This window comes from Rhinopithecus roxellana, chromosome 16 (genome assembly GCF_007565055.1).
Source record: "Rhinopithecus roxellana isolate Shanxi Qingling chromosome 16, ASM756505v1, whole genome shotgun sequence".
Classification (NCBI taxonomy): Eukaryota; Metazoa; Chordata; class Mammalia; order Primates; family Cercopithecidae; genus Rhinopithecus; species Rhinopithecus roxellana.
In genome coordinates, this window is record NC_044564.1 from 113760507 (window position 1) to 114040260 (window position 279754).

General features: G+C 40.3%; 2 protein-coding genes and 1 pseudogene across 8 annotated transcripts; 2 read left to right on the top strand and 1 right to left on the bottom strand.

Moving 5' to 3' along the window:
* Window positions 1–9818: 9818 nt before the first annotated feature.
* PTBP3 (polypyrimidine tract binding protein 3) lies at window positions 9819–129448 on the bottom strand. 4 transcript variants are annotated; one of them, XM_010373344.2, is made up of 14 exons: window positions 129229–129448; window positions 91103–91178; window positions 67983–68152; window positions 59650–59796; window positions 53847–54011; window positions 44052–44162; window positions 42281–42455; window positions 25968–26045; window positions 23226–23365; window positions 22597–22630; window positions 19597–19689; window positions 18635–18851; window positions 15393–15470; window positions 9819–15243 (listed from the first exon to the last, which is right to left on the bottom strand). In XM_010373344.2, the coding sequence occupies exons 2-14, from the start codon at window positions 91125–91127 to the stop codon at window positions 15111–15113; spliced, it is 1566 nt and encodes a 521-aa protein (XP_010371646.1). In that variant the 5' UTR covers window positions 91128–91178; window positions 129229–129448; the 3' UTR covers window positions 9819–15110. The 4 variants fall into 4 exon arrangements, with proteins under 4 accessions (XP_010371646.1, XP_010371640.1, XP_010371649.1 ...); XM_010373338.2 differs by having other exon boundaries at window positions 91094–91178; window positions 129229–129447; XM_010373347.2 differs by lacking the exon at window positions 67983–68152 and having other exon boundaries at window positions 91094–91178; window positions 129229–129425.
* Window positions 129449–177184: 47736 nt separating this feature from the next.
* HSDL2 (hydroxysteroid dehydrogenase like 2) lies at window positions 177185–266085 on the top strand. 4 transcript variants are annotated; one of them, XM_030919210.1, is made up of 11 exons: window positions 177214–177466; window positions 200223–200386; window positions 201980–202078; window positions 205292–205406; window positions 210631–210734; window positions 212691–212789; window positions 231464–231658; window positions 234713–234784; window positions 247718–247867; window positions 253195–253323; window positions 264122–266085. In XM_030919210.1, exons 1-11 carry the CDS (start codon window positions 177450–177452, stop codon window positions 264232–264234), a joined length of 1257 nt encoding a protein of 418 aa, XP_030775070.1. In that variant the 5' UTR covers window positions 177214–177449; the 3' UTR covers window positions 264235–266085. The 4 variants fall into 4 exon arrangements, with proteins under 4 accessions (XP_030775074.1, XP_030775070.1, XP_030775071.1 ...); XM_030919211.1 differs by lacking the exon at window positions 234713–234784 and having other exon boundaries at window positions 177246–177466; XM_030919213.1 differs by lacking the exon at window positions 201980–202078 and having other exon boundaries at window positions 177338–177466.
* LOC104667890 lies at window positions 248189–251128 on the top strand (annotated as a pseudogene).
* Window positions 266086–279754: the final 13669 nt, after the last annotated feature.

A 279754-nucleotide genomic window follows, 5' to 3' on the forward strand; every position in this document is an offset into this window, starting at 1 on the left:
TACTTTAAAACTAGACATTGAAAATCACATATTGTAGTAACTCTGGGTGCTGATACCCCCTTCTCTGGAGCTTATTATAATGTGCTTATTTGTGTAGTAAATGACTGGATTATTTTAGTGAAGTCCATTTTCTCCACACCGTGTTTAGCCACTAATGTTGTTCCTTCAGGAGGTACAGAACTGAGTATGCCCACAGTCACTCTGGAATCAGTGGTTTTGGTGGGTCTCTCCTCCTCTTTTCACTGACCCCACCAACCTGCTAAAACCACACTATTATCAGTTGATTGCTCTAGTGTTTTCAACAGTACTCTGGGAGCACAAATTGCTCTAAAATTTATACAATTGAATTCTGGCTTCTTCAACTGAACAATTTTTTAGGTCAGTGTTTGATTTTTGTTCTGACCCTAGGGGGACTCTTCCAGCTATCTTATTCCCAGTTCTCTCCTGCAAACCAGCCTTCTACAGTTTAACCTGTATCTTGAATATTCTCCTAGTAGCCTTTTATCACACCTCACTGACCTTGAGAGTGCTTTTAGACTTGAAATTCTTCACTCTGCTGCAATGAGCTAAATTCCTTCTGAAAGAGATGAAAAGCTATCTGTTTTATGGTGGGTTTCTCCCCGCAGGCACAATCTCCCAGCCAGGGCACTGGAGCTGGGGGAGGGAACAATGGTAAGCTTCTCTCTGAGTGACATCCCCACTCTAGGGGCTGAGCCCTTGATTGTGAGGGAGGTGTTAAAGAAAAAATTATTCTGACACTTGTTAAGATGAGAAAGAAGACTTTATTCAGAATGATCTTGATAGGTGTAAAGATAATTGAGGCTGGGCACAGTGGCTCATGCCTGTAATTTCAGCATTTCAGGAGGCTGAGGTGGGTGGATCACTTGAGGTCATGAGTTCCATACCAGCCTGGCCAAAATGGTAAAACCCTGTCTTTACTAAAAACACAGAATTAGCTGAGGCAGAAGAGTCACTTGAACCTAGGAGGTGGAGGTTGCAGTGAGCCAAGATTGCACCACTGCACTCCAGCCTGGGTGACAGAACAAGACTCTGTTTCAAAAAAAAAATTGAGATAGGAGAGATCAGGCTTAATTACAAACTCACGAGGAACAAGTAGGGATTTATAGGCGAGGAGTAGGTTGGGGAAGGGTTGTCAGTAGATGGAAAATTACTAAGAGGAGACAGAAATGAAGGGTAAGGGAAATTCTTACTACATTTACCAAACAGGATTCTTGCTGAAGTCAGGTCAGGGTGATCAGATATAAAGGGTCAAGGGGATTCTTTTTAAACTGCCAGGATTCTTGCTAAAACTGGGCTCTTGAGAACAAGGTCCAAGAATGAGGCCTAGTCTAAAAAAGTTTCTAAGCCTGACTAAAGTTTGGGTAGAGAGCCTCTGTCAGTGCAGAGCAGCTGGGGTCCTCTCGGCTTGCCTAACCTTGCAAGCCAGGACTAAGGCCCCAGTATCTTAGCATGTCATGCCCAAGGAAGCCTCCAGTCCATGAGTGGGGTCTGGGTGGAATAAGCCTCAGCAACAGGTGGCCAGGGGCAAGATAAGAAAAGCTGTGGTTCTGCTCCTCCCAGGAAGAAAGCCCTCTGTGAGGGGATGTTCTTGGCTGCAGCAGCTTGTCTGAGGGCCTGGATAGAACAGAAGGGCAGAGGAAAAGCAGATTTCCTTTCTCCTAGAGCTAGGACACCATTTTTTCTCCTGTCTTTGGACATCAGAACTCCAGATTATCTGGCCTTTGGACTCTGGGACTTGCACCAGCAGCCCCCTGGGTTCTCAGGTCTTTGGCCTTGGACTGAGTTAGACCAGTGGCTTCCCTGGGTTTTGAGGCCTTCAGACTTGACTGAGCCACCCCCTGCTGGCTTCCCTGGCCTGCAGACGGCCTGTAGTAAGACTTATCAGCCCCGACGATCACATGAACCAATTCTATCTACCTACCTACCTATTTATCTATCCTACTGGTTCTGTCCCTCTGGAGAACCCTGACAAATCCAAAGCCCTAGTCCACAGCACCTCAAAGAGAATAGAGCTTTTAAAGAGGTAAAGTACAATGAGGCCACATGGGTGGGCCCTACTCCAATATAACTGGTATCCTTTAAGAGGGCATTAGGACGCAGACTCACACAGACCAAAAGATAACCAACCACATGAGAACCTAGGGAGAAGGTGGCCTTCTACAAATCAATGGAGAGGCCTCAGAAGAAACCACACCTGCTGACTGACAGCTTGATCTCAGACTTCTAGCCTCCAGAATTGTGAGAAAATGAGTATCTATTATTTAATCCACCCAGTTTGTTGTATGTAATTTGTTACGGTAGCCCTAGTAAACTAATACAATATACACGGGACTATTTTGGCCTCCTTGGGACTGCCCATATATGGGCAATCTATGCTTCTGGGGAAGATCATGGAAGAAGTTATGGTTATTACAAAAATGTACAGGTCAGAGGCAATAAACTTCAGTGAGGCCTATGATCTATGAATCCATACACTCGAATATAGTTGTGCTACTGGAGTTTGTCACTGAATTCCCGAAGCCCTATGTAGAGAGATGTTTTTGTAGGTTGAGGCAAGGCTCCATTTTCCTTCTGTATATGCTCAGCTCTCTGGGTATTTCATTCATCAGATGGCAACTTGGCTTAGAGAAGGTGTTGGTCTGTATTAACCCAACTGCTGCCACCAAGTCACTACAAGCACCAGGGTCCTATCAATAATGATCTATCTCAGTGGTTTTGTCATGGGGACTGCCAGGGAAAAGAATTTGGGGCTGGTTCCACCAGAAGCTCCTAGCTGAAAGGAAATGGCAGATAGTCAACAGATAATCTACTGTATGCTGGTCTCTGCATGGGTGCTTTATTTCTTATAAAGAAGACTCTACTTCTTACTAAATAGGGGTTGTCACTAGAACCCTGTAATCTCTTCAATCTTTATGCCCTTATTTAAAAGAATTTAGAATAAATTCATTCTAACTGAGCTAACGTCATACACCAAGCACACAGTTAAATCTGCAGTCCTGGATCTTGGCTCAACGCAATCTCCACCTCCCCGGTTCAAGTGATTCTCTTGCCTCAGCCTTCGGAGGAGCTGGGACTACAGGCGTGAGCCACCATGCCTGGCTAATTTTTTTGTGTTTCTAGTAGAGACAGGGTTTCACCATATTAGCCAGGCTGGTTTTGAACTCCTGACCTCAGGTGATCCACCAGCCTTGGCCTCCCAAAGTGCTGGAATTGCAGGCATGAGCCACTGCGCCCAGCCAAGAACTTTTTTTTGAATAAAAAAACTAGAAGTGTTCTGAAAACACAAGGATGGTCTGCCTGTTCTAGAAAATCTGGGACTGGTAGCTACTATTCTTGGACCATATTGAGAGATGGTTAAAAACGTTAGATGCTCAATAAATCAGGTAAATTACTTAGACTTAGTTTGTAAGCTAGTTCATGTTGCAAGAAAGGACATACTAGTGCTTTCCATCTTTATTATAATGTTCCTTGATGGCATGGCTAGACTTTTACAACTTTGGATCCTCTGGCAACGTATATATCTGTCAAATCAGCTCACACTAAAGCACAGCAATAAGAGGCATGGGGGTGAGGGAGCCATCAGGACAATCCTAAACCTTGGCATTTTTTCCAGATGAGATCGGGTACGGTCAGGGCAGTATGGCCGCAGACGTTTGTTTTTTTTTTCAAAGTAATTCCTACCTAAATAAGTTTTTATTTCTACCTAGTTACATTTCATTCTCAAGTTCATATATATTGTTTTTGTCATAAAGGATAAATGTACATTGAAAATTCATAGGGATACACAGGGCAATCTAAGCAGACAGTTATGATTAACATATCAAGTTACACAAAATAAAAAATATAAAAGAAGCATAAAGTTAAAATGAAATGAAACACTAATAAATGAAAAAACAAACATGGGGGGATCAAAACACATGAAAAACAGGTTATTTGAAAATACTTCTGCAAGATGGCTCAAGAAAAGGAGAAAAGGCACAACTGAAAACCAGTAATTAAATATGGGTATCCAGGCTGGGCACGGTGGCTCACGTCTGTAATCCCAGCACTTTGCAAGGCTGTGGCGGGCGGATCACTTGAGGCCAGGAGTTCGAAACCAGCCTGGCCAACAAGGTGAATGAAACCACATCTCTACTAAAAACACAAATATCCCAACTACTTGGGAGGCTGAGGCACAAGAATTGCTTGAGCCTGGGAGGCGGACATTGCAGTGAGCTGAGATCGTGCCACTGCACTCCAGTCTGGATGACAGAGCAAGACTCTGTCTCAAATAATAATAATAAGTAAATAAATAATAAATATAAATAAAAATGGGTATAGGCCAAGTGCAGTGACTAGCTTCTGCATACTAAGCACTTTGGGAAGCCAGGAGTTTGAGACCAGCCTGGGAAACACAGCAAGGCCTCATCCCTCCAAAAACAAGAAGATATAATTACTAATGAGGCAGAGATTTTAAAACATTATAAACTTTTACCAATACATTTGAAAACTATTATATAAAATAAATTAATAGTTAATAATCTACCCAGTAGAAGGGAAGAGGGGCAGGAGTATAGAAGATACAATACAGAATATGAATCATGTAAGTAGGTGACAGAAACAAAGTTTCATTATATCCGTCTATTTTTACAAATGTTTCTGCTTCCATAAAAACAGGCTTTATAAAAAGGCAAACTTTTGGAGGAGAATAGGAAACAAAAAAAAAACTAAGCATTTATTTTGCCTTTTCTATAGAAGCTGTACCTCAAAGTAACCAAATAGTTGATATGGGGGTTTCTTTTATAAGAAGAAATCCAACTAATATAAGCAAAAGGAATTAGAATTACAGCTTTGCCATCTTGCAGTCCCTAAAAGTTAATGGATCTAGGCAATGATCAATAGACACTGCCATCAAAAGACAAGACACATTATGCAAGTATCCAATGCCATCAATAAAGTATTCTTACAAAAAAAAAAAAAAAAGGTGGGGGGCAAGGGGAGGCAGGGAGAAAGAAAAGAAAAACAGAATCTGAATGAGCTCTTCTTGATTTACATGTAATCAGCACAATTCACGTCAGAATTTTTTACAGACCAAAGAGCTGTTTCTTCTTCAACAAATAAATTACCAAAAAAAAAAGATGGAAAGGGAAACTGCAAAAGCCTTTATCAACTGCAGTGTATGTATGGACTTCTATACTGAAATGTTTACAGATGAAATTATATGATTACTAGGATTTAAAAGAAATCCTAGGATAGCCAGGTGTGGTGGTGCGTGCCAGCTACTCGGAAGGCTGCGGCAGAATTGCTTGAACCTAGGAGGCAGCGGCTGCAGTGAGCCAAGACCACACCACTGCACTCCAGTCTGGGCGACAAGAGACTCCGTCTCAAAAAATAAAAATGAAAAAATAAAAGTAATCCTAGGGGTGGGGTGAAGAACAGATTAAACAAAATTGGCCACTAGTTGCAATTGGGTACTGGGTACATGGAAGTTTATCATAGTAATACTTGTGTATTACAAATCTTAACTTTTGGCTGGGCGGTGGTTCATGCCTGTAATCCTAGCACTTTGGGAGGCTGAGGCAGGTGGATCACAGGAGTTCAAGACCACCCTGGCCAACATGGTAAAACCTGTTTCTACTAAAAAATACAAAAATTAGCTGGGTGTGGTGGCGCATGCCTGTAATCCCAGCTATTTGGGAGGGTAAGGCAGGAGAACTGCTTGAACCGGGGAAGCAGAGGTTGTAGTGAGCCAAGATTGTGCCACTGCACTCCAGCCTGGGCGACGGAGCGACTCAGTCTCAAAAAAAAGATTCTTAACTTTTTAATAAAGTCTTCTCTTAGGATGCCAGAGACCTAGGTAGGTCTTTCTTGCTTCTTTTGATAAAATAGGAGGCCAGGTGCGGTGGCACACTCCTGTTATCTCAGCATTTCAGGAGGCTGAGGGGGGAGGATGGATTGTGTCCATGAGTTTGACACTAGCCCGAGCAACATAGTGAGAACTCGTCTCTAAAAAAAATAAAAAATTAGCTGGGTGTGGTGGTGGGTGCCTACAGTCCCAGCTACTTGGGAGGCTGAGATGGGATGACTGCTTTGAGTCTGTGAGGTTGGCTGCAGTGAGCTGTTGATGGCACCACTGCACTTAGCCTTGGCTACACAGGGAGACCCTGTCTCAAAAAATAAAACGGAAATATATTAGGGGTTAGATGTCAAATAGCTCACCAGATCAGACTTACAGTGGCAAAACCAAAACTAAAACACATTAATTAAATCTTTCTCAATCTAGTTGGATGTAAAAGTGTTTGGAAGGGTAAAATTTACTTGATAACAGGTTTTTTATTTTAGTCAGTGAAATATTTTTCCTATAGATATGCCATGGTCAGGGAAATGCAATATATGCATATGTAGGGGAGTTTCACGACGAAACTCAGTCCATGGTATCTCGGGTTCTTTGTAAGAGGGCCTTACTTATCGGCTAGAATAATCTGCTGACTTAAGAAAATAATTGGTTGATAGGTCCTTGCTCAATTATAGTAATTTTTAAAACACTCCTGGGTAACTGGTACAAAGTACATTAACCAGATACTAGAAACTCACTTCATACTGTCTCTCAATTACCTCCTTTCCAAAGGTAACTATCCTGTTTCTGAACTTGATGTACATGACATTATACAGTATGTGTTTGTGTGTGGCTTCCTTTGTTCAACACCACATCTGAGGTTCTTCCATGTAGTGGAACGAGCTTCCTTTTTTTCAGTTGCATTACTATATTCTACTATAGAACTCTATCATTATGAAATCCATCCCTAATAATGCCTTTTGCCCTAAAGTGTACTTTATCTAACATTAATATAGTTAATACCAGTTTTATTTTGAAGACAATCTGTTAACAGGTTAGAATGTGAATTTGTGTTTTGCAGGATCAAGGACTTAGCAGACAATTCTCTAATTTTAGGCACAGAATAATGATGGAGGTGCTTATCAAGTGATTAGAGGGCAATTTATTCCCAAAGAAATATTGAGTTTTTCCTGTTACCCTGTCTATATCCTTAGAACAAATATAGGGATAAAAAAATTGAGAAGGCTGGGCACAGTGGCTCACCCCTGTAATCCCAGTGCTTCATACTGTAATCTGAGAGGGGAGGATCACTTGAGCCCAGGAGTTCAAGAGTAGCCTAAGGAACAAAGTGAGACCCACTTTCTACACAAAGTAAAAACTTAGCCAGGCACACACCTGTAGTCCCACCTACTTGGGTGCCTGAGGCAGAAGGAAGGCTTGAGCCCAGGAGTTGGAGGCTGCTTCAGCCTGGGCAACACAGTGAGACTCTGTCTCAAAACAAAGCAAAACAAGAACAGAAAGAAAAATTGAAAAATAGACATATGAATCTGCTAGGAACATTAGAATCATTAACTTTTCTGGTTTCTTTACACTAGTAGAATTGGAAACTCTACATAGAACCCAGTGGCTCCAGAATGTGGTAATTCCAGCAAAATTATTACTAGTTTTACCACTTTAGTATAAATTCTTTTGATAAAAACACATAAAGTGATGAATTCCCATTACAGGTTGAAACAGACAACAGAAAAAAAGCTTTGATGTAGAAACAGTAAGACTACAAATAGGTCTATCACTCCTAACTATACCTAACCTGGCAATCCAGTTCAATTATCACAAATGTTAGACATTAAATATTGGGCACAGCTTGTTTGACGATGTCCTCTTATTTGTACAATTGTCCTTTAAGTAATGGCATTTGTCTTAGAAATATATGGCTATTTATCTCTAAGAGTAAAAAGGAGAAATTATGGCAGGGTCTACATTCCTACATATTCACAACTAGCTGTAGGATAGTTATGGCCGTATGTATTCTGAGAAGTGCCTCAGAGAGGCCTCATGATCCATTTTTGGGGATTCCTATTGAAGGCAAGAGTCCAAAAGTATTGTGTTTAATTTGTGGATTTAAGCCGACATTTCTACTACATTACACATTTCTAAAGGTAAGTCACCACGTGCTTAACTCTGTATTTTTCCCAACACCTAGCTCAAGCGCTGGTACAATCAGTACTTGGTGAACTGAATGAATAAAACAGTGCTATGGGGCTGAATTTTGTGTCCCCCCACCCCAAATTCCTGCGTTGAAGTCCTAATACCCAGAATCGCAGAATGTAACTATATTCCAAGACAGACTCTTTTAAAGAATTAGAGCAAAATGAGATAATATGAGTGAGCCCTAATCTTTGACTGATGTCCTTATAAGAAGAGATTAGGACACAGACACACTCAGAAGAGCTTGCAGAAGGCACAAGGAAAAGACAGCTATCGACAAACCAAGGAAAGGCACTGGAAGAAATCAACACTGCTGACACCTTGATCATGTCCTGTGAGTCTCTAGAACTGTGAGAAACTCATTTCTGCTGTCTAAGCTACCCAGTCTGTGGGACTTTTTTATGGCAGTCCTAGCAAACTCATACAAATAGTAACTACATTTTTTGTTCGTTTTTTCAAATTTAAAATGCGAAATGACATTTAAAAATTTTTCAGAAGTAGATAAGGCATTTTTACCCTTCATCAGAAACACTCTCACCACTTATTCAATGTCTTTAAGTTGCAGTGACGTATCATCACGTGGCTCTCAGGAGAAAACATAAGCACTCCAATACTGTGTACAGAACTTCAAGATTATAACCTTAGCAGCACTCGGTAGCATGAAACTGCAACACCTGGATGCAATAGAGGGCACTGAAGCAAGTCACAGAGACCTGGGCTTCCTTGCTGTTAATTGGAAATTGAACTAGGTGGTGTCTTGGGTCACTGCATGACTCTTAATGATGGTTATAACCCCTCTGCTAAGTAAATAAGCATTTCACAGTCAATCGAGTTTATAAAGGCCTCATTTAGTCATACAGTTATCTTTTCCTGATAAAAATGCCTCATGCGAAAATACATACATATTTATTTTTCTAGTAGTATTTATGGAGACCACAGATTTTACAGGTAAAAGCCAGCAAAGATTAGTAGTGATTACCTAATTTTCTATTCTATTCAAAATAAATTCCCACTTCCGAGCTAAAATATACAACGAATGCTAAGTCTAGACTTCTGCAATCCAACAATTCTTTAAAGATGTGAGAAGTAAAATGTTTGTCTAAGGAAAAGGAAGGTAGCATCAGCTGGTATCTGTGTCACCTTTTTAAAAGGGACACAAACTTGGTTTGAGATCACACCTTGTGTCTCAGAGTGTATGTATACTAATGTCATAGGGAAGCCAACTACTGAACAAAACTGGAAATAAGTGTTCCAGCTGTAGTTTGGCACTGCAAATATGGGGAGAAAGAGAGAAAGAAAAAGGAGAGTGAGTGTGCAAGCAAGAAAGCATGCTAACCTGCCCCGGCATTACAGGGCGGTGCCAGAGAAGGTGCGTCATAAAAAGATTAGGAGAGCACTTTGCTCCTCAAAATGAGAATTATTCCTAAATGAAGACAGAGACAGTTAGTAGATTCTGTGTTTTTCCCAAACACTGCTTGTGCTCGCTATTCTCTAACCATGACACGTTTAGATGGATGGCTATGGAAAAGAAAAGAAAATAGGACATCATTAGAATTACAGGTAAGACAAGGGGAAACCCAAAGTACAGACAAGAACACAGAAAAATTTTAAGAGAGTACAGATGTCATGACATTTATTAAAAGGCATGCTACAATGCTATATTTGTTAGGAAAAGAGATTAGAGATATCAAGTAATAGTCAGCAAATATACAAACTGAACGAAAATGGAATATACTGTAGTGTACAGAAGCTTGAATTAACCATGCACTACGCATTTAGAAAATATGTTTTTTAATATTTTATCTTCTCTTTGCATTTATAACATAATTCACTTCAACAATCACAGAATCCTTTTTTTCCAATGCCACAAACTCTGTTACAAATGAAAGCTGGTACTGCTGCTTATCCAAAATATACAAGACAATTGATGTTTTATATAAAAACCACTTTGTAAGTTCACTTGTTCCCAAAAACCTTTTTTTTCTTTTTTGGCCTTGTTTAAAAAAAAATGTTGTTACAAATATTTACAGCATTTTCTTCTGTTAGATGAACATTCTTACAAACTGAAAAGGGGAACTTTGATGAACAGACCATGTAAAACACCAGACAATGTCAGAGGCTCCTAGCTGTGCTATTTTTTTTTTTTTCCTTAGATACAGTACTGGAAATGCCCATCAAACTCATCATCCTAATCCATTCTGTTCACACTGTAACTCCCATTTTCTCTAAGTAGTCTATTCAACAGTAGGCAACAGAAAGTAAAGGCCGCTCTGCACTGGGTCTTCTTTCAGAAAAGGAGCTTGGGGAAAATGCAAAATGCTTCACAGAGAGGAGTTAAAACCACAACAGTCAGTCTTTGGTCAGAGCAATGAGGTGACATTTTGATGCAAAACTTTGCTTGGTCAGCAATCTTTATAATTGGTACTTTCTGGATATGGGATGAATTTTTAAAAGATCTAGGAAACAATGGTAAGGGGAAAAAAAGGCCAGAGTATGATTATTTTTTAATGGCATCAAAAAAATAGCTATTTAAGTATTTGTTATTACAACTACTACATAGATCCAAGAAGTGAAAATAACACAACAACAACAAATCAGTTGACAATGCTGATTTAAGCATGCCTTAGGCATCTTTCAATTATGACTATGATCACCAAGGTCACTGGACCAGACAAATATCCCTGTTCTCTGGAACATATGCCTCAGGTTACAAAAACTAAGGAAACTACCACAAAGATTTCAAGCAGCTCTATTCTTGGACCTGCATGATGCTCTATAATGAATATTATGTGATAAAGGCAAAAGTGTAACTGAGACTTCATTTCTACAGTTACGATTCTTTGCTTGGATAGATAGTTGGTGGGATGACATTCTTTTAAAACTATATAGTACATATTTCCTGAAAACCAGAATACTGATACTACTTTAGTCTCAAATAGGAAGAAAAGGTCAATTAAGACTACTGAAGAAGGCACATAAACTTTGGTCCTGTTTTTTTCTCCCACTATAAAACCCTTCAAACTAAGATTTTAATATTTTCTATATTTTAAACCACTCACAACTAGCTGTTAAAATTTGCTCTGAAAAAAGACTGCTAATAGTCTTGTAGATAACAACGCAACTCTTTTAAAAGACAGCTGAGTTATATTTTCAAATTTTGTGCAATCTAAGTTGTATTTCTTTTAGCACAATAGTAGAGTATTTTAAGTCTGGCAGTTTTATTCTTGTTAACAGATCAAGACAAAGGAAAGGTTAAGAAAAATGCTTTATGCATCATCACGCTGTCTCTTTTTGGTTTTAAAAATAGCAGTACACACATTAGGTTTTCTAAGAGATAGGTGGGGAAAAACACATGTACTTTTGAGTTTGTCATTTTTTGTCCAAAACTATCTCGTGGGAACAGAAGAGAAACTGCATGACAAAATGCTAAACGTATAAGCATTGCTGACTGATGGCATGGAGACACTGAAAAGAACAGAGAGCCAGGCGTGATGGTTCATGCCTGTAATCCCAGCACTATGGGGAGGTGGAGGCAGGAGAATCACTTGAGCCCAGGGGTTGGAGACCAGTCTGGGCAACAGAGTGGGACCCCAAAAAATAAAATAAAATAAAATAAAATAAAAAGAAATTAAACAGAGGCGTTCATAGGAACCACTTCTCATCAATTAAAGCAGAACCCATGATCATCATACTAGCTGGAACCAAAGAAGGCCTTGATCTTATAAGGAAACAGGCAGGCAGAAACGGTATCTCCAAAAACTGAGCTCGGCAACTTTTAACGGCAAATCAGAAACATTACTTCAAATAACTGATTACAATATTTAGTCTTAAAGAATTTATGACATTCTGTAAGAGCTACTGAGTAATTCTGATACTCTCCAGTAAGTATCAGTTAAGATACTGGGTCATTCTTCTATTTGTATGTTACACAAAGCACATTTTACTGCTATGCAAATTATTCAAATCTCAAAGTAAATCATTTTGGTGTAATTTGCTACTGTTAAATATGTACTGCTATTTTTTAAAGTCCTGAATATATATACTTTGTGTAGAAGTCAAGATACCTTGAAAAGTGATGACAATACTCCTTAAAAATAAAGTAAATAAACTTAAAAATAGGATCCTATGGTAGATCAACAGAGAAAAATTAACCATTGCTGGAAGATACTGAATAAATGCATGCCAAAACAGAAATACACAGATCTAGTTTTTCCACCATCCTGATTTTTAATCTTTTTTACAAAAACTATGCCAACACAAATACTGTAGACCTCTATAATTCAAACAGCAAATAGCTTAATATGGACAACATCCATGTGCTACAGCTAATTTTAGACACAAACTGATGGTTTCAAACATGCTATTTTAAAACAAGAACACCCCACATCTCCAAATCTTAATTTGGTTAATTTTGTCAATAAATTAAAATGTATGTAATGTGCATATGTATATACAACTATAGAAGAGTGTATTTATGTATATACACTTATCTACACACACACATTCACACACACACACAAACACACCCCTACACAAATCCCTGAAAAGGATTCAAATGTTCTCTCTCAGACTTAAAAGGCCATTCCCTACTTCAAAATTACATTCAACATCACTATGATCTCCCTTCCGTTATTAGCAACTTTGCTACACTTATGCTGAATGTTATGAGAATCATGAATTAATAAATTACACAGTAATTCCTAACTTAAAGTAAATGAAATAATCCAATTTAACATGGCACTGAAAATTATAATAGTGCCTGTGTGGAAGGGAAAAAAAAAAAAGCAAATTTTGGGAGATTTTGCAAAGAAATTTTTTTCCTCCTTCATATACCCCTTGTGTCTAGGTAAAAATTTATTTCGTAAGTAAAAAAACAAAACAAAAAAAACCCCCACAACTACACACATGATTATATCTATCTATTGAGCTAAACTGATCCATTTGAAAAGTCTTAACTTAGTATCCTTCCTTTCTATTCTACCAACTAAGTGTTGCTCAGTGGTGAGTGAATTCTGCTTTTTAAACCATCTGTATCATCTCTTGCAGTCTCTATTTTTCGGTAAAATTTCTTCTGTAAAAACCTCCATATGTTCAAATTAATCACTAGAATATAGCAAAGAGATTGAGATTTTCTTAATTTTTACTTTTTAGAGAAGGGGTTGCACTATGTTCCAGGGCTGGAGTGGAGTGGCTATTCACAAATGTGATCATAGCACACTGCAGCCTCCAGTTCCTGAGCTCAAGTGATCCTCTTGCCTGTAGCCTCCTGCCTACAGGTTCAGCCTGTAGCTAGGACTACAGGCGCACACCACCATACCCAGCAAGATGTTCTTTACTCTTTTAAAAGTTGAGATGAGACACTTTCATAATCTGAAAAGTGTAAAAGGGGTAGACAAAAAATGACCCTTTTGACTACTTCTGCTTTAAAAAGTTCTGATCAAGAATTGAAGGAATAATAGCAGTTTCTTATTAAAAAGAAACCATTTTACATTATACAATCACTGAAGGAACATTAAAATGTACTCTTACATTCAACAAAAAAGAGAGGGACAGAGCATGAGAAATAACCCACCTTCTCATACTCCAAATATGTGGGCACTCAGTAATGAAGTCACATTAACAAAGAAAAGCAAGTTCTCGCTTGAGGACTGAGAAAGACCAAGTAATCCTGAGACAAATTCTGATGGGTGATAAAGATGAAACTGAGATTGCACTCTACAGCCCCAAATTGATATGCAATAACCCCTATCAGTCACAATGTAAAGAGGCCTACAGGTGTGCACTGAATTATTCCCAAAACCATTCACCCCCCACACCGTCTCTGCACCAAGCACCAAAAATTTGATAAAAACTATTACTTATTGAAAACCACTTAAAATTGCAATGAAAAAAATGTTAAATCCTTACCAAAACAGAGAAAGGAAAAATAAAATGCTTACCAAGCCCACAATATAGTTTTCCAGATATTTAAACTCTAACCTATTGTATCTTAAGCACATAATAAGGCACATAATAAGAAATTAAGTAAATACACAGTAATTCTGAGTATTAGAGATTATAGTGGTACAAAAAACCCTTGAGATTAATTTTTTTCTAAAAGAAGACCTTACCAAAAATAACTTTTAAAAAATCTGTCAAACCATATGATAGACCTGAATATTTTCCTTAAGACTGTAAACTTTTTTTCTGAAAACAATTATAAAAAAGTAGTTTATAAGTAGGATTATTTTTCTTTAAAATTTTCCAAGATCATATTACTTGACAAAGAAGTGTCATTTTGAAATTTAAAACATGATTTTTTCCTAATAAAATTATTAGTTATTCTGACATCTTCTTAACAGATCCTAGTTGGAGTCCACTTAATTTCCCTGGGGACAGCTGAGACACTGCATTTTTCCAAATAGTCTTAAAAAGTTAAAGATAGACATAATTTAAAGGAGTGTCTTACAGTGAAAAAAAGAAATCATTCAAAGAAAACATGCAGGTTTATAAATCTGCTTCCAACACAACTCAATGTGTTTATGCATAATAACCATCAATATATGGCAAAGATCTGATGTACTTTATAAGTGAATATAATTTCCTACAAGAGTCAGACTTCTGATTCAAAGTTATTAAAACTTGGTCATAAGTGATTTAAGTTACTTATATCAAGTAATTTTAGAAGTCTGTATTTAAATTTTTTTTAAGTACAAATGAGTTTAGAAATGTTGTATAAGGCTGACCTGGACCCAAACTAAAACAAAGTTAATCCTCTTCAAATCTAATTTAATACAGGGAATAAAATTATTGAAAAAAAAAAAACAACCCATTTTTTCCTGATTTTCTTTTTCCTGAAGGTTATTTTCGTAGAAACCATGGTAAAAAGGGAAACGAAACCTTTGACTGGCAAGGGGGGATATAGAAAAAAAGAACATCCCTTGATTTTTAAAATATACTTGAATATCAAACTCAGAAAGAGTTATTTTTGTCAAAGAGGCAAAATTGGTCTTGAGCTGCTTCAGTCTATGTCTGAAGGTTTTACTGAAATTATGGTCCAGTTTTAGGAGAAAAATTCACAGAAAAGTCAGATTGTAGATTTTGAGAAGGAAACTCTGAGGTGGTGATTTTCTCCAAGGTCATGGTTATGAAGCTCAATGAGGGCCTGAATTGCTTCTTCCACAGATCCCAACTGAATGAGCGCCATTTTGCGATCTTTCCTGAAAATGGTATAAGAAATACAGAAAGTATTTAGAATGAATTTTGCTTCCAAACTCCTTCCCCCATCAGAAGACTTCACTGAACTACCTTTAAAATTTGCATACCATATTAAATAATTTTAATGTATTTCTTGAAAGGAAAGACTTACTGAAAGAATTTAAAAGCCTTCACTGAACATCCAGCTTCTATGAAAAGGTTCTTCAGATCATCCACTGTAACAGAAGGGCTGTGAAAACATCAGAGGGAGTCAACTACCTGGGCCCCATTCTCAAGTGAAGCAGATTAACTCTTGCAATCATCAAATCTCTCAAGTACATTTCAAACAGAATTACTAAACCATATGACAAAGATTTGATTTGGAATTCCCTGAAAGATGTTCAAAAACTGACATGTATCCTTAAGTAATGGAATTTTGTCTCAATCCTTGCAGAAGAGATGTGCAGGTATATAAAGGGCAAGAAAAATCTTTCTATATTCTTTTTTCTTTTAAATGTAGCTGAGCCTGGAATCTATATTTATTCTTATTAGTCATACCACTGGCTTCAGTAATCAACTGTAGTACTTCCGAAGTTTCCCAGCTCTGACTTGTCTGCTATAGCCTGGAGTTCCACATTTTCAACTGTTTGCAGGGTAATTCTGAATGTATGTGCTGCCAGGTTCTAAGGAGGCCCCCAATTATTCTTGCCTGCTTATATTCATGCCCTTGTTTATTCCCCTCCCATAGAAAACAGAGGTATCCTCTGTAAACACTTAGGATACTGTAGAAATGACAATGTGTGACTTCTGAAGCCAAGAGACATTGTGGTTTCCACTATGTCCTCTCCTGAATCATCAGCTTTGGAAGGACACCATCAAGACATTATGGAAAAGTCCTCATGACAAGGAACTGGGGCCTTTGGTCAACAAACAGGGACATGACTAAGCCATTCTGGAAATGGATCCTCTACCTCCAGATGACCACATCCTTGCCTCGTATCTTGATTGCAACCTTATGATAGACTCAGCCAAAGCCACCTAGCTAAGCCACTTCTAGATTCCTGACTCGCAGTAACAGTATGAGATAATACACATTTACTACTGCGTTAAGTTGTTAAGTTTGGGGCGATGTGTTACACAGCCATACATAACTAATATAGTGGTCTATCACATGACAGTCAACTGACTAAAAGTAGATTCATCTCACAACTGCCAACGAGGACAGTATAGCAGAACAATCATTAGCTCTGTAGGAAGACAGACCTGAGTTCACGTTCTATTCCTCACTCACTTGTATATCACTTTGAGTAAATTATTTAACCTAAATCTCAGTTTCATTAATACAATGAAAATACTGGCCTTACTTCAAAGGTTATTATGGATAATAATGCTAACAACAACATGGAATAGTGGATACCAGGAGCTGGGAGTTAGGAGGAAAAAGGTGGTTACTGCTTAATGGGTACAGAGTTTCAGTTTGGGATGATGAAAAGGTTCTACAGAGGGACAGAGGTGACAGTTGCAAAATAATGTGCAAAGTACTTAATGTGAATGTATACTGGACTGTACACTTAAAAATAGTTAAAATTGTAATTTTTACATTACGTGTATTTTATCACAATGTTTTTTTAAAAAGGTTGTTATGGAGATTAAATGAGGCAACATGTGTAAAGCACCAGTACAGTACCCAGAACTTGAAAGAATATTAATATCCTTTCCTCTTCTTCCTACATGTCCTCTGTAGGTTGCAACTAGAGTCCAGCTCCTGCGTGATGTGATATATTTAAAAAGCTAACAACGAAGCTGGGCACAGTGGTTCATGTCTCTAATCCCAACACTGTGGGAGGCAGATTGCTTGAGCTCAGGAGTTAAGAGATCTGCCTGGGCAGATGGTGAAACTGTCTCTACAAAAAAATACAAAAAATTAGCTGGGCATGCCTACACCTGCAGTTCCAGCTACTTGGAAAGCTGAGGTGGGAAGATCACTTGAGACTGGGAGGCAGAGGATGCAGTGAGCTGAGATCATACCACTGCACTACAGCCTGGGCAACAGAGGGAGACCCTGTCTCAAAAAAAATCTATTAATTAAAAAAAATTAAAAGCTAATGATGACAGGTGCCTGCCTCAGTATCTAATTGTTGTCCATGTACCCTACACTCCATAGTAACAAGCTGCTAAATTTCTTGGTCCATGTAATAATCTACTTTTTTTTTTCCCCCTTAACTCTACCAGTTTCCTGGCTGGTATGAGGTTTGATCCATTGCCCAACTTGGATTCAAGGTTTCTCCATGTAGCCTAACTGGAGACCAGTAGGGAGGCTGGATATTCACATTCTGCTGAATAATTATTCTCTATTCCTGTTCACTTCCCATTCTCATTCTCAATAATGTTCCAGACTTCACCCCTCTCTACACCTTCAAGTTTTTCAATTTTTACACACATACACACACATCCCCCACAGCTTTTATCTCTTTTCCAAAGTTATTCCCCTTTATGTATTAGTTCAAATTATACAAAACTGCCATTTTTTTGTTGTTGTTTTAACAATTTCCAAAGTCCATGAACAAAACTGCCATTTTCGTAGATTAAGGACTTCAACAATTAGGACAGAGATTGCCAAATATTTTCTTTAAAGGGCCAGACAGTAAATATCTTAGGCTGTATGGGCCATATTGTCTCTGCTGTAACTAATCAGTTTTGCTGCTGTAGCTCAAAAGCAGCCATAAATAACATGTAAGTGAATGAGTACAGCTATATTACATGAAACTTTATAAAAGGTGAAATTTGAATTTTATATAATTTTCTCGTATCACAAAATATTTTGCTTCCATTTTAAAATGTAAAAATCATTCTTAGCTCACAGGCCATACAAAAACAGCCATAGGCTACAGGTTGTCAATCCCTGAGTTTGAAGATAACTAAACCACACATACAACACTGGTTAATAAAGAGACCTGTACAGTGGCTACAGGAAAATAACTTTTAGCTTTTAAGTAATTAACATATCTATGGCTTTACAGCTTGTAGATAAAAAGTACAAAATCCATTTTTACCAAATTCTTAGATAAACAATTTATTTGATTTTGTTATATTGGTTAACATAAGAGTCATTACTTCTTCAAAGGGATGGACAAATATGTGCCAATGGAATACTTCTGCCTAAAATTATTTTTATGACCTTTTTATAACTGAAAAATAACTAGTTGTGAAATCTCCATTTGGAAATTAAATTTTAAAACAGGTCTCTTTCTATTTTACAGTGTAGGATTGGAGATAACCTTCTGAAGGCATGATGGTAAATAAAGACCAGGACAATTGCTAGGTTAGAACAATTTCAGAGGTTTTAACCTCTCCCAAATCACATACTGTAGATTATTAATCATCTAAGTGATTAATAACTTATTAGGTACATACGGAATGTTGGAAAGATGCAGAGTGGCTGATGGTGGAAAGATATTCTGGAAGTTTTTAGAGCCCGGCTTTTTAAAGCGATGCAAAGGACTATTGCTGAAATCCTTAGTCAGACCTTGGTCTTCTTGTCCCTCTCGAGGAAGCTGTACTGCTTGATGTTTGGACAGTGTAGCACGAAGCACTTTCCCATAAAGTCTCTGACCACTTAGATGGTTCATTGCTAGCGCATGGGAAGAAAATTTTTAAAATTCGGGTATTAGGATAGATTTCTCAGTAATATCTGTCAACATTACCATAAATTATTTTTATGTAGTTATTTAAAACTGTATTGCCAGTTTGAGGGTGCAAAGGGTTTCAAAACCCAAAAACCCTTAAGGAAATATGTTAAATGACTTTTACTATAAGAAAAGCAATTTAAAACAAACAAAAAATATTTTCTGAGCAGAGTGCTATGAAGTTTCAGAGTGCCTGGAACACAGTATTCATGAAATGGTTACTGAATACATTAGTTTTGTTTCAAGCAAGGCATTTTTATAAGAAATTTTGAGTAAAACTTTACAGCTTTTTTAACAGTGAAGCCATTGAACCCTTTCTTGCATCATCATTACAAAGTTTGCCCAAACTTTTAAGCCACTCAATGGTTACAGAAAACTTATTTTGGAAGGAAAAGAAATAAATAAAATAAATAAAACAAATCATGCTTATTAAACTTAATGGAAAAACGCTAGGGTCAAAGCTCTAGACATTAACAATATGTTCAAGTAGACAAATGAACTTCAGACTTAAAAGAGTAATGAATATTTTTTAATCTTAACATATAGACAGATGCTTTATGAAGGCATTATCACAAGGAGGTGTTCTTTTATAAAATCATATTCCTACTAGCTGTGTTTGTTTATTTTGAAGGAAAATTCACACACAAAAGGGGCAAGTTCGCATTATTATTAATTATTAATCATTGGTACCTAGCTGAGCTTGATTTGCATCTGCCATCTGAACCAAGGCATTTTCTTTCTTATTAAACATAATCTTCACTCGATGTACATCACCATAGACTCCTAATTAAAACAAAACAAAATACTGTGTTTAATGTCTGATTGTGTTGTGTTTCATTAATTTTACTAATATACTTAAAGAAGGCATTTCTTATACTATATACTCTCCCTTGGCAATTCCATACATACACTTGCAAATTTTTATCTCTTCCAAGTTCCAGATCTATTATGTACTTACTCTTTTTCACTTGGACGACCCATAAACACTGTAAACTTATTACATCCCAAAATGATTCATCCCCCCTTTCCTCTCCCCACTCCCAGTATTCACTAAGGCTATAGATAAATACCATCATTCACAGAGTTGCTCCAGTCAGACACCTGGGAGTCATCTTTTGACTTCTTCCTTTCCTCAAACCCTCACACCCACCCAATCAATCACCAGCACCCATTGATTCTGTGGTGTAAATCTCTCTCTCATTTTTCCACCTCTCCCAATCCTCACTACCATCAAGCTATCAACACCATTTCATACCGGGACTACCACAACCTAATTGATTCTAACTAATCTTATTACCCTCAATTTTTCTACCCTAGTGTTCCCCAAAGTGGGTCCCATATCCTAAAAGACGGGTAAAATGATTCACTGGGGTATGGAAAGATAATAATCCAACTCTATATTACTCTGTTTATATAAACCAATATAAAAAAACACAGTTTTTGAATTTTTAATATATAGATAAAATTAAAGCCAACAGGTTTTAGTTGTCAATTCCAGTCTCACTTGATTTATTCATTCAGTGTATTACAATATATTTCAGTTTATGTGCTACAGAGTATCATCAATATTATAAAAATAAGATCTTTCAGCAGGGCACAGTGGCTCACACCTGTAATCCCAGCACTTTGGGAGGCCGAGATGGGTGAATCACTTGAGGTCAGGAGTTCGAGACCAGCCCGGCCAACATGGTGAAACCTCGTCTCTACCAAAAAATACAAAACTTATCCAGGCATGGTGGCGCACACCTGCAGTCCCAGATACTCGGGAGGCTGAGGTGGGAAAAGTACTTGAACCTGGGAGGTGGAGGTTGCAGTGAGCCAAGATTGTGCCACTGTACTCCAGCCTGGGTGACGGAAAGACTCTGTCTCAAAAAAAAAAAAAATCTTTCAATAGTTGCTAGCTGCATCATTATCATACTAACGGCACTTTAAAAATTTAAAACAGAGACATGTATTCCGAATTTGCTACCCTTCTCGGAAATAACTAGATGGTGACATAACTATTCTTTAAAAACTGAACATACACAATTTGTTTTACAAAATGTGGGTGTTTATTTTTTGTAGAGATGGAGATCCACTATCTGGCCCAGGTTGGTCTCAAACAATCCAATCCTCCCGCCTTGGCCTCCCATAGTGTTGGGATTACAGGCATGAGCTACTGCACCCAGCTGTTTATTAAATGAGTGAGAAATTAACTACTTTTAGTATGAAACATGCTTTGGCTAGAAAAGAGTCATATTAAAATGTATTATTAATACATGATTTTATTACTGAAAATTACACACATCAATCATTAATAAAAAGTTTTATAGTGACTGCAAATGAGCATGAGGAATTTCTTTGGGGCAATGAAAATTTTCTAAAATTGGACTGTGGGATGGCCACACAACTGTGAATTTACTAAAAATCTTTGAGTTGTAAATCCAAAGCATGTAAACTGTATGGTTGTAAATTACATCTCAAAAAATTCCATTTAAAAAAACCTATCAGCCAGGTGCTGTGGCTTGCACTTATAATCCTAGCTACTCGGAAGGCTGAGGGAGGAGGACTGCTTGAGCCCAAGAGTTTGCGACTACAGTGAGCTATGATCACGCCTTTGCACTCCAGCCTGGGCAACAGAGTGAGACCCTGTCTCTAAAACTATCACATTCAAAAAATTTGGAAACAATTTTCTATCTTATTTTAAAAATCTTACAAATGAAGCATACCAGTGAATTTTAACTCTATTTGTTAGACATATTCAAATACAACAGTTTTCAAGATCCACTGATTTAAGAGGAAAAAATCTAACTTTTCTAGGTAAAACACGACAAACATTGGTGGATTACATGAAAAAATTAATGAAATAATTATTGAAGTACGGCAATAATGAAACCCCTGCATTTAGATTATGTATCTTTAAGATTTATCTTCTTCAGCTATGACAACCATTAAAATAAGTAGTAAAATAATCTACCCTTGGAATACTGAATCAAAATGAAAACAAGGATTTTTAATAATATCAAAGCATATTAAATCATACTGTTCATTATTAAATGTTAATCTTTTTATGGAAAAATAAACTCATTAATAAAAATCTTTAAAATAGTAAATATTGCTTATTTCATTGTTCTCGTATTTCCATGCTGTTAGAAAGTTTGGAGACTATTTTAAAAACCTGAATCGCATTATGCCACTCTCTTCCCTTAAAACTGTTCAATGGCTTCCGATTGTTCTTAGGTAAAAGCCAAACTCCTTAACAAAGCTTTCAAGAGCTCTTCACGATTTTGACCCTATGCAGCTGTCCACCTTCACCAGGTCTCTGTTATGCTCGCCTATGCTCACAACTGGGCTTCCTTCACTTCCATGTATCAGGACCCATCTCTCCCCTCTCCCCTCCTCTGTGAAGACACTGCCCCCACTTTCTGCCTGGCTGATTCTCACTCACGTTTAACAAGTCAGTTTAACTATCATTTCTATTGAGTCTCTCTGCTAGGTTAGGTCTCCCTGCATTACACTCCCTTTACAAAACCTCTATTTCCCATATTATAAATCATCATTGTAATTACTTACTAAGTCTTATTCACTGTTTTATCCTCAGTGTCAACACAATACTTGGCACATAGAAGTAATCAATAAATATTACTAAATAAGTGAAATGTGCTCAATTCACACCTGTAGACAATATTAAAATAGCAAAAATGAACTTACCAAATAGGATAAAAAGCCCATGTGGTGTGATAAGCTGTAAAGGGTAACACAAAATAAGTGTCTGACAATAATTTAAGGAAAAATTGAAAATAAGTTTATTTATACTGTAATGACAGTTGTTTTTATTTTAAAGCATGGTTTTATATGCTTCTTCTGTATATACTAGTGATGAATTTTAATGTAAGTTCTTAAAACAAACTTAAGCATTTTAATTTGAATACAACCCTGGATCAGAAGTTACCATGGCTGGGCATGGTGGCTCACACCTGTAATCCCAGCACTTTGGGAGGCTGTGGGTGGATCGCTTGAGCCCAGGAACTCGAGACCAGCCTGGGCAACACAGCAAGATCCTGTTTCTACAAAAGAATAATAATAATTTAAAAATTAGCCAGGTGTGGTAGTGGGCGCCTGTAGTCCTGGCTACTTGAGAGCCCGAGGTGGGAGGATCACTTGAGCCCAGGAAGCAGAGGTCGCAGTGAGTGACTGCAGCACCACACTCCAGCCTGAGTGAAAGAGTGAAACCCTTTCTCAAAAAAAAAAAAAAAAAAAAATAAGAAAGAAAAGAAAGAAAAAAGTGCTACCATACCTTCTCCTGAAAGACTATTTACATATAGTACTTTTCAACTCACATCAGGATTGAGATTCGTGACGAGTAGAACAGAATTTCCTGGTATACCACTAGCCCCAGGAATGGCCATCCTTCCAGTGACAGCAGAGGAGGTGATTGTGAGAGGACCAAGAGCTCCAGGAACAGCTGGAACTGATAGACCTTTTAAAAATACCAGAAGCATTTCATAGAAAGGAAAAATACAGAAAGAAAATGTGTCACAGCTACCATAAAGATACTGAAGGCCAGTTTTCTGCCCTGCAGAGTCTGTCTGCAAGCTGAGCTCCTCATCTGTAGACATTATTATACTTAGTGCTCTATTATTCACACAGTACTCTGCAGAGTAACTGAACTCACTGGGCCTAACGCCATTAGGCTTTTCAGAGGGTCTGTCAACTACAAACACTCCCTCTGTTTCTTACAGTAGATACATCCTAATTCATACTGACTTCTACCATAAAATCAGATATGTATTTGTTTAAAGTCCTTCAGCAAAAGTCAAAAACATGCATGCTAGGTAGTGCTATATGACATTTTATATGGGAAAAACATTTTGTGACTGTATAAAATGCTATATAAATATTATTTTGACCAAAATAGAAATTTACAGAATTCAATATTCTTTTGTAGCAGAAATGTTCTGAGCTCTCTACTTCTCTAGGTATTATGGAAATACTGAAAGCTCAGTAACACCAGAATACTGACACTATACTTAAAACAGCACACTTTCCCACTATATTGTGTTCTCAGCTTAAAAACTGTCTAAGGCAAAACCTCTAGTTTATGCAAAATGAACCAATTCCTTAATTTAATGATTCTTTAAAATAAAGAGTCTGGCCACTTGACCACGTATCATGTAATTAAATTATAATATATTTTACATTCAGCCTATTCTGCTTGACAATCTAAGAAGGTCATAACTACCATCATCCATACCGCTGAATTTTAAGACTGTGCAGACCACATTGCCAGGCTGAACACTATTGCACAAAATCAATAGCCCTCACATGACATATTCCCATGCCCCAGCAGTCCAATCCTGACACTTTTGCATAACTTTTGCTATTTGTATGTCTGTTATACATGAGCTAAGAGCACAGTTCAGCTACACTGTAGGATGTGTGTGTGTGTTTATCTTCTATCAGCTTAAAAGTCTTATCAAGTCAGAAGCCCTCTTTTATTCACTTTTCGTCTTTCTTAATATTACTTAATATTTATACATAGCGTATATCTAAAAGAAATATCCAAAATGAGGGAAAACATATCAAAATGTCCACCAATTATTAAACTTGGAGGAGCTTCAAATAAATAAAACTATGTTTTTAACATGACAGGTAGAATATTCACTTAATTAAATATATGTTAAGATATACTAAAAACCACCAAGATGGTAAAATTTAAAACCTCAACCTTCATATCACTCTTTCTGTTAACTCCATCCTCTCCATCAAAAAGAGAGTAGTTACTGGCCGGGTGCAGTGGCTCACCCTTTAATCCCAGCACTTTGGGAGGCTGAGGCAGGCTGATCACTTGAGGTCAGGAGTTTGAGACCAGCCTGGCCAACATGGCAAAACCCCATCTCTACTAAAAATACAAAAATTAGCTGGGCGTGGTGACATGCACGTCTAGTCCCAGCTACGAGTCCCAGCTACTCAGAAGGTTGAGGCATGAGAATCGTTTGAACCCAGGAAGTGGAGGTTGTAGTAAGCCGAGATTGCACCACTGCATTCCAGCCTAGGCGACAGAGCGAGATTCTGTCTCACAACAACAACAACAAAAAAAAAAAAAAAAAAAAAGGGGGGGAGAGAGAGAGCATAGTTAAAATTCCCAGAATTCAAAGGTTAGAATATAAAGATTACTGCCAGAAAGCAGCTATGTTGCTTTGTAGTTACAGTCACGAATCAGTTTAAGGTGGAAATACATGGAATAGGCTTACCACTCTGTCATTCCCCTAATCACCAACCTCAGTGTTTTCTTTAGATGCCAGAGATAAAACCATAAAGTAATATTTTCTCTTTTCCTTCAATTATAATCAAATTCATTTTGCTTACTATTTGGAAAATAATGGGAGTCATTATCAAAGTATTAATCAATTCCTATCTCTTAATTATCTCCATTAGCTAGAGACAAAATATACATCCCCTGAAATAAACAGCATGCATACCCCTCTATGGTAATCTTCAAAACCCATTAATGACAAAAGGTTTTCTGAAGATGAATAGTGAATGTATAGTATGACTGTGTATTTGTTGAGTACTGTCAAAGGCATTGAAGGCCCAAAGATAAGACAGGTCTGTTCAACACATAATTGATAAGCTTATCAGTAAAGAGAGAAGCAACTTAAACATTTTATATTAACAACTGCAAAGGCAAATCTAAGGTTATTTAATGTAGTTAGCCTACAGTTATTTGTGCCAAAAGCAAACAAAAATGATGCAGAACACGTAATTATTGGATTATGGGATCCAATATGGATTATTGGATCCAAAAATCCAATATGGATTATTGGATCCAAAAATCCAGTATGGATTATTGGATCCAAAAATCCAGTATGGATTATTGGAATTAAGAATGGGACCAGAGAGAATAATTTGTAAATAACAAGGAAGCTATGTATCATACAAATCACTACACTTCTACAGCTGGTATGTGTAATGCTTTATGGTAAACTCTTCAAATATGATAACATTCTTCATCTTGATAAGTTCCTAGGAAATATACAACTTCATTAAAAGTCATTTCAAATCCAACTTAAAAGAATCACCTGTAGCTTGAGGAAATCCAATGGCTGGGGCAAATCCAGCAGCCCCTGCATATGGTGAAGAAATTATACCTGGTGCACCTAATGGGGAAGAGAAGCTAAAGTAAACACACTGCCTTCTATAAATATGGTTATGAAAGCAATATAAAACAGCTCCATGAAAGTATATTACTAACAAAGAGATTCTGTTACGGAGTAAAGATCTGTTCAAAAGTGATCTTTAATGTATAAATTAAGAGCCTCGGCCACTTCCAAAGGCTAACCCCTTTCAACTGGGTTCAAGGACCAAGAGTACAGTTTAGCTGTTATTTAGTTTTGGACTAGCCTGAGATTCTTTCTCTTATTTAGAGCAAGATTTCATAATGAAAAATCAGTTACTTATTAAATGTTATTAAATCTGTATCTGTGGAGTAACTATGCTGATTTTAAAAAATGAGTTAAAATTCTTGCCTTTGAGAGGCTTACAAACTAAAAGTACGAATTATAGGAGATTCATGATGAGGGTCGAATGGTACAAATTCAAATGTATTACAACTGGAATAAGAAGTGATCACAGAGGATTCGCTGTGACTGGTCAGAGAAGTTTTCACTGGAGGTAAAACCCTTAGCCAGATATTATGTAATCAAAGAAGCACAGTATTTAGTGTGTACTAAATGCTAAACAAATGCTGGTCTTCTCTTTCCTTTAAGAAGCCTGGTGACTGTGTATCATCAACAAAAATGGGAGTCAGTTCCAATGGAGAGTCAGTTTTAGTAGACAAATGATTAATTTGGTTTGGGGGAACATCAAATTTGAGATGATGATGAAATATTCAAATAGAAATGGCCAAAAGTGGAAATAAGGGAGCAAAGTCAGATTATTATAAGTAAACACATAAATTTGTGAATTACCTGTGTAGAAATAAATGTGAAAGTCATACAAATGAGAGCTCCACTAAAAACGGCAGGAGACAAGAAATGAAGAAGGCTAAAGATACAGCCTGCGGGTATAGGTACACTTAAGCAATAGAAGGAAAGGGAATATGCTACAGAAAAGAGAGACTAGCCTTAGAAATAGGAAAAAAACATGGAATTATAGTACTTCAGAATCTAGAGGAACAGTTTCAAAAGGGGGATGGGGAGGGCCTTCAATATAGGGCACAGAGAATGAGAAATGAAAAAGGTAAACAACAGTATTACAGAAATATTTCGTGAGAGGTTGGACTGCAAACCTCAAAGTGGGGAGTTTGCTTTTTAATGATAGGGAGATGACCATATTTATAGGCACAAGTATGCAGGCTCTATTTTCCAGGAGTTAAAAACTCATATAATTTTATTTTCTTCATTAAAAAGATTTAATATAATTTATTCAATATGTAACTAATTACAGTAATCCAAGAAAATACAGTCACAAGAGACTGCAGGGATAGAATTAGCAGAAAGAATTGACATTGAGATTCAAAAAATGAGAGAAACTGACAGAATAATTGATGAAGTAAGAAGAGAGAGTAAAATCCATTTAACATATACATGTTGTGAGCATATCATGAGCTAAGCATTCTAGTGAGGAGTCTGAACAAAACAGACAAGATTTTGTCTTTGCCAAACTTACACACAAGTAAGCTCAAGATCATAGGTAAAATGATTCATTTTTACAACAGAAAACAGTATATTAAAGGCACAAAGGAAGACTTCACAAAGAGACCTCAAGATAGACACAAGCAATTATGAACATCTATGCTAGAAAGGCTAAAAACAAAGTTAAACATAAGGAGAGAGATGGTGGATGTTGTATTATTGTTGCCAATATTCACTTGCCCACTTCTATATAACTGGCCAAACATGACTTGCAATGCCTTCTGGTGGAAGAGCACACATTTCCATGCAGTTCACACTGGGCTTGATCATGTTATGTTTTTCCCAAAGAGTAACAGTGGAAATGACACGTTACTACTTCCACACAGAGCCTTCAAGTGGCATTACGGGTTTATACCTGCTCCCTTATTCTTGACTCTCTGCCACAAGAATGTCATGTCTCAAAAAGGAGTGATCTTTAGCATGGGCCCCACATAAAAAAGAGAAGTGGAGGATGGCAGCAAGAGCTTATTCACAGCTGCCGAGGCATGGGAGAGAAATAAACATTAATTTCTATCAACCACTGATGAGGGGGAGTAGTTGTTAAGCACAGCAAAGTGGCTAACACAGATGGCTACAGAAAGGGTGAGCAGAGAGAGAGCTCTAGCAAGCAGATTTGAGAGAAATTAGGAAAGATTTTGAGATAACTATCATAGAACATTCAATAGAAATACATAAAAGGACTGGCAAACAATTATCAAGACCAAATTTAAATAACTGTTTCCATGTAAAATAAGATTAATAAGAACATTTGCTAAAATTTGATAAAACATGCATTTTTCAAGTGTCTATATAATCCACACTCCCTAAATGAGCAGAAACAGAAACATTATATAGCAAAGTAAGCCGTTAGACAATGGATTCATATCCTCATTTCAGAACGAGGCAATTACACAAACCTTTAAGAAAAACGTTTCGGATCTGAATGACTAAGAACGGATTCTTCACATTTGGAAAATGTACCACCATGATAGCAACCAAGGCAATATGAATTAATACGTAACATTTTAACCTATGAAATCAGTTTATCACAGTGTTATTTGAAATAGCAAAATCCTAAACAAACAAGCTTAATGTCTAAATTGGAGAATAATATAAATCAACCTTACTGCAGAAAAATGCTCAATGAACAAGTATAAAGACTTTCTTTAAGAAACCTAAAAGTTGCCGAGATTATAAGGAGTAACTAAGCCCAAACTCTAACCCTGTGACACTGAGCTTTGGTTTGATCAGCTCATGCGGTAGCAGGCCAGAAGCAAATACCAGGGTTAGCCCATGGTGAGAAGTCAACAGGATACTCTCACTGCATTAACCTATCGGTATAAGCTGAAAATAATACCCTATCTACTATTCCTACCATCTTCAAAAGACTATGAGGAAGGTTTACTTTGTGACTAGCAGAGAAGGGAGAAAAGTCCTAACTGACAGGAAGCTTTCACAAAAATTTACAGCCCAAATTTACATTTCTTGGAAGTCCAAAGGAAAATCAAGCTACGAATTTAGGTTGAAATGATCCTGAACATAGAGGCTTTAATGTTGCAGGCAAGCAAATTCTCTCTGGAGGAACAAACACCTTAATCCCGAGCCTCAAAGGACAATCATAATTAATTCTCCAGGTAAAGTGAATAACTCATCCTCACCCTCCCCCACAAAAAACCCCAAAAAGTCAGAAATATCTAAGCAGAAAGAAAACTGCAAAAAATCTGAGATACTAAATTAAGCAGATGAAGATTTAAATAGTATGTTTGAAAAAAGACATACAAAAAAAATCTGTAGTACAGGAGACACTTTTTAAAAATGAACCAAATAAAATTTCTGGAAATGAAAGCTACAATTGCTAAAATCTAAAATTACAGGACAGATTTAACAACAATTAAACTAAGTTGAAGAGCGTCATCAGTGAATTGAAAGTTAGGTCCTAAGAAATTATTCCAAATGCAGCCCAGAAAGGAAAGTAAGTTTGGTACACTGAGGACAGTATGGGGGTATAACATGTCTAATCAAAGCTCCAGAAAGACAGGAGAGAAATAGTGGTAAGGGGAAATACATGAAAGGATAATTTCTAGAACCACTGAAAATGACAAACAATCCACTGACTCAAGAAGCCCAATGAGCTCCAATTAGAATAAAAATAAATCCTTAAATGAATACATCAAATACATCATACTGAAACTACACAAAACAAAAAGGACGCCAAAGAAAAGGAAAATTCCTAAAGAATAGCCAGAAAAAACAGAGCAGTAGTTAGCTTGACAACTGACTTTCTCTTTTTTTTTAGAGACGGAGTCTCGCTCTGTCACCCAGGCTGGAGTGCAGTGGTGCAATCTTGGCTCACTGCAAGCTCCGCCTCCCGGGTTCATGCCATTCTCCTGCCTCAGCCTCTCGAGTAGCTGGGACTACAGGCGCTTGCCACCACGCCCAGCTAATTTTTTGTATTTTTAGTGGAGACAGGGTTTCACTGTGTTAGTCAGGATGGTCTAGATCTCCTGACCTTGTGATCTGCCCGCCTCGGCCTCCCAAAGTGCTGAGATTACAGGCGTGAGCCACCGTGCCCAGCTGACAACTGACTTTCTAAGAGCAACAATGGAAACCAGAATACCATCGAATGGTATCTTTAATATGCTGAAAGAAAAAATACCTGTCAACCTAGAATTTTATACTCAGCAAAAATAACTCTTAAAATTGATAACAAAAGAAAAATATTTTGGGGCAAATAAAAACTTCAAATATGTTACCATAGACCTTTCCTAAGTGAAATACTAAAAAGTATCTTTCAGGCAGAATATAAGTGTTTTCAGATGGCCTGTCTTGAGTTGCAAGAAGGAATGAAAAACCTAAAGAGTTATATATGGTTTAATCTAAATGAATACTGACTGTACAAAACAATAATAACAAATGGCAAGATTAAAGTCAAATAATGTAAAAATATAATAACATCACAGTAAGGAGGAGGTAAAAGGAGTCCAAGTGTCCTAATATTCTTCTATTATGTAAGAAAAAGTACAGCTATTAATTAACATTAGATTTTGGTAAAATGTTTGAAAGTTAAAAATCTAGATAAAAACAGAAACAGTGCTAAACTTCAAACCAGTAGTGGAAAAAACAGAATAATAAACATTTATTCAACAAATATTGTTTGCATGGTTATTTTGCTTCAGGAATTAGAAAATATTAGTAAACTAAATAGGCATCCTACTCCCCAAGTCTGCCCTGGTGAAGTTTAATAGAGATTAAAAACAGAATAAACAATACACAGAATATGCAATAAGTTAACTGTATAGCATGGAAGAAGGTGACAATTACTATGGAAAAAAACAGGCTGGGCATAGTGACTCACACCTAGAATCCCAGCACTTTGGGAGGCCAAGGTGGGTGGATCACGTCAGGCCAAGAGTTCAAGAGAAGCCTGGAAAACATAGTGATAACCCCCTCTCTACAAAAAATTTTAAAATTAATCAGGCATGGTGGTGCCTGCCTGTATTCTCAGCTACTCAGGAGGCTGAGGTGGAAGGATTGCCTGAGTCCAGAAGTTCCAGGCTGCAGTGAGGCATGATAGAACCACTGCACTCCAGCCTGGGTAACAGAGTGAGAGAGATCTGTTGAAAGCAAGAAAAGAAAGAGAGAGGAAAAAGAAAAGAAGAGGGGGACGGGACGGGAGAAGAGGAAGAGGAAGAGGGAAAGGAAGGGAGGAGGGGGGAGGGAAAGAAAGAAGGAAGGATAAGGAGAGTTCTGAGGAAGAGCTTGTCAAGACAGGTCAAAGAAGGCAGATGAGAAATATCTCTCCCAGTGTACCTGCAAGAAAAGCACTCCAGGCAGAAGAAATAACCAGTGGAACAATCTGGAGGTTGGAACATACCTAATATGTTTGATAAACAATAGGGATATCAGTATTGAGGGATAGAAGGATGAAGTGGGGGAGCATGAAAAAAGATTTGTCAAAAAGAAGAAAAGATGGTACAGGGCCTTGTAGATTCAATGTAAAGACGGGGGCATCCACTCTGAAATAAACAGAAACCTTTGGAGGGTACTCAGCATTAGAGTAAAATGATTTGACTTCATTTCTTTTCTAACTTACACACAATACAATGTACATATATTCATGTGTGTGTAATATATTATGTATATCTGCGTACAATGTGATGAGTTTTGATATACTGTCATGCTCAGTGGTCAATAACAATCCACATATACAATGGTGGCCCCATATGATTATAATGGAACTGAAAAATTCCTATTGCTCAGTAATGTTATAGCCATTGTAACACTGTAGTGCAACATATTCTTCGTATGTTTGTAGTGATGCTGGCATAAACAAACTCAATAATATAAAAGTACAGAAAATAAAATTGTGTACAGTATATAACACTTGGTAATAAAGAATTATGTTACTGGTTTATATACATACTATACTTTTATTATATAGTATATACTATACTATACTTCCTATTGTTATTTTAGAGTGTACTCCTACTTGTTTTTTTTAAAAAAACTGAACTGTAGAACAGCTTCAATCAGGTCCTTCAGGAGGTCTTCCACAAGAATGTATTGTCATTATAGATGACAGTTTCATACACGTTACTGTCCCTGAAGACCTTCCAGTGGGACAAGATGTAGAAGACAGCGATATTGACAGTCCTGACCTTGCGTAGACTGAGGTTAATGTGTGTATGTGTCTTAGTTTTTAATAAAAAACTAAAAGTTGAAAAAAGTTTAATAGAAAAAAGTTCACAGAATAAGGATATGAAGAAAAAATATTTTTGAACACCTTGTAAACAAAAAATATTTTGTACACAATGTGCTTGTGTTTCAAGCTAAGAATTATCACAAGAGTCAAAAGTTAAAAATAAAAAGTTTATGAAGTTAAAATTATAGTAAGCTAAGGTTATTTTTTTTATTTATTTATTTAATTTACTATCATTATTTTTTTAAACTGAGTCTCACTCTGTCGCCCAGGCTGGAGTGCAGTGGCACAATCTGGGCTCACTGCAGACTCCGCCTCCTGGGTTCAAGCAATTCTCCTGCCTCAGCCTCCCAAGTAGCTGGGATTACAGAAGCCCTCCACCACGCCCAGCTAATTTTTGTATTTTTTAGTACAGATGGGGTTTTACAGTGTTGGCCAGGCTGGTCTCGAACTCCTGACCTCAAGTGATCCACTTGTCTCGGCCTCCCAAAGTGCTGGGATTACAGGTGTGAGCCACCATGCCCGGGCAAGCTAAGGCTAATTTATTATTAAGGAAAGAAAAATATTACTTTCAGTCCTGCAACCTCTACTCATGGGAAGTGCCCTATACAGGTGTACCATTTTTATTTTTATACTGTATTTTTACTGTACCCTTTCTATGTTTAGATACACAAATACTTATCATATGTTATAGTTGCCTACAGTATTCATTACGGTAACATGCCATACAGTCTAGGTGTATAGTAAGCTATAACATCTATGTTTAAGTACACAACAAAACCACCTAATGACACGTTTCTCAGAACGTATCCCTGTGGTTAAGGAACACATGACTGTATATTTAAAGCATGTGAAATTATTATCACAATCAAGATAACAAATATTCACACCATTCCTGAAACTTTTCTCATGTCCCTCTGCTATCTATCTCTCTCCAAACTTTGTCCTCAGGCAACCACTGATCTTTCTCACACTACAGATTAGTTTGCATTTTATAGAAATACACACAAACAGAATTATACAATAGGTGTTCCTTTCCGTCTGCCTTCTCTTGTTCAGCATAATCCCTTTGCCTTTATCTCTACTTTATTCCTTTTTATTGCTGAATAGTATTTGACTGCATAGAAGGACCACTTTTATCTATTCACCTGTTAGTAGAATACTTCTAGATTTTGGCTATTATAAATAAAACTGCTATGAACATTTGTGTTTAACAGTAAATCACATTTTAATTAATTTATATATTTTTTGGAGATGGGGTCTGACTGTGTTACCCGAAATGAAGTACAGCAGCTATTCACAGGCTTGGTTAGAGCGCACTCAAGCCTGAGCTCAAACAATCCTCCTGCCTCAGCCTCCCATGTAACAGGGACTACAGGTGTGCTGGCCACTGCACCCAGCAACATTTTTAAATTTCACAAATCACCAGGCTAGGTAGGAGCCAGAGGTTTTGCCAACTTGGAATGAGTGATGTTTGCCTTTTGGTTTTCTTGATGTATCTTTCAAACAGTGGAGCACTCAAATTATGATGTACAATACGTAAATTATTTCCTTTTACGATTTGTGCTTTCTGTGGTCTAATAAACTTTGCATATCTCCAGGTTACAAAGATTTTCTCCTATGTCTTCTTCGGGAAATTTTATAGGTATAAGTGCATTTGTTTTTAAGAGACAGGGTCTTGGTGCTGCCCAGGCTGGAGTACAGTGGCTATTCACAGGCACAATACCACTACGGATCTACATGGAAGTTGTGACCTCCTCTGTTTCTGACCTGGACCAGTTCAACCCTCCTTAGGCAACCTTGTTGGCCTCCTCTCCTGGGAAGTCACGATATCGCTGCAGAACTTAAGTGCAGACATCCGATCAGAACAGAACATTATAGCCCAGAACTCCCAGGCTCAGGTGATCCTTCCACCTTGGCCTCCTGAATAGCTGGAACTACAGGTCCACACAACAAATTTTACATACAGGACTAAGATCCATTTCAAATTAATTTGTCAGTATGTCACAGGATAATGGTTAATACTTTTTATCCCCAATACCAATATCCACTTGTACAAAACCCACTTACTGAAAGATTTTCCCTTTCTCTAGTGGATTAGATTGGCAACACTGTTGAAAATCAATTGACCACATCTGTGGATCTATTTCTAGTCTCTCTAATATGCTCCATTAATTTATATATCTATCCTTCTGACATTACCAAACTGGTTTGATTACTGCAGCTCCATGTTAAGTCTTACAGCTTAAAAAAAAAAAGTTTTCAGCAGCTCTATTCTAAATGCTTTCTTTTTCCATTTCTATATTAATTTTAGAAGTTGGGTCTATCTTACTTAAGCAAGAAAAAGAATTAAAGTCCCAGGGATTAGGCCAGGTGTGGTGGCTCTTGTCTGTAATCCCAGTACTTTAGGGGGCCAAGGTGGGTGGATCACTTGAGGTGAGGCATTTGAGACCAGGCTGGCCAACCTGGTGAAACCCAATCTCTACTAAAAATACAAAAAATTAGCTAGACGTGGTGGCAGGCACCTGTAATCCCAGCTACTCAGGAGGCTGAGGCATGAGAATTGCTTGAACTTGGAAGGCAGAGGTTGCAGTGACCCAAGATTGCGCAACTGGACTCCAGCCTGGGTGAAAGAGCGAAAGACTCTGTCTCAAAAAGTTAAAAAAGCCCCAGGGATTAGCAGAAAGGATATAAACTGACATTATCTGTAGATGATATGATTATGTATATTGAAATGTAAAAAGAATCCACAGGCAAATTATTGGAATTCGTAAGAGTTTATCAGGGTTTCTGACTTATGAAATCAAGAGATAACAACGTTGCATTTCTGTATTACCAACAGTTAGAAAACAATAATGATACCTCAAACTTACATTGGGCTTATGTTAGGTATCATTTTAAACTCTTCATGTACATGATGAGCACATTTAATCTTCACAACCCTACCAGTTAAGAACTGTTACACATTACACATAGAAAGAGAAATGCAGAGTAGTTAAGTAATTTGCCCAAGATTACACAGCTCATTAATAACAGGTCTAGAATCAGAATACAAAAAATATGGTTCCTAGACACCACACTATGCCATGTAAAATAAAAATAAAAGTAAGAAGTTCTCAGGAATAGCCGGGCATGGTGGCTCACACCTATAACCCCAGCACTCTGAGAGGCCGAGGCAGGCGGATCACGAGGTCAGGAGATCAAGACCATCCTAGTTAACACCGTGAAACCCCCCTCTACTAAAAATACAAAAAATTAGCCAGGCATGGTGGCATGTGCCTCTCGGCTTCGGGAGGCTGAGGCAGGAGAATTGCTTGAACCTGGGAGGTGGAGGTTGCAGTGAGCCGAGATCACGCCACTGCACTCCAGCCTGGGCAACAGAGCGAGACTCTGTCTCAGAAAAAAAAAAAAAAAAAAAAAAAAAATTTCTCAGGAATAAATGCAACAAAAAAATGTGCGAATCTTTAAGGAGAAAAGTCACCCAACTTTACTGAAAGACATTAACAAACATCCAGGCTGCAGTGGCTCACACCTGTAATCCTAGTGCTTTGGGAAGCAGAGGTTGGAGATCACTTGAGACCAGGAGTTTTAGACCAATCTAGGTGATATAGAGGGACCCTATCTCTACAAAAAAAAAATTTTTTTTTTAATTAGCAGAGCATGGTGATGTATGCCTGTGGTCCTGGCTACTCAGGAGGCTGAGGTGGGAGGATTGCCTGAGCCTGGAGGTCAAGTTTGCAGTGAAGCATGATTGTACTACTGCACTTCAGCCTAGGTGACTGAGCAAAACCCTGTCTCAAAAAAAAAAAAAAAAAAAGTCCAAATGAATGGATAGATGCACAATGTTCAAAGACTGGAAAATTCTATCATAATGATGTCAATTATCTTCTAACTCATTTGTAAATTCAATGTAATCCCAATCAAAACCCCAAGAGCTACTGCTGCTGCCTTTTTTTTTTTTTTTTTTTTTTTGGAACTCAACAAGCTGAACTTAAAATGCTTAAAAAATACAAATAGTCAAGAATTGCCAAGATAGTCTTGAAGAAGAGTAAGATAAAAAAGACTTTAGCAGAGATTCAGACTTCTGGTAATGACAAAAGGAGACAACTAGACCAACGTAGCAACGCCCAGAAAAATAAGTCTTGTAAGTATCAAGCTCGGCCGGGCGCAGTGGCTCACACCTGTAATCCCAGCACTTTGGGAGGCCGAGGCGGGCAGATCACTTGAGGTCAGGAGTTCAAGACCAGCCTGGCCAACATGGCAAAACCCTGTCTCTACAAAAAATACAAAAAAATGAGCCGGTGTGGTGGTGCACATCTGTAGTACCAGCTACTCAGGAGGCTGAGGCATGAGAACTGCTTGAACCTGGGAGGCAAAGGCTGCAGCAAGCCCAGACTGTGCCACTGCACTCCAGCCTGGGCAGAGCGAGACTCTGCCTCAAAGACAAAGACAAAAACAAACAAACAAAAACTCAAGTTAGTAGTATGTGTTTGCAATTCCAAAACCACTTCTGTGTAATCTAAGATTGAGCAAATAGGTAAACATGTTAAGGATAATGGGAATCAGATTTCTTATTCTTAGAGAGTTACCAATTTGTAAAGGGTGCTGGATTGGAATTGGGGTTTTCAGTTAAAATTCGTTTTTTAAAATACACACACACAGAGAAATATATATTTATGAAGCAAACATAGACACACATCCTAGTCATGTCCATTTAGTTGTGCCCTATTATCAATGAGCACATCTAATGTTTAGGTATTGATTTTTAAATATCATTTTCCCCTAAAAGAAACCAGGGCTCACTGAAGAAATGGCTGATTCCAGCGCCAGGTTGGGTACAGAAGATCTGAAATATCTAGTGCCAGAAAGAAAGAAGTGCTCTAATTATGACGGTGGCATGTCAAAAGGCCACAGAGCCAGTGTGAACGGCCTCCTACTGGCCAAATCAGGGACAACTTGAACATAAAATGAAAAACGATGGTAGGAAATTATAACTTGTAGAATAAAATAAGAATCTATGAGTCCTTATCGATGTGAAATAAATGAATGAAAGTGATGATGGTAAGAAACCTCATCCTCTCAAAGTGCTGGGATTACAAGTGTGAGCCACTGTGCTCAGTCGAGAAAAACTTTTTTTTTTTTTTTGAGATGGAGTCTTGCTCTGTCGCCCAGGCTGGAGTGCAGTAGCAGGATCTTAGTTCACTGCAGCCTCCATCTCCCAGGTTCAAGCAATTGTCGTGCCTCAGCCCTGCTACTTGCTGGAACTACAGGAACGTGCCACCATGCCTAGCTAATTTTTGTATTTTTAGTAGAGACAGGGTTTCCCCCCATGTTGGCCAGGATGGTCTTGAACTCCTGACCTCAAGTGATCCACCCACCTCGGCCTCCCAAAGTGCTGGGATTACAGGTATGAGCCACTGCACCCAGCTGAGAAAAACATTCTTTATAATAAAATGCTAGCTAATAAAGGTAGAAGAAATGATGGAATTAGCAAATTATCTCATGGCAACCATCAGAATAACAAATAAATCTGGCAACAGATGTGAAAAATAAAAGGTGGGCTGGGCGCAATGGCTCACATCTGTAATCCCAGCACTTTGGGAGGAAGAGGCAGGTGGATCATGAGGTCAGGAGATCAAGACCACCCTGGCTAACACGGTGAAACCCCGTCTCTACTAAAAATACAAAAAATTAGCCAGGCATGGTGGCGGGTGCCTGTAGTACCAGCTACTCAGGAGACTGAGGCAGGAGAATGGCGTGAACCCAGGAGGCGGAGCTTACAGTGAGCTGAGATGGCGCCACTGCACTCCAGCCTGGGCGACAGACCCAGACTCAGTCTCAAAAAAAAAGAAAAAGAAAAAGGTGAAAAGTGGTAAGAACAGGGTATTTACCATCTCAATCAGTAAATTCGTTATAAAGGGAAAAACAGTAAAATAGTAACACTACAGGGAAGAAACCTGCAAGACCACTTTAACAAGTGATCAAAGCTAACACCACAAGAAAAAGGATAAATTAACATCATATGTCTCCTAATGTAATGAAGTAGGAAAGACAAAATTATTTCTTAGTATTTCTGCTCAAAAATGTATACAACGATGAGGAAAACCCAGACATCTATATTGAAAGACATTCTACAAAAAATATCCTCCCTAATCTCTTCAAAAATCCAACAGTCCAATCTGGGCAACACAGTGAGACTCTGTCTCTACAAGAAAATAAAAATAAAAATTAGCCAGGTATGATGGCGAGTGCCTGTAGTCCCAGCTACCCAGGAGGCTGAGGTACAAGGATCACTTGAGCCCTGGAGGTTGAGATTGCAGTTAGCTGTGACTGCATCTCTGCACTTCAGCCTGGGCAACAGAATAAGTCCCTGTCACCAAAAAAAAAAAAAAAAGTTATGAAAGACACAGAATAAAGAAATGTTCTGAATTAAATGACTCGAAAGAGACACGACAAATAAATTAGCCTGATACTTGTTTGGATCTTTACCAGAAAAAAATTCCGTCATAAAAGACACTATTTTCACAACTGGCACTTTGGGAGGCTGAGGTGGGAGGATCACTTGATCCCAGGAGTTTGAGACTAGCCTGGCTGAAACAGCAAGACTCCATCTCCACAAAAAATGGGGGAAAAAAAAAAACCCAAAAAAGCCAGATGTAGTGTTGCTTGCCTATAGTCTAGCTACTTTGGAGGCTAAGGCAGGAGGATCGCTTGAGCCCAAGGTCAATGCTACAATGAGCTATGATCATGCCACTGCACTCTAGCCTCGATGACAGAGAAAGACCAACTCAAAAAACAAAAAATCTATGGATTAAAGGATTGTATAGATGTTAATTTCCTAACTTTGATAATTAAACTGTATTTAGTAAGAATGTCCTTGTTCTTAGTAAATACACAATGATTAATTTAGACATAAAGGGACATCATATCTGCAACTTACTCAAGTGGTTTGGGGGTGGGGGAAAATAAATATACATACACATGCATACACAAATATAGATAGTGTATATATTATATATGTATATACATACACACACATAAATACTCAGATGATAAAGTAAATATGGCATGATGCTAATAGGGCAATCTGACTAAGAGATACATAGAAGTTCTTTGTACTACTCTTGCAATTTAATTTCAGACAAAATTTAATTTCAAAGTTTAAATTATTACTAAAACACCATAAACTTTAGAATATAAGTAAATATATTTATGACCTTATATCACAAAGGATTTCTTAAATAAGACACACAAAAAAACACAAATATAATGGAAATAAAAAATAAACTTGACTACATAAAAGTTATCATTATTAATAAATCAACAAGCCAAAACTGGGAGAAACTATTTTGCAACCCATACAGCAAACAATGGACTAGTATCTGGAATACATAATGAATTCGTACAAGTAAAAAAAAAAAGGAGAAATAAAGCACAAAAATAGACAAAAGAATGGCACAGGGATGGGGGTGAGAGGTAAAAGACTACACACTGGGTACAGTGTACGGTGCTTGGGTGTACCAAACACCAAATCTTTGCTTGCACCAAAATCTCAGAAATCACCACTAAAGAACTTATTTGTGAAATAAATAAATAAACAAAATTTATGACAGGATAAATAATAAAGAAAATATGTTCAACCTCATTAGTAATTAGGAAAATGCAATTGAAAACTATGTTAAGATACCATTACACATACACTAAAATTAAAAAAAAAAAATTTTAACCTCACTCCTTCCAGTAGGAGATGACTTAAAAAAATTTTCTTCACCTCACAATGCAGTTACAAACTGGTGCAATCACTTTGAAAACTGGCATTATGTAATAAAACTGAAGAAATATGTTCTCTATGACCCAACAATTCCTTTCCTATGTACTTCTTAAAGAAAACTCTTGCCCAGCAGGAAAGAATGTTCATAGTAGCATCAAACTAAAACAAACAAAATATTTATCAACAATAAAATGGATAAACAAACCATAATATATTATTCTTCCAATGCAATGGGATACTACAGACTTGACGGTACTAAGAATGAATGAACGATAGCCACATGTATGAATACGGATGAATCACCAAAGCCATACAGGGCAAATAAAATAAAGTCACAAAAGAAAACCAGCATGAGTCCATTTATGTCAAGTTCTAAATACAGTTTAAAAATTTTTTAATGCTTTAAAGTACTGAATGCTTTAAAAAAAATTTTAAGTTGCATTTAGGGATATATAATGAGTAGCAAAAAAAAACAACAGGAAAACAGAAAAGCAAGAGAATAATTATCAAATTTGGGACTGTGGTTATCTTGGGCAAAGGAGAGTGAACAAAATTGAAGAAGAAAGGTACACAGCGTGCTTCTTCAGTATGTATAAATACTTTATTTCTTAATCTGGGTGGTAATCACATGGGTGTGTATATACTTACGTGTTTTATAAGCTTTTCTATGAGTATAACAAATGTCACTAAAAGCAAGAACACAGTGCTTATGACTCAGCCCTAGAAACTGTAAAGGGCAACCTTTAAAAGAGAAAGAACAGCCAGTCAAGTAGGAAGAAAGTAAGGAGAGTGGTGTTTCCAAAGCCAAGAAAAAAAGAAGGGAATTGTGAAACTGTATCAAGTATTAGTGAGAGGCAAAGTAGAGAAACTTTCACATAATATATCAAGTGCACTGTTCTCTCTCTGATGAATCACTTTTTTAGGATATAGACATTATTTTGCAGTGACTAAGGATTTATTAATAACATTAATGAGAAAGGATATGAACATTGATATTTTATATTCAGAAATCAAAATTCTTAACATATTTTTAAAATGTCCTCCTCCCATAATACAGAACATTAATTGCACAAAGAGTACATAATCAATTATTAGAATAAGTGAATTCTTACATTTGACAGCTGAGTTTTGGCAAACTTTAATTTGCCCTAGTATTTTTTTTGCCCCAAATATTTCTATCATTTGTTATTAAAATGGTAATGACAAAGACTTTGTCACTGCCAAATCAGGTAAGTTAAGTTAGGGGCTGGTAACAAATATAAAACACAAAAATTTGGTCAAAGAAGCCAAAACAGACACTTTAACAACATAAGAAAGATGCACTGAATCATTCCCTTGGCTTTTTAAATTAAAAATAATAAAGTTTTTACTTTAAAGTAATGAACTATTTTCTAGAAAGTTTGGACAATCATTTGGTTGTCGTAATTTTATAATTTGATTGTCTTCTTTTAATTTTCTCACCTATAAAGCATGAACTAAATACTACTTAAAGTCCCAATTAGCAATATTTTATGGTGTTATTTGGTAAAGGGAAAATCAATCACAAAAGGTAGTAATACTTTATCTAAATAATAAACCACTCTTTTGAGAACTGTGAAACCAAAAGTAGTACATACTAACCTAATAAGATATTCAGACTGGGCCATCCATTGCTTTCTCCTTAAGAAGTTTACTTTAAATAAAAGGAGGAGGCTCTTCAAAGCTACAATTTGCAGAGACAGTTCAGAAGGCTGCATTTTTACTAATGCAAAATGCAACTTCACACAAGCTTAAGATACAGCTGGAAGTTCTAAAGTTTAAGAAACAAAACAAAATAAATCCTCTTCTTTGAATAAAAGAAGATCCTACTATTAATTTAGGCTTGATATAAAATATCACTACTTAAAAAGGGAAAAGTACTTTCCTCAAGAGCATATATGGCAAAATTATTTTGGCTCTAAACCAGCATATTTAAATTAATAAGACTACTAATTTGAAGCAAATGGTCTCTCGCTTTTAAAGAATGAGAAATAACAATGTTAGAAAATAAATTTGTAACTCAATTTCAGATATTCATTTGTTTTGTCAACTAACAGAACCTCCTAATATTAGTATTTAATTAATGGGCATACTTTGTTCCAGGATTCTTGCTTTCCTTTATAAATCCTGAGAGAACTGAAGAAGAAAAAGGCTTATAAACATACATGGCTTAATAAATGAAACTTGTAACTTCAGAAAACTTGCTTTGTGACCCAAAAAAGAACTACTCACCAAAAGCAGCAGCCATAGGGGGTTCAAGGGATGGCTGGCCATCACCAGTAGGAAGGTCTAAGCGAGTGAAGTCTCTGCTTTTGTCATTATTATATTTCACATTAAGGCTGGTGAGCTTGGAGAAGTCAATGCGCAGAGTGCAGCATGCATTATAGATATTCTGGCCATCCAGAGCCTAAAGCATGTAAGAAAGGGACTGGTTTTGGCAAGACAACAACACTGATAACCAAGAAGCGTCTACTTTGACAAAGAGTGGCAATCAGGTGTGAGGCAGAAAGCACTGACTAAAAAGCCAAAGTCTTGGGTTTACTTTTACCTCACAGTCATTAACTATGAGCCTAAGAGAGAAAAAGAAAATCTCTAAGTCTCAGCTTTCATCTGTAAAATAAGACTGGTAGTATTTATCTTGTCTGTGGTAAGATCAAGTAAGAGAGGAGAAATGTAAAAGATTGGAAAACTACTGTCTATCATAGAAATGTTCACTACTATTATGATTATTTTGCCTATACCAAAACTTTTAAGATATTCTGATTTTACATTCCATTTTAATTCATTTTAGTATAATTCACATTATACTAGGATGTATAAGCTTTGTTAGGATGAAAAAAAGCTTTTGTAAATGGTACTTGTCAGAGCCACAATATATAAAATATTATCTACCACTTACTTTTTTCTATTGTAAATTTACTTTGTACTACTTTGAATAATAAACAGAGGGAAATGTGGAGTCAGTTGCAACCAAAGATTAGCAACCCCTTCCTTTGCAAGAATAAAAATTTACCTAAGGGTATTTGTGACCACTTAGGACTTTCACAAATGCTTGAATTTATAAAAATAGATACCAGAAAGCAAAGCACATAAAAATAAAACATACATACATATATATATATCCTGATTTATAATAATGGTCATTGACAAGTATGCCATCATAAAGGTACAAAATAATACATGCAAGTTCAGGGTACAGCAAATATAAAGGCTATACTCCCAATCGAGTGCCAGACACTGTGTGGTACACAAAAGTATCACAAGCCTTAGTCCTCATCTTTGACCAAAAACTAGAAATGACTAGCAAAAACTGCTACAAGATGAAATTAGAGTCAGGGATAGATATCAACAGGAGGTATGCTTAAGATAACCAAACTGAACGTCAAGTTTTATATCTTGTCAAAATAGGTTTTCGTGTACTAAAAAAAGATAACATGAATTGACAGCAGCATATTTCCTAAGATTTAGTATCTCCACCAATTTAGAGCTCAACAGGAATAAACATTGAATACAGCTGCAAAAATGGTGAAACCAATTTCTGACTGATTTAACAGAAGTAAATGGTCTACAGCCATATCACCATGAATGCGCCTGATCTCATCTGATCTCAGAAGTTAAACAGGGTCGGGCCTAGTTAGTACTTGGATGGGAGAAGTAAATGAAAGCACGAGGGTAATGATGGCTCTATTAGCTTACATCGGGAGTACTGTGTTCAACTGTAGACTTTAAACATGACAAACAGGACCTGAGTCTCAGAGATGTGAGAGGTGTTAGGAGATCTGAGATCATTTCATATGAAGAAGTAATGATTTTTAGCTTAGAAAAAAAAATACATGGAATCATACACTTTAAAATGACTAAAATGGTAAATGTCATGTATATTTTACCAATTTTTTTTTTTAAAACACGTGGTAAAGTGGGGCACAAGAGAAGATATGATGACTTCCTTCAGGCATCACTAGAGTCATTAACAATAGAAAAATGAAACAAAGATCATAATTACCATTTTGGCATAATGTGCATTTACTGGGTCAGCATACTGAAGCAAGGCTTGAAACTGATTATTCTTTGTAAAGGTGATAATCTTCAAGACTGTGCCAAATTTAGAAAATATCTGGAAAACAGTTCAAGTTAGGTTAAATGTAAAAGAAAGGTATCAAACTAATGTACCTTTATAAATACAATTTGTTCATAAATCCTTTTAAGTGAAAATTTTCTTTAAAACTTTGGTACCAAAATGACTTAAACCTAAAACATGAACATTTCAATACCTACGCCTATCTTAGAACAATGCCCGGTACACAACTAGCCTATTTTATGGCATACATAAATGGTACAGTATTAAAATAGGACACTACAATAATCAATGGGATGAGATGTGTTATAAAGCATATGAATAAAAGTGGGAGTCAGGACCAACTATTTCACCCTGTGAAGAATCATCTACTTTTTGAGATTTCTGTAGCCACTAGAAGATGTTCAACTAGAGGCTGCTCTATTAATTCACCAAATATTTGGAGGATTGTTCTAAACACTGCAAAAACAGCAGTAAACAAAACAGAGACAAAAGTCTATGCCCATATGAAGACAGACAATAAACAAACGACAAATATCCTAATATCTGGTGATTTCAAAAGTCTTATGAATAAAAATAAAATAAGGGAAGGGGTGAGCATGAACCAGAATGCAAGTTGAGACAGCGCAAGAGTGGTGGCCAAAGAAGGTCTTTCTGAAGTGTCTTTTGAGAAGAAAAGAGGGGAGGGCTTCCTGACATCAATATCCTCACAACACCTGTTCTATCTACCTCAGCACCACAGGGTTCACAGCCAGTGTTACTATTAATAGTAACTCATTTCTGAAAGACTAAATAGGCGGGATAAAACAACAATATATTTAGTTTTCCTCTGTTAATATGGTTTGGCTCTGTGTCACCACCCAAATCTCATCTCAAATTGTGATTTCCCACATGTCAAAAGAGAGACCTGGTGGGAAGTGACTGGATCATGGGGGCAGTTTCACCTTTGTTGTTCTGGTGATAGTGAGGGAGTTCTCAAGAGATCTGATGGTTTTAAAAGCGGCAGTTTCCCCCACGCGAGCTCTCTCTCCTGCCACCATGTGAAGGAGGCCCTGGCTTCCCCTTCGCTTTCTGCCATGTCTATAAGTCTCCTGAAGCCTCCCTAGCCATGCAGAACTGTGAGTCAATTAAACCTCTTCTGTTTATAAATTACCCAGTCTCAGGGAGTATCTTTATAGCAATGTGAAAACAAACTAATATTCACTCCATTTTAAATTTGAACCTTAAAACAAAAATTTGTTCTGCTTTTGAGATGAAAAAGGTTGAGTACTCCCTATGCTGGTAAGATTTTGCTGTTATCAACCACTATGGTATAATCAGGGCTCACTGCAGGCTCCACCTCCCAGGCTTATGCAATCCTCCCATCTCAGCCTCCCAAGCAGCTGGGACTACACTACACCTGGCTAATTTTTTATTTTTAAGGTTTTATAGAGATGAGGTCTCACTATGTTGGCCAGGTTGGTCTCAAACTCCTGAGCTCAAGTTATCCTCCCATCGTGGCCTTCCAAAGTGCTGGGATTACAGGTGTGAGGCACCATACCTGGCCCTGCTTTTTAATTCTCAAAGTATGCCTCAAGAATAATTGTCCTCCCCTGGTAGTCTAGTGGTTAGGAAAAAAACATGAAAGAAAGAATATTCTAAAGCACAGGTAATGAAAGAAAAAATAGATAAATGGGACTACCTCAAAATTAAAAACTTTTGTGCATCAAAGGAAACTATCAACAGAGTGAAATAAAATCATGTACATGATAATGAGTTAAGATCCAGAATATATAAAGAATTCACGTAACTCAATGACAATACAAACAATGCAACCCAAAAATAGGCAAAGGACTTCAATAGACATTTCTCCAAAGAAGCTAATCAAACTGCCAATAAGCCCACAAAAAGATGCTCAATATCACTAATCATTAGAAAAATGCAAATCAAAACTACGTATCACCTAACTTTCATTAGGATAGTTATAAAATTTTTTAAAACCCATAAAATAACAAGTATTGGGGAAGATATAAAGAAAACGGAACCACTGTGCACTGTTGGTAGAAATGTAAAATGTTACAGCCACTATGGAAAAAGTAGAACCTTTCCTTAAAAAATGAAAATAGAATTACCATATGATCCAGCAATTCCATTTCTAGGTATACAGCCAAGGGACTCAAAGAGATATGCATATACCCATGTGCATTACAGCATTACACAAAATAGCCAAAACAGGAAGCAACCAAAGTGTTCATCAACAAATAAATGGATAAACAAAATATGATATATACATACAAACTGAATATTACTCAGCCTCAAAAAGGAGAAAAATTCTGAACATGGATGAACCTTCAAGACATCATGCCAGGTGAAATATGCCAGTCAAAAAACACACATACTGCACAGTTCCACTTACATGAGGAACCTAAGGTGTAGTCAAACTCACAGGGACCGAAAATAGACTGGTATTGCTGGGGGCTGGGAGAGCAGATGAATAAAGAGTTCTGTTTAATGGGTAAAGGGAGTTTCAGTTTGGGAAGATGAAAAAAATTCTGGAGATGTGGTATTCAGTGATGGTTGAAAAACAATGTGAATATACTTAATGTCACTGAACTATACAATTAAAAATAGTTAAAATGGTAAATTTTATGTTATATATATTTTGCCACTTAAATCACTTATGGCAAGACATGAATCAATCTATGTATTACACATGCATCAACTCAATGTTTTCTCTCAATAAAGGAGTAACGTTAGATTTTTTAAAAAGGCTGGGGGTGTAATGTAACAATTGTCTGACCTCCCTTCTTCATTACTAAAGCCCAGGTAGCATTCTAAAGTATAAGTCAGATTATATTTTCCCCTGCTTAAAATCCCTTACTACCTCCCCATTATATACAGGGTAAAATACAAGCTCTTTCACATAACATAACACTCTTGCCCTGGTTTATCTCTCAAACCTCACTTCCTGAAACTTCTTGTATAACACTATTCTATTTACATCAACAATATGTAGTTGCCTATAGTTCTGCAAATTTACCAAATGATTTCAGACTTCTATGCCCATATATAAGGATTTTCCCTTTTCCTAGAAATCCGTTTTCACAGCTAGTAAGCCTTCATTTATCTTTTCCAAAACTCAGCTCAGGGAACAATGCTACCATAAAATTCTCAGCCTTCCCCAAATCCCTACAGAATTATTTTTCCCTAGTTGTATCTACTTCTTGGTTTTATATAAATATTTATCAGCCAGGCGCAGTGGCTCACACCTGTAATCCCAGCACTTTGGGAGGCCGGTGGGTCACCTGAGGTCAGGAGTTCGAGACCAGCCTGGCCAACATGGCAAAACCCCATCTCTACTAAAAATACAAAAATTAGCCGGGTATGGTGGTGCATGCCTGTAATCCCAGCTACTGGGGGAGGCTGAAGCAGGAGAATCACTTGAACCCGGGAGGCGGAGGCTGCAGTGAGCTGAGATCGGGCCACTGTACTCCAACCTGGGCAACAAGAGAGAAACTCCGTCTCAAAAAAAAAAAAAAAAAAAAAAAATATATATATATATATATATGTATATGTATCTTGCTGTTGTACTTTTACTCTACTATACATTTATTTATATAACTGTCTCCATTAATTAGACTGAAAGCTCCTTGAAGGAATATATCTTGTCTTAATCATTTCTGCATCATTAAGTACAATTCCTGGCATGTAACAGATACAGACTAAAATGCTTATTATTAATTGATATTATTAATTGATAAAATTATAAATTGAGAATTATAGTGATATGCAATTTTTTGTTTCCTTTTTTTAACAGACAGGGTCTCACCCTATCACCCATAATAGTGTGCAGTGGCGCGATCACAGTTCACCATAACCGTGAACTCCTCGGCTCCAGCAATCCTCCTGCTTTAGTCTCCAGAGTACTACAGGGTGCACCACCATGCATGGCTAATTTTTAAAGTTTTTTAGAGATGGGGTCTCGCTACCTTACCCAGGCTGGTCTCAAACTCGTGACCTCAAATGATTCTCCTACCTTAGTCTCCCAAAGTACTGGGATTATAGGCATGAGCCACTGTACCCAGACGGCAATATGTAATTTTTTTCCCCTTTTTTAAAAGCTTTTTTTTTTTTTTTTCATTTTTTCTTTAAAAAAAAAAATACTACTTTTCACTCCAACAAGGGAAGTCAGCAATTTCAAAAAATAATAAATACTCTTGATGTAAAATATCTCATTAGTGAAGGAATAAGAACACATAACTTGCTCTAACATTTGGAAAATTTTTATACTAAATTATGCTATAAAACCTAATTTCCACTTACCTTTCAGATTTTGTTAATGTTTACATTCCTTTTCTCATTTAACTTTACATTCTCATTTCTCATTTAACTTCAACAGTGGCCTAAAGCACATCCTCACGGACAGCTTGGTGTTTTGCTGTGTGGTTTTTATCTGAATGTGCTAAGAGAAGAAACTTGCCTGAACAGGCTAACCAGCAATAGCACTCTAGTCCCCTGGATTCTATTCACTGAGAGAGGAGCTACAAAAAACAATATGATACTTCTGAATAAAGTAACTGGGCACCAACATCAGGGAATCCAGGAATGCCTGACGTGTGATTTTTAACACCTTTTCATAATTACCAAAATAGTAAATTTCAAACAGATTAGGTATCAAAAATTAAAATTTAGGAAGGTGTGATACATATGAATCTATTTTTATGAATTACAAGGTCTTTGACTCTGTTTCCCTAATATATTTTGCTGTCAAAAATATGCACAAATACTCAACTCTAGATACCTCGTGTGTATTTTAATAGTTTCAGACTGTAACCCAGGACTAAGAAGACACTAAAGATCAAATTCTGATAAAATTCATCTTCAGAGTGATTTTTTATAAAGGTATAATTTGTCAGAAACTGAAAATGTCCACTAGTATTCACTTGTAAAAAGTGTATTCACAGCCAGGCGCGGTGGCTCATGCCTATAATCCCAGCACTTTGGGAGGCTGATGTGGGTGGATCACCTGAGGTCAGGAGTTCGAGACCAGCCTGGCCAACATGGCTAAACCCCATCTCTACTAAAAGTACAAAAATTAGCTGGGCGTGGTGATGGGCGCCTGTAATCCCAGCTACTCGGGAGGCTGAGGCAGGAGAAACCACTTGAACCCGGGAGTCAGAGATTGCAGTGAGCTGAGATTGTGCCACCACACCCCACCCTGGGCTGTAAGAGTGAGACTCCATCTCCAAAAAAAAAAAAAAAGTTTATTCACATTAGAAAAGTTTTTTTAATATCAAGCACATTGGCCACAACTTGTTTATAATAGTTTTTGTAGCCAATGAAATAATATGATTTAAGAACCAGAATTTCATATTACTAGGATTGATTCTTTTATTTAGTACCCATAATGCCTAGCTTTTATAAGTTATCTATCTTTATTACAATTCAAAAACATTGGTCCTTTGTCCTGAAGAGATTCATCTGCTGGACATTCAAAAACCATTCCCATGTATAACAGTACTCAGAAGGAATGGATTACATGAGAACATCATTATGAGCTACTTCTTTCATGCACAAAGACACTTTTTGGTATGCAGGATTGAGCATTTACATAATTAATCAGTCGATGAATTCTTTCTATCTACAAATATTCTGAGATGATGTCACCCAGTCCAATGGCTTTAATTACCACACCTATGCTGAAGGTTTCCAAATCTCCAGCCTGAATTCTTTCCTTAATCCAGACTTAATTCCCATTTATCATCTCCCATTTGAATACCTAATAGGTATCTCAAGTTAACATGTTCAAATCAAACTCTTGATTTATGTCTACCTCCAACCCCTGCCCCAAATCTTTTTTTTGTCTTTTTATTATTATTACTATTATTTATTTACCTCAGTCTTTATATCTTGGCTCCATTTTACCAGAGGCTCAGATCCAAAATCTGGGAGGCATTCTTGATTACTCCCTTTCTCTTCAGAACCACATCTAATCAATCCATCAGCAAATCTTTCAAAATATAGCCACAGAAGTCCATATAGGTGGCCCGTACCTATAGCCCCAGTTTCTCATAGGGTGGAAGGATTGCTTGAGCCCAGGAGTTTATTTGGGCCAGTCTGCACAACACAGCAAGACCCTATCTCTAATTTTTTAAAAACCCATAATCACCACTTCCAGTCCTTAAGGCCTCACCCAGGCCACCATCATCTCTCACTTTAAGTAGGACAAGAGCCTCCACTTAACCCTATACAGCTTATTCTTTTTGGAGGATGAGGGGGCAGGGTTTCACTCTGTCATCCAGGCTGGAATGCAGTGGCACAATCTCGTTTCACTGCAACCTCCACCTCCCGGGCTCCAGCTATCCTCCCATCTCAGCCTCCTGAGTAGCTGGGACTACAGGTGTGTGCCACCACCCTTCGCTAATTTTTTGTATTTTTGGTACAGACGGGGTTTTGCCATATTGCCCAGGCTGGTCTTGAACACCTGAGCTCAGAAGATCCATTGGCCTCGGCCTCCCAAAGTTCTGGGATTACAGGTGTGAGCCACCACGCCCAGCCATAGTTTATTCTTAACACAGCAACAAGAGTGATTCTGCTAAAATGTAAATGATATAATCTCACTGTTCCATTCAAAATCCTCCAAAGGTTTCCCATCTTACCCAGTGTAACGATTATAAAAGCTTTGCATCATCACTGCTCTGATGCCCTCTCGCATAGGGCTTTCTTACTCTCTCTATTCCAATGACACCAGCCTTCTTTCCGATACTTCAACACAATAAGCACACTTCCACCTTAGGCACCTTACATTTGTTGTTCTTTTGGACTGGATCATTATTTCTCCACATACACACATAACTTATATTTTCCCATCCTGTAAGCCTCTGCTCAAAAATCATATTGGAAAGACTTTCCCTAGCTTCCTTCATCTAAAATAGCATCAGTCCCATCTCAATCACTCTCAATTCCCTTACCATGAGCAAACAGAACACTAGTTTCTATAGATGTTAGATAGCAGTTGAGCCAGGACCAATTTTCAGCAAAGAATATAATAAAATAATTTGCTAAATAGTTATAACAGGTACAACCAACTCCACACTTCTGTATATTCCCCTACCATAATATTTATCACATTTTATGCCATTATTTATGAAATTAGTGTCTTATCCACAAGAATACAAGAGGAAGAACCAGTTTCTTACACTGCTCTTTACTGGCATTTGATTATTAGAGCTAACACTTCTTGGGCACTTAGATGTAGTCTTGCTCTGCTGCCCAGGCTGCAGTGTAATGGCGCGATCTCAGCTCACTGCAATCTCAGCCTCCTGGGTTCAAGTGATTCTCCTGCCTCAGCGTCCAGAATAGGTGGAACTACAGATATATGCCACCACACCTGGCTAATTTTTTATATTTTTAGAAGAAATAGGGTTTCACCGTGTTGGCCAGGCTGGAGTTGAACTCCTGACCTCAAGTCATCCACCCTCCTTGGTCTCTCAAAGTGTTGGGATTACAGGCGTGAGTCACCACACCCAACCCCTTCTTGGGCACTTAATATGTATCAGGCCCTGTTTTATTTAGTAAGTACTTTAAATATATTAACTCATGTAATCCTTGCAATAAAAAATGAGAGAACATCTTCCTCATTATAAAGAAAACAAAAATGGAAGGGGTAAGTTACTTGCCCAAGGCGACAGAGGCAGTAGAGTCAGGATTCAAACTAGCTCCAGACCCTGTATCTGTAACTGTTATGCCAGACTGGCTCTTAGTTGGCTGATGGGATAAGAGTGCCAGGGGAGAGGACTTGCTTAATGTAATTAGATTGCTCCCTGAGGAGGTAACATTTGAGCTGAGAGCTGAATGACGTCGATCCTGCCAGGTGACTGCCTGGATAAAGAGTGTTCCTGGTCTAAGAAATACAAGATAGAAATGGACTAAGGACAGAATTAAGCAGGGAGAAAGGGAAGGGAGGTAGGGAGAGAGAGAGACAGTGCCAGAAAAGACAGGTGTTAAATAAGCAGAAGAGTGTTAGGTAATGAAGATAAAGAGATGGGGGAGAAGTCTGCATTTGGGGGCCTTCATAAGGAGCTGGTTTTATTTCAATAGCACTGGAAAAGAGGGTTTAAAAAGTGAGTGCTGTAACTGAAAGACTGGGAGTCCTACCCCAGCAGTTGCTACTGAGGACACTCAGAATTAGTCCTCATCACCCGAAGGTCACCATGATCTCTTGAGGGAAAAACAAAATTTGTTGCTGTGGTTAGGGAGATGATAAATGAAATAAGACAGGACCACATGACTGTAGCTAAACTGGCTGCTGGCTGATGGCAGTGTTGGGACACAGGCATAAGAACATCTTTTATAAAAGCAATAGCTACAATGTTACAGTAGCAACCCCAGAACAAACACTGCTAAAGATCACATTAGTCTTCAGTGCCACTTTCTGGGATACACAGAAGAAAATCCACAAGAACAATGAAACCAATCACTCAAGCAACAGCTGAACCCTTTCAGAGAGCAACCATGGCTCTGGATCCCATTGCTAGCATCCTCCTTAGGACATGCTTCACCAGTGCATATCAAAGGGGAACCCAGTAGGCGTACTCAATGGCATGTTTTAATACATACATGCATGGTACAGGACTTTACTAAGAAATGTGTCTGAGCTCTATCGTCAATTGGTATAAAGACTATGGGAAAGTAAATGAACTTCTAAGGGCCCTAGCTTCTTTATTTGTAAAATGTGAGGCTAGAGTAAGATGCATTTCAATTCTTACATATATAAGCACACACACACTCCTATGACTCTGCACATACCACAAATCCAAAGGCATGACTCTGTTAAATGAAAATAAGCAAGGGAAGTGTTGTAGTATTTTAATATGTGGATGTAATGAGTATGTGGGTGTAATAAGTGTAATGAAACAAAATCAATATATAGCTAAAGAGGACAAAAGCTGACTAAATTTTGGGGCTATATGTCAAATATTTATATACAAAGATTACCAGATAACTGTATATTACATTTTGAGGATATGTATATATGAAATATTAGTTAAAAATGTAACAACCATTCAAAAACAAAACATAGGAAATTACATCAGGAAGTTTCGATTCTAATTGGCTCTTCAATTACTCTCTACAATATTCAATACTTACCAATTATTTGTGTTTTGGATTTATTCACTACAAAATTATGAAACTAAGTGACCTTCAACTCTTAAATTCTACATATTACTTGCCATGATTTCTTTTATCAAGACAATTTAGATATAGCAATGGGTAGTGTATGAAGCTTAGATTGGGCATCAGTCAATATTTAACATGGTATATTCATATTACACGTGAAGACTTATTATACACTTTCCCTTTAGAATTTTTAAATCAGAAATACTAAAATGTAAGAAGTTGTCAACAGAAATAAATTAGTTGTACTCAATGGTGATGTTACTTTCTAAGGAACAACTACCATCTGGACTTTTCACAGTATTCTATGCTTTGTCCATTTTCATGCTTACCTGTAAGAAAAAAAATCACAACTTTTTACACCCTTTTAAATTATGTATTCAAGTTAGAAAAAGGAGGCTGTGAAAAAATTACCTCTAATTTCTATAAAACAGGATGAAGATTTTTTCATTATTTAAACAAATATATCAACAAAACCAATAAGCTAAACAACTTAGATATAAAACATCAAAAGTTTCAGAAGCCATATTTAACTTAACCTTCTTAAGAGTATTTATTCTTCCTTACCTGATGAAGAACTTCCAGGGTAACAGGGTAAAAGAGGTTTTCAATAATTATTCGAAGCACAGGGCTCTGCCCAGGTAGGACTGTGCCTTCATTGGAAGGACCTCCAGAAAGGGCCAGGCTTCCTGATTGGACGGCACTGACAGCCTGCAGTGCAGCCTGGGCTCGCTATAGAACAACCCAAAATGAGAACTTTTGATTATACAGAAGCATTATATGAATCCTAAAATTTAGTTGACATAAAACAGTATGAAGCAATATAGTTAAGTAAAACAAGATTTATCTACTCTGTCTGGAGGTACACATCCTAAATTTGTAATCAGTAAACAGTCAAATACCTCCCTGCATACCACAACAACACAGTATTTTTAAAAGGTGCTTAAATTTACTTGAAGGAAAAAAACACATGGAGAAAAGGAGAAAATTTGGATATAATTTTTATTTCCTAATTTTTAAAAGACAATGGGAGAAGAAATATGACAGCAACATTAAAGACTATGGCATAGGATGTTTACACCCAAGCAAGGGTAGGCAAGACAAGCTTCTAAATATTCTCCACTAAAAGAAACCAAGGCACTCTAAAAGAATAGCTGATTCCAGAACTGGGGCCCAGAAATCACAAGATGAGTATAAAACATTTTTGTTTTGGGGCAGGGGGACGAAGGGTTGGTCAGAATGCAAGGAAATGTTCAAAGAATGATAGGGATATTCCAAAAGGACATAGAAACCAGTTTGAAGGGGCCTGTACTGGCCAAATCTAGGACAATTTGTGTATCAAAATAATAACAACTGTTAAAAAACCCATCAAATAACATAGGAAACCTTTAGTCCATACTGATATAAATTAACAGCTGATAAGGAACAGTATCTTTACACAGTCTTCAAGTACCTGCCCACAAAATACTACTCTTCCCCCTTGTAAGTAACAACTTTATAGTGGAGAGGGCTAGCAAACACCACCCTAATCAAGTGATCAAAGAGCCCATCATTACTAACACAACTAATGGAAATTTTATGATGCAATGAAAAGAGCATTACTTCTGTGATGTGCTGTCAAAGACAGATACTCTGAATTGAATCATGAGGAAACAACAGACAAACTCAAACTGCTAAAAATTATGTCCGATGCTAAAAATTATGAAGGAGCAGAATTCCTATTATGGGAAATAATTTTTAAATGTTTGGGTAACAAACTCTCTGGAATAGTGAAATTAATAAAGGAAATAATAGCAATAGTATGATCAGGAAAACAAATTTAATGTGGGATAAGGAGAAATGTATACTTCATGTAAAATTTAAAAATGCCTGGAAAATGTAAAGAAGATATTTCTCAGATTGAGAAGATGAAAATTGACATGCAATAAAAATGCACAGATCTTAAGTGTTAAGTATGATTGTCTTTTTAGAGAAAATCTTTCTATGGTCATCTCATGGCAGATTTATAAACTTTCATCCATAAGGTCAAGAAAAGCTGCATACAATAATGACTTCTATTAACACAACCGTTTCTCAAATGCTGTATCTCAGAATATAACCTAAATTTTACAGTTGTGATTTTAGTTTAAATCAAGGAAACAAAAACACTTAATATTCACCTGACCTTCTAGCAAGTACAATCATAAACTGGAAAAATAAAGTGCATATTTTGGGATAGCTTGCTATTCAGAGAACAAAAAGGAATGAAACACTCATCCATCAGCTTCCTGGGAATGTCAGAATAAAAAGACATTACAGTACTTTAAAAATATCAAACAGGGCCAGGCACGGTGGCTCAAGCCTGTAATCCCAGTACTTGGGGAGGCCGAGACGGGCGGATTACGAGGTCAGGAGAGCGAGACCATCCTGGCGAACACGGTGAAACCCCGTCTCTACTAAAAAATACAAAAAAAAAAAACTAGCCGGGCGAGGTGGCGGGCACCTGTAGTCCCAGCCACTCGGGAGGCTGAGGCAGGAGAATGGCGTGAATCCGAGGTAGAGCTTGCAGTGAGCTGAGATCCGGCCATTGCACTCCAGCCTGGGCGACAGAGCGAGACTCCGTCTCAAAGAAAAAAAAAAAAATCAAACAGGTATCTGAAACTTTGACGTTAGGTTTGATGTAGGACTTTGAATGAAAAAAAAAGTATTTTATCAAACATCAATGCATAAAAGTTATATAAAAGCAACAAGATGGAAAAAGTATTGGGAAGAAATGAAGTCTATCTCAGAATAAACTAGGTCATTTAGGCTAGCTTTGGTTGCCAAGCAACTGGGATTTCTCACTGTTTCTCTTTGGAATAATCCAACCTTTAAGATTTATTAAATTGTTTTTTCCCTTCAAGATTTATAGCAACATACTTAAGAATCACACTAATGAGAAAACGGCAGGATTTACATGAAGGAAATTTAAAAAGTCTACTGAAAGACAAGAAAATAAACAAAATATAACTTCCTCCTTAAAAGAATCACAGTAATATAATTAATGTGCAAAATTAATTATCTCAAATTAATTTACAACATCGACCCAATTCCAAGTGTGTTTCTTGGAGGACAGGAGTTACCAAAATAATTCCAAAATTTATCTGAAGAAATAGGCAAGATATATTAATCAGTTAATTTCTGAAAAGAGAGTAAGAAATAAGGTCTTGCCCTGCAATATATTAAGCCTTAGGAGTCAGGCGCAGTAGTTCACACCTGTAATCCTAGCACTTTGGGAGGCAGAGGCGGGTGGATCACCTGATGTCAGGAGTTCCAGACCAGCCTGGCCACCATAGTGAAACCTTGTCTCTACTAAAACTACAAAAGTTAGCTGGGCGTGGTAGCGGGCACCTATAATCCCAGCTACTCGTGAGGCTAAGGCAGGAGAATCGCTTGAACCTGGCGGGCGGGGGGTGGGGAGCAGAGGTCGCAGTGAGCTGAGATGGCACCACTTCACTCCATCCCGGGCAAAGAGCAAAATTCTGTCTCCCCCGCCCAAAAAAAAAAAAAATTAAGCCTTAGGGCACAGATGCAGAAATGGAATCTAAGCTTTTGCAATTCAAAAGGTAGTAAAGGTTAAACATGGAATGTATAGCATGTGAGCAGCACACACATGAGGGTAGAACAAGACATGTAAGCAGAACATATAAGCATGTCACACAAGAGTACACGTGTGTGTACATATGATCAGCAGGCATAGGGTGTGTATAGAAAACTAATATATGACAAAGGACAAGTTTCACATTATAGATAATAAATAAGTTATTCAAAAATAATGCAGGAGAAACTGGTCTCTTGGAGTAAAAAAAAAGACGGAAGCCTTACCCTCATTCCTACATCCAAAAAATTCCTAATAGAAGTAAGAACCACAACATAAAAGTATTAGAAGAAAACATACGTAGATTTGTTTTTTAATCTTGGTGTACTAGGTCTTTCTGAGCATGGTACCGAAGTCAGAAAAGATGGTATTATGACATCCTAAGAGACTTGACTATATATTTCAAAATCCATAGAGACTGAAGGTAGAATGGTAGTTGCCAGAGGTGGGAGTGAGGGAGGAATAGGGAGTTACTGTATAATGGATAGAGTGTTTCAGTTTGAGGTGATGAGAAATGGCATCTAGAGACTAAGAGTGGTGGTGACTATAGGCAACAATGTAAATGTACTTAATGCCATTAACCTGTACATTTAAAAATGGCTGAAATGGTAAAATTTATGTCATGTATATTTTACTACAATAAAAAACGGGGAAAGTGGCACTAACAAAAATCAGTATAAGTATTTTACAAATTATCAAATAAAAGTAAAAAATAGGATATAATTACTCATCTATCTATTAACGAACACTGGAAAGCCATCTGCTCATCCATTATATTGGTGGCACTCTAAGCACATAATCTCTACAGAAAGAAATCATGCAACATAAACCAAAATTTAAAATATGTACATGCTTTGTCCCAGCAGATTTCATACATATACATTGGAATATACATTGTATTATATGGCAATATACATTGTATTGGATTGGAATGTGCTGTACTGGAATATACACTGGAAACAACTTCAGTGTGTATCAAAAACAAACTGGACAAATTATAATTCTCCTATACAAGAGAGTATTAGAGTCATTAAAAGCTAATGAGGTAATGCTATATTTGTTGTAATAAACTCATGTCCATAACATTACACAAAAAAAGATTTCAAAACATTTTGTGTAAAATGAGATACACAGACACCTGAATACACATCGAATATTACCACTAGTCATTAGTTATCTCTGGGTAACTGGATTGGTTTTAGTTCTTTTCTCTTTTACTTTTCTTGATTGGTGTACCATAAGCATGTATCCTATGTACAACTTGTAATGACAATTTTTTATTTGAAAAAGTCTATTCCATTCATCTAATATTGTATTTATTGTAAGCTTATATAGTTTATTATATGCCATTAATATTGCCTAATATAAGTTAAGGATTACGTGCAGTAAATGTTGCTGTTTCAAACAATGTGGAAAACTAATTGAATCTCACCAGCTTACATTGTGCTGCCTTTCAACACAAAATCAGAGAGTTGGAGGAGTTCTTTGCCTAGAGCAAGAATACAGAGGCCTAAACATGCCCTTAAAATCATAACTTTAAAAAAAAACCATTTTCTTCTTTTTGTTTTTGTTTTTTTTTTTTGAGACGGAGTCTCATTCTGCCACCCAGGCTGGAACACAGTGGCACAGTCTTGGCTCACCACAAGCTCTGCCTCCCGGGTTCACACCATTTCTCTGCCTCAGCCTCCTGAGTAGCTGGGACTACCGGCATCCGCCACCACACCCGGCTAATTTTTTTTGTATTTTTGGTACAGATAGGGTTTCACTGTGTTAGCCAGGATGGTCTCGATCTCCTGACCTCATGATCCACCTGCCTCAGCCTCCCAAACCACGCCCAGCCAAAACCCACTTTCTTAAAATGTATTTGCTTTGTGGATAAACATTTTCTGTCCTTAAATAACTTCAAATAATTAAACTATTTTTAACCACTTAAAAATCAACATGGAAAGACACAAAAGACTCAACGTGTGCTACATCAACAGAAAAATGGGTAAGAAATGTTGCTATGCTACATTTCACACTCATCTTCAGGAGTCAAAAATCATTTAATAAACAATTCTAAAAAACTCTTAAGGTCTTAAGTTCTGTTACTTAATATCACTCAGTTTCTCAATGCCTTTGTTAGAGTCTGTAAAAAGACGATTGAAATGAATCATTAAGTCCTTTCAGATCTGAGATTTTAAGATGTATGTAACAATAAATATTTTTTCTCCTTTTTTTATTGTGAAAACAGTTTCAAGAGAAAAAATAAACTTCTAATATATTTCTAAATGGCACTGCTTTCTTATTAAGAATTGGGGGAATCGGCCGGGCGCGGTGGCTCAAGCCTGTAATCCCAGCACTTTGGGAGGCCAAGACGGGCGGATCACAAGGTCAGGAGATCGAGACCATCCTGGCTAACACAGTGAAACCCCGTCTCTACTAAAAAATACAAAAAACTAGCCGGGCGAGGTGGCGGGCGCCTGTAGTCCCAACTACTCGGGAGGCTGAGGGAGGAGAATGGCGTAAACCCGGGAGGCGGAGCTTGCAGTGAGCTGAGATCCGGCCACTGCACTCCAGCCTGGGCGACAGAGCAAGACTCCGTCTCAAAAAAAAAAAAAAAAAGAATTGGGGGAAGAATTTACATATACAATTATGACTAGTAAAGTATCCTAAAATAAATAAAGGCACATAATTTTTCTTCATCTGTAAAGTATGTAAGTTATCATACCACGTATTCCCATATCTATTTTTAAAAACACCTTTAATACTTACAGCTTGATTAGGTAGATTGTCAGTCTTAAGTTCTCTGTGATTGGAATACTGAATATAAACAGGCTGGCTTCGAAGGTGAGGAGTAATAGGAGTGTAATAATTCACCATAGTAACAGCAGCTTCCTCAGAAGCCATTTCTAAGAAAGCCTGCAATAAACACAAGAAGGTAAAGTGAAAGCTCATCTTTTTGAAAGATAGTTAAGAGATATTTTGCCATTCTAGCTTGCTCTAAAACCATGCATTCTCAAATAAAATGACACTACCCCCAAGGGGAGGGAAAAAAAAAAAAACTTTGCTTCAAAATATCATGGATGTCAATTAGAAACATCTAAAAAGTTGGGTTCACTGAAGAACTTTGAGAAGCCAGGCATGGTGGTTCACAACTGTAATTCCAGCTACTTTGGGAAGACAAGGTGGGAGGAGTGCTTGAGCCTAGGAGTTCAACACCAGCCTGGGCAACACATGGAGAATCCATCTCTACAAAAAAAAAAAATTTTAATTAGCTACGCATAGTGGCACATGGCTGTGGTCCCAGCTACTTGGGGTTGGGGAATGAGGGAGGGGCTGAGTAGGAGGATTGCTTGAGCCTGGGAGGTTGAGGGTGCAGTGATCCATGTCTGCATGACTGCACTGCACCGTGGGCAACAGAGTAAGACACTATCTCAGAAAAAAAAAAAGGATTTAACTGCCAGTTGATTAAGGGATTTTATGTAGTTTTTGATTCTCCTTTTATTTCTGTTTCTTTTAAAATCTAGAAATAATTAAAAAGATGAAAATAAATGTGTATGTCACCACTGTAAACGGATGCTTTCAGGGGCTGTGGTTTAAGTTTATCATTAAAAATAGTGAGGCTAAGGCTGGGCACGGTGGCTCAGGCCTAGAATCCCAGTACTCTGGGAGTCTGAGGCGGGTGGATTACCTGAGGTCAGGAGTTCAAGGCCAGCCCGGCCAACACAGTGAAACCCTGTCTCTACTAAAACTACAAAAATTAGCCGGGAATGATTGTCAGGTGCCTGTAATCCCAGCTACTTGGGAGGCTAAGGCGGGAGAATCGCTTGAGGCCAGGAGGCAGAGGTTGCAGTGAGCCGAGATCACGCCACTGCGACTGAGTGAAACTCTGCCTCAAAAAAAAAAAAAAAAAAAAAAATATGAGGCTAAAAGGCTATAATACATAAACAGATACTAAATTTAATGCCGGCAATTAAGGGGTAAAAAGGCTAAAAACCGTCTTTAGGGGAAAATAAAGAAAAAACAGAGGAAAAAACATTTGAGAAACACTGCTCTAATAATACCCAGTCTTAAACAGGAATGGGACAAAATGGTATGTTCTCCTTTTACCCTTTTTAAAAACAGCCATTTATGAAACAAATTAATAGAGCATTCACTTTTTTTCAGTAAGAGTTTTATTATCTCATACTTCACCAACATATGTGATAGCAAGAAACGAGAACTAGCCTGATATGGTAGAAAGGGAACCTGATTAAAATCTATGGCTGACTATGACACCTTACTCATTAACACCTCTGGGCCTTAGTTTCCTCATCTAAAACATGAAGCACTGCCTAATAGGATCTTTAAGCCTTTTTGCAGCTCTAACATGAGATGATTTTTTAATTGAGATCATTTTTAGTTCCTGTTAGTTGGACTGTATGGGATTTTTCAGAATAAAACTATTAAACTCAGCCTCTGAAAAGCATCCTTGTAAAATGAGGATCAATACTCTGGTTTTTCTTCAGATGGTATAAATCTTTCACCTTTTACTCATATGATGGTGCACACTTTAGATTTGCCTTTTTAAGTATTTCTAAGAAGAAACGAGAAAAAAATCAAGAACCATAGAAAACCAGTTAATTAAGTGGCAATTTTCCAATTCTAAATCTTTTTTTTTTTTTTTTTTTTTTTTTGACACAGTCTCACTGTCGCCCAGGCTGGAGTGCAGTGGCATATCTCGGCTCACTGTAACCTCCGCCTCCTGGGTTCAAATGATTCTCCTGCCTCAGCCTCACGAGTGGCTGGGATTAACAAGCACATGATACCATGCCCCCGGCTAATTTTTGTGTTTATAGTAGAGATGGGGGGTCATCATGCAGGCTGGTCTAGAACTCCTGACCTGAAGCGATTCACCCGAGTCGGCCTCCCAGAGTGCTGGGATTACATGTGTCACCAAATCTTTCGTACTCAATGTTTCAAATGCTTCCAATTAACACCCATGTTACTTTTGAAAAAAGGTTACATATAAATATGTAAAGGTATTTCCTGCATTTTACATTTATATATATTACACACACGTGCACACATATATAAACATGGTATCTACATCTTCATGTCACATTTACTTGTATGTATGGAATCACACTTAACTTTGGCCAGAAAACAGTGCTGTTTGGGGAATATCAAGTTTTACTTTAAATAATTCTATGCTTTTGAATTTTTTTCAATAAATGTATGAAGCATTTTTAATTTTTTAAAGGTTTCCCAACATAAGAATCATGATTCTTAAGCATTCCTTAAAAAGGCATCTGAAATTCCAGTCTAAAATGATGGGAAATCATGCGTGCAGCATTGACAGACAGCATTATCTTAAGGTACCAAGAATTCTCCCCATTCCACACCCTCTCTCTATCCCTCAACCCTCAAAAAGCATTGTGAAGAAAATGTTTCAGTGATCTCCTTACCATATTACCCATCACCACTACCACCAGCTGCCCCCAACTCATACACTCATATGGCTTTAGTGTTCCCAGGGCTTAGGTTCCTTTTTTTGTTTTTATTTGTTTTTGAGTAGGAGTCTTGCTGTGCTGCCCAGGCTGGAGTGCAGTGGTGCGATCTCGGCTCACTGCAACCTCCACCTCCTGGGTTCAAGCAATTCTCCGGCCTCAGCCTCCCGAGTAGCTGGGATCACAGGTGCATGCCACCACACCCGGCTAATTTTTGTATCTTTAGTAGAGACGGGGTTTCACCATGTTGGCCAGGCCGGTCTTGAACTCCTGACCTCAAGTGATCCACCCACCTTGGCCTCCCAAAGTGCTGGGATTAGAGGCACGAGCCACCGCGCCTGGCTTTAGGTTCCTTTTTAAGTACTGAGGCATTCAATAAAACATAGACATGCACATATATGTCATATTTAATTCTGAGGCACAGGCTGAGTATCCCTTATCCAAAATGCTTAGGAACAGAAGTGTTTTGGATTTCAGATTTTGAAATATTTAATATTTGCCTTAGATACTTACTAGCTGAGCATCCCTAATTCAAAATTCTGGAATCCAAAATGCTCCAGTGAGCATTTCCTTTGATTGTTATGGTGCTCAAAAAGTTTCAGATTTTTGAGCACCTCATTTTCAGATTAGGGATATTAAACCTTTATCACAAAATAACGCCAGGTGTAGTGGCTCATGCCTATGATCCCAACGCTTTGGGAGGCCGTGATGGGCAGATCACTTGAGGTTAGGAGTTCGAGACCAGCCTGGCCAAAGTTGTGTAACCCCGTCTCTACTAAAAACACACACAAAAAATTAGCCAGGTGTGGTGGCAGGTGCCTGTAATCCTAGCTTCTCGAGAGGCTGAGGCAGGAGAATCACTTGAACCTGGGAGGCAGAGGTTGCAGTGAGGTCAAGATCACACCAGTGAACTCCAGTGTACTCCAGCCTGGGCAACAGAGCGAGACTCCGTCTCAAAAACAGAAAACAGTTTATAATCTTCCAAATACAGAATATTAAAAAAAAAAATAAGGGACAAAAGATCAATTATTCAAATTATGGAAATCTGAGAACTTCCTACACTCACTGAGTCTATATTGATTTAAGTCATTCAAGTGACTTGATATCTGTAGTCATTGTACTAACAATAGATATCTCAAGAATGACTCGGAAAAAGGTTAGCTGGCAAAAGCCCCTTGACATTTGTATTTTATAGTATACATAGTTTCCTCTTACAGGAATAAGATACTTACAAAGCTTTAAGGTGGTAGATTTTGTCCCCATCTCACTCTTTTTATTTTATTTATTTATTTATTTATTTAGAGACAGAGTCTCACTACACTGGAGTGCAGTGGCACAATCTCAGCTCACTGCAACCTCCACTTCCTGGGCTCAAGCAATCCTTCCATCTCAGCCTTCCAAATAGGTGGGACTACAGGTGGATGCCACCACACTTGGCTAATTTTTTACAATTTTTGTAGCGATGAAGTCTCACTATACTGCCCAGGCTGGTCTTGAACTCCTGAGCTCAAGTAATCCTCCTGCCTCAGCCTCCCAAAGTGGTGGGATTCCCACCTGTAGGTGGGAACCACTGTGCCCAGCCTTTGTCGCCCTATTTTAATGATTAGTTAGAAAGATAAACTATAGACACTAACGAACCATTCTGAGTCCTCAAAACTACTGGTAAGAACATCTCAAAAAATTTAAAATGCAGGAACCACTCCTGATACAAATCAACAAAATTTCTAGTTAGACAATCCAATTCTTTTTTTTACTACAAAAGAACATATTTATTTATTCATTCATCCATCCATCCATCCATTTTTTTTTTTAACAGATAGGGGTCTTGATATGTTGCCTCGCCTATTCACAGGCACAATCCCACTACTCATCAGCACAGAGTTTTGACCTGCTCTGGTTCTGGTCTGGGCCGGTTCACCCCTCCTTAGGCAGCCTGGACCACACTGATGCCAAACTTAGTGTGGATACCAAATCGACTTAGTACACTACAGTCCAGAATGCCCAGACTCAAGCAATCCTTGAGGCAAGTGCCACCATCCCCAGGCACAAGAGCATTTAATTAGCAAGCACATATCAACCATTTCAACTTATGTATAAAACATTTACAATTTATAAAATATGAATTTGTTAACACCAAAATTACTGAACACAGGAAATGGCAAATAGCTCTACATCAAACTATTTCTTTGTTTATAGTTACCTTACTTGTCAAATGTTTCCACATAAAGTCTAGAAAAGCAGTATTAACTGGACAGATGTTAAACATGATGTATAACTGTACCAACCAAATGTAACAACTGAACCAATGAAATGCTCCAAATGAACTACCAATGTTCTATGAAACAGTGATGTTAGCCATGTGACAGTGGATGAAACATCACAAATCAATCAACCCACAATAAACAAACAAAACTCCCCAAGCAAATAAAAATTCCACTATCTTAAAAAGAGCAAAATTGACTTCAAGTCATTTATACTATTTAAAAGGTAAAAATGTCCGTAATGTAATTTGAAGCCATTATCCACTTGTGTCAGTAATATATTTTTTCTAATTTTTCTAAGACAATAGGATAAAAATGGTCAAGGTAGGAAAAACAGCTTCATCTTTCAACAATTTGTAAACAATAATATTCACTGTATGGGCATATTTCTGCAAACTTCTTTCTAAATGTTAAGAACATACTCAATTTCTAACAGTCACATAAAGGAAAAGCTAAACAATATACTTGGAATATATGATTCTTGTCACAGGATTTTCTTTCTTACAGTATATAGGATCTAAAATTTCATATGCTAAAATAATTTTTTTCCACATGCAGTCCAGTAATTATTTACATTTTATTTAAGTATCTAGTCAAAAAGTCCAATTCTGGCCGGGCGCGGTGGCCCAAGCCTGTAATCCCAGCACTTTGGGAGGCCGAGGCGGGCGGATCACGAGGTCAGGAGATCGAGACCATCCTGGCTAACATGGTGAAACCCCGTCTCTACTGAAAAATACAAAAAACTAGCCGGGTGAGGTGGCGGGCGCCTGTAGTCCCAGCTACTCGGTAGACTGAGGCAGGAGAATGGCGTGAACCCGGGAGGCAGAGCTTGCAGTGAGCTGAGAGCCGGCCACTGCACTCCCGCCCGGGCCACAGAGCAAGACTCCGTCTCCAAAAAAAAAAAAAAGTCCAATTTTAATAGTACAGAGTGGAGAGATAGCCAAAAGTCACTACCCAGAGGAAGGCTGGTAAAAATAATCCCCATTTGGCCCCCAATACTTCACCCTCCAAATGCCCTGAGAAAAGTTATCACTCACGAGTGGTTCTAGTGACTCAAATCAGAATCTCCCGCTCAAGTGTATTTACTAAAAAGATATTTTTTAAACAGGATTTGTGATCAAAACACAAGCAATTAACGTAACACTTACGGTTAGCTTACCGATAAAAATAAACCCAGAATCAGTAGCAGAGACAAAGAAAATTATGGTGTTGCCTGCTCAGCGTTTCACAGGCAATTAGCCATTAGACATGGCCATGTGGTCTCTGTTCAAATCCTGCAAACCATACTATTCTCAATAGTAGCAATTGTGTTAAAATAAAGATCTAACTGGCAGGGATGCACTGTCTCCAAAGGATTTAAGACAAATGTGGAAATACAACAAGGGCCAAATATTAAGGCATGTTACACTTAACTTCTCCAGATCTTAGTAACCTCATGTGAATTAAAGAGGATATTAAATAAGTGATTTACTAAATATAGGGAACTCAGTTAGACATCATCATCCAACCTCTTTCATGCCCAATGCTTACTATTTATAAATGTATTTAAAATGTGTTTCTTAAACTTATTATTTATCAAAAGCAGATGAAACATAGTAATATATCACAATGTACTACAAAATACCTAGGGCCTAGATTTGTTGTCCTCTTCTTTACAGTAATAAACAGTGTAAAAGATTTTAAGGACAGCCAAAAACTTGGAAAAAACTAAAGAATTCATCCCAGTGGAGTCTGAGTTGGAACAAGAGGACATAAAATTATTAAAATCCACATGACAAGTATTATATTTTTTGTCATGGTCACCACAGAAACAAGTTTTCTTACTCATCTTAAGAAGAACCTGTCACCTTCTCAAATGAAAACTTTTTTTTTTTCCCACAGGCTGGAGCGCAGTGGCCACATCTCAGCTCACTGCAAGCTCCACCTCCCGGGTTTATGCCATTCTCCTGCCTCAGCATCCTGAGTAGCTGGGACTACAGGCGCCCATCACCTCGCCCGGCTCGTTTTTTGTATTTTTCAGTAGAGACGGGGTTTCACCATGTTAGCCAGGATGGTCTCGATCTCCTGACCTCGTGATCCGCCCATCTCGGCCTCCCAAAGTGCCGGGATTACAGACTTGAGCCACCGCGCCCGGCCTCAAATGAAAACTCTTTACAGTCTCTTCTGAATTATGAAAGAAGACACATATTAATTCTATACCTAAAATAAACTGACTTTTTGAGAGGACATTATTTTGACTAGCCTCCTGCACTACACCCCAGCAGATCAGTCCAAACTAAAATGGAGTCACTCATGCAAAGTAAAGCAAGTAAATCCCCAAACAAACCAGTTTTTCCTGAAAACAGGAGATTCACAGCAACCAATCAGAAACAGTGGCCTACCTGAATCAGCACAATAAGTTCCTACTGCTTTGACCCTTACAAGAAAAGTAAAATGTAATAACCTGGTGTTAACAAATTCACTTTTTAAACAATTGTTACTTCCTTGTTCCCACCTTACAAAAACCAACTATTCTGTCTTGCCCAGTGGAACATTCATTCTATTTTAAAGAATGAGGTGTTGCTCGGTTCTAGAATCACAAATAGAAGCCAATCTAATCATGTTTAAATGTGTTGTGATTTTGTCTTTTGACAATACTATAACTTTTTTTTCTTTTTTTGGTGAGACGGAAATTTACTCTTGTTGCCCAGGCTGGTGGAGTGCAATGGCGTGATCTCGGCTCACCACATCCTCCACCTCCCAGGTTCAAGCGATTCTCCTGCCTCAGCCTCCCAAGTAGCTGGGATTATAGGCATGTGCCACCATGCCTGGCTAATTTTGTATTTTTAGTAGAGACAGGGTTTCACCGTGTTGCCCAGGCTGATCTCGAACTCCTGACCTCAGGTGATTCGCCTACCTTGGCCTCCCAAAGTGCTGGGATTACAGGCGTAAGCCACTGCGCCCGGCCGACAATACATTTTTATCTAGATTTTTGAAAACTTAACTGTTCTTTAATTTGCCAAATGAGGTATAATTTATATCCTATCAGCGTTTTCTGCTAATCACAGGACATTTGACAAACCACTGTGTAATACAAAATATAAATAAAATTAAAAACAAATTAACTAAAAGAAAATAAAAAATCTGTGTCTTAAGAAAAAACATAAGTCAATGGATAAGAGAAATCCTGTTTCTTGTGTTACTATGGTTTGTTGCTTCCTGTTACACACCCCCCGAAAAAAATCTACTTTTAAAACTAATTTATGTTCATAATATGAAATTTTAAAAATATAGAGAAGCTCAAGAAAATAAAAATTATCAGTAATACTAACATCTGGAGATAATCACTCTTTGTCAATCTTTAAATATTACATACCTGGCTTTTTCCTTTCAACATCAAAAGATTAGTTACTTTGCCAAATGGTAGACCTAATGATATGATCTCTGCTTCGGTGACATCACATGGAATTTTTCGAAGATGGAGAACACGGGAAGGCGAACAGGGAGGTCTATCTCGTTTAAATTTCTTGCTGTCATTCCCATTAGCTAAAAAACATAAGATTCTTTTTTAAATTACTGAAACTAATTTGGGTTGACATACTACCTTAATCATATTGTCACATTTAATCCTAAACGAGTTTTGGGTTTTGAACTTCAGGGAAACATGGGGCTGATGGGGGTAGGTGGAAAAGGAGAGTAGAAAACAAAACCAACTACCTTTTAATAAACGGGTGCTTTTGGTTTTCCACAGTGGGTATTCAATTTTTTAAAACTGAAGTCTCATTTTTAATTCAAGGAAAAGTATAAGGGGTAAATGAATTATGTTATTTCAAATACCTCTAAATACTCAACTTTTTCTTATGAATAGAGAACACTATTTATGATGTCTTTAAGGTATTTTAAGGACATTTTTCTAATTTATTCTATTGCTGAATAAATAAATTAGGACAATAACATTTCAGGAAAGACTATGATAAAAATCTGGTATTTATCACATCCTAAGAAGATATGGATTTGAGCTGTGTATTTATTAAAATAAAATTTATTTCTTAGGTGTTAATAGTCTTTAGTTTTTAGAAGCTAAATTGTAGTTTCCTATGATAATCTTACTCCTTATTATATAACAATAATTCTTAACGTAAGTACCACCTTGCTGAAAATGCAAATTTCCAAACCCACCCAGACCTACTGAAGCAGAAGCTCCAGGAGTGGAACCCAGTGACCTGCTTCAACAAGCCTTCCAGGAGATTCTATTTACCCTAAAGTTGGAGAATTACTGCTGTAAAGTAAAAAAATTCATTAAGCTAAATGTATTTATATCCTATTGTTTCAATACTGAGAATAACTAGAATTGACAAGCCTGTAAGCAACACTTATGTTTATGCAGGTAAGATTCAGAAAGGTTTTTCTTCCAGAAACAGAACCAAAAGACTAAAAACAAATTACTTAAAAGCTAAAAGTTTCATTGCAATGTTGTTTGATCACTAAATACCCTATTTGCCACTACTCGGAGAAAAATATAATCTTTCCAAATGCCTAAAAATATCATTTCTCTAATGAAACTACAATCAACTGTCTGTGATCCTAAACAAATTTCATAAGGACCAAATAAAAATTAATATAGCCATATTCCATATCCATCTGTATCTGTGGCACAGAACTCAACTTGTTTACAACTAGATAGGTTGACTTAATACCCAAACTAGCACTTGTTCCCAAATTCTCTATGTTCATGAATGCAAGCAGCATCCTCCCCAGACCTAAAAGACTAACAATACCTAGAGGCCCATACAGGTCTATGTACCTTTATATAGCAAATGCCTATGTCAGATTATGGAAAATAATTGGCACACAAATGTTTACTGGATTAATTAATGTGGAAGGCAAGAGATTCTATCTGCTCGTCTCCCTTATCAATCACCGATAAATACTGATTTTCCCTCCAACATAACTACTGATTATATTCTTTCATTTCCACTCTCAAAGTCACCAACCTCACCCTGATCTTGCCCCCACTTCAGCTCTCCCCTCCTCTAATTTCACTCTCCCTGCTTCCCATATTCTGGGGATCCAGTATCGTATCAATGTTAACTAAAATAGTGCATCAGGCCCGGCACAGCAATTCACACCTGTAATCCCAGCACTTTGGGAGGCTGAGGCGGGCTGATCACCTGCAGTCAGGAGTTCGAGACCAGCCTGGGCAACAGGGCAAGACCCCCATCTCTAAAAAAAAAAAAATACAAAAATTAGCAGGATGTGCTGGCGTATGCCTGTAATCCAGGTACTTGGGAGGCTGAGGCAGCAGAGTTACTTGAACTCGGGAGGAGGAGGCTGCAGTGAGCCAAGACTGCACCACTTGCACTCCAGCCTGAAACCCTGTCTCAAAATAACATAACGTAAAGTAAGGTAAGTAACATAACATAAAGAAACGTAATGTAACATAACGTAACATAACGTGTATCATGTCATTATTCTGCTCCAAAAACCTAAACAGGTACCAAATACCTAAAATGTCATTTCACTTCTAACTTTCAAACTTTTTCACTTACATTGCCTCATTTGAGTCTCATAAATACCCAAACCAAAGTGTAAAGGTAATTTCAAAGTGTCTTACTACTCCTAGAAAACCGTAAGTAACTTGACACTGACAATGTAAATTTACAAAGGCTTACATGGACTGTGAACAATAACAAATGATAACACTGGCACTAGAGTAAAACAACAAACATCAGAGTACTGGATGGGGGTGAGAATGGAACAGGGAATGTCTGTCTGGCACCCTCCCTGCAGGCATAGAGCTAAACAATAACACTACCAAGGTGGCCTTGCTCAATCAGCACAAGGAGTTACAGGATGGGAGAAAAGGACTAGAGAAACTTTCTAAAGGCATGAGGCTCCTATCAGTTTACCCAGAATATTCCAACAAGAATGAAAGAACATTTAAAAAGTTGTTTCTTTAATAGAGGTATTCTATGTTCGAGAAAATGTGAATACCAAACAAGTTACCTGAGCTCCCATTTATGTTGCACTTTCAAATAAAGAGCTAAGATGACAAATTTTTACCAAGAAATGTGCAATTATAAATCACCATTTTAGGTTGTTAATTGTTCCATATTATAAAATACCCGGGCTATGTTAAGAGCGCGGAGCTATGAAATCAGATATCCTGTTCTGAGCAAGTTACTTAACATCACTAAGCCTCAGATTCTACTCCTGTAAAACGGGTATAACAAGAATATTTTGAAATTTTAATTTGTTCTTTTCAATATATTTTAAATGCTCAGCACAACATCTAGTACACTGTAATCAATAATATGCCTAGCGTTTCTTAAGAAAGACTGTTTTGCTTGGAGATATGTTCTATTTTTTCCAATCAAAACGGTAATTGCAAATGATAGCGATTTTTTGCACTCGATGTCCTTATTTGCCATAATTAAGACATTGCCCCAAATTAACTGAACATATTATTATTATATGAAATCTCAAAATCTAAGAATGACTCATTTAGGTGACTGGGAAAGGGTTATATGTAAAGATTTGATAGATAATCTGAAGATGAAGAATGTATACCATCATAAGCAATTGTATGGCCATGATTTAAAAGCCAGTAGGAAAAAAGGAAATTCAAATGTATTGGACACACAAATTTAAATAATTCTTTTCTATACAAAAGGACAGAGTACAGTTTCCAAAAATCTTAATATAAAAATAAGCATTCAAAATATTTTGCTTGTATAAATCGTGTTGTATTTTACTAAACTACATATTAAAAACTACAAAATGCCCACTACGTATTAGTCATGCTTCCAAAGAGCTATGTGAAACAGGGTTTTTAAAAATTCGTAATATTCCCACCTCAAAACTAGAAGATTCTGTCAGGAAAACTACTTGCGAAACATGGATTCATTTTTTAAAAATCAACTTTATGAGGGCTTACTTTAGATAGAATAAGACATCCACCCACATTTTAAATGCAGGGTTTGATGAGTTTTGACAAATAAAATCCATATAACCATCACAAAAATCAAGACATCCCAAAAAGTTCCCTAGGAACCCTTTGCAGTTAGTCCTCCCTACCAAACCCCCAAACCCCACCCTGGGCAATCTGAACCCTACAGATCACTACAGCTTTATCACCATTCTTGAAATGAGGTACCTATTTGGGGAGAGTTCACATCTTAACATTTTTTGAGTCATCTAAACCATAAACATCATGACATTTCTGAATGTATTTAGATCTTTTTAAGTTTCTCTCAGTAAAGTTCTGTAGTTTTCAGTGTAATGGTCTCACACATAGTTTGACACCTTTATCCCTAAGTACTTCATAATTTTTAATGAACCAGTAATACTTTAAATTTTTTGTCATAATAATTGATAATATACAGAAACACAACTGACTTTGATATCTTGATCTTGTATCCTACAGTCTTGCTAAATTCTTTAGTATTTGTACATACACAGTTTTCTTACTCTCAAATTTATATGCTATTTATTTATTAGAGATAGAGTCTTACTCTGTCACCCAGGCTGGAGTGCAGTGGTGCAATCGGCTCACTGCAATCCCCACCTCCCAGGTTCAAGCAATTTTCCTGCCTCAGCTTCCCTAGCTAGGATTACAGGCGCACACCACCACGCCCAGCTAATTTTTATATTTTTAGTAGACACGGGGTTTCACCAAGTTGGCCAGGCTGGTCTCGAACTCCTAACCTCAGGTAATGCGCTCACCTTGGCCTTCCAAAGTGCTGGGATTACAGGCATGAGCGACCGTGCCTGGCCTGCCGTATATTTATTTTATTTATTTGTATTTTTTACAGCTTTACTGAACTAGCCGGGATTTTCTGTCTGCAAAATGTTGAATAGAATCAATGAGACTGGGCATCCTTGCCTTGTTCTTGATATTAAGGGAAAGGCATTATCTTACACTATCGAGTATAATAATGCTAGCTGTAGTTTCATACCTTTATCAGGTTGAAAATGTTCCCTTCTATTCCTAGTTGGCTAACAATTTTATCACAAAAGGAGTTGAATTCTTTCAAATGCCTTCTCCAGATCTCTTAAGATGAACAGATTTTATTTTGTATTCTGTTACACTGATTTTCAAATGTAAGCACTTTGTAGAAACCCTACTTGGTCATGACACATGTACCATGATTTTTTTTCTCACTCTTCATACATGTGTGTATGTGTGTGTGTGTGTGTATATATATATTCAATTATATATATTCAATTATATATATATATAATATATATATTATATATATAATATATAATTGAATGTGATTTTTTTTTTTTAGTTTAGAGATCACTAGTTATAAGAGAGATATGACAATCATTTGAAAGATTTCAGAACTTCATTATTTCAGAAATAATGAAAGCATTATTTCCACGATGAGAGATTTCAGTGGGATGGGCAGGTTCATGTTGATGCCATTTCAGTGACGATTGATTTCAGTCTACGTACTTTCCAAGATGTCTAAATAAGAAAAAATCCTTGTTGCTAGGCACAGTGGCAAGTACCTGTAGTCTCAGCTACTGAGGAGACTGAGGTGGGGTAAGATCACTTGAGGAAGAGTTTGAGACCAGCCTGGGCAACATACCAAGACCCCGTTCTCTAATAAAAATTATTAATACATAATCTCTATCATTTAGAATTACTTTAGTGCCTCCATATTTTGGGAGTACAACTTTATCTCCAACTTTCATGCTCACTGGTTGAATCTCTCCATTCTTTCCTTCAGAGCCCAATCCAACAGCTACCAACTATTGCTTACAATACTTTTCCTTGAGATTTTTCTGGAAGCATAATGCCTGTGGTTTTAGCTGTACTCTTTTCAACCAACATTCAAACAGCAGAAGAAACTTACTAAATGCTTGTCCTGCCACGATTTCCACCGCTGCAGCTTATACTCTGTTCTCACACTGCTACCACAAGGAAAAACCCGACTTTAATATCTTGCTTAACATTTTTATGTCAATATTCATGAAAGATAATAATCTGTAGTTTTCTTTAGCTGCAGTAGCGTAATACTGGCATCCTAAGAGGAAGTGGAAAGTGTTCCCACTTCCTTTATATTCTGCACAGTCTGTGTAGGATTGGTATTATTTACTCCTTATATGTCTGATAGACTTCATCAATAAAGCCATATGGGACCATACTTTTCAATAACTAATATGACTTTTTAAAACAGCTATATGGGCCGGGCGCGGTGGCTCAAGCCTGTAATCCCAGCACTTTGGGAGGCCGAGACGGGCGGATCACGAGGTCAGGAGATCGAGACCATCCTGGCTAACACGGTGAAACCCCGTCTCTACTAAAAAATACAAAAAACTAGCCGGGCGAGGTGGCGGGCGCCTGTAGTCCCAGCTACTCGGGAGGCTGAGGCAGGAGAATGGCGTAAACCCGGGAGGCGGAGCTTGCAGTGAGCTGAGATCCGGCCACTGCACTCCAGCCTGGGCGACAGAGCGAGACTCCGTCTCAAAAAAAAAAAAAAAAAAAAAAAAAAACAGCTATATGGCTTTCTGAGTTTTCGATTCCTTTTGCTTCAGTTTGATAATTTGTGTCTTTCAAAGAATTTGTCCACTTCATCTAAAGAATGAAATTAGCTTAAAATTTCATAATATTCACTTAATCTACTTAGTCTGCTAAGGCTACCATACAAAATACCACAGACTGGGTGGCTTAAACAAGAAAAATTTGTGGAGGTTAAAAGCCCAAGATCAAGGGTTTCTGGTGAGGGCTCTTCCTGTCTTACAAACAGCTGCCTATTTGCTGGCTGACTTTTCACAGTGTCCTCATACAGCCAGAAGAGAGGACGTGCAAGCAAGCTCTCTAGTGTCTCTAAGGACTCTAATCCCCTCATGAGGATGCCACCCACCTTCATGATGTAATCTAAACATTATTTCCCAAAGGTCCCAGCTCTAAATACCATCACATAGCGAGTTAGGGCTTCAACATACCAATTCTGGGAGGTTATAAACATTCAGTCAATAATAACATCCTTCTAATGACTGTAGAATCATTTGGCAATTTGTATCTTTTATTTTTTTAAGTCTACTTAGATGTATTATTATTAATTTTATTTACCACATAAACAACTACTGGTTTCATTAATTTTTCTCTACTGTTTTCTGTCACTGACTTTTGCTTTCATCTTTAATATTTCCTCTTTTCTATCTACTTGTAGGGTTTAACATGTTCTTTTTTTTTTTTTTTTTTTTTTTTTTTTTTTTTTTTTTTTGAGATGGAGTCTTGCTCTGCCGCCCAGGCTGGAGTGCAGTGGCCGGCTCTCAGGTCACTGCAAGCTCCGCCTCCCGGGTTCACGCCATTCTCCTGTCTCAGCCTCCCGAGTAGCTGGGACTACAGGCGCCCGCCTCGTCGCCCAGCTAGTTTTTTGTATTTTTTTAGTAGAGACGGGGTTTCACCGTATTAGCCAGGATGGTCTCGATCTCCTGACCTCGTGATCCGCCCGTCTCGGCCTCCCAAAGTGCTGGGATTACAGGCTTGAGCCACCGCGCCCGGCCCGGGTTTAACATGTTCTTTTTCTTCTAGTTATAGCTGGAAGCGTAGATGATTCACTTTAGACATTTTTTCTTTTCTAATATAAACATTTAAAACTATGTATTTCCTTGTAAGAACAACTCTAGTGGAACCCCACAAATTTCATTAAGGTTTCATTTTATTTCTCTTCAAAATACCTTCTAATATCCCTTGTGACAACTTCTTTGATCAATGGGTTATGTTTTTCTTTTTTCTTTTCTTTTTCTTTTTTTACTATTTGGTAAATGTTCCCCCCAAATTTTTGAAGATCTTGCTTTTCTGATTTCTAATAGAATTCTAATGAAGTCAGATAATTTACATGATTTTAATCACTGTTTAAAGAACTAAACTTATTTTAGGACCCAGAATACAGCCTGCCTATCTTGGTGATATGGTTTGGCTGTGTCCCCACCCAAATCTCATCTCAAATTGTAATCCCATAATCCTGATGTTGTCTAGGTAGGGACCTGGTGGGAGGTGATTGGATCATGGGGGTGGTTTCCCCCATGCTGTTCTTGTGCTGGTGAGGGAGTTCTCACAAGATCTGATGGTTGTATAAGTGTGTGAGAGTTTCTCTTTCACACTCCCTCTAACCTGCCACCATGTGAGACTTGCCTGCTTCCCATTCTACCATAATTGCAAATTTCCTGAGGCCTTGCCTGCCATGGGAAACTATGAGTCAACTAAACCTCTTTTCTTTATAAATTATCCAATCTCAGCAGTTCTTTATAGCACTGGGAGAACAGACTAATACAGTAAATTGGTATTGGTACAATGGGATACTGCTATAAAGATACCTGAAAATATGAAAGTGACTTTGGAACTGGTAACGGGCAGAGGTTGGAACAGTTTGGAGGGATCAGAAGACAGGAAGATGTGGGAAACTTTGGAACTTCCTAGAGAATTGTTGAGCAAAATGCTGAGCAAAATGCTGACAGTGATATGGACAACAAAGTCCAGGCTGAGGTGGTCTCGGATAGAGATGAGGAACTCACTGGGAATTGGAACCAAGGATACTCTTGCAATGCTTTAGCAAAGAGACTGGTGGCATTTTGCCCCACCCTAGAGATCTGTGGAACTCGGAACTTAAGAGAGATGATTTAGGGTATCTGGCAGAAGAAATTTCTGAATAGCAAAGTGTTCAACAGGTGGTAGAGCATAAAGGGTTGGAAAATTTGCAGCCTGACCATGTGGTAGAAAAGAAAAACCCATTTTCTGGGGAGAAATTCAAGTTGGCTGCAGAAATTTGCATAAGTAATCAGTAGTCAAAAGTAGTCAAATGTTAATCACCAAGACAATATGGAAAATGTCTCCAGGGCATGTCAGAGATCTTCACAGCATCCCCTCCCATCACAGGCCTGGAGGCCTAGGAGGAAACAATGGTTTCACAGGCTGGCCTGGGCCCTGCTGCTCTGTGCATCTTTGGAACTTGGTGCCCTGCATTCCAGCTGCTCTAGCTCCAGTAGTGGCTAAAAAGGACCAAGGTACAGCTCAACCGTTGCTTCAGAGGGTGCAAGCCCCAAGCTTTGGTAGCTTCCACATGGTGTTGGGTCTGCAGGTGAGCAGAAGACAAGAGTTGAGCTTTGGGAACCTCCCAGATTTCAGAGGATGTATGGAAATACCTGGATGCCCAGGCAGAATTCTGCTGCAGGGGTGGAGCCCTCATGGAGACATTCTACTAGGGCAGTGCAGAAGGGAAATGTGGGGTTGAAGCCCAAACATACAGTCCCTGCTGAGGCACTGTGCCTAGTGGAGCTGTGAGAAGAGGGCCACTGTCCTCCAGATCTCAGAATGGTAGATCCATTGACGACTTGCATCATGCGCTTGGAAAAGCCACAGGTACTCAACACCAGCCGCTGGCACTCAACACAGCCACGGGGCTGAATCCTGCAAAGCCACAGGGGTGGAGCTGCCCAAGGCCTTGGAAGCCTATTCTTTGCAAAAGGATGCCCTAGATGTGAGATGTGGGGTCAAAGGAGATTATTTTGGAGCCTTAAGATTTAATGACTGGCTAGACATGGTGGCTCATGCCTATAATCTCAGCACTTGGGAAAGCCGAGGCAGGCAGATCACTTGAGGCCAGGAGTTCGAGACCAGCCTGGCCAACATGACAAAACCCCATGTCTGCTAATAGTACAAAAATTAGCCAAGCATGATGATGTGCACCTGTAGTCCCAACTACTCAGGAGGCTGAGGTGGGAGAACCACTTGAACCCAGGAGGTGTAGGCCGCAGTGCACCAAGATCATGCCACTGCATTCCAGCCTGGGAAACAGAGCGAGAATCCATCTCAGAAAACAAAACAAAAAACAATAAAAAAAAAAAAAAAAAAAAAAAAAACAAGATTTAATGACTGCCCCACTGAATTTTGGACCTGCTTGGGAGCCTATGGCCCTTTCGTTTTGGTCACTTTCTCCCATTTCGAATGAGAGCATTCATCCAATGCCTGTACCCCTGTTGTATCTCAGAACTAACTGACTTGCTTTTGATTTTATAGGCTTATAGGCAGAAGGGACTTGCCTTATCTCAGATTAGACTTTGGACTTGGACTTTTGGGTTAATGTTGGAATAATTATGACTTTGGGGGACTGCTGGAAGGCATGATTGGTTTTGAAACAGAAAAAGGATGTCAGATCTGGGAGGGGCCAGGGGCAAAATAATATGGTTTCACTCTGTGTTTCCACCAAATCTTATCTGGAATTGTAATCATCATGATTCCCATGTGTTGAGGGAGGGACCTGGTGGGATGTGGATAAATTATGGGGGTGGTTTCCCCCACGCTCTTCTTGTGATAGTGAGCGAGTTCTCACAAGATATGATGGTTATGTAAGCGTTTGGCAGTTCCTCCTTCACTCTCACTCACCTGTCGCCATGTAAGACTTTGCCTGCTTCCCCTTCTGCCATAATTATAAGTTTCCTGAGGTCTCCCCAGCCACAGGAACTGTGACACAATTAAGCATCTTTTCTTTTTTTTTTTTTTCTTTTTTTTTTGAGACGGAGTCTCGCTCTGTCGCCCAGGCTGGAGGGCAGTGGCCGGATCTCAGCTCACTGCAAGCTCCGCCTCCCGGGTTTATGCCATTCTCCTGCCTCAGCCTCCCGAGTAGCTGGGACTACAGGCGCCCGCCACCTCGCCCGGCTAGTTTTTTTTGTATTTTTTTGGTAGAGACGGGGTTTCACCGTGTTAGCTAGGATGGTCTCGATCTCCTGACCTCGTGATCCGCCCATCTCGGCCTCCCAAAGTGCTGGGATTACAGGCTTGAGCCACCGCGCCCAGCCAAGCCTCTTTTCTTTATAATTAGCAGTCTCAGACAGTTCTTTACAGCAGTGTGAGAAAGGACTAATACAACTGGTGACTACTTTATATGAACTTGAAAATAAAGTGCATTATTCTGGTATTGGGAAGACTGTTCTACATTGTCAATTAGATCAAGCTGGTTTAAAATGTCTGTATTAGGGATCTACCAACTTTCTCTTAAACAGGCACATAAATATTTCAGACGTTGTGAGCCACAGGATCTCTGTCAGAACTACTCAACTGTGCAGTTACGGCATGAAAACAGCTATAAACAAATCATATAACTGTGTTCAAATACAATTTTATGTATGGATACAGAAATTTGAATTTCACAAAAGTTTTGTGTGTCATTTAATCTTATCCTTTAGTATTTTTCACCATTTAAAATTTTAAAAACCACTCTTAGCTAATGGGAAATTTAAAAGTGGTCAATGCAATGGATTTGGCCCACAGGTAAGAACTTGCTGATCCCTGTTCTATACTTTTACTGATTTTCTGTCTACTATACTATCAATTACTGAGAGAGGAGTGCTATCTCTAAATATACTTGAAGATTTATCTATTTCTCTTTCATTCTATTAGTTTTCACTTTACGTATTTTGCAACTATGTAATTAAACAGATCTATATTTAGATTATGTTTACTCAATAAATTGACCTCTTCATCATTATGAAATCTCTCTCTTTATCCCTGGTAATATTCTTTTGCCCAAAGTCAATTTTTCCTGATATTAGTATAGCTAGCTACTCCAACATTTTTATGATTAATGTTTGCATATATTTTCTTTCCCAATCTTTGGCTTTCTACCTGAGATTTCATATTTAAAATGGGTTTCTTATGCACATCAAATAACTCGGTCTTCCTTTCATCTAAACAATCTGCCTTTTAATCGATTTTTTATCCCATTCCCACTTCATATAATTATTAACATGGTTGGGTTTAGAAGTCCACCATCTTGTTATTTTTTCTATTTGTCCCATTTATTATTTCCTTTTTCCCTAGCTTCCATTGGATTTTATTTTTTGGTATTCTATTTCATTTACATTATATGCTATCCCTTTTTATTTTTATTTTTTTTAAGTGATTGCTCTGGAGTAGACAATATACATCTTTATCACAGACTACCTTCAAATAATATTAAAACACCTCAGTACACTGTAAGAACCTTCCAAAGTATATGTCTCTTTCCCTCAAGCTATCCTTTGTGGTACACTGTTGTGTATTTTGCTTTTCCCATGTCATAACCCCCAAAAATATATTATCTTGCTTTAAATAGTCAATAATCTTTTAAATTAACAACAAAAAGGAGGGAAAAGTCATATATCCACATATTTATCATGTTGTATAAAACCCAGGTTTCTAACTGGTATCATTTTCCTCATGATATTTCCCTTACCATTTTATGAAATGGAAGTCTGCTGCTAACAAATGCTCTCGGCTCTTGTGTGCCTGAAAGAAGATTTTAACTTCATTTCTAAATTTCATATAGAATTCCAGTTTTTTTTTTTTTTTCCAGCACTCTAATGATGTTTCATTGTCTTCTGGCTTGCACCGTATCAGGTAAGAAATCTCTCTCCTCATTCTAATCTTTGTTCTTTTGAAGGAAAAGTGGTTCCCCCAACCTCCGCCAATCCCCACCCCTGCCTGCTCTGGCTACTTTTAAGATTTACTCTGCATTCCTGGTTTCCAGCAATTTAATTATGATAAGCCTGGGTGTGGTTTCCGTTGTGTTTATCCTGCTTAAGGTTCACTGAACTTCTTGATAAGAAGGTTTATGTTTTCCAACACATATGGAAAATTTGGGATAATTTCTTGAGATGTATTTCTGCTCTCTGCCCCAAACATTTTTTTCCGCAACTTCAGTATACATATGGACGTTTAGACTGCTTGATTTTGTCCAGAGGTTACTTAGGCTCTGTTCACTTCTTTTCCAGTTTTTTTTCTTTTGTTTTGATTTTTGAGACAGAGTCTTGCTTTTCTGCCCAGGATGGAGTGAAGTGGTACGATCTCAGCTCACTCTAACCTTCGCCCCTGGGGTTCAAGCAATTCTCCTGCCTCAGTAGAATTCAAGCAATTCTCCTCCTCAAGTAGCTGAGATTGCCGGTGCACGCCACCACGCCCAGCTAATTTTTATATTTTTAGTAGAGAAGGAGTTTCGCCATGTTGGTCAGGATGGTCTCAAACTCCTGACCTCAGGTGATCCACCCGCCTTGACCTCCCAAAGTGCAAGGATTACAGGGGTAAGCCACCACACCCAGTCTTCAGTTTTTTCTGTCTGTGTGCTTTAGTTTCATTTGCTATCTTCAAATTCACTGATGTTTTCTTCTGTAGAATGTAACATGCTACGAATGCCATTATGTATTTTTTTCAGGTGTCTTATTTTTAACCTCTGTAAGTTCTATTTGATTTTTTCTCCTTCCTATGCTCGTATTTTCCTTTAAATACTTGAACATATTTTTAGTAACTGTTTCAAAGTGCACAGCTGATAATTCCATCATCTCTGTAATTTTCTAGGTTTGTTTCTGTTGATTGATTTTTCACTTGTTTGTGGGTCACATTTTTGTGGTTCCTAACATGTCTGGCAATTGGATGTTCCACATTATGAGCACCAGAATTTGTTATTCTGTTGTTTTGTTATATTTGTTATTTCTTCTAAAGTGTTAGACTTCATTTTTAGAAAAATATAAGTTACTTTCAGATCAGCTACACTGTTTTGGAGCTTGTTTTTAAGTTTCATTAGGGTGGATTTGAATTCGCCTTCATGCTGGAGCTAATTCAGTCCTACTGTCAAGGCATGTCTCCTCTGGTGTCAGGTGCCTTAAGTGTGCTTCAAGTATTCAACAAGGACTCTCTACTGTAGTTGGCTATCACTCAAATCTCTCTCCCAGTCCTGTGTGAGTCCTGGAAAGTTAAGCTTATAGCTCTCTGGTTGTTCTCTGCCTGACCTCACAGGCATATGTGCTGTGCATATGTGGCTTAATAATATTCAACAACAGATTCAAAGGTATTATTTCCGAAGCACTTTTTCTACATAGGCCCTTCTCTCTCATACTCCACTCCCATACCTCCCAGGTGACTCAACCTTCCCAAACTTCAATCTCTCTCTTCAACTCAGCAATTGTACCATGTCTGCTTGGTTCCCCCAACTCCCATAGTCTAGAAAGAAAGCCAGGGTGACAACAGGGTTACCTCAATTGTTTCCCTTCTGAGACCACAATCCTGTTGTACTTGTTGCCCAATGTCTAAAAACAACTGACAGTAAATCCAGTCCCAGTTACTCTATCATGGTTGAGTGTAAAAATCTACAGATCTTTCACAAATTAGAAAAATTAAATCACAAAATTTATATGGGTGAGCATTAAGACTGCAGGTGAGTTTTCTTTAAACTTATTAATTCTTAGAGCAGCTTTAAGGTATTGCTTATTTGATGGATTTAAGAATTATTTATCAAGTATGGAGATCAGCGTTCACAATTCTTCACATGCCTTTATTTAAAGCAATTTGAATGCATTTCTTGCTATGAAAAGCCAAGTACTCAAATTAACTGATCAGAGAAACTAGTGCTTATTATTAAATCATAGCATTCAATACCAGTGGCAGAGAATGCAAATTTGTTTTCCAATATTTGTTTTCTACGTAAAACCACCTATTTTTAGCTAAGCACATGCCTGTCAGAAAAAAGAACTACATTCTTAGCTTCCTAAGTAGCTAGGTGTGGCTCCGAAACAGGATGTAAACAACAATGACACGTGCTGCTTTTCCCTTAAGTGTCTTCATAAGGAGGGGGTATGTTCTTTTCTCTTTACTTTGCACGAGTTCCAATAACTTCTAGGATCATTTGCTAAATCTGAAAATAGACACCATTTACCTTGGAGCACTGACTACTTCAGAACTTGTTGAATGTGATGAAAACAAATTTCTGTCTTCTATATTGCTTATACCATCAATGTAGCCAAATTTAATACTGAGTTCTTTAAAAATAGGTCATTAAAGTTTGATTTGATTAAAAAAGAAAACTAGCTATTTGCAAAGCAAAAGAGCATATTAACAGTTTATAAGTATTTTGGTAAACAAAAGTTCCAGGAGGCCAGGCGCCGTGGCTCACATCTATAATCCCAACACTTTGGAAGGCCGAGACAGGAGAATTGTATGAGCCCAGAAGTTTGCGGCCAACCTGGGGAACACAGGGAGACCCAGACTCTACAAAAAAAAATTTAAAAATTAGCTGGATGTGATGGCATGTGCCCATGGTCCCAGCTACTTGAGAGGCTGGGGTGGGAGGAACTCTTGAACCTGGGAGGTCGAGGCTATAGTGAGCTGTGATTACGTGATTATGTGATTACATCTACACACATATAATACTTACTGTTTGTGTGTATATATACACATATATATATAAATACAAATTATTCAGTTTGTTAGCAGTGGTTTCCTGCTTAGGAATATTATTAACCCATATCATCTTTATTTGTAAATCAATTAGATTTCTTTAACATTCAGCTTCATAAGACTTCAATAATTATATATACAATGGTTTCAAAAGAAGAGACTTCTTAATCTGAGAAAAAAATGTTAACATTAATCAATTTGCAGATGATTGAAGTACATTTCTAATAAGATGCAAAAAATGGTAGCCATTAAGTGAAAAACATGAAGTATACTACATGAAAAAGTCTGTTTAACAAAAGCCGCCATTAAGTATAAATTTGTAAATTATAGTGTCAGAGGGCATCTGCATACATGTATAACAAAGTATTCATATTCAGAATATATAAAAAAACAAGTTAAAAAGGCAAACAACCCAATAGAAAAACAGGCAAAAGATCAGAGTAGCCACTTCATTTAAAAGTATCCAAATGATCAGTAAGCGTATGAAAATATAGTCAATTTCATTAATATTTATGCAAACAAAAGTCACAATGAACTATCAATATATGCTTACCAGAACAACTAAAATTAAAAATACTCAATATCGGCCAAGCATGGTGGCTCACACCTGTATTACCAGCACTTTGGGAAGCCAAGGTGGACAGATCACTTAAGGTCAAGAGTTCGAGACCAGGCTGGCCAACATGGTAAAACCCTGTCTCTACCGAACATATAAAAATTAGCCAGGTGTAGTGGCACGTGCCTGTAATCCCAGCTACTTAGGAGCCTGAGACATGTGGATCTCTTGAACCCAAGAGGCGGAGGTTGCAGTGAGCTGAGACCATGCCACTGCATTCTAGCCTGAGTGACAAAGTGAGACCATCTTAAAAAAATATATATATATATATACACACACACACACACACACACACATACACAAACACACACAAAATTAAGTATTGGCAAAGTTCTGGAATAACTAAACTGACATAATTTCTGGTAAGAGTATAAAATCATTTTTGAAAATTAGTAGACTCTACTAAAGATAAGCACCTGCACATCCTAGGACCCAACAATTCCACTTCTAGACACATACTCAAGTAAAATGCACACATTTGTCCATGAAAAGATATGTCAAGAATATCCATAAATGTGGCCAGGTACAGTGGCTCACACCTATAATCCCAGTACTTTGGGAGGCTGAGGTGAACAGATCACCTGAGGCCAGGAGTTTGAGATCAGCCTGGTCAACATGGTAAAATCCCATTTCTACTAAAAATATAAAAATTAGCTGGACATGGTGGCAGGCGCCTGCAGTCCCAGCTACTCGGGAGGCTGAGGCAGGAAAATCACTTCAACCAAGGAGGCGGAGGTTGCAGTGAGCCAAGATCGTGCCATTGCACTCCAGACTGGGCGACAAGAGCAAAACTCTGTCTCCAAAAAACCAGAAAAGAAAAGATATACATGTTCATGGACTGGAAGACTTGAAATTGTTTAAATGTCTATAATATACAAAGTGATCTACAGGATCAATGCAATCCCTATCAAAATCCCAATGGCATTTTTGCAGAGGAAAAAAAAAAATCCTGACATTCATATAGAATCACAAAGGACCCCAAATAGCCAAAGCAAACTTAAGAAAAACAAAGCTGAAGGCCTCACATTTCCTAACTTCTATACATTACAAAGCAATAGTAATTCAAACAGTATGTTACTGACATAAAGACAAACATATAGACCAATGGAATAGACTAGAGAACCCAGAAATAAACTTTCACTTACATGTTCAAATGATCTTCAACAAAGATAGGAAATGTTTTCCATGATAGGAAAACAACAGTTTCTTCCACATATGGTGCTGGTAAAATGTATATCCACATTTATAAAGAATGAAATTGACCCTTACTTTACACCACATAAAAAAATATAACTCAAAATGAAATTAAAGGCCTAGACATAAGACCTGAAACTATAAAAGACATAGAAGAGACAAAGGTTCATGACAGTGGATTTGGCAAAGATTTCTTGGATATAACACCAAATGCACAAGCAACAAAAGAAAACATGAACAAATGGTGCTAATATCAAACTCAAAACCCTCTGCACAGCAAGGGAATAACAGAGTAAAAAGGCAATGAAAGAAATGGGAGAAAGAAATTGTAAACCACATATGTGATGGGGGGTTAATATTCAGAATACATAAAGAGCTACTACAACTCAACAACAATAAAAACAGCCCAATCATAAACTAGGAAAATTGAGTCTGGGGACAGGGCTTATCACAGAGGAAATTTTAAAATTAGTAAAACAAAACAAAAAATAGGTAAAGGACTAGAATAGATATTTCTCCGAAGAAGATATACGAATAGCCAACAAGCACAAGAAAAGATGTTCAGCATCACTAATCATCAAGGAAATACAAATCAAAACCACATATCAAGTCACATCTGTTAGGATGGCCATTATTTGAAAAAATGTAAAACCCAAAAAATAAGTATTGACAAGGATGTGGAAAAACTGAAACCCTTGTGTACTACTGGTGGGAATAATGGTGCAGCCACTATGAAGCACAGTATGATGATTCCTCAAAATAATAAAAAACAGAATTACCATATGATCCAGCAATCTCACTTCTGGTATAACCAGAAGAATTAAAAACAGGATCTCAAAGAGATATGTGCACACCATGTTCATTGCAGCATTACTCACAACAGCACAATAGCTAAGAGGTGGAAGCAACCTAAATGCCCATGGACAGATGAATGGTTAAATAAAATGTGGTAGATACATACAATTATTCACCCTACAAAAAAAGGGAAACCCTTTCATCTGCTGCAACAAATAAACCTTGAGGACACTATGCTAAGTGAAATAAGCCAATCACAAAAAGAAAAATGCTGCATGATTCCATTTATATGAGGTATCTAAAATAGCCAAACTCTTGGAAACAGAAAGCAGAATGGGCTAGAAAAGGAAGAGTTGTTGCTAAATGGATAGAGTTTCAGTTTTGTTAAGATGAAAAAATTCTAGCGATCTGTTGTACAACAATGTTCCTATAGTTAACATTACTACACTGTATACTCAAAAATGTACAAGATGGTAAATTTGGTATTTTTGACCAAAATGAGAGACAGAGCACACACAAGCAAACGCAATGAAACACATAAAAAGGGAATATTCATAGCAACACTATGTATAAAATGGAAATAATTCAAATGTCCATCAATAGAATAAAATACTATATAGAAATGAGAAGAATGAAAGGGGCAATACACAACAAGGGTTACTCTCACAAGCATAATGTTGAATGAAAGAAACCAGACAGGAAGGAGGATATACTATATTTATTGGCTTATTCATATAAAGTTCAAAAACACAAAAAACTAACATGATGTTAGAAGTCAGGCTAATGAATACACTTGGAAAGAGGAAATGAATGAAAAAGGAAAGAACGACTCCTGCGAGTATTAGCAATGTTCTATTTCTTGCTCTGGATGCTGATTATATGGTATATGTATTTCATGATGTTATGGTAACAGTAATACTAACCAATTATAGTACAAAAAGAAAGAAATATTTTATTAATATAGCTCTAAAAATTATAAACATACACAAAATACAGTATATATGTGGTTGCACGTATATGTGAGAGTGTCCCCTTCAATATCTCTATTCTCCTTCCCTTGTAAAGTTATAGAACTCCCTCAATTATGATTAGACAGGGAACACCAGAATAAAGACTAATTTCCTAGACCCTTCACACTCGCCCCCTTGAAGCTGATGTGTCGAGTGACGAAGTTCTAGCTAATAGAATGAGAAAAAAGTGCAACTTCTTGGTCTTGTCCCTATAAGGGACTCAGCCTCCACTTCTCATCTCTCACCCTTAGAGTGTAATTTTCATCATTACGGTCTAAGATGGATGAAAAAGTTCAGCTTCAACTGTCCTTGTTACCCTTCCTGTGGGTACGATGGAGAGAGAGTACTATTTTAGATCTTGAGAAGGTAGTCATGTTGAGGATAAAAGAACGACAAAAGAGAAAAAGTCTGGTCCCCAACACAATTCAAGAAACTAAGCGAGCCCGTAACTACTTACCTAGACTTCAGAAGAACTTACAAATAAACTTAAATCTGTATTTTTAGGTTTGTATTACAGTTCTATTAGCCATCTAACCTGCATTTGAATATAGCATATCGAAATAATACCCCATGACCAAGTTGGTTTATTCCAGGCATGCAAGGATGGGTCAACATCAGGAAATTGTATTTCACTACATCAAAAAATGAATGGAGACCAAATCTTACAATAAACAGAAGCACAAAAGATGATGGTAACATTTATAGCGATCGATAATAAAAACTAAGTAAAATAGAAAAAGAAGAAAATGATTAAAGTATGAAGAAGGATTATTATCAAAACCCGGCAAGGTACAGTGGCTCATGCCTGTAATCCTAGCACTTTAGGAGGCCGAGGAAGGAGAACTGATTGATCCCAGGAGTTTGAGACCAGCCTATGGGCAACATAGTAAGGCCCCGTCTCTACAGAAAACAAAAAATTAGCTGGGTATGGTGGCACACGCCTGTAGTCCCAGCTACTTGAGAGGCTGAGGTGAGAGGACTGCCTGAACCCAGGAGGTTGAGGCTACAGTGAGCCGTGTTTGGGACACTGGACTCCAGGCTAGGCAACAGACCAAGACCCTGTTTGAAAAACAAACCAAAACAAAAAAACCCAACCGCAAACATTATGTTAAAAGATTAAATAATAAAGTCACCTCCACTGCAATTAAAAACAAGACAAAGATAATCACAATTACCACTATTATTCAACTCATTTACAGAGGTTCCACTGAATATATAACAAGTTAACAAAATAATCCATTTTTTTATACTTGAAATTATCTGTATTTGAAGACACATCATTGAATAACTGCAAAATTCAAAAACTAATAAAAAATTACTAAGACATTTTAAAGTCAGTAGACACAAAATAAATATTCAAAAATCAACAGGTCTTCTCTGTACTCCAGTATCCCGTTAAAAATGAAAATAGGGGGCCGGGCGCGGTGGCTCAAGCCTGTAATCCCAGCACTTTGGGAGGCCGAGGCGGGCGGATCACGAGGTCAGGAGATCAAGACCACCCTGGCTAACACGGTGAAAGCCCGTCTCTACTAAAAAAATACAAAACACTAGCCGGGCGAGGTGGCGGGCGCCTGTAGTCCCAGCTACTCGGGAGGCTGAGGCAGGAGAATGGCGTAAACCCGGGAGGCGGAGTTTGCAGTGAGCTGAGATCTGGCCACTGCACTCCAGCCTGGGTGACAGAGCGAGACTCCTTCTCAAAAAAAAAAAAAAAAAAAGAAAAAAGAAAATAGGGAAAAAAAATTCCCACTCAATAAGAGCAAAAATACTAAATTACGTTTAGTTGTATATAACATTTGAAGTAATAGTTACTTAAGAAGTTAATCTCAGGCTCATGCCTGTAATTCCGGCACTTTGGGAAGCCAAGGCGGGTGGATTACTCGAGGTCAGAAGTTCGAGACCACCCTGGCCAACATAGTGAAACCCTGTCTCTACTAAAAATACAAAAATTAGTCCAGCATGGTGGCAGGCGCCTATAATCCCAGGTACTCGGAGGCCGAGTCAGGACAACCTCTTGAAACCAGGAAACGGTGGTTAGTGTAAGCAGACACTGCACCACTGCACTCCAGCCTGGGCGAGACAGAGCAAGACTCAGTCTCAAAAGAGAAAAAAGAAGAAGTTAATCTCTTGCTCACATGAAAAGTCTAAATGTAGGAATTCCAGATCTGGAATGGTGACAAAGTTATCAGGCTCTAGCTGTCTCTGTTACAGATGCCTGTCATTCCCATCATCATCTAAGAAGCAGGAACACCCACAGGCAATAAGATTGGAGGGGAAAAAAGGAAAAACAGTGTACCCATGCCGAGATGCCTTGAAAGTTTCATACTACACTTCCACTTATACCTTGTCAGGACTTAATTATATGACCACATCTAGCTATAAGGAAGAACGGAAAAGTAGTAGTTTCATCTGGGTAACAATGTGCCAGACAAAAATTGAGGATCTGTTGGAAAAAAAAAAAAAAACGAAAGAATAGCATTGGGGAACACAATAAACAATCTCTGTCATTAATTCCTAAGATTACATTTTAAAAGAAAAGTATATGATTTATATGGAAAAGTGTGGAACTTTTTCAAAATTGTCAATGGACATAAAATAGAACCTAAAAACACTGAATCATAGGTCATATTCCTAAACAGAAAGATAATACCACAAAATGATCGACATTTCACATTAACATATAACTCTAACATAATTCTTATCAGAATCCCTAAGATACTGTAGATAAAGGTTTGGGGAAGAAGGAATCTTTGTTTTAGAACCAGATCAAGCTTGTCCAACATGCAGTCTGTGCACAGCATGCAGCCCAGGACAGCTTTGAATGTGGCCCAACACAAATTCGTAAACTTTCTTAAAACGTTGTAAGATTGTTTTGTGATTTTTTTTAGCTCATCGGCTATCGTTAATGTTAGCATTATTTTATGTGTGGCCCAAGAGAATTCTTCTTTCAATGTGGCTCAGGGAAGCTAAAAGATTGGACGCCACTGAATTAGATGAAATTTAAAGTTCACATGGAAAAAGACATGTCCACATTAAGCTAAGAGAAGTTTTTAAAACAACACCTAAACAGAATTTTAGTGTTAGGTGACAGAATCAGATGTTAATTTTAATAACAACACCTAAATAGAATGACTGTTAAGTCCTAGTTTGCCTGAGGCTGTCACAATTTCATATCATTGTTCTACTATCCTGTATGCTTTAATGCCTTCATTTTTAAAAAGAATTATTATTAAGTTACATTAAAATAAGCTAGAATGAGCTTGGTAGATCTAGTTCTTTTCATTCTATCTCTATACTTGTTCACTTTCCTGAACATCTACGTTCCCATGGTCCCAAACACCATATAAATTCCTGATCTGGAAAGGGAGGTCCATTCATCCCTAACTCCCTACAACTCCAAAAACATCTGGATAAAGAAACCCTCCCTTCTCTGAAACTCTCCATGCCCATGGCTTCAGTTGTCAACTGTGTATGATACTACCAAATTTCTTTCGTGATGTTGAGACCAGGAACCCACTGCCTATCTGTCATTTCCATTTGAGTGTTCAACAGGAACCTCAAACTCAATATATACAAATCTGAACCTGCTGTGTTGTCCAACTCCGTTCTTCCTACATACGAATAGAAATGAATGGCACAAACCATTCATCACCATTCATCTATCCAATAATCCAAGTCCACATCCAAAACCTGGAAATCAATGATGAAATCCCTTATTCAAACATTCAATTAATCATCAATTATTATCAATTTTATCTTCTATAAGTTATTCAATTTTCTTCATCACACTACCATTGCCACAGTGCCAGTTACCATCCTTTATTAGGATTACAGCAATAGCCTCTTCACTGCTCACTCTTTCCAGTACTGCACTCCTTCAATTCACTTTACAGCCACTACATTTCAAGAACATTTATTTTTAAATCATGTGGTACCTTATGGTAGGTAAATTACTTCAATTTTTAGAACGTATTGTCTTATACTTTAATACTTCTATTCCAAGTCCATCACTCAAAACAATTGTTTTTTGCTTTTTGTTTTTGAGATGCAGTCTCACTCTGTCCCCTAGAGGCTGAGTGCAATGGCACATCTCGGCTCCCTGCAACCTCCACTTCCCAGGTTCAAGCAATCCTCCCTGCCTCAGCCTCCTGAGTAGCTGGGATTACAGGTTCCTGCCACCACGCCCAGCTAAGTTTTGTATTTTTAGTAGAGACAGGGCTTTGCCATGTTGGCCGGGCTGGTCTTGAACTCCCAACCTCAGGTGATCAGCCAGGCTTGGCCCCCCAAAGTGCTGGGGATTACAGGTGTAAGCCACCATGCCCAACCTCAACACAAGTTTTATATCTAGCTCTTTCACTCAATAGTTCTGGGCCACCAACATATTGACAGTCTTTTTATCAAAATTATGTAACACAAAGAACATCAATCAAAAAAAGAATCATCAAATTAGATCCAAACGAATCCTTAAAATTTCAGAGGTATAACTAGCGATTTTATCTATGTAAACAGTATATAGTACTTTACTGAAACAAATTTTAGAGTCTGTTATAAGCAGTGGCACTTCAACATAAGATAAGCAAAATAAGAACACTGTAAAAAAAATTTTGAAACCCATGGAAAGAAAACATTAAAAAAAAAAAAAAAAAAAAACTCACCATACACACCTGCAGAAGGAGTAGAACTATTCATGGTAAAAGGTCCGTTAATGATGCCAGAAGAAAGAAGCTCATCAGATCCCCGCTGAAAAGCAAAACCAATGTTTGGTTAATAAACCAAGTTTTAGATAATGGTCCATATTTACTACTAAAAGTATTAAAAGCTAATAATATTACTTCATCTTTGTACGAAGACATCAAAGGGGGAACTCCTCAAGAATCACAAAATCAAAAGGTTGGAAATGAACTGCATAGCAAGAAAAAATTACTGCAAATCCACAACTATATTGTTAGTTACTTAAAAAACACAACTGCCACCACAGAAATGGGGGCATAATCTTGAAATTCTTTCTAACCAAACCCTGGTTTCCAAAATGTAACATCTGAAACTGCCACACCATATTTAGGGGGTTGCATTATGACATTGTTTTTGCAGCATACATTTATATCCAAATAGTTTGTACAGTCCTCCCTAAGAATCCTGAGTTTTCAATACCAATGTATTTTTTTAAGTAGAAAATATAATTCATTTCCATATTGGCCAAATTCTTTATAATCAATAACTTTTTATCCATTAATCCTCAAAATGATCTTTAATACAGACTAGTTCTTAAGAAACTGTTTAAGTAATTTACTCTTTTTTTCAGGTAAGAGTTTTGATCAACTTCCAAAACCGAACTGGCAACACTAAAAAGTAAGTCAGAGAAGTCTTTTCATTGTAACGTAAGATCTATCACCAACATTTACAAGATTACTTTTAGGAAGGACAATAAATACTGTGTACAAAGTTAAAACCAACCTATTTTAAATAGTACTATCGGTTTAGCTTGGTCAATTTTTAAGAACAAGTGTTTTGATCCACTGGATAATAAAAATAATCCCCAAACAATCCTACAAATATTAGAACAGTAAGTGCTACAGCATATATTTAAGTGTAGCTGCCACTTCTGTAGGGAACAACTTCAGCCTTTGCTGAAGAAAGACAAACCACCAATATATCTACATAATAGAAATACAATTATTTAAACAAGTCCTGTATTAAACATCCAGAAATTACTCCCTTTGGATATTTCACCAGAAATTTATAGTAACATCCCGGAACAAGAAGAAGGGATTAAGTAAGCAGGATAAAAGAAAACTGAAAATCTCAACTCCCAGAAAAACCAAGATTAAGGCCTCACTTAAAGCACAGGTCTTCCTAATAAGAGCTGAGATGTAGATATTATCAGGTTACACATGATAATTAACAGATTTTGTGGTTTGCTGGCTATCTGCAGATAGAGAAAGATACATTTTCGCAGCTTTAAATGTATTAATAGTAAAAATTAAAACTTACTCAACATGATTTTTATATGAGGAATTTGGTTAAATGCATTACTAACAGATGTATCTTCCACACATATGAGATAGCATCAGTATGTTTCTATCTATACATCAAGTTAATATAATCTTAAAAACCACTTGAGGGTGGTCACTTTAGCTCTTCAGAGATTTGCAGTAATGTATTTTTTCAAATAACAAAAAGCACAAGTATAAAGCAAAAATACTGACAAGCTAGATAATATTAAAATTAACAATTTTATTTAACAAAAGACATCATTAGGAGAATAAACAGACAAGTCATGGAATAAGAAGATATCTGCAATACATAAAACCAACAAAGGGTTTATATCCAGAACGTATTAAGAAAAAGATAAAAGGAAAAACAAAACACTAGAACTCAGCAAGAAAAAGCCAAGATAACCAAAAAATGACAAGAGACTTGAACAGCCATCTCACAAAGTGGTGGACTATGTTACCGTTCCGGAGTATTTGTACCCTCTCCTTTTCCTGAACAAGAATTATTCACCCCCGACCATGGTCATGTGACTTGCAATGCCTCCAGTGGGAGGAGTATAACTCCCTCCCCCACTGACAATGAACACAATTTTGTAATATCCTTTGGGCAATGGAACATGAATGGACATGACCTATACTTAATCCAAACAGTAATTTCAAAGATACCAGTCATTTCTGCCAGTTTTTTCTCTTTCCCTCTGAAATAAGAGCATATCTCAGATAGGAGGTACTCTTTCAGCCTGATTCTCAGAATAACAAGTATAGCTCAGTAACAGCTACCACCATTGTAAGTGAATAAGAAATAAATGTTTTCTTAAACCACATATAAATGACTAATACCATATCCAATCAAACATAAGATATTTGACCACATCCTCATTGGTCATCAGGGAAATGCAAGTTAAAACCACCATGAAATACTATAATATTAAAAAGATTGACAATATGATGTTAGTAATAATGTGGAGTAACAAAAACTCTTACATGGGAGCTAAGTATAACTTAGTGGGAGTGTAAACTGGTACCACTTGGAAAACTGCCTGATCCAATCTACTAAAGCCAAATATATGAATATACTAGGATCCCTATATAGTCTACTCCGATGCATAAACCCCAAGATATCGCCTGCTTGTGTGCACCTAGACATGTCAGATTGTCTTCAGCAGCATTATTTGTACTCGTCAAACTGGAAACAACTAAATGCCATCAACTGTAGAATAGCTGAGTAAATGTTTGTAAATGCATGCAATGACTATACAACGAGAATGAACTACAGCTCCACATAACATAAACAAATCTCACAAACCTAAAAAGTCAGTCATGGCCGGGCGCAGTGGCTCACACCTGTAATCCCAGCATTTTGGGAGGCCGAGGTGGGCAGATCACAAGGTCAGGAGATCAAGACCATCCTGTCTAACATGGTGAAACCCCGTCTCTACTAAAAATACAAAAAATTAGCCGGGCCTGGTGGCGGGCGCCTGTAGTCCCAGCTACTCAGGAGGCTAAGGCAGGAGAATGGCATGAACCCAGAAGGCACATGTTGCAATGAGCCGAGGTCATGCCAATGCACTGCAGCCTGGACGACGAAGCGAGACTCCGTCTCAAAGAAAAAAAAAAAGTCAGTCACAAAGAATACATGCTATATTGTTGCATTTACATAGGGTACAAAAAGCTGGGCACAGTGGCTCACACCTGTATTCCCAGCACTTTGGGAGGAAAAGGAGGGAGGATCACTTAAGGTCAAGAGTTCAAGACCAACCTGGGAAACACAGGGAGACCCCATATCTTTTAAATAAAAATTTAAAAAAAAAAAAAAGATTATCAAAAGCAAAAGCACAAATGACAAAAAATAAACTGAACTGAACTTTGTCAAATACAACAACTTTTGTATTTCAAAGAACATCATTGAGAGAATAAAAAGACAACACGGAGAATGGAAGAAAGTATTTACAAATCACGTATCTCACAAGAAACTGGTACCTAGAACACCTAAGAACCCTTAAGCGCAACAATAAAAAAAGACAACCCACTGGATTTGAAAAGGTATTTCTCCAAAGAAGGCCAGTAAGTACATGAAAAGATGCTCAACCTAATTAGTCATTAAGGAAATGCAAATCAAAAGCCACTTCAAGGAAAAATTAAGACCATGATACTACCACTTAACTATCAGAACAGCTAAAATTAAAAGTTACAATATCAAATGCAGACCAGGATGTGGAAAAAATGGATCTCTCATACATTGCTGGGAGCAATGTAAAATGGTACAGACATTCTGGAAAGTAGTTTGGTGTTTTCTTAAAAAAAAAAAACTAAACATACACGTAGCAACCTCAAAAGAAAATATGCTCTACGATTTCACCTACAGTATTCTCAAAATGACAAAAATCATAGAGATGAGAAACAGATTAGCGGTTGCCAGGAGGTAAAGATGGTTGGGCGGAGGTGGTAGGTATGATTATATACGGCACCATAAGGAGATCTCTGTGGTGATGGATTAGTTCTGTATCTTGACTGTGATGGTAGTTATGTGACTCTACATATGCAATAAAATCAAATAGAACTATATACAGGCACTGTGCCAATACCAATGCTCCTGTTTTGATGGTGTACTATAATTACATAAGATGTGAACACTGGAGGAAACTTTGTGAGGGGCACACAGGGCCTTTCTGTAGTATCTTTACCACTTGCCATGCATCTCTAATTGTTTGAAAAGTTTAATAAAATTAAAATTAAAAAATAAAATATAGGATAACAGGTACTTCATTCTGAGCCAAGGGATTCCTACTGGCTTGAGAGTCTTGCTGTCTTAGAACAGTCATCACTAACACCTGTGTTCAACTCTGCCACAGCCCGCTGACACAGATCATTCTCAACACTGTGCCTCTGTACAACAGTGGTCCAGAAGGCATCCCTTCAAAGATAAGCAGAACAAAAAGAAAAGAAAGAAACATTACAAAAGATAGATAACATACACCAGAAACTACACAAATTTCAATTGACAGCAAATAGCTTTTTGTAAAATGAAAAAGAAAAAATTGACCTAATACCCTCTAAAACAAAACTATAAAGGGATACAACAGCTCAAGGGAAAGGCAAATAAGAAATCTAACAAAAGAGTTAAAGGAAAAATTGGTGAGAAAAAAGAAAAGGCAGTATCTTGAAAGTCAAACATTTGAGAAGTCAAAAGCACAAACACCTTTCTACCATCCAAACAAGTTACCTGCTGTGAGGAACCAACTCTTTTCATATTTTTGACATAAAAAAACTAGTAAGAAGAAATGTACAGGAAAGCACTTTCTTAGAAACACTTGAGATTACCAGAAAGGCACCTAGAGGAGGTGTTAAACTGTTAACACAGGCCCCAGATAAGGGCTAAGAATCCCAAAAGCTGACTTCTTTTTTTTTTTTTTTTTTTTTTTTTTTTTTTTTTTGAGACAAGGTCTTGCTCTGTCACCCAGGCTGGAGTACAGTGACACGATCTTAGCTCACTGCAACCTCCGCCTCCTGGGTTCCAATGATTCTCATGCCTCAGCCTCCTGAGCAGCTAGGATTACAGATGTCCACCACAACACCCAGATAATTTTTGTATTTTTAGTAGAGACGGGGTTTCACCGTGTTGGTCAGGCTGGTCTCGAACTCCTGACCTCAAGTGATCTGCCCACCTCGGCCTTCTAAAGTGCTAGGACTACAGGCGTGAGCCACCACGCATGGCCTGACTATATTCTTCTTAATGCACACATGCCATTTCAGTTTCAATTTGACAGGGAAGTAAGTTACTCATATTTTTTTCTATTTTTATCTCATTCAATAAACTGTTACCTAGTTTCCTACCAAATAAATCTCCAATCAACCATTAATGTGAAATTATTCCATTGGTTACTGAATCAAGTCTAAACGCCTATGATGGTAATGAAACGCTCTCTCTAATCTGGATCTCTTCCTCACAATAACACTCCCCTGTCATGTAATTTTCTCCAAATAAATCATACTTATTCTGCATCTTTTTATGACATTCTCCTGCTTCAAGCACTATCCCTTTGCTACATATCTAATCCTATCTACTAGTCACAGATAAAATGGCACCAATCCTTAATAATTTTTCTATCCCAAGTGAAAAGGTTCAACTTAATTTTTACCATCTTTCAACATTAAAATGTGTATGGTTCTAGAATTTTAGTTCAGTTCACATAATATATTATTCCTATATTTATAATGATAATTATAATGATAATAATATAATTATAATTGATAAATATCATAATTTTGTCAAATATATACACAAAGTTCTCAGATACCTTGAGGTCTATTTGTGCCTTTATACTATATTACACTAGCCTATAGCAGAGTATCAGGTACAAGATTAACAGCCCTCTGCCTTGGCTACTCAATACAATCACATGGGCAGCTAAAAAAAAAATACTACAGGCTGGGTGCAGTGGCTCATGCCTGTAATCCCAGCACTTTGGGAGGCTGAGGCGGGCAGATCAAGACCAGTGTGACCAATATGGTGAAATCCCGTCTCTACTAAAAATACAAAAATTAGCCAGGGGTGGTGGTGTGCACCTGTAGTCCCAGCTACTGGGGAGGCTGAGGCAGGAGTATCGCTTGAACCTGGGAAGCAGAGGTTGCACTAAGCCAAGATCACACCACTACCCTCCAGCCTGGGCAACAGAGCAAGACTCTGTCTCAATCAACCAATCAATACTACAGGCTGGGCACAGTGGCTCATGCCTGTAATCTCAGCACTTTGGGAGGCCAAGGCAGGTGGATCACCTGAGGTCGGGAGTTTGAGACCAGCCTAACCAACAGAGTGAAACCCCATCTCTACTAAAAATACAAAAATTAGCCAGGTATGGTGTTGCATGCCTGTAATCTCCACTACTCAGAAGGCTGAGGCACAAGAATCACTTGAACCCAGAAGGCGGAGGTTGCAGTGAGCCGAGATTACACCACTGCACTACAGCCTGGGCAACAGAGTCAGACTGTCCCGAGAGGGGGAAAAAAAGTATCCATTTTTAGTACCAGAGTCCACACCTTCTTTGTATAGAATTGTACAGGACATTTATTAAAGTCTCACTTATGGTTAACCTTTGAGAAAAAGAATAAAGCATGTATCTGTCTATGCATTTGAATTTTTCCTGTAGAACACTGTGATAAGATTTGTTTAGAGAAAAAAAAGCAAAAATTTTCACTGTAACCACCTTATTTAAGCATCTTTGCCTACTTATCCAGTTATCTCAGAATATATCTATGAATATGAAATAGCTGGATCATATTTCATTTTGATAAGTCATTTATCTTAATACGTATTTTACCAAGTTATAATATGAATCTATGCTCTGCTTTATTATCCTTTTAGCTGATAAGCTTTCTCCATGTTGTTAGTCTGTCACTATTCATTTACTTATTTTGTGAGACAGAGTCTCGCTCTGTCGCTCAGGCTGGACTGCAGTGGGATGATCATAGCTCACTGCAGCCTCAACCTTCCAGGTCAAGCAATCCTCACACCTTAGCCTCCCATGTATCTAGGACTAGAGGCATGCATCACTTTGCCTAGCTGATTTTTTAATTTTTGTAGACAGAAAAAAATTTTTTATTATATTTTGCTCTACTGATTGATCATTTATTTTTATTTTTTTGTAGACTCTTGCAATTTTACCCAGGTTGCATCACAATTATTTTTAGTAGATTATTATAATTTTATAATAACATCCTTAACTATTCCCCTATTTTAAATTATAGTGTTTTGTCTATTATTACATAATTTATATCAGTAAATCTTCAATATAGCATTTTTTTCAGAATATTCGGAAGTGAAACAGACAACTTTTGTTTTTTGAAGAAAAGGTTAAACTACAAGAAACCTCAAATTCCTATAGCAAAATGTAGGGTAACTTCAAGTTACTACTGCACTACAAATGACGACTAAGAAGCATTTTTATTTCTACAGGAGTCTTTCAAATACTGTTAAAATTAGCAAATGACTGCCTCATTTTAATATGGCCCACAGTTTGTGTAGTAAAAAACTTACCTTGCCCAAAGAAAGGTGTGGCTTTTGCCCTTTCCTTCTTGGAGGTAATCTCTAAGTCCCTGAAATATCATGCCTGAGGACTGTGTTTTGTTTGTTTGGTTTCTGCCTGGCGGCCTTGGGTCACCAGACAGTCATAGGGTAAGGAACAGCCATGCCAGAAAGATGGATAATGTGATTTAGGGTAGGAGCTTTGGGTCACACCTGAAGGGGCTGGAAACTAGACTGAAGTCAGCCTCGTGAACAATAAATTATTTAGGCCTACATAATAGAGTTCCAACAAAAACTGTAAACACCAAGGATCCAGTGAGTTTCCCTGGTTGATAATCCTCCATGCCTACTGTCACACACTGATGCTGGGGAAGTAATGTGTCCATGGAGCGGGGACCACGGTACTTCCCAGGACCCTGCCTTAGGCATTTCTTCCCTAGGCTTGATTTTAATCTGTGTCCTTTCCCTGTAGCAAACTATGCTGGGAGTATAAGTGCTTTCAGTGACTTCCGTGAGTCTTTCTAGCAAATTATTGAATCCGTGGGTAGCTTCGGGAATCCCCTACACTTGCAACTGGTGTCAGTTATAAGGGCAGTCTTGCGTGGACCTTGTCTCAAAACATCACAGTTGGCCTAATTCTTCACATGCTTAAATAAATATAACAAAATTATTAATTTGCTTAATATTTCTTACACTTTTTTTTTTTTTTTGAGACAAGTTCTCACTCTGTCACCCAGGCTGAAGTGCGGTGCACAGCTCACTGCAACCTCAATCTCCCAGGCTCAAGTGATCCTCCCACCTCAGCCTCCTGAGTAGCAGGGACCACATATGCACGCCACCATGCCTAGCTAATTTTTGTATTTTTTTGTAGAGATGGGGTTTCACCATGTTGCCCAAGCTGGTCTCCTGGGATCAAGCTATTTGCCCACCTCGACCTTCCAAAGTGCTGGGATTAGAGGCCTAAACCACTGTGCCTGGGCCAAAAAAAAAAAACCAAAAAAACTATTCTTAACCTTTGAATTACCATTGGACTTCCATCTGTAAAGAAAAACAGTAGTCTGAAAATGTGATCAAATATTCAAGTATAGAAAAACCAGAAAATTAATTTAAATTTGTATTTTTTTTTGAGACAAGTGAGTCTTGCTCTCTTACCCAGGATGGAGTGCAGTGGCGCTACAGGGTTCACTGCAACCTCTGCCTCCCGGGTTCAAGTGATTCTCCTGCCTCAGCCTCCCGAGTAGCTGGGATTACAGGCACACACCACCACGCCCAGCTAATTTTTATATTTTTAGTAGAGACGGGGTTTTGCCATGTTGGTCAGGCTGGTCTCGAACTCCTGACCTCAGGTGATCCACCCACCTTGGCCTCCCAAAGTGCTGGCCAAATTTGAATTTCTTAAATTAATGCAACATCTCAACTGTCACATTCAAAATATAAACTCTATTTATAAGGATATGGTGAAAGTTGCAAAGTCTTCAAAATAAACAATTACACTTGATAATTCTACTTCAATTCTATTTCAATGATAATAGGAAGAGCTTTTTGAAAAGAATAAAACACGCCTAAAATAACACATAAAGGGAACCCTAGTATCAACTGAAGTGTTGGAATACTGATTTTTATTGTCTTATTACACATCAAGAGCAATTAAAATATAAGATATTTGCCAGGCGGGGTGGCTCATGCCTGTAATCCCAGCACGTTGGGAGGCCAAGTTGGGGGGATCACTTGAGCTCAGGAGTTCAAGACCAGCCTGGGCAACAGAATGAGATCCCATCTCTACCAAAAACACAAAAAAATTAGCCAGGCATGGTACCACACACCTGTAGTCCCAGCTACTTGGGAGGCTGAGGTGAGAGGATGGATTGAGTCAGGAGGTCGAGGTTCAGTGAGCCAAGATCATGCCACTGCACTCTGGCCTGGGTGACAAAGGGAGACCCTGTCTCAAAATAAAAAATAAAAAAGATAAATAAGATCATAAAGTTTCATTCCTGGAAATGTTTTATCATTCTTTATAAAAAACAAACAAGACGTTTCTCAAGTAATTATGACACTTTTAAAAGCTGGTAACTTTCTCCCCCTAATAATTTCAGAATATGACAAACAAAAGACAAAGAGAACAAAAGAAACTTATATTTGAAAATTAGTCATAAAATAATTCTGACAACCACAATTTTCTAGCCAAGTTTTTCCGCAAGAACTCATTTTCAAATTACAGAAAACAAAGGCTTTTTGGATATTATAAAACCTAAATCCCAAGAGTCACATTACTTTGTAAAACATTGTAAAAGATGAGAAAAACAGAGTTATTAGTTCTGTATTATTTCTTTAAACCAACCTTGTCCAACATGCAGCCCAAGGGCCACATGCAGCACAGGATGGCTCTGAGCGCCTCCCAACGCAAATTCATAAACTTTCTTAAAACATTAGGAGATTTTTTGCTGTTTTTGTTGTTAGCTCATCCGCTATCGTCAGTGTTAGTGTATTTTATGTGTGGCATAAGACAATTCTTCCAATGTGGCCCAGGGAAGCCCTGCTTTAAACATTCCCTTTTTTTGAGACAGGGTATTGTTCTATCACCCAGGATGGAGTACAGTGGCATAATCAGGGCTCAAGCAATCCTCCTGCCTTGGTCTTCTGAGTAGCTAGGACTAGAGGTATGCACCACCATGCCCAGCTATTTTTTATTTTTTATTTTTTGTAGGGATGTGGTCTCACTTTGTTGCCCAGGCTGGTCTCAAACTCCTGGGCTCAAGTGATCCTCCTGCCTAGGCTTCCCAAAGTGTTGGAATTATAGGCTTGAGCCACTGCTACGTTAAACTTACTCCTTTTATTTTAAAAAAACAAAACAAAACCTTTCCTAGACATAAATTCTTTCTCCTGAAATCACTGCATTTAATTACAGACTACTTCAATATAAAATGAAAAGTATTTCTCAAAATTATACTTAATATTCATATCCTAAGTGTCTCAAAAGCAATTTTCCATAAGGTTTGACTGCTATGATAACAGATTACGGTTTAAGGGAAGAATGGAAGATAATCAAGCAGAATGGAGACATTTTTAAAAGGAAGGAAAACTTGGACAAGTGAATGCAGACGACCAAAAGAAAAAAGACTGTACCACAGGTAAACAAATTAACATATACAAAAGAAGGCCTGAACAAGCCAAATGTGAAGGCATGGGGGAGTGGCAGGGCAGGTGCTGGTTGCAAACAACACTGTGTGTTTCTAAGGACAGTTTCCTTAGAAACACACAGCAAATTTACATAAGTCCAGCGGTTGCTCTGTGGGCTTGTCAGCTCTTTGGCTAAGTCAACACACCAATCAGCTTTACTGGCTCAAGTATCAATTACTGAAGCTCTCGCCTGTTGATGCATAATTCACGGGGCAAACAAAGCAAAGAAATACTGTAATTAAACAACACAAATAAGTGTTTCATCATCAAATTTGATAGGAATTGGTTTTATTTAGCATTAAAGTAAAGCCATTGAAGTAACATGTATAGATGATTCTGAAAATAAACCATTAATTCATGATTAAACTTTATATGATACCTAAAATGCATATGAAATTCAAGAAAATATATTTGTTTAAATCTATCAAGACACTACATGACTATACAAAAGAGGCTATCAAAAAACTATTTCATAATTTTCCAGAATCCTAGACCTTTTTTTTTTTAATTAATGGAATCTTAAATACTGAAATACCCAAGTCGGACCTTTTTCCAGCAGATAGTCTAGTGACCCTGTGTGAACACTTCCCAGGACAGAAAACTCACATTGGTTCTGCTCTAAGTTTTTCCAGAAACAGAAATAAAAGTGATATTTATACGGAGTCTCACTATATTATATGCACTTATTGATTATAGTCTCCTGCTTACCTACCTTTATATACTCCTCTACAGAACCTACTACAATGTTTCATATATAATCGATGTTCAAAACTTTGTTTTTAAAAAAGTAATAGGCCGGGTGTGGTAGCTCACTCCTGTAGTTTCAGCACTTTTGGGAGGCCGAGGCGGGTGGATTGCCTGAGGTCAGGAGTTTGAGACCAGTCTGGCCAACATGGTGAAACCCTGTCTCTACTAAAAATACAAAAAATTAGCTGGGTATGGTGGTAGGTGCCTGTAATCCCAGCTACTTGAGTAGCTGAGGCAGGGGAATTGCTTGAACCAGGGAGGTGGAGGATGCAGTGAGCCGAGATCGTGTCACTGTACTCCAGCCTGGGCCACAGAGCGAGACTCCGTCTCAAAGAAAAGAAAAAAAAACTGAGTAAGAACTATAGAGATAAAGGAATAAACAGAATATTCAATAGGGGGTTCGGATTCATTGTGCGGCACTACATGAAACTCCAAGGGCTTTGTTTTAAACATTTAGCATTTAAACATTGTTTTAAACATTCACCCTTCCATAGCCGTCTGTAACTCTAAACACATCTAAACCCAAAGACATTTGCTATTGGTAACTCTACTGACCCTTTTGATTGAGATCATACCCTCATATACACTGTGGCCCCATCAACACCTTTCATCTACTGAGTGTGATTATCCCTAAACATTCTCTAAAGAATAGTTGGCCGGGCGCGGTGGCTCAAGCCTGTAATCCCAGCACTTTGGGAGGCCGAGACGGGCGGATCACGGGGTCAGGAGATCGAGACCATCCTGGCTAACACAGTGAAACCCCGTCTCTACTAAAAATACAAAAACTAGCCGGGCGAGGTGGCGGGCGCCTGTAGTCCCAGCTACTCGGGAGGCTGAGGCGGGAGAATGGCGCAAACCCGGGAGGCGGAGCTTGCAGTGAGCTGAGATCCGGCCACTGCACTCCAGTCCGGGCGACAGAGCGAGACTCCGCCTCAAAAAAAAAAAAAAAAAAAAAAAAAAAAGAATAGTTACCAAATTGTTCATTTGTGACATTTTCCATTCCAAGGCTGCCACTGTTGAGATTCTAGGGCAGTGGGAATAAAAAAGATAGTTAAAGGTAGAGGAAATTATTTCAATGAGCAGCTGTGGCAAACGTTTAAAAACTACTCTGTTTGGACACAGTTTCAATAAAATGATTCTGACTGCCTTCATTTTATATGGACAGCTTAGCAACAAAATATCAACACTTTTTTTGAAGGCAGCACATTGAAATACTTTCTTTAATGACTGCAAGTAATTCCTCCAAAAAGCCTTCTAATTCATGACATCAATCAAAATGCCATTCATTTGAATATTTATTCAGTTCCTATCATATAGCTATAACCCATATATATTGAATTTAGTACGTATAAATATGTAAGCAATAATATTTATTCATTCAACAAATCCAATAAATATTTACTGAGCCACCAGCTATGTGCCAGGCTTTTAACCACTGGGGAAGATTAGGGGACAAACGAAAATCCCTGCCTTTACCTTAATGGAGCTTACAGTCTTGCACAAAAAAACAAATTATTATCAAAGAAAGTAAATTATGTATTATGTCTTAAAGTCTTAAGTGCTTCTTAAAAAGTAGGAGAGAAAACGTCAGGAGTGCCAGAGGTGAAAAGAATTTCAATTTCAAACAGGACAGCAAGGTACAACTTAAGAGAAAAAGGCATTTAAGCAAGGTCTTACAAGAAGTAAGGAGTAAGCAATGTAGATATCTGAGGGAAGAATGTTGTAGGTAGAGGAAACAAAATGCCTTGCATGTTCTGGAAAAACAGAAAGGAGGCAACTATGGCTGAAAGAGAATGAGCAAGGGGAGAAGTAAAGGGATTACAGAGAAGGTGTGTCACATGATGCAGGGCCTTAACGCCCGTTCTAAAGAATCTTACTCTTAGCAAAAAGAGGGAAAGAGAGTTTTGAACAGGAGTGAACAGATCAATTTGCTTTTTTAAAGGATCACTCTGGCTGCTGTGTTAAGAACAGTCTTTAACAAGACAAAGAGGGAAGGACTCTGGTTTGGAAGCTGTGATGATAATCTGGATTAGGGGCCAGGGTAGTTGCCGTTATGGTGGAATTTTTTTTTTTTTTTTAAATATATGATCGGCCCATCATATCCATGGGTTCCGCATCTGTGGATTCAAACAATCACAGATTGAAAATATCTGGAAAAAGGCCGGGCGCGGTGGCTCAAGCCTGTAATCCCAGCACTTTGGGAGGCCGAGATGGGCGGATCACGAGGTCAGGAGATCGAGACCATCCTGGCTAACACGGTGAAACCCCGTCTCTACTAAAAAATACAAAAAAATTAGCCGGGCGAGGTGGCGGGCGCCTGTAGTCCCAGCTACTCGGGAGGCTGAGGCAGGAGAATGGCGTGAACCCGGGAGGCGGAGCTTGCAGTGAGCTGAAATCCAGCCACTGCACTCCAGCCTGGGCAACAGAGTGAGACTCCGTCTCAAAAAAAAAAAAAAAAAAAAAAAAAAGAAAATATCTGGAAAAAAACTGCACCTACATAAACATGTACAGACTTTTTTTGTCATTACTCCCTAAACAATACAGCATAGCAACTATTTACATACCATTTAAATCGTATTATAAATAACCTAGAGATGACTTAAAGTATTCAGGAGGAAGTGTGCTAAGTTATATGGAAATACAGTTGACCCTGAACAACATGGGTTTGAACTGCCCGAGTCCAAATGAGGATCAAAAATACAGTATTCCCAGGATGCAAAACCCAGTTATATGAAGGCTGATTTTTTATACATGCAGGCAGACTTCACCTATACAGAGCTAACCAGAGAACTTGGGTATGCATGGATTTTGGCCCCCCAGATACTGAGGGACAACTGTATTCTGAAACAGATTTGCTAGCCAGGCAAAGTGTCTCAGGCCTGTAATCCCAGCAACTTGGGAGGCTGAGGCAGAAGGATAGCTTAAGCCCAGGAGTCTGAGACCAACCTGGACAAGAGCAAAACCTCATCTCTGAAAAAATATTTTTTTTTAATTAGCCGGGTGTGGTGGAGCATGCCTGTAGTCTCAGCTACATGAGAGGCTGAGGCAAGAGGATCATCTGAACCCAGGACACTGGAGGCTGCAGTGCTCTATGATCGTGCCTGTGAGTAGCCACTGCACTTCAGCCTGGGCAACATGGCGAAATCCCACATCTCTATTTTAAAAAGAAAAAAAGAGTCAATATAATAAAACAAAAAGACTCAGGATCTATTTCAGATTAATTTCCTGATTTTGATAACTGTATCACAGTAATATACAGGAAATTATTTATAGGTAATACACTCAGAAAAATTTAGGGGTTAAAGAATAAACTATAGTCTCAAAGCATCTTCCAACAAATTATTGATTATGAAAAGAAAATTGGTAACTTTACAATGGAAAAGACTGGCAGAAAATCACCTTAACCAAGTGATTAAGATACAAAACAAAGTGGGGAGGCCGAGGCAGGAGGATCACTTAAGGCCAGGAGTTTGAGACCAGGCTGGGCAACATAGTGAGACCCTGTATCAATAAAAAACAACGACGACGACGACTCACTGGGCCTGGTGGTACACGCCTGTGGTCCCAGCTATTCAAGGACTGAGACAAGAGGATCACTTGAGCCCAGGAGATCTAGGCTGCTGTGATCTGTGTTCATACCACTGCACGAATAAGACCTTGTTTTAAAAAAAAAAAAAAAAAAAAGAACATGTGTGTGTGCATTTACATCTATAGAAACACTACATACAGAAGGGGAAACAGTAAGACAACTGGGGGAAATGATAAACAAATGACAAATGGCGCAAATATGAACTGGGTAAAGGATATACAAGTTCTTTGTACTCTTCTTATAATCTTTCTGTAATTTTATATTAAAATAAAGTTTTAAAAAAAAAATAAGTCAATGAAATTCACCACATTAGTACACTGAGAAAACATAAACCGTTAAAAAGAAAAAGGTCGGGCACAGTGGCTCATGCATGTAATCCCAGAACTTTGGGAGGCCAAGGTGGGCAGACTGCTCGAGTCCAGAAGTTGGAAGCCAGCCCAAGCAACATGGTGAAACCCTGTCTCTACAAAATATACAAAAAAAATTAGCCAGGTATGGTGGTGCCTGCCTGTATTCCCAGCTACTCAGGAGGCTTAAGTGGGAGGACTGCTTGAGCTCAGGAGGTCAAGGCTGCAGTGAGCTGAGATTGTGCCACTGCACTCCAGCCTGGGTGACAGCAAAACACTGTCTGAAAGGAAAAAAAAAAGGAAAAGGAAAATCAAAGTATATATGTGGTATGTACACACTATGGTAAGCTATCAGATAAAGATAACATGATCATATAACAAAGTCATACCCATAGTAATTTACAATGAAAAAACACTTGCACAGGCCGGGCGCGGTGGCTCAAGCCAGCACTTTGGGAGGCCGAGACGGGTGGATCACGAGGTCAGGAGATCAAGACCATCCTGGCTAACACGGTGAAACCCCGTCTCTACTAAAAAATACAAAAATCTAGCCAGGCGAGGTGGCGGGCGCCTGTAGTCCCAGCTACTCGGGAGCCTGAGGCAGGAGAATGGCGTGAACCCGGGAGGCAGAGCTTGCAGTGAGCTGAGATCCGGCCACTGCACTCCAGCCTGGGCGACAGAGCGAGACTCCGTCTCAAAAAAAAAAAAAAAAAAAAAAGAAAAAGAAAAAAGAAAAAATACTTGCACTTACATAACCTTACTTTGACATCAATAAGACTTTTTCTCTTCTAAGAGACAGGGTCTCGCTCTGTCACCCAGGCTGGACTGCAGTGATGCAATCACAACTCACTGTAACCTCCTCTCATGGGCTCAAATAATCCTCCCACCTCAACCTACCAACGCACTGGGACTACTGGTGTGTGCCACTACACCCAGCCTAGTAAGTTATTTTTATATTCATTTCTTCAATATTTATTCACCATTGTGAGTAGGCAGCTGTACTGTTTATCCATGCCTGCATAACTAATTACTCCAAAATTTAGCAGCTAGAAAAAACAAATATTTTGTAACTTAATTTGTGGAAGTCAGAAACCTGGACATGGCTTAGCTAGGTCCTCTGGAGAATCTGTCACAGACCAGAATCATCTCAAGGCTTAACAGAACAAATGAAGGATCCACTTCCACACTTACTCAAGTGGTTGCTGGCAGGATTCAGTTTGTACATGGGCCTGTCTGTAAGATAACTTATAATATGAGAGCTCACTTTTATCAGAGTGAGCAAAGAGAAAGCGAAGCCAGTCTTTTGGAAGTTAATCCTCTTAAGTAGATTTAAGTCCACCATCTTGCCATTTGTTGTCTTTGGCTCATCTGCACTTTAACCTATCTTAAACACAGATAGATTAAAAGAAAAGGAATAGGAAAAAAATACAGCCAGTTCTCCATATCAATTACTTCTTCATCCATGGATGAACCAAATGAAGATGGAAAACATTTGGGGGAAAAAAAGTTCCACAAAGTTACAAAATGCAAAAGTTGAGTTTGCCTTGTGCCAAATACTACCTTGAATGAATCCACGCAAATGAGGTTCTGTGTAGACACTGTATTAGGCATTTTAAGTAACCCAGAAGTGATTTAAAGTATACAGCAGGATGTGCTGTAAGTTATATGCAAATACTGCTCTATTTTATGTAAAAGACTTCAGCGTCCACAGATTTCGGGGTCCTTGGGAAGTTCTGGACCAATCTCCCAAGGATACAGAGGGAGAAATGTATATCACACAAATACCAACCATAAGAAAGCTGGAATGGCTACATTAACATTAGACAAAGTACACTTCAGGATAGGAACTATTACTAGAGATAAAAATGTATATTTCGCAAAGAGACAAAAGGTCAACTCACCAAGATATAACACTCCTAAATGTGAATGCATCTAGTAACTGAACTTCAAAATACATAAAGCAAAAACTGACAGAACAGCTGGGTGCAGTAGCTCAAGCCTGTAATCCCAGCACTTTGGGAGGTCAAAGTGGGAGGTTCGCTTGAGCCCAGAAGTTTGAGATCAGCCTGCACAACAAAACAAGGACTCGTCTCTACAAAAATTTAAAAATTGGCCGGGCGCGGTGGTTCAAGCCTGTAATCCCAGCACTTTGGGAGGCCAAGACGGGCGGATCACGAGGTCAGGAGATCGAGACCATCCTGGCTAACATGGTGAAACCCCGTCTCTACTAAAAAAATACAAAAAACTAGCCGGGTGAGGTGGCGGGCGCCTGTAGTCCCAACTACTTGGGAGGCTGAGGCAGGAGAATGGCCTAAACCCGGGAGGCAGAGCTTGCAGTGAGCTGAGATCCGGCCACTGCACTACAGCCTGGGCGACAAAGCGAGACTCTGTCTCAAAAAAACAAAAACAAAAACAAAACGAAACAAAAAAAATTTTTTAATTAACCAGACACAGTGGTATGTACTTTCAGTCCCAGCTACTTAGGAGGCAGAGGCAGGAGGATCCCTTAAGCCTAGAAAAGCCTGGGCTAGACAGCGAGACCCTGCTTCAAACGAAACAAAAAACAAAACAAAACAAACTAACAAAAAGAAACACAGAACTACAAAAAGAAATACACAAATCCACAATTGCAGATAGAAATTTCAGTATGTCTTCTCTTTAATTAGCAGAATAAAAAATCAGTAAAGATACAAAAAACCTGAATTTCAACCAGTCTGTCCCACTGACATTTAAAAGGCACTACACCCAACAAAATTAGACTACACATTCAAGCGTACTCAGAACATTCATAAAGACAAACCATATGTTTGACATAAAACCAACCTATGGATACATAAAGGGATCGAAATGATACAAAGCATCCTGTCTGATCAAAGTAGTAAGCTTTAAAAAAATCAGTAACAAAAAGATATCTGGAAAACCAAAATATTTATAAATTAAACGCATTTATAAAAAATCATAGGCCAAAAGAGAAGTCCCAAGAAAGAACAGAAAATATTTTGAACTAAGTGAAAATTAAAGCCAGCCATATCAAAAGTTGTGGGATGTAGCTAAAGAAATAGAAAATTTGTACTCAGGAGGCTGAGGAGGAGGATCACTTGAGCCCAGCAGTTCAAGGCTGTAGTGAGCTATGATAGCGCCACTGCACTTCAGCCTGGGTGACAGAGTGAAATCCTGTCTCAAAAAATAAAAATAAAAAACTATTTTTAAAAAGAACGAAACAGAACATCTGAATGACATGGTTTTAAAAACTTAATTCATAATTTAAAACCTTCCAACAAGGAAAATACACTCACAAATAGCTACACTGATGAATTCTATCAGAGTTTTAAAAGAAATAATACCAATCTTATACAAATTATTTCAAACAGAAGGGAACACTTTACAACTCATGTCAGTTGTGGTCATCTGATAGTTCCTTGTCTTTCAAGGAATTCGTACATTTAGTCTAAGGGACTCACTATTTCCTTCCTTCTACTTTCTTGGAATTTAATTTTTTCTGAATAAAAATGAAAACAGGATAAAAATTCTGAGATAGCGCTAAAGCCATGCTTAGAGGGAAATTTATAGCATTAAATTATTACATTCAAAAAGATCTCTAGTCAAAATAGCAACTGTTGCCAATACATTGTAACAATGGTAACTTTCATACACTAATAGAGAGTTCTCTGGAACTATCTAGTAAAGTTAAGCATATGCATTACCCAGATCATGCAGTTTCTCTTGAAGTGTGGTAGGCGAACTTCTAAGGTGGTGCCAAAAGATCCCCATCTCCTAGAATTCGTGTCCAAGTGTAATTCTCTCTCCTGAAATATAAGTTGTACCCAGAAACTCGCTTCTACTGAACAGAATACAGCAAAAATGATGGGATGCCACTTCTGAAATTAGGTTTCAAAAGACTTTTACCTCATACTCTCTTGCTCTCTTTTTACGTATTTATAAGCAGCAAGTTGTCCTAAGGAGAGAAGCACATGGCAAGAAATTGAGTGTGGCTTCCAGTAAGGCCTTTATCTCAAAGGCCCAGGAGATGACTCCTGCCAACAACCACACAAGTGAGCATGAATCATGGATTCTTCCTGGAAGACGACTGCAGCACCCACCAACACTTTACAGAAGTTCTAGAACTAGAAAACCCAAGTAAGCCATGCCCAGATTCCTGATACACAGACACTGGCAGATAACAAATCTTAATACTAACAAATAAATATTGTTTTAAGCTGCTAAAAAAGAAGGTATCAGGCTGGGCACAGTGGCTCACGCCTGTAATCCCAGGACTTTGGGAGGCTGAGGCGGGTGGATCACTTGAGGTCAGGAGTTCGAGACTGGCCTGGTCAACATGGCGAAACCCCGTCTTTACTAAAAATGCAAAAATTAGCCAGGTACGGTGGCAGACGGCTATAATCCCAGCTACTTGGGAGGCTGAGGCAGGAAAACAGCTTGAACCTGGAAAAAGGAGGCTACAGTGAGCTGAGACTGTGCCGCTGCACTCCAGCCTCAGTGACAGCATGAGACTCCGTCTCAAAAAAATAAAAAATAAAAAAAAAAAGAAGGGGACGGGTGTGGTGGCTCACACCTATAATCCCACCACTTTGGGAGGCCGAGGCAGGTGAATCACTTGAGGTTAGGAGTTCAAGACCAGCCTTGGCCAACATGGAGAAACCCTGTCTCTACGAAAAAACAACAAAAATTTGCCAGGCATGGTGGTGGGCACCTGTAATCCCAGTTACTTGGGAGGCTGAGGCAGGAAAATTGCTTGAACCCGGGAAGCGGAGGCTGCAGTGAGCTGAGATCATGCCACTGCACTCCAGGTTGGGCTACAAAGCAAGACAGCATTTCAAAACAAAAAAATAAAGTAAAGAAAAAGGCCAGGAACAGTGGCTCACACCTGTAATCCCAGCACTTTGGGAGGCCAAGGCAGGAGGATCATTTGAACCCAGGAGTCCGAGACCAGCCTGGGTAACATGACAAAACTCCATCTCTACAAAAAATGTTTTTAAAACATTAGCTGGGCATGATGGGAGGATTGCTTAAACCCAGGAGGCAGAGGTTGCAGTGAGACAAGATTGCATCACTGCACTCCAGCCTGGGCAATACAGTGAGACTCCGTGCCCGAATAAAAAGAAAAGAAAAGAAAAAGGAAAAAAAATTAGCGAGGCACAATGGTACATGCCTGTAGTCCCAGCTACTTGGGAGGCTGAGGTGGGAGGATCACTTGCGCCCAGGATCCAGGTGTACCATGACTGTACCACTGCACTCTAGCCCGGGCAACAGAGCAAGACTCTGTCTAAAAGAAAGACATCAAGTCAAGAAAAGCAAATTAAACTCAATGTAAATAGAAAGAAGGAAATAAAGAATAAAACTGATGAAATTCAAGAGTCAACCAACACAGGAAATGAATAAAACCAAAAGCTGCTTTTCAAATAGACCAACCATACTGAAAGCTATACCAATCAGGAAAAAAAAGAAAATATCAATTATGAATATCGGTACTGAAAAGATGAAAATTACTACAGATCCTACAACATTAAAAGGATAGTAAGAAAACATTATGGGCCGGGCATAGTGGCGCCTGTAATTCCAGCACTTTGGGAGGCCAAGGCAGGCGGATCACGAGGTCAGGAGTTTGAGACCAGCCTGACCACAGTGAAACCTTGTCTCTACTAAAAAAATTAGCCAGGCATGGTGGTGTGCGCCTATAATCCCAGCTACTCGGGAGAAGCAGGAGAATCGCTTGAACCCGGGAGGCGGAGGTTGCAGTGAGCCAAGATCGCACCATTGCACTCCAGCCCGGATGACAGAGCTAGACTCTGTCTCAAAAAAAAAAAAAAATTCATTATGAAGAACTTTACATCCATAAATCCTAACAACTTAGTTGAAATACAAAAATTCCCTGAAAAATACAAATCCAACACCCATTAATGTTACCAAAGAACAGCAAACAAGAAACAGGAAGAAATGTTTCAACCTAAAAAAATGGCATCTAAGAAAAACCTACAGCTAAGAAAGACTGACTGCTTTCCCCTAAGGAGCAGCAGTAAGGCAAAGACACACAGAAATCAGAAAAAGAATAAAGCTCACCCAGATTAGAAAAGAATAAAACTACATTCTCAGATGACATGATCATGTACATAAAAAATCCTGGCCAGGCACGGTGGCTCACGCCTGTAATCCCAGCACTTTGGGAGGCTGAGGCAGGCAGATCACGAGGTCAGGAGATCGAGACCATCCTGGCTAACACGGTGAAACCCCGTCTCTACTAAAAATACAAAAAATTAGCTGGGCATGGTGGCGGGTGCCTGCAGTCCCAGCTACTCGGGAGACTGAGGCAGGAGAATGGTGTGAACCCGGGAGGCGGAGCCTGCAGTGAGCTGAGATCATGCCACTGCACTCCAGCCTGGGCGACACAGCGACTCTGTCTCAAAATAAATAAATAAATAAAATAAAAATAAAAAAAAGATAAAAATCCTAAGAAATTTACCCAAAAAAAGTAGTAAGTTTTTATAGCACTATCACAAAATACAAGATCAATATGCAAAGTATTTCTATATACTGACAATAAAACACCATTTACATTATCAAGAAAAATGGGATACATGTGCAAAACCTGTACACTGAAAACAACAGACCAACACTGAAAGAAATTAAAGACGACATAAAAGAATCTGAAAGCTGGGTGTAGTGGCTCACACCTGTAATTCCAGCACTCTGGGAGGCCAAGGTAGGCAGATCACTTGAGGTCGGGAGTTCAAGACCAGCTTGGCCAATATGGTGAAACCCTATCGTGACTAAAAATATAAAAATTAGCTGAGCATGGTAGCACACACCTGTACTCCTAGTTACTCAGAAAGCGAGGACAGAAAAATCACTTGAACCTGGGAGGTATTGGTTGCAGTGAGCTGAGATCACACCACTGCTCTCCAGCCTGGGCAACAGAGTGAGACTCTGCCTTAAAAAAAAAAAAAGAAAAGAAAAAAATTGAGATATTGTTTCATAGGAGGCTCAATATGCTTGAAATGTCAAAAAGAAATTAAGAAAATTTGATTTATGGGCCGGGCACAGTGGCTCATGCCTGTAATCCCAGTACTTTGGGAGGCCAAGGTGGGCAGATCACCTGAGGTCGGGAGTTCAAGACCAGCCTGACCAACATGGAGAAATTCCATCTCTACTCAAAATACAAAATCAGCCAGGTGTGGTGGCACATGCCTATAATCCCAGCTACTCCGGAGGCTGAGGCAGGAAAATCTCTTGAACCCGGGAGGTGGAGGTTGCAGTGAGCCGAGATCATGCTATTGCATTCCAGCCTGGGCAACAAGAGCAAAACTCCATCTTAAGAAAAAAAAAAAAAAAAAAGAAAATTTCATTTACAGTAGTTACAAAAAAAATACTCAGAAATAAATTTAACCAAGAAGGGTACACTGAAAATTATAAAACACTGATGACAGAAATTGAAGACACAACCAGGAACAATAGCCCACACCTGTAATCCCAGCATTCTGGGAGGCCAAGGTGGGAGGATCACTTAAGCTCAGGAGTTCGAGACCAATCTGGGCAACACAGAGAGACTGTAACTTTACAAAAATTAAAAAATAGCCAGGTGTGGTAGCATGTGCCTATAGTCCCAGGTATTCAACAGCCAACAGATATATAAAAACATGTTCAACATCACTAATCATCAAGACACTACAACTTAAAACCACAAGGAAATATCACCTCACATCTGTTAGAAGAGCTATTATCAAAAAAGGAAAAAAAGAGACCCTTGTATACAGTTGGTGGGAAAGTAAATGAGTAGAGCCATTATGGAAAACAGTATGGAAGTTTCTAAAAATATCAAAAATAGAACTACCATATGATCCAGCAATCTTTCTACTGGGTATATATCCAGAGGAAATGGAGCCAGTATGTTGAAAAGACATCGGCATTCCCATGTTCATTGCAGAATTATTCACAATAGCCAAGGTATGAAACCAACCGAAATGTCCCTTAGTGGATGAATGGATAAACAAAATGTGGTACACACGTACAATGGAATACTATTCAGCCTTTAAAAAGAAGGAAATCCTGTCATGAGACAACATGGATGAACCTGGAGGATACTGCGTTAAGTAAAATAAGCCAGGTGCAGAAAGTAAAATGCCGCATGATCCCACTTACACGTATAATCTAATAAAGCTGAAATCATAGAAGCTGAAAGTACAATGGTGGTTACCAAAGGTTGGGGGTGAAACTGGGGACATTTTGGTCAAAGGATACAAAATTTCAGTTAGCAGAAATAAGTTTGAGAGATCAATCGTTTAACATGGTGACTATACACTTTAGTTTTTAAAATTAGCTGGGCATGGTGGCATACACCCTATAGTCCTAGCTACTCAGGAGGCTGAGGTGGGAGGATCGCTTGAGCCCAGGAGATCAAGGCTGCAGTGAGCTATGATTGCACCACTGCAATACAGCCTGGGCAAGAGGACAGGACCCTTTCTCTTTTAAAAAAAGAAAAAGAAAAAGAAAGAATATATTTTCAGTGTTATCACCAGAAAAAAATGATAAATAAGTGAGATAATGCATATGTTAATTAGCTTGACTTAGTCATTCCACAACGTATATTACAAAACACGTTGCCTATCATTAACATATACAATTTTTATTTGTCAATTAAAACTTAAAAAAGAAAAATACATTTTAAAAACTAAAATGTCAAATGTCAAATGACCTATAGATTTTTAATCAATGCCAGGGAAAATCACAGCTTCTTCTATAGAATATGACAATCTGACTTTAAATTTTAAAATGAAATTCAAATGATCTAGAACAGCCAAAGCAATTTCGATAAGAACAAAACAGAAGCGCCTACTTGACTTGACTTTAAGACATACTATAAACCCATCGTCATCAAGACAGTGTGATATTAACATAAGAATGGAAAACTAGATCAAGGGATAAGAATAGAGTATGCAGCAACAGACCCGCTCACATATGGTAAGTTGATTTTCAAACAACAGTGCCAACACAATTCAGTCTGGAGAGGAAAATCTTTTCAACAAATGGTGCCAAACTACCTGGATTGTTTACTCACACCATCCACAAAAATAAATTTGAGATTCATCTGAGACCTAAACCATAAAAGCTAAAACTACAAGGCTTCTTAAAGCAAATAAAAGAGAAAGTCTTCCTTCTCATCTTTGGAATAAGCAGATTTCTTAGTTAGATGAGACATACAAAGCTATAACCTAAAAGGAAAAGAAATTAAATGTATCAAAATAAAATTCTTCTATTTATCAAAAGACACCATTAAGAAATGAACAGATAAGCCACAGACAGGAAAATATTCACAATACATACACCAGACAAAGGACTTACATTCAGAATATATGAAGAATTCTTACACTCAGTAATAGAGATATAAACCCTATTTGAAAGAATGAGTAGGACTTCCTAGTCAGCTTGGAAGCTGTCACTTTTGCCTTTACAAAAAGAAAATTGGCCGGGCGTGGTGGCTCACACCTGTAATCCAGCACTTTGGGAGGCGGGGGGGGCGCGGATCACAAGGTCAGGAGTTCAAGACCAGCCTGACCAACATGGTGAAACCTTGTCTCTGCTAAAAATATAAAAATTAGCTGGGCATGGTGGCACACACCTGTAATCCCAGCCACTCAGGAGGCTGAGGCAGGAGAATCGCTTGAACCCGGCAGGCAGAGGCTGCAGAGAGCTGAGATCATGCCACTGTACCCCAGACTGGGCAACAGAGCGAGACTTAGTCTGGGGAAAAAAAAAAAACCTAACAAACTAAAAATTATCAGCTATTCTTAGACAGTAAGGTCATGAGGCAAATCACCACTTCAAAATCTGAAGACTGCCGAATCCAGAGTCACAATCGAGGTATTCTTGTCTGCAGCAGAACCTGCTGGAACTATAAATTGATAAGACTACTTGCCAGGCACGATGGCTCACGCCTGTAATCCCAGCACCTGGGAGGCTGAGGTGGGCGGATCATGAGGTCAGGAGATCGAGACCATCCTGGCTAATACGGTGAAACCCTGTCTCTACTAAAAATACAAAAAATTAGCCGGGTATGGTGGCAGGTACCTGTAGTCTCAGTTACTAGGGAGGCTGAGGCAGGAGAATGGCGTGAACCCAGGAGGCAGAGCTTATAGTGAGCCAAGATTGCACCACTGCACTCCAGCCCGGGCAACAGAGGAATACTCCATCTCAAAAAAAAAAAAAAAAAAAAAAAAAATTTGACAGGACTGCTTAAATGGTAACTCTGACAAACTGCTGGAGTAAGAACTAACATACAAGTAAGAAACCCTCAGAGCCTGTAATCCTAAGGGCCCCCATACTTCCCTAGGCTTTACCAGGAATCCTACACCAAGTTCTTAAGGTGAAGATATTAAAAGACCCCTGAAATCCCAGCACTTTGGGAGGTCAAGGTGGGCGGATCACAAGGTCAGGAGATCAATACCATCCTGGTCAATGTGGTGAAACCCCGTCTCTACTAAAAAATACAAAAATTAGTCAGGCATGGCAGCGTGTACCTGTAGTCCCAGCTACTTGGGAGGCTGAGGCAGAAGAATTGCTTGATCCCAGGAGGTAGAGGCTGCAGTGAGCCAAGATCACGCCACTGCACTCCAGCCTGGGGAGACTCCGTCCACCCAAAAAAAAGAAAGGCCCCTTCCAGTCTCTAGCAGGAGGAGGGGGAACAGTAACCACTGTGAAATACAACCAAGAGCAAGAGCTTCCTCCAAATTTACAGTCTTACTCTGATGTTTTCAAAAAACTTTACTTTGTCCAATCTAGGGAAAGGGTATTTCCTAAACTCCAGCCCCTTCTGGCCTACCTGGCCTACCTAAGGCGGAAAAAAACTGAAACACCAGTGAAAGTCACCTATCAGAGGCACAGGCACAGTCCTGGGAAACGGCTGATATTAACCAAAAGGCTATGGAATGCTTCCCCCCTCCCAACGCGTTACCACCACATCTCAGGGGTCTAGTATAGCAAAGGATTATAGCTCAAAGAGCTGCAAGGCTCAGACTCTAAAAGAGGGGGCAAAAACAAGGACACTAAAGAAAATCCTAGCCAGAATAACATAAAACTCACACTAAAGGCCTTTTACCTCAGTTCCTATTCTCTGATACAGCACATCTCACTTTCAACAAAAAATTACAAGGTGTGTTTTAATCTTTTAAGGTAAGAAAAAACACAGACTAAAGAAACAAAACAAGCATCAGGACCAGATTCAAACAGGACACAGATTTTGGAATTATCAGACATGGTTTAAAATAACAATTTTAACCACAGAACCAACCCAACTTGGTCCACCTTTGTGTAATAAGATGGTGAGTTGTTTTTCAGTTGCCATGGACCCCTAGATGGAAGGTCAGATAACCTGGACACGTCCAGGTGAACCAAGCTGGCAACCATGGGTGGAACCCAAGAGTTGGGAACAAGGAATGGAGACTGAATTAAGAAGCAAACACCTGAACAGGTGTGGTGGCTCACGCCTGTAATCCCAAGACTTGGGGAGGTTGAGGCAGGAAGATCACTTGAGGCCAGGCATTCAAGACCAGCCTCAGCAACATAGAGAAACCCAGTCTCTACAAAAAAAATCGTTTAAAATTAGCCGGGCATGGTGGCATGTCCGTGTAGTCCTAGCTACTGAGGAGGCTGAGGCAGGAGGATCACTTGGACCCACAGGTTCAAGGTTGCAGTGAGCTATGATTCATGCCACTGCACTCTAGCCTGGGCAAAAGAGCAAGATCCTGTCTCAAAAAAAAAAAAAAAACAGACACCACATGGGAGGATCGAGTTAAATCACGCCTCCTGGAATCACCTCGGATCATGCCTCATTACTCAATAACTGTAAAACCAATGCCATCCCCCAGCTAGAAGAGACAGGTTTAAGCATTTCCTTCTGTCTCCTTGCCATTCAACAATAAAGCTCTTTTTTCCTCAGAAAAGTGCCATGGTATTGGCCTCTATGCACATCAGACAGCAAGCCCACTGATTGCTTAGCAACATGATGTCACTGGCTGTAATGGAAAAAGTAGATAACATGCAATAAAGACGGATAATATACCAGAGACGTGAAAACTCTATAAAAGAACCAAAAGGAAATTTTTGCTAGAAATAAAAAAAAATGTAACAGAAATGAAGAATACTTCTGATGGGTTCATCATCAGTAGGCTGGACACAGCTGAGGAAAGAATCAATGAGCTTGAAGATATTTCAACAGAAACTTTCCAAACTGAAATGCAAAGGAAAATAATTAGAGAATGTTCAAGAAATGTGGGACAATTTCAAATGGGTAACACAGAAGGAAATGAAATATTTTCTGATAAGTTCTAGAAAAAAGAGAGAGAGTACAGGGCAGACGAAACATGTAAAAGTAATAACAGCCAAGAATTTTCCATAATTAATGATAGCCAAACCACAGATCCAGGAAGCTCTGAGAAAACCAACCAGGATAAACACTAAAAAATTCACACCTTGGCATATCATTCAAACTGAAGAAAACAAAAGAGAAAATCAAGAAAGAAACCAGAAGAAAAAATACCATACTTATGGAGGTACAGGGACAAGAATTACAGAAGTTTCTTTCTCATCAGAAACCATGCAAGCAAAAAGAAAGTGAAGTATTTAAAGAGTTTTTTAAAAAAAGAAGAAAAAAAAAGACAACCTAGAATTCTGTATGAAGAGAAAAAGCATTCTTGGAGTATAGGAGAAACACAAAACCAAGAGAATTCCTATCAGTGGACATGCCCCACAAGAAAAGTTTTTTAAAAGTTATTTAGGGAGAAGGAAAACATTATAAATCAGAAACGTAGTAAATGTATATGCTACAATGTATAGGGCAACCACTAAACAAATGTTAAAGGAAGTATAATTAATATGTTGAGGGCCTGGTACAGTGGTTCACATCTGAAATCCCAGCACTTTGAGAGCCCAAGGCCGGTGGATCACTTGAGGTCAGAAGTTCAAGACCAGCCTGGCTAACATGGTGAAACTCTGTCTCTACTAAATACAAAATTAGCCAGGTATGGTGCTGCACACCTGTAGTCCCAGATAGTCGGGTACCTGAGGCAGGAGAACAGCTTGAACCTGGGAGACAGAAGTTGCAGTGAGCCAAGATCACACCACTGCGCTCCAGCCTGGGTAACAGAGTGAGACTCCCTCATTAAAAAAAAAAAAAAAAAAAAAACCTTTAAAAGAACAGACAAAAGACTTCACAGACATTCACAAAAGAAGATAAGGGAAAGCCTACTAAGCACATGAAAAACTCACCACCACCAATCACTGGATCAACAATTTAATGCAAATTAAAACTAAAAATGAGGTAATACTAGTCCACAAGAATACCTAAAATTAAAAACCGACAATACCCAGCGTGTTGTCAGTTTGGCTGACACATGAGGCAACTGAACTCTAATACAAAACTGATCAGAGTGTAAGGCGGTACAGCACTTTAGAAAACAGTTGAACAATTTCTTACGAACGTAAACATATACATATCCTATCACCCAGCAATTCTACTCCTAGTCATGGATTGAATGAAAAATACATATACCCAAAGACTTACACATAAATGTTCGTGGTAGCTTTATTCATAATGGCCCCAAACTGAAAAGTGTCCAAATGTCCATCAACATGAGAATGAATTTTTAAATATCGTTACGTATTTGATAGAGTCAGGAGATAGCAAAATGGCTGGGTAAAGAGGGAAGGGTCCCTGGAGAACCTTCAACCTGCCCAGGTCATTATGCACAAGGGGCTTGCCTAAACATGCCCACAGTGAAAAATTCCATCACTTAACACGTGCAGTAAGCGAAATAAATCAACGTGCAGTGGCTCAGACTAAGGGCCCGCATGCACACTGGGGAAGGGGGTGGAGCCACCAGGAATTCGCACCTTAGGCTGGGGAGGAGGCTGGCCTCTTCAACTCCAGTGTAGTGGCCTGGTATTCAATCTGAAGGACCCCTCTCTTTGCTGAGAGCTCCCCTTTCGCTTAATAAATTCCATTCTCCTCACCCTTCAATGTGTCCACATGCCTAATTTCTCCTGGTTGTGACACAAGAACCTGGATTTAGCTGAACTAAGAAGCAAAAACCCCTGCATTATATTCACACAGTGGAATACTCACAGAAATAAAAACAAAAAAAAGAACTACTGATATATGCAAGTACAAGGATGACTCTCAAAACCATTTTGCTGAATAAAAGAAGTCAGACATCAATAAGAGCTTTTATACTCTATGACTCCATTTATATGAAGTTCAAAAACAGGTAAAACTGGCCAAGCACGGTGGCTCATGCCTATAATCCCAGCACTTTGGGCGGCCAAGGCAAGCAGATGGCTTGAGCCCAAGACACCAGCCTGGGCAACATGGCGAAACCCTGTCTCTACAAAAAACACAAAAAATAGCCCGGAGTGGCGGAGTGCACCTGTAGTCCCAGCTACTCAGGAGGCTGAGGCAGGAGGATCGTCTGAGCCCAGGAAGTTGAGACTGCAGTGAGCCTTGATCACACCACTGCACTCCAGCCTGAGCTACACAGTGAGACCCTGTCTCAAACAAAGGAAACAGGTAAAACTAATCTCTGGTGATAAAAATCAGAACAGCTGCCCTAACTGGGTCTGGAAAGAGGCAACAGGGAACTTTCCAGAGTGGGTGTTCTATTATCTTGAATGAGGAATACAGGAAATACGAGTGGATACAAGTGTCAAATTTTACTGAATTGTACCCTTAAAACATGTGCATTTCATTCTATGTAAATTACAGCTCAGTTTAAAAGGAAAAGGATTGCAGCAAATGCCTTCTACATTTCCTATAGCTCAAATACAGCAGCAGGCAAACGTTTTCTGTAAAGGGCCAGAGAGTAAGTATTTTAGGCTTTGCAGTCTCCACTACAACCACGACTGCCTTTGTAGTGTGAAAAGTAGCTAGACAATATGAATGAGCACAGCTGTGTTTGAATAAAACTACAAAAACAGGTGGCAAGCCGAATGTGGCCCATAGCCATAGTTTGCCAACCCCTGGTCAAGCAAACAGAAAACTAATCCTCAAAAATTAATTTAAATATGCTATATTGTTCTCTTCTATATAGTGACAGATATGATAATTACTAGAAGCCAATTATGGTCCTTCCCATACATGTGAGTTTTTCATACTCACCTACTCACTTAAAATAGGAAAACCCAGAAAAAGTCTAAAACATATTTGGTATGTAAGACCATCATTTTCTTAAAATCATACTCTAATAGCTATGACAGTATTTTGAAAAAATAACCAGGATTATGAGGAATATTTGAGTTTAAAATAAGCCGGCTAGTTAATAATTAAAGTATAAGCTAGACACACAAAATGCCATGTTATCCACAGGCTGACGCTTTGATTTATATGGTATAATAAAGTTCTTAAGACATGTACAGTTATCACTCATTATCATCTAGTTGGTTCTTCATTTAAAAGAATTCAGGCTGGGCACAGTGGCTCACGCCTGTAATCACAGAACTTTGGGAGGCCGAGGCAGGTGGATCACAAGACCAGGAGATCGAGACCATCCTGGCTAACACTCTCTACTAAAAAATACAAAAAATTAGCTGGGCGTGGTGGCGGGCACCTGTAGTCCCACCCTACTCGGGAGGCTGAGGCAGGAGAATGGTGTAAACCCGGGAGGTGGAGCTTGCAGTGAGCTGAGATCGCGCCACTGCACTCCAGGCTGGGTGACAGAGCAAGACTCTGTCTCAAAAAAAAAAAAAAAAAAAAAAATAGGAATTCAAAATTAAAGACAGCAATTATGCTTGGGTGTGGTGGCTCACACCTGTAATCCCAGCACTTCAGGAGACTGAGGGAGGAGAATCACTTGAGGCCAGGAGTTCAAGGCTAGCCTGGACAACATAGTGAGGCCTTTGTCTCTACAAAAAAATTTCAAAATTAACAGGGTGTGGTGGCACATGCCTGTGGTCCTAGCTATTCAGGAGGCTGAGGTAGGAGGATCACTTGAGCCTTGGAGGTGGAGAATGCAGTGAGCCATGATTGTGCCACTGTACTCCAGTCTGGGCAACGACAGAGGTAGAGTCTGTCTTCAAAGAAAGAAAAAAAAATAGCAAATACATCTCAGTTTCCCAATAAGCATCTCAAAATACAAAAATTACATGAAGAAGGCTGGGCACAGTAGCTCACGCCTGTAATCTCAGCACTTTGGGAGGCCAAGGTGAGCAGATCACAAGGTCAGGAGTTTGAGATCAGCCTGGCCAATATGGTGAAACCCTGTCTCTACTAAAAATACAAAAAAAAAAATAGCCAAGTACAGTGGCGTGCGCCTGTAGTCCCAGCTACTCGGGACGCTGAGGCAGGAGAATCGCTTGAACCCACGAGGTGGAGGTTGCAGTGAGCCAAGATTGTGCCACTGCACTCCAGCCTGGGCAACAGAGGGAGACACTTCCATCTCAAAAAAAAAAAAAAAAAAAAATTACATGAAGAAATAAAACAAATTTTTCATGAAAGTAGTATCAGAAACCAATTTTCTTAATTTTGGCAAGGCTCAAAAAATTGTAACACCACAAAGAACATCCAAGATATACACCTAGGTATAACATAAGACAGTCCTAAGCCGCCTGAAAAATGTTACCTGTCTTCAAGAAAATTCCAATTTAAAAATGAAATGATTTCTTTCTCACCACAGTATATGACTAATGGGGGGGGGGGGAACACTAGCAAAATGAGAAAGCTTGAGTTCCTGTATAAGTATGCTACCTAACTAGCCATATGACAATTTGGCATTCATTCACTCATCAAGTATTTCTGAGAGCTTATTATGTGACAGACACTGGAAACACAGTAGTGAAGAAAAAAGCAAAAATCCCTGCCCTCATAACATATTCTGGTGAATCACTTAATCTCTAAAAGCAACTCAGTTTTCTTTCTCTAAAACAATGTATTTTATGTTATACTACAGAGCATTTTCAATTCTTTTTTTTTTTGAAGACAGAGTCTCGCTGCGTCGCCCAGGCTGGAGTGCAGTGGCCGGATCTCAGCTCACTGCAAGCTCCACCTCCCAGGTTTACGCCATTCTCCTGCCTTAGCCTCCCAAGTAGCTGGGACTACAGGCGCCCACCACCTCGCCCGGCTAGTTTTTTGTATTTTTTAGTAGAGACAGGGTTTCACCGTGTTAGCCAGGATGGTCTCGATCTCCTGACCTCGTGATCCGCCCGTCTCAGCCTCCCAAAGTGCTGGGATTACAGGCTTGAGCCACCGCACACGGCCAATTCTTTTTTTAAAAGTTCGTATTACTCTTTCGAATCCAGGAAAGCAACTTATGGAAGATAACCTGAAATCCACTCTTGCCACTGGCTGAAACCATTTGTTGTGTCATCATATTCAGATGGCATACAAAGGAAATTACGTAGCTGCTAGATTATCTTTCACACAATCTAGATGAATTATAAGCCTTATTGGCCTCTTAGTATTTACTTGGTAATTAAGCTTCCTTGGATGGAATCCAAAAAGAACAATCTTAGAGAAATTTCTCCAGATAATGCATAATTTTACATTCCCAGTATCTAAGTCTATAAAAATAAAGATTGCTACTGAATCAACTAGTAAGCTTATCTTCTCTTCAGAGTAGGATCTGATCTTTTTTTACAAAGTGCTTGCTAAAAGCAGGTAGTCAGAAAGCCAAATCTTGTATTCAAATATGGTTCCTGCATCTAACATTTGAATTTTCTTACCAAGACATATTTTTAGGGCAGGCGCAGAGGCTCATGCCTGCAATCCCAGCACTCTGAGAGACCAAGAGTTTGAGACCAGTCTGGGCAACACAGCAAAATCCCAGCTGGGCACGGTGGTGCACACTTGTAGATTTACTAGCTACTTTGGAGGCTGAGGCAAGAGGATGGCTTGAGTTCAGGAGTTCGAGGCTGCAATGAACTATGATCATGCCACCACTGCACTCCAGCCTAGGTGACAGAATTAAAAACAAACAACAACAAAAAAACCATGAATGAACACCCCTGTCAGATCCGACAAATGCAAATAAAGCAGGAGCCTGAAATTTGCTAGCAAGAAGAGATGATGAACACAGATGGACCCAAAGTGGTGGAACAAATTTACATAAGTCAATCTATAATGTGTAAGATACATAAAAACAAAGATGAACTATTTCTTTCTACAATAATCTGAACTGTAAGTGGCTTCTAGAACTAGATTCTCAACTCAGCTATATCAAATATTAAAATACTAAGGGAACGTTTAGAACACCCAGATATTTTAAGTCTCATACAGATGGGCACTGTTTACTTAATTTATATTTAAAAATCCAAAAAATGGGCCGGGCGCAGCTGCTCACGCCTGTAATCCTAGCACTGTGAGAGGCCAAGGAGGGCAGATCACCTGAGGTCAGGAGTTGGAGACCAGCCTGGGCAACGTGTTGAAACCCCGTATCTACTAAAAATACAAAAAATTAGCCAGGCATGGTGGCATGTGCCTGTAATCCCAGCTACTCAGGAGGCTAAAGCAAAAGAATCACTTGAACCCCTTTTCAAAGGTGGAGGCTGCAGTGAGCAGAGATTGGACCACTGCACCCCAGCCTGGGCAACAGTGAAACTCCGCCTCAAAAAAAACAAAAAACAAAAAACAAAGAAACAAAACCCAATAAATGAAAAGACTTCGGTAAAACTGAAATGATTTAAAACCTAGAAGAATCATTATTATAAAATACTAATTATCCAGCTCTCTGGATGTGTGCCTTTTAGACAGAACTCTCATTGCTGACAGCTAGGTATAATGAAAAAAAAGTCAGGCTTTGGTACCTGGAAGACAAGAGTTTGAACACTAGTGCACCACATCTTGGACACGAACTTTCTTTTTTTTTTTTTTTTTTTTTGAGGCGGAGTCTCCCTCTGTCGCCCGGACTGAAGTGCAGTGGCCGGATCCCAGCTCACTGCAAGCTCCGCCTCCCGGGTTTGCGCCATTCTCCCGCCTCAGCCTCCCCAGTAGCTGGGACTACAGGCGCCCGCCACCTCACCCGGCTAGGTTTTTTTGTATTTTTAGTAGAGACGGGGTTTCACTGTGTTAGCCAGGATGGTCTCGATCTCCTGACCTCGTGATCCGCCCGTCTCGGCCTCCCAAAGTGCTGGGATTACAGGCTTGAGCCACCGCGCCCGGCCTGGACACGAACTTTCTAAAGCTATTTTTTCACCTCTAAAATGGGAATACTGATTACCCACCTTGAAGGATCGCTATGAATAGTAAAAATACATGTAAAACACCTGACACATAGTAGGCACTAAAGAAAGAAGTATCACCTGCTTAGATTATTCTCATTGGTACATCCATGAAAGAGGATATAAGAAAAGACATGGTAAAAAGATAAATCAGAGCCTAGGCTACACTTTTTCTTTTTTTTTTCCTTTTTTTTTTTTTGAGACAGGGTCTCACTCCCATTGCCCAGGCTGGAGTGCAGTGACACGATCACACTCACTGCAGCCTTGACTTCCCAGGCTCAGGTGATTCTCCCAGCTCAGCCTCCCAAGTAGCCGGGACTACAGGCATGCACCACCATGCCCAGCTAATTTTTTTATTTTTTATTTTTTTAATAGAGATAGGGTTTCACGGTGTTGCCCAGGCTGGTCTCAAACTCCTGGGCTCAAGCAATCCGCCCACCTCAGCCTCCCAAACTGCTGGGATTACAGGGGTGAGCCACCGCACCAAGCCTAAGCCTAGGCTACATTTAACTGCTATACATAATACTATAGTTCCTCCTTATAAATACGTAAAATCCAAAATTACCTCAGGTCTACTTATTTTGAAGCTAAGTAAAAATGAAAGACTATTACACAATAAAGCAGATAATTTTATGAACAGGTGAGATTGAAAATATGCCAAAAGATATAAAAATGCGTATGAAAGGATAGTAAAAGATTCCTACCTTTAAACCGACTGTTATAAGATCTGTAACAACACTGTATGGAAAAAGTAAAAAGAGAAAATGGAAAACAAAGTTAGAGAACAAGTTTTTAAAAGACAGAGATAGTAAGAATAAGGGGGAAAAAGCATTATAATAACAAATAATAAAAATAAGAATGCGATGAGTTGTGAAATATTAATACAAAGAAAAATGATGAGACAGTCTAGCAACAGCAGAGTGTAAAAGCAAATCCTCACTACCAATGCAAGAAACAAATCCTAAGTTATCTTTTAGTATTTAGGAAAGTACAGTCGTACTTCAATAAAAATGAGTGTTTATCCGTTTACCCTCATTTAACGAAGCCAAACCAAAACTTAAAATCACCAGAGTTTGTTCCTTTAAGTCACTGGCATGAATAATCGTGTCTGAGGTTTTAAATGAAACAAAACCAGCGCTTGGATTTTACAGAAATAGAAGGCATCTTGCAAATCTGCATTTACCACCCAAAATTGCTCACCAAAATATAGTTAAGACAGTCTCTCAGAACTAAAATAAATACAAACATCACATTTCAGACATCAAAATTTTCAAAGATTTGCTTTTTAAAAATATTCTATCACGTCAAAACTATGTTTAAGTATAAATTATCTCTCAGGAGGAAATGAACACATACACACACACAAGAGACAGTTGGGATTTGAGGAGGAACTAGAAAGATATGTTGACTGGTGGCTTGTGGTTTGTTTTTTAACTATCCAAATAAGGAAAAAGGATCTTTTTCAGGCTGTTGGAAAATGTAGAAATTTAATTAGTCTCCTGAAGGCAAAACTGCACTGTATTCTTAAACCACATCCCTTAAGAACAGGGTGTGAAAATCCCCTTTAAAGTCGTGCCATACAAAAACTCTTCTTTTCTAAGCCCCAAGAAACTGTCTTCGATTAATGCTTTTTTCATATCTCCTAGAAGAAAGCTACAAATACATTCTACATATTGTTAATAACCTATGTCATCATTACCTCATAAAAGTTAACAAATGACTCTAGATGATGTAAACTGTTTCAAAAATACCACGTAGATTTTTTATTTTTCCTTGTAAACTTCTGAAACTTGAAATTCATTTGTCTAAAATTTAAATGTGAAAAGTAACTGGACCCTTGCTGCATAAAAAATAAGATTGTTTAACACTACGGTTATTGGTTCTGACGCAAAGGGCAAACTATGCTCCGACCTGAACTACCAAATGAACTTACCTTCCAGTCAGTATCTGTATAACTGCCTTGCATATTGAAACCAATAAACCCAATACTACCTCTAAAACCACAAATAGGGTGAAGGGAGAGTTAACTTGTTAAACACTATCAAAAAGTAAGTTTGCACTTCACAGTTATCCTAGAGTTTAACAGCAAAGACGCAAAATTCAAGAGTCCTCTTTATTAAAACTATAAATTTTACGACACAAAAAAATAGCCTGCATCCATATTTAAGTCAAACCCTCCAGACAATTAACTACACATAATGAAATGCTAATTTCATAGCCTGCCTGAACCAAAATATTAGTACAATGACACAAATCTTTACGACACAAAATTTTTCAACATATAAAATCTAACTGAATAAGGTAACGTGAAATAAGTTTTCAACAATGTTCTCGAAGAAACTTCAAACAATAAAAACAGCTTCAATCCCCCCCAAAATATACACACCTACTGTGTATCCAAAAGTTATAATTTTAAGAAAAATTTTAAAGCTTCAATTAAATAAAAATAAAGAACATCCCAATCATGAATAAAATCTAAAATTCCACTTCGATATCTGGAGCAGCGTGCAATCTGCATTCAAATGAATCAATCCGAAATGTCATATACACTTAATATTGTGAAACTAAAATAAATGAAATCTAATGAGGTCAAAACCTATTGAAGATTTCATCTTCTTCAAATAGCATAACAATTATCAACTATACGGCAACATGTGAACGACTTTTACTGTTCTAGTAAGTTGCATATATTCCACAACCTTACAGAAATCTTGTCATCAAAAGTAGGTAACAAGCCAAACAAAACCTCAAATACATAAAGGGAATAAACCGAGTTGGAGATTTTTTTTAATCCGTAGGTACAGACACTACAACCTTCAATTAATTCACCAAGATCCTAACATAGTTGTTACTTTAATTACCAAAATATGTCAAGTCCCACCCCATATCCCTGAGTCCCCAGAGAACCGTTTATATACACAGACTCTACATCTTTTTATTTTGGTCACGGACCCCCATTAAATTTTTGAGCATTTGAAAGGCCCCCGAAAATCGCCCGTACATCGTATTTTACATACACGGGCAGATAATTCATTAAGTTTCTTGGGGAGAGAGAATGGTGAGGGGGAAGCGTCCACGGCCACTAAGTCCAGATCCCTGATGTCGAGAAAACATTAACGTATCTCACAGCACAAGTCTGGAGACCTCGGCCAAGTCCCGCGGCGGCCCGGGGACCCCGCGTGGGACCGCGGCTTGGGACCAGGTCGCCGCCCAGACGGGTACCGACGCGTGCACCCGCCGTCGGCCGCTCGCCCCACCTCGCCGGTAAACAGCAACTCCCCCGGCAGGAGGACGCCCGCCCCGCGCGCCGCCTCCGCCTCCCCCAGCGCCGCGCACCATTTTCTGAGAGGAAGTGTCGGGAGGCCGAGCTGGGCTCCGCGGACTCGGGGCGCAGAGGGCGGACCCCGGCACCACGGCCGGACCGGGCTTTCCTCCGCTCCTGGGTGTGTCGAGTAAGGCTGGGAAGGAGCGGACGTGTCCGGGGCACCGCGTGGGGAAAGGAGAGGCTGCGGCGGACCGCGCCTCGGCGATTCCGGGATCCCCACAGAGACGCCCGGAAGCCCCACCGTCGGGCTTGGCCGGGGCCGCTCCTCCGGCCGTCAGCGCCGCGCATGGCTTCCCAGCCCTTGCGCGTCCCGCCGAGAGCCGGGTGGAAGCGGCGCCAGAGCAACCCGGAGCGGCCGCCGCGCCGCCTAGCACTTACCCATCCATGGCCCAGACGGAGGCGCGCACAGAGCAGGGACTGACGGGCTAACCGCAAGCGGAGGAAGCAGGCGGCGGCAACAGGGCGGTTCCGGGGACAAGCGAGCGTCGCCTCTGCGGAGCCCCGGCCGGTCCGAGGTGGAAGGAGAGTGGGAAACAGGGGCGGGGACCGGGCACGCTCCCGCCACCGCCGCGCCCCCGCCTTCCCCACCCCGCGAGCGCGTCCCCGTCTGGCCCGCCCCCGCCCCCTCAGCGTCCCCGCCCTCCCTCGGGGCCCGCCCCTGCGCTCGCGCCCACCCTCGCCCGGCTCGCAGCCGGCCTCCGGCTCGGCTCTGGGGCGCCCTCTTCCAGCGGTCGCTGTAAGACCCCGCCTCTCGGCCCCTCATCCCGGCGCGCGCGCGCCCCCAGCCTCCCTCCTGCGTTCGCGGGAGCGCGCGCCTTGTGCTTCCCGCTCCGCCGCGCGCCCCGCCCGCCCTCTCGCGGCCCCGCGGTCCTTCCGGCTTCGCAGACTCGGGCTGCCGGGTTTGAATGCCTCCCTCTGCCGGCGGGAAAAGCGTTGGGGACCCAACTCCCAAGAGTAGGCAGGAATGTCCCGCGAGGACCCCAGAAACGAGGTGGAATTGCCCCGGGTGCGCAAGGCTGTAGTTGGCACGTCCAGGGGCCAGCCTCGCGCTGGAGTCGACCGCTGGGACCGGCAGCAGCCAGCCATAGGTGTGGCTGGGGCGATGAATGAGGTGAAAGAGGCCGCCCGGACTGGAATTTGTATACAGTTTAAGTATCTGAGTGCATTTCGACCTGACCGTCTAGTATTGAATTTACATGAAAAATTCATTGTACAAACATGGAATGGCTATATTTCCAGCATTTTTTAAAAGCTTACTCATTATTCGCTTTTTTCAGATGAAAATATGGATATAAAGAGAGTGATTTGCTCACAGTTTCACAACCAGGAAACGTTTGCATCAGAGAACCCTCTCCTCTGGTCTGAGCAAAAAGTATATATATAATACAACGAGTGACAACACGCTTGCTTTTTCCCCTTTTTAGTGTGAAATACTTTTTCAACTCAAAGATCACCAAAACGTAACCCACTAACCTGTTAAGCAAAAGTCTTAACCTCCTGAGTAAAAAAGAGCGGGGCTCCTCCCCGTGGCTTCGTCATTTGAAAAGCAACTAACAAGAAACTCAAACATCTATCCTTGCTAATTTCCTGCTTTCAGATCAGTAGGTGCTACTAAAAAGATCTAAACTGTGGACTCATTCATCATTCAGTCAGTATTAACCTACTATGTGCCGGGCACTGCATGGATACACAAGAAAATCAGGTTCCAGCCGTCACTGTTGAATGGATTCCTCAGTTTATGTATATTTTTGGCATAAAACTTTTCAAATAGGTAGAGTGATTCGGTGAGGTCATTCTTAAAGTACTGTATCTAACCTCAGTCCCTCTTCCAAAATGTCAAATATATTTTGTTTTGTATATTAAATCAAAATATTAAGTTGCATTTGTAAACATTGACAGATGGAAATGTCGAATCAACAAGGTAAGTAGCTGATGCAGTCTTTCTATCGCTGTATTTGGGATATATTCTGTTGATGAAATTTCCTTAACTCTTTTTTTAGCTACACAAGTAATATCAGCATAAATGCTCATTTTGGAAAATTCAAACAATATAAAATATTGAAAAGTTATTAATTAGTATTTTTCTTTCCAAACCACCCCCTGCCCATGTCTACCACTGTAAAAATTTTGCGTGCATCCTTCAAGACCTTTCCTTTTTTTTTTTTTTTTTGAGAAGGAGTTTCGCTCTGTCTCCGCGGCTGGAGTACAGTGGCACAGTCTGGGTTCACTGCAGCCTCCACCTCCCGGGTTCAAGTGATTCTCCTGCCTCAGCCTCCTGAGTAGCTGGGATTACAGGCGCCCACCACCAGGCCTGGCTAGTTTTTGTGTTTTTAGTAGAGACGGGATTTCACCATGTTGGTCAGGCTGGTCTCAAACTCCTGACCTTGTGATCCACCCACCTCGGCCTCCCCAAGTGCTGGGATTACAGGCGTGAGCCACCGCGCCCGGCAACCTTTACCATTTTTCTTTTTTTTCTTTTTCTTTTTCTTTTCTTTTTTTTTTTCTTTCACCTAAAAATCCTGGATTATGGCTGGGCGTGGTGGCTCACACCTGTAATCCCAGCACTTTGGGAGGCCAAGGCGGGCGGATCACTTAAGGTCAGGAATTTGAAGCCAGCCTGGCCAACATGCTGAAACCCCCATCTCTACTAAAAATAGGAAAATTAGTCCGGCTTGGTGGCGCACACCTGTAATCCCAGCTACTCGGGCGATCGAGACACGGGAATCTCTTGAACGCAGTAAGTGGAGGTTGCAGTGAGCTGAGATCGTGCCACTGCACTCCATCCTGTGTGACAAAGGGAGACTCCAGGCTGGAGGGCAGTGGCGCAATCTCGGCTCACTGCAACCTCCACCTCCCAGGCTCAAGCGATTCCCCTGCCTCAACCTCTGGAGTAGCTAGGATTACAGGCGCCTGCCACCCTGCCTGGCTAATTTTTGTATTTTTAATAGAGACAGGGTTTCACCATGTTGGCCAGGCTGGTCTTGAACTTCGGACCTCAAGTGATCCACCCACCTCAGCCTCCCAAAGTTCTGGGATTACAGGCGTGAACCACTATGCCCAACCTCATAATTTCATTTAATAATTTAAACCTTTTCCAAAACAGTGGAAATTACATTGTTTCCGAGTATTCAAAATAACTAACACTATTGCAGAAAATATCATGAAAGTATGAATATCTTTGCACACGTATTATTACATCTTAGGAATAGATCCCTAGAAGTAGAATTGAGAAACAAAGGATATAAGCTTTTTTATCCTTTATATAATTCCACAATCCTTTATATAAAGCCTTTATAGCCTTTATGATTCAAATTTGATAAATTTTTTGAAAATGATTCCAAAAAGGCTGTACCAATTTACAGTTTCTTTATTTAAAAAAAAAAAAAAATTGGCTGAGCATGGTGTCTCACACCTGTAATCCCAGCACTTTGGGAGGTCAAAGCGGCAGCATTGCTTGAGCTCAGGAGTGTGAGAACAGCCTGGGCAACATGGTGAAACCCTGTCTCTATATTTTTATAAAAATAAAAATAAATTATTAAAATTATGTATCTCTTACTCTATGCTTTAAGCTAACAGATTTTAATATTAAAAATAGCAGAACATGACCCCTATCTTTGCTATTCCAAATTTCAATATTAAAAAATAACACAGGAAGACCCCATCTCTCAATAAATAAAGGTAAATATGGAGTGTGTCTGAAATTTATGATTCATACTAACAATAATTCTGAGAAGTCTGCAATGTAAAGACAGTGCACCTGACTGAAATTAACAAAACTTTTTGGCATTTCCTAAGTACTCAATGTCCAGCTTTACAACAGAAGCCAAGATATAAGAAAACAGAAAACAGTTTACAACAAAAAAGGTGAACCCTTAACTCTTTCCCCTGCCCCTTGGTTCTAAATTCAAAGAACTTTTTGTTTGTTTGTTTGTTTCTTGGAATCAGAGGCTTGCTCTCTCACCCAGGCTGGAGTGCAGTGGCGTGATCTCAGCTCACTGCAATCTCTGCCTCCCAGGTTCAAGCAATTCTCCTGCCTCAGCCTCCCTAGTAGCTGGGATTAGAAGCATGTGCCACCACACCTAGCTAATTTTTGTATTTTTCATAGAGGTGGGGGTTTCACTATGTTGGCCAGGCTGGTCTCAAACTCCTGGCCTCAAGTGATCTGCTTGCCTCGGCCTCCCAAAGTGCTGGGATTGAGAGGTGATAACATGCTAGCAGCCCTTGCTCTAGGTGCCTCCTCTGCCTTGGCTTCCACTCTGGAGGCACTTGAGCCCTTCAGCCCGCCACGGCACTGTGGGAGCCCCTCTCTGGGCTGGCGGAGGCTGGAGGCGGCCCCCTCTGCTTGCAGGAAGGTGTGAGGGAGAAGCGCAGGCAGGGACTGGGGCTGCGTGCTGCGCTCACAGGCCAGCGCGAGTTCCGGCGGGCGTGGGCGTGGGCTTGGGCTTGGAGGGCCCCGCACTTGGAGCGGCCGGCCGGCCAGGGCAGTGAGGGGCTTAGCACCCAGGCAGCTGCGGTGGGTGCGCCAGGTTCCCCAGCAGTGCCGGCTCACGGGCGCTGCACTTGAGTTCTCACAGGGTCTCAGCTGCCTCCCTGCAGGGCAGGGCTCCGGACCTGCAGCCAGCCGTGTCGGAGACCCTCTTCCGTGGTGGGCTCCCACGCGGCCCCCTGCTCCGTGGCGCCCCGTCCCATCCACCGCCCAAGGGCTGAGGAGTGCAGGGGCCACATGACTGGTGGGCAGCTCTGCCTGCAGCCCCTGTGCAGGATCCACTAGGTGAAGCCAGCTGGGCTTCTGAGTCTAGTGGTGACTTGGAGAACCTTTATGGCTAGCTAAGGGATTGTAAATACACCAATCAAAACTCTGTCTAGCTCAAGGTTTGTAAATACACCAATCCCTACTCTGTATCTAGCTAACAGTGGGGGGACTTCCAGAACTTTTCTGTCTAGCACTGTGTCTAGCTAAAGGATTGTAAACGCACCAATCAGTACTCTGTGTCTAGCTCAAGGTTTGTAAATACACCAATTGGTGCTCTGTATCTAGCTCTCCCAGTGGGGACTTGGAGAACTTTTGTGTCTAGCTAGGGGATTATAAATGCACCAATCAGCACTCTGTCAAAACGGACCAATCAGCTCTCTGTAAAATGGAGCAATCAGCAGGATGTGGGTGGGGCCAGATAAGGTAATAAAAGCAGGCTGCCGGAACCAGCCCTGGGCAACCAGGTTGGGTCCCTTTCCACAGTTAGGAAGGTGTGTTCTTTTGCTCTTCACAATAAATCTTGCTGCTGCTCCCTCTTTGGGTGAACGCCACCTGTAAGAGCTGTAACACTGACCATGAAGGTCTGTAGCTTCACTCCTGAAGCCAGCAGGACTGTGAACCCACCAGAAGGAAAAAGACACATCTAAATGACGAAACAGACTCCGGACACACCATCTTTAAGAACTGTAACACTCACTGCGGGGGTCTGCGGCTTCATTTTTGAAGTCAGTGAGCCCAAGAACCCACCACCTTCGGGCGCAGGATTACAGGCCAGAGCCACCGTGCCTGGCCAATTTCGAGAACTTCTTATAGATTAAGCTCCATGGGTTTGTGAGTCACTTTGATTCAAAAATAGTAGGTAGCATAGAGTTTAGCTCCTTAAGAACCACTTTTAGAATCCTAGCTGTTCCCATAGTCTACATGATGTGGAAGAGCCATGGCTTTCTATCATCCCACAGAAGTTTCTGGAATCAGGTATCTCAGACATCACCCACATGACCTGGTTTGAGCTGAAACCGGTAGGTTCTGTATACTGTCGTCTTGATAGTGAATGGAGTTACATTTTCTCTATTTGCTAATTGCTCTATGCTTTGAAAAGACAGTTACAAATAATGTAGTTTATAATTTTTCTAACATTTTCCCTTGTTCTTTTTTTCTGATTTGACTAAGTAATTCCCCTGAAACACCTTTTCTGATGAGAGACATCACCCCCATCGCTATTATGTTTGGACAACATGTAACCTTTGAACACTTACCTTAATGCATTCTGGTAGACAGTAGTTAGTTAACATTTAACCGACAGAACCCTATTTCTGTTTACAGGTAAGACTTCTTAATATATAAAATAATACAAAGATGCCAAATAAGTCAGAAATAATACCAGCTATTAGGTGAATCTAGGAAGGTAGACATTTTAATATCATTTTATCCCACGACAAATACAAAATCATAATTGACATCATATTTCCCAAAATAGAAACATCTGAAATCATACTAAATGAAAAAAGCCAATCTCAAAAGATTACATGCTATATGATTCCATTTCTATAACATCCTCAAAATGACAAAATTATAGAGATGGAGAACAGATTAGTGGTCACCAAGGATTACGAAGAGGGTGGGAGCAGATGAAAGAGGATGGAGACAACTGTGACTACAAGGGAGTAACAACAGGGATATTTGTGGTAATAAAACAGTTCTGTATCTTGATCATGGGGGTGGTTATACAAATCTACACATGATAAAATTGCATAGAACTTTAGATACGTGCATGAAAAAGTGACAAAATCTGAAGAGAAGTCATGGATTGCGCAGTGTCTGTGTACTGTCTTTGATAGTGTAATGTAGTTACTAAGATGTTGCTATTGGGGGAAACTGGTTGAAGGTGCACAGGACCTCTTTGTACTTATTTTTTAAACTTCCTGTGAATCTACAATTATTTCAAAATAAACCTTGGCTGAGTGTTCCCTTAATATTTGTTGTTATTTGTTCAATAGTTAAACAATAACAACCTTCAAAGGCTTAAGCAAAATGGCATCTTCAGTATAATTTATAGTTTGCAGGCTATATCACCTTGGTAGTCAAAGTTACAACAGCTGATACACACTGACTCTGACCAACTCTGCCCAATCTGTTGAATTATGAGCCTTTCTTCAAAGTCCTTCCCAACTATTTGAAGAGGCGGCATGCAAGTGTCTCCTACATGCTCGCTGACTTCTCAGCAGCTATGAATCACGTCCATTTTTGTCATCCCATGTCCGGCCCTGATGTAATCATCTCCACATGAAGTTCTTAATATGGCCAGTGCCTGGCACAGACGACTCATGTCTGTGCTGAAGGTGCTGTCCCTTGTCACTGTCCTATAGTATAATTTGCCAGCCCATGCCAAAGTTGCATTGGGCTTTCTGGAGCACTTTTCTGAAAAGGGGAGGATTCCTCTCCATGTCTTTTGTCATACTACATCACCTAGGACCCAATGTCTCCCAGAATTTTTAATGAAACAGCCCTTTTTATTTTAATTCGCAGAAAATTCTCCTTTAAGATTTAGACAAGGGCGAAATGCCATCTCTACTAAAAATGTAAAAAATTAGCCAGGCATCGTGGCTCATGCCTGTAGGCCCAGCTACTCAGGAGGCTGAGGTGGGAGGATCACCTGAGCCCAGGAAGTTGAGGCTGCAGTGAGCTGAGATCATGAAACTGCACTCCAGCCTGCCTGACACAGCAAGACTCTGTCTCAAAAAAAAAAAAAAAAAAAAAAAAAGATACAGACATGAGTCCTAAGGGGCTAAGAAGATCTGAGTGATAATTACTACAGTGATCTAAGAATCATCATTGCCCTTAAACATTTACTTTTTTTTGTCGTTAAAACTGGTGTCCCCCACTCTCTATCCTAAGGATGAATTTCTTAACCTAGAAGTCTCCCAGACCCCACTTAGAAGTAAATCTCTTGGATTGTTGTTATTTTTTTTTTCTTTACCTTTATTTACTTGCCTTTTTAATATTTTTTCTTTTTACTCTCTTTTTCTTCTTTTCTTTTGAGACAGTCTCGCTCTGTCGCCCAGGTTGCTGTGCAGTGGCATGATCTCAGCTCACTGCAACCTCCACCTCCTGGGTTCAAGCGATTCTTCTGCCTCAGACTCCCCCAACTAGCTGGGATTACAGGCACACCCCACCACACCCAGCTAATTTTTGTATTTTTGGTAGAAATGGGATTTTGCCACGTTGGCCAGGCTGGTCTCCAACTCCTAACTTATCAAGTGATCTGCCTACCTCCGCTTCCCAAAATGCTGGGATTACAGGTGTTAGCTACTATGCCCTGCCTACCCCGCCCAATTTTTAAATGATATAAATTTCTATCAAGATTATAACCATGACACTAACTCTTGTAAAAATTCATATTTATTTAAACATGTTTATTTTTTATTTATTTATTTTCTTGAGACAGGGTATTGCTCTGTCACTCAGGCTGGAGTGTAGTGGTGCAGTCATGGCTCACTGCAGCCTCAGCCTGCCATGCTCAGGTGATCCTACCACCTAAGCCTCCTGAGAAGCGGGAACTGTAGGCATTTTCTGCTACCACACCTGGCCAATTTTTGCCAGTGTGTTCTAAGCAACCAGAACAATGCCTACTACATAGTAGACAGTCAATATTTTATTTATTGAACATGTGAAACAGGTTGTGCCTTGCAAAGACAACCTTCCTTTTGTTTCAGAAACTATTTATTGTGTTAATATTAAATTTGTATGTTTGGTAAACTTGCCCTATTTTCTTCCTCAGCCTTACCAATTAGTTATTTATTAGATCTTCGTTCTATTACATATTTTTCTTTAATGTCGTGTGTTTGTTTCTTTAATATTTTATATGATTTTGTCAAGTCTATTCTCTCCAATCATAATTCAGATTTCTGCAGTATTAGTTTGATTCATTGCTATTTTAATGTGTTTTTAAATAATATAATAATTTTGTTTTCTCCTCTCCTCTTTCGTTAGCTCTGCCAGCTTTTTTAAAATGTCATGTTATTGTCTTATCTGTGTTTTAAAATCTCTTGTTTCATGGACTCCATATTTAATTACCCACAGAGGATAAGGAAGTATTTTGTCTAATGTTTTCTTCTTATCCATATTTGTTCCTCTTGAAAAGTGTAATTTTCATGTTTTTTTATATTATATTCTTCTACTTCATTTGGATGTTTTTGTTTTGGTTTGGATTTTTTGTTTTTGTTTTTGTTTTTTTGGCAAGATCTCTGCTAGAATTTGTTTTGCTGTTTTTTGTTTTTTGTTCTGTTCTGTTTGTTGAGTCAGGGTTTCACTCTGTCGTCCAGGCTGGAGTGCAGTGGTGCTATCTCGGCTCACTGCAACCTCCGCCTCCTGGGTTCAAGCAATTCTCTGATTCTCCTGCCTCAACCTCCCAAGTAGCTGGGATTACAGGCACACACCACCATGCCTGGTTAATTTTTGTATTTTTAGTAGAGATGGTGTTTCACCGTGTTGGCCAGGCTAGTCTCGAACACCTGACCACAAGTGATCCGCCTGCCTCGGCCACTCAAAGTGCTGGGATTACAGGCATGAGCCACCATGCCTGGCCTCTGCTAGAATTTTTTTCCCTTGTTTGTATTGGGCAAGGAAAATGTTTTTGTTTTTTGTTGTGTGTGTGTGTGTGTGTTTTGGTTTTTTTTGTTTTGTTTTTAATGATGGCAGTACTACTCTGATCTGCAATTTACTAAAGAATAGTGTGAGTTGAGGGCTCACAAATCTCATCTCTGCTTGTTTGTGCATTATTGATATTTTTGGTTTTGTTTTTAAGTCACTTGAAGGGCTGGATATCAATGGTTTATGTTCTTGTTTCATCTTTCAGTTACTTGGTGGGGATGGTGAAGTGGGAAGTGACTGTGAAGTGACTCCAATAAGTAGATAGCCATGAAGTAAGGTGTGCTTTCTCTCAGAAACTTCACAAAATCCTTTACATAGTTCTGCTAAATATCCACATTTGGTTTGGTTTGTTTTCCCTGAATTCTTTAGAATGACTAGGTCCCTGTGATGGCTAATTTTAGGTGTCAACTTGCCTGCTTTAAGAGACACCCAGATAGCTGTTAAGGCATTATTTCTGGGTATGCAGTGAGGGTGTTTCTGGAAGAGATTGGCATTTGCATCAGTGGAGTGAATGAGGAAGAGCTGCCCTCACCCAATGTGGGCGGGCATCATCCAATTGGCTGAGGGCCTGGATAGAAAAAAAAGGCAGAAGAAAGGCAAATTTGCTGTCTTCTGGAGCTGGGACATGGTTCTTTTCCTGCCCTTAGACATCAGAACTCCAAGTTCTCCAGCCTTTGGACTCCAGGACTTGTGCCAGTGGCCTTCCAGTTTCTCAGGCCTTTGGACTTGGACTTAGATGGAGCCACATTACTGGCTTCTTGGGTTCTCCAGCTTGCCAATGGCCTATCATGGAACCTGGCTTCCATAAGTCTCCTCTCATATGTCTCTGTGTGTATGTGTGTTCCATTGGTTCTGTCTCTCTGGAGAACCCTGACTAATACAGCCCTCCTCACAGAAGCCTGAATATACTCTATAACATATGTTATAAGAGGTTAGACTGGCCACAGTGGCTCACGCTTGTAATCCCAACACTTTGGGAGGCCGAAGCGGGCAGATCACTTGAGGTCAGGAGTTCGAGACAAGCCTGGCTAACATGGTGAAACCCCATCTCTGCTAAATATACAAAAAGTAGTCGGGCATGGTGGCACACACCTGTAATCTCAGCTATTCCAGAGGCAGAGGCAGAAGAATCGCTTGAACCCAGGAGGCAGAAGTTGCAGTGAGCCGAGATTACACCATTGCACTCCAGCCTGGGCAACAGAGCAAGACTCCATCTAAAAAAAAAAAAAAGAGAAGAAGAAAAAAGAGAGAGAGAGATGTTAAAAATAAACATGTGTAGGCATGGGCTGGTATATATACTTAGATTTACAAGTTCTACCTGTTGAGAGGATCAAACAATGACATCACAGTCACTTTTTTGTGGGTTGAGGGGGGCGGTCTCACTATGTTGTCCAGACTGAACTCAAACTCCCATGCTCAAGTAATTCTCCCACCTCAGTCTCCTGAGTAGCTGGGACTACAGGTGTGCACCACCGTGCCCAGCATTGCCCATATTTTAGTTTCTAGATACCATTGGCTAATAAAAAAGGAACCAAGACTCCTCAGAGAAGTTGTTGGTTCCAGGGCTGAATCGGGAAAAATGCAGGATGAGCCCAGAGTATCTTGAGGCTCATTTTGAGGACAGAAAGTAAAAAAGTTACTTGCATGCAAAATGTTAACATTAGGGGAATCTGGACAGTGGTTATTCAGATACACTCTGAACGATTTTTTTTTTTTTTTTTTTTGAGACTGAGTTTTGCTCTTGTCACCCAGGCTGGAGTGCAATGGTGTGATCTCGGCTCACTGCAACCTCCACCTCCAAGGTTCAAGTGATTCTCCTGCCTCAGCCTCCCCAGTAGCTGGGATTACAGGTGCATGCCTCCACACCCAGCTAATTTTTGTATTTTTAGTTCAGAGTGCTTTTTACCAGTTTTCACTACCACTACAAGCATTAGCTCATATCCTCAACTGATATTATCCAACTTTAAAAATTTTGTCACGCAGTCAGTTTAAAATATCTTACATGCGGCTGGGCGTCGTGGCTCTCACTATAATCCCAGCACTTTGGGAGGCCGAAGCGGGCAGATCACCTGAGGTCAGGAGTTTGAGACCCGCCTGGCCAACATGGTGAAACCCCGTCTCTACTACAAATACAAAAAATTAGCAGGGTGTGGTGACGGCGCCTGTACTTGGGAGGCGGAGGCAGGGAGAATCGCTTGAACCCAGGAGATGGAGATTGCAGTGAGCTGAGACTGGGCCATTGCACCCCAGGCTGGGCAACAGAGCAAGACTCTATCTCAAAAAAAAAAAAAAAAAAACTTACATGCGCTCAGTTTTCATTTCCTTTCACTAATGCAATTGAATTTCATTTCACATTTTATCGGCCATTCATTGATAAACATCCTTCAGTAAAGTACCTGTTCGTATATTTTACCCATTTTTTCATATTTGACTATACATTCTTTACTTATTGGTTTGCAGGAGTTACACACACACTTTTTTTTTTTTCTGATAATATTTGCAGGCAGTTCCTCATCCAGTATGTTGCTTCTCTTTTGCTTTTCTTTATGGTGTCTTCTGATAAACAAAAACTTTTCATTTTAATTCTAAAAAGTAAAATGTATCAACTTCTTTTATTTCTGTTTTGGGTCTTTTGTTTAAGCTTCTGTTAAGTATTATACCTTGGTTCTTGTGCAGTAAGACAAGAAACGGAAAGAAAAGATATATGCTACAGTTTAAATCGTGTTTGTCCTCTCTGAAACTCATGCTGAAATTTGATTATCATTGTGGCAGTGTTGGGAGATGGGGACCTTTCCAAGGTGATTAGGTCATTAGGGAGAATTAATGCCCTTCTTGTTGTAGCCAATTAATACTCACAGGAATCCATTAGTTATCACAAGAACAGGTTGTTATAAAGCAAATTGGGCTTCTTTGGCTCTCTTTTGCTTCCTCTCTTGCCACTTAATTCTTTCCCTTTTCTGCCATGCTATAAAGCAGCACAAGGCCCCCAACCAGATGCAGTTGTCCAGTCTTTGACTTCCCAGCCTCCAGAACTGTAAGCTAAATAAATCTCTTTTCTTTATAAATTATCCAATCTCAGGTATTCAGTTATAGCAACAGAAAACCTGCTAAGACAATATGAATATTGGAAAGGAAAAATAAGTTGCCATTATTTGCAGCTGATATGATTACCTATGTAGAAAATTCAAAAGTATATCAAAATTACTAAAATTAATGCAAAAGAAAAAATGAGAGAGTTTAGTAAGAAGTCTGGGTGTAAGATTAATGTATGAAAATCAGTTGCATTTCTATATACCACAAAAACAATTAGAAAATATTATTTAAAAAAGACTTGCTGGACACAGGGACTCACGCCTGTAATTCCAGCACTTTGGGAGGCCGAGGCGAACAGATCACCTGAGGTCGGGAGTTCGAGACCAGCCTGACCGACATGGAGAAACCCCATCTCTACTAAAAACACAAAATTAGCCGGGTGTGGTGGCACATACCTGTAGTCCCAGCTACTCGGGAGGCTGAGGCAGGAGAATTGCTTGAACAGGGGAGGCAGAGGTTGCAGTGAGCAGAGATGGCACCATTGCACAGCAAAAAAATAAAAATAAAAATTAACACCCCCACTACAGAGCTATATACTTTAAAATGGCTAAAATGGTAAATTTAAATGAGCTAAGCATGGTGGCACACATGTAGTCCCAGTTACTCCTTGGGAGGCTGAGGCAGGAGTATTACTTGAGCCCAAAGAGTTCCAGGTTACAGTGAGTTGTGATTATGTGCCATTGTACTTCAGCCTGAGAGACAGAGTAAGACCCCCATCTCTAAAAAAAAAAAAAAAAGGAAAGGCTGGGCGCGGTGGCTCAAGCCTGTAATCCCAGCGCTTTGGGAGGCCGAGACGGGCGGATCACGAGGTCAGGAGATCGAGACCATCCTGGCTAACACGGTGAAACCCCTTTTCTACTAAAAAAATACAAAAAACTAGCCGGACGAGGTGGCGGGCGCCTGTAGTCCCAGCTAGTCAGGAGGCTGAGGCAGGAGAATGGCGTGAACCCGGGAGGCGGAGCTTGCAGTGAGCTGAGATCCAGCCACTGCACTCCAGCCTTGGTGACAGAGTGAGACTCCGTCTCAAAAAAAAAAAAAAAAAAAAGGAAAAAAAAATATTTTTTTGAGATGGGAGTCTGGCTCTGTCGCCCAGGCTGGAGTACAGTGGAGTGATCTCGGCTCACTGCAGCCTCCACCTCCTGGGTTCAGGTGATTCTCGTACCTCAGTCTCCTGAGTAGCTGGTACTGCAGGAGCACACCACCACACCAAGCTAATTTTTGTATTTTTTTTTTCAGTAGAGTTTGGGTTTCACCATTTGGCCAGGCTGGTTTTGAACTCCAGACTTCAAGCGATCTGCCCACACTGGCCTCCCAAAATGTTGGGATTACAGGCATGAGCCACCACACCTGGCCAAAGAAAAGTAAATTTAAACATAAAAAATAAAAATAAATGACTTCTAGAATAGCTAAGACAGTCTTAAAAAAATAGTAATGTGGAGACTAGCTCTATCTAATATTAAAATTTATATATCATGAAGTCAAATAATCAAGAAAAAATGTAGTATTGCCATAGGAATAGACAATTTTTCTTTTTCTTTTTTCTGTTTTTTTTTTTTTTTTTTTTTTTTTTTTTTGAGACAGAGTCTTGCTCTGTTGCCCAGGCTGGAGTACAGTGGCATGATCTCAGCTCACTGTAACCTCCACCTCCTGGGTTCAAGTGATTCTCCCTGCCTCAGCCTCCCAAGTAGCTGGGATTATAGGTGTCCGCCATCATGCCCAGCTAATTTTTGTATTTTTTTTTAGTAGAGATAGGGTTTCGCCATGTTGGCCAGGCTGGTCTTGAACTCCTGGCCTCAGATAATCTGCCCTCTTTGACCTCCCAAAGTGTTGGGATTACAGGCGTGAGGAGATCTTGGCAAATATAAAAACTTTCTTTTCTTTTCTTTTTTTCTTTTTTCTGAAATGAAGTCTTGCTCTGTGGCCCAGGCTGGAGTGTAATGGTGTGATCTCAGCTTGCTGCAAACTTTGTCTCCCGGGTTCAAGCGATTCTCCTGCCTCAGCCTCCCAAGTAGCGGGGACAAAGATGTGTGCCACCACGCCCAGCTAATTTTTGTATTTTTAGTAGAGACGGGGTTTCTCCCTGTTGGCCAGGCGGGGCTCGAACTCCTGACCTCAGGTGATCCACCTGCCTCAGCCTCCCAAGGTGCTGGGATTACAGGTGTGAGCCACCACACCCGGCCAGCAAATATAAAAACTTGATGTAGAACACAGGAGGCATTTAGGGGGAAAAAATGGAAGTTATTTTCTTCCTCATTCCAAATACAGGTGCCAACCTCATACCCATATACAATGAGCAGCTCCAGATGACTTACAAATTAAAGGGAAAACCTTTAAGGTTTTAGATGGTTTGGAGACTATATGACTTTAGGACATAAAAGGTATTCTTAAACACAATTTCAATGTAAGGTTAGAGACATATACACTTCAGCAATTCTTTGCTTGTAAGTTTGTTTGTTTGTTTTTTCCTGAGACAGTCTCTCGTTCTGTCACCCGGGGTGGAGTACAGTGGCGCTATCTCAGCTCACTCCGCCTCCCGGGTTCAAGTGATTCTCCCGCCTCAGCCTCCTGAGTAGTTGGGACTACAGATGCGCGCCACCACGCCTGGTTAATTTTTGGTTTTTTGGTAGAGATGGAGTTTCGCCATGTTGGCCAGGCTGGTCTTGAACTCCTGACCTCAGGTGGTCTGCTCACCTCACCCTTCCAAAGTGCTGGGATTACATGCCACTTTCGCAATTATACTCCTAGATGTATATAACCTAGAGCACCAGATGTATATAACCTTGCGCACCAGAAGACATATGAAAAAATATTCATAGCATCACTGTTTATAATGCAATATATAGCTAGTCTAATGCTATATATAAATAACCTGATTTATCTATTTTAATGCAATATATAAATAACCTAAAAGCTCATCAACAAGAGAAATGGGCAAATAAATTGTGGCATATTCACACAATGGAATACTATATCACAGTGAAAATGAATAAAATACCATAGGCAATGATATATAGAAATCAAAACAAAATATTGCATTAAAACTATATGTACTGGGATTTTTTTTTTTTTTTTTTTTGGAGACAGGGTCACACTCTGTCACCCAGGCTGGAGTGCAGTGGTGTGATCATGGCTCACTGCAGCCTTGACCTCCCTGGGCTCAGATGATCCTCTCACTTCAGCCTCCCCAGTAGCTGGAACTACAGGCATGTGCCACCACACCTGGCTAATATTTGTATTTTTTTGTAGAAACAGGGTTCCGCCATGTTGCCAAGGCTGGTCTCAAACTCCTGGGCTCAAGTAATCCACCTGTTTTGGCCTCCCAAAGGGCTGAGATTACAGGTGTGAGCTACTATACCATTTTTATAATGTTAATAATCAAGCACAACTAGGCAAAACTCATCAATATATTGTGTATGTGTGTGTATCTATACATAAATACATATACATAGGTATAGACACACACACAATTTTATAAAACATGACAAGGGATAAATACAAAACTCAGGAGAGTGGTTACTTCAGGGGAGGAGGTAGGGAGATGGAATCAAGAGAAGCCCAGGATTTCATCATCTCTAGTCCTTCAGCTGGTTGTTGGTTTCACAGATGTTTACTATTATGCCTCATAATTTATATATATTACACATATTTTGAATGTATCAAGTATTATGCACACACATATCCACAAAATTTAGCCTATTTTTGTCAGCACTGACATAGGTCCCAAGACCTCATGCCTCGGAATAGAGTTTCTCAACCTCAGCACCACTGACATTTTAAATTATTTGTCATGGAGGGGAGAGACTTCCCAGTGAGTTATTGGATGTTTAGTAGACAGTGTATTATTGGATATTTAGACTCTATTCACTAGATGCTAGTACCATTAGAGTAGGTAGTTACGCAGGCATGAGCAGGGCAGGAGAGGGTGTCCCGCCCAAGGAATGTCAGGTGGCCATCAGATGGTCGGGCAGTTGTTAAATTATTTCTCTAAAATGATCATTGGTCACAGCCAGCGCCAGGGAAAGACAGTCTCCCAATACACAGAAAACACCTAAAACTGGTGATCAGCAGCTTCCTGATTACATTTCCGGAGTTGGGCGAGTGGCCTCTAGCATGTGCACTAAGAGACAAAATGGCCGAGCTTAACTGGTATGTGACCCTTCTCTACCAACAATGAACTGGTAAGGGAAAAAAATGCCTCAGATGAGCATGTGCACAACTTCAGTAAACACAGTGCGTGTGGCCACTCCCAAGTGTTAGCAAGTCACTGCGCATGCGCACAGACTCCAAAGGAAGAATCACTCCAAAGGAGAGGAGAGGCAACCGCCCGGAAGCATGTCAACTTATACAACCCCAAGTCAAAGATCAAACCACGCACTTGAATCTCTCAAGTAGCCGGCTTGGCCCACTTCCAAGTGTACTTTACTTCCTTTCATTTCCTGCTCTAAAACTCTATGCCTTATGCCCCTCGTTCAAATCCTTTTTTCTGAGGAGGCAAGAATTGAGTTGCTGCAGATTCGCTAGTAACAGTACCACCCCCCTCCCAGATGTGACAGCTAAAAAGGCCTCCAGGCATTCGCAAATATCTCCAGGGAAGCAAACTCCACTCACGGGTTGAGAATATTGCCTTAGGGGATTTCCCTTATTTTCTTCCAAATTCATTCAATCATTTAAAATGGTGTTGTAGTATAAGAAATATATTTAGTCTTTGTCCCTGGTTCCTGTCACCGACTTCCTAAAACCTTGGGAATTTCCTGAAGGAGAGGAGTGTCTTTTGTTATTTATCATGAGTCTCTTTCATAACCCCTGGGTTTACGCTAATAGGGTGATTTAGGGTAGATCCTCTAGGTAGCCTCAGTATGGTGTCAGTAGGAAAGGAGGGAGCTGGATATTAAGCTCTGTAAAAACTCTTGAACAATCAGATGTGATGAGCTTTGAGGTTGCTGAACACATGGAGGCACTGGGAGGTTGGTACGTCCAGAGACGGTATGGAAGTTCTGTACCACCACTCCTCATATCTTGCCCTGTACATGTCTTCCATCCGGGTGCTCCTGAGTTGTGTGCGTGTAATAAACTGGTAAATGTAAGTAAAGTGTTTTCCTGAGTTCTGTGAGCCATTCCAGGAAACTATCAAAGCTGAAGAGGGAATCACAGGAACCCCTCAATTATCATAATCAGTTGGTCAGAAGCATAGGGACTTGCGATTGGTGTCTCAAACAGGGGCTGTGTTATGGGACTTGAACCCTTAACCTGTGGGATTTGACACTATCTCTACATATAGTGTCCAATTTGCTGGGCGCAGTGGCTCACACCTGTAATCCCAGCACTTTGAGAGGCTGAGGTGGGTGGATCACCTGAGGTCAGGAGTTGAGGACCAGCCTGGACAACATGGTGAAACCCTGTCTCTACTAAAAATACAAAAATTAGCCAGGTGTGGTGGCAGACGCCTGTAATCCCAGCTACTTGGCAGGCTGAGGCACAAGAATCGCTTACGTCTGGGAGATGCAGGTTGCAGTGAAATGAGATTGTGCCGCTGCACTCCAGCCTGGGTGATAGAGCGATACTCTGTCTCAAAAAAAGAAAAAAAAAAAAGAATTCAGTTGAATTACAGGACACCCAGTTGGAAATTGTCTGTTGGAGAATTGTTTGTCTGTGGGGAAAAACCCCACATATCTGGTCACAGAAGTGGCCTGTGTTGTATGAAAGTGTAGAGAACAAGAGTGTGTTTTCCTCAGATTTGTTTTTTTTAATTTATTTACCATTTAAAGATTTTTTAATTTTTAAATTGAAGACCATTATTCCAAGTGAAATAACTCAGGAATGGAAATCCAAACGTCCTATGTGCCTACTCATAAGTGAGAGCTAAGCTATGAGGATGCAAAAGCATAAGAATGATACAATGGACTTTGGGGACTCAACGGGGAAAGGGCAGAAAGGGCGGTGAGGGATAAAAGACTAGACATTGGGTTCAGTGTACACTGCTTGGATGACGGGAGCCCCAAAATTTCAGAAATCACTAAAGAACTTACTCATGTACAAAAATAAATAAATAAGAAAAAAAGTTTAAAAATTTTTCAACATAAACTTTATTTTTTATAGCAGTTTTAGATTTATGGAAAGATTGTGATAGTACAGAGCATTCTTCCACACCCAATTTTTGCTCTTATTAACATCTTACATTAGTAGAGTACATTTGTCAGTTAATGAACCAATACTGACACGTGGTTGAGAAGAGTGGAAATATTTTAATAAAAATCATTAATTGTTCCAAATTTCCAGGGAAGATGGTAGTCTAGGAAAATAAAAATGAACCAGAGGCCGGGCGCGGTGGCTCAAGCCTGTAATCCCAGCACTTTGGGAGGCCGAGACGGGTGGATCATGAGGTCAGGAGATCGAGAACATCCTGGCTAACACGGTGAAACCCCGTCTCTACTAAAAAAAAAAATACAAAAAACTAGCCGGGCGAGGTGGTGGGCACCTGTAGTCCCAGCTACTCGGGAGGCTGAGGCGGGAGAATGGCGTGAACCTGGGAGGCGGAGCTTGCAGTGAGCTGAGATCCCGCCACTGCACTCCAGTCTGGGCGACAGAGCGAGACTCCGTCTCAAAAAAAAAAAAAAAAGAATGAACCAGAACCAGAAAAGAAATTTCTCTTCTTTTCTTAATATGTTGTTGTTAATTCTCTCTCACACTCTGTCTCTCTCTCTCTCTCTTTCGGCATAAACAACAAACATTTATTATCTCACGCTGTCTTTAGGTCAGAAGTTCAGAAATAGCTCAGAGTCTCTCATCAGGTGACACTTAAGTAATTCTGCCTTCCTTTTTTTTTTTCCTGAGATGGAGTCTCACTCACTCTGTTGCCCAGGCTGGAGTGCAGTGGCACGATTTCAGCTCACTGCAACCTCCGCCTCCTGGGTTCAAGTGATTCTCCTGCCTCAGCCTCCTGAGTAGCTGGGGTTATAGGCACCCGCCACCATGCCCAGCTAATTTTTGTATTTTTAGTAGAGACGGGGTTTCACCATGTTGACCAGCCTGGTCTAGAACTCCTGACTTCAAGTGATCTACTTGCCTTGGCCTCCCAAAGTGCTGGGATTACAGGCATGAGCCACCATGCCTGGCCCAAGTAATTCTTAATATATTGTTGTTTATTAAAGTCCTTACTTTATTAAGATTGGATTTTTACCTAATATTATTTTTCTGTTCCAGGATCCCCTCCAAGATACCATAGTACATTAAGCTATCGTGTCCTCTTGGCTGTGACAATTTCTTTTTTTTTTTTTTTTTTTTTTTTTTTTTTTTTTTTTTTTGAGGCAGAGTCTCGCTCTGTAGCCCGGACTGGAGTGCAGTGGCCAGATCTCAGCTCACTGCAAGCTCCGCCTCCCGGGTTTTTACGCCATTCTCCTGCCTCAGCCTCCCGAGTAGCTGGGACTACAGGCGCCCGCCACCACGCCCGGCTAGTTTTTGTATTTTTAGTAGAGACGGGGTTTCACCGTGTTAGCCAGGATGGTCTCGATCTCCTGACCTCGTGATCCGCCCGTCTCAGCCTCCCAAAGTGCTGGGATTACAGGCGTGAGCCACCGCGCCCGGCCGACAATTTCTTACTTTCCTTGTTTGTGATGACCTTCACAGTTTTAAGGTGTACTGCTCAAGTATTTTATGGAATGTCCTTCAAGTGGAACTTGTTTTTCTCATGGTTAGACTAGGGTTATATGTTTTAGGGAGAAAGACTACAGAGATAAAGTGCCATTTTCATCATGTCATATTAAGGGTGCCTATTGTTAACGTGACTCATGGTGGTTAATGTTGACCTTGATCATCTGGCTGAGGTAGTCTGTCAGTTTTCTTCACTCTAAAGTTATTTTTCCTTGCCTTTCCATATTGTACTCTTTGGAAAGAAGGCATTGCACACAGCCCACACTTAAGGAATGGGGAACTATGCTCTACTTCCTTGAGTAAGCAGTGTTTACATAAATTATTTAGAATTCTTCTGTACAGATGATTTGTCATTCTCCCTCATTTACTTATTATGTTCAACCATTTAATTAGATCAGTATGGACTCATGAATATTTATTTTATACTTTGATTATAATTCAATATCTTTTCATTTGGTTGCCCAAATTTTTCCAGATTTGGCCATCGGGTGCTCTAACAGTTGCAGCTGACCTATGTGTTCCTTTGACATACCCCCCATCAACGTGGGGGTTTTTTGATTTCACTTTTTGAACACTTTCTTACTTTATGGCACAACAAGATGCTCCAGGCTCATCGTGTACATTTACTACCTCAGTCCTGGAATCAGCCATTTCTCAAGGAACTCTAATTCCTTTTTTTTTTTCCCAAGACAGAGTCTCACTCTGTTACTCCACAGCCTCAACCTCCAAGGCTCAAGTGATCCTCTTGTCTCAGCCTCTTGAGTAGCTAGGATGACAGGCAGCTGCCACCACACCCAGCTAGTTTTTTAATATATATATATATATATATTTTTGTAGAGAAAAGGGTCTCACCATGTTGCCCAGGCTGGTCTCCAACTCCTGGGCTCAAGCAGTCCTCCCGCCTTGACCTCCCAAAGTGCTGAAATCACAGGTGTGCCACTGTACCCTGCCTGGTTCCTTTTATTAAAGTACAGTATTTGAAAGTAAAATCTAGGTACTAGGAGTTCTCATTGTTACTGGAATTAAGATTGTAAGTTTATTTTTATTTTTATTTTTTTAGTTTGAGAGTGTCAGGTGGTCTGGCCTGTCATAGGATTTTAATCTGCTAGTGCTTATTATTTACTCTGCTCAGTTTACTTTGGTCAGCAGTTGCAGATCTGCCTTGCAGGTCACTGTTAACCCTTCAGCCTCCCTTCACTTCCCAAGTTTCAGTCAAGGGTCAGCAAACTGAGTCCTGAAAATAAATAAAAATGCAAGACACATCTTCTCTTATTCAGTCCTACCTTCCTTAATGTCTGAAAATGAACCCCAGGTTGTATTTCTTAATTTTTCCATGGTGCTCCTAGGTCCCAGTTCTTATTTCTTCACATTTCAAATTGCTTCTGGGCCTTCAGGAACATCTCATTTACTTACTAAAAATGGCACTGAGTTACTATTTGGAGGAAATGCTTGTCAAATCTCACTGCTTTCCTTGATTTGGGTACAAATTGAAGTTATTCTTCATAGTCTGTAATGGGTTATGTCAGTTCCATAGTTTGACTATAGTTGAAATTTCTTTTTTGGTTCTGGTTCATTTTTTGTGTATTTTCCTAGACTGCCACCTTCCCTTGAAGTTAAGTACCAATTAATGACTTTTTTTTTTTTTTTTTTTTTTTGAGACAGAATCTTGCTCTCTCTCCCAGGCTGGAGTGCAGTGGTATGATCTCGGCTCACTGCAAAGTCCACCTCCCAAGTTCAAGCGATTCTCCTGCCTCAGCCTCCCGAGTAGCTGAGATTACAGGTGCCTGCCACCACACCTGTCTAATTTTTGTATTTTTAGTGGAGATGGAGTTTCACCACGTTGGCAAGGCTGGTCTCGAACTCCTGACCTCGAACGATCCACCCACCTTGCCCTCCCAAAGTGCTGGGACTACAGGCATGAGCCACCGCACCCCGCTGATGACTTTGATTAAAACATTTTCACTCTTTTCAAACAGCCATGGATTCTCTCCTTTCACCAGCCCTTAACATGATTCTCCCCTAACTTACCTATTCCCAACCAGTTCACTAGCTTGTGATTTACCTTAATCTTTTCAAAGAAGTGAAAGTGAAAGAAACAGCTGTGAGTAAGGTAGCAGAGAGAAAGGGACAACTCCCTTTCTTTTCCTTTTTTTCCCCTTCTTTTCCGCTTAACCTGTTATGTATAACTCTTTCTCCCTGACCTGAAGTTAGCCTTCTGTGCTAATAGAGTTTATTTACTTTTCCTGTCTTGGCATTCTATTTGTCTACAGATATTTGAAGTAAATAAATATAATATAGATGCGCTTTGGGAGGCTGAGGCAGGCGGATCACCTGAGGTCAGGAGTTGGAGACCAGCCTGGCCAACATGGTGAAACCCCGTCTCTGCCAAAAATACAAAAAAATTAGCCAGGTGTGGTGGCTGGCACCTGTAATCCCAGCTAATTGGGAGGCTGAAGCAGGAGAATCACTTGAACCCAGGAGGTGGAGGTTGTAGTGAGCACAGATCGCGCCACTGCACTCCAGCCTGGGTGACACAGCAAGACTGTCATTAAACAAACAAACAAACAAAAAAAAACTGGCCAGGCGCGGTGGCTCACGCCTGTAATCCCAGCACTTTGGGAGGCCCAGACAGGCAGATCACGAGGTCAGGAGATTTGAGACCATCCTGGCTAACACTGTGAAACCCCGTCTCTACTAAAATACAAAAAAAAAAAAAAAAAAATTAGCCGGGCGTGGTGGCGGGCGCCTGTAGTCCCAGCTACTCGGGAGGCTGAGGCAGGAGAATGGCGTGAACCCGGGGGGCGGAGCTTGCAGTGAGCCGAGATTGCGCCACTGCACTCCAGCCTGGGCGACAAAGCGAGACTCCTTCTCAAAAAAACAAAACAAAAAAAGATAGATAGATAGATAGATAGATAGATAGATAGATAGATAGATAGATAGATAGATAGATGCTTATAATATTGTAATTATTATAATGGACAAAATAGTTACTTTTCGGGTATCTGAGACCACATCACTTATAGGAACCATAAATTTTATTTTACAACTACAACAAAGCCTTCATTTTGGCCACAAATTCAAACCTCTCCTCTAAATCTTTTGACATATCTGTTCAACAAGGAGTCAGATAGATTGGTTAGAGTATATCTGTTTTATATTTCCTGATTCGTCTTTAGTGGAAATAATAGCCCTGTGCAAAAAGCACACCACAGCCCACAAGGTCAGTGGTAAAGCTCTTGGGTTGTCAAACAACTGGGTCAAGCTGTTGTTCTCCCGTACCAATATGGTTCTGAAAAATATTTAACTGCAGATGATCCCACAGGGCACCGGCGAATGTTCAGCCTTGAACAGGCAAACAAGCAAAAGGTCAGCGGCAGAAAAACAAAACAAAACAACAAAATACAGCCTGGAAAGCTGCTCTGTGAAGAATATGTTATTGATGTAACTGGAAAAGTAAACCTCCTCTCCACACTACGCCCCTGGGGGTGGAGGATTACTTGTATCAGAGGATAATAAGTCCTCATATTGCCTCTGTTCTGGAGCAGTGGGAGTATGAGACCTTAATCAAGAATTTAATTTAGTAGAGGGTGGTAGGAGGATGACACCTACAAAAATTTAATTTGGCACAGAATAAATACATGGGGTATTTCCAAAGCTTAATCTTGGTGTAGCAAAGCAGTGACAAGAAAGAGAGATGGATAGCTCAATTTGGGGGACTGATTTTTAAGCTAATTTCAAACATCTTTTTATTTTTTTTTTTTAATGCTTGGTTAGGCATGGTCTGAAAACTAGAAGATGAAAAAGAATTGACATTGTTCTGCAAAATAAAATGCTATCTTGATAGTGAGCAGGGGTAAAGTTACACTGATTACAGGAGTCAAATATTTCTCTTTCTCAGCATGGAAAACGTACATGTACAACGTCGTTTCTCAGAATTAATGCCTGTCTTTGGGAGATGTGGGTGTGTTTAACATAATAGTTATTTACTGGGCACCAGGAGGAATTAGGTGGAAATATCTCCAAGGGAACTGAACTTGGACTACTCACACCCACCACGGATTTTCTTGCTAGAGCCATGTTTTAAATCAAATTCAGACCTGAGAAAATGTTTGGCTTGGGAAAAGAGGAGGGATCCTGGTATGAGACCAAACCCTGTGAGTGGGGCCTGGAATCTCCTGAAAGGAGGAGGGAGATATTAAAGGAAATGTTGAAGAAGGAAATTTGAACAACATCAATGCTCTGAGATAGAAAGGCAGATGTGAAGACAAGGGGCAATAGTAGGAATCTGGTGTGCTCAAGGCCTTTGTGATGGTTTATATTCTTGTGATAATTTTATCTTGAGACTGAGTATCATTTAAGAGTTAGGTCCAGCTGCATACAACAGAAAACTCAGTGTGGAGATAAACTAGATACAAATGTATTTCTTATGCAAAGGAAGTTCAGAAGTAGTGGTTTCAGGGCTGATATGACACTCCATTTCATGTTCATTAAAGACCAGTCTTCTTTTAGTTCCATTATGCAAGCATATGGCTTTCATCATTCTTAGTATTACAAAATGGTTAGGGACTCTTTTTTTTGTTTTCATTTTTTTGGGGGCAGGGAGGGGGAGTTGCCCAAGCTGTAGTGGCGAGATCATAGCTCACTGCAGCCTTGACCTCCTGGGTTCAAGCAATCCTCCCACCTCAGCCTCCCGAGTAGCTGGGATTACAGGCATGTGCCAGCATGCCTGGCTAATTTTTGTAATTTTTTGTAGAGACAGGGTTTCACATTGGCCAGGCTGGCCTCACAAAGTGCTGGGAATACAGGCATGAGCCACCACACCCCACCTGGAAATAAAACTCTTTCTTTCTCCCTTCCTTCCTTCTTTCCTTCCTTCCTTCCTTCCTTCCTTCCTTCCTTCCTTCCTTCCTTCCTTCCTTACTTTTTTCTTTATTTTTGTTTCTCTTTCCTCTCTCTTTTTTCTTTTCTTTCTTTCTTCTCTTTCCTTCTTTTCCTTCTTCCTGGCTTCCTCCCTCCCTTTCTCTCTCTCTTTCTCTCTGTCTCTCTCTCTCTCTCCCTCTCTCTTTCTTAGATGGATTCTCCTGCCTCAGCCTCCCAAGTAGCTGGGATTACAGGCACCCACCACCACGCCAGGCTAATTTTTTGTATTTTTAGTAGAAACGGGATTTCACCGTGTCGACCAGGCCAGTCTAGAACTCCTAACCTCAGGTGATCCACCCGCCTTGGTGTCCCAAAGTGCTGGGATTACAGGTGTGAACCACAGCACCGGACTGGAAACTCTTTAAAGAGGCTTTTCCAGAAGTCCTTCCCAAGCATCTTCCACATACGTCTCGTAAGCCGTAATTTGGTCATGTGGCCACCCCTGGCTGTAAAAGTGGCTGGGAGAGGCAGTGTTTTTGCTGGTTATATTGTCACCTCTAAAAATAGTGTTGGTAAGAAGTACTGGGTAAGCCACTAGCAGTCTGTGACATAGCAGTTGTCACATAGTTAAGATTTTTTTCTCTCATGTAATAATTCCACAAGTCTTTGGTGAAGAGTTGTGTGAGGCTGGTGTGGTACATAAAGCAACAGAGCAAAAAAAAAAAAAAAAAAAAAGGGGGGGGGTGAAATACAGCTTGATCCACGTACTCACTCTGCTGCTTTTGCCCATTTAAGGGAGCAGTTACCTACTGAGGGAACTGTTTTCTAGAATTCCAGGTATCTAGGTGGAAGTTGAGGAAAGCCCACAGTGTACTTTGGAGCAGTGGGAGTGTCAGAGATGTAATGGAAAGACTCAAGAGGCTTTTGAGACAACTGTGCACGCACACACACACACACGCACTTTGGCCCCAACCATTTCATTTCAGAGTAGGTGTATATTCATTTCCCTCTGCCTTTTTTTTTTTTTTTTTTTTTTTGAGATGGAGTTTCATTCTTGTTGCCCAGGCTGGAGTGCAATGGCGTGATCTCAGCTCACTGCAACCTCTGCCTCCCAGGTTCCAACGATTCTCCTGCCTCAGCCTCCCGAGTAACTGGGATTATGGGCACCTGCCACCACACTCAGCTAATTTTTTTGTATTTTTAGTAGAGATGGGGCTTCAGCATGTTTGTCAGGCTGGTCTTGAACTCCTGATCTCAGGTGATCTACCCACCTTGGCCTCCCAAAGCGCTGGGATTACAGGCATGAGCCACCACACCCGGCCTCCCTCTACCTTTTAATACTTTTTACTAAGACATAGAAATTCTCTTGCATAACCTAGTAGAGTTGTCAAATCAGGAAATTCATTATTGATAACAATACTTTACACTCTACTACATATTCCAATTTGTTAATTGCCAGTAGTGTTCTTTTTGTGTTGCTGTTGTTGTTTTGTTCATTTTTTCTGAGGAGAGTCTTGCTCTGTCATCCAGGCTGGTGTGTAGTGGTGCAATCACAGGTCACTGCAGCCTCGACCTTCCCAGGCTCAGGTGATCCTCTTACCTCAGCCTTCTGAATAGCTGGGACTACAGGCACAGGCCACCATGCTTACTAATTTTTGTATTTTTTGCAGAGGCAGGGTTTTAATATGTTGCCCAGGATGGTCTTAAACTCCTGGGTTCAAGCAATCCACCAGACTCAGCTTCCCAAAGTGTTGGGATTACAGGCGTGAACCACCACACCCAGCCTGCGTACAGTGTTCTTTATAGCAATTTTTTTTTTCTATACAGGAACCAGTTCAGGATTATGTGTCATGTTGAATTGTCATTTCTTCTTTAATCTATTGCAGCTTCTTAGGTTTTCTATTTTTTTTTTTTTTTTTTTTTTGAGGCGGAGTCTCGCTCTGTCGCCGGGACTGGAGTGCAGTGGCCAGATCTCAGCTCACTGCAAGCTCCGCCTCCCGGGTTTAAGCCATTCTCCTGCCTCAGCCTCCCGAGTAGCCGGGACTACAGGCGCCCGCCACCTCGCCCGGCTAGTTTTTGTATTTTTAGTAGAGACGGGGTTTCACCGTGTTAGCCAGGATGGTCTCAATCTCCTGACCTCGTGATCCGCCCATCTCGGCCTCCCAAAGTGCTGGGATTACAGGCTTGAGCCACCGCGCCCGGCCTCTATTTTTTTTATGACATCGACATTTTTGACTCCTTATTCACCTTGCAGAAAGTGTAAACAACTGGAGCAATTTTGCCTCCAGAGGACATTTGGCAATTTCCGGAGACATTTTTGGTGGACAAAACTGGAAGAACTGGAGATACATGGGGTGATGGTTGCACAACAATGTAAATGTACTTAATGCCACTGAACTGTACACTTCAATATAGTTAAAATGGTAAATTTTATGTTAGGTATGTTTTACAAAAATAAACAGAAAAATTTGGCCAGGCATGGAGGCTCACTCCTGTAATCCCAGTGTTTTAGAAGGCCAAGGCGGGTGGATCATCTGAGGTCAGGAGTTCAAGACCAGCCTGGCCAACTTGATGATACCCTGTCTCTGCTAAAAATAAAAAAACCTAGCTGGGCATGGTGCCTGTAATCCCAACTACCCAGGAGGCTGAGGCAGGAGAATTGCTTGAACGTAGGAGGCAGAGGGTGTAGTGAGCAGAGACCACACCACTGCCCACCAGCTTGGGGGACAGAGTGAGACTCTGTCTCAAAAAAACAAAAACAAACTGGAAGGAGGGTGCCACTGATGCTACTGGAATGTAGTGAGTACAGGCCAAGAATGCTGCTAAACATACTCTAATGCGCATGACAGCCTCACAAAAAATGATTATCCAACCCAAAATGTCAATAGTGCCACGGTTGAGAAATCCTGGTATGAATTATGAGCACAACCTTGCTAAAGCGTATTAAGTGTGTATATCTTCTGAGCAAACAGTCTCACTTCTAGAAATGTATTCTATGGAGATATGACTAGTGAGCAATGATGTATACACAAAGGCTTTTTATTGCAAATACCATTTATAATAAAGACAAATTTTAAAACCACTTAAATGTCTATCATAACAGCCAGGCAAGTTGGCATGAACCTGTAGTCCCAGCTACTCACTTCAGGTCAGGAGTTCAAGTCCAGCCTGAACAACATAGCAAGACCTCATCTCCAAAAAGAAATGTCCATCACAAATGAGAATGGTAAAATCAATTTGGAGTACATTCATAAAAAGGAAAACTATGCATCTTCTTTTCTGTGGGCACTAGAGGGGGACAGAGTCTTGCTCTGTTACCCAGGCTGGCGTGCAGTGGCACAATCACTACAGCCTCGACTTCCTGGGCTCAAGCAATCCTCCCACCTCAGTCTCCTGAGTAGATGGGACCACAGGCATGTGCCACTATGCCTAGCTAAAATTTTTATAATTTTTCTGTAGAGACAGAGTCTCCCAATATTGTCCAGGCTGGTCTCAAACTCCAGGACTCAGGCAATCTCCCATCTTAGCCCTCTCAAAGTGCTGGGATTACAGGTGTGCGCCACTGCACCTGACCACACCTACTTTTAAAAAGAAGTTTTAGGCTGGATGCGGTGGCTCATGCCTGTAATCCCAGCACTTTGGGAGGCTGAGGAGGGGGAACACCTGAGGTTAGGAGTTCGAGACCAGCCTGGCCAACATGGTGAAACCCCGTCTCTCCTAAAAAATGGAAAAAATAATTAGCCAGGTGTGGTGGTGGGCACCCACAGTCACAGATACTTGGGAGGCTGAGGCAGAGAATCGCTTGAACCCAGGAGGCAGAGGTTTCAGTGAGCCGAGATCCCGCCACTGCACTCCAGCCTGGGTGACAGAACAGGACTGTCTCAAAAAAAAAAAAAAAAAAGTTTTAGATGTAAACATGAAAAGATGTTTATAACATACTAGGTAAGCCAAAGACAGGTTTCAGGCCTGGCACGGTGGCTCACGCCTGTAATCTCAGCACTTTGGGAGGCCTAGGCGGGCAGATCACCTGAGGTCAGGAGTTCAAGACCAGCCTGGCCAACATGGTAAAACCCCATCTCTACAAAAATACAAAAATTAGCTGGGCATGGTGGCAGGTGCCTGTAATCCCAGCTACTCGGGAGGCTGAGGTGGAAGAATCGCTTGAACCCAGGAGGTGGAGGTTGCAGTGAGCCAAGATCGTGCCATTGCACTGCAGCCTGGGTGACCGGGCAAGACTCCATCTCAACAAACGAAAACAAAAACAAAACACCCAAAAAAAAAAACAAAAAAGCAAGTTTCAAAACAATACAGTATACATAATCTCCCGTATGCTTAAAAACCATAAAAATTAATGTGAATATTTCAAAGTCTCAGACACATGCCAAATTGTTAACAATGATTATCTCTGAAGGGTAGTATTAAAGAGGAACTTTCAGTTTCTCTAGTTTGTTGGAATCATGAATCAGAAATATATAAACATTGAAATACAACAATCAGGTTAATATCCAACAGTTACTAATTAAATAATGACTGGCAATAATTCATGGAGCAAGAAAAGGCACAGCTCAGAGTTCTACGTGGATGGTTTGGTACATTACAGAAGCAACTGCCACACCCTCAAAACCCAAAGAAATTTTTTTTTCCAAGACAGGGTCTTGCTCTGTTGCCCAGGCTGGAGTGCAGTGATGCACTCACAGCTCACTGGGGCCTAAAACTCCTGGGCTCAAGCAGTCCTCCCACCTCAGCCTTCTGAGAAGCTGGGACTACAACATGCAGCACCACTCCTGCCCTAATTAAAAAATTTTTTTTGTAGAATCAGGGTGTCATTGCTGCCCAGGCTGGTTTCAAACTCCCGGGCTCAAGTGATCCTCCTCCCGCCTTGGTTTCCTAAAGTGTTAGGATTACAGGCATGAGGTACAGTTTCTGGCTCACAATGATTTCTCAGAAGGTGATTCTGAGACAGGGTGAGCTGTCTTGTGGGTGAAGGAAATGGAAATTTTCAAGAGATCTGCGACTCTCTCAAAGCCATTGAAAGCATCTGCTTAGTCACATTATATTGTTGTTGGCCTCTGACCATTAATTTGTAACATTATTTTTCACTGGAGAAGCCTAAAACATCTTAAAAGTCAAATGGAAAAATTTCAATGGCAAGTTATAATACAACTAATAGTAGGTTACAATCCATTAATGAGTCATCAAACCTATTTAGTAGGTTAGAATCAACTTTTTTTTTTTTTTTTTTTTTTTAACATGACAGACAAGATTCAAATAAAATAGAATAAAAATTTTGTACTGGGTCTGAATAAATATTTCCTTTTGTGGGTTGTGGTCAAAAAATTTGAAGGTTACTAAATTACACACTTTAAAAAATGGAGTATTATGCAAGCTCAGGGTTAGGAGAGTCCTTGTTTGATAACTTAAGCTTAAAGTTGTTGTCAGTGTCATATCCTTTAATATTTCAATTTAATTAGGCATTTTCAATCTCCTATATACTTGAACATTACTTTTTAACATTGGAGAATTAAACTTCATAGACTTTATTTATTTATTTATTTTTAATTTTTTTGAGACAGAGTCTCACTCTGTTGCCCAGGCTGGAGTGCAGTGGTGAGATCTTGGCTCACTGCAACCTCTGCCTCCTGGGTTCAAACGATTCTTGTGCCTCAGCCTCCCAAGTAGCTGGGATTACAGGCATGCACCACCACACTTGGCTAATTATTTTTTTGTATTTTTAGTAGAGATGGGGTTTCACCATGTTGGCCAGGCTGGTCTTGAACTCCTGAGCCCAGGTGATCTGCCCATTTCGGCCTCCCAAAGTGCTAGGATTACAGGCGTGAGCCACAGTGCCCAGCCTAAACTTCATAGACTTAAAAAGTCACAAAACAGGGAAGATAACGTTGTCCATTTTATGGTAATTGTTAAAAGCGTTAATAAAATAAAATGGATTGGAGTATCATATCCTGTTCTAAAGATTCAAAGCATTATTTTCATTAAGACATTTAAATTTCTGCCTTCTCTTATTTTCATTTTTTTGAGAGCTATAGAAAACTTTATGTTATTTTTGCCTTAACCCAACTCAATTATAAAATTATATCACAATATTGTTAATAAATTAATTTTATGGTGTTATACAATTTTGAATTTTAAGATAACAGCGCCACCTGGTGGTGACTCTAAACATGTTTCATTTCTCTTTGGTATACATACCTAAAAGTGGAATTGCTCTTTTGGCTGTGGACATTCAGGAATTGGCAATTATATGTAACTTGAGAGACTGCCAAACTGTTTTTCAAAGCTACTGAACCATTTTACACTTCCACCAGTAATGTATGAGGGTTCCAATTTCTCCACATCCCATCCAACACTTGTTACTTTCCATTTTTTTATTAGAGTCATCCTAGTGGGTATACAGTGGAATCTTACTGTGGTTTTGATTTGCATTTCCCTAAGTAATGCTGTTGAGCATCTTTTCATGTGCTTGCTGCTGTTAGTATATCTTCTTTAGAAAATTATCTATTCGGGGCCAGGCATTGTGGCTCACACCTGTAATCCCAGCATTTTGGGAGGCTGAGGCAGGAGGATTCCTTGAGTTCAGGAGTTTGAGACCAGCCTAAGCAATGTGGTGAGACTCTGTCTCTACAAAAAATACAAGCCTGTGGTCTCAGCTACTCAGGAGGCTGAGAGGGGAGGATCACTTGATCCCAGGAGATTGAGACTGCAGTGAGCCATGATTGCACCTGAGCAACAAAGTAAGACCCTGTCTAAAAAAGAGAAAAAAGAAAAGAAAAAGTATCTATTCAAATCGTTGCCAATGTTTTAGTTGGCTGTTCATTTTTCTGTTGCTGTTGTAAGAATGCGGCGTATGTACTGGATACTGGAGCCTTATCAGGTATATGATTTATAAGTATTTATTTTCATTCTCTAGGTTGTCTTTTCGCTTTCTTGATAGTGTCCTGGGATGCACAGATTAATTATTTTAATTCTTATGAAGTTCAATGTATCTTCTTTTTTTCCCTTCTGTGGCTTGTGCTTTTGGTGTCATATTTAAGAATCCATTGCCAAATCCAAGGTCACGAAGATTTACCCTTATGTTTTCTTTCAAGAGCTCTATAATTTTAGCTCCTACATTTAAGGTCTTTGATCCATTTGGGGTTAATTTTTAGAGCCATCTCTATCATGGCCACCATCAGACCCTTCATGAAGCCCAAGATCATCAAAAAGAGGAGCAAGAAGTTCATTTACCACCAGTCAGAACAATATGTCAAAATTAAGCATAACTGGTGGAAACCCAGAGACAGACAACTGAGTTCATAGAAGATTCAAGGGCCATATCTTGATGCCCAACATTGGTTATATGGGAGCAATAAAAAAACAAAGCGCATGCTGCCCAGCGGCTTCTGGAAGTTTCTGGTACACATTGTCAAGGAGTTGGAAGGGCTGCTGACACACAGCAAATCTTACTCTCCTGAGATAGCTCACAATGTTTCCTCTGGAACTGCAAAGCCATCATGGAAAGGACAGCCCAGCTGGCCATCAGAGTCACCAGTCACAATGCCAGGCTGCACAGCAAAGAAAGGGAATAGACAGCTCATGTGCACGTTTTATTTGTGTTGAAATAAAACCATAAAAACTGTGAAAAACTAATTTTTATATAACTTTTGAGATGGAGTCAGGGGGTGGATCCAAAACTCATTCTTTTGTGAGTAAGAATATCTAGTTAATAAGAATATCTGGGGCCGGGCTTGGTGGCACATGCTTGTGATCTCAGAACTTTGGGAACCTGAGGAGGGCAAATCTCTAGAGCCCAGGTGTTCAAGACCAGTCTGGGCAACATGGTGAGACCTTTCTCTACAAAAAATACCAGCCTGCAGTCCCAGTTACTCAAGAGACTGAAGTGGGCCGATTGCGTGAGCCAGGTTGAGGCTGCAGCGAGCCGAGATCCACACACCAATGCACGTCAACCTGGGCTACAGAGCAAAACTGTCACAAAAAAAAAAAAAAAAAAAAAAAAGAAAAAGAAAAAAAGAGAAAAAGGCTATTCTTGCCCCATTAAATAGTCTTGGTATGCTTGTTGAAAATCAATAGACCATAAGTGTATCGGTTTATTTATTCTATTACTTGATCTGTATGTCTATCCCCATGCCAGTACCACACTGGTTTTTGTTTTTGTTTTGCAATTATTAGACTTTATTTTTTAGAAGAGTGCTAGATTCACAGAAAAATTGCGCAAAAAGTATTGAGAGTTTCCACATACTCCCTCCTCCACTATTAACACCCCTAGTTGGTATGGTAAATTTAATATAATCAATAAACCAACACTGACATATCATTATCCACCCAAATCCATAGGGTTCACTCTAGTTGTAACTTCTGTGAATTTTGACAAATATCTAATGACATATCTGTAACACCGTGGTATCATACAGAATAGTTTTACTGCCCTAAAAATCTTCTGATCTCTGCCTATTGATCCCTCCCTCCTCACTAACTACTGGCAACCACTGATCTTTTTTTACTATCTCCACAGTTTTGCCCTCTTCAGAATGTCATATATTTGGAAATATACAGTGTGTACCCTTTCCAGACTGGCTTCTTTCGCTTAGTAATATGCATTTAAGTTTCCTCCATGTCACTATGGCTTGCTAGGTCAGTTTTTTTTTTTTTTTTTTTTGGTTTTTGTTTGTTTGTTTGTTTTTGAGACAGTGTCTCACAGTAGCAAGATCTTTAAAAATAGGCATTAAAAGTTTAATCCGCTAACAGAATTTCAAGAAGACAAAAAAAAACAAAACAAAACAAACAAAAAACCCTAGTTATTTGCAAAGCAAAAGAGCGTGCTAACAATTTATAAGTATTTTGGTAAAGAAAAGTACCAGGGGACCAGGCACTGTGGCTCACACCTGTAATACCAGGACTTTGGGAAACCGAGGTGTGTGGATCATTTGACCCAGGAGTTCAAGACCAGCCTGGACAACACAGCGAGACCCTGTCTTTACAAAAACTATAAGCCTGTAGTACCAGCTACTCGAGAGGCTGAGGTGGAAGGATGGCTTGAACCTAGGCGTCCAAGGCTGCAGTGAGCTATGATCACACCACTGTACTCTAGCCTGGGCAACAGGGCAAGACCCTGTCTCTATTTTTTAAAAATTAAGAAATTAAAAAAAGAAATGTTGTGAGAATTAGCAAAATATGACACAGAGACAGAAAGTGAGCACACGCTATTGGGAAAATGGCACCAATTGACTTGCTTGACACAAGATTGCCAGAAATATTCAATTTGTAAAAAAAATGCATTATCTGTGAAGTACTATAAAGTGAAGCTCCATAAAACAAGGCATGCTTATATACAATACATTACCACTAAGTTACTACATTGCATATTAGATTTCCAGAATTTACTGACCCTATCTAACAGTTTCAGTACCCTGTAATCTACATATTTCCATTCCAACGCCCCCACCACAACCCGGCCTCTGGCAACCACCTTTCTATTTGCGGCTTCTATATGTTTGACATTTTTAGATTCCACACATAAGCGAGATCATGCAGTATTTGCCTTTCTGTGGCTGGCTTAAATCACTTAGCATGATGTCTTCCAGGTTCATCCATGTTGTCACAAATGACAAGATTCCCTTCTTCTTTAAGGCTTAATAGTATTTCATTGTATATGTCTGTCTGTCTATCTATCTATCTATCTATCTATCTATCTATCTATCTATCTATCTATACATATGTCACGTTTTCTGTATCCATTCATCCACTGATGGACACTGATATGGTTTGGCTCTGTGACCCCAGGCAAATCTCATCTTGTAGCTCCCATAATTCACATGTGCTGTGGGAGGGACCCAGTGGGAGATAATTGAATCATGGGGCCAGGTCCTTCCCATGCTATTCTCATGAGAGTGAATAAGACTCATCAGATCTGATGGTTTTAAAAATGGGAGTTTCCTTGCACAGGCTCTTTCTCTTTGTCTGCTGCCATCCATGTAAGACGTGACTTGCTCTGTCTTGCCTTCCTCCATGACTGTGAGGCTTCCCCAGCCATGTGGAACTGTAAGTCCATTGAACCCCTCTTTTTTGTAAATTGCCCAGTCTTGGGTATGTTTTTATCAGCAGCATGAAAATGGACTAATACAGTAAATTAGTACCAGTAGAGTGGGGTGCTGCTGAAAAGATACCCAAAAATGTGGAAGTGACTTTGGAACTGGTAACAGGCAGAGGTTGGAACAGTTTGGAGGGCTCAAAAGAAGACAGGAAAACGTGGAGAAGTTTGGAATTATCTATAGACTTGTTGAATAGCTTTGACCAAAATGCTGATAATCATATGGATAATGAAATCCAGGCAAGGTGGTCTCAGATGGAGATGAGAAACTTGTTGGGAACTGGAGCAAAAGTGACTTGGGTGCTGTTACAGGCCTTCCATTTTATAAATGAAGCAGAGTTCTGAAAATTTGCAGCCTGACAATGTGATAGAAGAGAAAATCCCATTTTCTGAGGAGAAATTCAAGGCAGCTGCAGAAATTTGCATAACTGGCTGGGCACGGTGGCTCATGCCTGTAATCCTAGCACTTTGGGAGGCCAAGGTGGGTGGATCATGAAGTCAGGAGTTCGAGACCAGCCTGGCCAACATGGTGAAACCCAGTCTCTACTAAAAATACAAAAATTAGCTGGGTATGGGGGTGCATGCCTGTAGTCCCAGCTACTCAGGAGGCTGAGGCACAAGAATTGCTTGAACCTGGGAGGCAGAGATTGCAGTGAGTGAAGACACACCATTGCACTCAAGCCTGGGCAATAGAGTGAGACTCTGTTTCCAAAAAAAATAAAAATTGCATAAAGTAATGAGGAGCTGAATGTTAATTCCCAAGAGAGTGGGGAAAATGTTGCCAGGGCATGTCAGAGGTCTTCATGGCAGCCCCTCCCATCACAGTCCTGGAGGCCTAGGAGGAAAAAATGGTTTTATGGGCTGGGCCCAGTGTTCCCAAGCTGTGTGCAGCTTGGGACTTGGCACCTTGCTTCCCAGCCACTCCAGTCATGGCTGAAAGGGGCCAATGTAGAGCTTGGACCATAGCTTCAGAGGGCTCAAGCCCCAATCCTTGGGAGCTTCCACATGGTGTTGAGCCTGCAAGTTCACAGAAGTCAAGAATTGGGGTTTCTGAACCTCCGCCTAGATTTCCAAAGTGTAGAAATGCCTGGATGCCCAGGCAGAAGTCTGCTGCAGGGGTGGGCCCTCATGGAGAACCGCTGCTAGGGTAGCGCGGAAAGGAAAGGTAGGATTGGAGCCTCCACACAGAGTCCTTACTGGGGCACTGCCTAGTGGAGCTGTGAGAAGACAGCCACTGTCTTCCAGGCCCCAGAATGAAAGATCCACTGACAGCTTTCACCATTCACCTGGAAAAGCTGCAGACACTCAATCCCAGCCGGTGAAAGCAGCCAGGAGGGGGGCTATACCCTGTAAAGCCACAGGGGTGGAGCTGCCCAAGACTATGGGAACTCACTTCTTGCATCAGCATGACCTGGATGTGAGACATGGAGTCAAAAGTGATCATTTGGGAGCTTTAAGATTTGACTGCCCTGCTGGATTTGGACTTGTATGGGGCCTGTAACCCCTTTGTTTTGGCCAATTGTTCCCATTTAAAATGGCTGTATTTACACAATGCCTGTATCCTCATTGTATTTAGAAAGTAACTAATTTGCTTCTGATTCTACAGTCTCATAGGCAGAAGAGACTTACCTTGTCTCAGATGAGACTTTGGACTGTGGAGTTTTGAGTTAATGCTGAAATGAGTTAAGACTTTGGGGAACTGTTGAGAAGACATGATTGTTTTGAAATGTGAAAACATGAGATTTGGAAGGGACCAGGGGCAGAATGATATAATTTGTCTGTGTGTCCCCACCCAAATCTCATCTTGTAGCTCCCATAATTCCCACATGTTGTGGGAGGGATGAAATGAGAGATAATTGAATCATGGGGCTGGGTCTTTCCAGTGCTGTTCTCATGATAGTGAGTAAGTCTCATGAGATCTGATCATTTTAAAAATGGGAATTTCCCTGCACAAGCTCTTTCTCTTTGCCTGCTGCCATCCATGTAAGATGTGACTTGCTCTGTTTTGCTCCATGACTGTGAGGCCTCCCCAGCCATGTGGAACTGTAAGTCCATTAAGCACTTTTCTTTTGTAAATTACCCAGTCTTGAGTATGTCTTTATCAGTGGCATGAAAATGGACTAATACAGACACTTAGGTTGATTCCATATCTTGGCTATTGTGAACAATGCTGGAATGAACATGGGAGTGTAGATATCTCTTTGACATTGATTCTATTTCCTTTTTATATATCTATAAACTTCCTACTTAAAACTGCTTTTGTTGCATCCCATAAGTTTTGGTATGTTGTCTTTTCATTTGTATTTGTCTCAAGATATCCTTCAATTTGTCTTTTGATTTCTTCTTTGACCCATTTTATACTATTGTGTTCAGAAAAGATATTCAATATGATTTCAGTCTTCTTGAATTTTAAAGACTTATTCTGTGGGTCAAGTGCAGTGGCTCACTCCCATAATCCCAGCAATTTGGAAGACTGAGATGGGAGGAGCACTTGAGGTCAGGAGTTTGAGGCTATCCTGGGCAACACAGGGAGAGACCCCATCTCAATAACAACAATAAAAAACCTAAAAACTTAGCTAGGCATTGTGGTGCATGCTTACAGTCCCAGCTACTCAGGAGGCTGAGACACAAGAATCACTTGAACCTGGGAGGTGGAATTTAAACTGAGCTGAGATTGCACCACTGCACTCCAGCCTGGGTGAGAGCGAGACCCTGTCTGGAAAAAAAAAAATTACTGGTAGACAGAATTACTACAGGTTGAGTTTCCCTTATCCAAAATGCTTGGGACCAGAAGTATTTTGGAATTCAGATTTTTTTTTTTTTTTAGATTTGAGAATATTTGCAGATGTTTTACTAGTTGAGCATTCCTAATCTGAAAATCCAAAATCTGAAGTGCTCCAGTGACAATTTCCCTTTGAGTATCATATTGGCACTTAAAAAGTTTCATATTTTGGAGCATTTCAGATCTCAGATATTCAGATTAGGGATGCTCAAACTATACTGTCATTTTGTTAATTGTTTTCTTATTATTATATAGTTCTTTCATTCCATTCATTCTCTCTTCCTGTCTTCCTTTGTGATTTGATTATTCTTTATAATGGTATGCCTGGATTCTTTTCTCTTTCTTTTTCTTTTTCTTTTTTTTTTTTGGTATCCCTGCCATGGCACGATTTCTTTCTTTTTATCTTTTGTGGATATACTATATGTTTTTCTTTGTGGTTACCATGAGCTTAACATAAAATATCTTATCACAGTCTATTTTAAGCTGACACTAGCTTAACTTTGATCACATACGAGAACTTTGCATTTTAACTTTTCTTTCCACATTTTATGTTATTGATGTTACAATTTATATGTTGTCTATCCATAACCAAATTATTATAGTTATATTTTTACTACATTAAAAAAACCTTTAGGGCCGGGCACGGTGGCTCACACCTATAATCCCAGCACTTTGGGAGGCCGAGGCAGGTGGATCACGAGGTCAGGAGATTGAGACCATCCTAGCTAACATGGTGAAACCCCATCTCTACTAAAATTACAAAAAAATTAGCCAGGTGTGGTGGTGGGCAACTATAGTCCCAGCTACTGGGGAGGCTGAGGCAGGAGAATGGCATGAACCCTGGAGGTGGAGCTTGCAGTGAGCCAAAATTGTGCCACTGCACTCCAGCCTGGGCGACAGAGCAAGACTCTGGCTCCAAACAAACAAACAAACAAACAAAAAACAAACAAACCTTTAGACTACAGTTAAAAGTGATTTATGTACCACCATTACTATAATAGAGTATTCTGAATTTGACTATTTTCACCCTTAAAGTGAAAGTTATACCTGCGTATGTTTTCATTTTGTTAGCTATTATTCTTTTGTTTCAACACAAATAACTCCCTTTAGCATTTCTTGTAAGACAGATGTAGTGGTGATGAACTCCCACAGGTTTTTTTTGTTTGTGTGTTGGGTTTTTTTGTTTTGTTATGTTTTATTTTTGGCTAGGTTCTTATCTCTCCTTTATTTCCAAAGGACAGCATTACTGTCCTTCAGAACAGTATAGTATTGTTAGTTGGCAGGTATAGTATTCTTAGTCAGGTATAGTATTTTTAGTTGGCAGGTTTTTTTGTCTTTCAACATTTTGAATATATTCCCACGGTTTCCTGGCCTGCAAGACTGAGAAATGCACCGATAATCTTATTATTATATGTAATGAGTTCCTTTTCTCTTGCTGCTTTAAAAATTCTTTCTGTCTTTGACTTTTGATGATTTGATTATAATGGGCCTCAGTGAAGATCTCTTTATATTTAATCTATTTGGGATTCTTTGGGTTTCATGGATTTGGATGTTCATTTCCCTTCCAAATTTGGGGAGTTTTCTGTCATTGTTTCTTTAAATAAGCTTTCTGTCCCCTTCTCCTTCTCTGTTCCTTCTGGAACTCCCATAATGTGTATATTAGTTTGATGGTATCTCATGATTCCTGTTGGCTTTCTTCATTTTTTTTTCTTTTTGTTCTTTTCATTGTTGTTGTTGAGACGAAGTATCACTCTGTCACCCAGGCTGGAGTGCAGTGGCACAATCTTGGTTCACTATAACCTCTGTCTCCCGGATTCAAGCAATCCTCCCACCTCAGCCTCTCTAGTAGCTGGGGCTATAGTCACGAACCACCATGCCTGGCTAATTTATGTATTTGTATTTTTTATTTTTTGAAACAAAGTCTCGTTCTGTCACCCAGGCTGGAGTACAATGGCGCAATCTCAGCTCACTGCAAACTTTGTCTCCCAAGTTCAAGCAATTCTTGTGCCTCAGCCTCCCGAGTAGCTGGGATTACAGGTGTGCCCCACCACACCCAGCTAATTTTTGTATTTTTAGTAGAGACAGGGTTTTGCCATGTTGGCCAGTTTGGTCTCGAACTCCTGACTTCAAGTGATCCACCCACCTGGGCCTCCTAAAGTGCTGGAATTCAGGTGTGAGCCACTGTGCCCAACCCAGGTAACTTATCTTCAGGGAGCACACTGTGAAAGGAATTCTTTATCAAATCTTGGCTTTTTTTTAAAGGTGATAAAATGAGTCCCTCACAATATTACAATATATCTCCCTTGAGAAAAGTTGGATTGGTTATTTTCATTTCCATACACATGGGCCTTCCCATTATAATTTCATAAGGGGACAATTGATGTTTTCCCAAAGGGATGGATTGCAGTGTATGCAGCACTAGTGGGAGTGCTTTGGGCCAGGGAAGGTGAAATGCCTCTGTGAACTTAGCCAATTTGCATAAGTAAAGAGGAGCCAAATGTTAATTGTCAAAGCAATGGGGGAAAATGTCTCCAGGGCATGTCAGAGGTCTTCACAGCAGCCCCTCCCATCACAAGCTGGGAGGCCTAGGAGGAAAAAATGGTTTCATGGGCCAGGGTCAGGGCCTTGTTGATTGGTGCCCTGTGCTCCAGCCATGGCTAAAAGGGGCCGATGTACAGCTCAGGGCATTCCTTCAGAGCATCCAAGCCCCAAGGCTTGATGGCTTACACATGGTGTTGTGCCTGCAGACACAAAGAAGTGAGGAATTAAGGATTGGGAACCTCCACCTCGATTTCACAGGATGTATAGAAACACCTGGATGTCCAAGCAGAGGTGTGCTGCAGGGGCGGAGCCCTCATGGAGAACCTCTGCTAGGGCAGTGTGGAAGGGAAATTTGTTGGAAGCCCCTACACAGAGTCCCCACTGGGACACTGCCTAGTGGAGCTGTGAGAAGAGGACCACTGTCCTCCAGACCCTAGAATGATAGATCCACTGACAGCTTGCACCGTGTACCTGGAAAAGTCACAGACACTCAACATCAGTCCATTAAAGCAGCTGGGAGGGAGTCTGTACTCTGCAAAGCCATGGAAGTGGAACTGCCCAAGACCATGGGAACTCACCACTTGAATCACTATGGTCTGGAAGTGAGACATGGAGTCAAAGGAGATTGTTTCAGGGTTTTAAGATTTGACTATCCCACTGGATTTGGACTTGCATGGGGCATTTAGCCCCTTGATTTTGGCCAATTTCCCCATTTGGAATGGGTGTATTTACAGAATGCCTGTACTCACATTGTACCTAGGAAGTAACTAACTTGCTTTTGATTTTACAGGTTCATAGGTGTAAGGGGCTTGCTTTGTCTCAGATGAAACTTTGGACTATGGACATTTGAGTTAATGCTGAAATGAGTTAAGACTCTGGGGGACTGTTGGGAAGGCATAATTGTGTTTTGAAATATGAGGACAGGAGATTTGGGAGGGGCCAGGGACAGAATGATATGATTTGGCTGTGTCCTCACCCAAATCTCATCTTGAATTGTAGCTCCCATAATACCACAACCCGTGGGTATTGTGTAGGTAGCTGAATCATAGGGGCCAGTTTTCCCATGCTTTTCTCATGATAGTGAATAAATCTCATGAGATCTGATGGTTTTATAAAAGACAGTTCCCCTGCACACCTCTCTCTTGCCTGCCACCATGTAAGACAGGTCTTTGCTCCTCCTTTGCCTTCTGCCATGATTGAGAGGCCTCCCCAGTCATGTGGGACTTTGAGTTTATTAAACCTCTTTTTCTTTTTTATTTATTTATTTATTTATTTAGAGACAGAGTCTCACTCTGTCATGCAGGCTGGAGTACAGTGGTGCAGTCTCAGCTTACTGCAAGCTCCGCCTCCCGGGTTCACACCATTCTCCTGCCTCAGCCTCCCGAGTTGCCAGGACTACAGGCACCTGCCACCATGCCCAGCTCATTTTGTTGCATTTTTAGTAGAGATGGGGTTTCACCATGTTAGCCAGGATGGTCTTGATCTCCTGACCTCGTGATCCACCTGCCTCCGCCTCCCAAAGTGCTGGGATTACAGGTGTGAGCCACCGCGCCTGGCTTAAACCTCTTTTTCTTTATAAATTACCCAATCTCAGGTATTTCTTCATAGCAGTATGAAAATGGACTAATACAATGTTTCTGCAAGGGAACAAATACTGGAAAATCCTCTTCCACCATCTTGCTGATGTCACTGCTCCCACTTTTGATTACTGTAACTTTATAGTAAGTTTTAAAATCTGAAAGTGTGGGCCAGGTGCAATGACTCATGCCTGTAATCCCAGCACTTTGGGAGGCTGAGGCAGGTGGATTACTTGAGCTCAGGAGTTCGAGACCAGCCTGGGCAACATGGCAAAACCCTATATCCACCAGAAATACAAAAAATTAGTGGTGTGGTCATGCATACCTGTGGTCCTAACTACTCAGGAGGCTGAGATGGGAGGATCACTTGAGCCCAGGAGGTGGAGGTTGCAGTGAACCGAGATTGTGCTACTGCATTCCAGCCTAGATGACAGAGTGAGACCCCGTTTCAATTAAAAAAACATCTGGAAGTATGAGTCCTCCAATTTTGTTGTTCTTTTTCAAATTGTCTTAGCTACTGGGGATCTCTCACAAGTCCACATTAATTTGAAGATTGGCTTTTCCATTTCTATGAATAAAGCTATTATAATTTTGATAGGGATTATAGATTGCTTTGAGGAGTATTGTAATTTGACAATTTTAAGTCTTTCAACCCATGAACGGGAATGACTTGTCATTTATTTAGGTCTTCTTTAGTTTCTTTCAGCAATGTTTTGCAGTTTTTGGTGTACAAATCTTGCATTTTTTGGCTAAATTCATTCCATGTATTTTATTCATTTTGACATTCTTATAAATGAAATTTATTAATTTCCTTTCTGGATTATTTATTACTTGTATACATAAATAAGGTTGCATTTTCAATATTCTGCTTCCTACAACCTTAGTAAACTCATTTATTAGCTCTTATAGTGTTTTTGGTGGATTCCTTAGGATTTTCTAGATATAGGATCATGTCATCTGCAAGTAAAGATAGTTTTACTCCTTCCTTTCCAGTCTGGGTGCTCTTTTTCTTTTTCTTACCTAATTGTTCTGGCTATTGCTCCCAGTACAATGTTGAATATAAGCACCCAAAGTAGGCATCTTTGTCTTACTCACCTGTTTTGGGTATAGCACCTGAAATAGTCATATGAATCATTTCCTAAAGACTGCAGTTCTCCCCAACCTCTGTGGTTAATGCCCAACTACTTATTTTCCAGATTTCAACATGTTTCTTACTGCTAGACTCCTTGCTGCCTCATTCTACATCCTTGACCTACTACTTACTGTCTTGTTTTCTCAATACTGGATTGCTCCTACTAACTGCACTTGGATTTTTCACGTGAACCCCTAATGCACCTGTTTCTACTCAACTACGAAACTGCTAGAAGAGGTTGGTGGACATTCCACATGAAAAGATATAAAATTATCATCTTGGAGAATGCAAAAACTTATTAGAGCACTCTCCTCCACACGTTGTTCAAGAGCTTTGGTGTATTTCTCAATTCATAGATTGGTTCTGCTTCCAAAATCCAAGGAGAATGAGAACTGGAGAAGTTTTTAGTAGCTTTTTTTTTTTTTTTTACCAGATCCCACTGGTGCTCAAGGTAGTCATAAAAGTTACACCTTTATTTCTTAGTTCACAATTCACTTATTTTTGTTTTTGAGACAGCATCTCACTCTGTCACCTAGGCTAGAGTGCAGTGGCATGATCACAGCCCACTGCAGCCTCAACCACCCAAGCATAAGGGATCCTCCTGCCTCAGCCTCCCAAGTAGCTGGGATCACAGGCATGCACCAGCACATCTGGCTAATGGCTATTTTTTTTTTCTTTTTTTTGTAGACATGGAGTCATGTTCTGTTGCTTGACCTGGTTTATTCTTCATTGCTTAGCTATTATTCTCCAAAGCACAACTGTAAATGGTGGTTGGATCTTGAAGTTTCCTGCATCAGTCATGTCCTGTTAAAAAATTTTCTTCCAGGGCCGGGCGCGGTGGCTCAAGCCTGTAATCCCAGCACTTTGGGAGGCCGAGACGGGCGGATCACGAGGTCAGGAGATCGAGACCATCCTGGCTAATACGCTGAAACCCCGTCTCTACTAAAAAATACAAAAAAACTAGCCGGGCGACGAGGCGGGCGCCTGTAGTCCCAGCTACTCGGGAGGCTGAGACAGGAGAATGGCGTGAACCCGGGAGGCGGAGCTTGCAGTGAGCTGAGAGCCAGCCACAGCACTCCAGCCTGGGCGGCAGAGCAAGACTCCGTCTCAAAAAAAAAAAAAAATTTTCTTCCATACATTTTTTTTTCTTTTTAGAGAAAAGGTCTTATTCTGTCACCAAGGCTAGAGTGTAGTGGTATGATCATAACTCACTTTAGCCCCCTCAAACTCCTGGGCTCAAGTGATACTCCCTCCTCAGCCCTCCTGAGTAGCTGGAACTACAGGTACATGTCACCATGTCCAGCTAATTAAAAAAAATTTTTTTATACAGACACGGTCTCACTATGTTGCCCAGGCTGGTCTTGAACACCTAGCCTCAAGCAATTCTCCTGCCTTGGCCTCCTAAAGTGCTGAGATTACAGGCATGAGCAACTGCACCTGGTTTTCCATAAATTTTTTTATTTAAAAAAAAAGGTGGAATTCACATATGAAACTAACAATTTTAAAGTGAAAATTTCATTGACATTTAGTGTAATTACTATGTTGTGTGACTACTACCTCTATCTAGTTCCAAAACATTTTCATCACCCCAAAAGGAAACTCCATACCAATTAAGCAGTTACTCTCTATTGCTCCCTTCCCTTGGCCTCTGGCAGCCACCAATCTGCTTTCTATCTCTACAGATTTGCATATTATGGACATTATTTATAGAAATGGAATCATAAAATAGGTGACCTTTTGTGTCTGCCTTCTTTCACTTAGTAAAATGTTTTTGAGGTTCATCCATATTTTAGCATGTATCAGTACTTCATTTCTTTTTATAGCTGAATCATATTCTATTGAATGCATACACCATATTGTGTTTATCCATGCATTAGTTGATAGACATTTGGTTTCCATCTTTTAGCTATTATGAATAATGGAATTCACTGGTCTTACCATGTTCCCCATCATCCTGAAGCAGCTGGATTGATAGAACAGTGGAATGGCCTTTTGATGTCACAATTACAACGCCAACTAGGTGACAATACTTTGCAGGGCTGGGGCAAAGTTCTTCAGAAGGTTGTGTATGCTCTGAATCAGTGTCCAATATATGGTACTGTTGCTCCCATAGCCAGGATTCATGGGTCCAGGAATCAAGGGGTAGAAGTGGAAGTGGCACTACTCACCATAACGCCAATCAAGTTGACACTCAGTATTAACCATCACAAGCCCTATGAAATAAAAAGTTTTATAACCCCTTTCTTCCCAGAATTATGAATGCCAATTTACTTGCTCTACATTTATACAATGTCAATGACCTGGGACAGGTAGGTTTGCAATGTTTTGTTACTTCCCCATTGTCCATATCCACTTGTGTCCTTGGCCATGGCCAACTAATTTACAGGTTGAAACATTTCCCAGCACTTTGGAAGGCTGTGTGGTGGGAGGACTGCTTGAGGCGAGGAGTTCAAGACCAACCTGGGCAAAATAGTGAGACCTCTGTCTCTATAAAAAGTAAGATTAGCCAGGTGTGGTGGCACATTCCTGTGGTCCTGGCTACTTGGGCGGCTGAGCCCAGGAGGTTGAGGCTACAGTGAGCCATGATCATGCTGCTACACTCCAGCCTGGGTGACAGAGCAAGATCTTATCTCAACAAAACAAAACAAAACAAAACACTTTGTACTAGACTGTCTTAGTATTTGAAGCTTGAACAGATACACAGAAAAGACAGAGAAGCCACCTACAATGCATTCTAGAAAGAAGATCATGCTGCTGAGGATCATGGAAGTATCCTGGTTCCCACTGTCCAGCTTAGTTGTTCAGCTCTTCCTTAAGTTATATAAACTATCCCAGAATTCTTCTAAATTCCCCAACCCCTTTAATTTGGTTTAGATTAGCCAAATCAGGTTATTGTTGCATATAATGAAAACTTAAGGGAAATAAATTGGTTGGGAGAATGTGTTGTAGCCAGTAGCCTGTCAAGAAAATGTTGCATTTTTAAGTGGTTTTGTCAAGCTGAGAAGGGATGAAGTGAGGGAGACTTATCTGACTTTCAAGATATTTGGCTTTCAAACCATTTGTTTTCACTTCTTGACTGTGTTATCACCATCCTCCCAGGACTTTGCACCAGAAATCTGAAGGTCACCACTGATACCACCTTCCCCTCTTGGTTCCTACATCTAATCATTAGTTACATCTGCCAGGTTCCATATCTTGAGTATGTCTTTTCATTCCCACTATTACTGCCTTAGTTCAGGTTACTGCTTTTCTTATGCATTACATTACTATGGGCTTTTAAATGGCTTCTGTGCCTTTATCTACTCACAAACTATTCTTCATGCTGCAGTCAGAAGTGTTCTTTCTAAGCCAAAATTATTCACTTCCAAAATGAAGATCTAATTATGTTCACAAGTCCTCTCCTTCTTCACCCATTCCCCACTCTAGTATTAATCTAATACTAGGTTAAGCAAGGTAATGGGGTAGAAGGTCATGGGTAACTCCAAATCACACTTTAAATGAACTCTAGTCAAAGTACTGAATACATGGATATAAACTTGCTTAGTAAAACTACCTCTAATAATTTAGGAATAAATTTGCCTTCTGTGAAAGCCATCCCAAAGTACAAAAACAGTATAATTACAGGTATTTAAACTCACAAAATATCAAGGTTATGACTGAAAAATTGGCAAAGGTTTTTTGTTTCACCTCTTAGTTGAGCTGTGTAACAAATGGAAATAGAAGCACACAAATTCAAGGGACTCTAACAGACTGAGGATATTGTGGCTTTCAAAAAGGAGAGAACATTTTAGATGATATGAAGAAAATGTCACCCCATTACTCAGAATTCACTCTATTCGACAGATACATACACCCCTCAGCAAGTGCTCCTAAGGATGAGGGAAGACTAAGTTTTTTCGTCTGTCTCTATCAACACTCTTCCTAAAACACCTAATGCTTAACAACAGTCTAAAGAACACACTGGCTACTCATACCTCCCATAGGCAGAGACCTTGTCCTTTTTGTCCTGCTGTATCTCAGGTAATTAGCAGTCACTGAGCGGATGCTAATACATTTGCAAATTCCTCTGGAGCCTCTAAAGACCACATCATGAATCATCAATTCAAATGCCTATAGGAGTCGGGCAGGTGATATGATTGAGTAAACAGTCATTTAGGGCCTATAACAAAGGGGAGAGAGGCCAGGAGCGGTGGCTCACGCCTGTAATCCTAGCACTTTGGGAAGCCAAGGTGGGCGAATCATTTGAGGTCAGGAGCTCCAGACCAGTCTGACCAACATGGTGAAACCCCGTCTCTACTAAAAATACAAAATTAGCCGGGCGTGGTGGTGCATGCCTGTAGTCTCAGCGACTTGGGAGGCTGAGGGAGGAGAATCGCTTGAACCCGGGAGGCGGAGGTTACAATGAGCCGAGATCCGCGCCACTGCACTCCAGCGTGGGCGACGGCGAGACTCCGTCTCAAAAAACAAAACAAAAACAAAGGGGAGACTACAACTATATAAGCCATCTCCAGGCTAGTTTCTTTAACGAGTCTTCATATAATAATCTCCTCAGGGTCCTGTTCTATCCCTACAAAATACAAAACAGTTCCTCGTGTCTTCCTTCAAATATACTACAGTCTTTAGCTCATCAGGGTAGCTGAGTTAATCCACGGCGTAATCCCAAAAGCGAAACTTAATGTCAGGATCGATCTCATCTCAACACTCATTCCAGAAGTAAAAACTTCTGCAAGTTCAGCTTTTGATTATGAATTCTTCAGCGCGACTTTTGCAGAGAGCTCTGTTCCAAGAAGCTGGCGGCTTAACACAAACTATCTACTCATGCACAAAGTGAGGCCGGCTTGGGTCCAGATTCGGCGGGAGAGTGGAAAAGTTACGCGGGCCGACTTTAACCACAAAGGCAATTTCTGCCTAGGGCCAGCGTTCCTAGAGGGGCCCAAGGGCGCGCCAGGCTCGGGCGTAGGGGCAAGAAGACCCAGAGCTAAACCACCCCCGGAGGGCCAGCCGAGGAGAGGGCGGGCTCAGGGCTCAGTGACCCTCCCAGCTCGCAGCCGGCGCTGGAACACGATAGCGCGAGGAGAAACCCCTAGGGTTCGCGAAAAGGCGAACGTAGCGGATGACGCTGCCCAGACGTTAGGCGCCGACTGGTGCCTGATTGTCACCGTAGGACCAGTGAGGGGGCGGGGCGGAGCAGTGCCTCAAAGCGCCTGCGCGGAGAGCCCCCTCTCGGGGACCAGGCTGGGAGGCCAGGAAGACGAACTCGGGTTGCTGGAGGGCCGCTGCATACGCAGGCGCACTCGGCGATCCAGGCTTTTTAGCGCCACCGTTCCCGCACAGGCCTTGGGGCGGGGCCTCGGGTGCAGGGGCGGGGCCGGGGAGGGGATAAATGCGGAGGGACTGTTCAGCTTTCGCTCTCCGCTCGCCGCCGTAGTAGTCGCCGCCACCTCCTCTGATCTACTAAAGTCATGTTACCCAACACCGGGTAAGGGGGTCGGGGCGGCGCGGGGAGAGACCCGGTCGGGCGAAGGGCGCGTCTCGGGGGGGCCGCCGCGGATCGCCCGGGCTGGCCGGCCCGGCGGTGGGAAGTCAAGGATGCTGCCTGGGCACGCTGTAAGCTCTGGTCCGCGCTGGGCGCTGTGCACCGAGAATCTGCGGTAACGCGTGAAAAGGAACACAAAGTTTTGTGTTACAGGGTGGCAGCAGTGTAGAAACTTCTTCCACTGGTAAAGGGCGGAGGGTAAGTCACCCCTCCGCCCGCAGTGCTGGCCCTCCCTGAATTTAGCAGGAGTGCATGCCTGGCCGACTGCGTGCGAGTTCTAGGTGAAAGGTCGCAGGAGCAGCTCCAGAGTTTAAATGTAGAGTTTTCACTGTTGCTGACGCTCAATTCTAGAGTAATAATAGAGTGTTTAAAAACTGATTTCCAAATTAGAAACAAATTAAACCGATCTTAAAACATGGGTATCTTTTAGGGATTTTCACCTTAAAAAATTGTGTTAAAATACGTATAAACTTTGCCATCTTAACCATTTTTTAAGTGTACACTTTAGTAGTGTTAAGTAGATTCATATCGTTGTGCAGTCAATCTCCAGAACTTTTTTCATCTGCAAGCTGGAACTACCCATTAAATAACCCCTCTTCCCCACCTCCGCTCATCCATTGGCAACCACCATTCTACTTTCTGGTTTTTGTAAGGTCTGGGTATCTTGAGTTGGTGTTGTCAGATTTCGTGATTTGCCTGAAACATGCAGGCATATAGCCAAAGACTTAAAACAGTTCAAAGAGTATAGGGTAAAAAGTGAGTCTCCCCATCCGTAAAATCTTGTCCCCCAGTTACTTATGTTTCTGTTTCGTGCATGTATAAACATATTTTGTATACATCCAGACCCCCCCACACACAGATAGACACACACAGACACACACACCCTTTCTTAAAAGTAGCAGCAAACTCTATTCTTGGTCTTGCTACTTTTAGTTGGTCTTGGGACATTCTTTCTTTTTTTTTTAAAGACAAGGTCTCCCATGTTGCCCAGACTGGCCTCTAGCCTCGAACCCCCAGGCTGATGTTCCTCCCTTCTTAGCCTCTGGAGTACTTGGGATTACAGGCATGCACCACTGTGCCCAGGGACAAACATTTTTGGTACATGCAGCTCTTCCGCCTCCTTTTTTTTTTTCTTTTGAGACAGCGTGTCGCTCTTCTCCCAGGCTGGAGTGAAGTGGCGTGATCTCGGCTCACTGCAACTTCCGCCTCCCGGGTTCAAGCGATTCTCCTGCCTCAGCCTCCCTAGTAGCTGGGACTACAGGCGCGTGCCACCACGCCGTGCTAATTTTTTTGTATTTTTAGTAGAGATGGGGTTTCTCCATGTTAGCCAGGATGGTCTCTATTTCCTGACCTCATGATCCGTCCGCCTCGGCCTCCCAAAGTGCTGGGATTACAGGTGTAAGCCACCGTGCCTGGCCCCTCCTCCTTTTTTTTTTTTTTTTTTTTTTTTGAGATGGAGTCTCGCTCTGTCGCCCAGGCTGGAATGCAGTGGAGCAGTCTCGGCTCACTGCAAGCTCCGCCTCCCGAGTTCACGCCATTCTCCTGCCTCAGCCTCCCGAGAAGCTGGGACTACAGGCGCCCTCCACCACCCCAGGCTAATTTTTTTGTATTTTTAGTAGAGACGGGGTTTCACTGTGTTCGCCAGGATGGTCTCGATCTCCTGACCTCATGATCCGCCCGCCTGGGCCTCCCAAAGTGCTGGGATTACAGGCGTGAGCCACCGCGCCCGGCTACACCGCCTCCTTTTTAATGATTGCGTAATATTTTGTACCAGCCTGAGTATCCATTATGCAAAATGCTTGGTTCCAGAAGTGTTTTGGATTTCAGATTTGGTTTGCTCAACCTGTATATGAATATACCTTTGTTTATTTAACCTGTTCCCTATTGTTGGATACTAGACTGTTTCCAGTTTTTTGGATACTCTTTTTGCTTCCATGATTATACTTGTATTTCTCTATTTGCATATATGTAAGTGTATATGTAGGGATAAACTCCTGGAAGTGAAATTGCTGGATCAAAGAGTAGATGTGGCTGGCACAGTGGCTCACGCCTGTAGTCCCAGTACTTTGGGAGGCCGAGGTGGGCGGATCACTTGAGGTCAAGAGTTTCAGCCTGGCCAACATGGTGAAACCCTGTCTCCACTAAAACTACAAAATTACAAAAATTACAAATACAAAAATTAGCTGGGCCTGGTGGCGGGCACCTGTAATCCCAGCTACTCAGGAGGCTGAGGCAGGAGAACCGCTTGAACCTGGGAGGCGGAGGTGGCAGTAAACCGAGATCATGCCACTGCCCTGCCTTCCACCCTGGGTGAAAGAGTGAGACTCTGTCTCAAAAAGAAAAAAGAGTAAATGCAGTTTATATTTTGATAGATATTGCCAGATGACCCTCCAGAAGGGTTGCACACCCAAAAGGATAAATGAGACCCCCTAATCCCACATGCTGGCTAACTGCAAAATAGTTAATGATGAAAATCTAATTAGAGAAAAAAGTATCACCTCATTATTGTTAAAATTTGCATTTATTTTATCACAAGTGTGGATTTGGAACTCTTTGTATATTTAAACCAGGGACAATTTGATCTCCAGAGGACATCTAGTAATATCTGAGGACATTTTTGATAGTCACAATTGAATGGGGATGCTAATGGCATCTCATGAGTAGAGTACAGGGATGCTGGTACACATCCTACAATGCACAAGCGTTCCCTACAACAAATAATTATGTAGTCCAAAAAGTCAGTCATGCAGAGGTTGAGAAACCCTGGTTTAAAGCCATCTATGTATCTTTATATTTGTCTGGCTTAACAAATGAGGTTTTTGATTAATCTCTGAGGGCTCTGTGTATTTTAAAAATTTGTCTTTTATCATGTTACAAATGTTTTCCAGTTTTTCATGTTGCATCTGGACTTTGATTATACTGTTTATTTAACATGGAGAAACGTGTTTTTGTAAAGCGGGAGTTATCAGTCTCTTAGGGCTTTTGCATTTTTGTGAGAAGCCTTTGAGCCTTTGAGTTAAACCAAGATCTTTCTTTCTTTCTTTTTTTTTTTTTTTTAGATGGAGTCTTGCTCTGTTGCCCAGGCTTGAGTGCAGTGGTGCGATCTTGTTTCACTGCATCCTCTGCCTCCCAGGTTCAAGTGATTCTCCTGCTTCAGCCTCCCGGGTTCAAGTGATTCTCCTGCCTCAGCCTCCCAAGTAGCTGGGATTACAGGCACACAACGCCATGCCTGGCTAATTTTTATATTTTTAGTAGAGTCGGGGTTTCACTATGTTGGCCAGGTTGGTCTCAAACTCCTGACCTCAAGTAATCATCCTGACTCGGCCTCCCACAGTGCTGGGAATTATAGGTGTGAACCACTGTGCCTGGGCAGATCTTTCTATAATTAGTTTCCTTCTAATATTTTTATAGTCTTATATTTTTATATTTTTCAAATATATTTATATTGTATTTTTTGTAGTCAGATTTTTTATCCCCCTGGGATTTGTTTCAGGAAGTGAGTTAGGAAGCCTACTTGATTTTTCTTCAGATGGCTGCTCAGTTGTCCTAGCAGCATTGACTTAATAATCTTTTTTCTTCTGTTCGAAATTCTACCTCTGTCATATATTAAATTCTTGTACATATAGAGGTCTGTTTCTGGACTTTCTGCTCTGCTACTTTAGTCTGTATTCATGTACCAGTACCAAACTGTTTAATTAATTAATTAATTGAGACAGGGTCTCGCTCTGTCACCCAGGCTGGGGTGTATTGGCACTATCATAGGTCACTGCAGCCTTGATCTCCTGGGCTTAAGCAGTCCTCCCAGCTCATCTTCCCATTTAGCTGGGACTACAGACATGCGCCATAATGCCTGGCTATTTAAAACAAATTTTTTGTAGAGGAGTCTCACTTTGTGGCCCAGGCTGGTCTCAAACTCCTGGGCTCAAGTGATCCTCCTGCCTCAGCCCCCAAAGCGCTAGGATTACAGATGTGAGCCACTCTACCCAGCCCAAACTATTTTAATTGCTTTAGTTTTATAAAATGTTTTAATATGTGGGAAAGCTAGTTCCCACCACATTTGGATTATTTTTCAGAATTTTCCTGGTTATACTTGGGTAGTTATTTTTCCAAATGAACTTTAGAATAATTTGTATAGTTTTTTGGAAACAATTATTCTTCCTTTTTAAAATAGTTAACAAAAATTTCAGCACTTTTACCTGATTTTGGGGTAGCAGAGAATTTTAGTAAATTAAACTGTAAGTTAGCTCTGCATTAACAAGTTTTAGCCATCTATCAAATAATACTAAGAAATTTGGAGCCTTCTTTGAAGTGCTCTTGCCTTCTATATTCTCGTACTAATGCTTTGGACCTGGAGGACTTCCTTACTGGCACAGATCGGGGTTGTGTTAGCTTTTTTTTCTGCCAATGCCAAAGACTCTGAGTGAGGAAGAAAATGCCCTTTCTCCTACTGGAAATCAATCCGGCTATACTCAAGGCAAAGAGATATGGCTTTTTCACAGCAATAGTTGGCACATTTTCTTGTAAATACTTACATTAAAAATCACTTTAACCTGTGGTCCCAGCTACTTGGGAGGCTGAGGTGAGAGACTCACTTGAGCCCAGGAGGTTGAGGCTGCCATGAGCTGTTGAGGCTGTTGCAGTAAACTGAGGACCAGAGAGACCGATATTGGGAAGACAGGAGGATGTTTATTTAAGGTACGCACCGGCTCAGTGGATTCACGTCCAAAAAGCTGAGCCTTGAACAAAAACAGATTTTAGCTTATACAGACCAGCATACAAGAGCAAAACAAAGGCAGTAAATTTTACAGTGACAAGTCACGTAATCCATAGCATAACTGCTGACCTGGCACTCACCTGTGGCCTTGCATAGCTAGTGGCCTAGCAGCTGCATTGAAAAAACAGGAACTTTGCAAATCTTACTTAAATACAAGCATTGGCAAACATAGTCATAACTAATAGTACAGGAGAGACAGTAAAGGAAATCGTTTTTCTTCTTCTAACCTTGCTTAGGGGTGTTTGGAGCTCATTTCTGCAGGCTAGGTCACCATGACCTGTCTATAGCCTTGCTTGCAGTAGTGAAAAACTTGTGTTTTTCACTTAACCCTTACTTTCCTTGGAGTGAATAAATGCAATATTTATTTTTCTTTAAATTTCTCCCTCAAGGCGACAGAGCAAGACTGTCAAAAGAAAAACACAACAACAACAACAAAACCACTTTAATATTTTGTGTATACTGCCTTTTGTATAAAAAAAGGAAGGGATAATTTTTCACATACATGGAGTGTGACATCTATATATATGTATGTTTGCTTATCTTTGAAAAACGTACAAAAATGATAGGCCAGAAATTAATGAAGCTGGTCACCTATAGGTAAGAGATCAGACTTCTTTTTTAAAAGTTTTTTTTTTTTTTTAATTTTTTTTTTTTTTTTCATTATACTTTAAGTTCTAGGGTACATGTGCATAACGTGCAGGTTTGTTACATATATATACTTATGCCATGTTGGTGTGCTGCACCCACCAACTCGTCAGCACCCATCAATTCATCATTTATATCATGTATAACTCCCCAATGCAATCCCTCCCTCCTCCCCCCTCCCCGTGATAGGCCCCAGTGTGTGATGATCCCCTTCCCGAGTCCAAGTGATCTCATTGTTCAGTTCCCACCTATGAGTGAGAACATGCGGTGTTTGGTTTTCTCTTCTTGTGATAGTTTGCTAAGAATGATGGTTTCCAGCTGCATCCATGTCCCTACAAAGGACGCAAACTCATCCTTTTTTATGGCTGCATAGTATTCCATGGTGTATATGTGCCACATTTTCTTAATCCAGTCTGTCACAGATGGACATTTGGGTTGATTCCAAGTCTTTGCTATTGTGAATAGTGCCGCAATAAACATACGTGTGCATGTGTCTTTGTAGTAGAATAATTTATAATCCTTTGGGTATATACCCAGTAGTGGGATGGCTGGGTCATATGGTACATGTAGTTCTAGATCCTTGAGGAATTGCCATACTGTTTTCCATAATGGTTGAACTAGTTTACAATCCCACCAACAGTGTAAAAGCGTTCCTATTTCTCCACATCCTCTCCAACAACTGTTGTTTCCTGACTTCTTAATGATTGCCATTCTAACTGGTGTGAGATGGTATCTCATTGTGGTTTTGATTTGCATTTCTCTGATGGCGAGTGATGATGAGCATTTTTTCATGTGTCTGTTGGCTGTATGAATGTCTTCTTTTGAGAAATGTCTGTTCATATCCTTTGCCCACTTTTTGATGGGGTTGTTTGCTTTTTTCTTGTATATTTGTTTGAGTTCTTTGTAGATTCTGGATATTAGCCCTTTGTCAGATGAGTAGGTTGCAAAAATTTTCTCCCATTCTGTAGGTTGCCTGTTCACTCTGATGGTAGTTTCTTTTGCTGTGCAAAAGCTCTTTAGTTTAATTAGATCCCATTTGTCAATTTTGGCTTTTGCTGCTGTTGCTTTTGGTGTTTTAGACATGAAGTCCTTGCCCATGCCTATGTCCTGAATGGTACTACCTAGATTTTCTTCTAGGGTTTTTATGGTATTAGGTCTAACATTTAAGTCTCTAATCCATCTTGAATTAATCTTCGTATAAGGGGTAAGGAAAGGATCCAGTTTCAGCTTTCTACTTATGGCTAGCCAATTTTCCCAGCACCATTTATTAAATAGGGAATCCTTTCCCCATTTCTTGTTTCTCTCAGGTTTGTCAAAGATCAGATAGCTGTAGATGTGTGGTATTATTTCTGAGGACTCTGTTCTGTTCCATTGGTCTATATCTCTGTTTTGGTACCAGTACCATGCTGTTTTGGTTACTGTAGCCTTGTAGTATAGTTTGAAGTCAGGTAGCGTGACGCCTCCAGCTTTGTCCTTTTGACTTAGGATTGTCTTGGCAATGCGGGCTCTTTTTTGGTTCCATATGAACTTTAAAGCAGTTTTTTCCAATTCTGTGAGGCAACTCATTGGTAGCTTGATGGGGATGGCATTGAATCTATAAATAACCTTGGGCAGTATGGCCATTTTCACAATATTGATTCTTCCTATCCATGAGCATGGTATGTTCTTCCATTTGTTTGTGTCCTCTTTTATTTCACTGAGCAGTGGTTTGTAGTTCTCCTTGAAGAGGTCCTTTACATCCCTTGTAAGCTGGATTCCTAGGTATTTTATTCTCTTTGAAGCAATTGTGAATGGAAGTTCATTCCTGATTTGGCTCTCTGCTTGTCTGTTACTGGTGTATAAGAATGCTTGTGATTTTTTTTTTTTTTTTTTTTTTTTTTTTTTTTTTTTTTTTGAGGCGGAGTCTCGCTCTGTCGCCCAGACTGGAGTGCAGTGGCGCAATCTCGGCTCACTGCAAGCTCCGCCTCCCGGGTTCACGCCATTCTCCTGCCTCAGCCTCCTGAGTAGCTGGGACTACAGGCGCCCGCCACCTCGCCCGGCTAGTTTTTTCTATTTTTAGTAGAGACGGGGTTTCACCATGTTAGCCAGGATGGTCTCGATCTCCTGACCTCGTGATCCGCCCGTCTCGGCCTCCCAAAGTGCTGGGATTACAGGCTTGAGCCACCGCGCCCGGCCTAAGAATGCTTGTGATTTTTGAACATTAATTTTGTATCCTGAGACTTTGCTGAAGTTGCTTATCAGCTTAAGGAGATTTTGGGCTGAGACAATGGGGTTTTCTAAATATACAATCATGTCATCTGCAAACAGGGACAATTTGACTTCTTCTCTTCCTAACTGGATACCCTTGATTTCTTTCTCTTGCCTGATTGCCCTAGCCAGAACTTCCAACACTATGTTGAATAGGAGTGGTGAGAAAGGGCATCCCTGTCTTGTGCCAGTTTTCAAAGGGAATTTTTCCAGTTTTTGCCCATTCAGAATGATATTAGCTGTGGGTTTGTCATAAATAGCTCTTATCATTTTGAGGTACGTTCCATAAATACCGAATTTATTGAGCGTTTTTAGCATGAAGGGCTGTTGAATTTTGTCAAAAGCCTTTTCTGCATCTATTGAGATAATCATGTGGTTCTTGTCTTTGGTTCTGTTTATATGCTGGATTACGTTTATTGATTTGCGAATGTTGAACCAGCCTTGCATCCCGGGGATGAAGCCCACTTGATCATGGTGGATAAGCTCTTTGATGTGCTGCTGAATCCGGTTTGCCAGTATTTTATTGAGAATTTTTGCATCAATGTTCATCAGGGATATTGGTCTAAAATTCTCTTTTTTTGTTGTGTCTCTGCCAGGCTTTGGTATCAGGATGATGTTGGCCTCATAAAATGAGTTAGGGAGGATTCCCTCTTTTTCTATTGATTGGAATAGTTTCAGAAGGAATGGTACCAGCTCCTCCTTGTACCTCTGGTAGAATTCAGCTGTGAATCCATCTGGTCCTGGACTTTTTTTTGTGGGTAGGCTATTAATTGTTGCCTCAATTTCATACCCTGCTATTGGTCTATTCAGGGATTCAACTTCTTCCTGGTTTAGTCTTGGGAGAGTGTAAGTGTCCAGGAAATTATCCATTTCTTCTAGATTTTCTAGTTGATTTGCGTAGAGGCGTTTATAGTATTCTCTGATGGTTGTTTGTATTTCTGTGGGGTTGGTGGTGATATCCCCTTTATCATTTTTTATTGCATCTATTTGATTCCTCTCTCTTTTCTTCTTTATTAGTCTTGCTAGCGGTCTGTCAATTTTGTTGATCTTTTCAAAAAACCAACTCCTGGATTCATTGATTTTTTGGAGGGTTTTTTGTGTCTCTATCTCCTTCAGTTCTGCTCTGATCTTAGTTATTTCTTGCCTTCTGCTAGCTTTTGAATGTGTTTGCTCTTGCCTCTCTAGTTCTTTTAATTGTGATGTTAGAGTGTCAATTTTAGATCTTTCCTGCTTTCTCTTGTGGGCATTTAGTGCTATAAATTTCCCTCTACACACTGCTTTAAATGTGTCCCAGAGATTCTGGTATGTTGTATCTTTGTTCTCATTGGTTTCAAAGAACATCTTTATTTCTGCTTTCATTTCGTTATGTAGCCAGTAGTCATTCAGGAGCAGGTTGTTCAGTTTCCATGTAGTTGAGCGGTTTTGATTGAGTTTCTTAGTCCTGAGTTCTAGTTTGATTGCACTGTGGTCTGAGAGACAGTTTGTTATAATTTCTGTTCTTTTACATTTGCTGAGGAGTGCTTTACTTCCAATTATGTGGTCAATTTTGGAATAAGGGCGATGTGGTGCTGAGAAGAATGTATATTCTGTTGATTTGGGGTGGAGAGTTCTATAGATGTCTATTAGGTCCGCTTGGTGCAGAGATGAGTTCAATTCCTGGATATCCTTGTTAACTTTCTGTCTCGTTGATCTGTCTAATGTTGACAGTGGAGTGTTGAAGTCTCCCATTATTATTGTATGGGAGTCTAAGTCTCTTTGTAAGTCTCTAAGGACTTGCTTTATGAATCTGGGTGCTCCTGTATTGGGTGCATATATATTTAGGAGAGTTAGCTCTTCCTGTTGAATTGATCCCTTTACCATTATGTCATGGCCTTCTTTGTCTCTTTTGATCTTTGATGGTTTAAAGTCTGTTTTATCAGAGACTAGGATTGCAACCCCTGCTTTTTTTTGTTCTCCATTTGCTTGGTAGATCTTCCTCCATCCCTTTATTTTGAGCCTATGTATGTCTCTGCATGTGAGATGGGTCTCCTGAATACAGCAGACTGATGGGTCTTGACTCTTTATCCAGTTTGCCAGTCTGTGTCTTTTAATTGGAGCATTAAGTCCATTTACATTTAAGGTTAATATTGTTATGTGTGAACTTGATCCTGTCATTATGATATTAACTGGTTATTTTGCTCGTTAGTTGATCCAGTTTCTTCCTAGCCTCGATGGTCTTTACATTTTGGCATGTTTTTGCAATGGCTGGTACCGGTTGTTCCTTTCCATGTTTAGGGCTTCCTTCAGGGTCTCTTGTAAGGCAGGCCTGGTGGTGACAAAATCTCTAAGCATTTGCTTATCTGTAAAGGATTTTATTTCTCCTTCACTTATGAAACTTAGTTTGGCTGGATATGAAATTCTGGGTTGAAAATTCTTTTCTTTAAGAACGTTGAATATTGGCCCCCACTCTCTTCTGGCTTGTAGAGTTTCTGCCGAGAGATCTGCTGTTAGTCTGATGGGCTTCCCTTTGTGGGTAACCCGACCTTTCTCTCTGGCTGCCCTTAAGATTTTTTCCTTCATTTCAACTTTGGTGAATCTGGCAATTATGTGTCTTGGAGTTGCTCTTCTGGAGGAGTATCTTTGTGGCGTTCTCTGTATTTCCTGAATTTGAATGTTGGCCTGCCCTACTAGGTTGGGGAAGCTCTCCTGGATGATATCCTGAAGAGTGTTTTCCAACTTGGTTCCGTTTTCCCCCTCACTTTCAGGCACCCCAATCAGACGTAGATTTGGTCTTTTTACATAATCCCATACTTCTTGCAGGCTTTGTTCATTTCTTTTTCTTCTTTTTTCTTTTGGTTTCTCTTCTCGCTTCATTTCATTCATTTGATCCTCAATCGCTGATACTCTTTCTTCCAGTTGATCGAGTCGGTTACTGAAGCTTGTGCATTTGTCACGTATTTCTTGTGTCATGGTTTTCATCTCTGTCATTTCGTTTATGATCTTCTCTGCATTAATTAGTCTAGCTGTCAATTCTTCCACTCTTTTTTCAAGATTTTTAGTTTCTTTGCGCTGGGTACGTAATTCCTCCTTTAGCTCTGAGAAGTTTGATGGACTGAAGCCTTCTTCTCTCATCTGGTCAAAGTCATTCTCTGACCAGCTTTGATCCGTTGCTGGCGATGGGCTGCGCTCCTTTGCAGGGGGAGATGCGCTCTTATTTTTTGAATTTCCAGCTTTTCTGCCCTGCTTCTTCCCCATCTTTGTGGTTTTATCTGCCTCTGGTCTTTGATGATGGTGACGTACTGATGGGGTTTTGGTATAGGTGTCCTTCCTGTTTGATAGTTTTCCTTCTGACAGTCAGAAGGACTGTCTGTTGGTCTGTTGGAGATTGCTTGAGGTCCACTCCAGACCCTGTTTGCCTGGGTATCAGCAGCAGAGGTTGCCGAAGATAGAATATTGCTGAACGGCGAGTGTACCTGTCTGATTCTTCCTTTGGAAGTTTCCTCTCAGGGGTGTACTCCACCCTGTGAGGTGTGGGGTGTCAGACTGCCCCTAGTGGGGGATGTCTCCCAGCTAGGCTACTCAGGGGTCAGGGACCCACCTGAGCAGGCAGTCTGTCCGTTTTCAGATCTCAACCTCCGCGTTGGGAGATCCACGGCTCTCCCCAAAGCTGTCAGACAGAGTTGTTCGCGTCTGCACCGGCCCCCGCTGCTTCCCCTGTTGGTCTTCAGCTGTGCGCTGTCCCCAGAGGTGGAGACTACAGAGACAGGCAGGCTTCCTTGAGCTGCTGTGAGCTCCACCCAGTTCGAGCTTCCCAGAGGCTTTGTTTACCTACTTAAGCCTCAGCAATGGCGGGCGCCCCTCCCCCAGTCTCGCTGCTGCCTTGCGGATAGATCGCCGCAGACTGTGTTAGCAGTGAGGGAGGCTCCGTGGGCGTGGGACCCTCCCGGCCAGGTGTGGGATATATTCTCCTGGTGTGCCTGTCTGCTTAAAGCGCAGTATTGGGGTGGGAGTTACCCGATTTTCCAGGTGTTGTGTGTCTCAGTTCCCCTTGCTAGGAAAACGGATTCCCTTCCCCCTTGCACTTCCAGGTGAGGCGATGCCTCGCCCTGCTTCAGCTCTCGCTGGTCAGGCTGCAGCAGCTGACCAGCACCAATTGTCCGGCACTCCCTAGTGAGATGACCCCAGTACCTCAGTTGAAAATGCAGAAATCACCGGTCTTCTGTGTCGCTCCCGCTGGGAGTTGGAGACTGGAGCTTTTCCTATTCGGCCATCTTGCTCCGCCTCTCTAAAAGTTTTTAAGTTTCATTTATTTATTTATTATTTATTTGTTTTGTTGAGATGGAGTCTTGCTCTGTCACCCAGGCTGGAGTGCAGTGGCATGATCTAGGCTCACTGCAACCTCTGCCTCTTGGGTTCAAGCGATTCTCCTGCCTCAGCCTCGAGTAGCTGGAATTACAGGTGTGCACCACCACACCTGGCGAATTTTTTTTTTTTTGAGGCAGAGTCTTGCGCTGTCGCCCAGGCTGCACCTCCAGGGTTCAAGCAATTCTCCTGCTTCAGCCTCCCGAGTAGCTGAGATTACAGGTGCCTGCCACCAGGCCTGGCTGATTTTTTTTTTTTTTTTTTTTTTTTTTTTTTTGTATTTTTAGTAGAGACAGGGTTTCACCATGTTGGTCAGGCTGGTCTCCAACGCCTGACCTCGTGATCCACCTGCCTCAACCTCCCAAAGTGCTGGGATTACAGGCATAAGCCACCGCGCCTGGTCAATTTTTGTATTTTTTTAGTAGAGACGGAGTTTCGCCACGTTGGCCAGGCTGGTCTCGAGCTGACCTCAGGTGATCTGCCTACCTCGGCCTCTCAAAGTGCTGGGATTACAGGCGTGAGCCACCGCACTGGCCTTAATTCTTTTTTAACCCCACAAGTATTATTTTATATTATTGTACTCTTTCTAAAAAAGATTCCTGTACTTATTTACCAATATCTTTGGTTTTCCTCTTTTCTTGAATTTCAGACCTTCCATGTGGAAACACTTTTCTTCTGACTGAAGTGTAACCTTTAGTAAATAAGGTATAAGATAGAATGAAAAAGTATTTGGATTATAATGAAATAAATAATGCTGTAGTTATTTGCCGATGATGTAATTATCCTGCACAGAAAACCAAAATAACGTATAACTGAATTGTTATAATTAATAAAAGTTTAAGAAAATTGCTATATATAAAAGTCAACAAATAAAAATAATTTTGAGCTTGGCATAGTGGCTCATGCCTGTAATCCCAGCATTTTGAGAGGCCAAGGTGGGAGGATCGCTTGAGCCCAGGTGTTCAAGACCACCCTGGGCAACATAGTAAGACTCTGTCTCTACCAAAAAAAAAAAAAAAAAAATCAAGCATGGTGATGCACACCTGTGATCCTAGCTATTCAGGAGGCTTAGGTGGGAGGATTAGTTGAGCTGGGGAGGTCAAGTCTGCAGTAATCTGTGATTGTGCCATTGCACGCTAGCCTGGGCGACAAAGGGAGACTCTCTCAAAAAATAACAGTAAGTTAGATTTCTACACAAGCAAAAATCTGCAAGAAGTATATAGTACATAGCAATAAAAATGAGAAGTTCAAAATCCCAGATATGGACTGCACTGCAGACAAATTATGTATATTCTTCAGCAAATAAATGGGATAAAGAGAAGGGAAGCTGGCACTGATTAAAAGAGAAACTCTTAAGGTATAACAACCAAATGTATTGAGGTCCTTATTGGATCCTGATTTGATCAGGCCAACCACAAAAAAAAACTGAGATAGTTATAAAAGTTTGAATTATCACAGATATTGAGTGATACTGAGAAAATATCACAGATATTGGGTGATACTGAGAAATTATTGTTAATTTTCTTAGGTATAATAATGGCATTAGTATTTTAAAGGTTTTTATCTGTCAGAAAAGTAAATACTGACGTATTCATAGGTGAAAGTACATAACTTCTGGGATTTGGTTTCTTTTCTTCTTCTTCTTTTTTTTTTTTTTTTTTTTTTCAAACAGGGTCTCACTTTCTGGTTTAGGCTGGAGTGCAGTGGTGTGATATCAGCTGACTGCAACCTCCGTGTTGTGGGCCCAGGTGATCCTCCTACCTCAGCTTCCTGAGTAGTTGGGACTACGGGTGCATACCACATGCCTGGCTAATTTTTCTATTTTTTAGTTGAGATGGGGTTTCTCCATGTTGCCCAGGCTGGACTCAAATTCCAGGGCTAAAGCGATCTGCCCACCTCCGCCTCCCAAAGTGCTGAGATTATAGGCATGAGCCACCATGCCTACCCAGGATTTGCTCTCTGATGATTGCTTTCACAGTTTAGTTGTTGGATAAACATGGAAGCTTATTATACTCTTTTCTAGTTTTTTTAATGTATTTGAAAATTCCATAATAAAAAGTCTTTGTTTTTGCACTGATTGTTTATTGGTTGCAAGGGAAGGAATAGTAACTGTGCAGTGGAGAAATATGGTAACACTATGGATAGATGATAAAAATTATAAAGTGAGTACAGATGGACGTTGTATGCTGCCCTATGGGATATACTGAGGAAAACACAGTATCACATGTTCTGGTTAGAAATGCATAACCGGAATCTAATCATGAAGAAATATCAGTTGAATCCAAAATGAGCATTCAGCCAAGGGTGGTGGCTCATGCTTGTAATCCCAGCACTTAGCAAGGCCACGGCAGGAGAATCGCTTGAGCCCAGTCGTTCAAGACCAAGCTGGCCAACATAGTAGGATCCTGTCTCTACAAAAAATAAAAAAAATTAGCTGGGCTTGATGATGCGTGCCTGTAGTCCCAGCTACTCAGGAGACTGAGTAGGAGACTTGCTTGAGTCCAGGAGGTCAAGGCTGCAGTGAGCCCTGATCGCACCACTGGACTTCAGCCTTGGTGACAGGGCAAGACCCTGTCTCAAAAAACAAACAAACAAACAAACAAACAAAAAACCGAGTGCTGTGACTCACGCCTGTAATCCCAGCACTTTGGGAGACCGAGGCGGGCAGATCACGAGGTCAGGAGTTCAAGACCAGCCTGACCAATATGGTGAAACCCCATCTGTACTAAAAATAGAAAAATTAGCTGGGCATGGTGGCACATGCCTATAATCCCAGCTACTTGGGAGGCTGAGGCTGGAGAATCACTTGAACCTGGGAGGTGGAGGTTGTAGTGAGCCGATATCGCGCCACTGCGCTCTAGCCTGGGAGACAGAGCTAGACTCTGTCTCAAAAAAAAAAAAAAAAAAAAAAAAAATAGGCCAGGTGTGGTGGCTCACAGCTGTAATCCCAGCACTTTGGGAGCCTAGGCCAGTGGATCACAAGGTCAGGAGTCCAAGACCATAGTGAAACCCCGTCACTGCTAAAAATACAAAAAATTAGCCAGGTGTGGTGGTGCATGCCTGTAATCCCAGCTACTCAGGAGGCTGAGGCAGGAGAATTGCTTGAACCTGGGAGGTGGAGGTTGCAGTGAGCTGAGATTGTGCCACTGCACTCCATCCTGGGTGACAGAGTGTGACTCCATCTTGGAAAAGAAAAAAGCTAAGGATCATTGTATTTTTTAAAAAAGGAGTGCAGACTGTATTTTTCAAAAGGTCAATATCATAAAAGATAGAAGAGGCTGCAAAAATGTTCTAGATTAAAGGAGACTAAAGAGATATGTCAATTAAACTACTAAAGAGATATGTCAATTAAACTACCCTAAACTGGGTCCTGTAGTGGAAGGAAAAGATGCTCTAAAGGACATTATTGAATCAATTGTCAAAATTAAAATACTATGAAAGTAGATACATAAGAGACCAAGCTTTGATGTATTCAGATCACTTTTTTTTTTTTTTTTTTTTTTGAGACAGGGTCAGTCTCTGTTTCCCAGGCTAGAGTATAGTAGTGTAATCATGGCTTACTGCAGCCTTGACCTTTGGGCTCAAAAAATCTTCCTGACTGAGCCTCCCAAGTAGCTGGGACTATAGGCGTGCACCACCACACATAGCTAATTTTTTAATTTTGTAGAGACAGGGTCTCACTATGTTACCCTGGCTGGTTTCGACTTCTGGGCTCAAGTGATCCCCCTGTCTTGGTCTCCCAAACTGCTGGGATTATAGGCATGAGCCACTGCACCTGGCCTCAAATCACTCTTAAGTGTTCTGGAGAAAATAAGATATAAAGAAGGAGAAAGGGAGAAGGAGAGAAAATGAGCACAAATGCTAAATCATTGGGGTAAAATATTAACCATATATGAATCTGGGTGAAGGATATGTGAGTATTTTTTGGTATTACTATTATTCTTGCAACTTTTCTTTAAGTTTGAATTATTTACAAATAAAAAGTTGGAAAAAGTTAAAAATAATGGAGTACCTAGGAATAAAGCCAACAAAAGATGTAAAATACCTTTCTGTAGGAAATTGTATAATAATGAAAAACATTAGAAAGATGTAAATAAACAGGGAGTTATACCATGTTCATGGATTAGAACACTCACTGTCACAAAGATGTCAATTCTTTCCACTCTGAATTATAGACTTATTATAATTTCTATCAAAATCTCAACTGATTTCACTTGATCAGTTAGATAATGAGATTCTAAAATATATGTGGGCCAGGCACGGTGGCTTATGCCTGTAATTCCAGCACTTTGGGAAGCTGATGCCAGTGGATCACTTGAGGTCAGGAATTTGAGACCAGCTTGGCCAACATGGCAAAACCCTGTCTCTACTAAAAATACAAAAAATAGCTAGTCACAGTGGTGCATACCTGTAGTCCCAGCTACTCAGGAGGCTGAGGCAGGAGAATCACTTGAACCCAGGAGGCTGAAGTTGCAGTGAGCTGAGATCGCACCACTGCACTCCAACCTGGGCCACAGAGCGAGACTCTGTCTCAAAAAAAAAAATTAAATTTAAAAAAAAATAATAAATAAATAAATAAAGTAAAAATTACAGTAAAATACATGTGGAAAAGCAGAGGTCCAAATATAGACAAGAAACTCTTGAAGAAGAATAAATTGGAATTATTTGCCTTATCAGTTATTAAGAGTGATAAAACTGTTTTAATTAAGGCAGTGTGGTCATGTAGATTAGTGGAACAGAATAGAGAGTCCAAAAGCAGATATATATATTTATGAAATTCAGTTTGTGACAGAGTTGATACTGAAGAGCTGTGAGAAAGATGGGCATTTCAGACTTGGACAGTTGGTTATCTATGTGGGAAAAAATGTATTAGTCCCCTACCTCCGTTTATACACACAAATTAATTCCAGGTAGATTAAAGACCAAACTTATTAATTTATCTGTTTAGAGACAGGGTCTCGCTCTGTCACCAAGCTGGAGTGCAGTGACACGATCATGGCTCACTGCAGCCTCAACCTCCTGAGCTCAATCCATCCTCTCACCTCAGCCTCCTGAGTAGTTGGGACTGCAGGTGCACACCACTACACTGGGCTAATTTTTTAATTTTTTGTAGAGACAGGGTCTCACCATGTTGCCCAGGTTAGTCTTGTACTCCTGGGCTCAATCGATCCTCCCATCACGGCCTCCCAAAGTACTGGGATTATAGGTCTGAGCTACCACACAAGGTAGCTCAAGACCAAACTTTAAAAGGTAAACCATGAAACTTTTGAAATACAAATTAATACACTTATAGGAAAAAAAGAATTTCTTAAGATTCCCAAAGCCTGGGCCATAAAAGAAAAGAATTATACATTCCTTAATATTAACGAATTTTCTAGCCCGGATGCAGTGACTCACACCTGTAATCCCATCACTTTGGGAGGCCAAGGTGTGCAGATCACTTGAGGTCAGGAGTTCAAGACCAGCCTGGCCAACATGGTGAAACCCTGTCTCTACTAAAAATACAAAAAATTAGCCAGGCGTGGTGGCACATGCCTGTAATCTCAATTATTTGGGAGGCTGAGGCAGGAGAATCACTTGAATCCAGGAGACAGAGGTTGCAGTGAGCTGAGAACACGCCACTGCACTTCAGTCTGGGTGACAGAGTAAGACTCCATTTCAAAAAAAAAAAAAAAAAAAAAAGGAATATTCTATAATCCTAGTGCTTTGCGAGGCTGAGGCTGAGGCAGGAGAATCGCTTGAGGCCAGGAGTTAAAGATGAGCCTGGGCAACATAGCAAGACCCTCTCCCTCTCAAAAAATAAAAAAATTAAATTAAGTAGGCATGTTGGTGTGTACCTGTAGTTCCAGCTACTTGGGAGGCTGAGACAGGAGGATTGCATAATCCCAGGAGTAGGAGGTTATAGTGAGTTATGATTGAGCCACTGCACTTCAACCTGGGTGACACAGCAAGACCGTGTCTCCAATGATAAAGAATTTCTGCTCATCAAAAGACACTATAGGCCAGGCGCGGTGGCTCAAGCCTGTAATCCCAGCACTTTGGGAGGCCAAGGCGGGCGGATCACGAGGTCAGGAGATCGAGACCATCCTGGTTAACACGGTGAAACCCTGTCTCTACTAAAAATACAAAAAACTAGCCGGGCGAGGTGGCGGGCGCCTGTAATCCCAGCTACTGGGGAGGCTGAGGCAGGAGAATGGCGTGAACCTGGGAGGCGGAGCTTGCAGTGAGCTGAGATCCGGCCACTGCACTCCAGCCTGGGCGACAGAGCGAGACTCTGTCTCAAAAAAAAAAAAAAAAAAAGACACTATAAAAATAGTGAAAGAGCAAGCCACAAATGGAAAGATACTGAAATGTATGTAATTTATAGACTTGTATGACTCAATAAGAAAAAAGTTAACCTTATTCATAGAAAAATGGGCAAAACTGGCCAGGCTTAGTGGCTCACACCTGTAATCCCAGCACTTTGGGAGGTGGAGGCAGGTGGATCACCTTGAGGTCAGGAGTTCGAGACTAGCCTGACCAAAATGCAGAAACCCCATCTCTACTAAAAGTACAAAATCAGCTGGGTGTGGTGGCACATCCCTGTAATCCCAGCTACTTGGGAGGCTGAGGCACGAGAATCACTTGAACCCGGGAGGTGGAGGTTGCAGTGAGCCAAGATTACACCATTGTACTGCAGCTTGGGTGACAAGAGCGAAACTCTGTCTCAAAGGAAAAAAAAAAAAGAAGAAAAATGGGCAAAACCAATTAATAGGAACTTTGCAAGAGAAGGAACACAAGTGACCATTAACATGGGAACAAAAGTGTATTCCACCTCATTAGTAACTGGGGAAGTGCAAATGAAAATCACATTGGGATATCATTTCATAATACAGAATTGGCAAAAAAATTTTAAGGTCAGATATTAATTACCAAGTGTTGGGGAGGTTGTGGAGCTACAGGAACTCTTACACTCATTCACTGCTGCTGGTAAGAATATTATCCTCTTTGGGCCAGGTGCAGTGGCTCACGCCTGTAATCCCAGCACTTTGGGAGGCCGAGGTGGGCGGATCATGAGGTCAGGAGATCAAGACCATCCTGGCCAACATGGTGAAACTCCGTCTCTACTAAAAATACAAAAATTAGCTGGGCGTGGAGGCGTGCGCCTATAGTCCCAGCTACTTGGGAGGCTGAGGCAGGAGAAATGCTTGAACCTGGGAGGCAGAGGTTGCGGTGAACCAAGATCGTGCCACTGCACTCCAGCCTGGTGACAGAGTGAGACTCAGTCTCAAAATAATAATAATAATAATAATAATAATAATAATAATAATAAATAAATAGAACCACAAACTGGATGGCTTAAAACAAATGGATGCTCTCACTGTTCTGGAAGCTAGAATTCTGAAACCAAGGTGTCAGCAGGGCTGTGCTGTTGCAGTTCTAGGAAGAATCCTTCCTTGCTTCTTCCCAGCTTCTGAGGGTGGCCAGCGATCCTTGTGTTTGGGGCTTACGGCTGCATCCCTCCAGACTCTCTGCCTTTGTCATCACACATTCTCTGTGTGGCTGTCTTTACATAGTCTTCCCTCTTAGAAGGACACCTGTCCGATTGGAGTAAGGGCCCACCCTACTCCAATATGACTTCATTTTAACTAATTACGTCTTCAGCAATCCTGGTTCCAACTAAGGTCACCTTCTGAAGTTAGGACTTCCACTTGCTTTTTAGGGGACACAATTCAGTCAATAACAGGGAGATAAGGCCGGGGTTATCTTCCTGTTATTGATTGATAACATCCCTTGCTATTATCTTAATTTTTATTCTTTTATTCTTTTTTAATGAGTTTACTAGGAAATTATTTTAGATATCTCCTTCTCACTTAGCAAGTGAGTAAATAAAAAGTTTAAATGAACTTAATTTAATTCTTATAATCCCAGCACTTAGGGAGGCCAAGGCAGGAGGATCGCTTGAGCCCAGTTCAAGACTAACCTGGGTGACACAGTGAGACACTGTTTCTACAAAAAATTTAAAATTTTCCAGGTGTGGTCGTACATGCCTGTAGTCCCAGCTACTTAGCTGGTGAGGCAGAAGGATCACTTAAGGCCAGAGGCAGAGGTTGCAGTGAGCCATGATCACACCACCGCACTCCAGACTTGGCGACAGAGCAAGAACTGCTCTCAAAACAAACAAACAAACAAACAAACAAAAAAGTAGCAGAGGGATAATGTTTTATCTAATTAGGATTCAAAATTAGCATTCCTTGTCATCAAATTGATCACAAATGCTCATCTGTAGCAATCAATCTGAGCTCCAGGGTCATACACAAACAGGTGGTGTGTCAGATTTGGCCTGGGGCCATAATTTACAGACTGTTGATTTAGACTCAGACCTAGGTACTAGGAATAATGAAAAAACAAGGGAATGAATAATAACATTTAAGGTAGTTTTCGTTCTGTGGGGTGGGGGAAGGAAGGCGGATAGAGTTGGAGAGGAATATACAGGTGGCTTCTGGGGTATTGGTAATATTCTATTTCTTGCCTTGATACTACTATTCATTTTAATTTTGTTCATTAAACAATACACATTGTTTTACATGCTTTTTATATGTGTGCTACATTTCACGAAAAATAATTTCAACCTCTCTGACTCCTCCCCACTTCTCCACCCTCCCTCCTTCTTACTAAACCAATTATTCCTTATTTTAAAACCGCTTCCCACTTTTACCTCTGATCTCTTCTGGAGTGTAATCCTTTGGGTTGTGCAAGAGCTTTATGTTCTTTTATTAACAAACCTGTTAATCTATTACCAATCTCAGGTCATCCCTTTTTCTTTGTCATTGTTGCTTTTGCTCTTCTCTCTCCATTCTTTTCCTCAAGCAGACTTTTAAATTTGCCCTTAGAAAGTATAAAAGAAAGTGGGTTTCACTTGCTGTTATCTTACTTTATTTTATTCTTTTAGTTTTTCTTTTATGAGTTTACTAGGAAATTATTTTAGATGTCTCTGTTTCACTTAGCAACTGAGTAAGCAGAAAGTTTAAGTGAACTTAATGAAATGGTGGGAGGCCAGGGTGGGAGGATCACATAAGGCCAGGAGTTTGAGACCTGCCTGGGTAACATACCAAGACCCTGTCCCACAAACAGTTTTAAAAAGTAGTTGGGTATGGTGGTATGGCCTGTAGTCCCAGCTGCTTGTGAGGCTGAGATGGGAAGATCACTTAAGCCCAGGAATTCAAGGCTGCAGTGAGCCATGATTGCGCCACTGTACTCCAGCCTGGGTAACAGAGCTGTCTGGAAAAAAAAAAAAAAAAAAAAAAAAGCATGTAGGAGTTCAAGGCCAGCCTGGGTAAGATGGTGAGACCCCATCTCCATTTAAAAAACCAAAAACAAAAACACACGATGGCCGGGTGCAGTGGCTCACGCCTGTAATCTCAGCATTTTGGGAGGCCGAAGTGGGTGGATCATGAGGTCAGGAGTTCAAGACCATCCTGCCCAACATGGTGAAACCCCGTCTCTGCTAAAAATACAAAAATTAGCTGGGCATGGTGGTGCACACCTGTAGTCCCAGCTACCCGGGAGGCTGAAGCAGGAGAATCGCTTGAACCTGGGAGGCGGAGGTTGCAGTGAGCTGAGATCGCACCACTGCACTCCAGCCTGTGCGACAGAGCGAGACTCCATCTCAAAACACACACACACGGCACACACACAAAAATAATGAAATGGGCACAGGGACCTGTCAGTACATTTGAATCAGAATATTTCAGATCAACCTGCAGCAATTTGTGAGACTTCTCGGTTTGTTTATTTAACAGCTCTTTTGAGATGTGATTCACGTACCACACTATTCACTCATGTAAAATATGCAATGCATTGGCTGTTAATATATTCACAGAGTTGTGCAGCCGTCACCACAGTCAATTTTAAAACCTTTTAATCATCCCAGAAAGAAACCCCTCAACCCTCCGTTGTCAGCCTTCAACCCCTCCCACTCCCAGCTCGTGGTAACCTCTGATCTTTGTGTCCCCCCTATAGGTTTGCCTATTCTGGACATTTCATGTAAATGGCATCATATGGGGTCCTTCATGACTGGCTTCTTCCACTTAGCAGAATGTTTTTGGTTCATCCATGTTGTAGTTTATAGCAGTACTTTATTGCTGAACATTATTTCATTGTATGCATGGCTACACCCCATTCTGCTTATCCGTTCATCAGCTGATAGACATGTGGGTTGTTGCCACCCTGGCTGTTATGAGCGTTAATTGAACAATTGTTTGTTTTTAGATAATTTCTTTTAAGTGGCATTTAGTCATTGTGGAAAATTTGAAAAATATTAAAGAATATAACGAATATGATAAAATTTACTCATAATCCCGCCACTCAAAAAAAAAAAGCTTTATTAACACGTTTTCTGTGGGAAAAAATGCATGTTTATGTAATTTGTTTTATAATTCTTCATTTCTCTTGAAGATTTGCTTTGCATTTGAACAGGTTTTGTTTGCCAAATCACAGCAAGACTGGCCAACTGCAGCTGTCGTAAATAATTTATAAGTCATTGTGCAGTGGGAGTACAGTGGAGTTATCTGCCATCAGATGGGCATGGGGAGGGTTTAGAGAAAATTTCAGAGGAGGAAACATATATTATAAAAATATGTATGAGGTTCTGATACCTGTCAGTAAATAAAATATTGGGTCTTCTAATAAGGTCATTTTGTTCTGTTGTAGGAGGCTGGCAGGATGTACAGTCTTTATCACAGGTGCAAGCCGTGGCATTGGCAAAGCTATTGCATTGAAAGCAGCAAAGGATGGAGCAAATATTGTTATTGCCGCAAAGACCGCCCAGCCACATTCAAAACTTCTAGGCACAATCTATACTGCTGCTGAAGAAAGTGAGTGTGACAGTGCCATTTGATAAAATGTCTTTCTAGTGGTTTCAGTACATAGAGAATTTGCTGGAGAGTTTAGTTAAAGCTATTTGAAAGCTACCCTGAAAATAATTGTATCTAGTGAAAGAAGTATTTATGTTGTCACCTTGGGGCAGTGCTTCTTACCATTTTTCTACTCCAGCACTTTTAAGCAATGTGAGAGACTCCATTTAAAAATCTTATTTCATGGCCTGGCGTGGTGACTCACACCTGTAATTTCAGCACTTTGGGAGGCTGAGGCGGGTGGATCACCTGAAGTCAGGAGTTCGAGACCAGCCTGGCCTACATGGCAGAAACCCCATCTCTACTAAAAATACAAAAATTAGCTGGGTGTGGTGGTGCACACCTGTAATTCCAGCTACTCGGAAGGCCGAGGCAGGAGAATCACTTGAACGTGGGAGGCGGAGGTTGCAGTGAGCCAAGATCATGCCACTGCACTCCAGCCTGGGTGACAGAGCGAGACTCTGTCTCTAAAAAAAAAAAAATCTTGTTTCATGAGGGCAGTGGTTCTTGGATGGGAGGGGGAGTGGGGAAGTAGAGTGGAGAGAATTTGATTGGCGAGTGGCATGAACTCTTTGAAAAAGCTTTCTATGTTATTTATTCTCTGCACAATTTGCAAGTCATCATTTTAATACTTTTAGTTGACAAATAATTATCACATACTTCTATTTAAGGCATAGTGCTAGGCACAGAGCCAGGAGAGAGGGCTTAAAAATTCAACTTCAGTTGACATTGCTAGTTTTGTTAGTCATGTTCAGAGCACTGTGGTTATGTTAGAGGAATGCATGTGAAGTGTTTATGAGTGAAATGATGTCAGGGATTTGCTTTAAAACACACCAGCAAAAAATAAAATAGGGGAAAGGAAAGATAAACATTAACTGACAAAACTAACAATCATTGAAGATAGGTGATGGGTTCCTGTTCGTTTATTATAGCATCTTTACATTTTTGTATACTTTAGAATATTTCCACAATAAAAAGTTTTTTAAAATTATTTTCAACTGGGTGAGGTGACTCATGCTGGTAATCCCAGCACTTTGGGAGGCTAAGGCTGGTGGATCACTTGAGGTCAGGAGTTCGAGACCAGCCTGGGCAACATGGCAAAACCGCGGCCCTACAAAAAATAGAAAAATTAGCCTGGCATAGTGGTGCACGCCTGTAGTCCCAGCTACTTGGAAAGCTGAGGTGGGAGGATCCCTTGAGCCCAGGAGATTGAGGCTGCATTGAGCCATGTTTGTGCGACTGCACCCAAGCCTGGGTAAGAGAGTGAGACCCTGTCTAAAAAATGAAAACAAACAACAAAAAAAAAGCTTCTTTTTTTTAGCTTTTTAAAAACAATTACAAAGAAACCGCCACTAAACCTTCGTTTTTGTTTTATAATAGTGTTGGCTTAGCTAGTCTGTCCTACTACATGGCAGAATCACTGGTGGTAAGGTAGAGTTATTTATATTGATTTTCCAAAAACAGGGTACTTGTTTCTTTTGACTGTGATATCGGAATCAAAGGTATAATATTTAAATGCTTGAATGGTTTTTCGTTTCGTATCCTTTATATAAGTTGAAGCAGTTGGAGGGAAGGCCTTGCCGTGTATCGTTGATGTGAGAGATGAACAGCAGATCAGTGATGCAGTGCAGAAAGCCGTCAAGAAATTTGGAGGTAACAACTTCATTCTGAAAAAATTATTGAATATTGGTAAAATAAAGGTATAACTATCATGTTAATTTAAAAATTTGTTTTGATTCTTGAATTTTCTGAGTCTTTGGAGAAATAATGTATTTGCTCACGCAGAGCATGGTTTAAAACCATCTGATGAGGCCGGGTGCGGTGGCTCACGCCTGTAATCGCAGCTCTTCAGGAGGCCGAGGCAGGCAGATCACTTGAGGTCAGGAGTTTGAGACCTGACCTGGTCAACATGGTGAAACCCCGTTTCCACTAAAAATACAAAAATTAGCTGAGCATGGTGGTGTACGCTTATAATCCCAGCTACTCAGGAGACTGTGGTGGGAGAACTGCTTGAACCTGGGAGGTGGAGGTTGCAGTGAGCTGAGACTGCATGACTGCATTCCAGCCTGGGTGACAGAGTAAGACTCCATCTCAAAAAAAAGAAAAAAGAAAAAAAAGTGTGGAATGATAGACTGTGGAGACTAGGAAGAAAGAAGGGATGGAAGAGGGGTGGATGAAGAGAAATTACTTAATGGGTACAATGTTTGCTGTTTGGGTGATGGATACCTATAATCCTGGACACTTCACAATCTATGCATGTGAGAAAATTGCACTTGTACCTTATACATTTATTTTTGAAAAAATTCTTCTTTTATATGGTTAAATCTCATCTTCACAAAGTCAGTTCCCTCACCATGCCAACTAGTCAGAAGTATATTTTTCTTTCTCTGATCTCTTTTTTTCTTTTCTTTTCTTTTCTTTTTTTTTTTGAGACTAAGTCTTGCTCTTGTCACCCAGGCTGGAGTGTAGTGGCACAATCTTGGCTTACTGCAACCTCTGCTTCCTAGGTTCAAGCAATTCTCCTACCTCGGCCTCCTGAGTAGCTGGGATTACAGGTGCCCACCACCACACCCAGCTAATTTTTGTATATTTAGTAGAGACAGGTTTCGCCACATTGGCCAGGCTGGTCTCGAACTCCTGACCTCATGATCCATCCACCTCAGCCTCCCAAAGTGCTGGAATTAGAGACGTGAGCCACCATGCCCGGCCTCTCTGATTTCTTAAAACATTCCTTTGATCCTTACCTTGTACTATTTTAGATCTTAGTATTTCTTTTCTCCCCAATTAGTTGAAAAGTTCCTAGAAGAAGGTGTTGGGGATTGAGCTAAGGCTTTCATGGTATTGTAGTAGTGCACCTAGGCATGTCCAAATCCTGCCTAAACCATTACCACTCTCCCCACTAATGTTCTGGAGGACCATGTATACATGTGAAGGACAATGGCCAGTGGAAAATGAGGTAATGCTTCAGTGTTAGCAAGGCTGTACTTATAATCCCAGTGCAGAGTGCTGTGGGGTGCTGGACTGAAGCACAAGCTTTGGCTCAAGTGGGGCCTCTTCCCTTAAATCCAAAATCTTACCCATAGCTGGCAGCCTTTCCCAAAGAAATGTGAATGCCTGTGTCAGAAGAGGAGAGAAAATGCAAAACGATGTTTGTCCAACTGATAGGACCCTAATTGTGAAATGTGCCACACTCAAATGCAGGATATTTTACCTAAAATGACTTCACCTAGTAGTAAAAGTGGTTAACTAGTGCCACTTAGGATTTGATGTAATTAGTTTATCCACTAATTTTTGGGGAGGAACTAAGGGGAGAAAGCTGAGACTTTTCAATTCTCTCATATTCATTCAGTTTTAGTTCTTTTCTTTTTTTTTTTTTCCAAACAGGGTCTCACTCTGTCACCCAGACTGGTGTGCAGTGGCATGATTGTGGCTCACCATAGCCTTGGCCTCGTGGGCTCAGGTGATCCTCCAACCTCAGCCTCCCGAAAAGCTGGGACTACAGGCGCCCACCACCAGGCCTAGCTAATTTTTGTATGTTTAGTAGAGATGGGGTTTCACCATGTTGGCCATGTTGGCCAGTCTGGTCTCAAACTCCTGACCTCAAGGGATCCACCCGCCTCAGCTTCCCAAACTGCTGGGGTTACAGGCGTGAGCCATTGTCCCCAGGCTTGCATTTATTATTTAACTTTTAAAAATTGTGGTAAAATACATATAACATAAAATTTACCATCCTATTTTTCAGTGTACAATTCAGTGACGTCCAAGTTTATTATATTGTTACACCACTATCATTAAGTGCACTTTACAAAGAATAATGAAGACCAGGTAGAAACAAAGAAAAAATGTTTGACATAGTTTTTGTATTTTACCATTTTCCTTTAATGTTATTTCACTAAGCATATAACTGTAAACGAAACTTGTTGCTTATAGGTGGAAACTAGATAGAATTTGCAGAAATAGTAGTTACTCTAGGTTTATTTTTTGTGTGTGTGTGTATGAGTCACTAAAACAAAATTGATCCACTTTGATGATTTGCCTGGGATTGAAACAGTAGGTCTTTCTCTTTTCCCAGTTCTCAAGACCAGAAAGGAGCCTTTCCATTTAAGTGAGGGGCCTTGGGGGAAGGGAGACTACTATGCTTGGAAGGAGGACAGGCCTTTGAAACTTCATGCTAGAGAGGAAGGAAGACTTTAAGGAATTTGATCCAAGGTTTATGGAGATAGGGAGGGACAACCAGGAGGTAAGAGAACAACAGATAAGAGTGGAAGCTACAAACCAGCAAAGACTAAGCCTCCTTTTAGTTTCATGTGGAGCTCTGGCAATTGGCTATGTCTCCATTGTGCTAGAGACAATCATGCAGGTGCTATTTTGAAACAGCTACCAGTCTTGCGTTGGTAGTGTTCAGTCATATTATCTAAAAGAAGTACAGCCACGCATTGCTTAATGATAGGGATATGTTCTGAGAAAGGCATTATTAGGTGATTTTATGATCGTGTGAACATAGAGTGTAATTACAGAAACCTAGATAGTCTAGCTGACTGCATACCTAGGCTGTATGGCATAGCCTATTGCTTCTAGGCTATAGGCCTGTATAACATGTTACTGTACTGACTACTGTAGGCATTTGTAACACAACAGTAAGTATGTATCTGAACATATTTAGACAGAAAAAAAAGATAAAATAAAAATATAGTATTATCATCTTAAGGGACCATGTTGCATATATGGTCCGTTGTTGACTGAAATGTTAGGTGTGGTACATGACTGTATTTGTGAATCAACTGAGGGTTCAAAAGAGAGTAAATGCTTTTTTGGTGTGTGATAAAAAGTCTTACATTAAAAGGAAATTGATTATTTTGAAAACAGGAATTGATATTCTGGTAAATAATGCCAGTGCCATTAGCTTGACCAACACATTGGACACATCTACCAAGATAATGGATCTGATGATGAACGTGAACACCAGAGGCACCTACCTTACGTAAGTTTGCAAGAAGAGTTGTGGGGGAGGATGTTGTGGTGTTCTCTTAGGGAACTTACTTAGTTGTAAACAGATTTGAGTCAAATTAACAGTGTAGTTCAAAATCTAGTCAATCCTTATAAAGGCCTAAAAGTCCTTTATTCGGTCAATAGTATTATATTTTATTTTATTATTTTTATATATATATATTTTGAGATGGAGTTTCGTTCTTGTTGCCCAGGCTGGAGTGCAGTGGCACGATCTCAGCTCACTGCAACCTCTGCCTCCCAGGTTCAAGCGATTCTCCTGCCTCAGCCTCCCGAGTAGCTGGGATTACAGGCGCCCGCCACCATGCCCAGCCAATTTTTTTTGTATTTTTAGTAGAGACAGGGTTTCACCATGTTGGCCAGGCTGGTCTTGAACTCCTGACCTCAGGTGATCCACCCACCTTGGTCTCCTAAAGTGCTGGGATTACAGGCATGAGCCACCACACCCGGCCCAATAGCATTTTAAATAGCTTTATTTGGAGCTCCTTTTCTCTATGAATTTAGAAAAGACTAAAGTAGGCTGAGTGCGGTGGCTCACACCTGTAATTTCCACACTTTGGGTGAGGGGAGGATTATTGGAAGCCAGATCGAGACTGAGATGCACAAGATGGCAAGACGCTGTCTCCACAAAAAAAAATTTTTTTAAATCAGGCAGGCATAGTGGTGTGTGCCTACTGAGACCGTGGTGGTGGTCTCATTTACTCAGGAGGCTGAGGCAAGAGGATCCCTTGAGCCCAGGAGTTTGAGGCTGCAGTGAGCTGTGATCATGCCACTGCACTCCAGCCTGGACAGAGAAAGACTCTGTCTCCAAAGAAAAAAAAAGGACTAAAGTGTAGCTCAAGCATTTTCTCAAATATTTGCATGTGTAAAAACTTACATGTATACTCTGTCTTTCATAGGACGCAGTCCTTTCGTAGAACTGTTTCTGATTACTGAAGCCAGCAATAGTCTTCTTCCTCTGAAAAAGACCTGGAGTTTAAAAAAAAAAAAATACTTAGGTTTTAGTTATTTAAATAACAGTAAGGTCATTCTCATGATGAATCACACTTTATTGTAACCAATAAAAAGGCTAACACTTTTTTGGACTTTGGTGGGGAAATGTAGAATATCAAATGAAAGAACATAGTCCTGATCTGTTCTGGATTCATCAGACAACACGTCTTATTGTCCATTTATTTATTTGTTTATTTACCCTCTGGTTCTATCATTTTCCATGTGAGTATCAGGATACATTAGGGTAGAACTTGCTTCTGTACCTTACGTGTATCTTGTTACACACAGAACAGGTGGTTAGGAGCTCAGACTTTGGAGTAAGACTGCTTGGATTCAAATCTTAACACTCACCCTTCATGACTTTCTATTTTGTGACCTTGGACAAGTAACTTAACTTCTTGCAGATTCAGTTTCTTTACTTTTGAAATGGCAATAATAAAGTAGAATGTTATAGGGTTGGTCATGAAGGTTAAATATCTAAGTTATTAAGTTAGAGTCCTGAATTTTTCCCTCAGGTATGTTTTGTTGGGTCTGCAAAACTTGGCCCAGACAAATTGTTTTCATGAGTTACCTACATTCAAAGTTTTATTAGTTAGGGCCAGGCAGGGCAGCTCATGCTTGGAATCCCAGCACTTTGGGAGGCTGAGCCAGGCGGGTCACTTGAGCCCAGGAGTTCAAAACCAGCCTAGACAACATGGCAAAACCCAGTCTCTACAAAAAAGAGAAAAATTAGCTGGGGATGGTGGCACACATGCCTGTAGTCCCAGCTACTCAGGAAGCTGAAGTAGGGGGATTGCCTGAATCTGGGAGGTGGACGTTGCTGTGAGCTGAGATCACGCTACTGCACTCCAGCCTGGGCGACAGAGCGAGACTGTCTCAAAAACTTTATTGGTTGCTTATGTTGAAAAAACTAGAAGATTTATACAAAAGTCCAGATTCCTAGCTTTTGTTGAAATGTTAGAAGATCTGGCCACATAGAGAAGCATTACCATATGGCAATAGTTGCTGTAGCTGAGTGGCACGGTATCAACTACTTCCTTATATGGGGCCAGAGCTCTGTTGTCTTCTGGATGCTGAGGACAGGCTAACAAGTTGTATCATTGTGTTTACACTGTTGTTTTTCTTATATGAAAGAGGAAAGTGAAATATTTCTCATAACCACATCTCTCTCTGAAGTAGGAAAATCAGACTTATGCCAAGAGGGCCGTATATTCAAGTAAAATGGGTAAAAGCTTACTTGTTTGTAGATATGAGGCATATTTCTACAAATTCACTATGTAAGGTATGTCTCTATTGAATGAAACCATAATGAACCCACCATAGCAAGAATTATGGCAAGTGGCTGGGCATGGTGGCTTGTAATCCCAGCACTTTGGGAGGCCAGTGCAGGCAGATCACCTGAGGTCAGGAGTTTAAGACCAGCCAGGCCAACATGGTGAAACCCTGTCTCTACTAAAAATACAAAAAATTAGCCGGGCATGGTGGTGTGCACCTGTTACTGGACTACTCTGGAGGCTAAGGCAGAAGAATCGCTTGAACCCAGGAGGCAGAGGCTGCCGTAAGCCAAGATCGTACCACTGTACTCCAGCTTGGGCGACAGAGTGAGCCTCTGTCTCAAAAAGAAAAAAAGAATTATGGCAAGCATACAGATTGTGAAGAAAAACTTGGAACTAGAAAAGGTATTCATTTTTCAAGAGTTTGTGTTTATTTTCAAATAAAATAGGCAATGTTGCTATGTGATACTGTCATAGTACTAGAAAAAATTATATGGGAATCAAAATCTTTTACAGCTGGCAACTTTGTGAAATAAGTTCAATTGAAAGTTAAGTATTTGTTTAAATAAATGCTTAAAAATATAAACCTAGCCAGGAATACTATTGCTCAACATGTTAAACTAAGGCTTAGTTAAGGGCATGTTGTGTGAATAAGTTTAATGATTTCTGGCAGTTTCTATTGTAGATGATGAAGCCACAGATATACATATACAGGTTGAGTATCCCTGGTTTGAAAATCCCAAATCCAGAATGTTCTGAAATCTGAAACTTTGAGTGCTGACTCAACGCTCAAAAGAAATGCTCATTGGAACATTAAGGATTTCAGATTTTTGGAGTAGGGATGTTGAACTGGTTAAGTATAATGCAGATATTTCAGAATGGAATCTGAAACAATTCTGGTCCCAAGCATAAGGGTTACTAAACTTGTACCACGCACCTAGGTATATGGCGTCAGGAGAATTTTGAAGTGATTAAAAAGGTTTTAGACTGGGTATTCATGACATGAAATGACTTCTAAGGTATTGACAGATATTTTGGCAAGTTTAAGGTAGATTTGTCAAAACTAGTAATCACAACTATAGACAGTGCTGTAGTAGTGGTCAGTGTTAACTTTAGACTTATTAAAAATCTAAACAAATGTAGATACATGTTTTGCAAGGGTGCAGAAATTGTTTGTTCATTGTATCATTTGCTAGGAATTGCTCCCTACTAACAAAGTTAAAAATATGCATGTTTTCTTTCCACGAGATGATCAATACAAGTAAAGCACTGAATTTTATGTAGATTTGTCAAAATTAGTAATTATAACTATAGACTTGACCTTTTAAACTGACATTATGACTGATGTGTACATAAATGTATGAGTCTCTTTGTTTTTTCCTTGTGAAATTATGTCTTTGGAAAGCCCATTTGGCAAAAATAATTTAGTCTACTTTCCTGTATTGAGGTCATTTTTCAAAAATGAAAGTGATGTCTTAACCCACATTTTTAGATGTGAAGGTTCAATTAAAAACAAAACAGACCAGGTGGTGTAGCTCCTGCTTGTAATCTGTGCACTTTGGGAGGCCGAGGCGGGCAGATTACTTGAGCCCAGGAGTTCGAGACCAACCTGGGCAACACAGTGAACCCTGTTTCTATTTAAAAAAAAATTAAAGTTAAAATCAAAACTCTTGCACAAAGATTCTATTCACTATTGAAAGTGCCTACCTTTATAAACAGCTACGTAAAAAAAATCCACTAAATAAAATTAAATATTGCTCCCAATTAAAGGCAGATTGCAATGCCAAATGAAAGACCTCACATTGACCTTTGGGTTAAAGAAAAGTGTCAGATTTTTGGCCTTCTATTAAAGGTATGTTATAAAATGAAAATTCATAATGAAATATTTCTATTTTGGCCAGGCGTGGTGGCTCACGCCTATAATCCCAGCACTTTGGGAGGCTGAGGCAGGTGGATCATGAGGTTGGGAGATCAAGACCATCCTGGCTAACACAGTGAAACCCCATCTCTACTAAAAATACAAAAAATTAGCTGGGCGTGGTGGCGGGCACCTTGTAGTCCCAGCTACTCAGGAGGCTGAGGCAGGAGAATGGCGTGAACCCAGGAGGCGGAGCTTGCAGTGAGCTGAGATCGCACCACTTCACTCCAGCCTGGGCAACACAGTGAGACTCTGTCTCAAAAAAAAAAAAAAACAGAAAGGTGGATTGGCCCAGCATGATGGCTCACGCTTGTAATCCTAGTACTTTGGGAGGCTGAGGCAGGTAGATCGCTTGAGTCCAGGAGTTTGAGACAAGCCTGGGCAACATAGCAAGACCCTGTTTCTAAAAAAAAAAATTACAAAAACTATCCAGGTAGCTAGCTGGACATGCTGGCACATGCCTGTAGTCCCAGCTACTTAGGAGGCTGAGGTGAGAGGACCATTTGAGCTGGGGAGGCAGAGGCTACAATGAGATGTGATCATGCCACTGCACTCCATCCTGGCAACAGAGAGACCCTGTCTTAAAATTAAAAAAAAAAAAAAAAAAGAAAAAGGAGAAGTTGGCTGGTAGCAGTGGTTCACACCTGTAAACCTGTAATCCTGGCACTTCGGAAGGCTGAGGTAGCAGGAGTGCTTGAGTCCAAAGGGTTCAAGACCAGCCTGGGCAACAATGTTGGACCCTGTCTCTAAAAAAAAAAAAAAAAATTACAAAAATTAGCCAAGCATGGTGGTGCACACCTGTAGTTCCAGCTACTCGGAAAGCTGAGGCAGGAGGATTGCTTGAGCCCAGGAGCCCAGGAACTCAAGGCTTTAGTAAACTGTGATTGAGCCATGCACTCCAGCCTGGGCAACAGAGCGAGGCCCCATCTCTTAAAAAAAAAAAAAAAAAAAAAAAAAAAGTGGAGCAATTTAGAAAACTGTTTAATTTGACTTGTATTTTCTTTTGCTTTCAGATCTAAAGCATGTATTCCTTATTTGAAAAAGAGTAAAGTTGCTCATATCCTCAATATCAGTCCACCACTAAACCTAAATCCAGTTTGGTTCAAAGAGCACTGTGGTAGGTGGTAGGGTGAGGGGATGGTTTGTGCTTAATTTGTTTTGAATTAAATCTGTGTACGTCTGATGTAATCACAATCTGCACATAACAATCAGCATTGAATTTTCTATGCCAAATCATTAAGTGGCATTTAGAAAGCAGATTCTTAATCTTTTATCTGTAATTTAAAAAACTGAGGCATAATTTACATTCAATAAAATGCCCAGCTCTTAATGGTTCAGTTTGATGAATTTTGAGAAATGTATATAACCAACATCCAAATCAAGATACAGATTTTTACCATTTCAGAAAGCTCTTTCATTTCCCAATGTGAGTGTGTTTTACTGTGTGTAATTTATTCATCTATAAGGTTGGTTAAAAACTATCTATGGGATACTTTATTTTTCTTAGCCAGGTATGCACCTGTAGTCCTAGCTACTTGGGAGGCTGAGGTGGGAGGATAGCTTGAGCCCAGGAGTTTGAGGCTGCAGTGACCTATGATCCTGGTATGCACTCCCGCCTGGGTGACAGAGAGAGACCCTGACTCTAAAAAAAAACAACAACAACAACAACAAAAAAAAGACAAAAAAACCCTATTACCTTTCATAGCATATCAATGGTTTAAGGTAAATATGCTAAGCAATAAGATTTACGTATAGGTGCCTTCTTTAAAATAGTTGTATCAAACACTTAGTTTTTATTTCAGCACAATTCACTAACATTTGGAAAGGCACTTGGAATGGGAACCCACAGAGCAAAACTGAAAGAAGTTCCACTTTAATTGACTAGGTTAAATACATTTGCAGCCTTTTGTAATGATTGTTTTACTAGCAGCAGTTTCCCTTTAAATAAACACTTTCATACTTTAAAAAAAAAAAAAAGAGTCCAGACATGGTGGTTCAGATCTGTAATCCCAGCACTTTGGGAAGCCGAGGCAGGCAGATCACTTGAGGCCAGGAGTTTGAGACCAGCCTGGCCAACATAGTGAAACTCCATCTCTACTAAAAATACAAAAATTAGCTGGGCATGGTGGCACACACCTGTAATCCCAGCTACTCAGAGGCTGAGGCACAAGAATCACTTGAACCAGGGAGGTGGAGTTTGCAGTGAGCTAAGATCACACCACTGTGCTCCAGCCTGGGCAACAGAGTGAAACTGTGTCTCAAAAAAAAAAAAAAAAAAAAGGTAAAACATATTAAGAAATAATAATGTAATTTACCTTCATAGTATTAAGAAAAATGAAAGTTTATTACAGTCACTTTTATTTTAATCAAATATTAGGAGGAAAATATATAAATGATTTCATCTCTGTTCACTTCTATAAAAACTGTTCTTTAGAAAATAGTACATTTAAAAGTTATATTTTATATTATTGAAAAGAATTCTCAAAAATATATTAGGCAGGCTGGGTGTGGTGGCTCATACCTGTAATCCCAGCACTTTGGGAGGCCAAGGCAGGTGGATTGCTTGAGCCCAGGAGTTCAAGACCAGGCTGGGCAACATGGCAAAGCCCTGTCTCTACAACAAATTGAAAAATTAGTCAGGCTTGGTGGCACGTGCCCATAGTCCCAGCTACTTGGGAGGCTGAGGTGGGAGGGTCGCTTGAGCCCAGGAGGTAGAGTCTGCAGTGAGTCATGATTGCACCACTGCACTCCAGCCCAAGTGACAGAGTGAGACCCTGTCTCAAAAAAAAAAAAAAAGAATATGTGTATACGTACGTATACATGTATGTGTGTATGTATACATGTGTGTATTACTACCTTCTTCCTGATATATATCTGTGTGGATGTGTTGTATGTATATACATATATATACATGTATATGTATACACACATAGATATATACACATATATATGTATATACATACATGCACACATATATCAGGAAGAAAATAGTAATAGAAAAATTGGTTATTTCTACTCACAAGTTAATCAAATTAATTTCTTTTATAATTATTATTTTTTGTGCTTCTTTCAGCTTATACTATTGCTAAGTATGGTATGTCCATGTATGTGCTTGGAATGGCAGAAGAATTTAAAGGTGAAATTGCAGTCAATGCATTATGGCCTAAAACAGGTATGTATTGTTAAAAACTTCATTTGTTAGATTTTCATGTATTGTCCCTGACACTTATTATTTTTTTGATCCAGGGGGGAGTGTAGTGGTGTGATTTCAGCTCACCGCAACCTCTGCCTCCCGGGTTCCAGCAGTTCTTGTGCCTCAGCCTCCCAAGCAGCTGGTCTCAATCCCTTGACCTCATGATCCGCCAGCCTCGGCCTCCCAAAGTGCTGGGATTACAGGTGTGAGCCACTGTGCCCGGCCTCTTCATTACATTTAAAAAATTTTTTTTGTATTTTTTTTTTAGTAGAAGGGGGGTTTTGCCACGTTTGCCAGGCTGGTCTTAAACCTCTTACCTCAAGTGATACAGCCTCCTCGGCCTCCCAAAGTGCTGGGATTACAGGCATGAGCCACTGCGCCAGCCTCATTACATTTTTTAAAACACTTCTAGGCCGGGTGCGGTGGCTTACGCCTGTAATCCCAGCACTTTGAGAGACCGAGGCGGGCGGATCACAAGGTCAGGAGATCGAAACCATCCTGCCTAACACGGTGAAACCCCGTCTCTACTAAAAAATACAAAAAATAGCCGGGCGTGCTGGTGGGCGCCTGTAATCCCAGCTGCTGGGAAGGCTGAGGCAGGAGAATGGCGTGAACCTGGGAGACTGAGCTTGCAGTGAGCCGAGATTGCGCCACTGCACTCCAGCCTGGGAGACGGGGAGACTCCGTCTCAGAAAAAAAAGAAAAAACAAAGAAAAATCACTTCTACTGATGGCAAATTTCCTTTTCACTGAATTTGCCGGCAGAGGGGGTTTCTAGGAAGATGACTACTGGAAGTCATGTCCCTGCTGTCCCTCCTGTTCCCCTGATTGGAGCAGCTGCTAGGGTGGTGGGCAGGTAGGACTAGGAAAGAAGGAGTAGGACTTGATTCTGTAAGAGAAGGAACTTGAGAAGCTTGTGAAAGATTGTTCTGAGCTACAGGACAGAATGGAGCCAGGGGAGAGAACTTGAGACAAGAACAGATACTCAGAAGTTCCTGGAGAGGGCTTTGACCATGGAGATCTGAGGACTCAACGGGGTGGCTCAACAGGCAAGGTATTTCCTATCCTTGAGGTGTGCAAGTGAGGAGACCTCAGAGACTTCATCAAGTCCCAAAATAGATTCAGTGACTGGTATATCTGATATGATAACTTACTACTGCTGGCAAGGCTGGCATCATTTAAACTATCCTGGTGACAGAGCGAGACTGTTAAAAAAAAAAAAAAGCTACATAAGGGTGAACAGTGCTATGAGGAAACAAAGAAAAATTGTAGTACAGCTAAGAGGACCCAATATCCAGACACAGAAAAAATAAACAGAATACCCAGAATAGTAGTTTTCAGTGAAATACAACTGCTAAAGAAACAGAAAATATCTCAATTCAAAAAGAAAAATCATGACATAAGAGATTGAATTATAGTATGAAAAATGCTTTCTGGAACTAAAAATAGATTGTGTTTTTTAAATACATATATGGGCCGGGCACCGTGGCTCACGCCTGTAATCCCAGCACTTTGGGAGGCCAAGACGGGCGGATCACGAGGTCAGGAGATCAAGACCATCCTGGCTAACACGGTGAAATCCCATCTCTACTAAAAACACAAAAGATTAGCCGGGCGTGGTGTCGGGCGCCTGTGGTCCCAGCTACTCCGGAGGCTGAGGCTGAGGCAGGAGAATGGCGTGAGCCCGGGAGGCGGAGCTTGTAGTAAGTCGAGATGGCGCCACTGCACTCCAGCCTGGGCGACAGAGCGAGACTCCGTCTCAAAAAAAAAAAAAAAAACAAATAAAATACATATATGTATATAGTAGTTGAAGGGTTGGATGTTGAGTAACACCTGAGTAAGCAGCTTGGATAGTCTACTGCAAGAAATATCTCAGAAGAGCAAAAACACCCTGAAGAAAATGGAGAGAGGCTTAGAGGACACATCCAGAGAACTTCACATGCAAATATCAGACGTCCCAGAAGGATGTCTGGAAAGAGAACAAATAGAGGAGAAACAATAATTGAATGACTAATAGGAAACAATTCCCTTGAGCAGAAGAAAGACCGATATGGATGTAGACTAAAAGGTTTACCAGATTTGAGGCTGAATTTATGAGGGGGAGAAAGACATCTGGGAGAACTTCAGAATTTCAAGGATAAAAAAATCTTCCAAGCCTTCAGGCAGAATATATGTTACTTACAAAGGAAAAAGATTGCAGACTCTTTTATCTTCAATGCCAGAAACTAGAAGGCAGTGGAATAACATCTGTACGTTACTGATGGAAAGGGACTCAGCCAAGATAGTTATTTATTAACAAGATGAAGGGAAGATATGTGGATATGCTACCACACTTGAGAAGAGTCTTGTAGAAAGGGCTATTAACCAAGCAGCAAATCTGTCAGAACAGAGAGTTTTCAAGATAGGAGTCAGAAAAAAAGAGGAGAGAAAATAATGGCTAGCAAATAAACCTGTAGTATATTTAATACATGGTCAAATGTACATGGATTACATAGAATAACTAGAAATATGAAATACAGGTACCAAATATCAACTCTCTATGTTGAAGAGATAGGAGAAGAGAAAAGTTTAATACTTGTCTGTAGTATAGGCGCCCACCGCTGTGCCTGGCTAAATTTTGACTACACTGTCTTCAAAACCTAGAATTTGGGGAAGAGGGAAATGTGGAAGTCATTGAATCCTTTTCTTTTCTTTCTTTTTTTTTTTTTTTTTTTGAGACAGAGTTTCGTTCTTGTCGCCCAGGCTGGAGTGCAGTGACACAATCTCAGCTCACTGCAACCTCCACCTCCCGAGTAGCTGGGATTACAGGCGTGCGCTATCATGCCCAGCAAATTTTTGTATTTTTAGTAGAGAGGGGGTTTCACCATGTTGGCCAGACTGGTCTCAAACTCCTGACCTCAGGTGATCCACCTGCCTCGGCCTCCCAAAGTGCTGGGATTACAGGCGTGAGCCACTGCACCAGGCCAGAAGTCACTGAATTCTGAAGGACTCATTTGAGCATGGGAAGATTAGGGAAGGGAACGCTTTCTAACCATCTCGTTTTGAGGCAGCTACAATTCTAGATAGTGTCTTTGTTGTTGTTTGTTGTTTGTTTTTTGAGACAGTCTCACTCTGTCGCCTAGGCTGGAGTACAGTGGCCCAGTTGGCTCACTGCAACCTCTGCCTCTGAGGCTCAAGTGATTCTTGTGCCTCAGTCTCCCAAATGGCTGGGATTACAGGCACTTGCCACCATGCCCAGCTGATTTTTGTATTTTTAGTAGAGATAGGGTTTCACCATGTTGGCCGGGCTGGTCTTGAACTCCTGACCTCAGATGATCCTACTGCCTTGGCCTCCCAAACTGCTGGGATTATAGGCGTGAGCCACCACACCCGCCCTAGATGGTATCTTTTAAAAAAATTATATTTTCTGTTTGGTGCTAGGGTGTAGAAATGTTTTTGCATTTAAACATTACAGGCAGCTATCTTTCTAAACTTTCTTGTTGAGTCAAATAATTTAGAGTCTCTTGGATTTTCTGTGCAGGCAATCATAGAATCTGTAATAACATTCCTATTCTTATGTCCTTGGTTTCTTTTTTTCTTGCTTTACTGCACTCTCTTCTCTCCTCCTCTCTAGCCTTCGCTAGTAGTTTTCTCTTGACTTATTGAGAGCCCAGCAGTGCTTTTAAAACATGCTTATTGCTTATTTATAGTTTTATTGTAATAAGACAGCCCTTTAGAGTTTATAAGTCATCATATAGTTGATCCATGAACAATGCGGTGTTAGGGATGTCAGCCCCCAGCAGTGAAAAAAAGAAAACGTATTTCCAGAAGCAGAAGACTAGTCCTATCCATTTTTAGTTAAATATATTACTAGATATTATATATATATATATATATATGTATATATCTATATATTTTTTGAGACGGAGTCTTGCTCTGTCGCCCAGGCTGGAGTGCAGTGGTGCTATCTCGGCTCACTGCAAGCTCTGCCGCCTCCCAGGTTCACGCCATTCTCCTGCCTCAGCCTCCCGAAAAGCTGGGACTACAGGCGCCTGCCACCACGCCCGGCTAGTTTTTTTTTTGTATTTTTAGTAGAGACGGGTTTCACCCGTGTTTACCAGGATGGTCTCGATATCCTGACCTCATGATCTGCCCGCCTCGGCCTCCCAAAGTGCTGGGATTACAGGCGTGAGCCACCGCACCCAGCCAATAGTTTATATTTTTATTGTTTTCAATATATTTTCTAATTTGTTAAAGTATATATTAATATAAAAACGATATATCTTTATTACAAATATACTAGTAACCCGAACTCTCTTATTAGTACTAAAAAGTTTTTTGCAGATTCTCCTAGTTTTTTTAGGTTTAAAGTCTTATCACAAAAAGTGACAATGGTGTTTCTGCCTTTTCCTTATATGTTAAATTATTTTTCCATTTCTTATTACATTAGCTAATCCTTTTAGAACAGTGTTGAATAGTAACAATGATAGGACATATATTTGTTGTGTTCTTGTCAATAATGGGAAGGCTTTTCTTTTCATCATTATATATATGCCGTTTCTTCCCTTTTTTTAACTTCAGTTCTTGCATCCTTTCTACTACTTAATGCTGTGTTAGTATTAAATGTGATAGCTAAGGCATTAAGGTCTTACTTGATTTGCTGGAAAGTTTTGTGTAATGTTCCTATTTACTAAGTGGACTTGGTAAGTTGGTAACTTATACTGAACTACTATAAAATCTCCATGTAAGTTTTTAAATGCTTAATAAAATTGAAATATTACTTTTTAGTCATATCTCAAACTTGGAACTATTGGAGAATTAAGCAGTAACATATTGTTTCTGCCCTTAGTGGTTTACAAATTTTGTTAGGGCAAATAAATCATATAAATATAATGCAACCAGAGAGGTGATCTACCTAGATACTGTTCAAATGTTTGAACTCTTGATTGTAAAGTTGCAAATAGGTTTCCATAATCTATTAATTATGGAAATTAGTTCCATCTGTATCTTCTCTTCTGTGAGAGCCTTTGAGCTTTCTTTCATATTCTCGGCGTCACATTTTGTTAATTGTCTTTTTAGCACACTTATTCTGTATTCCAGATTCTCAATTAACCATATAATATAGTTCAGGTAAAGAAATGATAGAACTGATTTTTATTTATTTATTTTGAGATAAGATCTTGCCCTGTTACCCAGGCTGGAGTGCAATGGCATGATCACAGCTCACTGCAGCCTTGACCTCCTGGGCTCAAGCCATCTTCCTGCCTCAGCCTCCTAAATAGCTAGGACCACAGGCACATACCACCATGCCCAGCTGGTTTTTTAGTTTTGTGTGTGTGTGTGTGTGTGGAGATGGGGTCTTGCCATGTTATCCAGGTTGGTCTCGAACTCCTGGGCTCAGGAAATCCTTGCACCTCAGCCTCCTAAATTGTTGGGATTACAGGCGTGAGCTACTGTGCCCTGCCAGAGCTAATTTTGATGAAATATCCAAACGTCACATTAGTATTTAAAATTACTCAGTTTCTCTTTGCTTCTTTGGGTTTGCGACACCCTGGCCACCCCCGTATGGTTGTGATAGCCTCTATAGTCCGTGGGCTGGCACTTTGCTCATCTTTTAAAGTTTCTTTCCCTATCCAATCCCCACTTTCTGGTAAGGCTTTTTTTTTTTTTTTTTTTTTTGTCGTTGAGACGGAGTCTTGCTCTGTCACCTGGGCTGGAGTGCAGTGGCATGATCTCAGCTCACTGCAACCTCCGTCTCCCGGGTTCAAGCAATTCTCATGCCTCAACCTCCCAAGTAGCTGGGACTTCAGGAGCCTTTTACCATGCCTGGCTAATTTTTGTATTTTTAGTAGAGATGGGGTTGCTCCATTTTGACCAGGCTAGTCTTGAACTCCTGACCTCAGGTGATCCACCCACCTTGGTCTCCCAAAGTGCTGGGATTATAGGCATGAGCCACCACTCTCTGCCCTGGTAAGGTTTCTATGAGGTCTGTTAGGTGTACATCCTGCAGCTTATTGGTTTAAAATGTACTTGCCTTTGGTGTAGTCTCTTTGGGGCTGATTGGGAGAAAGAAAAATCAATAGTGCAACTGTTTTGATACTGAATATTGACAAGTGTCTTTATGAACTAAAGAACCAGTCCCTCGAAAAAATAAAAACAAAATAATTCAGTTTCTGTATTGCACATAGTCTTAGCTGTGTGAGCTGCAGTAGCTGTCTGTACCTAGTTTCCCCTTATATAAAATTCGGTATTATAAATAATCTCTAAAGCCCTTTGTTGCATATTTTTCAAACTTTTACTTATGAAAATAGTCAAACATATGTACAGACATGTATACAAGTAGGGAGACTAGAACATCATGTACAATTCCGCTTCAGCGATTTCACCACGTGGCCAATCTAGTTTTACCAGCCCTCACACCTCCATCTCCCTTTAAACCCACTTCTAACCTCACCAGATTATTATATTATTAATTAATTAATTATTTTTCGAGACAGAGTCTCACTCTGTCTCCCAGGCTGGAGTGCAGTGGCGCAATCTCAGCCCATTGCAGCCTCCGCCTCCCAGGTTTAAGCGATTCTCCTGCCCCAGCCTCCAGAGTAGCTGGGATTATAGGCGCCCGCCACTGTGCCCGGCTAATTTTTGTATCTTTAGTAGAGCGGGTGTTTTGCCATGTTGGCCAGGCTGGTCTCGAACTCCTGACCTCAAGTGATCCACCCACCTCGGCCTCCCAAAGTGCTGGGATTACAGGTGTGAGCCACTGCGCCCGGCCCTCACCACATTATTTTTAAGCAGATCTCAATCATAGCATCATTTCATCTGTATATACTTCAATATGCATTTTTAAATGATTAGGGCTCTTTAAAAAGGCAAAATTATTATCATAGCTAACAAACATACCTTAATACCATCTAATATCTAGTCAGTGTTCAAATTCCCTCAAGGGTCTCATAAATGTTTTCTTTGCAGTTGGTTTATTTACATCAGGATCTAAATTGTTTCATATATTGCATTTGTTTGATAAGTCTCAAGTTTTTTTTTTTGTTTTGTTTTCTTTTTTGAGATGGAGTCTTGCTCTGTCGCCCAGGCTGGAGTGCAGTGGCGCAATCTTGGCTCACTGCAAGCTCTGCCTCCTGGGTTCACGCCATTCTCCTGCCTCAGCCTCCCAAGTAGCTGGGACTACAGGCGCCTGCCACCACGCCCGGCTAATTTTTTGTATTTTTAATAGAGACGGGGTTTCACATTGTTAGCCAGGATGGTCTCGATCTCCTGACCTCGTGATCCACCTGCCTCAGCCTCCCAAGGTGCTGGGATTACAGGCGTGAGCCACCGCGCCTGGCCAGTCTCAAGTGTTTTTAATCTAAAGCAGTTACACTCATTTTTTTTCTTGCCACTTATTTCTTGAAAAACCAGGTTGTTTATCTTACAGGATTTCTGTCATTCCAGATTTTCTTGATTCTCCCAGTCGTATCATTTAACGTCTTTCTGTATCCTCTAAGGACCCTTATATTAGTATATTGTTTATTTCCATTCTTCTTTCTTCTGGCATTATTTTGTTTATTCATTCATCATCCAACAACTATTGATTGGATGGTTATCATGCAGTAGACATGGGTACTGGGGATACGTCTTTGGCCTTTTTACCTAGTGTATATCTAGGTTGGTAGAAGTTAGGTTTTAAAAGCATATTTAATCCGGCATTTATGCAAAGTATTGTTAAAGCCCTGGTGGTACTCTTGAACTGAACTGCCACATATAGCTGTGTGAAACATATCCAGACTTCTAGTTTAGGAATAAATGAAGGATTTCTTTTCATTGTTGCTTCCTGTCTGCTATGTATTGGATAAAAGGAGTTCCCCAGCTCCAAGAAGTACTGAAGATTCTATGGCCTGTGGTGTAGATGAGGGGAAACAAGGGGTTATGGGTGAGAATTTACCGAGTACTGGGGCATGCTGCTGAGGTAACTCTTAGGAATATTTGAGGGTTGCAGCCAGCTTTCCAATCACCATCTTTTTCTTCTAAGTAGTCCAGGAATCAATTTGGTTAAATTCCTTTCTTCTGTAATTTGGCCAACACTCCTTTCTTTCCTGGTCCCCACTGTGGACCAAAACCATGTTTTATTGCTTCTTTGTTTCCTTTATGTTTCTGTAGCAGACAATTCTTTTATGGTTTTCAGAAGAGTGATGTTTTTCGCAGTGGGGAAAAAGAGTGAAAAAGGCACTTCTTCAGTATTTCTCAAACTGTATGTCAAGACTCATTGGTGAGTCATGAAATCAATTTAGTGAGGCATGAAATCAATTTAGTGGATTGTGAAATTGATTTAGTGAGCAGCAGCCAGAGTTGTTTTGTTGTGGTTTCTTTTTGTTTGTTTGTTTCTAGTGGAATCGAATAGAAAATATTAGAGTGCATTGCACAGAGGAAGGGTCAGTATTGTTTCTTATATAAGTGTCATATATGAAAATGTTACCTATTATGGGTCACAGCCAAAAAAATTAAAAGCTCACACTTTATCGTGCCTCTCTTTTTCAATTTCTTTGCCTTTTCTCACCCTTTCTCAATCACCCTCCCTACATCATTGTTGTCATTAAAGTTGATATAGAGAGTTAGGAATTATAGTTAGAAAGGGAAGTCTCTGAGGTAACAAAGTTCTAACACATTATTTTACCTCTTTGTACCTCCCTTATATTACTTGTCACTTTCTCTTTTTTTATTTTTGAGACAGTCTCGCTCTGTTGCCCAGGCTGGAGTGCAGTGGTGCGATCTTGGCACACTGCAACCTCTGCCTCCTGGGTTCAAGCGATTCTCAGGCCACAGCCTCCCAAGTAGCTGGGATTTCGGGTGCCCGCCACCACGCCCGGCTAATTTTTGTATTTTTAGTAGAGATGGGGTTTCACCATGTTGGCCAGGCTGATCTTAAAGTCCTGAGCTTAGGAGATCTGCCTGTCTTAGCCTCCAAAAGTACGGGGATTACAGGCATGAGCCACTGTGCGCAGCTGACTTCTCACTTTACATTCGTTCATTTCCCAAACATTCATTCTTACATGCCAGGCACAGTTCTCTGCACTATTCACTTGTTATGCATTTGACAGATAATTTATTAACTGTCTACTTGGTGCAAGGCAAGGCCACATGGGTACTAAGATGAATGTGACACAATCCTTACCCTCAAAGAGTTTACCATTTAGTATGGGAGATTTAAGAGTTTGTTACCACCACTTGCACTTTGTCCTCCCCCCACTTGCCTTTATTTCCCTAACCTGTAGGTCTTTGGGATCCTGGGGTAACAAAGTTAGAAAAAGCCTTCTTTGACTCTTAAGAATTTTAAATTTTATTCATACAATAAACATTCATTGGACCCTTATTTTGTGCCAAGCTGTGTTCTGTTTTCTGAAGATACATCAGAGAACAAAAGAGATAACAATCTCTGTCCTTATGGAACTTATAGTCTAATTGGGAGAGATACAACAGACAACATGATGAATGGCAAAGTATATAGTATGCTAGAAGGTAATATGTTATGAAAAATAGAACAAAGGAAGGGGGATTGGAGTCTCAGCCATGAGGAGGGAAGGTGGTAATTTAAAATAGGGTAGAAAGGTTTGGCATTAGGCCAGGAGCAGTGGCTCCTGTTTGTAATCCCAACACTTTGGGAGGCCGAAGCAGACCGATTGCTGGAGCCCAGGAGTTCGAGACCAGCCTGAGCAACATGGCAGAACTCCGTCTTTACAAAAAGTAGCAGGGTGTGGTGGTGTGTGCGTGTCGTCCCAACTACTCAGGGGGCTGAGGCAGGAGGATCACCTGAGCCTTAGGAGTTCAAGGCTGCAGTGAGCCAAGATCGTACCACTGCACTCCAGCCTGGGCAACAGAGTGAAACCCTATCTCAAAGAAAAAGAAAGAAAAGAGATGTTTGGTCTTTCTGAGAGTGCCAAGTCCTAACTATCAGACCACCAGGGAAGGTAGGTTTGGCCTTTCTGAGAAGGTGACATTTGAGCATAGACTTTTGACATTTGAGCATATGGTTAGTCTTAGGGGTAATACGGTTAGCCAAAGGTTATCTGAGGGAAAACATGCAAGGCAGAGGAAGCAGCAGTGGATAGGTCCTGTGGACTAGTATGGCTGGAATGATGCAAGAGCAGGGAGAAGACCAGTGTCGCCAGAGTGAGGGGAGAGGAGTAGAAGATGAGATGATGTCCGTAAGGAAATGGAGGTCAGATGTTATAGACCCTTGCCAAGACTTGGTCTTTGATTACTCTGGGTGAAATGAGGAGTTGTTTCAGGATTTCAAGCAGAGAAGGGACCTGATCAAACCTAAATGTTTAAAAAACCTCTCTGACTGTTCTGATAAGCCTTGATTTTTTTTTTTTTTTTTTTTTTTTTTTTTTGAGATGGAGTCTCACTCAGTCACCCCGGCTGGAGTACAGTGGCGTGATCTCGGCTCACTGCAAGCTCTGCCTACCGGGTTCACACCATTGTCCTGCCTCAGCCTCCCGAGTAGCTGGGACTATAGGCGCCGGCCACCTCGCCCAGCTAATTTTTTGTATTTTTAGTAGAGACAGGGTTTCACCGTGTTAGCCAGGATGGTCTCGATCTCCTGACCTCGTGATCTGCCCGTTTTGACCTCCCAAAGTGCTGGGATTACAGGCGTGAACCACCGCGCTCAGCCAAGCCTAGATTCTTGAGGGGCAAAGGGGGGAACAGTTGGGAGGCTACTGCAGGAAGTGAGGCACAGATTTTGGTGGCTATGACCAGGATGACAGCAGTAAAGGTGGTGGAGAGTGGCCAGATTCTGATATATTTTCAAGGTACAACCAACAATATCTGCTGATGGATTGCCTTTGGGACGTGAGAGAAAGGGTCAAGGGTGACTCCAAGATTTCTGGAAAATAGCCGGGTGCGGTGGCTCATGTCTGTAATCCCAACACTTTGGGGAGGCCCAGGTGGGTGAATCACCTGAGGTCAAGAGTTCAAGACCAGCCTGGCCAACATGGTGAAACCTCATCTCTACTAAAAATACAAAAAATTAGCCTGGCTTGGTGATGTGTGCCTGTAGTCCCATCCACTCAGGAGGCTGAGGCAGGAGAATTGCTTGAACCCGGGAGGTGGAGGTTACAGTGAGCTGAGATCATGCCAGTGCACTCCAGCCTGGGTGATAGAGTGAGATTCCAACTCAAAAAAAAAAAAAAAAAAATTAAAAAAATAAAGATTTCTGGCTTGAGTTACTAGGACGGTGGAGACTATCTCCATCTTAGGAATTGAGATGGAGAAAGCTGCAGATAGAGCAGATGGAGGGCAAGCTTAGGAATTCAGTGTGGGGTATTGTGTTTGAACACCCAAGTGGGGACAGTCATTAGGCAGCAGGGCTTGTGAATGGGGGTCAGGAGAGTGGTCCAGGCTGGAGATTAAAATCTGTGAGTTTTCAACGTATAGAAGGCATTAAAAGCCACAAAACTACATGATACCATCTAGGCAGTGAGAAGAAGAGAAAGGACCATTGCCCATTTCAACACTGAAAGGTTGGGAAGAAGAGGAAGACCCATATAGGAGAGTAAAGTCGGAAGAAACCCAGAGGAGATGAAAGCTGCTGAAGAAACTGTTCCAAGGAGAATGGAGAGTGATACAGTTTGGATGTTGTCTCCACCTAAATCTCATGTCAAAATGTCATCCCCAGTGTTGGAGGTGGGGTCTGGTGGGAGCTGACTGGATCATGGGGACAGCTTTCTCATGAACGGTTTACCACCATCCTCCTTGGTACTGCCCTCACCATAGTGAGCAAGTTCTTATCTGGTTTTTAAAAGTATGTAGCACACCCCCTCGCTCTCTTGTTCCTCCTTTAGCCATGTGATGTGCCTGCTCCTTCTTTACCTTCTGCCATGAGTACAAGCTCCCCAAGGCCTCCCCAGAAACCAAGTGATGTTGGAGCCATGCTTGTACAGCATGCAGAACTGTGAGCCACTTAAACCTCTTTTTAAAATTACCCAGTCTCAGGTATTTCTTTTTTTTTCTTTTTTTTTTTTGAGACAGAGTCTTACTCTGTTGCCCAGGCTGTACAGGAGCGCAGTGGCTCAATCTCAGCTCACTGCAACCTCTGCCTCCCAGGTTCAGGTGATTCTCCTGCCTTAGCCTCCCAAGTAGCTGGGATTACAGGCGTGCGCCGCCACACCTGGCTAAGTTTTTTGTATTATTAGTAGAGATGGGGGTTTCCCCATGTTGGCCAGGCTGGTCTTGAACTCCTGACCTCAAGTGATCCACCAACCTCGGCCTCCCAAAGTGCTGGGATTACAGGCGTGACCACCGTGCCCAGCCTAGGTATTTCTTTATAGTAATGTGAGAACAGACTAATACAGGGAGTGATCAATTGTGTCAGATTATGCTGATAGTTCTTACAAAATGGGACTGATCATCGGGTTTAGTAGTCTGTACATCTTCACATCACTTACAGCATTTGTAATTATTAATTTATAATTATGAGTATTTAATGTCTTCTTTGCTAGAATGAAAACTTCTTGAGGATAGGGACAGTGTTTGCTTTGTTTTATTGTAGTCATTGTAGACATTCAATAAATATTTGATGAGTGAGTAAATGAGTCAATGAATGTGCAATATGATTACCTTCTGCCTGGCTCCAAAATATATTCTGGACAAAGCTTATATAATAGACAGAATGTTCTGTATCAGGGAATATAGAGGGCATTATCAGGATCAGCAGGAAAAATCAGCTCATTGCTGAGATCTTTGCTTTAGCTTCAAGATATTCATTTTAGAAGGTTTACTAGACATCTTGGAGCCAGTGATGTTACTTGGTCCTAGACTTGATGACACACTAAATCCAATTTACAGTCATGTTCCTTGTGGTGCATGGTATGATGAATTATGTACTGGGTATTGTTTTTTATTTTATTTTATTTTATTTTTGAGACAGAATCTTGCTAAGTTTTTTTCTTTTTTTTTTTTAAATAGAGACGGGTTTTATCACATTGGCGAGGGTGCTCTGGAACTCCTGACCTCAAGTGATCCACCCTCCTCGGCCTCTCAGAGTGCTGGGATTATAGGTGTGATCCACCGTGCCTGGCCTACAGGGTGCTTTGAGACATAGTAGCTCAGGATAAATGATCAGAGAAGTAGATTTTCAAAAGTAGGTAAACAATTGAAATGAGATCTCAAGGGGATGTTGGAATGTTTCAGAAAGAACTGGGAAAGACATTTCTCGGCAGAGGGAGCGACGCATGCAAAGATTGCAGTTTGGGAAAATACTGTCTGTGCGGTGGAGCTACAAGGTTGGTGTATGTATGATAGGGTGTGCGCTTGTTATTTCCTACTGAACTTGAGCAACTCAAGTTGTACAGGTTGACTGGAATGTTGGGTGAGTGTGAGGGTGTGGGGAAGATGGATGAGATGGATGGTCTTGTCTGCCAAGTTTAGGAGCTTGAATTGTAACCTATATTCAGTGGAGAGCCACTGAAGAATCTTAACAGCAGAGGATTAATAATAAACTAGGGAAAATAGGAGCACTGAAGTACTACGGTTGTTGATGAGGTTTAGGAAGTTTAATCTGGCATCTGAATATAGGATGGCTTGTAAGATTATAGAGAGAAGAGGCAGGAAAGCTAGCTAGAATATTACATTATTCATGAGTGAGGCAATGAACATGGAGGGGTGAAAATGGACTTGAGAGGGTGGCCAGGCTCTTGGCTTTTGTGAGGCCTCTATTTAAAAGAAAACATGCATCTCCTCATCTTAGATGACAGCGTAGAGTGACTATCTTTATGTCAGCTGGAACCAGAAGTAATCTCCCAACATTATTGCCTTTCAGGAAAAAGGAGATTTGTTGTGCTTAACGGAGTGAGTACAGTGTAACATATGTTATCCTCAATCACAGCAGTGTCCTGGTCTGCCGCTTGGCTTTTCAGCTGCGTGCTCTTCTCAACACTGACTTCATTGCTCCTCCTGGGTTTAGCACTTTCACCCTGCTGAATTCAGCACATCCAGAGAAAGGATCAGAGGGCCGGCCTCCAGTTGTTTCACAACATGGAATTTCAGGCTTCCAACTAGGTCACCTCCAGAATTGTAATTTTTTTCTTTTTATAAGACCTGTTTCATGGTTCCTGCTGAAATGGAGGGTGGGGAAGGAGAGAGGGATGATGGCTGCTATTCACAATGCCTACTCTTCTTACCTTGTGACTGGTCTGGACAAGTGTAGTAGAAGCAGGAAAGTCCACTTTTGGGTGGATTTGATTTGGGCTTGGGGTGGGGAGTCTGGGAATGGCAGCTACTGATTTGGTAATGGCTGCAGAGAGGAAGGCCGCAGAAGTATCACAGAGCAGCTGCAGACCTCTGGCACCTGGACTATATTGCAAATAGATTTGGGAACTCAGCTAACCAAGGAGGGTGAGGTGACAAGGTGGTGGCTCACCTCCTTCCTGTCTGGTGCTAGAAATCAAAACTAGTTTCCCTGTTTTTCAAGGGACCTGTTCACTGACTAGGTTAAACAGTTTATACATTTTCATTGATTCTGACATGCCCATGCTTTGTATTTGTACATCTCTAATATCAGTCTGTATCTTACAATGGATGATATATCATAGTTTAATTGGCAGCTTTTTTCTTTCCTTAGTGGTCCCTAAGGTAATGGTGTGCTGTATAATCGGTGGCATCATTGGTTCAGTGGATACACACACGAGTATGTGGATATGTGTGGTGGTGGCTGACAGGTGTTAAAGAGGGGAAATAAGCTCTCTTCCCAGAGAAGGAGTCATCACGGGCAGTGCTGATGTTTTAAGCTTCATATGCACTCCATATGTTTATGTGAAAGGAAATCTTTGATTGGTCTTAAGACTGTTGGTACTGTCTGTTTTCAGGCAGTAATCTCTTGGCTGTTATCAGAAGAATCAATTGGAAGCTATTAGATATCTCTTCAGTTATTTCTTAATAAGACTTAAGTTTTAGGGTCGATGTTGTGACTCTTGTGATCCATGGCTTATCTGCTTTCATTATAAATCTTGCTTATTTTCTTTCCCAGAAATCATCAATGAATTTCATTTGATTTATCCTACTGTTAACCTGTTTTTATTGTTATCAGTTTTTTCTAACCTGTTGGGTTAGCTTGTTGGCATTCCAAAATCTGTGTTGAGAAATAATGGCCCACTTCTTGATTTTTGAGTGTCTAGTTGTACCTTCTTTGTATCTTTCTTGGAAAGATTGTTAAAGTAATGATAGGTTGGAGGAACATTTCTTATTCTATAGACACTCACACACACACAGCATGTATATACTTACATATGACATATTTTTATTAGACTTCTAATTTAGAGTTTTTAAGGATTCTTGTACAATTGATGTCATTTACATGGAGACTAGGAGTGTGCATGTATGCATATAGTTTCAAAATAGATTATACTCAATTATGTACAGGAAAGTTCTGCAGTTTTCAAGAGTGAGATGATAACAACTCCAAGAACTCTGATTAACAAGGTATGACCCATTTAGTTGCATCATGGATGAGAGCCTGGCTCTGAAGTCAGGCTACTGGGTGTTTGAATTTTAGCTTCTGTGACCTTGGGCAAGTTACTTAACTTCTCTGTGCTTGAGTGCTCCTATCTATAAAATGGGAATAACAACAGGACCTACCTCAGGGTTCTAAGAATTAAGTAAGACAATGTATGTAAAATAGGTAATAGCATGCCTGGCACAGGGTATACTTAATGAATGGTAGGTGCTATTTTTTATTTTATTTTATTCATTTTTAATTTTTGTGTTTTTTTGACAAGCAGATGGGGTCTCACTCTGTCACCCAGGCTGGAATGCAGTGGCACAGTCATAGCTCACTGCAGCCTCAAACTCCTAGGCTCAAGCGATCTTCCTGCCTCAGCCTCCAGAATATCTGGGATTATAGGCTCTAGCCACCACATCCAGCTGCTTTTTTTTTTTTTTTTTTAAATTAATAAAGGATCCGTTCAAGAGTGAGACCAGAGCTCTTGCTCTTGATCTGTTGGTTAAGGAAAAAAATTATTTCTAGGGCTGGACATGGTGGCTCACACCTGTAATCCCAGCACTTTGGGAGGCCGAGGCAGGAGGATGGCTTGAGCCCACCAGTTGGAGACCAGCCTGGGAAACATAGCAAGACCCCATTTCTACAAAAAAAAAAAAAAAAAAAAAAAAAAAAAGGCTGGGCGCGGTGGCTCACGCCTGTAATCCCAGCACTTTGGGAGGCTGAGGCCAGTGGATCACGAGGTCAGGAAATTGAGACCATCCTGGCTAACACGGTGAAAACCCGACTCGACTAAAAATACAAACAATTAGCCAGGCGTGGTGATGGGTGCCTGTAGTCCCAGCTGCTCGGGAGGCTGAGGCAGGAGAATGGCGTGAACCCGGGAGGCAGAGCTTGCAGTGAGCCGAGATGGCGCCACTGCACTCCAGCCTGGGTGACAGAGCGAGGCTCCGTCTCAAAAAAAAAGAGCCCAGGAGATCAAGGCTGCTGAGAGCTATGATCTCACCACTACCTCTGACCTGGGTGACAGTATGAGACCCTATCTCAAAAAAAAAAAAAAAAAATTATTCCTAGTAAATGATTTTTAGTTAGGAAGTAGAAACGTGTCTTGTAACTCAATGCTTTCAAGAAATTCCCTAAATTAATTGAACCTTAAAAAAATAGGGAGTAAGTTCCATGAAGGTAGATGCCTTATGTCTGTTTTGTCAACATCTGTGTCCTTAATATCTAGAATAGCGCCTGACTTATATATAGTAAGTGCTTAATAACTATTTGTTGAGTGAATGCAAAAGGGCCAATGGCCCTTAAAAGCTACAGACATTTCATCTTATAGACCAAAATATGTAAGTTATTCTAGCATATAATAATTTAAAATTGTATTTTAACAATGTATGGAAATAAGTTTTATCTAAAGTACTAGAAACTCACAAACCCAAGTACATTTAAATAAACTGACTTTCTGTGAACCTATGAATTATGTTAGAAAATAAATAAACAGACTTTTCTTGTTTGATGTAAACTAGGATATATGTAAGCAAATTGAGATGTTACTGTTGACAATGTATAATTAATAACGTACTGTTAATAGTAGAGTTTCAAGTTACTTCATATGAGACATAATTTTAAAAGTATACCTAACATAGTAAAAATTATATGCAAATATTAACAGCAGTTATCTCTGGATAGGGAAATTATAATTAATTAAGCAATTTTTCCTTTTACTTCTATTTCCTTTTTTTTTTTTTTTCCTGAGACAGAGTCTCACTCTGTCACCCAGGCTGGAGTACACTGGAGTAATCTCAGCTCATTACAACCTTTGGCTCCCAGATTCAAGTGATCCTCCTACCTCTGCCTCCCAAGTAGCTGGGACTACAGGCACTCACCACCATGCCTGGTTAATTTTTGTATTTTTAGTAGAGATGGGGTTTCACCATGTTGACCAGGCTTGTCCCAAACTCCTGACCTCAAGTGATCCACCCACCTTGGCCTCCCACAGTGCTGGGATTACAGGCATGAGCCACCGCACCTGGCTATTTTCTAATATTTTCTACAAAACAGTTGTCTGAATTTAAAAAGGACCCCCAGAAATCCAAGCAATATTTATTGAGTGTTTTTCAAGGAACCTATTCACTGACTAGGTGAAAGAGTTTATACCATTTTCATTGATTCTGAGATGCCCATGTATTATATTTGCACATCTCTGATACCAGTCTGTATCTTACAATGAATGATATATCATAATTTAATTGGCAGCTTTTTTGTTTCCTTAGTGGTCCCTAACATAATGGTGCACTTTATAATCAGTGGCATTGTTGGTTCAGTGAATTCCCACAAGAATGTGTGCATGTGGTTGGTGGTGGCTGATAGGTGTTGAAGAGGCAAAACAAGCTCTCTTCCCAGAGAAGGAGTCATCACAGGCAATACTGATGTTTTAAGCCTCATATACACTCCATATGTTTATGTGAAAGGAAATTTTGGGCATTAAGACTGGTGGTACTGTCTGTTTTCAGGCAGTAATCTCTTAGCTGTTATCAGGAGAATCAACTGGAAGCTATTAGAGGTCTCTTCAGTTATTCCTTTAAAAGACATGCAAATTCTTGAGCATTCTAAATCAGAAAGTTCATTGAATTTTACTTTGAGTCTTCTGGTTTAGTCTGTAGTATAAGGCAGTGTTGCATAGAGTAAGGAACATGTGTTTTCTACCCAGTTCTCTCTGTGGAACATTTGGCAAATTCTGGGGCCGGGCTCGGTGGCTCATGCCTGTAATCCCAGCACTTTGGGAGGCCGAGGTGGACGGATCACGAGGTCAGGAGTTCAAGACCAGCCTGGCCAACATGGTGAAACCCCGTTTCTACTAAAAATACAAAAAATTTCCTGGGCGTGGTGGCGCACGCCTGTAATCCCAGCTACTCGGAAGGCTGGGTTCAATTGCTTGAACCCAGGAGGTGGAGGTTGCGGTGAGCGGAGATCACGCCATTGCACTCCTGCCTGGGCGACAGAGCAAGACTGTCTCAAAAACAAAAAACAACAAAAAAATTTGGCAAATCCCTTAAGCAGTCTGGTTCTCATCATCTAAGAAATGAAAGAATTAGCCTTGATAATTGTGAAGGGTAGTGCTTGCTTGTTACTTCCATAGTTTTATTATTTGATTTGGAGTTACGAGTGTATGTGTGTGTGTGTTTTCTCTACAGCCATATACACTGCTGCTACAGAGATGCTGGGAGGACCTGGTATCAAAAGCCAGTGTAGAAAAGTTGATATCATTGCAGATGCAGCATATTCCATTTTCCAAAAGCCAAAAAGTTTTACTGGCAACTTTGTCATTGATGAAAATATCTTAAAAGCAGAAGGAATACAACATTTTGACATTTATGCAATTAAACCAGGTAATGCTTTTATAGTTTTTAAAAGTAACGATATGTTTTTCCATATTTTCTGCAATGAACACATCTGTTTTTTTTGTGTGTTTGTGTGATCGTAAAATGAATATGTTATTTTAAAAGCTGCCTTCCCAATGAAGGAAAAAACCCACAGCAACACAACTTAAAAAAAAAGATGAATGAAAAATAGAGGTGAGTTGAGGGCTTTTGAAGTGATATATATAAGCACAGAAAGTCAGATCAGCTACTAGCCACTTCTAAATCTCGAAATAAGAAATGAAAATTATTTTTTAAAGTTGGTCTTAAAATCACAGAGTAAAGATTTTGTTCAAGAATATGTGGTGACAGATGGTACAGTAGTGGGTTATTTATTTATTTATTTGAGAAAGGGTCTCACTCTGTCACCCTGGCTGGAGTGTAGTGGCACAATCTCAGCTTACTGCAATCTCTACCTCCTAGGGTCAAGCAATCCTTCCACCGCAGCCTCTTGAGTAGCTGGAACTATAGGCATGTGCCACCACACCTTGTTAATTTTTATATTTGTAGATGTGGGATTTCACCATGTTGCCCAGGCTGGTCTTGAACTCCTGAGCTCAAGTGATCTGCCTGCCTTGGCCTCCTAAAGTGTTAGGATTACAGGTGTGAGCCACTGCACCTGGGCCAGTAATGAATTTTTTTGTTTAAAATAATTTATGATTGTGGACTCTGTAAATATTTGTCTCAAGTGCAGTCTCTTAGAGTAGCTTAATGACAGATGGTGTAGATGAGTGGGCAGGGTCTGTCTTATGGACAGTAAAGTGATCTGAGAAGCTTCCAGAAAGCCTTCTTTTTAAGGAACTCTCCCTCTCTGAAATCATGGATGATAATGATAATAATGGATTTTTACCATATAGAATATGATGTATTCTAATATAGCCATATATAAAAGTTAAATTTATTTGTGGTAAAGTATATTTTAAATCTTATTCATTAAACTGAGCTTCTAAATGACACAAACCATGTTTATATTTGTATCATCCCTGCTCATCTCTGCAGTTCCAACTGAATTAAATAGTGGATTATAGTTTTACAAAGCACTCTTATATGCATTATCTATTTAGCCTGCATAACAATTCTGTAAGGGAAGTAATGCTTAGTGATTAAGAACATGGAATTTGGGAGAAGACAAGCCAGGTTCATATTGCAGCTCTGCTGCTCACTGCTATGCAGCTTTGAGCATGTCACCCAGTTTGTCTGTCTCAGCCTCAATTTCCATATTGGTAAACTTAAGAGAATGGTACATTCCATACAAGATTTTTGTAAAGACTAAATATGATAATGTATGTTTTTGGCACAGTGCCCAGCATATAGTACACTCAGAATATTTGGTAGTTAATATTTACAAGTAGAAAAACAGGCTCAGAGAGATTGAGCCTTTGCCTAAGAGCGGATGGCTAATAGGCGGCAGAACCTGACCAGATTCAGGTCTTCTGGGTCCTGGTACCCAGGAATATAATTATTACTTTAGGTTTTAAAGACAGTGTAATTGTGCACAAGTTTTAACATTTTATTTAAATTTAAAATCCTATCAAGTATTGAGAACTTAGTATGACCAGATACTATGATATTAGGATACAACAAAGATGAATTCATTCCTGCCCTCCAGAAGTTTGCTTAAACTTCTGAAAAAGAGAGAGAGAGAGAGACAGGAGACTGAGGCAGGAGGCTCATTTGAGCCCAGAATTTTGAGACTAGCCTGGGCAAAACAGCAAGACCCCATCTCAAAAAAAAAAAAAAAAAAAAAGAAAGAAAAGAAAAAAAAGGAAAAGGAAGAGAAAAGAAAAAGAGAGCAATTGAAATTGTTAACGTCTCACTGTACTACAGTTTTGAAGGCTTTGTGGCCTTTAAATCTTCTAGTGTGCATGTGTCTTAGAGTTATCAGTGTAATTAAAACAGCCTATTTGCTAACCACAACCATTAGCTGAAAATAAGACCCAGTGGAGGCTGTGTGCAGTGGCTCACACCTGTAATCCCAGCGCTTTGGGAGGCCAAGGCTGGCAGATCAGTAGAGCCAAAGAGTTCAAGACCATACTGGGCAACATGGCAAAACCCTCTGTCTACAAAAAATAAAAATGAGTGGTCGGGTGCCATGGCTCATGCCCATAATCCCAGCACATTGGGAGACTGAGGTGGGTGGATATCCTGAGGTCAGGAGTTCGAGACCAGCCTGACCAATATGGTGAAACTCTGTCTCTACTAAAAATACAAAAATTAGCCAGGCCTGGTGGTGGGCACCTGTAATTCCAGCTACTTGGGAGGCTGAGGCAGGAGGATTGCTTGAACCTGGAAGGCGGAGGGTGCAATGAGCCGAGATTGTGCCACTGTACTCAAGCCTGGGCGACAGAGCGAGACTCCATCTCAATAAATAAATAAATAATTATTAGCTGGGTATGGTGGCTTGCACCTGTGGTCCCAGTTACTTGGGAGGCTGAGGGAGGAGGATCACCCAGGAGGTGGAGGTTGCAGTGAGCCAAGATCGTGCCACTGCACTCCAGCCTGGGTGACAGTGAGACCCTGTGTCAATAATAATAATAATCACCCAGTGGAATGGATGGAATAGGATAGCTTAGTTTTCATGATGATGGAGTGAGAGGAAGAGGGAGAGAGAGAAGAAGCCCAAATGCACTAATGCTGAGAAGAAAGTCCTTCTTAAGAAGGAGCCCTCTGCTCTTAGGAGGGCAGGTAAGAAATGAGTCCTGAGCACTTTGGAAGAATGTGGGCCAGAAGAGCAGTGTAGGATGAGAAGGGCAAAGGTTCCTGGGAGAGCAGGTAAAGGCTTTATAGAACAGGTGATCTTTTGGGGATTAAATCTTGAAGATAAAATTTATCAGAGGAGAGGAGGATAACTGAATTATGAGAAAATTAATTTAATGAAGATCAGGTCATTCAACAGTTCTCATGGAGGCCTTTTCTGTTGCACCAGAATGATTTTTAATAAAACAGATATGTTTACTAAACAGATGTTAAAATCTTACTATGTTGTAGTTACATTAACCTAATGGTTTGGGGTCAATTTTTCAGGTCATCCTTTGCAACCAGATTTATTCTTAGATGAATACCCAGAAGCAGTTAGTAAGAAAATGGAATCAGCTGGTAAGATCTAGACTATATTTTATGTTAGAAAATATAAATCCTAACTTACGTATTTCTTCCAAAATATGGAATTGATCCTATAACAGTGACATTTCTGTCTTCTGTTTTTAAACTATTTTGTAATTTAAAGTAAACAAGTAATGTGAGCTCTCAGTTAATTCTAGTAAAGAAGGTTGTTTTGTTCATCTACCAGTAAGAAGTTTTAATAAGGCTGGGCACAACGGCTCATACCTGTAATCCCAGCACTTCTGAGGCGAATGGATCACTTGAGTCCAGGAGTTTGCGACAAGCTTGGGCAACATGGCAAAACCCCATGTCTACAAAAAAATAAGCTGGGCGGGGTGGCACGGGACTGTAGTCCCAGCTACTCAGGAGGCTGAGGTGGGAGGATCACCTGAGCCCGGAAAGTGGAAGCTTCAGTGAGCCATGATTGTGCCACTGCACTCCAGCCTGGGTGACAGAGCAAGACCCTGTCTCAAAAAAAAAAAAAGAAGAAGTTATTAATATATTCTTTGCATTTGGTAAAAAAAAAAAGTCTGAAAAAAACGTTCTTTTCAGGTTTTATTTATTTTCTTTTGCACTGTCTTTAGGTATTTCATGTTGATATGTTATTTTGAGGAAAAGTGTGTCATGTATCAAATACATCTAACACCATTTCCACAGTTTGTGTTATGTGACTACTTTATGGAAGAAACCCACTTCAGAGGCGGTTCGGGTTTTACTTTGTTTTGTTTATGTAATTCAGAAACAATAGTGCCCTTGAATTGGTCCAGAGTTTACATTTTAGACTTCGTGTTCCGACATTTTGCCAGTGGCTCATTTAAAGAAGAAACACTTTAATGAATACCTGTGGGAAGAATTTCTCTCCTGGTTTACTAATAAGAATGGCTGTGCTTCTTCTGGGCCCTTACCTTATTTTTATCTTATAGATCCTGTGATGCTCATCGATTTTGTTTTTTTTTAGAAGTCTGATAGAAAATGTAGGAATGAATTTCCTTGATACCTTTAGCAAACCTGTGGCACCTTACTGCAGTGCATTTTAGTGCCAAACCTTATTTCCAGCTTTCCTTTATTTATTCTTTATTATTTATCTTTTCTTTTTCCAAATTTTTGTAGTAATTAAAAAAAAATACTTAGGTAATAAAAAGGACTTTTTTGTACTATGGACAATTTAAAACAATAGAAAGGAAAATAGTTACTCATAATCCTACTACCAGAGTATTAAAACCAGGAAAAACAAGATTCTCAGTCTTTTTCTCAAAAGGCCTCTTACAGAATGGTGGAAAATTATCAAAGTCTGGAAGAGTCTGGTCTTCAAGTTAGTTAAGTCCAAAACTCTGATTTTTGCCCAGCGCCCTAAGGTTAGATCTGTCTTTTAGAAGAAGGCATGCATGAACTGAGCTCATTTAAATTCCAAATTTTAAATAATAATAACCATTTATTAATCAAGTATATTCATTTTGTTTATTCAATAAATATTTACTGGACACCTACTATGTGCCAAACACTGTGCTAAGTACTTTGCATGCATTGTCTTGTTTAACACCATTAATCCCCAAGATAGATACTACCCTCATTTTATAGCTGCGATTGCACAGCCAGCAGGTGGCAGAACCAAGATTTAAACTTGTATTTCTCTGATTCCAAAGCCCATGTCTTTAACCAGTAAACTTAAATGGCTTTCCTAACACTTGAATACTTAGTCTTATAAATTTAAGCATATTCTTAGTCTGGGCAACATGGTGAGACCCTGTCTCTACAAAAAATAAAAAAAATTAGCTGGGCATGGTGGCACATGCCTGTAGTCTCAGCTACTCAGGAGACTGAAGCAGGAGGATCCCTTGAGCTCAAGAGTTTGAGGCTGCAGTGAGCTATGATTGAGCTACAGCACTCCAGCCTGGGCAACAGAGCAAGACCCTGTCTCAAATAAATACATAAATTAGCACATTCTTTCCCGTGATAATCTAATTTATTAATTTATAACAAGGAGTTGCCATCTCATAGGTTAAACATGTAGGTGCTTGATCAGCACATTCTCTTTCTTTGGATATAATTACGCATGAAACAGAATCGTAGTCAGGTCATTTAATGACCATGGAATCAGAACAAGGGGGTTAGATAGGTAGAGTGTAAAATCAGTGTTTACTGGCATCAGGCTTTGATAGGGATAACTTTGCCTATAGCCATCTCCACATAAGCAATGCTCTCACCCTTAAGGTCAGAAGACTCAAATTCCTTTGGCTAACTTCCCCCACCTAATGCTGCAGGCACATTTACTTCTGTAGTTCTCTTTTTTTGATTCTGTGTGGTTCAGTCGATAGCAATTTTACTTGACCTTTTCTGTAGATATATTATTATAGTCATATAGATAGTAGCCTGGGCTATAACTTACCTCTTTCAGTTTATTTCTTATGTCCTCTCATAGTTCAGCTCTCTGAGAACCATGTGTATCCCTTGTTTCCAAAGGGGGAGAGGTTCACCTTTCCGTTGTACCCACAACTTATAATAACCCGTTACCATTTCATTATATATGCCTTTTCCAGTATTTGTCCTGTGTATGTTAGCTCTTATTATTGTAAACAGTGTACATAGTTTTACATTGATTTTTTCTTTCTTCCTATCTTAAAAGCAATATCAACCAGGCATAGTGGCCCATGCCTGTAGTCCCAGCACTTTGGGAGGCTGAGGTGGGAGGATTGCTTGAGCCCAGGAGTTCAAAAGTAGTCTGGGCAACATGGCGAAACCTTGTCTCTACAAAAAGTACAAAAATTAGCTGGGTGTGATGGTGCATGCTGTAGTTCCAGCGACTTGGGAGGCTGAGGTGGGAGGATCACTTGAGTTCAGGAGTTTGAGGTTGCAGTGAGCTATGATCAAGCCAGTGAACTCCAGCCTGTGTGAGAGAGTGAGACCCTGTCTCAAAAAACAAACAAACAAAAAACACAATACCATTATTTCTTCATTGATTCCCCCCACCCCTACTCTCACTGGAACACAGGGAGCCCACTGAGTCTTTTTTTTTTTTTTTTTTTTTTTTTTACTTCCAGCTTATTCTTATTTTTATTTTTTATTTGTTTTAGAGACTGGGTCTCACCCTGTCACCCAAGCTGGAGTGCAGTGGCTCGATCATAGCCCACTGCAGCCCTCAAAGTCCTGGACTTAAACAATCTTCTCACCTCAGCCTCCCCAATAGCTGGGACTAGAGGTGCATGCCACCACGTCCAGCTAATTTTTAAATTTTTGTAAAGAGGGAATCTTATTATATTGCCCAGGCTGGTCTCAAACTCCTGGCCTCAAACAATCATCCTGCCTTGGCCTCCCAACGTGCTGGGATTACAGGCATGAGCTATGGTGTTGGGCCTATTTTCCTTCAGTTACAGTTTTAATTGCTTCTGTTCCATTTGTTCTTGATTCTCAGAAACACTTATTCTTACCCTGGCTCCCCTTACCCTTTCCCTGTAGTTAGCACCACTTCTCATTGGTTCCGGTTTTCTCTCCTGTATTCTGGAGACCTTTTAAAGTTTGTCCTTTGTATTAAAAAGGACAGTCTGGTAAGATGTTCTATAGCTTAGTTTCTCTTCCATATTGTCTCAAATGGTTATTTTAATTTGCTATGGTGCTTATATTTCTCTCACTTCCTCTTTTATTTTATCCTATTGTCTTTTCATCTCAGCCAGTTATATATAATTTTGTCCCTGTTTCATATAGTTTTTTTTAAAGGTTTTATTTATTTATTTTTTTGAGACAGAGTCTCTCTCTGTTGCCCATGCTGGAGTGCAGTGGCATGATCTCGGCTCACTGCAACCTCCACCTCCCAGGTTCAAGCAATTCTCCTCCCTCAGCCTCCCTAGTAACTGGGATTACATGGGTGTGCCACCACGCCTGGCTAATTTTGTATTTTTAGTAGAGATGGGGTTTCGGCACATTGGCCAGGCTGGTCTCAAACTTCTGACCTCAGGTGATCTGCCCACCTTGGCCTCCCAAAGTGCTGGGATTACAGGCATGAGCCACTGTGCCTGGCCAAAGCTTTATTTTTTCTAGAGCAGTTTTAGATTTCACAGCAAAACTGAGAGGAAGGTATAGAAATATCCCATATACCCGCCTGCCCCAACACATGCATAACCTCCTTCCTTAGCAGCATCCTCTACCAGAGTGGCACATTTGTCACAACTGATGAATCTGTATTGACACATCATAATGATATAGTTTCCATGTGGAAGAATTCTTGTAAGTTAGTTTTAGATCTTGCTCTTCAGAGTAGCCTCCATTGCCTTGTAGCATACAATTTTTTTCATAGGCATCAGGTTATTTTTTTCCCATTAATTCTTCCTCAAAGTAGGAGGTATCTCTAGAGCTAGTGTAGTCAAAGGCAGGAATGTGTAGGTTGCTTTTGGCTCCACTCCCTGTCCATATGGAGGAATTCCTTTTTCTGAGCTGTAGTTTCAGATGTAGCACCTGTTGGGCAAATAGCTTAGGCCAGTGTGCAAGGCTGACATGTGACTTTCCTTTACTTCCTCTGTTTAAAACTACTCTCCAGGCCTGGCTCAGTGGCTAAAGCCTGTAATCCTAGCACTTTGGGAGGCTGTGGTGGGAGGATCACCTGAGGCCAGGAGTTCTAGATGAGCCTGAGCTATATAGCAATAGCAAGATCCCATTTCTACAAAAAATTTTTAACAATAGCCAGGTGTGGTGGTACGTACCTGTGGTCTCAGGTACTTGGGAGGCTGAGGCAGGAGGATCACTTGAACCCAGGAGTTCAAGGTTGCAGCGAGCTGTGATTGTGCCATTGCACTCCAGCCCGGGTGACAGAGGGAGATCCTATCTCAAAAACAACACGAAACACAACAAAAACACAAAAACTACTCTCTCCTGGAATGCTCTGCTGCCAGGGTTCTTCCCCTCCCCATCCTTGTCAGCCATGCCCTGGGGCATGTACTTCCCAGGATGCTGCACTGCAGGACTCCCCTACTGTCTGCTTATCTTATTTGGGAGCTACAAGCTTTGGAACTGGATTTGAAAGATGAGGATGAGGAATCATATAAAGTGTGTCTTGAAAAGTAGCGTGTGTAAAACAGAGAGACAGCTCCTGATCTTAGTTGGTACAAGCCCAGAGTCTGATCCAGCGTGAGCTTCTCTTCTTTGTTTGGGTGGGCAGAGATTTTTTTCTTTGAGATCTTTCATGAGGGAAAGCATAGGAGACCTGTCTTTCTGAGGCTGACTAGAGCTGCTGAACCTCTCCTCCTAGATTCAGACAATAGATTGTGTATCAGTCTAGGTGATGTTCAGTATTTTCCCTTTTTTGCGTGTGCATTTTTATATTTATTCAGTGTGAAGTTAGGAGAGCCTGTGTCAGGGACTACCAGCCATATGTCATCTTCTTTTGTGTACTGGAATTTCTTTCCCATTCCGGCTTACATTTTTGTGGTCTGATGGCTGCACCTTTAAAAACTATCATTGGGTTTTTTTTTTGTCTCCTGAAGTTTTTTTTTCTCTTGTGCAAACTCATCATGTTTACGTCTCAATAATCCAGGTGATAAATTATGCAATTTATCTCTTGGCAAATGTCTTTCAGGGATAAACGAAAGTTTTTGCTGCAATCTCCTTGGCACTTCATATGTAGATGATATGCCTTGACTAATATACAAATCACCTGAAGTAGTTACCCACTAGGAAGGGAGGGGTTCCAGCAGTTATTTATATGACAGACTCAGTTCTCTCTGGTGTAACTGCTAAAACGAAACACATGACCTGCCCGGAAACATGAAGGAACCCTGCGTCTTCGCTGCCCTTGCTTTAGCAGCCTTTGCTTGGTCAACTTCTGGTGAGTTTCACATCTCAGCACTGTGCTCAGCTTTTATGTTGGCTATATAAAAAATTAGATTGCTAAACATAGAAGAAAATGTTGAGGACATATTTATTACTCAGTGGATAAAACTGCAGGCTCTGGAGTCAGACTGCCTGGATTTAATCTTGAGTTACATTTGTTTTTATTAAACAAATTGAAATGCTTTCTGGAACAAGGCAAGTTAACAATAAAAAGGGGGAAATTAACTTTTGTATGTTCTGTATCTGGTTACCATCATGAGCTTTTTGTTGCTGTTTTTAAAGACATCTAATAGTTTCTGAGAGAGAGTGAGTACTCACTGAAAGCACAGACTTCAGAGTAAGACAGATATGGGTTCAAATCCGGTGCCTGCCACTTACATCTGTCATTTTGGGCACATCACTTCAGCTCTCTGAAACAGTTTTGTCACCGCTTGCTTTCCTTGTGTAATTATTGTGAGGAATAAGAGTGATAGTACATCATATTGTACATTTGATGCAGGAAGCCCCCTATAACTATTGGTTGCTGTAGTTACTATTAATTATCTTGGATTTTCTACATGGTATAACTTCTTGTCTGCATATAATAATATCTTTGAAGGATTATTTCTGGCATATATCTTAATACACTGACTTGAACTTCCAGGAGTTCATTAAAACTATTTTATTTTAATTATCCTTATTTTATTCTTAATTTTAATTAGAAAAATCTTCAGATTTTACCATAAGGTGTTAACATTTGTATAAGATGGACTTTTTTTTTTAATCAGAGAAGTTAGATTGGTATCTACTTTTTTTAGTGTAATAAACTTGTTACATTTTATTTTATTTTATTGTTTTTTTGAAACGGAGTCTCGCTCTGTCACCCAGGCTGGAGTGCTGTGGCCGGATCTCAGCTCACTGCAAGCTCCGCCTCCCGGGTTCACGCCATTCTCCTGCCTCAGCCTCCCGGTAGCTGGGACTACAGGCGCCGTCACCTCGCCCGGCTAGTTTTTTGTAGTTTTTAGTAGAGACGGGGTTTCACCGTGTTAGCCAGGATGGTCTCGATCTCCTGACCTCGTGATCCGCCCGTCTCGGCCTGCCAAAGTGCTGGGATTACAGGCTTGAGCCACCGCGCCCGGCCTCTTGTTACATTTTAAATATGTTAAATGGGTAATGTTCTCTTTCTGTGCTCTTTCTTCCTTTCTTTCTTTCCTTTTTTTTTTTTTTTTTTTATTGAGATGGAGTCCGTTCTGTTGCCCAGGCTGGATGCAGTGGCGTTTTCTTGGCTCACTGCAACCTGCGCCACCTGGGTTCAAGCGATTCTCCTGCCTCAGCCTCTTGAGTAGCTGGGATTACAGGCTCGCACCACCATGCCTGGATAATTTTATTTTTATTTTTTTATTTTTAGTAGAGACAGGGTTTCACTGTGTTAGCCAGGATGGTCTCAATCTCCTGACCTCGTGATCCACCTGCCTCGACCTCCCAAAAGTGCTGAGATTACAAGCATGAGCCACCACACCCAGCCTTTTTCTATGCTCTCTTCTTTGAAGGTTTGAAATACCTACTAAGTCATTTGGGTCTCTTCTGAAGTTATGTCTTTCAGAACTTTTATTTTATTCAATTATAGGCTTTTTAAAACATAAAAAAACCAAAATTATCCATTTGAAGTTTCAAAACCTATTTAAGAGTTGACATGTAGTATTTCACTTACACAGTTTTTTAAAGTTTTCAAACTGTTTTATCTCTTTCCTTTGTTTTTTCATTTTTTCTTTTGAGACAAAGTCTCACTCTGTCACCCAGGCTGGAATGTAGTGGCATGATCTTAGCTCACTGCAACCCCCACCTCCCAGGTTCAAGGAATTCTCGTGCCTCAGCCTCCTGAGTAGCTGGGATTACAGGCACCCGCCACCATGCCCAGCTAATTTTTGTATTTTTAGTAGAGACGGGGTTTCACCGTGTTGGTCAGGCTGTTCTCAAACTCCTGACCTCAGGTGACCCACCCACCTCAGCCTCCCAAAGTGCTAGGATTACAGGTGTGAGCCTCTGCGCCCGGCCTCTTTCCTCTGTTTTAAAAATTATTTTTCTTTTTTCTCAATCAGTTGCTTATTTTATGGTATCTTATTTTTTTTTCTCAAAAGCACCAGATTTTAAATTTTATTTCATGTTTAATTCTACAGCTTTTCTCTTTTCTGATTCATTATCTTTTTAAAAACAACTTGAGATATAACTTACATACACCAAAAAATTCACCATTTTAGGCTGGGCACGGTGGCTCATGCCTGTAATCCTAGCACTTTGGGAGGCTGAGGCAGGCAAACTGTCTGAGCTCAGGAGTTCAAGACCAGCCTGGGCAACAGGCAAAATCCTGTCTCTACTAAAAATACAAAAAATTAGCTGGGTTTGGTGGTGCACATCTGTAATCCCAGTTACTCGGGAGGCTGAGGCAGGAGAATCACTTGAGCCCAGGAGGTGGAGGTTGCAGTGAGCCAAAATCATGTCACTGCACTCCAGACGGGGCGCCAGAGTGAACCTCTGTTTAAAAAAAAAAAAAAAATCACCATTTGAAAGTGTCTAATGATTTTTAGCATCTTCCCAGAATTGTGCAACCATCTGATTCCTTACTTTTTTTACTTTTGCTTTATTTTCTCCTTTCTTTGATGTCACTTTTGTTCCTGTTCTTACTTGTTGGGTTAATACTTCATTGTTGTTTCTTTTAAAATAATGAAATAAAGTTTTTGCATTTATCCCCTTAACATAGTTTTGGCTACAGCCAATCGATTTTGTTATATATTTTACTCAGTTTTGATAGCATTTTAAATTAGTCTGTATAGAAAAGCTTAGTACGGGCATGATGTAGGGGCTCACACCTGTAATCATAACACTGTGGGAGACGGAGGCGGGATGATCACTTGAGGACAGGAGTTCAAGACCAGCCTGGGCAACATAGCGAGACCCCATCTCTACAAATAGAAAAAAATTAAAACATTAAAAATTAAAAACATTTTTAAAAAGAAAAGCTTAATACAGAAGTATAAAAAAGTATAGAACAGGCCAGGTGCAGTGGCTCACACCTGTAATCCCAGCACTTTGGGAGGCTGAGGTAAGTGAATCACCTGAGGTCGGGAGTTTGAGAACAGCCTGGTCAACACGGTGGAACCCTGTCTCAAATAAAAAGACAAAATTAGTTGGGTACAGTGGTATGCGCCTGTAATCCCAGCTACTTGGGAGGCTGAGGCACCAGAATTGCTTGAACCTGGGAGGTGGAGGTTGCAGTGGGCTGACATCACGCCACTGCACTCCAGCCTGGGTGACACAGCAAGACTCTGTCTCAAAAAAAAAAAAAAAAAAAAAAAGTATAGAACAGCTCAAAGAAAAAAATTTTAAGTACCTGTAATCCAGTTATAAGTACATTTATATTTTGGCGTATTTCCTTTCAACCACTGTTTTTTTTTTTTGCACATATAACTTAAAATGTATACCCAGAAATAAATATTTTACCGGTAGGTTCATATTGTTGTTTTTTTTTTTTGAAAGAAGCTTTATTTATATTATGTTTAATTGCATAGACTTTCATTTAATTTAACATTACTTAATTATTGTGAATGTTCTCCATGTCTTCAAAAACAACTTTTTGAGGCCGGGTGCAGTAGCTCATGTCTGTAATCCCAGTCATGGGTGGCTGACGCGGGTTGATCGCTTGAGTCTAGGAGTTCGAGACCAGCCTGGCCAACATAGTGAAACCCTGTCTCTACAAAAAATACAAAAAATTAGCTGGGCATAGTGGCACATGCCTGTGGTCCCAGCTACTCAGGAAGCTTGAACTCAGGAAGTTGAGGCTGCAGTGAACCTTGATTGTACCACTGCACTTCAGCCTGGGTGATAGAGTAAGCCCCTGTCTCAAAAAACAATAAATAAATAAATAAATATTGGAATTCATAGCTCAATTTTAAAATTGGCTTCTAAATAATACCTTATATTAATAGTAATGTGTCCCACTCACTTACACTGGTGTACACTTGGAAAATAACTGGGAAGTGGCCTTGCTCAAATAAGCACTGCAAAGGTTAGAAAGTATTAGGTGTTATCTTTGAAGCATGGGGAATACCTTTTTCAAATTTAACTGGTGAAGATGAACTACTGGCCAAATTTATGTTTTCAAATTGTAGAATAAATATGTACGTGTGTATGTATTTACATATTCAGCCTTATATTGTTTAATTCAGTGTCTATTCAAAACATCCCAGTTCTTAAGTAGAACCCATCACTTCCCGACTTAATTTTATGTATGTATGCATGTATATGCATCTGCATATTGTCTGTCTACCCTAGTCAGTTTTCTTGTATGTCTGTGTCTGACTTGGTGTCATGGTAATACTGGCCTCATATAATTAATTAGAAAGTGTTCCCTCCTCTTGCATTTTTTGGAAGAGTTTTGAAGGTTCGGCAGGCATATAAAAATAGATACTGTGTGATTGATTCCATTTATTTGAAGATAAACATGAGACAAAACTAATACATGGTGTTAGCAATTAGGAGGGGTTATGGAGTGGGCTTCTGGGATACCTGTAATGTCCTCTTTCTTGACCTAGGTGGTGATGACACGATGTTTTCACTTTCTTACATAAATTTTGGTCTGGATACACCTGATCACTGTTTCTGAATGTATGTTACACATCAATAAAAAGCAGCGCCATGCTAAGGGCAAGGCAGGAGAAGTGGATTGCCCCAGTGCAGGCAATAAAGGGGTACACTGTAGTAAATTTTAAAACAATAATAAAACAGGCTAAAGAAATTCTTTAAGGCTTTCATCTCTAATATCTGTTTGTACTTTAACTTATAAAAGGAAAAGGGGGCCAGGCGCGGTGGCTCAAGCCTGTAATCCCAGCACTTTGGGAGGCCGAGACGGGCGGATCACGAGGTCAGGAGATCGAGACCATCCTGGCTAACACAGTGAAACCCTGTCTCTACTAAAAAATACAAAAACTAGCCGGGCGAGGTGGTGGGCGCCTGTAGTCCCAGCTACTCCGGAGGCTGAGGCGGGAGAATGGCATGAACCCGGGAGGCGGAGCTTGCAGTGAGCTGAGATCCGGCCACTGCACTCCAGCCTGGGCGACAGAGCCAGACTCCGTCTCAAAAAAAAAAAAAAAAAAAAAATAATAATAATAATAATAATAAAATAAAAAAGGAAAAGGTTTTTTTTTTTTTTTAATTTGTGGAAACATCATAATGAAAGGCAATTTATATTCAGTATACTTTATGAATTAATAGCTTACTTTGTACTATGGAGTATCTTTATGCTGTCAATTAGATTTCATTTACTAACCTTTGGGGAATTGTATTAGACAAGTTGGCTGTGTATAATTTGAGTTGAGAAAGAGATTCACCTTCAGCCTAGAGCACAGATTGGCCTTGGAGTTAATTAATGAATTGTTCTTACCTGTTTCTGGGGGCAACTACTTAGCTGCCCCTATGTGATTCTAGGATGATAAGTAAAGGAACAGAGTCTGGGCATGATGGCTCACACCTGCAATCCCAGCACTTTGTGAGGCCAAGGTGGGCAGATCACCTGAGATCAGGAGTTTGAGACCAGCCTGGCCAACATGGTGAAACCCTGTCTCTACTAAAAATTCAAAAGTTAGCCGGGCATGGTGGTGGGCACCTGTAGTCTCAGCTACTTGGGAGGCTGAAGCAGGAGAATCGCTTGAACCGGGAGACGGAGGTTGCAGTGAGCCGAGATCAAGTCACTGCACTCCAGCCTGGGTGACAAAGCGAGATTTTGAGACAAATCTCAAAAATAAATAAATAAATAAATACATACATACATACATAAATACACAAACAGTGACAGTATTGGGGCGCAGCATCATGACATGGGAGCAAAGCAGTCCTATGAACTGCTGTCTTCTCCCCTGACTTAACATCATATGTTAAGTTGTTATAGCCAATGGGTTAAGTGAATGCAAGTTTTAAAATGTTGCAGGCAACCTTCATTCCCGTGACCTAGTGTTTTCAGAGAGGGCAGCCTGTTAGTCAGGGGGCTAATAGTTTAACCTCCCTTTTCATCTACTGGGAGGATCAATCTGAATAAGTGAGATGGGGAGAACTTGAGGTTGTATGTCAGACCCTTCTGAGCATTCTCTTTTTGAGCAGGCTGTCCTCAGTTTTTTACATCATCTGTACTTAACAGAGCATTTCTAACCTGTGATGGGAGGATGCAGGATCAATCCATGGGTGAAAGGACTATGTGAATAGATTGAATATAGAGGTAGAGTGATTAGAAAGCACACTTGGGTGTTGATTCAAGCTACAGTCTCCAGTATAGCTCCACTAATTCCACAGCTGATATTTTGATTTCCATCTTTCTGATTCCAGTGTCTTTTTGTTCTCATTTGGTTTTAGAACTCAGAGAAATTGACAAAGGAGTGATTGATTATCATCCCTAATACTCCAGTAGTTGTGTTTAGGTCTGTTTATTTATTTTTTTGAGACAGAGTCTCCCTCTGTCACCCAGGCTAGAGTGCAGTGGCGTGATCTTGGCTCACTGCAGCCTCCACCTCCCAGGCTCAAGTGATCCTCTCACCTCAGCCTCCCAAGTAGCTGGGACTACAGACACCAACCACCATGCCCAGCTAATTTTTGTATTTTTTATAGAGACAGGGTTTCTCCATGTTGCCCAGGCTGGTCTTGAACTCCTGGGCTAAGTGATCCGCCCGCCTTGGCCTCCCAAAGTGCTGGAATTACACGCATGAGCCACCACACCCGGCCTTGGCCTCCCAAAGTGCTGGAATTACACGCATGAGCCACCACGCCCGGTCTTGGCCTCACAAAGTGCTCAGATATAGAAGGTCTGTTTATAATGAATATTTATAGTTTAGTAGTATTTTTAACCTAATCTGAAAGTCAGCCTTTTATTTGGAGAGTGTAAACCATTTACATTTATAGTCACAATTGATGTGTGTTTGACAGTTATTCTGTCAATATGATTTATGCTTTTACATGCCACTTAATGCATTTAAAGTCATTTTGGTCAAATAGGTCTAATTGGTGGCAAGTCTGTCCTGCTGATTAATTAATTCTGTGTGTGGTCCTTCACTGCCAAGCTTTAAGGTCATTTGCTTGAATATCTTATAGGTGCTGTTCCAGAATTCAAAGAAGAGAAACCGCAGCCGCAACCAAAACCACGTTCTGGAGCTGTGGAAAAAACATTTAGAATTGTTAAGGATTCTCTCAGTGATGATATTGCTAAAGCCACTCAAGCAATCTATCTGTTTGAACTCTCCGGTAAGGACTGCATCTGGTAATCTGAAGTTTTTATGAAACAAAATGGGGTGTTTCCTTTGGAAGAAAATCAGCCTCCAACAGTGATGCCCTGGATAGTTGGCTGCATTCAAGACCCTTACTCTTGAATGTAGACATTCAAGAACAGCACCTATAACTATTAACTTGTTTTTGTTGTTGTTTCTTTGAGATGGAGTCTTTGTCACCCAGGCTGGAGGGCAATGGCATGATCATGGCTCACTTCAGCCTCGACCTCCTGGGCTCAAGTGATCCTCCGACTTCAGCCTCCCAATGATCTTTATTTCTAGATTAAGATCAGTGCGTATGGACACATGTAAAGTAAAATTTTATTACAAATATTCCCAGTGTTATATAACTCTGGCATATTTGAGAGAAAATCCTGCCTAGAAGGGCATATGGATCATGACAGGTAATATGATACAGTAATTTATCAACTATAGGCACCTTGCCACTTTTATCTTTGACATTAACAGGTCAGTCTGAAGGCAGTCAGCTTTTTTTACGTTTTTTGTTTTTTAAAATTTATTATTATTATTTTTGTGACGGAGTCTCGCTTTGTTGCCCAGGCTGGAGTGCAGTGGTGTGATCTGGGCTCACTGCAACCTCTGCCTCCTGGGTTCAAGCGATTCTCCTGCTTCTCAGCCTTCCAAGTAGCTGGGATTAAAGGCACCCACCATCACACATGGCTAATTTTTGTATTTTTAGTAGAGGTGGGGTTTTGCCATGTTGCCCAGGCTGGTCTCAAACTCCTAGCCTCAAGCGATCCTCCTGCCTCAGCCTCCTCCCAAAGTGCTGAGATTGCACGTGTGAGCTATTGTGCCCGGATGATAGTTAGCTTTTAAAAACCAATTAATATTGTTCTTCTCCATATAAAATTTACCCATGTTAATAATAGCTTGTGAACTAGCTGCCAGGGATGGTGGCATGCAGCTGTAATCGCAGTTACTCAGGAGGCTGAGGCTGGAGGATCACTTGAGCCCAAGAGTTCAAGACTGTAGTACACTGTGATCACATCTGTGAATAACCACTGCACTCCAGCCTGGACCACATAGTGAGACGCATCTCAAACAAATAAAAGTAAGAAACAGATAAAATTTATGTTAAAAAAAAAAAGCTACCTCAGCCCCATTATACACAAACTTTTTTATACTTCGTCCTCTTTGCTTTATCTTAATCCATCTTGCCTTCCTTTTCTGACTTCCTTGCCATCCTTGGAATCCATCATCCATGGCTTTAGTCACTCTCTTCCTTGTGTCCTAAACTTGCTGGACACTTTGTGCTTATGCCATCACCTGTCAAAAGACTAGTCCTGGCTGAATCAAACTCTCTGGCTGCTCCACAGTTGCATCCAGGCTGCTAAGTTTTGAGGGAGGAAAGGAAAAAAAAAATATCACACCACCCGGGTGGTTCTGTACCAGCAGAAATTGACTATTGCCCCACTTCAGCTGAGGTTTAAGCAACACTTCAGAATTCTGTATTTTCATGGTCAGCTTACTGCTGCATTTTCCACAGTGACTATTTTAAATTTTCTCAGTGTTCCTGAAATCTCCCATATTTCCCTTCACCTCTTCCCTGCCAGTGTCAGCAGATAATTCCACTTGCTCTTTGACAGAGGTAGTAGAAGCCTGCAGACATAAATTCCTTCAGCTTCCTGCCATCAGATATCAAATCAACCATGATAGGCATCATCCTCGCCTCCTTCCCTCTTAGTAGAATGGAGCTCAGCTCTCCATCAGTGCATCTTAAGCTCTAATGTCTATACCAAGTACCTGGGATCTTCCTAAAATGCAAAATAATGATTCAGTAGGTCTGGAGTGGAGTCTGAGATTCTGCATTTCTGACAGGTAATGACAGTATTGCAGTCCGTGGATCATACTTGGAAGCGAAGTTCTAGATCCCATTTTCCCTGGCCTTCTCAAGAATTTTGTGCTGTTAATTGTACCTTGTCCTCAATCTGTTCATCTTGCAGCCTCCTTCCCAATGGTATTTTAATGTTCTCAATTCTTTTCTAACTTTAAAACAGAACCCAATGACAATAACAAACCACACACCCCATCTTTTTTCTCCTTTTCAGAGCCAGACTGATTTTCATCTACAACTTACTCCCCTGAACACACCCTGCTGATACCATTTGTTTCCATTTCACAGAATTGGTTTTCACCAAGGTCCTTGATGACTTCCATGTCACCAGTGGGCATGTGTCATTCCTCCCTTGTGACCACACTGCAGCATTTGATACTGTTGACCACCCTTTCCTTGTGGAAATGCTCCTTCCCCGGTCCTTCATTGTAACCTCCTTGCTTTCCTTCCCTGCCTGTGATCACACCTTGTCAGTCTCCCTTGCTGGCTGCTTCTCCTCTGTCCTTCCCTTAAGCAGTGTTCTTCACGTCACTGTCTCAGCACTCTTGACACTCTACTCCTGACACTTTCTCTAGGAAACCCCAACCATTCACGTGGCTTCAATGACCATATGAACCGATTATGTGTCACTGTTTCTAGCTTAGCCAGACTTCATCTGACATTTTTAGTTAACTATCACAAAGATGTCTCAGCCTAAAAATGTCCAAAACAACCATTCCCAGGACCTACCTTTGCAAGCACCCATTAAATCTGCTGAGTGTCTGGCTTACTGTGTCTCTTGGGCACTGTCGATCCACACCCTCTCTCTGCATGCTTCCTTGCCATGCCTCGAAAAATTGAGGAAATTCCTGGGTGGCTCATGCCTATTATCCCAGCACTTTGGGAGGCTGAGGTGGGCAGATCACCAGAGGTAAAGACCAGCTTGGCCAACAGGGCAAAACCTCATCTCTACTAAAACATATAAAAATTAGCCGGGCTTGGTGGTGTGTGCCTGTAGTCCCAGCTACTTGGGAGGCTGAGGCAGGAGAATCGCTTGAACCCCGGAGGCGGAGGTTGCAGTGAGCCCAGATCGCATCACTGCACTCCAGCCTGGGCAACAGAGCGAGACTGTGACTCAAAAAACGAAAGAAAGAAAAAAGAAAAATGGAGGAAATCAAGCACTTTCTGCTCAGATCCAGGCAAGTGGATGCCATATCTGTCAAGATCAAGAAAAATAAAGTTCACAGCAGCAGGATTATACTTTGGTTGTCACAGACAAAGAGAAGGCAGAGAAACTGAAGCAGTCCCTGTCCCCTGGTTTGACAGTGAAGGAGCTGAGATGAAGCAGACATGCTGGTTTGAGCTGTATTAAAATTTTAAACGATGCCTGTAATCCCAGCACTCTGGGAGGCTGATCACTTGAGCTCAGGAGTTTGAGACCAGGCTGGGTAACATAGTGAGACCCTGTCTCTACAAAAATAAAAATAAAAAATTAGCTGGACATGGTGATGTATGCCTATAGTCCCAGCTACTTGGGAGGCTGAGACAGGAAGGCTGCTTAAGCCCAGAAGGTCGAGGCTGCAGTGAGCGGTGATCATGCCACTTCCCTCTAGCCTGGGCAACACAGCAAGACCCTGTCTTAAAAAATTAAAAATAAAGCAATCTGTTGTTCTTCAGTAGTCTTCTTCCACTTAAAAAACAAATCCACCCAAGCCAAGAACTAGCAGATCATTCCTATGTACCCTCCCCACCTTTTCCTCTTCATATGCAGTTACCTAGTCTTATGGTTCTGCCTTGAAATTCTCTCTCAAATGTACCCACTTTTCTCCATGCCTCTGCCATGCTCCCAGTCCAGGCATGCACCCTCAAGCTCCTGAACTATCCCAACACCATCCTTACTAAGCCCTCTCCATTCTTTTGATTTCTCTCCATGTATTATCTACACTGCAGGTAGGGCCATACGCAAACCTTACCATATGACACATCCTGTAGGATGAAGTCATTCAATCTTTTACATGACTGGCTGTGCTCAGACCTAGCTCACCCATGTACCTTCTAGTGCCTCACAAGCTCATCCAACACCCATCTACCTTCTAGTGCCACTGTTTTTTTCAGTTCCTCACACATGCTGCACTCTTGATTCTGACTTTTTTGCATATGCTGTTCCCATTGCCTGAAATACTTTCCCTCTACCCTGTCCATCCAGCCAATTCTTACTTAACTTTCAAATCTCAGCTTCAACTGAGCTTTCCTGACCCTTTTTGAAAATTTAGTTTTGCATTGCAGTAAAAGATACGTAAAATTGTAACCACTTCTTTTCTTTTTTTTTTTTTCTTTTTGAGAGTTAGTTTCACTCTTGTTGCCCAAGCTGGAGTTCAATGGCGCGATCTTGGCTTACTGCAACCTCTGCCTCCAGGGTTTAAACGATTTTCTTGCCTCAGCCTCCCAAGTAGCTGGGATTACAGGTGTTCCCCACCACACCTGGCTAATTTTTTGTATTGTTAGTAGAAACAGGGTTTCACCATGTTGGCCAGGCTGGTCTCGAACTCCTAACCTCAGGTGATCTGCCCACTTTGGCCTCCCAAAGTGCTAGGATTACAGGTGTGAGTCACCATGCCCGGCCTATTTTAACCACTTCTAAGTGTACAGCTTAGTAGCATTAAATGCATTCACATTGTTTTATAACAGTCATCACCGGCCAGGTGCAGTGGCTCACGCCTGTAATCCCAGCACTTTGGGAGGCTGAGGCAGGCGGATCACCAGGTCAGGAGATTGAGACCATCCTGGCTAACACGGTGAAACCCCGTCTCTACAAAAAATACAAAAAATTAGCTGGGCACAGTGGCGGGCGCCTGTAGTCCCAGCTACTTGGGAGGCTGAGGCAGGAGAATGACGTGAACCCAGGAGGTGGAGCTTGCAGTGAGCAGAGATTGAGCCACTGCACTCCAGCCTGGGCGACAGAACAAGACTCCATCTCAAAAAACTCAAAAAAAGAACAAAAAGGAAAGAAAACAAAACAAAAAACAATCATCACCATCTATCTCCAGAACTTTTTCATCATTCCAAGTGAAACTCTGTACCTATTAAACAGTAACTCCCATTCCCCCATCCCCCAGTCCCTAGGAACCACTGTTCTACTTTCTGTCTTTATGAGTTTTCTTACTCCGGGTATTTTGACTCTTTAATGTGCTCCCACATCACCCTCTACTTCCTCTTTTGTGAGTAGAACCATGGTTTTTTTTTTTTTTTTTTTTTTTTTTTTTTTTTTTTTTTTTTAATTGAAGAGTCTTCAGAGCCTAGCAGAATACCTGGACATGCTTAATAAATATTTGCTGAATTTGACTGATGGAGGTCTGGGGATTTTAACTTGGGAAACAGCATTTTGTAAGATTATTCTAATTGAAGTAATTATTAAATTTAAGAAGTACAGGGCTCCTATAACATTGATTTCTATATGTTTATCTCTCTAGGTAAAGATGGTGGGACGTGGTTTCTTGATCTGAAAAGCAAGGGTGGGAATGTCGGATATGGAGAACCTTCTGAACAGGCAGATGTGGTGATGAGTATGTCTACTGATGACTTTGTAAAAATGTTTTCAGGTGAGTTTTCCAGTTTATTAGTTTACCTTATTGTTCAGAGAAAATTTAGTTCTGACATTTTGCTTTATCCCTTCCCAAATAATCAAAACTTGTAGATGCTGGCAGCAGTGGAATCTTAGTTTTGGGAAGGCTGTTCTTACTGTTGCCTCTATTGCCACGTCTCCCTCCTCTCAGAGGTGGAAGGTAGATGTCAGAATTATTTTCTTCCATTACTGAGAAGCCAGTAATGTTGGGAACAGAGAGATAATTCAAAGGGACTCCTGAGTGGGCTTCAACATATTAGCTGGCCTAAGGTATTATGTTTCCAATAACACCCCAGTCACTGGAGGCACTGAACTCAGTAGCAGCAATTCGCTTATCAAGAGTAAGGTCGTGCTTCCATCTTGCCAGCTGTTTGAATAGGAAACACATACCAGCCCTCAGCCATGGCCTAGTAACCCTGCTTTCTGTGGAGTCCTAAACCCAGAGAACCTTTTGTGTGATTTTCTATTCTGTCCATTTACCTCTAACTGTGCCAGAAAATTAAGGATAATTTTCTTTTTTCTACTCTTAGAAAACTACTCCAAATGATAAGTTAATTAACGCAAATTCTAAAAAACTAGAAGCAGCACTTGAAACTAAGCATAACATTCTGATCTCAAGAGTCTTTCATGGAATGAATTATAAATGTTATTCAGACTTTGTTCTGTTTTAATCTTTCTAAACAGGAACATGGTGTATTCTGTGCCCTCTAAGTCTTTCTTTCCAGTTCTAATTCAGGATGCTAATTGCCTACATTCCATCTGAGCCAATCTGTATACGGTGTACTAATGATCAGCATTTCTTCAACTTTTCCCTTTTTTTATAGTGGTGTTAAATGTTTATGAAAATTAGAAAAGAGGCCAGGCATGGTGGCTTATGCCTGTAATCCCAACACTTTGGGAGGCCAAGGTGGGAGGATCACTTGCGCCCAGGAGTTTGAGACCAGCCTGGACAACATGGGGAAACCATGTCTCTACAGAAAATACAAAAATTGGTTGGGTGTGCTGGTGTGCACCTGTAGTCCCCAGCTACTCCAGTGGTTGAGGTAGGAGGATTGCCTGAGCCCAGGAGGAGAGGCTGCAGTAAGTTGAGATAAGACCACTGCACTCCAGCCTGGGTGGCAGAATGAGACCCTGTCTCAATAAAAGAGAAAGTATACCTAAGAAAAAAGAAAATAAAATTATTTTTACCATACCACTGAAAGATGACCATAATATACATATGTATGATGCTAAACCATAACCAAACCAAAATATGGTTTAGCATCTATATATGTATATTATGCTCATCTTATTATGGTTTGCATAATTTGGTTTAGCATCATACATATGTATATTTGTGTGTGTGAGTGTATATAAATATACATGTGTGCTTATAAAAACCATTTTTGGTTTTATAATGGATCATACCATTACTACTGTTTGGCACTTTTTCACTTAATACACTATAACATCTTTTCAATGTTTATCAGTGGTTTTCCCTTTAAGGATTTTTTTTTTTTTTTTTTTTTTTTGGAGATGGAGTTTTGCTCCCGTTGCCCAGGCTGGAGTGCAATGGTGCAACCTTGGCTCACTGCAACCTCTGCCTCCGGATTCAAGTGATTCTCCTGCCTCAGCCTCCAGAGTCGCTGGGATTACAGGTGCCCACCACCATGCCTGGCTAATTTTTTGTATTTTTAGTAAAGACAGGGTTTCACCATGTTGGCCAGGCTGGTTTCGAATTCCTGACCTCAGGTGATCCACCCACCTTGGCCTCCCAAAGTGCTGGCATTACAAGCGTGAGCCACCATGCCCGGCCCCTTTAATGATTTTTAATAGTTTAGTGTTTCTTCAGTGTTTCAACAACTATCTCTCCATAGAGCTTAAACACAGTTCTTGGGACACATTTAATAAATGCTCAATGAATTGGTGAATTGGTTTCTTACAAGTATTTAACATGAAGACCATTTAAAATAAAAATTTATTGTCAACTTCTAAATGGAAATAACAGTAATTATGTATGATTTATTTATTATATGATTGCTATAGGTTAAGCAATACTCCCAACAGTCCTTTCCAATAAAATATGTTCTCCATTTTATAGCAGTAAGTACTGAGGCTTTGATAAATTCAATAATAAGCCCAAGGTCAGCTGATGAATGAGAAAATAGAGCTAGGATTTGAATCCAAGCTAACTCCAAAGCTTATGCTAGTCTGCCCTCCAAAGGTGAAGAAATCAAGTGACTTCTTTCTTTAATTTACATTTCACTTATGTAGCATACACTTGAAATAATAGGCTTTTTATTGGTATCTTTCTTTGAATGTGGTCTTGAGTTCACTGGATGAGGACAGTCAGTTATATGAATTATTTTTTAAAAAGTTATTCTTATCAAGTATATTTTACAGGTATGCTTTAGATCGGGAGCAAGTGAGTTTGCTTGTGCTTCTTATCTCCTTTTATTCTGTTTTTCCCATCTGCTTTCCTCTAAATGGGCACAATTTAGACTTTATATCCTAAGAATTCTCTTTGATGAAACCATAGCCATTTCTATGCCTAGTTTATATAGTGGATACATTATAAATATAAAAATTTAGGCCAGGCATGGTGGCTCATGCCTGTAATCCCAGCACTTTGGGAGGCCAAGGCAGATGGATGACTTGAGGTCAGGAGTTTGAGACCAGCCTGGCCTACAGGGCAAAACCCTGTCTCTACCAAAAATACAAAAATTAGCCGGGTGTGGTGGCACATGCCTGTAACTCCAGCTCCTTGGGAGGCTGAGGCACAAGAATAGGCTGAACCTTGGAAGCAGAGGTTGCAGTGAGCTGAGATCAAGCCACTGCACTCCAGCCTGGGTGACTGACTGACACTCTGTCTCAAAAAAATAAAAAATAAAAAAATAAAGCAACTAGTAACCAACTAATCGGAATCTCTCCTTTTGGCCAATAGAGGCCACTATATGGTGGAGCAGTATGCTAGAAATAAAGTAAATTGAGCAATATTACTTTACCTGAGGAGGGGTGTGTGTGTGTGTGTGTGTGTGTGTGTATATAAAACATTGAGCTTACTAGCTTTTTAAAAAACCTTTTGTTAAAACAGTATTGTTGAGGTCTAATTCACATGCAATAAAATTTACCATCCTAAGTATAAATGATTTTTAATAAATTTATAGTTGCACAGCCATAACTACAGTCCAGTTATAGACTGTATGTTATGAGAACATTTCATCACACCAAAAAATTATCTCATGTCTCTTTGTAGTCGATCCTATTTCCACTCCCAACCTCCCAGCCAGCCAAATACTAATTTGCTCTCTGTCTCTATAAATTTGCTATTTCTGGACATTTTATATATGTGGAATAAAACAGTGTATAGTCTTGCATCTAGCTCCTTTTACTTAGCATAGGCTTTTGATATTCATTCATATATATGTTGTAGCTGGTATCAGTAGTTCGGTTCCTTTTTATTGCTGAATAGTATTCCATTGTATGGATATACCACATGTTGTTTATTCACTCACCAGCTGATGGACACTTGGATTGTTTCAAGTTTTTGGCTATTATGAATATTGCTGCTATGAACATTCTCATACATGTATCAGTATGGATATTTGTTTTCATTTTTCTTGGGTAGATTTTTAAGAATGGAATTGCGGCCGGGCGCGGTGGCTCAAGCCTGTAATCCCAGCACTTTGGGAGGCCGAGACGGGCGGATCACGAGGACAGGAGATTGAGACCATCCTGGCTAACACGGTGAAACCCCGTCTCTACTAAAAAAAACTACAAAAAACTAGCCGGGCGAGGTGGCGGCGCCTGTAGTCCCAGCTACCCGGGAGGCTGAGGCAGGAGAATGGCGTGAACCCAGGAGGCGGAGCTTGCAGTGAGCTGAGATCCAGCCACAGCACTCCAGCCTGGGTGACAGAGCGAGACTCCGTCTCAAAAAAAAAAAAAAAAAAAAAAAAAAAGAATGGAATTGCTAGGTCATATGGTAAGCTGATATTTAACTTTTTTTTTTTTTTCACTTAAAATAAAATAGAGATAGGGTCTCGCTTTGTTGCCCAGGCCGGTCTTGAACTTTTGCGCTAAAGCAATCCTCCCACCTCAGCTTCCCAAAGTCCTGGGATTACAGGTGAGAACCACTGTAAGCCAATATTTAACTTTTTAAGAACCTACCAAACTATTTGCTACAGTGCCTATACCATTTTTATAGTCCCATCAGCAATGTATTAAGGTTCCATTTTCTCTACCTACTTACCAACACTTGTTGTCTTTTAAAAACATTTTCTTTAACTGCTCCCTGCAGAGCAGGGTTAACTCATAGGCAGTACACCCAGAGTTGGCTTGTTGTCTTTTTTATTATAGCCATTCTAGTAGGCGTGTAGTGGTATCTCATATGTTTATTTATGTGTTTGTTTATTTTTTGAGACAGAGTCTTGCTCTGTCTCCCAGGCTGGAGTGCAGTGGCATGATCTTGGCTCGCTGCAACCTCCACCTCCTGGGTTCAAGCAATTCTCATGCCTCAGCCTCCCAAGAAGCTGGGATTATAGGCATGTACTACCACACCTAGGTAATTTTTGTATTTTTACTAGAGACGGGGTTTCACCATGTTGGCCAGGCTGCTCTCAAACTCCTGGCCTCAAGTGATCCACCCACCTCAGCCTCCCAAAGCGCTGGGATTATAGGCACGAGCCACTGTGCCTAGTGTTGTTTTAATTTGCATTTTCTTACTGATAATGATGTTAAACAGATTTTCATGTGTTTAATAGCTATTTATATTGGGTGAATGGTCTATTCAGTCTTTGCTCATTTTAAAATTGAGTTGTCAGCCAGGCATGGTGGCTCATGCCTATAATTCCAACACTTTGGGGGGGCCAAAGAAAGAGGATACTTGAGGCCAGGAGTATGAGACCAGCCTGAATAACACAGTGAAACCCTGCTTCTAAACACACACACACACACACACACACACACACACACACAATAAAGTAAAATTGAGTCTTCTTTTTAATATTGAGTTGTAAGATTCTTTATAAATTCTGGATGCACGTTCTTTATTGGATATGTGATTTGCAAATATTTTCTCCCAGTATGTGGCTTCTCTTTCCATTTTCTTAATAGTATATTTTGTATTACAAAAGTTTTTTGTTTTGATCAAGTTTAATCTATTATTTTTTCCTCTTATGGTTCATGCTTTTCCCACTAAATATTTTATTCTTTTTCACTACTGTGAATGAAATTATTGTTGTTAGTTTATTCCAAATTGCCTGTTTCTGGTATATAGACCTATACTTAATTTTTGTGTTTTGATTTTGTATCATTTGAATTAATCAGTGAAGCCATTTTGTAAGCTGGGATTTTTTTGTAGGAATATTTTTAATTAACAATTCAATTTCTTGTTGAATGTCAATAGCTTTTTAAAAACAGCTTTATTGAGATATAATTCATATACCATACAGTTCACCCATTTAAAGTGTATTTTATTTTTTGAGACAGAGTCTCGCTCTGTCAGCCCAGCTGGAGTGCAGTGGCGCAATCTCGGCTCACTGCAACATCTGCCTCCTGGGTTCAAGCAATTCTCCTGCCTCAGTCTCCTGGGTAGCTGAGATTACAGGAGCCCACTACGACGCCTGGCTAATTTTTGTATTTTTAGTAGAGACAGAATTTCACCATGTTGGCCAGACTGGTCTCAAACTCCCGACCTCAGGCAATCTGCCTGCCTTGGCCTGCCAAAATGCTGGGATTACAGGCGTGAGCCACTGCGCCTGGCCGCAATCGGCCGCAATTAGTCATTTTAAAGTGTACAGTTCAGTGACATTTAACATTCACAATGCTGTGCAACCACCACTTCTCCCTGGTTTCAAAATTTTTTCATCACTGCAGAAGAATACCTGTACCATATGTAAGTAAGCACTTCTCATTCTCACCTCCCCTGGCAACCACTAATCTGCTTTTTCTCTATTGATTTGCATATTCTGAATATTTTAAATAAATGGAATCATACAATATATGTTTTTTTGCATCTGACTTATTTTACTTAGTATAATGTTTTTGAGGTTCATCCAAGCTGTAGCATGTATCAGTACCTCATTTCTTTTTATGGCTGAATATTATTCCATTATATGGATTTGCCACAATTCATTTACCCATTCATCTTCTGATGGACAGTTAGGTTATTTCTGCTGTCTGGCTATTATGAATAATGCTTCAATAAACATTCATATACAAGTTTCTGTGTGGATATATGTTTTCCTTTCTCTTGGCTATCTACATGGGAGTAGAATTTCTAGGTCATAATATCTGTTTAACTTGTCAAAGAACTGCCAAAAGGTGTTTCATAGTGGCTGCATCATTTACATTCCCACCACCAATGTACAAGGATTTCTATTTTTCCATATCCTAGCCCTTACCAACACTTCTTTTCTGGGTTTTTTTATTATTTTGTTTTTTCATTATTGCCACCCTAGTGGATGTGAAATGGCATCTTGTTGTTTTGATCTGCATTTCTCTAATGACAAATGATATACATTTTTTCATGTGCTTATGGATCAAAGGTATTTCCTTGGAGAAATGTCCATTCAAGTCCTTTGCTATTGCAAAATTTGGTTATTTGTCTTTTATTATTCAGTTTTAAGAAATTATGGCCAGGCGCAGTGGCTCACACCTGTAATCCTAGCACTTTGGGAGGCCGAGGAGGGCAGATCACTTGAGGTCAGGAGTTTGAGACCAGCCTGGCCAACATGATGAAACCCTGTCTCTACTAAAAATACAAAAATTAGCCAGGTATGGTGGCAGGCGCCTGTAATCCCATCTACTTAGGAAGCTGAGGCAGGAGAATCGCTTGAACCCAGGAGGCGGAGGTTGCAGTGAGCCAAGATCATGCCACTGCACTCTAGTCTAGGTGACAGAGAGACTCTGTCTCAAAAAAAAAAAAAAAAAAAGAAATTCTTCGTATGTTTTCAGTTACGTTTCATCAGATATATGATTTACAAATGCTTTTTCACATTTTTTGTGGGTTGTCTTTCACTTTCTTGGTGATATATTTTGAAGCACATATGTTTTTAGTTTTAACGTTCAACCTATGTTTTTTGGTTTTTACTTCCAGTGTCATATCTAAGAATCATTTGCCAAATCAAGGTTAGGAAGCTTTATCCCTATATTTTCTTCTAAGAGTTTTGAGTTTTACCTCTTAAATTTAGGTTTATGATTCATTTTAAGTTAATTTTTGTAGACAGTAGGAGAGTCCAACTTCATTCTTTTGTATGTGGATATCCAGTTATCCCAGCACCATTTGTGGAACAGACTGTTTTTTCCTGTGTTAAATGGTCTTGGCACCCTTGTTGAAGATCAGCTGACTATAGACACATGGGTTTAAACCCATAGATGTATAGGTACAGTTAATTACAGAATTACCAAATAACAATTTCTACTTGTAAATCTATACTCAAAAGAATTGAAAACAGGCACTCAAACAAATAAATGTACATGCCTATTCACAGCAGCGCTATTCACAATAGGCAAAAGACGGAAACAACCCAAATGTCCATTAAGAGATACACGGATAAACAAAGAGTGGTATATACATACAATGAAATAGTAGCCATAAAAAGGAATGAAGTACTGACACATGCTATACCATGGGACATTATGCTAAATGAAAAAAGCCAGACACCAAAGATCACATATTGTAGAAATCCTTTTATATTAAATATCTAGAATGGGTGCATCCATACACACAGAGAGCTGTTGGTGGTTGCCAGAGTCTGGAGGCAGGGGGAACTGCTAATGCTGAATCCCTGAGGGTTTCATTTTGGGATGATGAAAATGTGTTGAAACTAGATAGATACCACTTGTGTTGCGTGGTGGTACACAACATTGTGGCTGGACTTAAATGCCACTGAATTATTTCTCTTCCTTTTCTTCTAAGGGCACTAATCCCATCATTCTGGCTCCATCCTCATGATTTCACCTAAACCAAATTATTTACCCAAGGCCCCACTCCCTGAGACAATCACACCGAGGGCAAGAGCTTCAAGATATGAAGTTTGTGGGGAATGCCAACATTCAGTCCATGACACTAAGCAGAGTCTTCCTGTACTCTTCCCACAGCTTCCTGATGCAGTTTTCTACATTGTCAAATGTATCAGCTCATGTCAGTCCATTTTTTCCCTGGAGCCCTTTGTCTTCATGTTATAATCCAGACCTGAAGCTCATTAAGCCTGCTACACAGCTGTTGTCCTAGAAATTTAACTCTCTCCTGCACTGAATCTCCTGTTTCCTGGATCCCATGTCTTCTTTCTTCCTTTACATCTTCATTTTGGTGGCACACATTCTCCAGTAGTTTCATGAGAAAGGATACCCTAGAGAAAATTTTTGTGTGTATATGAAACCACTATTATTCTACCAACTCTCTTGATTGTTTGGGTAGAGATTTCTGGGTTGCAATTCATTTTCCCTCAGAATTTTGAGGCCATTGCTTTATCATCTTAAGATTATCGTTGAGAATTTGATGTTGTTGTTCTTAATCTTTTCTATCTACCCTTGTCCTTTCTGAAAGTTTTTGAAATCAGAGACATCTTTCTCTGTGGTGGTCTCATATTTCACAGTGATAAAAGGTAAATGTCTTCTGTCATTTTTTCAGCCCCTTGAAAAGTTCTTATGTTATTTCTTTGATAATTCTCTCAGTTTTCTCTCTTCTGACTTTCTGGAGAAAAAGATCATCTGATTTAATCATGCATTTCTCCTGTTGCACATGTATTTGTATAGTTCTTTTCACCTTCTAGGAGATCGACTCACCTTCTTTTTCCTTTCTATTGCATTTTAATTTTGTTGAGTAAAATTTTAATTTCTAAGAGCTCATCTAGTTTTCTGATGGTTTTTCTTCCTCCTCGTCAATCCAACCCATCCCCTGTCTTTCCCTGGTATCGCTGCCTTTACCCCTTTCCCTTTTTCTCCCCTCTCCTTCCTCTTTATCCCCTCTTCTTTTCCTCTCTCCTTCCTGTGCTCCTCCTCTTCCCTCTTTCTCCACCTGCATCCTGTTCTCCATCCCTTGCTGTATTATTTTATCTCTGAGGGCAGAGATTATGGAATTTTTAATTTGTTCTCCATTGACTCTACTTGAGTTATCTTTCGTCTGAGCCTGCATTGTTTCCTCCAAGTCGCTCTTATCTATGTTTTGCTTTTGGTTATATTTGATGTCCATTCATCTCTATGGGTAAGGCTTTGCAAAGCTGATTGGAAGCTGTGTGTGAGTGGGGTGGGTGGAATGGTGGGCTTCCCTGTAGAATAACAGAGCATGATCCAGTTGATTTAGCTGAAGGACACCCAGATGTCTGCGTTTTTTGAGGGGCTGTTCTGTTCCTTCAATAATAAAGATCCTTCAGTATCCTCCATGTAAATAAAAGTTGCTCCTTCATTTATTATTTGCTAGTATTGGGATTTTAACATCACATTGTCTTAAAGTAGGACACAGCTCAGTTTATTCATTAAAAGAGTTGGACTTGATCCTTTCTACCTGTAATAACTCTATGAGGCTTTGCTACAACCTCTATTTGGAATGATTTAAAGGCATTTAATAGCTTAATATAATATATATATATATATATATATATATATATATATATATATATATATATATAATACATTAACTCACATACTTTCTCTACAAAGAACCTGTGTGGGGCACAGTGGTGGGGAGGGTGGCTACTAATATACCAAACACATTTTGTGCCTTCTAGGAGATATGTCATCTATATCAATTAACATAATGTAAGACAGAAAATCATAAATGAGTCTGGGCCAGATGGCTCACATCTGTAATCCCAGCACTCTGGGAGGCAGGTGGATGACTTGAGACCAGCCTGGGCAACAGAGCAAAATCTCATCTCTACAAAAAATTAGCCCTGCATGGTGTTACACGCCTGTAGTCCAGCTACTCAGGAGGCTGAGGTAGGAGGTTCGGCGGAACCTGGGAAGTCGAGGCTGCAGTAAGCAACGATCACACCACTGTACTCCAGCCTGGGAGACAGAGTGAGACCCTGTCTCAAAAGAAAAAAGAAAAGGAAAAAAAAAGTCATAAATGAAAGGCAGACGTATCTGGCTTTGAATTGCAGCACTGCCTCATACAAGCCGTGTGACCTTGGGCAAGTCAGAATCCTTTTTGAGTCTGTTTCTTCATTAATTCCACTATGTGACAGACTCCGTACTGACACTGGAATAAGAGTAGCAGATAACAAATGTACTTCTCTCCATGGAGCTCATATTTATTACATGTTGTTATTAGCTACAATTCTATTTTAATGCTCACATATTTTATACCCTGGCATTTCTGTGGTTAAAGTAATGCTAACACATATTTTGTGTCCATACACTATACTTTTAATGATCATTTCTTAAGAATATTTTGTTCATTTACACTGTTTGGTTTTTTTGACTTAAACTTGAAATGTTAAAAGTTTAATGAACTATCATAAGTTGGAAAATTAACTAAAATAGACAGTATTTGTTTACCAGAATTCATTAGAGGGCCGTGTATCCTTTAGTGTACAAAATCTTTTTAGTGTAAAAACATTTGCTCTAATCTTTTGATGATTGTGGTTTTTATGCTAGCTCTTATCGGATATTGTTAACATCTAAGTCTAGGAATTGGGATTCCCAAGATACTGATATAAAATGCTGCAACAGAAATTTCTGTGCTTCTGAGGTTTGTAGAACTCGAGATTCTTTTTAGAATGAGTGTTCTTAAAGCAGTATATCCCTAAGGGCATTAATGGTTGCTTTTCTCTCTTCTCGTTTTCTCATTTTAGGGAAACTAAAACCAACAATGGCATTCATGTCAGGAAAATTGAAGATTAAAGGTAACATGGCCCTAGCAATCAAATTGGAGAAGCTAATGAATCAGATGAATGCCAGACTGTGAAGGAAAAGATAAAAAAAAAAATGTCGACTGCTATGCTCAAGAAGTAAAAAAAGCTCAACAGTTAAAATCTAATGTTTGTTTTCTTCCCTGTTGTGTTATAAGGATATGCATGTTTGTTCTGGAAAAAATAGAATATGTCTCTAAAAGACCTGAAATTGTAATTAAAACAGCAAGCTAATCAAACATAAGCTTCATTAAGTGGGATTCTAAGACAGTATGTGTTTTTATATTTCAAGGGTTTAACCCTTTGAGCCTTACATCTCATTCACTGTCTTTCTCCAAGAAAAGTATTTTGGGCAGCCAGTGAGATCAAGCAGTAAAATTAGCTCTTTGTCATGTAAAATGAAGGTAGTCTGTTTTAAAATTTTTAGTTTTGGATTGTATACTAATGAAAATTTTAATGATGTATTTGATTTTTATATACTTATTTTAAAGAAAATCTTATATAGTGCATTTAACAAAAATCACAGAAAACGAATTAACTACTACTGGTGAGGACTAAATGAAACAATCATTTTTCATTTTGATAACTAGCTTTCCAGGTAGACTTACCATAGGAAAATATTACTAATGTAATTTAACAAATTGCAGTATGTATTCCATGTAAAAATATGTTTAAATTGTCCTAAAACAAAATAATTTTCTCCCTAGGAGTATGCATTTGGCTACCATGTTTTGAAACAGGAACCTTAGAATAGGGCATTGGTATGGGCTGAATTGTGTAACCCCCAATTCCTTCGTTGAAGTCCTACCTCCCATTTCTTTCGAATGTAACTATTTGGAGATGAGGTCTTTAAAGAGGTGACTGAGTTCAAAGGAGGCTGTTAGTCTAATCGAACACGGTGTCCTTTGGACATAAGAGATACCAGCGATGGGTGCACAGAACAAGGACCAGGAGAGGACACAGTGAGAAGGCAGCTATCTGCAAGCAGAGAGAGGCCTCAGAAGAAACAAAATCACCAGCACCTTGATCTTTGACTTCTAATCTCCAGAATCGTGAGAAATAAATTTCTGTTGTTAAGCCGTCCACTGTGGGAGGCCAAGGCAGGAGGATTGCTTGAAGCCAGGAGTTCAAGGCCAGCCTGGACAACATAGTAAGACCCTATCTCTACCCACCAAATAAGTTAATTTAAAAAGCCACTCAATCTGTGGTTTTTTTTTATGGCAGCCCTCGCAAGCTGATACAGTGGTTTGAGAGGCTGGGAGGGTTGAGGGGAAGATAAACTTTAAAAAAGCTCTTATCTTTCATTTCAATCAGTTAAAAATACTTGCTCAGTGTAACAATCTTGCTTCTCATCTTCCACTCTAATATTATTGTACCATTAAGCAATTTAGCTAATCCTGACATTTCTTAGAATCATGTCAGGAGCATTTAATCTGTATTTTACAAGTTAGGAAGCAGAGGATCAGAGATGGGAAAGGACTAGTCCAAGGCCAAAATTAACAAGCCCTATCTAACAAAAACTTTCCAATACATTTATGTTGAATGGAACTCCAAGATCTCACCTCTCCATCCAGGAATGGAGTCCATGTAATCAAAGTGAACTTAAAAATAGGACAGTTTCAACAAGTCCAGAGATTCACTGCAACTGATCAAAGGGAGTCCAGTCAACATGACCCAGCGTGATGGTGACGAGGAAGCCCCCTCTGCTTTAATCCACACCAGGAACGTAACCTGAAGTAACCTGATGTTAACCAATCTGCTATTTCTACTATGCTGTTTCCTTGTTCCTGCTAGTGCTGCATTGCAAATGCAGACCGTTCTGTCACACCTGGTGGAGCTTCTGTTTATTTTGTAGGCTGGATGCTACCCGGTTCATGAATCGCTAATAAAAGCCAATTAGATCTTTACAATTTAATTTGTTGAGATTTTATTCTTTGACATTCTTTAAGGTTTGGGAAAATGAGAAGTAGAAAATACCGTGAGGCAGCAATCTCTGGGTTCTGGTCATTAAAACATGAATTTGCTAATTATACCCATTCCAATGGGGGGATTGAGTCAAGGGACCTTGCCCTTTTCTTGACTGACCTGCTTGATTATTGCCCTAAGTGATTGTTAGTTGGGTTGCCCATCAGAATCTCTGCCTTCTGGCTTTAAAATTTTTTCCAAATTGGAGTAAATTGAGCTGACTGGTTTTGAGCTTGTAATGTTAGGGGACCAGCAATGAGTTCCTCCAATCCATCCAATCATTAGTAGATTACACCTTTGTTTTAAACCCATCACAGTCTACTATTCATCCCTTTTTTAAATAACCGTTTAAAAATTTTCTATCCTGAATTGCATTTTGAAAGGGATGGTTCCTAGGTAACACAAGGTAGAAAATTTACATCTCAAAGGCAAAGAACTTACATTTCAGGCCCAAATATGTTATTTGCCAAGACAGAAAGGTGATGCTAAGAAGCCCAGTTAAGACAAAATGGTCGAAGGTGAGGTTTATTTGGACTAATGCTCTCACCTATTGTAAGAATTTCTACTGATTTTCCTTTATAGATACACATTTTTACAAAGAGTTTCAAAATAACTGGCCAAATACCAGAAATGCAAATTTTGGAGACTGATTTAATTCAACAGGCGGTCTTTTCAACTTAGCTTCTGTTTCTTAACTAGATTACTGAGTTCAGGGCAGAGCCCATTAGCAAATACAGCAGACAAAGGGTTTCCTATTTCTGGACGCAGATGGATAGTTCTGAAAAAGAAGCAAACCTGCTTTACCCACGGGCCTAATTTTTATAAATATTACCTAGCTTTCTTTTTGCCTTTGGAGTAAAATAGTAACTAAGTGAAAAGGTTGGCAAATTCAATCTTCTTATAAACTAGTTGCTAAAGCTTTTCATTTGCCTTCTACATGGGATCTTTTAAAGAGGCAAACATTTTTGAAATCTTTTTAGAAGCTTTTGCACATCAATAAGTATCCCTGGGAAGGCCTGATTCAGAAGCCCTCATTTTTAAACTCAATTCTTAGATGAACAAACAGTCTTATTCATCTGGAATGTTCCACATAATGGTCATCATAATTCTCATTTATCTTTAGTAAGATTTCACCATTTTTGTAAGTATTTGCAGCTTCTAGGCCCTAATACATGTAAAAGGCAAACATAGCCAGAAAGTGAAGTACACAGTTCTTTAAAAATTTAAGGGCCGGGCGCGGTGGCTCACGCCTGTAATCCCAGCACTTTGGGAGGCCGAGACGGGCAGATCACAAGGTCAGAAGATCGAGACCATCCTGGCTAACACGGTGAAACCCCGTCTCTACTAAAAATACAAAAAAAAAAAAATTAGCCGGGCGTGGTGGCGGGCGCCTGTAGTCCCAGCTACACAGGAGGCTGAGGCAGGAGAATGGCGTGAACCCGGGGGCGGAGCTTGCAGTGAGCCAACATTGCGCCACTGCACTCCAGCCTGGGCGACAGAGCGAGACTCTTGTCTCAAAAAAAAAAAAAAAAAAAATTTAGGGATGCTGTCCAGGCATGGTAGCTCACACCTGTAATCCCAGCACTCTGGGGGGCTGAGGTCAGCGGATCATTTGAAGCCAGGAGTTCGAGACCAGCCTAGCCAACATGGTGAAACCCCATCTCTACTAAAAATACAAAAATTAGCCGGGTGTGGCAGCGTGGCCTGTAATCCCAGCTACCCAGGAGGCTGAAGTGTGAGAACTGTTTGAGCCCAGGAGTTGGAGGTTGCATTGAGCCAAGATTGCACCACTGCACTCCAACCTGGACAACAGAGTAAGACTCTGTCTTTAAAAAAAAAAAAAAAAAAAAAAGAATTAAGGATGCCATTTTTAAATCGAATCTTGAGTCTCTCAGAGTCAAGATAAAAGTCTAAGAGTGAAATTCCATGAAGTTGGGTCATTGTGTTTTTTCTGTCTCTCCCTCTCTCTCTTTCTCCCCCCACCCCATGTTTTTCTCCAGGGTTCCTGGCTTATAATTCCTATAGCGTTGTTACAAGCTTTTGTTACAATGTTGGGTGTGTCAGACCTTGCAGGCAGGCCTCAGGAAACGGAATCTCTCTGACCTTCTCTTGCCTTCCTTTCACCTCCCCAAGGCAGAACTGTGGGTCATATAAACCCTCATTCCAGAGAGGGTCCTGCTCCATATGCTGGGGGAAAGAATGCCAACTTAATGAAGCCTCCATAAAAACCCAAGAGGACTGGGTTCCAAGAGCTTCTGGATAGCTGAACACATGGAGGGTCCTGGAGGGTGACACACCCAGGGAGGGCTGGAGAGCTCTGTGCCCCCTTCCCCAATACTGTGCCCTACGCATCTCTTCATATGTATTTATTATATTATTATAGTATATACATTATAGCAATGTATATATTATACCTTTATTATTTCTTTACAATAAACTGGTAAATGTGTTTCCCTGAGTTCTGTGAGCTGTGAGCTGCACCAGCAAATTAATCGAACCCCAAGTGGGGATTGTGGGAACCCCAACTTGAAGTCAGTTGGTCAGAATTTCCAGAGGCCCAGAGTTACAACTGGTGTCTGGGAGGTGGGCCAGTTTTGGGGACTGAGCCCTCGACCTGTGGCATCTAACACTTTGGAGATAGTAGATAGTGAGCAACATTGTGATACCCACTATCTCCAAGTAGATAGTGTCAGAATAAAATTGGAGGACACCACTTGGTGTCCACTGCTTAGTGTGTGGGAAAAACCCTCACACATTTGGTCACAGAAGTCTTCTTGTGTGTGGTGATTGTTGTGTTGGTATAAGAGCAGAGGAAAAACGGTTTGGAGTTTTTCCCAAAACAGTCATGTAATGCTTTCATAGTGTACCTCAGTGCACAGATGTTTTCTTTTTTCTGCAGTGCATTCTAGAGTGCAGTGGCATGCTCATAGCTCACTGCAGCCTTGAATTCCTGGGCTCAACGTCTCAGCTTTCCAAGTCTCAGCTTTCCCTGGGCTCCTGCCTCAGCTTTCCAAGTAGCTGGGATTACAGGCACATACCACCCTGGCTTTGTTTGTTTTTTTTTTTGTATGGACAAGGTCTCACTTTGTTGCCTAGCCTGGTCTCAAACTCCTGGCTTCAAGTAATCCTCCCACCTCAGCCTCCCAAAGTGCTGGGATTATAGCTGGGAGCCACCATGCCCAGCCTAAATAATTTTTAAAATTCCAGTTTTTAATTATTCTGTGTTAGGATACAGAAATACTTTGTGTCCTGCAATACTGTTAAACCTACTTACTAGTTTTAGCAGCTTTTTTGTAAATCCCTTAGGATTTTCTATGTATGTGATAGTTACCTGCAAATAAAGAGTTTTATTTCTTCTTTAACATTCTGTGTGCCTTATATATTTCTTTTCTTGTCATACTGCACCGTTAGACCCACAGTATAGTGGTGAATATTGGTGGTAAGAATGGATATCCCAGCCTTGTTCTTAGTCTTAGGGGGAAAACACTGTGTTTTTTCACCATTAACTATGATAGTTGTAGGGTGTTTTTTTGTAGATGCACATTATCAGGCTGATTATTGTTTATCTGCTGAGTATTCTTAATCATACGATTGCTGAATTTTGTCAAATGCTATTCCTATTATCTATTGAGACGATTAGGGTTATTCTCCTTTATTCTATTAATATGGTGAATTCAAATGATTTTTTAAAATTACTTTTACATTTTTTAGAGATGGGGTCTTGCTCTGTTACCCAGGCTCATCTCAAACTATTGGTCTCAAGCAGTCCTCCTGCTTTGGCCTCTCAAAGTGCTGGAATGACAGGTGTGAGCCACCTTGCCCAGTCTAAAATGATTTTTTTAAGTTAAAAATATTTATTGTGCTGTTTTCCCCAACCCATGTTTGTTGAAGCCAAATGTACTTAAATAGAGGCAAACAGCTGTATCTAGGGGAATGATGGCAGTTTAGGAAGTATCAGGCTTCATTCCCAACCAACAGAAAGTTCACCTAGAAACTATCCACAGGGCAGAAAATCCTTTTGTAAACCCCAATACTTGGAAACAAGTTTGAGACACACATGGTCCACAGAACTGAATGAAATCTGAATTAGAAGGGTAAAGAGAACAGTCTTTTTTTTCTTTTCTTTTCTTTTCTTTTCTTTTTAAGAGACTGTGTGTGTCTCACTATGTTGCCCAAGGAAGAATGGTCTTATTCCAGCTGTGGCACCCCTTTCCCTCCAAGTCAGCACAATGCAAGACAGAAGATTTTCCTGGCCCACAGTTTCTACTAGGGGAAAAGAGAAATTGAGACAGTCATCTAGCTTCCCTAGTGTATTCTGAGATGTTTCCCAGGCAGCCCACTATGTTTTCCCCTGGAACACTTGGGGAAATGGCATCACTAGACCACTCAGGGCCAGGTAGAAACAATGAAAGGAGGCAGAGGTCATAGTAACCAGCACATGGATCTTGGTAATACCTTTACGTTTCTGCAAGTTGTGGCACCAGATGAGAGATACCAGCCAGTCTCAAAGCCTACCCACAAAACTGAGCTAGTCACTTTCAGAAGCATGGTGGGAATTTCAAGCTAGCTTGAGTCCCTAGATAGCTGGTCTCTGTGCCCAGACTCAGAGCCCACCCCAACAATCCTACTCAAGCAAGGAAACTCCCACCTCCATGCACTGGAGAGAAGGAGCTAGACCAGCTTGACCCAGGAAGCCAAACGAAGATCTACCCAGCCCTCAGCCAAAAATCCCACCTAACAACCTACCCAGGCAGGAAGACTCTCACCTCTGAACATTTCAGAAATGCAAAGGGGCCAGACTGGCTTGACCTGAGAAGTCAAACAACCACTTAGCTCAGTCAAAAGCCTACCCCACAGTTCCATCCTGACAGGCAGGCAATCCTCAATTGTGCATTTTTTTTTTTTTTTTTTTTTTTTTTTTGGAGATGCAGTTTCACTCTTGTCACCCAGGCTGGAGTGCAATGGCATGTTCTCAGCTCACTGCAACCTCTGCCTCCTGGGTTCAAGCGATTCTCCTGCCCCAGCCTCCTGAGTAGCTGGGATTACACGCACCTACCAACACGCCCAGCTAATTTTTGTATTTTTAGTAGAGACAGGGTTTCTCCATGTTGGTCACGCTGGTCTCGAACTACTGACCTCGTGACCCACCTGCCTCGGCCTCCCAAAGTGCTGGGATTATCGACCGCACCCAGCCTCAATTGTGCAATTCTAAGGAGCATAACTTGTGATTCCACTTGTCCCAAGCAATGACTCCACCTAACTTCCAATCCCAGCCCGCAGCCTTCCCTAACTGCAGATCCCAAATACCAGAATTGCTTGGCTAGGGAATATATCCTGTGACTAACCTGACCAAAAGCCCTCGCAGTACCCAGCCAGCAGCTCTATCCAGTATCAGAGCAAAGGCATTAGCCCAGTCAACTAGAGAAATCACAACAAGCTCTGCCTATCTGGGGTCACTCCAGCTTATCTGGGAGCTGGCCCTTCCAGAATCACAGGCCAAATAGTGAAGGTCTATTCCTGCCAAAGAACACCTTCATAAGCCAGAAGAGGGGGTGGTCTTCTTCCTTTTTTTTTGATACGGACTCTCGCTCTGTCGCCCAGGCTTGAGTGCAGTGGCACAATCTCGGCTCACTGCAAGCTCCGCCTCCCAGGTTCATGCTATTCTCCTGCCTCAGCCTCCTGAGTAGCTGGGACTACAGGCACCCGCCAACACGCCGGGCTAATGTTTTGTATTTTTAGTAGAGACGGGGTTTCACTGTGTTAGCCAGGATGGTCTCGATCTCCTGACCTCGTGATCTGCCTGCCTCGGCCTCCCAAAGTGCTGGGATTACAGGCGTGAGTCACCATGCCCAGCCAGGGGCGGTCTTCTTAAATGCTCAGACAACAATGCAAGGACACAAAGATTGCAAAGAATCAGTGAATTATGACACCTCCAAAAGACATTAATAAAGCTTCAATAATGGGCCCACATGGGATGAGATTTTAAACCTTACAGCACACAAATCTCTTATTTTAGACTTTTTATCTTCCTTATGATATTCTTTTCCAGGCAATTCTGTTTCTAAATTCTGAGTCAATATAAAGATGGTAAAGATTCTTGGCCAACTATACACCATAATAATTATTGGCCGGGCGCTGTGATTCACGCCTATAATCCCAGCAGTTTGGGAGGCCAAGGCGGGCGGATCGCGAGGTCAGGAGGTCAAGACCATCCTGGCTAATACAGTGAAACCCCATCTCTATTAAAAATACAAAAAATTAGCAAGGCGTGGTGGCACGTGCCTGTAATCCCAGCTATTCGGGAGGCTGAGGCAGGGGAATAGCCTGAACCTGGGAGGCAGAGGTTGCAGTGAGCCGAGATTGTGCCATTGCACTCCAGCCTGGGCAACAAAGCGAGACTCCATCTCAAAAAAAAGAAATTATTATTATTATTTTACATAAGAAGAAACAATGTAATGATTGATTTTTGAGTGAAAAGCTAACTTTATTATTTCTAGGAAAAATCCCATTTAGTCATATTGTATTAATTATATATTGGCGGATTCATTTTGTATTTGTGTCCATATTGGGGCCATACTTTTTTTTTTTTTTGAGATGGAGTCTCGCTCCCTTGCCCAGGCTGGAGTGCAGTGGCACCATCTCCGCTCACTGCAAGCTCGCCTCCTTGGTTCACGCCATTTTCCTGCCTCAGTCTCCCGTGTAGCTGGGACTATAAGTGCCTGCTACCATGCCCGGCTAATTTTTTGTATTCTTAGCAGAGATGGGGTTTCACCATGTTAGCCAGGATGGTCTCGATATCCTGACCTCGGCCCGCCTCGGCCTCCCAAAGTGCTGGGATTACAGGTGTGAGACACCGCGCCCGGTCTGGGTTGTAGTTTTCTTGACACGTCTTTGTCTGTTTTTGGTCTCAGAGTAATGGTGGTCTCAAAAAATGAGTTAGGAAGTGTTCCCTTATATTTTGAAAAAGTTTCTGAAAGATTGGCATTATTTTTTCTTTTTTCCCGAGAGGGAGTCTCTCTCTGTGGCCCAGGCTGGAGTGCAGTGGCGCGATCTCGGCTCACTGCAAGCTCTGCCTCCCAGGTTCACGCCATTCTCCTGCCTTAGCCTCCCAAGTAGCTGGGACTACAGGCACCCGCCACCGTGCCCGGCTAATTTTTTGTATTTTTAGTAGAGACGGGGTTTCAGTGTTAGCGAGGATGGTCTCGATCTCCTGACCTCGTGATTCACCCGCTCTGGCCTCCCAAAGTGCGGGGATTACAGGCGTTAGCCACCGCGCCTGGCCGGCATTATTTTTTCTTAAAAGTTTGACAGAATTTATCAGATTTCTCAGTGAATTTACCCAGGCCAGATTTTCCTTAAGGGAAAGTTTTAAACTGCAAATTCAATTTTTTTTCTTTTTTACAAACAGGGTCTTGCTGTGTTACCTAGTCTGGAGTGGAGTGGAGCAATCATAGTTCACTGTATCCTTGAACCCCTGGGCTCAAGCAATCCTCTTGCCTCAGCTTCCTGAGTAGCTAGAACTTCAGCAGCATGTGACTATGCCAGCTAATTTAAAAAAAAAAAATCTTTTTTGTGGGTCTTGTCATGTTGGCCAGGCTTTGATATCTTAATAGAAAGAAAACTATTCAAATTTGTATTTTTTTCTAGAGTCCATTTCGTCATTTTTGTCTCTTAAAGAATTTAAGTTGTTCAATTTAGCGGCATAAAGGTGACCTCAATATTCTATATTGTCACTTTAATGTCTATGAATTCCTTCTTTCATTTTTGAAATTAGTAATGTCCATTTTCTTGACTAATGTAAATGGAGCTTTAGTACAGATTCTCACTCTCACCCAGGCTGGAGTACACTGGCGTGAGCACAGCTCGCTGCAACCTCAAACTCTTGGGCTGGAGTGATCCTCCCACCTCAGCCTCTAGATGACCTAAGACCACAGACACACACCACCATGCCTGGCTAATATTTTAATTTTTATTTTGTAGAGACGAGGTCTCACTATGTTGTCCAGGATGGTCTCAAACTCCTGGGCTCAAGCGATTCACCCACCTTGGCCTCCCAAAGTGCTGAGATTACAGGTATGAACCACCATGCCTGGCAATGATTTTTTACAAAATACTCTATGTTTTCCTTTATTTTCTTTCTTTTTTTTTTTTTGGAGCGGGGTCTGTTTCCTGTTTTAAGTTGATTTCTACTATCTTATTTGTTTTCCTCTACTTTGTGTTTAATATGTCCTTTCTTTTAGCTTCTGAAGATTAAAGTTAGTTCATTCTCTTGGGCCTTCTTTTTCTTATGATATAAACTTTTAAGCCATAAATTTTACTTTTAGAACTGCCTTAACATTTTCCCACAAACATTTGATATATTGTGTAATTTTTCATTCACTTTGAGAGATTTTCCTACTTTCCTTCTGAGTTCTTCTTTACTCAATGAGGAACATAGAAACATGTTTAATTTTCAAATATTCATAGTTTCCAGATATTGATCTATAATTGATTTCAAATTTAGCTTTACGGTGGTTAGAAAATATACTTTGTGTGACTTCAATCGTTTTAAACTTCTTGAGACTTGTTTTATAGCTAATTATATGGCCTTTTTTAGTGAACATTATATATGCAGTTAAAAGGAACATCTAGGCTGGGCATGGTGGCTCACGCCTGTAATTCCAACACTTCGAAGGCCAAGGTGAGAGGATCACTTGAGCCCAGGAGTTCAAAACCAACCTGAGCAATATAGCGAGCCCACATCTCTACAAAAAAAAAAAAAAATTAAAAATTAGCTGGGTATGGCTGGGTGTGGTGGCTCACACCTGTAATCCCAGCACTTTGGGAGGCCATGGCGGGCGGATCACAAGACCAAGAGATGAAGGCCATCCTGGCCAACATGATGAAACCTCATCTTTACTAAAAATATAAAAATTAGCTGGGTGTCATGGCACGTGCCTGTAGTCTCAGCTACTTGGGAGGCTGAGGCAGGAGAATTGTTTGAACCTGGGAGGTGGAAGTTGCAGTGAGCCGAGATCGCACCACTGCACTCCAGCCTGGTGACACAGTGAGACTCCGTCTCAAAAAAAAAAAAAAAGGAAAGAAAGAAAGAAAAAAAAATTAGCTGGGTATGACGACACCCACCTGTAGTCCCTGCTATTCAGGAGGCTGATGTGGGAGGATCGCTTGAACATGGAGGTCAAGGCTGCAGTGTGCTATGATCCACTTTACTCTAGGCTGGGTGACAGAGTGAGACTCTGTCTCAAAACAAATAAAAATAATGAAAGAAAGGAACTTGTATTCTGCAATTGTTGGGATAAATCATTTTGTTTTAGCACCTCTTTTTGCTTCCGCTTGAAAGTCTTATCTTCCTCATCCATCTTCTTGGCCTGCTTCTTGGACTGTTTTAGGGGGTTCTTCTTGCTGGACATGGCACCTTCACGCCATGGCACCTTCACAGCTGGACTTGGCACCTGTGCCCCTTCCTCAGACTGGGCCCTCTATTGGACTCCTTTTTCCTTTTTTTTTGGAGACAGAGTCTTGCTCTGTCACCCAAGCTGGAGTGCAGTGGCACAACACAGCTTACTGTGGCCCTGACGCTCCTAGGACCAACCAATTCTCCCACATCAGCCTTCCAAGTAGCTGGGACTACAGACGTGTGCCACCACGCCCGGATAATTTTTAAATTTTTTTGTAGCGACGAGGTCTCACTTTGTTGCCCAGGCTGGTCCCAAACTCCTGGGCTCAAGCAATCCTCCCACCTTGGCCTCCCAAAGTGCTGAGATGAGGGGCATGAGCCACCATGCCTGCCCTAGGATTTGTATTTGATGCTTTCTTTTTGAAACAGTTTTATTGAGAAATAACTCACATACCATACAGTTCACCCATTAAAATGTACAATTCAGTAGTTGTTAGTATAATCAGAGTTTCATAAACATCATCCAATTTTAGAATATTTTCATCACCCCAAAAAGAAACTTTATTCTGTAGTAGTTACCTCACATTTTCACCGAAACCTCTCAGCCCTGGGGAACCATTAGTCTACTTTCTCTCCCTATTGATTTGTATATTCTAGACACTTCATATAAATGGAATTATACAATATATGACCCTTTGTGACTGGTTTCTTTCGCATAGCTTTGTAAGCTTTTCCAGGTTTACCCATGTTGAAGCATGTACCAGTGTCATAAATTTTTTAATATAGTTGCTGCTTTGGTATTCATTTTTAGGCCTGGCCTAAGTCCTTGGAAACCCAGTTGTACACCCACCCCCGCCATCACCTTTGGCCTCGTTAAAACTTACGCTTCTGGCCAGGTGTGGTGGCTCACACCTGTAATCCCACACTTTGGGAGACCAAGGTGGGAGGATCACTTGAGGTCAGGAGTTCAAGACCAGCCTGGCCAATATGGTGAAACCTTGCCTCTACTGAAAATACAAAAATTAGCTGGGCAGGATGGCGCGCGTCTATAATCCCAGCTACTTGGGAGGCTGAGGCACGAGAATCACTTGAATCTGGGAGGCGGAGGAGGCTGCAGTGAGCTGAGATCACGCCACTGCACTCCAGCCGGGGCCACACAGCAAGACTCTGTCTCAAGAAACAAAACAAAAACAAAACAAACTTCCCCTCCTGGTGTGGTTGATACAGCCCACTTGTTCATCTTATAGACCCCCAAACACAACACATCCCTCAGCTGCTGACCATGAAAAAACCTAATGGTTGACTGAGGGCTGTAATCCCGGCACTTTCAGAGGGTGTGACAGGAGGATTGTTTGAGGCCAGGAGTTTGAGACCACCCTGGGTAACATAGTGAGACCCCTGTGTCTACAAAAAGAAAAAAAAATTAGCTGGGCATGGTGGCCCACATCTCTAGTCCCAGCTACTCAAGAGGCTGAGGCAGGAGGAGTGACTGAGGCAGGGAGGTAGAGGATGCAGTGAGCTGAGATCATGCCACTGCACTCCAGCCTGGGCGACAGAGCGAGACCTTGTCTCAAAACAAAACAGAACACCACAAAAACTTAATGGTCAACAACAGAGTCTTGGAAATAAGTTCCCCTCCTTTGTGCATATGGTTTTTTTAAGGGCATAATGCCTATGGACCTAATAAAAGCATAATCCCACAGGTCTCCTTTCTCTCACTCTCTTTCTTTCTCCTGAGTAGCTGGGACTGGAGATGTGGGCCACCACGCCTAGCTAATTTTTTTTTTTTCTTTTTGTAGAGATGGGGGTCTCACTATGTTACTCAGGGTGGTCTCAAACTCCCGGTCTCAAGCAATCCTCCTGCCACACCCTCCCAAAGTGCCGGGATTATGGCCCTCAGCCAACCCATTAGGTTTACTGTGATTGCTTTATCTGGGATCTTGGTTTCTCAAGTCCTAGCAGCCTTAATAGACTTGACTCCAAATTTTGTATCACCAGGCCAACAAGACTGCCAGTAAGCTCTAGGGTGCTTCTTTCTGACTTCCACACTCCTAGACACAAATCAACAATGCCCTGAGAAGGAAGAGTGGCTGAGAATGCAGGACTCACTTCAAAGTATTTCCCTTCTTCCTGGGGGCTCTTGGACTCTCAAGCCTTGGATGACAGGGTTGCTCTCCAATTGTTTTAAACAGACTTATTTATTTTTTTAAACAGCTTTTACAGTTCTCAGTGGCAGAGTTAGTTTGTTCAGCAAGGTACCTCATCATGGTTGGATGCCTGCATCATTAAAAAAATTCATTATAATGAAATATCCTTTAAACGAATAAAATTAGATTTTTTTTAAAGTTAATTGTGGCAAAAACAATTTAAAATGTACCTTTGTAACTACTTTTAAGTGTACAGTTCAGTGGTGTTATATTTACATTATTGTGTAACATCTCTAGAACTTTTCCATCTTGCAAAATTGAAACTCTATACCCAGTGAACACTATATCACCATTTTCTCCTCCCTCTACCCTCTAGCAACCACTATTCTACTGTCTGTTTCCACGAGTTTGACATAATCACACAATTTACATACCTCTACATACCTCATATACGTCAAATCATAACAGTATTTGTCCTTTTGTGACTGGTTTATTGCACTTGGCACAACATCCTCAAGGTTCATCTATGTTGTGGCCTGTGATAGGATTTCCTTCATTTTTAAGGCTGAATAATATTCCATTATATGTATATATTACATTTTCATTTATCTATTTATCTGTTGATGAACATTTGGGCTGCTTCAACCTCTTGGCTATTGTGAATAGTGCTGCAATGAACATGAGTGTGCAAATATTTCTTCGATATCCTGCTTTCAATTCTTTTGGACACTTACCCATAAGTGGGATTGCTGGATCATATGGTAGCTCTAGTTTTAGTTTTTTAAGGAACTTCCACACTTTTGCATAGTGGTGGTACCATCTACATTCCTACCAGCATTGCATAAGAGTTCCAATTTCTCCACAAGATCCCATCTTTAGAATATGCAGCAATTAACTAGGGGCTTGTCATTTTTGGTCTTTTTTGTTTGTATCAAAGTTTACACAGATTTCAAATTTCAGCCTAGACCTGGAAGAGTGCTGATAGAGGAAAGTGTTAAGAACATCAACCTGAATCAGCTCTAGAGATGGAGGGGTTGGCAGAAGCCACCCTAAAGGAGAGAACATGCTTGATGTGGCAATGAAGTTACCTGCCTGGATTCTGGGCGACCCTGGATATCTTCTCCTTTGCTAAGAAGTTAGCCTCTTTTTCTGCCTCAAAAATATTCTTCTCTTCCCTTATCCACTCCAAGGGTACAAGTGACTGGGGTATGCCTGTCACAGGTGAGATGAGGCCAAGATGTGGGCACTAAGGCCAATCAGATATGGTATAAATGTTATTTATTACCATGATTACTGTTTTGGAGATGGTCAGTGCTGTAAATAGAAAGGGAGTTAAGAGCAGACTCTGAAGCCAGACTGTCTGGAATGAATCCAGGCTCCTCTAGCTACTATATATGTGATGTTGAACACATTTCTTAATTTCTCTGTGCCTCATCCATATCCATAAAATGGCAATGTTAATCCTTATCCATAAAATGGCAGTATTAATAGCACCCACTGTTTAGAGTTCTTAGGATTAAATAAATTAATATTCGCTAAGTACTCAGTGCAAACTGTGGGCACACAGCATGTACTACGTAAGTGTTAGGTAAAATAAAGGTGGACCAAGCCTGGTAGCACCTAGTAAGAACAGCTTCAGCTTTGCTGTGCTGAGTCGTGTAGGTGGTGTTCTTGTGTCCCTGGGTTTGCTGGAGGACCTAGTTTTAGTGTATTTCAGGTGTCATTAAGCATCCCCGCTCCCTCGATGGGATAGGGGTGTGTGTGTGTTATAGGGGGATGATGGGCACCTTGACGGGGCAGCGGTGACTGTGGGCTGTACATAGCATCTCGGTGGAAAGTCTTAACGCACATCCCTGGGTGGAGAGGTGACTCTACTCAATGCGTTATAAGGGGAATCACACACCTCACGGACGGTGTAGGTTCTGTCTGCTCCTTGCGTTTCAGTGGAGGTGCACAGAGCTCCGGGAGGCATCGGGGACCGCGGGCCCAGGACGTGTAGCAGGGGGCGGTGTTGCACACTTCCTCGGACCATAGCGGGGATGGCGGGTTCCACACCTGTCGGGGCAG

Bases quoted from the DNA above. Each gene is read 5' to 3' on its own strand.
- PTBP3 (XM_010373338.2), bottom strand. From the start codon at position 91,127: ATGAATAGTTCTACTCCTTCTGCAGGTGTGTATG. The intron at 54,012-59,649 runs GTAAGTATTAAA...GTTGTTCTATAG, and splicing joins ACAATCTACCTAATCAAGCT to CGAGCCCAGGCTGCACTGCA. The intron at 42,456-44,051 runs GTAATTATGATC...TACATGCTTTAG, and splicing joins ATGCACATTATGCCAAAATG to GCTCTGGATGGCCAGAATAT.
- HSDL2 (XM_030919210.1), top strand. The intron at 200,387-201,979 runs GTGAGTGTGACA...CCTTTATATAAG, and splicing joins CTATACTGCTGCTGAAGAAA to TTGAAGCAGTTGGAGGGAAG. The intron at 205,407-210,630 runs GTAAGTTTGCAA...TTTTGCTTTCAG, and splicing joins ACCAGAGGCACCTACCTTAC to ATCTAAAGCATGTATTCCTT.